This window comes from Salmo salar, chromosome ssa14 (assembly GCF_905237065.1).
Source record: "Salmo salar chromosome ssa14, Ssal_v3.1, whole genome shotgun sequence".
Lineage (NCBI taxonomy): Eukaryota > Metazoa > Chordata > Actinopteri > Salmoniformes > Salmonidae > Salmo > Salmo salar.
Window position 1 is genome coordinate 55,525,929 of NC_059455.1, and position 288,358 is coordinate 55,814,286.

Here is a 288,358-nt window from a genome sequence, read left to right on the forward strand (position 1 = left end):
AGCACACATTGAACAGATCTAACGCTTCTTATAGTTGCTTTCAATGAGAATGATAGATATATAACTCACATTTCTATGTGTATTTTGTCAGCTCGCCCAATAAGTTACACTGTAGCTTTAATTACATTTACATTTACATTTTAGTCATTTAACAGACGCTCCTCCTAGTGAATGCATACATTTCATTTCATGCATTTTTTAAATATTTTTGGGGGGATTCAACACAAGAATAAGGGCTTTATGGATGTAATTGGAGAATCAGTATTTTAAGGTTTGAATGCATTGCTCTTAGACAGTTGTCACCTCCAGTAATTTATTGTACTCACAAAACACTATACACAACTCACTTGCTCTTAATAGCTTTCTAATTCTTCTGAATTATTTAATGATATAGACAATAATACAATACAAAGGTGTGGAACTCTTTTATCTTTACATCAGCACAAGTGAAATTGAGCCACATAGTTTACATCTTATCTAATCCTTTTGTCAGTTACTGATGTTACTGTTAACAGTGTCAAATGAGGTGTTAGAAAAGGGGATACTATTCCATCCAATTGGTGACAGATTCTCATGTGAATATTCAAAAATCTGCATGAAGAATATATGTGCATTTTCCCACCAGTGGTGTTTCCACAAAGCTGACTTCTTGCAGATAAAAATCAGTGCATGATGACATATGTACACAAAATGTACCTTTTCGCTAAAGTTTTCATGTACCAAATAAAAATCTAAAGTTCAAACTATTTCCATTGTATTTTTGACTCTACCGATAGTTTTGTCACAAAAAACGTTGCATTAAATACTCCAGTCTTGGCACATGCGCTCTAGCCAACAGCTCGCAGATACAGTGAGAGTAGGCTGTATAGGCAGGCTAGTCTACATTGAGAGATTATTATGAATTAGAGCGAGAATATTTGTATTTGTCAAACGGCCGCCAAACATCGATCATCATGTCAACAGAATAAGACCCTCGATATTAATTGGAAGGCGCATCAAACTCATCACTGTGCACTTTCACCACCTTGTGAAGTTCATCATAAATTATTTAATCTGTAGCCTAATAAATTGCATGGTTTCCCGAGTTGTAGTGGGAGGACCACACACCATATCATCACAACTCCAAATTTACGTTGTTTATTTAACTTTTATTTAACTAGGCAAGTCAGTTAAGAACAAATTCACCCTATGGGACTCCCAATCATGTCTGGTTGTGATACAGCCTAGAATCAAACCAGGGTCTGTAGTGACACCTCTAGCACTGAGATGCAGTGCCTTAGACCGCTGCCCACTCGGGAGCCCAATATAATGGTTATTATATTCATATTTGATCATAAAGGAGTTTCCACCACCATTTCTAGCATAATTCATTTTACCCACACAAAAAGTTTGCACCATGTCAAATGAACAAATGATCTGTCGGCAGTTATAAAATTGTACCGAAACTTCCTGTTTCCGTCACAGCTGTCGTGATTTGTTTTTATACAGTATGACTTTATTTGCATAAAAACTGTGGATGAAAACGTGGTTAGTGTTAGAATTTAGTCTCCTACAAGTCCTACAAATTATTTTAGGAAGTGTATGCTTATGTGTGCTAGCACTGCATATCTTAATTTTTTTAAATTATGATTTAAAGACAGAGAAACAGAATCTCTAGCAGAGAAACACAAACACACTGGATGATAACACACGGACTGGATCATGAATACTGGCACAGTGGATACGTTTAGTTGCCCAATAACAATTGGACTGGTCCCATCCCTGTAGTATGCTAATCAAGTTGAAATCATGCTTTTTTTTCTTGCAGATGTTGTGTTAACACTGTTTTGTACAGGGCATCATGCACCAACCACATGGATTTACTGAATTTAGAAATTAATCTTAATCTAAACTATATTTTATATTTGCTTTTCTCAATTTCTTGTTTACAGAGAGCTATAGGTATCATCTCTGCCCATCGGGAAATACATATCACAGTTATTATTTTTTGACATTGAAATGTCAACTATTCATGTAGTTGTACATCGTACCTAAAATCATGACTCAACATTCCCCCCCCCCAAAAAAAAATCCCCAGGACACTCATCAACTGCTTGAGGTCTAGCAATGCAGCTCATATTGAGAAAAATATTCTATAGTGAAATGCCTTTTGGTCATTGTCCTATTGGTTTGGGTTAGGGTTAGGGGATGCCACAGGGTTCAATTCTGTAATTCCCGTTTTGTCACCAAAGCCCCATATACCAATGACTGGAACGAACTACAAAAATCTCTGAAACTGGAAACACTTATCTCCCTCACTAGCTTTAAGCACCAGCTGTCAGAGCAGATCCCAGATCACTCCACCTGTACATAGCCCATCTATAATTTAGCCCAAACAACTACCTCTTCCCCTACTGTATTTATTTATTTATTTATTTTGCTCCTTTGCACCCCATTATTTCTATTTCTTCGTTGCACTTTCTTCCACTACAAATCTACTATTCCAGTGTTTTACTTGCTATATTGTATTCACTTTGCCACCATGGCCTTTTTTGCCTTTACCTCCCTTATCTCACCTCATTTGCTCACATTGTATATAGACTTATTTTTCTACTGTATTATCGACTGTATGTTTGTTTTACTCCATGTGTAACTCTTTGTTGTTGTGTGTGTCGAACTGCTTTGCTTTATCTTGGCCAGGTCGCAATTGTAAATGAGAACTTGTTCTCAACTTCCCTACCTGGTTAAATAAAGGTAAAAATATGATGTTTGCAACATACAGTATTTACTCAAAGTCGAGAACATACTCAGTCGAACCACACTGGCGGAATCTGTTACCAGACACTGCCTGCAGATACGGTGTAACCCAGACTAACATCTCTGAATGGTTTGATAAGCACTTTAACTATTCTATCCATATGTTGCTGTCTGAGAGCAATGTCAACAGAGACCCTCAAGTGGTGGAAGGTCAGTGGCTGGTGCGTATTGAATATACATTTGAAACAAATTAATATCAATATACAGTAATATATCCTAATATAGCTATTGTGTACCTAAACTACACTTACAACTTGTACATTGAATGTACCTAAATGCTGGACATTATAGTCATAATGGTCTGAGAAATACAGTAGTCCTACAGTAAATATGTGGCACGATTCATATGAGAAAGATGTCAGGTGCATGGCCAACACACCATGTCTGTACCCAGAGAGTGCCATGAATCTAGGCAATGACATCAGCCTGGTGCTGATTCCCTTCAAAATGAAAGACTTAGAGTGGCTCTTAAGTGTTATGACGGAGAGGTCTTTCACATCAGAAGTGAACACTAGTTTCCACCGGTCCCTCCCACACACCCATGTGGGATGGAATTTTCTCTCCATTGTGCCAGGCAATCAATCACAACCTTCATCACTTGCAACTGCTATTAAAACATTCCACAAGTGATTATGATCAACTGTCCTCAGTTTAGCTTGTACTTGGAGTAAAAAGACACTGATGCTGAAATGTCTGAATTATTTTCTTATAAAATGAGAGAATACATAAGAGAAACCAATATTTCAGGGATGTCTAAATGGCTCAGAGTCAGAAACATGATATAACTTGTCACTGTCAGAGATAAGTAAAAAAATATATGCGTCAGGCACCCAATGATAGATTCGTATAATGAAAGGTGTTACTGACCTGGTAAAGACAGCAAGTTTGACTTGTCTCCCCACCCATCTCTCTGACATGCATGACTGCCCCCACACAATGCCTGGCTTGTATGTCATTGGGTGGTGGATGTTATGGTCTGTTTCAGCTAACTGTTGTCTAGAGCGCATGTGCCAAGAGTAGAGTAGGCACATTTGCTATTTAACGCAACAGTTTGTGACAGAACTATCAGTTCAAAATGTGATGAAAACACATTGAACTTTCGATTTTTATTCAGTACATGAAAACTTTAGTGAAAAGTACATTTTGTGTGCACTACATCATCACACACTGATTTTTATGCGCAAACAAGTCAATTTGGTGGAAACATACCACTGGTGTAAAATGCGCATTTTCCCTTTATACAGATTTTTTTATATTTGCATAAAAATCTGTAGACTATTGGATGGAACCCAGCTATAGAAGCATTACAGATTGTGCAATAGACATGTAAATTGTTATTTGTATGCAGCGAGGGATGGAAGGTTTTATTAAAATGTAAATTTATGGGATTTTTCAGTTGCTTCTGCAATTGCTCATTTTTATATTTTGACACAACAAAGTTCGGTATTTGTGGATCTACTGTATTGATATTTACAGAATTGTACTAGCCACTGGTTCACTGAGCTCTGTGTCACTGTAGCATTGTTATGTCACTGCCTGCTTTTGATTTTCATGTTAAGACACGGGATGTCATGTACGCTAACTGTAAAGGAGACCGCTCGATAAATTATATGGGGAGAGAAAGTCACGTCAGCAGCCATATGACACCTATGGATTCTTTATAGATCACTGCATTATTAGAAAGTAATATAGGTTCACCTCTGAACTTGGAACCTATTTGCTGTATGTCCAATGGTAGTGCCGTGAACATGTTACAATTATTCACATGTAATTATTTTGACACTGTTATACTGCATAACGTTGATTGTTACATGGTATTTATCAGTTTTATATGTTCAAATGTGGGTTTGTTTTTAGAGAGAAGACTTAGTTAACAAAGCTGCTTTGTGGAAAATAAATACCATCGGTTTACAATAAGTTAATTTTTTGTATTTTTATAAATTCAATTTAATAAAAACTGTTTTCAATGACTGAAACAGTTTGTTTATATCATACCAGTTAAGTGGTGTGGTTTTCTTTTCTAACAATCTTTTTTAAAATGTTGCCATTATCAAGAGTGGCACTGGGGCTAAAACAATATCCTACATAGTGTGGGAGGACTGCACCTAAAAAGGCTGGAGACTCATAACTAATCGAAATGCATGCATGTACGTATATGTCCTGACCAAAAGATGAGGAGTCTTTTCACTTGACGTTGCAGCACAGCAAGATTCTCAGACAAGGGGCATGGGATGTCAGGAACAATAACCCTATTGTCAGTGTTTCCAGATTCCAGATTATCCTCCTGATAAAGCAGGTCCTCCACCTGCTAAATCTGGAATGCTCAAAAGAAACAAATCTGTATTAGTGAAGATAAATTTAAAGGAAGATCTGTCAAGCCATTCACATAACACACTGCATAGTCTGGCTCAGACACAGATGTTTGGAGCATTCCGATATGCGACTGCTGGTGAGGTGTCAGGTTCGCCTCTGTACCTAAAGGGTGATTAAAGGGTGACATCTTAAAGGTTTTTTAATTAATGCATGTGAGACAGGTTCCATGTACAACAAGACAGGCAGAGAGGAGGAGGGAAAAAGAACACAGAACACTTTTAGCTTTTTAGTGACGGGGCAGTATTCGGAAATTCAGATGAATGACGTGCCCAAATTAAACTGCCTGCTACTCGGGCCCAGAAGGTAGGATATGCATATTATTAGTAGATTTGGATAGAAAACACTCTGACATTTCTAAAACAGTTTGAATGATGTCTGTGAGTATAACAGAACTCATATGGCAGGCAAAAACCTGAGAAAAATCCAACCAGGAAGTGTGGAAATCTGAGGTTTGAAGTTTTTCAAGTGATTCCCTATCCAGTATACAGTGACTTAGGGTTCATTTTGCACTTCCTAAGGCTTTCACTAGATGTCAACAGTCTTTAGAACGTTGTTTCATGCTTCTACTGTGAATAGGGTGAGAATAAGAGCTCCTGGAAGTAGATGAGTGAGAAAATGACATGAGCTCAGTGGCGCACACTCCCGTGAGAGTTAGCTGTGTTCCTTTTCTTTTTTGAAGACAAAGGAATCGTCCGGTTGGAATATTATGGAAGATTTATGATAAAAACATCCTAAAGATTGATTCTATCCATCGTTTGACATGTTTCTACGAACTGTAATATAACTTTTTTGACTTTTCGTCTGAACTTAACTACGCGAGCACAGTGCATTTGGGGTACTCCACCGAACGCACGAACAAAAAGGAGGTATTTGGAAATATATATGGACCTTATCGAAACAAATTAACATTTAATGGGGAACTGGGATTTCTGGGAGTGCATTCCGATGAAGATCATCAAAGGTAAGTGAATATTCATAATGTTATTTCTGAGTTTTGTTGACTCCACAAAATGGCGGGTTTGGTTTCGTCTCTGAGCGCTGTACTCAGATTATTGCAAAGTGTGCTTTCGCTGTAAAGTTTTTTTGAAATCTGACACAGCGGTTGCATTAAGGAGAAGTGTATCTATAATTCTTTGAATAACAGTTCGATATTTTATCAACGTTTATGATGAGTATTTCTGTAAATTGATGTGCTCATTCACCAGAAGTTTTGGGAGGCAAAACATTTCTGAACATTACACGCCAATGTAAAATGGGGTTGTTGGATATAAATTTGAACTTTATCGAGCAAAACATACATGTATTGTCTAACATGAAGTCCTATGAGTGCCATCTGATGAAGATCATCAAAGGTTAGTGATACATTTTTGCTGTATTTCTGGTTTTTGTGACACCTCTCCTTGCTTGGAAAATGGTTGTGTGGTTTTTCATGTCTCGGCGCTGTCCTAACATAATCTAATGCTATGCTTTCGCCGTAAAGCCTTTTTGAAATCGGACAATGTGGTTGGATTAACGAGAAGTTCATCTTTAAAATGGTGTAAAATAGTTGTATGTTTGACAAATATGAATTATGAGATTTTTGTTGTTTTGAATTTGGCGCCCTGCTATTTCACTGGCTGTTGAATAGTGTGTCCCGCGGGTGGGACGCTAGCGTCCCACATTTCCCAGAGAGGTTGGAGAGCTCTTTGGTCTTGGCCATGGTGGAGAGTTTGGAATCTGATTGATTGATTGCTTCTGTGGACAGGTGTCTTTTATACAGGTAACAAACTGAGATTAGGAGCACTCCCTTTAAGAGTGTGCTCCTAATCTCAGCTCGTTACCTGTTTAAAAGACACCTGGGAGCCAGAAATCTTTCAGATTGAGAGGGGGTCAAATACTTATTTCCCTCATTAAAATGCAAATCATTTTATAACATTTTTGACTTGCTTTTTTCTGGATTTTTTTGTTGTCAAATAAACCTACCATTAAAATTATAGACTGATCATTTCTTTGTCAGTGGGCAAACGTACAAAATCAGCAGGGGTTCAAATACTTTTTTCCCTCACTGTATACACCTGTTCTGAAAGGCCCCAGAGTCTGCAACACCACAAAGCAAGAGGCACCATGAAGACCAAGGAGCTCTTCAAACAGGTCAGGGACAAACTTGTGGAGAAGTACAGATCAGGGTTGGGTTATAAAAAAATATCTGAAACTTTTAACATCCCACGGAGCACCTTCAAATCCATTATTAAAAAATAGAAGGAATATGGCACCACAACAAACCTGCCAATAGAGGTCCGCCCACCAAAACTCACAGACAAGGCAAGGAGGGCATTTAAAGAGACCAAAGATAACCCTGAAGATAACCCTCATTTAAGAATGATGGAGGCCACTGTGTTCTAGGGGACCTTCAATACTGCAAAAATGTTGTGTGTAAAGAAACAGGCAGCACTGCAGATCCTGCACTGCAAGGCAACTTCCTTGAAATAAAGGAGAAGACCAAACATTCAGACACACATAACCCTATAATGATATTATAATAAGTGTAGGCTACAATGATTTTATTTGTTATTTTACCAGGTAAGTTGACTGAGAACACATTCTCATTTATAGCAATGACCTGGGGAATAGTTACAGGGGAGAGGGATGAATGAGCCAATTGTAAACTGGGGATTATTAGGTGACCATGATGGTTTGAGGGCCAGATTGGGAATTTAGCCAGGACACTGGGGTTAACACCCTTACTCTTACAATAAGCACCATGGGATCTTTAATGACTTCAGAGAGTCAGGACACCCATTTAACATCCCATACAAAAGACAGCACCCTACACAGGGCAGTGTTTAGATCAGAGGAAATTGTGCCTCCTACTGGCCCTCCAACACCACTTCCAGCAGCATCTGGTCTCCCATCCAGGGACTGTCCAGGACCAACCCTGCTTAGCATCAGAAGCAAGCCAGCAGTGGTATGCTGCTGGCTATGATAAAATCCCATTCTGTTTACCAAGGACAAAGTTTAATAGCAAAACCTTTTTACACACTTATTGACAAAAAAATATACTTTTTAATTTTGTATTATTGCAAAAAGATAAGCTTGCCTAAAACTAGAACCACAAAGTGTGTAATTTGGTGATAAACCGAAAGGTTCTGTAATGGAATTGTGTTTATTAGTTCACTGAATAAAAATAAAATAAGTTTTGCAATGAAAATTTGCATTTCTTATTGGACAAGTCCAGGAAGTCCTCCCCTGTTTCAGTCCACTTTCTTCTGTTTTGTGTCTAACGAACACAACCTAGGCCATTGTTTAACTGTCAAAACATTAAGAACAATGGTGGGGGGGGTTTAGTGTTGGTTTTACATGATGGAAGCCTTAATTTAGTTTACAAGGCCTAGTCACTTGCAGCAGAGCACTGACTGCTTTCAAAACTTCATCCTCATCGTCCTGATATCTAAATGTGCAGTTGTGTTTCAAGTAATAAACAAATTGTGCACAACATAGGAGTAAATTACATCGCACAAGATTTTCCTAAAACATAAACATGAATGGCATGGCAAGTAAAGGGTCACCGAAATGTTCTGTGCAAACATTTTAATTACACATACCATCCAGGAACAATCCTTTGTGACATTATTACGGGTACTGTAATAGTTATTAGTTATTAGTTATTATTAGTACTGTACACGGGACCAACCAAAACCCAGACATTCACAATCGTATGCTTCCTTCCGTGTGCTACTAGGATGATTTCAAAACAGGACAGTGAAGGAAATGACATAGCAATGCTTTAGATTTCCAATAGCCTTTTACCAAATTCCCTCACAGGAATTAACCCGCACCTTGAGTATCACAAATAGAAATTTTGTGTATTACAGAAACTACAAATAGGGCATTCGGATAGTGTTCAAACCCCTTTACTTTTTCCACATTTTGTTACGTTACAGCCTTATTCTAAAGTGTATTAAATTGATATTTTTTCCCTCATCAATTTACACACAATACCCTATTATGACAAAGCAAAAACAGGTTCTTAGAAATGTTTGCAAATGTATTAAAAAAACCCAGAAATATCACATTTAAATAAGTATTCAGACCCTTTACTCAGTACTTTGTTAAAGCACCTTTGGCTGCGATTACAGCCTCGAGTCTTCTTGGGTGATACGCTACAAGCTTGGCACATCTGTATTTGGAGAGGTTCTCTCATTCTTCTCTGCAGATCCACTCAAGCTCTGTCAGGTTGAATGGGGAGTGTTGCTGCACAGCTATTTTCAGGTCTCTCCAGAGATGTTTGACAAGGCTCTGGCTGGGCCACTCAAGAACATTCAGAGACTTGTCCCGAAGCTACTCCTGTGTTGTCTTGGCTGTGTACTTTGGGTCGTTGTCCTGTTGGAAGGTGAACCTTTGCCCCAGTCTGCGGTTCTGAGCACTCTGGAGCAGGATTTCATCAAGGATCTCTCTGTGCTTTGCTCCGTTCATCTTTGCCTTGATCCTGATCAGTCTCCCAGTCCTGACTCTGAAAAACATCAGTTGTGTACCTTTCCAAATTATATCCAATCAATTGAAATTTCCACAGGTGGACTCCAATCAAGTTGTAGAAACATCTCAAGGATGATCAATAGAAACAGGATGCACCTGAGCTCAATTTCGAGTCATATAGCCAAGGGTCTGAATACTTATGTAAATATGGTATTTCAGTTTTTTATTTTTAATACATTTGCTAAAATTTCAAAAAAATAATGTATCACTTTGTCATTATGGGGTATTGTGTGTCGAATGATGAAGACTTTCTTTTATTTATTCAATTTTAGAATAAGGCTGTATTGTAACAAAATATGTAAAAAGGGAAGGGGTCTGAATATTTTCCGAATGCACTGTAGTTATGGTAGAAGACCAAACTTAACAATTTTACACCTTAAATATTCTATGAAAATGTAATTGATGAGGGAAAAAAACTATTTAATCTATTTTAGAATATGGCTGTACCATAACAAAATGTGGTAAAAGTCAAGGGTCTGAATTCTTTCCAAATACACTGTATATACATTACCATCTTCCAAATTACCTGGTTTAAATATTTTATTTAATGTTTTGCGCAAACCCATTGCTGTTTTGCATAAGCACATTGCTAACTTGTAGTATCAAGCCCGACATCCTGTGACCATCATCACTCAGTAATTTAATATCATTACATTTAATGTGTCTTAGCAATGAGTAATCTTTCACCATCAGTTTTTTTTGCACACATGTAACAGACAGACAGATGTTTCTAAAAGGAGTGTCTCTCTTTAGTGATGCAATTGATTGTGACTGTGAAAGTCCATGTCACGAAACCACCTTATCTGGTATACTCAGTTATGCACATTTGGGTGTTTGCCACTCGCTCCCACACAAAGACAATGCTTTATGCTTAGGGGTGGAGGCATTTCCGGCCACTACCTGGATCAGCAAACGTAATAACCCTTTGCTTACAGTTTATTTACAGTATGTACACTGTCAATATGTATATGCTTTTCAAATTAATAACAGAAAGGGCTTAAAGGGGGACCTTTGCGTGTTTGAAAATAATCATCTGAGTTGGTTTAGCTAACTTGTAGAAGTATGTATGCATTTGTAAACTTTGTTCACATGCAACGCTCTTGAAAAGCAAATTACAGAAACTCATATATAAGGTCTGAATACATTTCACAATAAATTAGATGACATTGTGGTTCAATCAATCCAAAAAATCGCAACTGATTGTTAGGCAATGCACAATGGGAACCATTCTGAGGAAATGAAGAGGAATTCCTGACATCTGGGCTCAGCAACAGTAGGATTTTTTCCAGAGTAATGGGTGTGGCTTGTCATGTTGGACCTGTATATGAATAAGAGGAGTGTGGCTCCGATCCTGAGGAGTTAGCAGCACACAGTGATCCTCACGTCTGTCTCTACTCTTCTGCCTGACACACAGTGGAGCCTCGCATATCCAGGAGGCTTAGTAAGTACAACTCTCATGAATCTACTGTTTTTTGCAGGCTGTCATCTATGCTGTAGTATTCGTGGGTTAGTGTGGTTTCAGAGTCTAAATAAGCACATCTAACTGACTATGTAGTTGTAGTTGGGTAATATTTGATATGTATGCATATTATATATACACCTCACATGCGCTCCACAATAAGACTACACAATTAGCCTATTTAAATGTTTATCTCACTCCATAAATATAATACAAATATGCAAGCAAGCATTAGGCAATGAGTTGACTAGCAAGAATTTATCTGAGAATTGTCTATATCGCATTTAACGGCTTGTGAGGAGGATTCGACCAATAAGACAGAATTCCTGAGAGGACCATAAAAGCCTTTGCATAGAGTAATTCAGAGTTCACCCTGTACAGATACAAGTTACCACAGAGATCCATATAGATAGCATCAGAGTTATCCTCAGTGAACAAGTTTCAGATAGATACCAAACATGGATACTATAGCATTATGCTATCACACATTCAGTAGTCAGTCCTCTGGATACTGTAGAGAGAGTTACATTTTGGCCCCTCAGAGGGGGAAGGGCTGACTCGTCCTTGGGCGTTGTCCTTTGTGCTTTCCTTGTGTTCCTGGACCATTTGCCATGCATCTCCAGTTCACAGAAAGTACATAAATTAGGACTGAGCCTACATGGTTTTAATTCCTTTTTAATTATTAAGAGGAAATCGTTTTTCATTTGCTAGAGGCGATGTGTAAAGAAACAGTCAGCACTGCAAATCCTGCACTGCAAGGCAACTTCCTTGAAATAAAGTGGAAGAGCAAACATTCACAGACACACATCACCTTTGACCGCTCTATAGCAATATTCAAAGTGTGCTCAGCTATCTCAGGGCCTGAGGAGGCATTCAAGGTTTGGATCCGAACTTCTTGGTATGGAACACAGTAGATGGATTGGAGCCAGGGGGATTGTCACCTATAAAATTTTCTATTGGTTCAGAGACTCTGAGGTTATTACAGCATTGAGTTCTGTGAACGGATTGCTTTAAAAGAAGTGTAGGCTACAATCTGTACAATGTGTCAATGATTAAATCCCATTCTGTTTACCAAGGACAATAAAGTTTAATAGCAAGAGTGAAAACCTTTTTACCCACTTTATTGACAAAAAAACATACATTTTAGTTTTTAATGTTGTATTATTGCAAAAAGAGAAGCTTACCTAAAACTAGAACCACAAAGTGTGTAATTTGGTGATAAATGGAAATGGTAATCGAATTGTTTTGTTGGATTTATAGAGTGAAACTAGAATCGTGTTTATTAGCTCACTGAATAAAAAATAAAAAAATTTAAAATGAAAATGAGCATTTCTTATTGGACAAGTCCAGGAAGTCCTCCCCTGTTTCAATCCACTTTCTTCTGTTTTGTGCCTAATGAACACAACCTAGGCCATTGTTTAACTGTCAAAACATTAAGAACAATGGTGGGGCGGAATAGTGTTGGTTTTACATGATGGAAGCCTTAATTTAGTTTACAAGGCCTAGTCACTTTTGCAGCAGAGCACTGATTGCTTTCAAAACATCATCCTCACCTTCCTGATATCTAAATGTGCAGTTCTGTGCCAAGTAATAAACAAATTGTGCACAACATCAAGGGAAATTGCATCACACAGGATATTCCTAAAGCATAAACATGAATGACATGGCAAGTAAAGTGTTACTGAATCGTTCTGTGCAAACATTTTAATTACACCTACTCAGGGAACCATCCTTTGTGACATTATTACGAGTCTAGACTAGTACTGTACAAGTGACCAACCAAAACCCAGGACATTCACAATTGTATACTTCCTTCTGTGTGCTACTAGGATGATTTCAAAACAGGACAGTGAAGGAAATGACATAGCAATGCTTTAGATTTCCAATAGCCTTTTACCAAATTCCCTCACAGGAATTAACCCGCACCTTGAGTATCACAAATAGAAATGATGTGTATTACAGAAACTACAAATATGCTAAGCATTGTATTGATTACTTTAAACTAAACATTAACTTATGTTAAATATCCCTATTTCAAGGAGAATGGCTTGAAATAAAACATTACAGCTTTATTGTGTATTACTTATTTGGCTTACTGACTTGATAAGCTAATGCAATAAAATGGTTTTGAACGTCCAATAGTGTATGGTATATTCAATTGTTTGCATGAAGAGCGATAACCAATTTAAAGAATTGCTGCAATGAAGAGCCCATTCAATAAAATGTAACCTCACTTTGGTAGCTACTGGTTATATTTCACACATAAGAGTGTGTTGTGGTTTCTGTCAGACTAGTTCCAGCAGGCAAAGCTAGTCGAAATGATGTCATTACAAATAGTCGAAATCTGTTTGCAATGTTGTTATTGCAACCAGTTTTTGCAACCAGGTATTTCTCATTGTTACTTATCAAATAACAGATGTAGTGGCCTAGCTGATCTGGTGGTAATGACACAGCCTCTGGCACACATCTAGGGTGTCGGCATAGCTTCGAAACAAACCTACTGCCTTTGATTCAAGCTCTCTGTATCTTTCCTCACTGTCATCCTCTCTCTAGCTGTTCAATAAATCAGGAAATATCTTTAAAATATAAAAAAAATCATATTTTATTGGTCACATACACGTATTTAGCAGATGTTTTTGCAGGTGTAGCGAAATACTTGTGTTCCTAGCTCTAACAGTGCAGTAGTATCTAACAATTCACAACAGTACACACAAATCTAAAAGGAAAATAATGGAGTTAAAACCTGTTAGGGCTAGGGGGCAGTATTGACACGGCTGGATAAAAAACATACCCGATTTAATCTGGTTACCACTCCTACCCAGTAGCTAGAATATGCATATACTTATTACATATGGATAGAAAACACCCTAAATTTTCTAAAACTGTTTGAATGGTGTCTGTGAGTATAACAGAACTCAAATGGCAGGTCAAAACCTGAGAGATTCCTTTACAGGAAGTGGCCTGTCTGACCATTTCTTGAACATTCTTTTCCATCTCTATCATTTACTAAGGATCTCTGCTCTAACGTGACACTTCCCACGTCGTCCATAGGCGCTCAGAGCCCGGGAAAAAACAGAATGTCGTCATTCCAGCCCCAGGCTGAAACACATTATCGCCTTTCTCAAGTGGCCGATCAAGGGACACTGGGCTTATGCGCATGACCCGACCGCCCCCGCCTTTGGGATTTTTTCCTCTGTTTGCCGAAAAGGAGATTCCCTGTCGGAATATTATCGCTTTTCTACGAGAAAAATGTCGTAAAAATTGATTTTAAACAGCGGTTGACATGCTTCGAAGTACGGTAATGGAATATTTAGAATTTTATTGTCACGAATTGCGCCATGCGCACGACACTTCTTTACTATTTCGGATAGTGTCTGGAACGCACGAACAAAACGCCGCTATTCGGATATAACGATGGATTATTTTGGACCAAACCAACATTTGTTATTGAAGTAGCAGTCCTGGGTGTGCATTCTGACGAAGACAACAAAAGGTAATCAAACTTTTATAATAGTAAATATGATTATGGTGAGTGCTAAACTTGCCGGGTGTCTAAATAGCGAGCCCGTGATGCCTGGGCTATGTACTTAGAATATTGCAAAATGTGCTTTCACCAAAAGCTATTTTAAAATCGGACATATCGAGTGCATAGAGGAGGTCTGTATCTATAATTCTTAAAATAATTGTTATGCTTTTTGTGAACGTTTATCGTGAGTAATTTAGTAAAATGTTAGCGAATTCCCCGGAAGTTTGCGGGGGTATGCTAGTTCTGAACGTCACATGCTAATGTGAAAAGCTGGTTTTTGATATAAATATGAACTTGATTGAACAAAACATGCATGTATTGTATAACATAATGTCCTAGGGTTGTCATCTGATGAAGATCATCAAAGGTGAGTGCTGCATTTAGCTGTCTTCTGGGTTTTGGTGACATTATATGCTGGCTTGAAAAATGGGTGTCTGATTATTTCTGGCTTGGTACTCTGCTGACATAATCTAATGTTTTGCTTTCGTTGTAAAGCCTTTTTGAAATCGGACAGTGTGGTTAGATTAACGAGAGTCTTGTCTTTAAATAGCTGTAAAATAGTCATATGTTTGAGAAATTGAAGTAATAGGATTTTTAACGTTTTGAAAATCGCGCCACAGGCTGCCAGTGGCTGTTACGTAGGTGGGACGCAAGCGTCCCACCTAGCCCATAGAGGTTAAGAAAAATATAAATATTAGAACGAGCAATGTCTGAGTGGCATTGACTAAAATACAGTAGAGTACAGAGCATTCAGAAAGTGTTCAGACCCCTTTACCTTTTCCACATTTTTAACTTTACAGCCTTATTCTAAAATGTATTAAATATTTTTTTTCCCCTCATCAACTTTTACACAATACCCTATAATGACAAAGCAAAAATAGGTTCTTAGAAATGTTTTCAAGTGTATAAAACCCCCCAGAAATATCACATTTAAATAAGTATTCAGACCCTTTACTCAGTACTTTGTTAAAGCACCTTTGGCTTCTTGGGTGATACGCTAGAAGCTTGGCACATCTGTATTTGGAGAGGTTCTCTCATTCTTCTCTGCAGATCCACTCAAGCTCTGTCAGGTTGAATGGGGAGTGTTGCTGCACAGCTATTTTCAGGTCTCTCCAGAGATGTTCTACCGGGCTCTGACTGGGGCACTCAAGAACATTCAGAGTCTTGTCCTGAAGACACTCCTGTCTTGTCTTGTCTGTGTACCTAGTGTTGTTGTCCTGTTGGAAGGTGAATCTTCGCCCCAGTTTGAGGTCCTGAGCACTCTGGAACAGGTTTTCATCAAGGATCTCTCTGTAATTTGCTCCGTTCATCTTTGCCTCGATCCTGACCAGTCTCCCAGTCCCTGCCTCTGAAAATCATCCACACAGCATGATGCTGCCACCACCATGCTTCACCGTAGGGATGGTGCCAGGTTTCCTCCAAACTTGACGCTTGGCATTCAGGCCAAAGAGTTGAATCTTGGTTTCATCAGACAAGAAAATCTTTTTGCTCATGGTCTGAGGTTCTGTAGGTGCCTTTTGTCAAACCCCAAGTGGACTGTCATGTGCCTTTTACTGAGGAGTGGCTTCCGTCTTTTTATTTAACCTCTTGAGGATACCCTAGGATAGGGGGCGCCACAGCGCATTTTGAAAAAAAATCGTTCCCATTTTCAACGGCCTACTAATCAAACTCAGAAGATAGGGCATGCATATACTTATTATATATGGATAGAAAACACTCTAAAGTTTCTAAAACTGTTTGAATGGTGTCTGTGAGTATAACAGAACTCATTTGGCAGGCAAAACCCTGAGACATTTTCTGACAGGAAGTGGATACCTGATGTGTTGTATTGACTTTAAACCTATCCCATTGAAAAACACAGGAGTTTAGGAATATTTTGGCACTTCCTATTGCTTCCACTAGATGTCGCCAGTCCTTTCACAGTGGTTTGAGCCTTATAGAGTCAAAACTCAGTGAATGACAGGAGTTTGAAATTGGTCACAGGGGATGGGCCATCACCATTATGACGCCGGCGGCCATGTCTGCCCCCACCTTTGGAAACGGTTTTAAAGGCCATGACATCATCCCCCTCGAATCTTATTGGCTCTCTTGGTGTTAGAGGCCCTGAACATTTATTTTATACAACGTTTGACATGTTTGAACGAACCTACATGCGCGAGGACTGCTTTCATTATGAACTGCAGAGCTGCGTTTGGAGAGAGCCATAGGACGCGCTACCAACATCAGGCTAATGGAACGTGAAGTATGGACTTTTTGACCGAAAATACATCTGTTGTGGACCTGGGATGCTTTCTGATGAAGACAACTAAAGGTAGGCGATTATTGACAATATTATAGAAGATGAGATGGTTCATACTGTTGCGTCCAAGATGGCGCCGAGCACTGTATATTAGCTGATTTTCTGAGTATCGCATCTCCTTTTATCGCAAAGTGTGATTACCCAGTAAAGTTAATTTAAAATCTGGTATGACGGGTGTTCTCAAGAGATATTCATCTATAAATGTTAGATTGACAATATACATTTAAAAAATCGTTATAGTATAGCAATTTATTGAAACGTAGCATTGTTTACCGGGACGCTTTTGAGGGGAAATTAGGTAGTCAACGTCAGACAGAGATGTAAAATGCTGTTTTTATATATAAATATGACCTTTATTGAACAAAAGAATGCATGCATTGTATAACATGATGTCCTAGGGGTGCCATCTGATGAAGTTTGTAAAAGGTTAGTGCTACATTTAGCTGTTTATTGATAATATGTGATGGAAGTGGTTGGTCGGAAAATGGCTATGAAGCTGCTTTTTACGATGGACTCATCTAATATAATCTAATGATTTGCTTTTCCTGTAAAACCTTTTTGAAATCGGACGACGTGGGTCGATTCAGGAGAGGTGTATCTATAAAAATAAAAATAAATATTTTTTATTTTTGTAAAAAATTATGATAATTTTTTAATGCTAATTGGCGATATGATTTTTCGCTGGATTTTGATCCCGCTAACGGGATCAGATGCTCAAGAGCATTTATCCATTTATCCATTTATCCATTTATCCATTTCAGGATAAGTCTGTAACATGAAATTAGTAAAACAGTACGTAAACATTATTCAATTGACTAATGTTCCATGTAAAGTGACCAGTGATTCCATGCCTATGTACATAGGGCAGCAGCCTCTAAGTTGCAGGGTTGAGTAACCGGGTGGTAGCTGGCTAGTGATGGCTATTTAACAGTCTGATGGCCTTGAGATAGAAGCTGTATTTCAGTCTCAACGTTGATGCACCTGTACTGACCTCGCCTTCTGGATGATAGCGGCCGTGGCTCGGGTGGTTGATGTCCTTGATCATTTGTTGGCCCTCCTGTGACATCAGGTGCTGTAGGTGTCCTGGAGGGAAGGCAGTTTGCCCCCCCATGACGCATTGGGCAGACCGCACTACCCTATGGAGAGCCCTGCTGTTGCTGGAAAAGCAGTTGTTGGAGCAGTCGATGATACAGCCCGACAGGATGCTTTCAATTGTACATCTGTAAAAGTTTGTGAGGGTCTTACATACTGACCAGACAATTGACTTTGCCCCCCCACACCAGAAGCGATCAGGACTCGCAGGTTGAAATATAAAAACAAACCAATATTATATTCATTTGGGGACAGGTCGAAAAGCATTAAACATTTATTGCAATTTAGCTAGCTAGCTTGCTGTTGCTAGCTAATTTGTCCTGGGATATAAAAATTGGGATGTTATTTTACATGAAAATCACAAGGTCCTATGCTCCTATGCTTTCTAGTATTCACTCCTTCTTCAGGCTTCTTCTTCTTCTTCTTTGGACTTTATATGGCCGATGGCAACCAACTTTAAAAGGTGTATTCCCACAACCGACTGGAGTGTAGACCTCAGTTCATCTTTCAATCACCCACGTGGCTATTTACTCCTAAAACCCAATGAGGAGATGGTATGTGGGTATATGCTCCTAAAAAGCAATGAGGAGATGGGAGAGGCAGGACTTGTAATGCACTGAGTGTCACAAATAGAACCAAGTTCTATTTTGCGTCAGTTGACGCAAACACTCGCGAGCAGTGTGGATGCATTGATTGAATAACATGTATGTGTACATATATTTTGCAATGCACCCAACGCCTCCGGTCTGGTCAGCATGTTAGGCATGTTAGGCCCCTTCAGGGCCTGTTGCTCAGAACGCCGTTTGGGTCTTTAAGCACATGGTCAAAACGCAATCTTTTTAATGCTACATGTGTAAGCAGGTGCAGGTGCTAAATTAACGCCTACACGCGTCAAATAAGCGCGTGCAAATGTGCTTGCAGGCGGTCCAACATGTGCTAATGAAACGGCTGCAGGCGGTCCTGCACAAGTCAAAATAAACTTCTTAGGGCTAGGCCCCTTTTTTCTCAATTTCCGCCTGAATGACGTGCCCAAAGTAAACTGCCTGTTGCTCAGGCCCTGAAGCCAGGATATGCATATAATTGGTACCATTGGAAAGAAAACACTTTGAAGTTTGTATAAATGCTAAAATAATGTAGGAGAATATAACACAATAGATATGGTAGGAGAAAATCCAAAGAAAAACCAACCAGAATCTTTTTGAGAGAGAGACCATCCTCTTAGAAAGGCAAGTAAAAGGTCATATTGAAAATTAGCTCCCTGGATGCAATTCCTATGGCTTCCACAGGGTGTCAGCAGTCTATGTTCAAGGTTTCAGGCTTGTAATTTCAAAAAACAAATAAGAAATATCAGTTTTAGTACAGGGACACAGTCTTGGATATTTGTGTTTGTGCGAGCCATGAAGACAGGACGCACCTGCTAAAATCGGTTTCCTATTGAACAAACTTCTTTCCATAACAAATATTATAGTTTGATTACATTTTAGGGTATCTGAGGAGTAAATAGAAATGTATTTGACTTGTTGAAACTAAGTTTAGGGGTAGATTTTCCGATTCCTTTCTCTGCATGTTGAACGATTGGATTACTCAAACCGATGGCGCAACTAAACAAACCTTTTGGGATTTAACCTCTTACATCTAGACGTTCCGCTAGCGGAACACCTGCTCCAATATCCAATGATAGGCGTGGCGCGAAATACAAACTCCTCGAAAATCCGAAAACTTCCATTTTTCAAACATATGACTATTTTACACAATTTTAAAGACAAGACTCTCCTTTATCTAACCACACTGTCTGATTTCAAAAAGGCTTTACAGCGAAAGCAAAACATTAGATTATGTCAGCAGAGTACCCAGCCAGAAATAATCAGACACCCATTTTTCAAGCTAGCATATAATGTCACAAAAAACAAAACCACAGTTAAATGCAGCACTAACCTTTGATGATCTTCATCAGATGACAACCCTAGGACATTATGTTATACAATACATGCATGTTTTGTTTCAATCAAGTTCATATTTATATCAAAAAACAGCTTTTTACATTAGCATGAGACGTTCAGAACTAGCATTCCCACCGAACACTTCCGGTGAATTTACTAAATTACTCACGATAAACGTTCACAAAAAACATAACAATTATTTTAAGAATTATAGATACAGAACTCCTTTATGCAATCGCGGTGTCCGATTTTAAAATAGCTTTTCGGTGAAAGCACATTTTGCAATATTCTGAGTAGATAGCTCGCCATCACGGGCTAGCTATTTTGACACCCACCAAGTTTGGCCCTCACCAAACTCAGATTTACTATAAGAAAAATTTGATTACCTTTGCTGTTCTTCGTCAGAATGCACTCCCAGGACTTCTACTTCAATAACAAATGTTGGTTTGGTCCAAATAATCCATAGTTATATCCAAATAGCGGCATTTTGTTGTGCGTTCAAGACACTATCCGAAGGGTAACGAAGGGTGACGCGCCCGGCGCGTTTCGTGACAAAAAAATTCAAAATATTCTATTACCGTATTTCGAAGCATGTCAAACGCTGTTTAAAATCAATTTTTATGCGATTTTTCTCGTAAAAAAGCGATAATATTCCGACCGGGAGTCGTTGTTTTCGTTCAAAGACTGAAAATGAAAACATGGAGTCGTCTCGTGCACGCGCGCGCCAGTCTCATTGTTCTCAGATCGACCACTTACCAAATGCGCTACTGTTTTTCAGCCATGGCCTGCAAAGTCATCATTCAACGTTCTGGCGCCTTCTGAGAGCCTATGGGAGCATTAGAAAATGTCACGTTACAGCAGAGATCCCCTGTTTTGGATAGAGATGATCAAGAAGGCCAAGAAATGGTCAGAGAGGGCGCTTCCTGTTTGGAATCTTCTCAGGTTTTGGCCTGCCAAATGAGTTCTGTTATACTCACAGACACCATTCAAACAGTTTTAGATACTTTGGAGTGTTTTCTATCCAAAGCTAATAATTATATGCATATTCTAGTTTCTGGGCAGGAGTAATAATCAGATTAAATCGGGTACGTTTTTTATCCAGCCGTGAAAATACTACCCCTATCCATAACAAGATAAAGAAAGATTTTATCTAACAAAATTACACTACATGTTATAGCTGGGACCCTTTGGATGACAAATCAGAGGAAGATTCTCAAAAGTAAGTGAATATTTAATCGTTATTTGGGAATGTATGTGCCGGTGGAAAATTATTTTGATGTGGATCGCCGTCCTCAAACAATCCCATGGCATGTTTTTGCTGTCATAGCAACTGTAAATCGGACAGTGCAGTTAGATTAACAAGATGTTAAGCTTTCAGCCGATATAAGACACTTATATGTACCTAAATGTTTAATATCCATAATTCTGATTATTTATTGAATTGCGCGCCCTCCAGTTTCACCGGAAGTTGTCCCGCTAGCGGGACGCCTATCCTTAAGAAGCTTTAGGGGCCAAGACAAATTTATTCAGTTTTCTGAGTTTGAAGAGTCACTGTTGCGCCTTCTTCACCACACAGACTGTGTGGGTGGACCATTTCAGATTGTCAGTGAGGTGTGCTTTCCTAAACCTCTGCTAAAAACTGCTTCACATTCACAGAAAAAAAACTGTTGCTCCACATTCACTACCTTGACCTACCAATTGTTTTTTAGTATTGAAACCAAACCATATAGATATGAATGAAAAGTATTTGAATACACATGAAAAGGTGAATGTAAGAAGCAAACATAATTTCAAATAGACTACATGTTATTTTAAACAGCATATAAACACTCTAAATAGGTCAGGAGCCAGACAGAGAGCCTAAGAAGGAGCAAAAATGATTTCAAGGGATTTATGAGTGCGACACAACAGGCTAGACATAAAGCCCTCAGCGTTTTAACATCTACTTGTATTAAATCATTATATTCTATAAATTGTACATATAGGCAGTGACTTATTTAGAATTAAATACAAATTAAACAAACTCATTAGTGCCTTTGATTTCATTTTTAGAAATATGAGTTTGGCCAGTCTGTTTCTTCAGGCTCATGCGATGGATCCTGGAGAGCCGGCCAGCAGCGGAGAATATATCCTCTTCACACTTGCAAAACCACTGGGGATGCTAAACACCCTTTTGGCCACTCTTACCAGGCTAGGCAGAGATGCAGAGTTGTTTTTTTTTTATTTCATTATAGGTAGTTCTAAAGGTTTTTAGGCAAAATAACCCAATCAAAACGGAAAGGTCCTTGAATGCCAGGCCTATTGGGGAAAAATCAGTTATGGCCTATTGTACAGATAATAGAACGAAAATGAACAAAACGTTTAAGACATCTGATTTTTTTGTTTATAAATACTTAGCTATAATGATACACTTAGTTATCTACCCACCTCGTTCCTTTCTTTTAGCATGTGTACGTAGCATGCTTTTGGGATATGTGTCTTTTATGATTGTTTAGTTGTGGACACTAAATCACCACAATTCCTCTCTTCCTCTTTGTCCTTGATTTAGCACCTGTGTGTTCTATCAGTTTCTTTATGAAAATATTTAGCGAACTCCATTAAAGTAACTAAAGCAAGGGGCTATAGCAGCACACAAGTAGACTACAAATGCATGCTCGGGCGGGCATGCCCTGAGCTCGTGAAATGAGGGTTACTGGAGCGAAATTGCAACGCTCCAGTCAAATTGGGCAAGTTCTGCTCGTCGCTTGTCGCTCCGCTCCAGCTCCACCCCGCTCATATACTCCGATTCTGACACAGAACGGAAGTACAAGGAAAACAGGATTTTAGATATGGAGAAGAGTATGCATGTGATGATGATGTAAGCTGTGATGGAGTGCTAAACTTGACGAGTAAACTTACCCATTGTGTCCTCATGTTACAGAGCCTACTACACAACAGTTGCTTAATCATGCAAGACACAGCTTTGGTAAATATTTTGTCTTGATAGCTAATATTCGTAGATAATAATTTATAGTCTAATGCATTCCTGAAAATAGCATGGAGACCACGTTTTGAATATTTTAAATGTTTATCCACAACCTGCATGAAAAACAATATAATCACACCCTCTCTACTCCCACAGGCTGTAGTGATGTTATCCGGCACACAATCTAGCTACCCCTCTAGAGATAAATAGACCTCTGGCAGTATGTCAAGGGTGTGTCCGAAATGGATCCCTAATCCCTGTCCTTCAAACTCAACTCTGGACCTCGAAACCAGTTCCCCTGCATTTTTTCATTGTTCCCCTCTAATCAGGGACTGATTTAGACCTGTGACACCAGGTGTGTGCAATTCATTATTTACATTTAAGTCATTTAGCAGACGCTCTTATCCAGAGCGACTTACAAATTGGTGCATTCACCTTATGATATCCAGTGGAACAACCACTTTACAATAGTGCATCTAAATCTTTTAAGGGGGGGGGGGGGTTAGAAGGATTACTTTATCCTATCCTAGGTATTCCTTAAAGAGGTGGGGTTTCAGGTGTCTACGGATTATCAGGTAGAACAGGTAGAACAGAAAATCAGCAGGCTCCGGACCTTGTAGAGTAAGAGTTGAATACCCCTGCCCTATATAGTGCACAGAAAATGTGTGCACTACATAGGGAATAGGGTGCCATTTGGGATGAAGCCCAAATACCTTTGCTTTCTATCTTTTTTACTTACTTACGACTTAGAACATGTCTGACAAGTCTTTGCTTGATGTTGAGATCCTGTAACCACATTATGTCTTCCCAACAATGAGACAGTAATGTCAAGATTTTGATCAGATCGATGGTAAATACTGGTAACTAACACTGTTTTGTACACATTTTGCGTAACTGTGGCATACAAATGAGGCTGCAATGAAAACTAATAGGACTGCAGCGACTGTGTTGACATCAAAATCCGGAATGTAAACTACGTTTCTATTTATGCGTTGATTGACATGGTAATGCACCAATAGTATTTGAGAAAATATGAAAAAACTGACCCCTTTGACGCAGTACGTTGCATTGTGACGTGTCATGACGTAACTCATGGCACGCATTTTGCAACTCATTGTGTGTTGTACAGCCTCTTTCCACCAGGGGTAGCACTTGTCTCGCAGATAAAAAACAAGAAATGATCAATGGTGAGTGTAATAATGAATGTAAAGTTAATTACTCGTGGGTTCATCAACAGTTAATTCAATCAATAGTGCATTTTTTTGCATCATCACTGCGAGCCATCATGACTTTCAAAAAATGTGACCGCCGCAGTTTACGTGTGAAGATAACTTTAGCGCCGCCCTAAAAACCCTATTCAAATTCAACACAAACCTTCAAATTCTGTTGGTACGTAACGAGACATTATATAAAGTCTTTATAGTGTTTTATTTACATTTTATAGGTGATTTTTAAAAAGATCCGGCGGAGCTCCACTGCTTTCTTCAATCATGCAGAGAAGGACAGCATGAAGGTCTCGTCATTGATTTTGATGGAAAGGGGAGAAATTGTGCTTTACAATGGTATTAATATTAAATGTTTTTGGCGCTAAAATAAGGACAAGTGTACGAAACACTGCAATGTACGTGAGTTTGCTAGCTACCGTTAGTGTGCTCCCCCCAAAACGTTTGATCTTATGTTTTGATGAGCATGGGGCCTAGTGAATGCACCATATTTCTGCTCAACTTTTTAAGAATTATGTCACTGTAGATGAAGTGTATGTTTTTTAGTCAAGCTGTGTGCTTTTCTGGCTCATTTACCTATTGTTGTCTTATGTCTTAACATGCACCAGTGCATTTACTGATAACATTCAACAAAATAAAAACGAATCTAGTGTAATTAAGAATTATAAGTTCACGATCAATGTGTTAATTCTCTCAAAAATATGTTTTTGATCTTTGTATAAAAAAAACATATTGAGTCACAATAACGTGTCAGGTTACATTTAAGTGCTCTTAGGTTTTATAGTTCCCCATATTTCCATTTTAAGTCTACACCTTTCCAACAGTTGCTTTAGCATGCCTAAACAAATAAAGACATTTCACAATGTTACACTGACTGTAGTTGTGGTCCATTTCATTTCTAGTTATTGCAGGAAATGAACTAAAATCATATTACATCTTAAAATCCACAATCAACCAGACAATTGTTTTCACTTCATTAATGAAATTACATTAAATTGAACTGATTTAAAATTTGATTTATTTATACCTGCAAACAACTGCAACATCAGGCATGTGAGCCCAGGCAAGATCTTTTTGAAAGTTAATGCCATGAAACTGATATGAAATAATACAGCATAAGCAAACAAATAAATTGAAGCCATTCTTCAGAGTAAATCATTGATTAAACATAAAACAAAAAACTATTACGAAAGACATCTAAGTGAAAATGAACCTTTGCAACCTGATATTGCAAAAGAAAAGGAAAACCTGCTCTTGACAGTATCACTTTGTTTAAGATTATGTGTTTGCTGTTTGGCCTTATCATCAAATTATTCCCATTCACCTGCAACAAGCAAACTGAAATGTGCAAGTGCTTTTCCTATTTAAAGTTGTTTTTCTATATCTTTACACAGATTTGAAAGTCAAGATTGAGTCGATCACTAAAGATATGGAAGGGAATGAAAATGGCCAGGCACAAGGCACCGGTGCAGTAGCTGGAGTCTTCCTGGAGAAGACAAAGCAGAAGATAACAATATATCAGGCCATGAAGAAACGCCTACTGAAGCCTGGCACAGCATTGGCCCTGTTGGAGGCCCAGGCTGCCACTGAGGGAATCATAGACCTTATCAACAACCGGAAACTTCCAGTAGAAGAAGCTGTCAAGGAAGGAATAATTGGACCTGAGATGAGAGAAAAACTCCTTGTTGCTGAGAGAGCCATTGATGGTTACATAGATCCTTATACAAATGAAAAAATGTCTGTATTCCAAGCCATACAAAAGGATGTGATTCCAAAAAATTATGGATCCCGGTTGCTTGAGGCACAGATATCCACAAAAGGTCTATTTGACCCTGTTGAAAAACAACATGTTTCAGTGTACTTAGCGATTGAGAAGGGACACTATGAAAAAGGTTTACTCTCTGACCAGATGGAAGACCTCAAAGTTTTCTATGATCCAAACTCACAAGAAAATCTTAACTACTCACATTTGATAGAGAAATGCATAGTGGATCCTGACACTGGCTTACTGCTACTACCAGTTTGCATCACCTTCAAAGGCCTGCGAAGGGGGGTGTCCTCCACTGAGCTCCTAGCGGCAAACATCATTAACAAAGAGACCTATGACGACTTGCAGAAAGGCAAAACAACCACTCAGGATGTGATGCTCATGGAGACTGTGAAAGAGTACCTGGAAGGTAAAGGAGGTATCTCTGGTGTAGCTATGCTCTCGTCCAATCAGAGAATGAGTATCTATCAAGCCATGAAGCAGGGTATTCTTATGCCTGGAACAGCACTAGTTCTTCTTGAGGCACAGGCTGCCACTGGATTCATGATTGACCCTGTTCAGAACAAAAAATTCAGCGTGGACGAGGCTATTAAAAACAAAGTTGTGGGTCCTGACTACCATGCTAAACTGCTCTCGGCTGAGCGGGCAGTCACAGGATACAAAGACCCCTACACAAGTGAAACAATATCCCTGTTTCAGGCACTGTCAAAGGACCTAATCGTGAAGGAGCATGGGATTCGCTTACTGGAAGCTCAAATCGCCACAGGAGGAATAATTGATCCCATCAACAGTCACAGACTTCCTGTGGATGTGGCCTACAAGCGAGGTTTCTTTGATGAAGACATGAATGCAATACTTGCAGACTCAGGAGACGACACCAAAGGATTCTTTGATCCAAACACAAAGGAAAATCTGACATACCTTCAGCTGATGGAACGATGTGTCATCGACCCAGCCACTGGACTCTGCCTGCTTCCTCTTATGGAACAGTCAGGTGGTCAGAATCATAATTTCATCGACTATCAAACCAAACTTAACTTCAAAGAAGAGAGAGTGAGGGTGACTTGTGGGAAGTACATGGGAATGATTGTATCCCTTTGGGAATTGCTGATGTCAGAATACTTCAACGAACATCAGAGGCAAGACATCATTCGGCAATACACACAGGGACACCTTACAATGAAGATGATGATCAGAAAAATTATGGAGGTTATAGAGCAATCAGTGAAAACAACCAACGTCGTCTTTGAAGGAATTCGGGAGACTGTCACAGCAAAGCAGCTGGTAGAGGCAGATATCATTAGCGAGAATGTCCTGGAGGAACTCAACAAGGGGAAGAAGACAGTGAAGGAGGTCACAGAGGATGAAACTGTTCAAATGTACTTACAAGGGAAAGACAGCATTGCAGGTGTTTTGCTTCCTGATTCTCAGATCATGACAATCTACCAGGCCAGACAAAAGGGAAAGCTAATGCCAGGAACTGCACTGATTCTACTGGAAGCTCAAGCAGCAACAGGCTTCATCATTGACCCTATTGCCAATAGAAAGTTTTCAGTGGATGAGGCAGTGAAGGCAAACATAGTGGGACCTGACCTTCATGGAAAGCTGCGTTCAGCAGAGAAAGCAGTGACTGGTTACAAAGATCCATACACTGGCAAAACCATCTCTCTGTTCCAAGCCATGCAGAAAGACCTCATCTTACAAGACCACGGAATTCGTCTGCTGGAGGCACAGATTGCCACTGGAGGAATCATTGACCCTCTTAACAGCCATCGTATTCCTGTCCATGTAGCCTACAAGAGGGGATATTTCAATGAGGAAATGAATCAGATTCTTGATGATCCAAGTGATGACACTAAGGGCTTCTTTGACCCCAACACTCATGAAAACCTCACATACCTGAAGCTCATGGCTAGGTGTGTCACTGATCAAAGCACAGGCCTTTGTCTTCTGCCCCTCAAAGGCAAAAGCAACAGAGTCAACATACAAGATCACATAAAGGAGACATTCCAAGCTACAAATGTCACTGTTAAGTATGGCAGGTTCAGCTGCAAGCATGTAACACTCTGGGATCTCATCAACTCTGAATATCTGTGTGAGGACAAAAGGCAGGAGTTATTCAAACTGTACAAGTCAAGGATGATCACAATCAAGGAAATCATTGTAATTATCCTGGAAATCATTGAAAGCAAGGAGATAAAGTGGCAAGCTGGTCTTAACTTTGAGGGTCTGAGGGGGAATGTTTCTGTTGTGGACCTTTTGAGGTTGGAAATTGTGGACGAAAAGACATACAAAAGTCTGATTGAAGGGAAACTGACCAACAAGGATATAATGAAGATAGACACGGTTAGAACCTATCTGAGAGGAAACAGCTGTGTAGCCGGGGTGATACTCCAACCCTCCAGTCAAAAACTGAGCATCTATGAGGCCAAGAAAAAGGGCATCCTGACTCCTGGTACTGCGCTATCTCTTCTGGAAGCACAAGCTGCCACGGGCTTTATCATTGACCCTCTTCATAACCAGAAACTGACTGTGGATCATGCTCTGAAAGAGAAGATAATTGGCCCAGAACTGTACGAAAAGCTCTTATCAGCAGAGAAGGCAGTAACTGGCTACACAGACCCCTACACTGATAAAAAGATCTCACTCTTCCAAGCCATGAAGAAAGATCTGATCCTGCAGCAGCATGGCATTCGTTTACTTGAAGCCCAGATTGCAACAGGTGGCATCATTGACCCATTGAAGTGTCTTCATTTGCCCCTTGAAGTTGCTTACAGAAAGGGATACTTTGATGAAGAGCTTAATCAAATCCTGACAGATCCCAGTGATGACACCAAGGGATTTTTTGACCCAAGGACACAAGCAAACTTGACCTACATGGAAATGCTGGAGCAGTGCATAAAGGACCCAGAGACGGGTCTGTTTCTTCTGCCACTGATGGACAAAACTAAAACACAGGATGAAACTGAAAAAATGTACTCAGACACTGAGATTAAACAGGAGTTTGAAAAGACAACTGTTAGTATATCAGTAGGGCGTTATTCAGGAAAGACGGTCTCGCTTTGGTATTTGATTCACTCTGGATACTTTACTGATGATCAGAGACTCCAGTTCCTTGACAAATACAGAACAAAGAAGATAACCATACAAGTAATAATCACTTTGGTCATTTCCACCATTACAAAACTGGAAGAGAACGAAACTCTGAAAACAACAATAGGTTTGAGAAAGCCAGTCTCTGCAAAACAACTATTGAAATCAAGCATAATTGATGCCAATACCTTCAAGAGTTTGGAGGAAGGAAAAGTAACTATTGAACAAGTGACCAAACTGGAATCTGTGAAGCAATACCTAAGGGGTACAGGAAGTGTTGCTGGCGTCCAGATTCTTCCATCCAAAAAAGTAATGAGCATTTATGAGGCAAAGACGCAAGGTTTGCTAACGCCTGGTACTGCACTGAAACTGCTTGAGGCTCAGGCTGCAACAGGGTTTGTCATCGATCCAATCAAGAACAAATATCTATCTGTTGATGAGGCCGCAAGAGGACGACTAATTGGACTAGAAATACATGAAAAACTACTCTCAGCTGAACGAGCAGTCACTGGATATGTAGATCCATACACAGATGAAACAATATCTTTATTTGAAGCCATGAAAAAAGATCTGATCGAGAAAGGCCATGGGATACATCTGCTAGAAGCACAAATTGCAACAGGGGGAATAATTGACCCAGTCAACAGCTACAGGATACCGTCTCATGTCGCCAAGAAAAATGGCTACCTTGATGAAGAAACAAGTGATGTAATTTCTAATCCAAATGATGACACAAAAGGATTCTTTGACCCCAGCACCAAGGAAAACCTAACATACCTTCAGCTAAGAGAGAGGTGTGAAAAGGATTCTCAGACAGGGCTTTTACTCCTACCATTACATGTAGAAGCTGAAGTTGACTTTCACACAGATGAACAAACAGAGCAGGAATTCAAAGACAAAATTGTGGTCATCAATGCAGGTAAATTTGAAGACAAACAAGTGTCACTGTGGGATGTGTTAATCTCTGAATACATTTCAAAACTGAAGAGAGAGCAGCTCTTGAAACAGTACAAGACAAGATCATTGACAATGAAAGAGATAATAGAAATAGTTATCGCAATAATACAGGAAGTGACATCAAAACAAATAAAGTTCAAAGGACTGAGGAAGCAGGTATCAGCAAGTGAGCTTTATGAGTCACAAATCATCTCAAAGGAACTATTCACTCAGATTATCCATGGAGAAGTTACTGAAGAGACTGTAGGGGAAATGGAATCTATTCAAAAGTACCTTGGGGCAACAAATTGCATTGCAGGAGTGAGAATTGAATCCACTAAAAAGATAATGAGCATCTACGAGGCCAAATCCAAAGGTCTTCTAACTCCTGGAACCTCTCTGGTTCTGCTGGAGGCTCAAGCTGCCACTGGATTTGTCATTGACCCAGTGAAGAACAAGAAGCTCTCTGTAGAAGAGGCAGCCGCTCAAGGTGTGGTTGGGAACGAGTGGAAGAACAAACTGCTTTCAGCAGAGAGGGCAGTCACTGGATACAAAGATCCCTACACAGGAAACACTATTTCCTTGTTCCAGGCCTTGAAAAAGGATCTAATTGTCAAGGACCATGGAATTCGCCTTCTTGAGGCACAGATTGCAACTGGTGGAATCATCGATCCAGTGTACAGTCATAGAGTGCCAGTAGAGGTGGCGTACCAGAGAGGATACTTTGATGAGGAAATGAACCAGATCCTCGATGACCCTGACGATGACACCAAGGGCTTTTTTGACCCCAACACACAAGAGAACCTCACCTACCTGCAGCTTGTGGAGAGGTGTGTGACAGACCCAGATACTGGCCTTAGCTTACTTGTAATTGTCAAAAAGGAGAGTTTTACTTCTTCATTGATGAGCAAACCAAGAACATTCTGAAGGCTATGACAACAACTAAGGCCGGAGGCAAATTTCAAGGACAGAAAGTGTCTCTATGGGATCTCCTCTACTCAAAATACATCACAGAGGAGAGAAGGAGAGAGCTTGTGCAGCAGTATAAATCTGGAGCAATCACTATTGAACGCTTCATGGAGATTGTACTAGCAATTGTTCAACAAAAGACTACCACCACAATAACCACAACATCTTCAGTGACAACATGCACACCACCACCTGAGACAAAGTCAGAGAAAACAACCATTACCACAACAACCACAGAGACAAGCTTCCATGGTATCAGGAAGAATGTCACCGCTGGTGAGCTGCTTGCCTCAAAAATCATTGACAAGAAACTCTATGAAGACCTCAATACAGGAAAAGTCACAGTGACCCAAGTGAGTGAAATGGACTCAGTACACAAGTACTTGGAGGGAACTAATAGCATTGCAGGTGTATATGTTCAGTCCACCAAACAGACCATGAGCATCTACGAGGCCAAATCCAAAGGTCTTCTAACTCCTGGAACCTCTCTGGTTCTGCTGGAGGCTCAAGCTGCCACTGGATTTGTCATTGACCCAGTGAAGAACAAGAAGCTCTCTGTAGAAGAGGCAGCCGCTCAAGGTGTGGTTGGGAACGAGTGGAAGAACAAACTGCTTTCAGCAGAGAGGGCAGTCACTGGATACAAAGATCCCTACACAGGAAACACTATTTCCTTGTTCCAGGCCTTGAAAAAGGATCTAATTGTCAAGGACCATGGAATTCGCCTTCTTGAGGCACAGATTGCAACTGGTGGAATCATCGATCCAGTGTACAGTCATAGAGTGCCAGTAGAGGTGGCGTACCAGAGAGGATACTTTGATGAGGAAATGAACCAGATCCTCGATGACCCTGACGATGACACCAAGGGCTTTTTTGACCCCAACACACAAGAGAACCTCACCTACCTGCAGCTTGTGGAGCGGTGTGTGACAGACCCAGATACTGGCCTTAGCTTACTTGTAATTGTCAAAAAAGGAGAGTTTTACTTCTTCATTGATGAGCAAACCAAGAACATTCTGAAGGCCATGACAACAACTAAGGCCGGAGGCAAATTTCAAGGACAGAAAGTGTCTCTATGGGATCTCCTCTACTCAAAATACATCAAAGAGGAGAGAAGGAGAGAGCTTGTGCAGCAGTATAAATCTGGAGCAATCACTATTGAACGCTTCATGGAGATTATACTAGCAATTATTCAACAAAAGACTACCACCACAATAACCACAACATCTTCAGTGACAACATGCACACCACCACCTGAGACAAAGTCAGAGAAAACAACCATTACCACAACAACAACAGAGACAAGCTTCCATGGTATCAGGAAGAATGTCACCGCTGGCGAGCTGCTTGCCTCAAAAATCATTGACAAGAAACTCTATGAAGACCTCAGTACAGGAAAAGTCACAGTGAACCAAGTGAGTGAAATGGACTCAGTACACAAGTACTTGGAGGGAACTAATAGCATTGCAGGTGTATATGTTCAGTCCACCAAACAGACCATGAGCATCTACGAGGCCAAATCCAAAGGTCTTCTAACTCCTGGAACCTCTCTGGTTCTGCTGGAGGCTCAAGCTGCCACTGGATTTGTCATTGACCCAGTGAAGAACAAGAAGCTCTCTGTAGAAGAGGCAGCCGCTCAAGGTGTGGTTGGGAACGAGTGGAAGAACAAACTGCTTTCAGCAGAGAGGGCAGTCACTGGATACAAAGATCCCTACACAGGAAACACTATTTCCTTGTTCCAGGCCTTGAAAAAGGATCTAATTGTCAAGGACCATGGAATTCGCCTTCTTGAGGCACAGATTGCAACTGGTGGAATTATCGATCCAGTGTACAGTCATAGAGTGCCAGTAGAGGTGGCGTACCAGAGAGGATACTTTGATGAGGAAATGAACCAGATCCTCGATGACCCTGACGATGACACCAAGGGCTTTTTTGACCCCAACACACAAGAGAACCTCACCTACCTGCAGCTTGTGGAGAGGTGTGTGACAGACCCAGATACTGGCCTTAGCTTACTTGTAATTGTCAAAAAAGGAGAGTTTTACTTCTTCATTGATGAGCAAACCAAGAACATTCTGAAGGCTATGACAACAACTAAGGCCGGAGGCAAATTTCAAGGACAGAAAGTGTCTCTATGGGATCTCCTCTACTCAAAATACATCAAAGAGGAGAGAAGGAGAGAGCTTGTGCAGCAGTATAAATCTGGAGCAATCACTATTGAACGCTTCATGGAGATTGTACTAGCAATTGTTCAACAAAAGACTACCACCACAATAACCACAACATCTTCAGTGACAACATGCACACCACCACCTGAGACAAAGTCAGAGAAAACAACCATTACCACAACAACAACAGAGACAAGCTTCCATGGTATCAGGAAGAATGTCACCGCTGGCGAGCTGCTTGCCTCAAAAATTATTGACAAGAATCTCTATGAAGACCTCAGTACAGGAAAAGTCACAGTGACCCAAGTGAGTGAAATGGACTCAGTACACAAGTACTTGGAGGGAACTAATAGCATTGCAGGTGTATATGTTCAGTCCACCAAACAGACCATGAGCATCTACGAGGCCAAATCCAAAGGTCTTCTAACTCCTGGAACCTCTCTGGTTCTGCTGGAGGCTCAAGCTGCCACTGGATTTGTCATTGACCCAGTGAAGAACAAGAAGCTCTCTGTAGAAGAGGCAGCCGCTCAAGGTGTGGTTGGGAACGAGTGGAAGAACAAACTGCTTTCAGCAGAGAGGGCAGTCACTGGATACAAAGATCCCTACACAGGAAACACTATTTCCTTGTTCCAGGCCTTGAAAAAGGATCTAATTGTCAAGGACCATGGAATTCGCCTTCTTGAGGCACAGATTGCAACTGGTGGAATTATCGATCCAGTGTACAGTCATAGAGTGCCAGTAGAGGTGGCGTACCAGAGAGGATACTTTGATGAGGAAATGAACCAGATCCTCGATGACCCTGACGATGACACCAAGGGCTTTTTTGACCCCAACACACAAGAGAACCTCACCTACCTGCAGCTTGTGGAGAGGTGTGTGACAGACCCAGATACTGGCCTTAGCTTACTTGTAATTGTCAAAAAAGGAGAGTTTTACTTCTTCATTGATGAGCAAACCAAGAACATTCTGAAGGCTATGACAACAACTAAGGCCGGAGGCAAATTTCAAGGACAGAAAGTGTCTCTATGGGATCTCCTCTACTCAAAATACATCACAGAGGAGAGAAGGAGAGAGCTTGTGCAGCAGTATAAATCTGGAGCAATCACTATTGAACGCTTCATGGAGATTGTACTAGCAATTGTTCAACAAAAGACTACCACCACAATAACCACAACATCTTCAGTGACAACATGCACACCACCACCTGAGACAAAGTCAGAGAAAACAACCATTACCACAACAACAACAGAGACAAGCTTCCATGGTATCAGGAAGAATGTCACCGCTGGTGAGCTGCTTGCCTCAAAAATCATTGACAAGAAACTCTATGAAGACCTCAATACAGGAAAAGTCACAGTGACCCAAGTGAGGGAAATGGACTCAGTACACAAGTACTTGGAGGGAACTAATAGCATTGCAGGTGTATATGTTCAGTCCACCAAACAGACCATGAGCATCTACGAGGCCAAATCCAAAGGTCTTCTAACTCCTGGAACCTCTCTGGTTCTGCTGGAGGCTCAAGCTGCCACTGGATTTGTCATTGACCCAGTGAAGAACAAGAAGCTCTCTGTAGAAGAGGCAGCCGCTCAAGGTGTGGTTGGGAACGAGTGGAAGAACAAACTGCTTTCAGCAGAGAGGGCAGTCACTGGATACAAAGATCCCTACACAGGAAACACTATTTCCTTGTTCCAGGCCTTGAAAAAGGATCTAATTGTCAAGGACCATGGAATTCGCCTTCTTGAGGCACAGATTGCAACTGGTGGAATTATCGATCCAGTGTACAGTCATAGAGTGCCAGTAGAGGTGGCGTACCAGAGAGGATACTTTGATGAGGAAATGAACCAGATCCTCGATGACCCTGACGATGACACCAAGGGCTTTTTTGACCCCAACACACAAGAGAACCTCACCTACCTGCAGCTTGTGGAGAGGTGTGTGACAGACCCAGATACTGGCCTTAGCTTACTTGTAATTGTCAAAAAGGAGAGTTTTACTTCTTCATTGATGAGCAAACCAAGAACATTCTGAAGGCTATGACAACAACTAAGACCGGAGGCAAATTTCAAGGACAGAAAGTGTCTCTATGGGATCTCCTCTACTCAAAATACATCACAGAGGAGAGAAGGAGAGAGCTTGTGCAGCAGTATAAATCTGGAGCAATCACTATTGAACGCTTCATGGAGATTGTACTAGCAATTGTTCAACAAAAGACTACCACCACAATAACCACAACATCTTCAGTGACAACATGCACACCACCACCTGAGACAAAGTCAGAGAAAACAACCATTACCACAACAACAACAGAGACAAGCTTCCATGGTATCAGGAAGAATGTCACCGCTGGCGAGCTGCTTGCCTCAAAAATTATTGACAAGAATCTCTATGAAGACCTCAGTACAGGAAAAGTCACAGTGAACCAAGTGAGTGAAATGGACTCAGTACACAAGTACTTGGAGGGAACTAATAGCATTGCAGGTGTATATGTTCAGTCCACCAAACAGACCATGAGCATCTACGAGGCCAAATCCAAAGGTCTTCTAACTCCTGGAACCTCTCTGGTTCTGCTGGAGGCTCAAGCTGCCACTGGATTTGTCATTGACCCAGTGAAGAACAAGAAGCTCTCTGTAGAAGAGGCAGCCGCTCAAGGTGTGGTTGGGAACGAGTGGAAGAACAAACTGCTTTCAGCAGAGAGGGCAGTCACTGGATACAAAGATCCCTACACAGGAAACACTATTTCCTTGTTCCAGGCCTTGAAAAAGGATCTAATTGTCAAGGACCATGGAATTCGCCTTCTTGAGGCACAGATTGCAACTGGTGGAATTATCGATCCAGTGTACAGTCATAGAGTGCCAGTAGAGGTGGCGTACCAGAGAGGATACTTTGATGAGGAAATGAACCAGATCCTCGATGACCCTGACGATGACACCAAGGGCTTTTTTGACCCCAACACACAAGAGAACCTCACCTACCTGCAGCTTGTGGAGAGGTGTGTGACAGACCCAGATACTGGCCTTAGCTTACTTGTAATTGTCAAAAAGGAGAGTTTTACTTCTTCATTGATGAGCAAACCAAGAACATTCTGAAGGCTATGACAACAACTAAGGCCGGAGGCAAATTTCAAGGACAGAAAGTGTCTCTATGGGATCTCCTCTACTCAAAATACATCACAGAGGAGAGAAGGAGAGAGCTTGTGCAGCAGTATAAATCTGGAGCAATCACTATTGAACGCTTCATGGAGATTGTACTAGCAATTGTTCAACAAAAGACTACCACCACAATAACCACAACATCTTCAGTGACAACATGCACACCACCACCTGAGACAAAGTCAGAGAAAACAACCATTACCACAACAACAACAGAGACAAGCTTCCATGGTATCAGGAAGAATGTCACCGCTGGTGAGCTGCTTGCCTCAAAAATCATTGACAAGAAACTCTATGAAGACCTCAGTACAGGAAAAGTCACAGTGACCCAAGTGAGTGAAATGGACTCAGTACACAAGTACTTGGAGGGAACTAATAGCATTGCAGGTGTATATGTTCAGTCCACCAAACAGACCATGAGCATCTACGAGGCCAAATCCAAAGGTCTTCTAACTCCTGGAACCTCTCTGGTTCTGCTGGAGGCTCAAGCTGCCACTGGATTTGTCATTGACCCAGTGAAGAACAAGAAGCTCTCTGTAGAAGAGGCAGCCGCTCAAGGTGTGGTTGGGAACGAGTGGAAGAACAAACTGCTTTCAGCAGAGAGGGCAGTCACTGGATACAAAGATCCCTACACAGGAAACACTATTTCCTTGTTCCAGGCCTTGAAAAAGGATCTAATTGTCAAGGACCATGGAATTCGCCTTCTTGAGGCACAGATTGCAACTGGTGGAATCATCGATCCAGTGTACAGTCATAGAGTGCCAGTAGAGGTGGCATACCAGAGAGGATACTTTGATGAGGAAATGAACCAGATCCTCGATGACCCTGACGATGACACCAAGGGCTTTTTTGACCCCAACACACAAGAGAACCTCACCTACCTGCAGCTTGTGGAGAGGTGTGTGACAGACCCAGATACTGGCCTTAGCTTACTTGTAATTGTCAAAAAAGGAGAGTTTTACTTCTTCATTGATGAGCAAACCAAGAACATTCTGAAGGCTATGACAACAACTAAGGCCGGAGGCAAATTTCAAGGACAGAAAGTGTCTCTATGGGATCTCCTCTACTCAAAATACATCAAAGAGGAGAGAAGGAGAGAGCTTGTGCAGCAGTATAAATCTGGAGCAATCACTATTGAACGCTTCATGGAGATTGTACTAGCAATTGTTCAACAAAAGACTACCACCACAATAACCACAACATCTTCAGTGACAACATGCACACCACCACCTGAGACAAAGTCAGAGAAAACAACCATTACCACAACAACAACAGAGACAAGCTTCCATGGTATCAGGAAGAATGTCACCGCTGGCGAGCTGCTTGCCTCAAAAATTATTGACAAGAATCTCTATGAAGACCTCAGTACAGGAAAAGTCACAGTGAACCAAGTGAGTGAAATGGACTCAGTACACAAGTACTTGGAGGGAACTAATAGCATTGCAGGTGTATATGTTCAGTCCACCAAACAGACCATGAGCATCTACGAGGCCAAATCCAAAGGTCTTCTAACTCCTGGAACCTCTCTGGTTCTGCTGGAGGCTCAAGCTGCCACTGGATTTGTCATTGACCCAGTGAAGAACAAGAAGCTCTCTGTAGAAGAGGCAGCCGCTCAAGGTGTGGTTGGGAACGAGTGGAAGAACAAACTGCTTTCAGCAGAGAGGGCAGTCACTGGATACAAAGATCCCTACACAGGAAACACTATTTCCTTGTTCCAGGCCTTGAAAAAGGATCTAATTGTCAAGGACCATGGAATTCGCCTTCTTGAGGCACAGATTGCAACTGGTGGAATCATCGATCCAGTGTACAGTCATAGAGTGCCAGTAGAGGTGGCGTACCAGAGAGGATACTTTGATGAGGAAATGAACCAGATCCTCGATGACCCTGACGATGACACCAAGGGCTTTTTTGACCCCAACACACAAGAGAACCTCACCTACCTGCAGCTTGTGGAGAGGTGTGTGACAGACCCAGATACTGGCCTTAGCTTACTTGTAATTGTCAAAAAAGGAGAGTTTTACTTCTTCATTGATGAGCAAACCAAGAACATTCTGAAGGCTATGACAACAACTAAGGCCGGAGGCAAATTTCAAGGACAGAAAGTGTCTCTATGGGATCTCCTCTACTCAAAATACATCAAAGAGGAGAGAAGGAGAGAGCTTGTGCAGCAGTATAAATCTGGAGCAATCACTATTGAACGCTTCATGGAGATTGTACTAGCAATTGTTCAACAAAAGACTACCACCACAATAACCACAACATCTTCAGTGACAACATGCACACCACCACCTGAGACAAAGTCAGAGAAAACAACCATTACCACAACAACAACAGAGACAAGCTTCCATGGTATCAGGAAGAATGTCACCGCTGGTGAGCTGCTTGCCTCAAAAATCATTGACAAGAAACTCTATGAAGACCTCAGTACAGGAAAAGTCACAGTGACCCAAGTGAGTGAAATGGACTCAGTACACAAGTACTTGGAGGGAACTAATAGCATTGCAGGTGTATATGTTCAGTCCACCAAACAGACCATGAGCATCTACGAGGCCAAATCCAAAGGTCTTCTAACTCCTGGAACCTCTCTGGTTCTGCTGGAGGCTCAAGCTGCCACTGGATTTGTCATTGACCCAGTGAAGAACAAGAAGCTCTCTGTAGAAGAGGCAGCCGCTCAAGGTGTGGTTGGGAACGAGTGGAAGAACAAACTGCTTTCAGCAGAGAGGGCAGTCACTGGATACAAAGATCCCTACACAGGAAACACTATTTCCTTGTTCCAGGCCTTGAAAAAGGATCTAATTGTCAAGGACCATGGAATTCGCCTTCTTGAGGCACAGATTGCAACTGGTGGAATTATCGATCCAGTGTACAGTCATAGAGTGCCAGTAGAGGTGGCGTACCAGAGAGGATACTTTGATGAGGAAATGAACCAGATCCTCGATGACCCTGACGATGACACCAAGGGCTTTTTTGACCCCAACACACAAGAGAACCTCACCTACCTGCAGCTTGTGGAGCGGTGTGTGACAGACCCAGATACTGGCCTTAGCTTACTTGTAATTGTCAAAAAGGAGAGTTTTACTTCTTCATTGATGAGCAAACCAAGAACATTCTGAAGGCTATGACAACAACTAAGGCCGGAGGCAAATTTCAAGGACAGAAAGTGTCTCTATGGGATCTCCTCTACTCAAAATACATCACAGAGGAGAGAAGGAGAGAGCTTGTGCAGCAGTATAAATCTGGAGCAATCACTATTGAACGCTTCATGGAGATTGTACTAGCAATTGTTCAACAAAAGACTACCACCACAATAACCACAACATCTTCAGTGACAACATGCACACCACCACCTGAGACAAAGTCAGAGAAAACAACCATTACCACAACAACAACAGAGACAAGCTTCCATGGTATCAGGAAGAATGTCACCGCTGGTGAGCTGCTTGCCTCAAAAATCATTGACAAGAAACTCTATGAAGACCTCAATACAGGAAAAGTCACAGTGACCCAAGTGAGTGAAATGGACTCAGTACACAAGTACTTGGAGGGAACTAATAGCATTGCAGGTGTATATGTTCAGTCCACCAAACAGACCATGAGCATCTACGAGGCCAAATCCAAAGGTCTTCTAACTCCTGGAACCTCTCTGGTTCTGCTGGAGGCTCAAGCTGCCACTGGATTTGTCATTGACCCAGTGAAGAACAAGAAGCTCTCTGTAGAAGAGGCAGCCGCTCAAGGTGTGGTTGGGAACGAGTGGAAGAACAAACTGCTTTCAGCAGAGAGGGCAGTCACTGGATACAAAGATCCCTACACAGGAAACACTATTTCCTTGTTCCAGGCCTTGAAAAAGGATCTAATTGTCAAGGACCATGGAATTCGCCTTCTTGAGGCACAGATTGCAACTGGTGGAATCATCGATCCAGTGTACAGTCATAGAGTGCCAGTAGAGGTGGCGTACCAGAGAGGATACTTTGATGAGGAAATGAACCAGATCCTCGATGACCCTGACGATGACACCAAGGGCTTTTTTGACCCCAACACACAAGAGAACCTCACCTACCTGCAGCTTGTGGAGCGGTGTGTGACAGACCCAGATACTGGCTTTAGCTTACTTGTAATTGTCAAAAAGGAGAGTTTTACTTCTTCATTGATGAGCAAACCAAGAACATTCTGAAGGCTATGACAACAACTAAGGCCGGAGGCAAATTTCAAGGACAGAAAGTGTCTCTATGGGATCTCCTCTACTCAAAATACATCACAGAGGAGAGAAGGAGAGAGCTTGTGCAGCAGTATAAATCTGGAGCAATCACTATTGAACGCTTCATGGAGATTGTACTAGCAATTGTTCAACAAAAGACTACCACCACAATAACCACAACATCTTCAGTGACAACATGCACACCACCACCTGAGACAAAGTCAGAGAAAACAACCATTACCACAACAACAACAGAGACAAGCTTCCATGGTATCAGGAAGAATGTCACCGCTGGTGAGCTGCTTGCCTCAAAAATCATTGACAAGAAACTCTATGAAGACCTCAATACAGGAAAAGTCACAGTGACCCAAGTGAGTGAAATGGACTCAGTACACAAGTACTTGGAGGGAACTAATAGCATTGCAGGTGTATATGTTCAGTCCACCAAACAGACCATGAGCATCTACGAGGCCAAATCCAAAGGTCTTCTAACTCCTGGAACCTCTCTGGTTCTGCTGGAGGCTCAAGCTGCCACTGGATTTGTCATTGACCCAGTGAAGAACAAGAAGCTCTCTGTAGAAGAGGCAGCCGCTCAAGGTGTGGTTGGGAACGAGTGGAAGAACAAACTGCTTTCAGCAGAGAGGGCAGTCACTGGATACAAAGATCCCTACACAGGAAACACTATTTCCTTGTTCCAGGCCTTGAAAAAGGATCTAATTGTCAAGGACCATGGAATTCGCCTTCTTGAGGCACAGATTGCAACTGGTGGAATCATCGATCCAGTGTACAGTCATAGAGTGCCAGTAGAGGTGGCATACCAGAGAGGATACTTTGATGAGGAAATGAACCAGATCCTCGATGACCCTGACGATGACACCAAGGGCTTTTTTGACCCCAACACACAAGAGAACCTCACCTACCTGCAGCTTGTGGAGAGGTGTGTGACAGACCCAGATACTGGCCTTAGCTTACTTGTAATTGTCAAAAAAGGAGAGTTTTACTTCTTCATTGATGAGCAAACCAAGAACATTCTGAAGGCTATGACAACAACTAAGGCCGGAGGCAAATTTCAAGGACAGAAAGTGTCTCTATGGGATCTCCTCTACTCAAAATACATCACAGAGGAGAGAAGGAGAGAGCTTGTGCAGCAGTATAAATCTGGAGCAATCACTATTGAACGCTTCATGGAGATTGTACTAGCAATTGTTCAACAAAAGACTACCACCACAATAACCACAACATCTTCAGTGACAACATGCACACCACCACCTGAGACAAAGTCAGAGAAAACAACCATTACCACAACAAGAACAGAGACAAACTTCCATGGTATCAGGAAGAATGTCACCGCTGGCGAGCTGCTTGCCTCAAAAATCATTGACAAGAATCTCTATGAAGACCTCAGTACAGGAAAAGTCACAGTGACCCAAGTGAGTGAAATGGACTCAGTACACAAGTACTTGGAGGGAACTAATAGCATTGCAGGTGTATATGTTCAGTCCACCAAACAGACCATGAGCATCTACGAGGCCAAATCCAAAGGTCTTCTAACTCCTGGAACCTCTCTGGTTCTGCTGGAGGCTCAAGCTGCCACTGGATTTGTCATTGACCCAGTGAAGAACAAGAAGCTCTCTGTAGAAGAGGCAGCCGCTCAAGGTGTGGTTGGGAACGAGTGGAAGAACAAACTGCTTTCAGCAGAGAGGGCAGTCACTGGATACAAAGATCCCTACACAGGAAACACTATTTCCTTGTTCCAGGCCTTGAAAAAGGATCTAATTGTCAAGGACCATGGAATTCGCCTTCTTGAGGCACAGATTGCAACTGGTGGAATCATCGATCCAGTGTACAGTCATAGAGTGCCAGTAGAGGTGGCGTACCAGAGAGGATACTTTGATGAGGAAATGAACCAGATCCTCGATGACCCTGACGATGACACCAAGGGCTTTTTTGACCCCAACACACAAGAGAACCTCACCTACCTGCAGCTTGTGGAGCGGTGTGTGACAGACCCAGATACTGGCTTTAGCTTACTTGTAATTGTCAAAAAGGAGAGTTTTACTTCTTCATTGATGAGCAAACCAAGAACATTCTGAAGGCTATGACAACAACTAAGGCCGGAGGCAAATTTCAAGGACAGAAAGTGTCTCTATGGGATCTCCTCTACTCAAAATACATCACAGAGGAGAGAAGGAGAGAGCTTGTGCAGCAGTATAAATCTGGAGCAATCACTATTGAACGCTTCATGGAGATTGTACTAGCAATTGTTCAACAAAAGACTACCACCACAATAACCACAACATCTTCAGTGACAACATGCACACCACCACCTGAGACAAAGTCAGAGAAAACAACCATTACCACAACAACAACAGAGACAAGCTTCCATGGTATCAGGAAGAATGTCACCGCTGGTGAGCTGCTTGCCTCAAAAATCATTGACAAGAAACTCTATGAAGACCTCAATACAGGAAAAGTCACAGTGACCCAAGTGAGTGAAATGGACTCAGTACACAAGTACTTGGAGGGAACTAATAGCATTGCAGGTGTATATGTTCAGTCCACCAAACAGACCATGAGCATCTACGAGGCCAAATCCAAAGGTCTTCTAACTCCTGGAACCTCTCTGGTTCTGCTGGAGGCTCAAGCTGCCACTGGATTTGTCATTGACCCAGTGAAGAACAAGAAGCTCTCTGTAGAAGAGGCAGCCGCTCAAGGTGTGGTTGGGAACGAGTGGAAGAACAAACTGCTTTCAGCAGAGAGGGCAGTCACTGGATACAAAGATCCCTACACAGGAAACACTATTTCCTTGTTCCAGGCCTTGAAAAAGGATCTAATTGTCAAGGACCATGGAATTCGCCTTCTTGAGGCACAGATTGCAACTGGTGGAATCATCGATCCAGTGTACAGTCATAGAGTGCCAGTAGAGGTGGCGTACCAGAGAGGATACTTTGATGAGGAAATGAACCAGATCCTCGATGACCCTGACGATGACACCAAGGGCTTTTTTGACCCCAACACACAAGAGAACCTCACCTACCTGCAGCTTGTGGAGCGGTGTGTGACAGACCCAGATACTGGCTTTAGCTTACTTGTAATTGTCAAAAAGGAGAGTTTTACTTCTTCATTGATGAGCAAACCAAGAACATTCTGAAGGCTATGACAACAACTAAGGCCGGAGGCAAATTTCAAGGACAGAAAGTGTCTCTATGGGATCTCCTCTACTCAAAATACATCACAGAGGAGAGAAGGAGAGAGCTTGTGCAGCAGTATAAATCTGGAGCAATCACTATTGAACGCTTCATGGAGATTGTACTAGCAATTGTTCAACAAAAGACTACCACCACAATAACCACAACATCTTCAGTGACAACATGCACACCACCACCTGAGACAAAGTCAGAGAAAACAACCATTACCACAACAACCACAGAGACAAGCTTCCATGGTATCAGGAAGAATGTCACCGCTGGTGAGCTGCTTGCCTCAAAAATCATTGACAAGAAACTCTATGAAGACCTCAATACAGGAAAAGTCACAGTGACCCAAGTGAGTGAAATGGACTCAGTACACAAGTACTTGGAGGGAACTAATAGCATTGCAGGTGTATATGTTCAGTCCACCAAACAGACCATGAGCATCTACGAGGCCAAATCCAAAGGTCTTCTAACTCCTGGAACCTCTCTGGTTCTGCTGGAGGCTCAAGCTGCCACTGGATTTGTCATTGACCCAGTGAAGAACAAGAAGCTCTCTGTAGAAGAGGCAGCCGCTCAAGGTGTGGTTGGGAACGAGTGGAAGAACAAACTTCTTTCAGCAGAGAGGGCAGTCACTGGATACAAAGATCCCTACACAGGAAACACTATTTCCTTGTTCCAGGCCTTGAAAAAGGATCTAATTGTCAAGGACCATGGAATTCGCCTTCTTGAGGCACAGATTGCAACTGGTGGAATCATCGATCCAGTGTACAGTCATAGAGTGCCAGTAGAGGTGGCGTACCAGAGAGGATACTTTGATGAGGAAATGAACCAGATCCTCGATGACCCTGACGATGACACCAAGGGCTTTTTTGACCCCAACACACAAGAGAACCTCACCTACCTGCAGCTTGTGGAGCGGTGTGTGACAGACCCAGATACTGGCTTTAGCTTACTTGTAATTGTCAAAAAAGGAGAGTTTTACTTCTTCATTGATGAGCAAACCAAGAACATTCTGAAGGCTATGACAACAACTAAGGCCGGAGGCAAATTTCAAGGACAGAAAGTGTCTCTATGGGATCTCCTCTACTCAAAATACATCACAGAGGAGAGAAGGAGAGAGCTTGTGCAGCAGTATAAATCTGGAGCAATCACTATTGAACGCTTCATGGAGATTGTACTAGCAATTGTTCAACAAAAGACTACCACCACAATAACCACAACATCTTCAGTGACAACATGCACACCACCACCTGAGACAAAGTCAGAGAAAACAACCATTACCACAACAACCACAGAGACAAGCTTCCATGGTATCAGGAAGAATGTCACCGCTGGTGAGCTGCTTGCCTCAAAAATCATTGACAAGAAACTCTATGAAGACCTCAATACAGGAAAAGTCACAGTGACCCAAGTGAGTGAAATGGACTCAGTACACAAGTACTTGGAGGGAACTAATAGCATTGCAGGTGTATATGTTCAGTCCACCAAACAGACCATGAGCATCTACGAGGCCAAATCCAAAGGTCTTCTAACTCCTGGAACCTCTCTGGTTCTGCTGGAGGCTCAAGCTGCCACTGGATTTGTCATTGACCCAGTGAAGAACAAGAAGCTCTCTGTAGAAGAGGCAGCCGCTCAAGGTGTGGTTGGGAACGAGTGGAAGAACAAACTGCTTTCAGCAGAGAGGGCAGTCACTGGATACAAAGATCCCTACACAGGAAACACTATTTCCTTGTTCCAGGCCTTGAAAAAGGATCTAATTGTCAAGGACCATGGAATTCGCCTTCTTGAGGCACAGATTGCAACTGGTGGAATCATCGATCCAGTGTACAGTCATAGAGTGCCAGTAGAGGTGGCGTACCAGAGAGGATACTTTGATGAGGAAATGAACCAGATCCTCGATGACCCTGACGATGACACCAAGGGCTTTTTTGACCCCAACACACAAGAGAACCTCACCTACCTGCAGCTTGTGGAGCGGTGTGTGACAGACCCAGATACTGGCTTTAGCTTACTTGTAATTGTCAAAAAAGGAGAGTTTTACTTCTTCATTGATGAGCAAACCAAGAACATTCTGAAGGCTATGACAACAACTAAGGCCGGAGGCAAATTTCAAGGACAGAAAGTGTCTCTATGGGATCTCCTCTACTCAAAATACATCACAGAGGAGAGAAGGAGAGAGCTTGTGCAGCAGTATAAATCTGGAGCAATCACTATTGAACGCTTCATGGAGATTGTACTAGCAATTGTTCAACAAAAGACTACCACCACAATAACCACAACATCTTCAGTGACAACATGCACACCACCACCTGAGACAAAGTCAGAGAAAACAACCATTACCACAACAACAACAGAGACAAGCTTCCATGGTATCAGGAAGAATGTCACCGCTGGTGAGCTGCTTGCCTCAAAAATCATTGACAAGAAACTCTATGAAGACCTCAATACAGGAAAAGTCACAGTGACCCAAGTGAGTGAAATGGACTCAGTACACAAGTACTTGGAGGGAACTAATAGCATTGCAGGTGTATATGTTCAGTCCACCAAACAGACCATGAGCATCTACGAGGCCAAATCCAAAGGTCTTCTAACTCCTGGAACCTCTCTGGTTCTGCTGGAGGCTCAAGCTGCCACTGGATTTGTCATTGACCCAGTGAAGAACAAGAAGCTCTCTGTAGAAGAGGCAGCCGCTCAAGGTGTGGTTGGGAACGAGTGGAAGAACAAACTTCTTTCAGCAGAGAGGGCAGTCACTGGATACAAAGATCCCTACACAGGAAACACTATTTCCTTGTTCCAGGCCTTGAAAAAGGATCTAATTGTCAAGGACCATGGAATTCGCCTTCTTGAGGCACAGATTGCAACTGGTGGAATCATCGATCCAGTGTACAGTCATAGAGTGCCAGTAGAGGTGGCGTACCAGAGAGGATACTTTGATGAGGAAATGAACCAGATCCTCGATGACCCTGACGATGACACCAAGGGCTTTTTTGACCCCAACACACAAGAGAACCTCACCTACCTGCAGCTTGTGGAGAGGTGTGTGACAGACCCAGATACTGGCCTTTAGCTTACTTGTAATTGTCAAAAAGGAGAGTTTTACTTCTTCATTGATGAGCAAACCAAGAACATTCTGAAGGCTATGACAACAACTAAGGCCGGAGGCAAATTTCAAGGACAGAAAGTGTCTCTATGGGATCTCCTCTACTCAAAATACATCACAGAGGAGAGAAGGAGAGAGCTTGTGCAGCAGTATAAATCTGGAGCAATCACTATTGAACGCTTCATGGAGATTGTACTAGCAATTGTTCAACAAAAGACTACCACCACAATAACCACAACATCTTCAGTGACAACATGCACACCACCACCTGAGACAAAGTCAGAGAAAACAACCATTACCACAACAACCACAGAGACAAGCTTCCATGGTATCAGGAAGAATGTCACCGCTGGTGAGCTGCTTGCCTCAAAAATCATTGACAAGAAACTCTATGAAGACCTCAATACAGGAAAAGTCACAGTGACCCAAGTGAGTGAAATGGACTCAGTACACAAGTACTTGGAGGGAACTAATAGCATTGCAGGTGTATATGTTCAGTCCACCAAACAGACCATGAGCATCTACGAGGCCAAATCCAAAGGTCTTCTAACTCCTGGAACCTCTCTGGTTCTGCTGGAGGCTCAAGCTGCCACTGGATTTGTCATTGACCCAGTGAAGAACAAGAAGCTCTCTGTAGAAGAGGCAGCCGCTCAAGGTGTGGTTGGGAACGAGTGGAAGAACAAACTTCTTTCAGCAGAGAGGGCAGTCACTGGATACAAAGATCCCTACACAGGAAACACTATTTCCTTGTTCCAGGCCTTGAAAAAGGATCTAATTGTCAAGGACCATGGAATTCGCCTTCTTGAGGCACAGATTGCAACTGGTGGAATCATCGATCCAGTGTACAGTCATAGAGTGCCAGTAGAGGTGGCGTACCAGAGAGGATACTTTGATGAGGAAATGAACCAGATCCTCGATGACCCTGACGATGACACCAAGGGCTTTTTTGACCCCAACACACAAGAGAACCTCACCTATTTGCAGCTTCTGGAGAGATGTTTGCGGGACCCAGATACTGGTCTTACCTTTCTGTCTCTGAATAAATAAGCTTATAAGGATTTGTCGTAAAATTGTCGTCTAAGATGTGCAGATATAATTCTGAATTATTTTCAATTAATTTTACATGCTTTCCATTGTATTTTATTACATGTAATTGCTTTCGGTGTTGATTGGGCGAATTGTTCTGAATTGAATATAATAAACGCACTTTTTAAAGGGAATTTTGTTATTGTGAAGTAATCCACAATTTTATTGTACAGTGCCTTTGGAAAGTTTTCACACCTCTTGACATTTATTCTAAAATGCATTAAATATTTTTCAACTCATTTGCCCCTAATTTATATCGGAGAATAAAAAAAACGGAAAAATGACATTTACATAAGTATTCAGACCCTTTACTCAATACCTTTTTGAAGAACTTTTGGCAGTGATTGCAACCTTGAGTCTTTTTTTGCTATGACTCTACAAGCTTGGCACATATGTATTTGGGGAGTTTCTCCCATTCTTCTCTTTAAATCTTCTCTAGATCTGTTAGGTTGGATGGGGAGCGTTGCTGCACAGCTATTTTCAGGTCTCTCCAAAGATGTTCGATCGGTTTCAAGTCCGGGTTCTGGCTGGGCCACTCAAGGACATTCAGAGACTTGTCCTGAAGCCACTGCTGAGTTGTCTTTGATATGTGCTTAGGGTTGTTGTCCTGTTGGAAGGTGAATCGTCGCCCCAGTCTGAGGTCCTGAGCTTTCTGGAGCAGGTTTTCATCAAGGATCTCTCTATACTGTGCTCCATTCGTCGTTGCCTTGATCCTGACTAGTCTCCCAGTCCCTGCTACTGAAAAACATCCCCACAGCATGATGCTGCCACCACCGTGCTTCACCGTAGAGATGTGCCAGGTTTCCTCCAGCGATCCATCTAGGTTTCATCAGACCAGCGAATCTTGTTTCTCATGGTCTTAGAGTCTTTAGGTGCCTTTTGGCAAACTCCAAGCAGGCTGTCATGTGCCTTTTACTGAGGAGTGGCTTCCATCTGTTCACTCCACCATAAAGGCTTGATTGGTGGAGTGCTGCAGAGATGGTTGTCTTTCTGGAAGGTTCTCCCATCTCCACAGAGGAACTCTGGAGCTCTGTCAGAGTGACCCTCGGGTTCTTGATCATCCCCCAAGTCCCCCAATTGCTCAGTTTGGCCAGGCGGCAGCTCTATGAAGAGTCTTGGTGGTTCTAAACTTCTACATTTAAGAGTGATGGAGGCCCCTTTGTTCTCGTGGACTTTCAATGCTGCAGAAATGTTTTGGTACCCTTCCCCAGATCTGTGCCTCTACACAATCCTGTCTCGGAGCTCTACAGACAATTCCTTCGACCTCATGGCTTGGTTTTTGCTCTGACATGCACTGTCAACTGTATAACCTTATATAAACAGGTGTGTGCCTTTCCAAATCATTTCCAATCAATTGAATATACCACATGTGGACTCCAATTAAGTTGTAGAAACATCTCAAGGATGATTAATGGAAACAGGATGAATCTGAGCTCAATTTCGAGTGTCTAGCAAAGGGTCTGAATACTTATGTAAATAAGGTATTTTTTTATTTTTTTTGCTTTGTCATTATGGGGTATTGTGTGGAGATTGTTGCCAAAATTGTTTATTTAATCAATTTTAGAATAAGGCTGTAACGTAACAAAATGTTGAGAAAGTCAAGTGGTCTGACTACTTTCTGAACGCACTGTATACTGTATTCTTGTCAATGCCATCCTATTCAACTATTGCTGTATATATACTATTCTATCCTATGTATTCTACAGATATAATAAATATTCTATCCACATACTGTCCATAATGTATATACATCCCATCACAGATATATATATTTATACTCTGGACTCCGACATTGCTCGTCCTAATATTTATATATTTCTTAAATCTATTCTTTGACTTTTAGATTTGTGTGTATTGTTGTGAACTGTTATTGACTCCAAACATTTCGGCTTTTAATTTTGTATTAATTTGTATGCATTTCTAAAAAACAAATTTCACTTTGACATGATGGGGTATTGTGTGACACAAAATCATGTGAATACTTTCTGAAGGCACTGCCTTCAGAAAGTATTCACAGCCCTTGAATTTTTCCACATTTTGTTGTGTTACAGCCTGAATTTAATATAGATTAAATTGAGATTTTGCAACAATCTACACACAATAATCATCATCTGGCCAACTATGGTGCAGTATTTGGACCTTTGTGTGCTATAGTGTGAGTGAACCATCATTATGTCTATTGACATGCTCTTTGGCCTACCTAAGAGTAGTGGACGTTAATACTATCCAGTCACCGACAGCTGCCACTAAGGCTCTAAAAGGTCTTCTCCGTCACGCCTGTACAGTATGACAGCTTGAGTGTGCGGAGATGAGGGCAGGACTGGGGCACAATCTGTTAGGTTAACAGTGGGATGTTAATGATAATGAGAACCTGAAATCCAATCAGACTTCAACAGAAAATAATAACTTCTGCTAATTTCATATTGACTTTCACAGTGTGAATTTAATATCAAACAAATAACAGTGATAGAAAGGAAAACTATGTCAAACTATTCTTAGTCTACATTCAACATTAGTAAAGTGCATGGATCCAATAAAAATGTAGAACAGGTATGAGGCAACAAACAGGCTAATGGTGGCAGTAAATGGCAAAATAAACACTAATGTCACATTTGTATTCTGTAGATTAGATCTAATCTCTATAACATGGTCAACATTATTTTGTGTACCTGTGGATGTAATTCAAGGCCTACCTTCAAACCTACCTTCAAACTCTGTGCCTCTTTGCTTGACATCATGGGAAAATCAAAAGATATCAGCCAAGACCTCAGAAAAATATTGTTGACCTCCACATATCTGGTTCATTCTTGGGATCAATTTCCAAACAACTGAAGGTACCACGTTCATCTGTACAAACAATAGTACGCAAGTATAGACACCATGGGACCACACAGCCGTCATACCGCTCAGGAAGGAGACGCATTCTGTCTCCTAGAGATGAACATACTTTGGTGTGAAAAGTGCAAATCAATCCCAGAACAACAGCAAAGGACCCTGTGAAGATGCTGGAGGAAACAGGTACAAAAGTATCTATATCCATAGTAAAATGAGTCCTATATCGACATAACCTGAAAGGCCGCTCAGCAAGGAAGAAGCCACAGCTCCAAAACCTCTATAAAAAAATCCAGACTACGGTTTGCAACTGCACATGGGGACAAAGATCGTACTTTTTGGAGAAATGTCCTCTGGTCTGATGAAACAAAAATAGAACTGTTTGGCCATAATGACCATCGTTATGTTTGGAGGAAAAAGGAGGAGGCTTGCAAGCCGAAGAATACCATCCCAACCGTGAAGCACGGGGGTGGCAGCATCTTGTTGTGGGGGTGCTTTGCTGCAGAAGGGAGTGGTGAACTTCACAAAATAGATGGCATCATTAGGACGGAAAAATATGTGGACATATTGAAGCAACATCTCAAGACATCAGTCAGCAAGTTAATGCTTGGTCGCAAATGGGTCTTCCAAATGGACAATGACCCCAAGCATACTTCCAAAGGACAACAAAGTCAAGGTATTGGAGTGGCCATCACAAAGCCCTGACCTCAATCCCACAGACAATTTGTGGGCAGAACTGAAAAAGCATGTGCCGGCAAGGAGGCCTTCAAACCTGACTCAGTTATCCCAGCTCTGTCAGGAGGAATGGGCCAAAATTCACTCAACTTATTGTGGGAAGCTTATGGAAGGCTACCCGAAACGTTTGACCCAAGTTAAACAATTTAAAGGCAATGCTGCCAAATACTATTTGAGTGTATGTAAACTTCTGACCCACTGGGAATGTGATGAAAGAAATAAAAGCTGAAATAAATCATTCTCTCTACTATTATTCTGACATTTTACATTCTTAAAATAAAGTGGTGATCCCAACTGACCTAAAACAGGGAATTTTTACTAGGATTAAATGTCAGGAATTGTTCAAAACTGAGTTTAAATGTATTTGGCTAAGGTGTATGTAAACTTCCGACTTCAACTTTATATACACTACTGTTCAAAAGTTTGGGGTCACTTAGAAATGTCCTCGTTTTTGAAAGAAAAGCAACAAAAAAAAGTCCATTCAAATAACATCAAATTGATCAGAAATACAGTGTAGACATTGTTAATGTTGTAAATGACTATTGTTGCTGGAAACTGATGATTTTTTAAAGGAATATCTACATAGACGATCAGAGGCCCATTATCAGCAACCATCACTCCTGTGTTCCAATGGCACATTGTGTTAGCTAATCCAAGTTTATCATTTTTAAAGGCTAATTGATTATTAGAAAACCCTTTTGCAATTATGTTAGCACAGATGAAAACTGTTGTGTGATTAAAGAAGCAATAAAACTGTCCTTCTTGCATCAGCATTTGTGGGTTCAATTACAGGCTCAAAATGGCCAGAAACAAAGACTTTTCTTTTGAAAGTCGTCAGATTTCATTAGAAATCTTAACATATGACGTTAGTTATAAACTTTGGAAACCTATTCCTTTCGAATGACAAAATAAAGCTCTATGAAAACAGGTTTGATTCTGAATTATGGAACATAAGGGCCAAAAGTGCACAACCAATGCTGACACTGTCAGGCAGTGTAAGCCACTGTCATTTACAGTAAATGTAAAAAGAATTCAACATTGTATAACATTCCACTTTATGTAATTATGGAGCCCCTCACACTACAACTAAGTAGCACATATTACAGTTACCTTCAGACTGACGAGTAGCATGGCCCAGTGATGAGGAGGATGGAGCTGTTTGAGATGAGAATTTTCAAAATAGTGACCTAAGAATGCAGCTAATAAGAATACTTCTTATTTTTATTTAAATGTATCTTTACAGAATTTCTGCTGGTAGCAGCCAGACTTTGCTATTCTAATAGACTGTATACAGTAACAAGCGTACAGTGAAATACTTTAAATTACCATGGACTGCTGCCAAAAAATCTTCTGACGAAGAGGCATGGGAACAGGGTCTTGATGATTCTGTTGCAAATTGAGCACAATACACACATGTAGAATTTCAGTTAAAGTAAGTAGCGCCCACATCTCAACTGGGGAAAAGTATCCAGATACAGTGACTTGGCTAGACATTCCCAAAGGGAAACCACTTTTGCAAGGGCAAAGGGAATCCCCCTTTGCAACAACGTTTCACACAAACTGCACCTTGGTAGTAGCATTACTAGCTCCAATATAGCGATTCAGAAGTTAGCTACTGCTGGAGGAATGAAGCACAAGCAATCTTAATCAGTCAACTGATATGTTTCACAAGTGAACACATGGAGTGAACAAGGCAAGTTTGTTCATTGCTAGCTAGCGGTGAACTTTCCGATTGCAAGGATTAGCTTTCGACTACTTGCTTGCATTGGCAACGAACACTTTCCATTAATGTTACATTTTCTGTCACATTTCTCTGTTATTTTTATATCCTACTTGTAATTTAAAAAATGTTATCTAACAAATGGTTTGTGTTGATAATTGTTGCATGAAAGCAATAATTATAGTGAAACACACCTGTGGTAACCTGCTGACAGAAGATTATTATTATTTTTTTTTAAGATTAACATTGTAGAGCATTTCTTCCTTTACACCTCAGATAATATGGTGGGCAAGATCAGGTACCTTCAGAATGGCGAGCAGCTGGCCCCTGTGACGAAGAGGACTGAGGACCTGTTCAGATCAAAGTTAAGCATAGTTATTTGTCCTATACATCTGAGTTCACAGCCAAACTATTTCAGCATTCCTTCAAAAAACACATTATAACATTATTAGTTCTTAAGCATAAAGTTGTGTGATATATAGTATTTCATTACATTCAGTACATAAAAGGCACTTACCCCCAGCAGAGAGAGACAAAGAGGGTCTAGAAGATACTGTTGCAAATTGTGAAAATTAAATGCAGGTTGTGAAAATTAGACTTATACTTTGTATTGCCAAGAAATTAAATCTTGCATATACTTTTTTTGTGTGTGGAAACAACCTTTTTGGGGGTGAATTTGGGGGTCTTTGGTGCTGGGTGAGTGCTGGTTATGATCAGACTCCTCAGAGTCGGTTTGATCAAATTTCACCTGGGAATGACAGCAAGCATGAAGTTTTCAGATTAGTACTGTAGTGTTTAGATTCCTTTCACTTCAAACACTAAATCATACTTTCTCTTTCTTTGGTGAGACTCTGGCTCTTTTTCCAGGCTAGAGCCTTTTCCTGCTCGAACCAGGCACTCATGGATGGGCTTTCTCATATGAATCTGAAAACAACACGAAACAGGAGCTTATCAGTTAATCTGTAAATGTCTGCAAACAAGACATTTAGTATATTAATATTCAAGTAAAGTACTCACTCTGTCTTCAGTAATTTAATTGAATGCACCTCCCATGTATCAATGTCCGGCCGTTTGTGCAACATCACTGCCTTCCTTAACCTCTCTTGGCTCTTGTACGGAGGCCCATAACATTTGTCCTTGTTGCACCAGGTTTTTGAGATGACAGTTAAATGGTCATCTTCGTTCGGGAAATTAACCATAGCAAACATGGTACTGGGAACAAAAAAGCAAATAAGGGCATTCAATTTGATTAGTTTACTCAAACATTTCACAATAGTAACATCTAATTCTAGGAGTTTAAGAAAATCCCTTCTAGAAAATAATATATTTTCCGTAATGTCTTTTATTGACAATTTACACCTTGAAAAGAGAAATTATTTTGGTGTTTTGCATCCTACCAATGGGTAATGGCAAAGCTCTCTTTGCACGGGAGCAGAACAAACTTCCATAGCACATTTGTGGCTCGAGTGAAAAGAAGTTTGTTCTTCAATCCAGAGAGATGGAAAATGTCTTGTTCCTAAATGTTTTGTACACAATCAAAATGTCTCCATGTTCCTCCACCATCAGGTTTTGCACTAGGACAACCTCTTTGTTCCTCAACTGGACACAGTTATTCCCAGTGGACATCTGCACGGGGAAGTGAGTGAACTGCATTTTTTATACTGCTCTTTCACTGTTAGACCATTTGGGACTGGGCCATTGTCATGCTGCTTCTGTAGTGTTTTCTCTGCATTTGACTGTGTAGCTCTCATGGCCTCTTTTCTGACAGCCTCCGTATAACCTGCTCTAAAGGCTTGTTTGGTTTTGTTATCATTATTTTTAACTGGCCAAGACAATTCTCAAAGGGGAAGCAAGAGATATTGTCAAGACACCAAATGCTTGTGCTTCATGACTGAGACGGGTTAGGCAATGCATGTTATATGTTGTGTTTTCCTTCCCATACAGGCAGCTGCAGTTGTCCACAAACAAAACCAGGAGGTTTCCAGCATAGTCTGCACACAAGGATACACTTAGGAAGATGGTCATGGCAACTGCAAGCAACATGAAGTTTTCATACATCACCCTATTCCCTTTTAAACAGTGTACAAGAGACATTTACAGAACTCAGTTGCCTTCCAACAGTCAGAGTCATTCAGTGATCTGGGTTTTCTGATGGAGTGTGAGGTCTTAGGTCAGTCAGGTATGAAGATACATTTCTGACAACAGCTGGACCTAACATGTTTTCAGTGGCCCTTTCTGCCATAGAGTTATCAGTTTCCATGTAACTCCCAAACATACCAGGTTTTATTTAACTAGCCAAGTCAGTTAACAACAAATTCTTATTGGCAATGACAGCCTACCCTGGCCAAACCTGGATGAGTCCCTATGGGACTCCCAATCACAGCCAGATGTAATACAGCCTGGATTCGAACCAGGGACTGTAGTGACACCTCTTGCACTGAGATGCAGTGCCTTAGACCACTGCACCACTCGGGAGCCCTGTACATGTAGTCAAGAGGAAATTGTTATGAGAATTTCGTTCTCAATGTTCATAAACTGAACTTCAATTAAGATATTCAGTCTACAACCCTGAATTTGTAAGATTCTGTTTGAATAACACAGACAGGGTCCCAGCTTACAATAGTCAAAAAATGTTATTCACGAGAGCACTCTGAAGACAATTGTACAGAGACATCGATTATATACCACTCCTTATTTACGCACACACATACACACAAACATTAAGGCCCCAGATCTCTTAACACTGTAGATCATTACCCAGCCGACAGTTTCATTCCTCTGAGATTAGGGAAACCTTGAGGGGGACTCCCTCTCATATCATAAACCCTCAGAGTTCAAGCTAGGGCAGGTCAACCACAGTTTAACAGTTCTTGGTGTTTACTTAAACACACAGACACACATTCTTCTCTTATCCTAGTCCAACCTCGTTAGACTTAGGCTTAACCCTTTAGTTACTCATTCTACATGCTATATAGACCATATCACTAATAGTTAGGGTAGAATTATTTAATCATTACATTCAAACATATAAATCCCTTTACAGAAATGGTGTCAATAAACCAATTGACAATGATCCTAAAGGTGTTGTCCCACTGTAATGAGAGTATTCAGTCAAATCATCAAAAGTGTCGTGGTTGAACCTCAGAGGGGTTGTTGTTTCTGGGAAGGTCATACGATTCAGGTAGTAGACTCCCTTTTGACTGCATTTGTCACAGCCATAGTAGCCATTGTGACTTTTTGCATTTCTGACAAAGGCCCTTGCTGGTGCGTCACAAATAATGGAAGTAATTCGCAAACCACACATAAGGTAAAGGACGCCTTTTAATTAATGGTGATTCACAAACCACACAGAGGGTAAGAGAGCGTTTTAATTCTGATTCATAACCTTTTGAGAATTAGGGTGCAGGTCCACAATGGAAGACCAACCTCCGAAATATGTATCAGAACGACTATAAGGCTTTACATGAATTTCATGAAGTCGTACAATGTTTACACATCTATAGTTGTGGAATCAAACACATCCATTTACCACTATATGAGGATCTCCCTAGTGTTAGAGAATGAAAACACCAGACTTAGTGCAGCCCAACTGAAGCAGCTCATCGTCTCTGGCCTCAGGGACCTGTATGGAGAGGTAAAGTGAAGCTAGACCGACTGGATCCGAAACTGAAATGAAACAGAATAAATCCATATGGATTAGAGCTGGGCAATATTGCCAAAATTTCATATCACAATATTTTACATTTTTATTTTTTTTATTTTTTTTATTTGGGAATTCTAAATTCCAACAGAACAAAGTGTATAAATCAATATCAAATATTTCAATGCCCTTGGACATGGGAAAAATGGGTCACCTTTTTTTAACACAAATTATATACCAACTGTATACGACACCATAATTCTCAAAAGGTTATGAATCACCATTAAAAGGTGTCCTTTACCTTCTGTGTGGTTTGCAAATCACAATTAAAAGGTGCCCCTTGCCTGCTGTGTGGTACCACATATCCCCATATGAATGGCACAACTGGTACAACCTTTTGGACATTTATTAGGGTGTTTGATAGGGTGTAGGGTTAGTGTTAGCTTGAATTTGTGGATTCTTGACCATGTTCCTCAGGCTCAAGGCTCAGGTATGACATCAAGGATTAATTATTTTAGAGATAGATATCTTGCAGTGAGGGATATCTTGCAGCTTTTTAAATCTGATTCTACTGCTTGCATCAGTTACCTGATGTGGAATAGTGTTCCATGTAGTCATGGCTCTATGTAGTACTGTGTGCCTCCCATAGTCTTTTCTGGACTTGAGGACTGTGAACAGACCTCTGGTGGCATGTCTTGTGGGGTACGCGTGAGTGTCTGAGCTGTGTGCTAGCATTTTAAACAGACAGCTCTGTAACTTCAGCTTGTCAACACCTCTTACGAAAACAAGTAATGATGATGTCAATCTTTATATTTCATAGAATATCATGATGGGGAAAAAGGGGGAAATTCATACCTAAAATAATAATTGTTATGAAAGTCTACGGATCTTTAATTGCGGCATTTCTTCAACAGGACTTCTCTCTGCTGTCTGATTCCTGAAAGATGTAGATGACATCACTCACCCTCAAGCTCTGCTAGCACATGCGTCCCACAACATTAGACATGAAACACTTCTGTCCATCTTCAATAACTTAAGCAACACACACACAATGATATCCCCATAGACACATAGGGTAGTTTGCGCCCATATTCAGTTTAAATGCGTTCCCTGGTTGGCATGAATCTTCAGTTAGAACATTTTACTGACTCATCATCTCTGATCAAGTTATTCCACCAACGATTGAGAGAAATGTATCAACATTTTTTACTTGTTTTGAACATTATAAAATGTCTTAATGGAAACTGAAAACTAAAGAAAACTTTACAGAAAATATTGCCTGGGGGCCTCTTAAACTAGAGCCTGCACTGTTTGTAAGTCTGTAACATCTATGTAAATACATTACATTGCAGTTTTGTGCTAAAGGTTGTTAGACAAGACCATGTTAAAGGTAGAATTGTTAACCTATACCTAATACCATATCTTAATTTGTGTATTGTTGTAAAATAAAGATGCATTTCCTGTCATTTTTGTTCTATATTCACTAAAACTCTCCCTCACAATGCCCAAGATTAGTGAATCGGTTACTTAAAAGTGAAAGTATTCAAGCTATCTACTTGTAAGAACACACAAAAGTAGTGGAACTTGCTATTACATTGAAATTGCATTATGCAATTACAAAATGTGGAACTTCATACATAACAGGTCATTGTTAGATGGGTAGTGTCTGAAACTACATTATTCTGTTTGAAAATGTACCAAATACATTTGATCTTAAGTTCCGTTGTATGTAACTGGGTTTTATCAGGTTCCAACCAGCAGTAATCCACAGACACACTGCGCCACAGAGCTGGACTGGCTGCAGCAGCATTCCATAGGTGGCACACCCTAGACACGCTAAAGCAGTGAACAGAAAGTAAAAGACAATGTTTAAATAGTTTATAAAAAATTAATAAAGAAAGTTAGCTCTGATAGTTTCCATGTTCATTGCTTGTATTGATCAGGATTGTTTATTTCATCTAAGTTTAATGACTAGAATCTCCAATTTAAAAAAGACGAGACGATGGAACATGAGAAGGGCAGGCTACATGAAACATTGCATTACCTGCACAGGAATGGTACTGCACCATATTGGTGAACTACCATCTTGAAAATATGAACTAAAACTTCCACTGGTAGGCTTTCACCCAAGCTGTCAAAGCCCTGTTCTTGGTGGTTTTTGCATTAAGGCTCCAGTTCATCTTTCTTGATCTGTGACTTCTTTGTGGCTTTAGCATTTGAAGAACCTTATTCTTCTTCTTTGCCTGAGTGACTTTGGTTTTCCGTCAATAATTTTATTTTTCCCTTTCATGTTCGGTCAGCATATGTTATCATTGGTGCTTGACTTGGACTGAAATACAGTTGAAGTCGGAGGTTTGCATGCACCTTAGCCAAATACATTTAAACTCTGTTTTTCACAATTCCTGACATTTAATCCGAGTAAAAATTCCCTGTCTTAGGTCAGTTAGGATCACCACTTTATTTTAAGAATGTGAAATGTCAGAATAATAGTAGAGAGAATTATTTAATTCAGCTTTTATTTCTTTCATCACATTCCCAGTGGGTCAGAAGTTTACATACACTCAATGAGTATTTGGTAGCATTGCCTTTAAATTGTTTAACTTGGTCAAACGTTTCGGGTAGACTTCCACAAACTTCCCACAATAAGTTGGGTGAATTTTGGCCCATTCCTCATGACAGAACTGGTGTAACTGAGTCAGGTTTGTAGGCCTCCTTGCTTGCACACACGTTTTCAGTTCTGCCACACATTTTCTATGGGATTGAGGTCAGAGCTTTTTGATGGCCACTCCAATACCTTGACTTTGTTGTCCTTAAGCTGTTTTGCCACAACTTTGGAAGCAGGCTTGGGGTCATTGTCCATTTGGAAAACTCATTTGGAACCAAGCATTAACTTCATGACTGATGTCTTGAGATGTTGCTTCAATATATCCACATACTTTTCCTTATTCATGATGCCATCTATTTTGTGAAGTGCACCACTCCCTCCTGCAGCAAAGCACCCAGATAACACGATGCTGCCACCCCCGTGCTTCATGGTTGGGATGGTATTCTTCGGCTTGCAAGCCTCCCCCTTTTTCCTCCAAACATTATGATGGTCATTATGGCCAAACAGTTCTATATTTGTTTCATCAGACCAGAGGACATTTCTCCAAAAAGTACGATCTTTGTCCCCATGTGCAGTTACAAACCGTAGTCTGGCTTTTTTAAGGCGGTTTTGGAGCAGTGGCTTCTTCCTTGCTGAGCGGCCTTTCAGGTTATGTCTATATAGGACTCGTTTTACTGTGGATATAGATACTTTTGTACCTGTTTCCCCCAGCATCTTTACAAGGTCCTTTGCTGTTGTTCTGGGATTGATTTGCACTTTTCTCACCAAAGTAAGTTCATCTCTAGGAGACAGAACGCGTCTCCTTCCTGAGCGGTAAGACGGCTGTGTGGTCCCATGGTGTTTATACTTTCTACTATTGTTTTTACAGATGAACGTGGTACCTTCAGGCGTTTGGAAATTGCTCCCAGGGATGAAACAGACTTGTGGAGGTCCACAATTTTTTTCTGAGGCATTGGCTGATATCTTTTTATTTTCCCATGATGTCAAGCAAAGAGGCACTGAGTTTGAAGGTAGACCTTGAAATACATCCACAGGTACACCTCCAATTGACTTTCCAAGCTGTTTAAAGGAACAGTCAACTTAGTGTATGTAAACTTCTGACCCACTGGAATTGTGATACAGTGAAATAATCTGTCTGTAAACAATAGTTGTAAAAATTACTTGTGTCATGCACAAAGTAGATGTCCTAACCGACTTGCCAATACTATAGTTTGTTAACAAGTAATTTGTAATCTTCCGACTTCAACTGTAGGTGCCGGTACTCATTTTGGGTGCCGGGCAGGTTCCAGATTCTCCAGCGTATCGCTTCGGAGGAGGTAAGAGAGGTTCTCGGGACACCGGGGTAGGCTGGGAAGAAGCACCACATGGCCAGTTCGTACTATCAAGGCTCAGGCTAAGACCCAGATGCAGACACAGGAGGCGGAGTGTTCGAGTCTCAGACTTTATTATAGTACAAGGGGCAGGCAAAAGGTATGTCAAGGCAGGCAAAGAGTCGTAATCCAAATCAGAGTCAGGCAGGTACAGGACGGCAGGTAGGATCAGGGTCAGGACAGGCAGAAAGTTCCGAACTGGGAAGACTAGAAAAAGCAAAAACTAGAGCACTGGAAACACGGGAACATGCTGATAGGACTTGATGGGACAAGACGAACTGGCAAAAGACAAACATAAAAAACAAGTATTAATACACATGATGGGGTGGGGGTTGGAGACAATCACAAGATAGGAGAAACAGAGCAGGGTGTGACAACAACGTGGCTGCTATGAAAGTGAGTTGTGTTTACACCTGATCGGGGATGTATTCATTCCGCCGTTTCTGTTGAAAAAAGGTTCCTTAAATGGAAGCAAACGGAACGAAATGGGGAAAAACATACCTGAATTTCTCCAAAATAAACTCTCGTTTGCAACTTTTGGACTAATGATCACACCCTAGATCAGGCAAGAGTTGCAAGGCGGTATTCAATGTGTTACTGTCTGGTCATGTGTCACTGTAATTTCAAAAATAATTCTCGACCTATGAGCACTTACGTTGTAAACTTTCATTCATAGGCTAGGTTGTAGCAACTTCATGATGGGCATAGGGAAAATTACAGTATTATGTAGATTATCCAATATGCTGTAAAAGAAATGCTCATGAAAAGAAAATCGTCCTCCCTCATCATAATTACAACTGACTGTCACTAGTCAATACTTGTGTAGAGTATGATTACAAGCAGCAGTAGTTCCTCGTTTTGTGTTTTCTTCATTAATTTATGTTTTGGACGATTCAGGATTAGGGCGAAGGCGATGCTTAAACTGGGGCGCTGATTTAAAGCCCTCTGTACAGGAGTTATTGTACCCAAGGGAAACATGTTCTACATTTATATTTTTATTAAATGCCATGTTTCACATTAACATCCCCCAAACACTAATGTGTATTTCATATATGTATCAATATGTTATGTCACTTTAAAAAATGAAAAAAATGACATTTGAGAGAAAATCAATGCTGCTGTGCCGGTGTACAGCTTTGGAACACTGAGCCTTAGACTGCACCAGGTGGCTGTGTAATACCATTATCTCCACCAGGTGCACATGAGTGTTTTTTTGCATTTTCCATACTTGATGCACATGTGCTTCGAAAGGATGCAGAACGGTTTGCAGCATGAAGAATATAATTTTTGCCCTGTTCGATCAAAGCTAATAATTAGAACAGATTAAAGTTATTCTCTTATTGACCTACTGGATTCATATGCTGGCATAGAGACTGCCAGAGGACCGGAAACAGGCCCTCCGATTTGACACACTGAACTCTATCTGAGAAGTAGTTGGTGAAACAGGCGAGGCAGTCATTTGAGAAACCAAGGCCATTGAGTCTGCCGATAAGAATGCGGTGATTGACAGAGTTGAAAGCCTTGGCCAGGTCGATGAAGATGGCTGCATAGTACTGTCTTTTATCGATGGCGGTTATGATATCGTTTAGGACCTTGAGTGTGGCAGAGGTGCCCCAATGACCAGCTCGGAAACCAGATTGCATAGTGGAGAAGGTATGGTGGGATTCGAAATGGTCGTTGATCTGTTTATTAACTTGGCTTTTGAAGATTTTAGGAAGGCAGGGCAGATTGTCTCCCCCTTTGAACAGGGGGATGACCGCAGCAGCTTTCCAATTTTTGGGGATCTCATATGATACGAAAGAGAAGTTGAACAGGCTAGTAATAGGGGTTGAAACAATGTCTACTGATAATTTTAGAAAGAGGGGGTCCAGATTATCTAGCCCAGTTGATTTGTAGGGATCCAGATTTTGCAGCTCTTTCAGAACATCAGCTGTCTGGATTTGCGGGGGTGCAGAGCTGTTGGCCGGGGTAGGGGTAGCCAGGTGGACGGCATGGCCAGCCGTAGAAAAATGCTTATCGAAATTATCGATTATCGTAGATATATCGGTGATTACAGTGTTTCCTAGCCTCAGTGCAGTGGGCAGCTGGGAGGAGGTGGTCTTATTCTCCATGGACTGTACAGTGTCCCAAAACTTTTTGGAATTAGTGTTACAGGATGCAAATTTCTGTTTGAAAAAACTAGCCTTAGCGTTCCTAAATAATTGTGTATATTGGTTCGTGACCTCCCTGAAAAGTTGCATATCGTGGGGGCTATCTGATGCTAATGCAGAACGCCACAGGTTTTTTTTTGTGCTTGTCAAGGTCAGTCAAGTCTGGAGTGAACCAAGGGCTATATCTGTTCTTAGTTCTACATTTTTTGAAAGGGGCATGCTTATTTAAGATGGTGAGGAAGCACTTTTAAAGAGCAATCAGGTATCCTCTATGGATAGGATGAGGTCAATATCCTTCCAGGATTCCCGGGCCAGGTCGATTAGAAAGGCCTGCTCGCTGAAGTGTTTTAGGGTGCATTTGACAGTGATGAGGGGTGGTCGTTTGACAGCGGACCCATTACGGCCGAAGGCATTGAGGCAGTGATCGCTGAGATCCTGGTTGAAGACAACAGAGGTGTATTTAGAGGGCAAGTTGGTCAGGATGATATCTAAGAGGGTGCCCATGGTTACGGATTTAAGGTTGTACCTGGTAGGTTCCTTGATAATTTGTGTGAGATTGAGGGCATCTAGTTTAGATTTTAGGACAGCTGGGGTGTTAAGCATGTCCCAGTTTAGGTCACCTAACAATACGAGCTCTGACGAAAGATGGGGGCAATCAATTAATGTATGGTGTCCAGGGCACAGCTGGGTGTAGAAGGTGGTCTATATCAAGCAGCAATGGTGAGAGACTTGTTTCTGGAAAGGGGGATTTTTAAAAGTAGATGCTCAAATTGTCTGGGCACAGACCTGGATAGTATGAAGGAACTCTGCTGGCTATCTCTGCTGTAGATTGCATTTCCGCCCCCTTTAGCAGTTCTATCTTGTCGGAAAATGTTGTAGTTGGGGATGGCAATGTCAGGATTTTTGGTGGCCTTCCTAAGCTAGGATTCAGACATGGCTAGGACATCCGGGTTGGCAGAGTGTGCTAAAGCAGTAAATAAAACTAATTTAGGGAGGAGGCTTCTGATGTTAACATGCATGAAACCAAGGCTTTTATGGTTACATAAGTCAACCACCTGGGGAATGGGAGTGGAGCTAGGAGCTGCAGTGCCTGGGTTAACCTCTACGTCACCAGAGGAACAGAGGAGGAGTAGGATAAGGGTACGGCTAAAGGCTATAAGAACTGGTCTTCTAGTGCGTTCAGAACAGAGAGTAAAAGGAGCAGATTTCTGGCCATGGAAGAATAGATTCAATGCAAAATGTACAGATAAAGGTATGGTAGGATGTGGCTACAGGTAAACCTAGGCATTGAGTGACGATGAGAGAGGTTTTATCTCTACATGAACCAGTTAAGCCAGGTGAGGTCACCGCATGTGTGGGGGGTGGGACAAAAGGGCATGAAGGCATGTTGGGCAGGGCTGAAGGCTCTACAGTAAAATAAGACAATAATCACTAACCAAAACAACAATAGACAAGGCATATTGACATTAGGGAGAGGCATGTGTAACCGAGTGATCATAGGGTTCAATGAGTAGCAATAGGTGAGTCAGGGAGCTGATTCAGTAGTCGTTACTACGCTAGGCGAGCTGGAGACACGGCGATACAGACAGCTAGCGGGCCGGGGCTAGCAGATGGGCCTTCGGCCAAGTCGCAACGTAAGAGCCTGTTGAGACCACCTAAGATGATTACATCGGCAGACCAGTTGTGATGGATCAGCGGGGCTCTGCAGTAAAGGGTCCAGGCCAATTGGCAAAAGAGGTATTGAAGCCCAAGAAATTAGCTGGTGGACCTCTTCGGCTAGCTGGGAGATGGACCTAGCTCTAGGCTAGCTCAAGGCTAACTGGTGCTTTCTTCGGGACAGAGACATTAGCCAGGAGTAGCCACTCGGATTTCAGCTAGTTAGCTGCGATGCTCCGGTGTAAAGGTTCAGAGCTTGCGGTAGGAATCCGAAGATGTGGTAGAGAAAAAGCAGTCCGATATGCTCTGGGTTGATATCGCGCTATGTAGACTGGCAGGTATGGACCGAGCTGAGGCTGGCTGGTGTCCGATAGTAACGGTGAATGCCGCTAGCAGTGGCTAATTGACTACTAGCTAGTAGCTAGTTAGCTGGCGATCTTCTGATGGGGGTTCCGTTTCTAAAGTATAAAAATAGCAGATCCGTACCACATTTGGTGAGGTGGGTTGCAGGAGAGTATATTCAGTCCATAGATTCAGTGAGATTAAAATGTATGCAAAAGATGTATGAAAAAAATGTGGAAAATGATATTTACACGGGACAAGACAAAACACACCCACATTCAAGTATGTGGGTGAAGAAAAGCATATAGTAAATGCAAGTACTAGTCTTAAATTGTAGAGACAACATGAAATCATAGCCTAATGACAGTTGATATGACAAGAAATTACCACACCCATCTGATCTTGACATTCTTGATTATTAGTCACATTAAAAAAGGTAACAGTTCTTTTTTCTTCTATTAGCAACTTCAAGAGCCAGTGTGTTTGAAAATACCCTACAAGGTACATACTGTTTTAAATGTTTCAAGTCTGATAAACGAGCATACTTTCTCAAAGTTCTGTTCCCACCAACTGCCACCAACAGTACAGGATGGAGGAAAATCTGTAAAGCGTGTACTGTAAATGTGGTAACGGTTTGATATCTTTGATATTCTCTGAAGTTGCAGATCCAGAGGACTTGAGGACATGTGCCACCTCAAGACAGAGCGACAGTATGTAATTTCTTAGGGTAAACAATTGAATTGTATGAAGTATTATAGATTTACAAACCTTTCAAAGCAACTCAATAGAATACAATTATCAACACATTTTTGCATATTAGGTTATTTAAAGTCCTATTACTACTTGGTGCATAATGTAAGAACTTTCCAAATACTTGTGTGGGTGAAACTTGTACTGACAACAGTAGTGAAATCACCATGTTCTTCTGGGGTAAAACACAAGTGTGATGCATTGTTTGTAAATATCTGTATGCATTTGCCATTAAACTAAAAGCATTATTTAAAAAAATATTCTTAGGATTTATTTGTTGGGATTCATTAACCTTTCCACTGAGCTCCTGACTGATATCCCTTCACTTTTGGTGCTGTGCCAGTTTCAAAAGCATGCAAAGTATGTCTTAATTATGTTCAAATGCCAGCGAGGAAGAAGCTGGCCAAGACAGAGCATCAGAATCAGGATTCTTTGGCCATCAAGATATTGATCTTGAAATCATAAATGTAGAAAGCTTAAATAACAAACAGCATACATTTTTACTTATATTTTAGTGCAAGATCTGCCATCCCTGCTTGATGAGCCCGTGGCATCTGAGATGCCCACTGGAAACATTAAAGGTATATTATATTATTCTAGCCTATATGTTATAAACTGTTGCTTCTCTTGTATTATCAATAACAATTCCCCTATTGTATGGCTGTCAGCAGCTAAACTCAGCAAAAAAAGAAACCTGCCTTTTTCAGGGCCCTGTCTTTCAAAGATAATTCCTAAAAATCCAAATAACTTCAGAGATCTTCATTGTAAATGGTTTAAACACTGTTTCCCATGCATGTGCAATGAACCATAAACAATTAATGAACATGCACCCGTGGAACGGTCGTTAAGACACTAACAGCTTACAGATGGTAGGCAATTAAAGGTCACAGTTTCGAAAACATAGGACACTAAAGAGGCCTTTCTACTGACTCTGAAAAACACCAAAGGAAAGATGCCCAGGTTCCCTGCTCATCTGCGTGAACATGCCTTAGGCATGCTGCAAGGAGGCATGAGGACTGCAGATGAGGACAGGGCAATAAATTGCAATGTCTGTAATGTGGGAAGCCTAAGACAGCACTACAGGGAGACAGGACGGACACCTGATTGTCCTCGCAGTGGCAGACCACGTGTAACAACACCTGCTCAGGATCGGTACATCCGAACATCACACCTGCGGGACAGGTACAGGAACTTTGATTTGATTTGAAGCTAGCCAGCTAACTAGCTACTAGCTAGTAGTCAGCTAGCCACTGCTAGTGGTCATCAGCTAACCTTTAGCCCGGAAAGCTCCTGCCAGTCTGCGCAGCGCGATTCAACCCAGAGCATACTGGACACTTTTTCCCCACATCTCCAGATTCCTACCGCAACCTCTGAACCTTTTCACCTGGATCATCACAGCTAGCTAGCTGCTATCCGAGTGGCTAACTTCGCTGTCCTGAAGCAAGCACCAATTAGCCTGGAGCTAGCCTATGTTAGGCCTATCTCTCGGCTAGCTAAAGAGGTCCATCAGACACTCCTTGGGCTACAATACCTACTTTGCCAATTGGCTTGGACCCCTTTTACTGCCGATATGGATCCTTCACGACTGGTCTACCTACGTAATCCTCCAGAGGGGGTTTTCAACAGGCTCCTCCGTCGTGACGTCCCCTGAATGCCCATCTGCTATCCTGCTAGCCACGGCATGTTAGCTGTCTAGAGCATATCGGACTGTTAGCTGAAGAGGTCCATCAGCCAATTTTCTTGGGCTACAATACCTAGTTTGCCAATTGGCCTCGACCCTTTTACTACACAGAGCCCTGCTGATCCATCACGACTGGTCTGCTGACGTAACCGCCCAAGGGGGCTTCAATTTACTCTTCCATCGCGACGTCCCTGTAAGGCCCTTCTGCAAGCCTGCTATCTCCGGCCCGCTAGCTGTCTGAATCGCTGTGTCTCCAGCCCGCCTACCTACTCACTAGACCTCATGATCACTCGACTACGCATGCCTCTCCCTGATGTCAATATGCCTTGTCCATTGCTGTTTTGGTTAGTGATTATTGTCTTATTTCACTGTAGAGCCTCTAGCCCTGCTCATTATGCCTTAGCTAACCCTTTTGTTCCACCTCCCACAAATGCAGTGACATCACCTGGTTTAAACAGTGTCTCTAGAGACAATACCTCTCTCATCATCACTCAATGCCTAGGTTTACCTCCACTGTATTCACATCCTACCATACCTTTGTCTGTACATTATGCCCTGAATCTATTCTACCGTGCCCAGAAACCTGCTCCTTTTACTCTCTGTTCCAAACGCACTAAACAACAAGTTCTTATAGCCTTTAGCCGTACCTTTATCCTACGCCGCCTCTGTTCCTCTGGTGATGTAGAGGTTAATCCAGGCCCTGCAGCTCCTAGCTCCACTCCCATTCCCCAGGTGGTTGACTTATGTAACCGTAAAAGCCTTGGTTTCATGCATGTTAACATCAGAAGCCTCCTCCCTAAGTTAGTTTTATTAACTGTTTTAGCACAATCTGCCAACCCGGATGTCCTAGACGTGTCTGAATCCTGGCTTAGGAAGGCCACCAAAAACCCTGACATTTCCATCCCTAACTATAACATTTTCCGACAAGATAGAACTGCTAAAGGGGGCGGAAATGCAATCTACAGCAGAGATATCCTGCAGAGTTCCTTCATACTATCCAGGTCTGTGCCCAAACAATTTCAGCTTCTACTTTTAAAAATCCACCTTTCCAGAAACAAGTCTCTCACCGTTGCCGCTTGCTTTAGACCACCTTCTGCCCCCAGCTGTGCCCTGGATACCACATGTGAATTGATTGCCCCCCATCTATCATCAGAGCTCGTACTGTTAGGTGACCTAAACTGGGACATGCTTAACACTCTGGCCGTCCTACAATCTAAGCTAGATTCCCTCAATCTCACACAAATTATCAATGAACCTACCAGGTGCAACCCCAAATCCATAAACACTGGCACCCTCAAAGATATCATCCAAACCAACCTGCCCTCCAAATACACCTCTGCTGTCATCATCCAGGATCTCAGCGATCACTGCCTCATTGCCTGCGTCCGTAATGGGTCCACGGTCAAACGTCCACCCCTCATCACTGCCAAATGCTCCCTAAAACACTTCAGCAAGCAGGCCTTTCTAATCAACCTTGAAGAGGGGATGACCGCGGCAGCTTTCCAATCTTTGGGGGTCTCAAACGATACAAAAGAGAGGTTGAACAGGCTAGTAATAGGGGATGTAACCATTTCAGCTGATCATTTTAGAAAGAGAGGGTCCAGATTGTATCGCCCAGCTGATTTGTCGGGATCCAGATTTTGCAGCTCTTTCAGAACATCGGCTATCTGGATTTGGGTGAAGGAGAAATGGTGGGGGCTTTGGCGGGTTGCTGTGGAAAGTACAGAGCTGTTGACCGTGGTCGGGGTAGCCAGCTGAAAAGCAAGGCCAGAAATAGAAAAATGCTTATTGAAATTCTCGATAATCGTAGATTTATCGGTGGTGACAGTTTTTCCTAGCCTCAGTGCAGTGGGCAGCTGGGAGGAGGTGCTCTTATTCTCACTGGACTTTACAGTGTCCCAAAACATTTTGGAGTTTGTGCTACAGGATGCAAATTTCTGTTTGAAAACGCTAGCCTTTGGATTGATTTTCCAATTAACACAACGTATCTTAAGAAGAAACGATCTGCCCTCTGCCTGTTTACACACGTTTTAGCCCATGACTACATGATACACTACAAAAATGGTTTCTCATTACTATCAATCATATTTGTATGGCCAGCTGTTTTAGCTGAGGAACACACACAAATTAGTGGGAATTATTTATGTATTTTTTTTAAATCATATCCGATTCATGACCCTCTGCTGTGGCCAGGACCTGGGCTCAGGAATCAAATCAAATCAAAGTTTATTTGTCACGTCCACCGAATACAACAGTGAAATGTTTACTTACAGGCTCTAACCAATAGTGCAAAAAAGGTATTAGGTGAACAATATGTAAGTTAAGAAATAAAACAACAGTAAAAAGACAGGCTAAATACAGTAGCGAGGCTATAAAAGTAGCGAGGCTACAGACAGACACTGCTTAGTCAGGCTGATTGATTGAGGTAGTATGTACATGTAGATATGGTTAAAGTGACTATGCATATATGATAAATTGAGAGTAGCAGTAGTGTAAAAGAGGGGTTGGCGGGTGGTGGGTGGTGGGACACAATGCAGATAGCCCGGTTAGCCAATGTGTGGGAGCACTGGTTGGTCGGCCCAATTGAGGTAGAATGTACATGAATGTATAGTTAAAGTGACTATGCATATATAATGAACAGAGGGTAGCAGCAGCGTAAAAAGAGGGGTTGGGGGGGTTGGGGGGGCACACAATGCAAATAGTCCGGGTAGCCATTTGATTACCTGTTCAGGAGTATTATGGCTTGGGGTAAAAATTGTTGAGAAGCCGTTTTGTCCTAGACTTGGCGCTCCGGTACTGCTTGCCATGCGATAGTAGAGAGGGGTGGCTGGGGTGGCTGGGGTCTTTGACAATTTTTAGGGCCTTCCTCTGACACTGCCTGGTGTAGAGGTCCTGGATGGCAGGCAGCTTAGCCCCAGTGATGTACTGGGCCATACGCACTACCCTCTGTAGTGCATTGCGGTCAGAGGTCGAGCAATTGCCATACCAGGCAGTGATGCAACCAGTCAGGATGCTCTCGATGTTGCAGCTGTAGAACCTTTTGAGGATCTCAAGACCCATGCCAAATCCTTTTGTTTCCTGAGAAGGAATAGGCTTTGTTGTGCCCTCTTCATGACAGTCTTGGTGTGTTTGGACCATTCTAGTTTGTTGTTGATGTGGACACAAAGGAACTATAAGCTCTCAACCTGCTCCACTACAGTCCCATCGATGAGAATGGGGGTGTGCTCGGTCCTCCTTTTCCTGTAGTCAACAATCATCTCCTTAGTCTTGGTTACTTTGAGGGATAGGTTGTTATTCTGGCACCACCTGGCCAGGTCTCTGACCTCCTCCCCATGGGCTGTCTCGTCGTTGTCGGTGATCAGGCCTACCACTGTTGTGTCGTCTGCAAATTTAATGATGGTGTTGGAGTCATGCCTGGCCATGCAGTCGTGGGTGAACAGGGAGTACAGGAGGGGACTGAGCACGCACCCTGGGGAGCTACAGTGTTGAGGATCAGCGTGGCAGATGTGTTGCTACGAACCCTCACCACCTGGTGGCGGCCTGTCAGCAAGTCCAGGATCCAGTTGCAGAGGGAGGTGTTTAGTGCCAGGATCCTTAGCTTAGTGATGAGCTTTGAGGGTACTATGATGTTGAACGCTGAGCTGTAGTCAATTAATAGAATTCTCACATAAGTGTTTCTTTTGTCCAGGTGGGAAAGGGCAGTGTGGAGTGCAATAGAGATTGCATTATCTGTTGATCTGTTTGGGCGGTAGGCAAATCTACTGACGTGAGTGCTACGGGTCTGTAGTCATTTAGGCAGGTTGCCTTCGTGTTCTTGGGCACAAGGACTATGGTGGTCTGCTTGAAACATGTTGGTATTACAGACTCAATCAGGGACATGTTGAAAATGTCAGTGAAGACACCTGCCAGTTGGTCAGCACATGCCCAGAGCCCACGTCCTGGTAATCCATCTGGACCACGCATCCTTGTGTATGTTGACCTGTTTAAAGGTCTTACTCATGTCAGCTACGGAGAGTGTGAGCGTCCGGAACAGCTGATGCTCTCATGCATGCCTCAGTGTTGCTTGCCTCCAAGCGAGCATAGAAGTGATTTAGCTCGTCTGGTAGGCTTGTGTCACTGGGCAGCTCGCGGCTGTGCTTCCCTTTGTAGTCTGTAATAGTTTGCAAGCCCTGCCACATAAGACGAGCGTCGGAACCGGTGTAGTACGATTCAATCTTAGCCCTGTACTGACGCTTTGCTTGTTTGATGGTTCGTCGCAGGGCATAGCAGGATTTCTTGTAAGGATTTCCCGCACCTTGAAAGCGGCAGCTCTACCCTTTAGTTCAGTGCGAATGTTGCCTGTAATCCATGGCTTCTGGTTGGGTTATGTACATACAGTCACTGTGGGGACGACGTCCTCGATGCACTTATTGATAAAGCCAGTGACTGGTGTGGTGTACTCCTCAATGCCATCGGAAGAATCCCGGAACATGTTCCAGTCTGTGATAGCAAAAAAGTCCTGTAGTTTAGCATCTGCTTCATCTGATCACTTTTTCATATACCGAGTCACTGGTGCTTCCTTTTTTAATTTTTGCTTGTAAGCAGGAATCAGGAGGATAGAGTTGTGGTCAGATTTACCAAATGGAGGGTGAGGGAGAGCTTTGTACGCGTCTCTGTGTGTGGAGTACAGGTGATCTAGAATTTGTTTCCCTCTGGTTGCACATTTAACATGTTGATGGAAATTTGGTAGAACTTATTAAATTTCCCTGCATTAAAGTCTCCGGCCACTAGGAGCGCCGCCTCTGGGTGAGTGGTTTCCTGTTTGCTTATTTCCTTATACAGCTGACTGAATGCGATCTTTGTGCCAGCATCTGTCTGTGCTGGTAAATAAACAGCCACGAAAAGTATAGCTGAAAACTCTCTAGGCAAGTAGTGTTGCCTGCAATTTATCACAATATACTCTATTTCAGGCGAGCAAAATCTAGAGACTTCCTTAGATTTCGTGCACCAGCTGTTGTTTCTCGGAGTGTGCTGTTCTATCTTGCCATTGCAGCATATATCACACTAGCTGAATATCCATGTCGTCATTCAGCCACGATTCCGTGAAACATAGGATATTACAGTTTTTGATGTCCCGTTGGTAGGATATTTGTGATTGTACCTCGTCTTATTTATTGTCCAATGATTGCACGTTGGCGAGTAGTATTGATGGTAATGGCAGCTTTCCCACTCGCCTTCTCCGGGTCCTGACCAGGCATCCTGCTCTGTGTCCTCTTTACCTGCGTCGTTTCCTCTTGCAAATAACGGGGATGTTGGCCCTGTGGGGTGTTTGGAGAATGTCTTGTGCGTCCTCCTTGTTGTAGAATCCCGTAGTCCCGTGTGGCTCAGTTGGTAGAGCATGGTGTTTGCAACGCCAGGGTTGTGTGTTCGATTCCCACGGGAGACCAGTACGGAGAAAAAAAAGAAAAGAAATGTATGCATTCACTACTGTAAGTCGCTCTGGATAAGAGCGTCTGCTAAATGACTAAAATGTATAATTTGAGGTGAGTGATCGTATTTCTGATATCCAGAAGCTCTTTTTTGCCGTAAGATATGGTTGCAGAAACATTATGTACAAAATAAGTTACAAGTAACGTGAAAAAATATATATATAATTGGTTGGGTGCCCGTAAAACTGCTGCCATTTCTTCCTGCGCCATTTTAGGGGGAAAAAAATCTGACGAATGATGAGAAATTGGAACAGAGGAGCTGTGGACAGGCTATTCCTTGAAGGGCAGGAAGGGGAAGAGCGTCTTTAATGAGATATCAATCTATGATGCTGTCACAAGTAAGTAAATGCACAAGTTTAGATCGTTATTATTATTTAGTACATAGTATTATTGGTCAAGTGATGGTAAGTCAAATGTATATTTATTACAATTTCAAATGAATTAAATCAGTAACAAGGCAGTTACTAGCTAAATGTGAAATCCTACCACCTGTTAAGATCGGAGAGAGGACAAAGAAGAAAGGTCTCATGGCCAAAACTGCCTATGAGGGAAGAGCAGGACAATACCCAACCTCTGTCTCAGCCAGCATAGGTGGAAAAGTAGTGATATGACATGGAATATACCATGTCAAAAACTATTCACAACATAGGAGTGTTCCTGAAAGCACACCACAAGGCTACCTACTAAGAGTTAGATGACAAATAGCTGTAATGGTTTTCTTAGAGAAGTGGAGGAGTCAGGCGCAGGACACAGGGATAAAGGTAAACAAACGTGTTTACTAAAATGATCAATAAATCTTCTCATCGAAAAAATACATAGTTTGGAGAAAACACCTTCAACTACACAAAACAGACAAACAATCACCGACAAGACAAACAGGAAATGCAGATGTTAAATAATGAACATGATTAGCGAAATGAAAAACAGGTGTACACAATAAAGACAAAACCAAACGAACAGTGAAACATCGATCGGTGGCAACTAGTAAGCCGGTGACGTCGACCCCCGAACGCCGCCCGAACAAGGAGAGGGGCCGACTTCGGCGGGAGTCGTGACAGTACCCCCCCCCCCGACGCGCGGCTCCAGCAGCGCGCCGACACTGGCCTCGGGGACGACCCGGAGGACGGGGAGCAGGGGGATCCGGACGGAAGCTGTGAAAATCCTGGATTAACGACGGATCCAGGATGTCTTCCGCCGGTACCCAGCTTCGCTCCTCCGGGCCATACCCCTCCCACTCCACGAGGTACTGAAGGCCCCTCGCCCGACGTCTGGAGTCCATAATGGCTCGTACGGTATATGCCGGGGCCCCCTCGATGTCCAGAGGGGGCGGAGGAACCTCCCGTACCTCAGACTGCTGGAGCGGACCAGTCACCACCGGCCTGAGGAGAGACACATGGAACGAGGGGTTAATATGATAATCAGGGGGAAGTTGTAACCTATAACAAACCTCGTTCAATCTCCTCAGGACTTTAAATGGCCCCACAAACCGCGGACCCAGCTTCCGGCAGGGCAGGTGAAGGGGCAGGTTTCGGGTCGAGAGCCAGACCCGATCCCCCGGTGCATAAACCGGGGCCTCACTGCGGTGGCTGTCGGCACTCGCCTTTTGCCGCCTGATGGCTCGTTGAAGACGTACATGGGCAGCGTTCCATGTCTCCTCCGAGTGCCGAAACCATTCATCCACCGCAGGAGCCTCGATCTGGCTCTGATGCCATGGTGCCAGGACCGGCTGATACCCTAGCACACACTGAAAAGGGGTAAGGTTAGTGGAAGAGTGGTGTAGAGAATTTTGGGCCATCTCCGCCCAAGGGATAAATGATGCCCACTCTCCCGGCCGGTCCTGGCAATAGGACCGCAGAAACCTACCCACCTCTTGGTTGACTCTTTCCACCTGCCCGTTACTCTCGGGGTGGAACCCTGAGGTAAGGCTGACCGAGACCCCCAGGCGTTCCATAAACGCTCTCCAGACTCTAGACGTAAATTGGGGACCCCGATCAGAGACTGTATCCTCAGGCACCCCGTAGTGCCGGAATACATGGGTGAATAGGGCCTCCGCAGTCTGTAGGGCCGTAGGGAGACCGGGCAAAGGAAGGAGACGGCAGGACTTAGAAAACCGATCCATAACGACCAGGATCGTGGTGTTACCCCGTGACGGGGGAAGATCCGTCACGAAATCCACCGATAGGTGTGACCACGGGCGTTGCGGAACGGGAAGGGGTTGTAATTTCCCTCTGGGCAGATGTCTAGGTGCCTTGCACTGTGCACATACCGAACAGGAGGAGACATAAACCCTCAATCCTTGGCTAACGTGGGCCACCAGTACTTCCCCGTAAGGCAGCGCACTGTCCGACCTATACCAGGATGACCAGAGGAGGGTGATGTGTGGGCCCAACAGATCAAACGATCGCGAACATCAAACGGCACGTACACGCGCCCAACGGGACACTGGGAGGGAGTGGGTTCTGCACGTGACGCCCGTTCGATGTCCGCGTCCACCTCCCAAACCACCGGTGCCACTAGGCATGAGGCTGGAATTATGGGAGTGGGCTCTGTGGACCGCTCCTCTTTATCATACAGCCGGGACAGTGCGTCTGCCTTGACGTTCTGGGAACCTGGTTTATAAGAAAGAGTGAAAGAAAAGCGTGTGAAAAACATAGCCCACCTAGCCTGGCGAGGGTTCAGTCTCCTCGCTGCCCGAATATACTCCAGATTTCGGTGGTCAGTCCAAATGAGGAAAGGGTGTCTAGCCCCCTCAAGCCAATGTCTCCACGCTTTCAGAGCCCCGACAACAGCTAACAACTCCCTATCCCCCACGACATAGTTTCGCTCCGCCGGGCTGAGCTTCTTCGAAAAGAAAGCACAGGGGCGGAGTTTTGGTGGTTTACCCGAGCGCTGAGACAGCACAGCCCCTATTCCAGCCTCGGATGCATCCACCTCAACTATGAACGCTAAGGAGGGATCAGGATGCGCCAGCACTGGAGCCGTGGTAAACAGAGCCTTCAGGTTACCAAAAGCTCTGTTCGCCTCAGCCGACCACCGCAACCGCACCGGTCCCCCCTTCAGTAAGGAGGTAATGGGAGCCGCCACCTGGCCAAAACCCCGGATAAACCTCCGGTAGTAGCTGGCAAACCCTAAAAACCGCTGCACCTCCTTTACCGTGGTTGGAGTCGGTCAATTACACACGGCTGAAATGCGGTCAGTCACCATCTCCACCCTGACGCGGACAAACGGTACCCAAGGAAGGAGACGGACTGTTGAAAGAACAGACATTTCTCCGCTGTCGTGTCTTTGGCTATGCCGGATTAAGTGATATGACATGCTAACTTATAAAATGATTTCTCTGTAATTAATATTACCTGATTAAGCTAATCATGTAAATGTAATTAACTAGAAAGTTGGGGCACCACGGAAGAACGTTTATAGAGCCGTTATCTTCCGAATAAACTCTTAAAATACTTTGTAATATTTTACATCGATAGCAGTCAATATTAACCCTTGTTTTATTTTCAGTCTCATAATGAAAGTTGTAAATTCTTGGATATCTTCACGAACCCTGGCTAACAAGTTGAATCAGCAATACAAAATTGGGTTTAATTATTTATTTACTAAATACCTAACTAATCACACAGAATTACAAATACACAGAATACAATGATGTCATACAGAAAACGTCCCTGGTGGATGGAACCTGTATGAAAGCTGGTTACACAAAGGAAAGGGGGTTGGGCTTGAATGAAAGAGCGGGAAGATTTAGGAACACAGAAACAGCAGCTAGGCTATCGTAAATACATTATCTTATGCATTCTAAATTACCGCCCATTTGGAAAAGGAAAATGCAATAAATATTTACTCTGAGCTGCGCTTCGGTAGATTGGTCGTAGATGCTGGCCGGGTTGGCCAACAGACCTTCCTGTCCTCGCAAGAATGTCTCTGGTGGTAAATTGGATACGTGGTGGTATCTTCGTCCGTCTGTTAGACTGGATCCGTCGTCCGTCCTTTCCTAGCCCACGTTACAGCGGCCGCTGCTAACTCAACGGCTAGGAAGTAGCACTTCTGTAGTGAATAAGCTCAAAGTTCATACCAGTTCATACCAGAGCTCACTCCGAGGTTGGCTTAGTTCTGTACTTGACATGTGTGTCCTTCTAACGTAGAGGCTGCAGACCTCCCGTACTGGAACAACGTGGTTATCTTTTCGTCAAAGGATTATATAGTGGAGAGGGGGAGGGAGGTGTTTCATCGTTTACAACCCCTGTCTCTTCACAGGGTTGGGCCACTGATCGAGCAGGGCACTTTCCTTATGAAAACCCAAATCTCTCATTCGGAAGCTAAAATTACATTTAATCTCCTAACAAACATTTTCAATATCAAACATTTCAATTGCATAACAATTCCATGTGACTCTGATAACTAGAGGGCGTATACTTTCTCAGATACAGTTTATGTCGTCCTGTCATCAGTCATAATGTCTCAGATGACAACCGAACTGACATACATACTCATTACGTTCCCAAGCATATTTCCAACTGGTTTTATTAACAAAATATGTGGTACCTTTCCCCATTTGTTTGATGTTCCCAGACTCTCTATATTTAACACAGGCTATTCAAGTCCTTCAGTAGATTTTAGAGAGGGGAAGGGAGAAAGGTATTTATGGGGGGGGTCATAAACCTTACCCACAGGCCAACGTCATGACACCGCCTTGATGTAAAGGTCATGCTCCAACAGTCGACCAAGCACCGTACGCACAAGGGACACATGCTCAGCGCGGGTGGTGGAGTATATGAGAATATCATCTATATACACCACTACACCCCGCCCGTGCAGGTCCCTGAAGATCTCATCCACAAATGATTGGAAGACGGATGGAGCATTCATTAACCCATACGGCATGACGAGGTACTCATAGTGCCCAGAAGTAGTGCTAAATGCCATCTTCCACTCATCCCCTCCCCTGATACGCACCAGGTTGTACGCGCTCCTGAGGTCCAATTTTGTGAAGAAGCGCACCCCGAGCAATGACTCTGTCATACTGGCGATCAGAGGTAGCGGGTAACTGTATTTCACAGTAATCTGGTTCAAACCTCGATAGTCAATGCACGGGCGTAAACCTCCATCCTTCTTCTTCACAAAAAATAAGCTCGAGGAGACAGGTGAAATGGAGGGCCGAATGTATCCCTGTCCCAGAGATTCAGCAACATATGTTTCCATAGCCGCCGTCTCCACCTGTGACAGAGGATACACGTGACTCCTGGGAAGTGCAGCACCCTCCAGGAGATTTATCGCACAATCCCCCGGTCGATGGGGTGGTAATTGATTCGCCTTCCTTTTACAGAAGGCGATTGCCAAATCGGCATATTCGGGAGGAATGTGCATGGTGGAAACCTGGTTTGGACTTTCCACCGTAGTGGCACCTAAGGAAACACCTAAACACCTCCCTGAACACTGACAGGACCATCCCTTGAGAACCCTCTGTTGCCACGAAATAATAGGATCATGAGAAGCCAACCAGGGAAGCCCCAACACCACGGGAAACGCAGGAGCGTCAATCAGAAAGAGACTAATACTCTCTTCATGACTCTCCTGCGTCACCATAGTAATGGGAACTGTGACCTCCCTAATCAGCCCAGAACCTAAAGGACGACTATCTAGGGCATGTATAGGGAAGGGAACATCAACGGGAACAATAGGAATCCCTAATCTATTGGCCAAAGACCGATCAATAAAATTCCCAGCTGCGCCTGAATCTACTAGCGCCTTATGCTGGGAATGCGGGGAAAACCCCGGAAATCTTATAGATAACCACATGTGAGCAACAGGGAGGTCTGGGTGAGTCGTGTGCCTACTCACCTGAGATGAACCACCAGTGTTCCGCCTACCACCTCGACTACCTGGAAAACCTCCCCAGCACCGACCAGCAGTGTGTCCTCTCCGGTCACCTCTGGTGCATGGAACGGTTTCCCCTCCGGTCTCCCTAGTACCAGCCCCGCCCAACTCCATCGGTGTTGGGTCTAAGGGACTGGAGGATGGAACCAACGGACCCCGATCCGGACGTCCGCGGGAGGCCAGCAGGTTATCCAGCTGGATAGATAAGTCCACCAGCTGGTCCAGGTGGAGGGTGGTGTCCCTGCAGGCTAGCTGCCTACGAACGTCCTCTCGCAAACCACACCTGTAGTGATCGATCAGGGCCCGCTCATTCCATCCTGCAACAGCCGCCAGAGTTCTAAAATCCAGTGCAAACTCCCGAGCGCTCCTCATCTCCTGTCTTAAATGGAACAAGCGCTCTCCCGCCGCTCTTCCTTCTGGTGGATGATCAAATACTGCCCGAAAGCGGCGGGAGAAGTCCTCGTAGTTATCCCGAGTCGGGTCTTCCACCTTCCAGATGGCGTTGGCCCACTCCAGGGCTTTACCAGTCAAACAGGAGATGAGGGCGCTCACTCTCTCGCGTCCCGAGGGCGGCGGCTGGACAGCCGCCAGGTAGAGCTCCAGCTGGAGTAGGAACCCCTGACACCCGGCAGCTGCTCCGTCATACGCTCTCGGGAGTGAGAGCCGAATCCCACCGGATCTAGACGGCGGTTGGAGATGATCCAGAGGTGTGCCGGGCGGTGGTGTGGCTGGGTTGACGAGACATCCTTTCCTCTCCACTCTCTCCATGGTCAGCAGCACGTTATCAATGGCAGTCATAATATTCTGTATCATATTCGCCTGCTGCTGAACGCGCTCCTCTATATGAAAAGGAGGACTGGCTGCTCCTGCTGACTCCATTGCGTGGTCGGTGATTCTGTAATGGTTTTCTTAGAGAAGTGGAGGAGTCAGGCGCAGGACACAGGGATAAAGGTAAACAAACGTGTTTACTAAAATTATCAATAAATCTTCTCATCGAAAAAATACATAGTTTGGAGAAAACACCTCCAACTACACAAAACAGACAAACAATCACCGACAAGACAAACAGGAAATGCAGATGTTAAATAATGAACATGATTAGCGAAATGAAAAACAGGTGTACACAATAAAGACAAAACCAAACGAACAGTGAAACATCGATCGGTGGCAACTAGTAAGCCGGTGACGTCGACCGCCGAACGCCGCCCGAACAAGGAGAGGGGCCGACTTCGGCGGGAGTCGTGACAATAGCAGACACTCTCAAAAATGCACCAGCTCGGCTCAAGAGTAAAAGAAAAGTATGATTAAAAATAAGCCTTTATACATTTTTTTACTTCACTCTAATTTTGTCGGTCAGTATAGCTAAATTATTGTGCTAGTACAAAAGGAATACAGTAGGGAGTCGACTTTAAACCGCCATTTTGATCATTTGTTTACTGAAAATAATGAACAATTTGTGCTTTTGTGACTTCTAGGAGCGAGTCTTCCTCCCGGGGAAGGACTGCCCGTTCCATGATCTCGCCATCACGGTTGATAACTCCCTTGTGTCCTCCTCCCAGAGTGCTAAGAACCTTGGCGTGATCCTGGACAACACCCTGTCGTTCTCCACTAACATCAAGGCGGTGACCCGATCCTGTAGGTTCATGCTCTACAACATTCGCAGAGTACGACCCTGCCTCACACAGGAAGCAGCGCAGGTCCTAATCCAGGCACTTGTCATCTCCCGTCTGGATTACTGCAACTCGCTGTTGGCTGGGCTCCCTGCCTGTGCCATTAAACCCCTACAACTCATCCAGAACGCCGCAGCCCGTCTGGTGTTCAACCTTCCCAAGTTCTCTCACGTCACCCCGCTCCTCCGCTCTCTCCACTGGCTTCCAGTTGAAGCTCGCATCCGCTACAAGACCATGGTGATTGCCTACGGAGCTGTGAAGGGAACAGCACCTCCATACCTTCAGGCTCTGATCAGGCCCTACACCCAAACAAGGGCACTGCGTTCATCCACCTCTGGCCTGCTGGCCCCCCTACCTCTGAGGAAGCACAGTTCCCGCTCAGCCCAGTCAAAACTGTTCGCTGCTCTGGCACCCCAATGGTGGAACAAGCTCCCTCACGACGCCAGGACAGCGGAGTCAATCACCACCTTCCGGAGACACCTGAAACCCCACCTCTTTAAGGAATACCTAGGATAGGATAAAGTAATCCTTCTAACCCCCCCTTAAAAGATTTAGAAGCACTATTGTAAAGTGGTTGTTCCACTGGATATCATAAGGTGAATGCACCAATTTGTAAGTCGCTCTGGATAAGAGCGTCTGCTAAATGACTTAAATGTAAATGTAAAATGAGTCGAGGAAGCGACCGTGGATGAGGAAGGAGCTGCAGCAGCACCTGAATGAACATTACATAGTTATTAACTTTTAGCTTCAAGCAGTTTTACACTTCTTGATTGGAGTGCAGTGTTGATGTTTTTACTGACTTCTTGTTTTGTGAGCTTATTGCTGTGATTTTGTTTCCCTATCTATTGTGATAGTTTGTAAAAAAAATATATACGTATTTTCTGGAATTTTGTATACTTCGTCAGTGGACACCTACCGACATGATACGTTCAAGGTAGATTAAATGACACGTCTTATAATGTCATTAGATATTCAGGGGGCCCCCTCATTTCAACGTCCTTAAGTGACTTGGGAAGTAACTTGTGTCAACTGACACCACATGTACATCTACAGTAGGAGACGTTTCATGAAAACATTTTTAAGTCAACCTCATAATGTTGTCATACGTCAAAGTACATTAATAGCCCCAGAAAATGCAGTATCTGCTAGTACCAATAAGGCATGTAACAGTGTGCACGTTCATGGAAGATTCAAGGACATATAGTATAACGTTACTGAATAACTTTATTTAGCTGTTTAAAAGCCCCCACATGTCTACGTCCTGAAAAGACTTAGGATGTAAGTTTGTCAGCGGACACCACATCTAAGTAGGTGTGCAGCACATTAAAAAAACTGCCACCCTGTTGTTAGCTAGTTGCATCCTTACTCAGGGAACTTTCTGCATGTTACTAAAACTTTCAATTGGCCACATTTTGGGGATGACCAAATGCAGGAAAGTTTTGAATAAACAAGTAATTCACATGTTTCAATTGTTAGATTATAAAACTAAAACTTTTTCATAGTATGTTTGGCACGTTGGTCTTCACTTTTCTTTTTTTTACTTCTGTTGTGACTTCAACATCAAGACAGCACTTAGAGCTTATCATTGAAAAAGTCTAAAATCAGTCTCATGTCCAGGGTGAATCCATTTTTATTCATGTATATCAGACATCACACAGGCATGTCAACTAAAATGTATATCCTAGTCAAGATTGAAGAATGGGTCAAATGGACAAAGTTAATATAACTCTTGACGGTCGCCTAGGATAGGGGGCGCTACAGCGATTTTTGAAAAGAATTCGTGCTCATTTTAAACCGCCTCCTACTCAAACTCAGAAGCTAGGATATGCATATAATTAATACTTGTGGATAGAAAACACCCTAAAGTTTCTAAAACTGTTTGAATGGTGTCTGTGAGTATAACAGAACTCATATGGCAGTCAAAACCCCGAGACAGATCGTAACAGGATGTGGAATTCTGAATTGCGGACTCAACTTCATCACTTTGCCTATAAATCACACCGTGAGCTATGGTTCATTGAGCACTTCCTATTGCTTCCACTAGATGTCCCCAGTCTTTACAAAGTGGTTTGAGTCTCCTACTGTGAAAACTGACAGAATGAGAGTCTGTGGAATGTGGTCACATGGAGAGGGCCACCACCATTATGACGCCGGCGCCCCTGGCTACCCTCCCCTTTCGAAACGTTTAGAAAGACAATGCAACCGTCCCCTTTGAATCTTATTGGAGCTCTGGTTGAAAAGGCCCTAAAGATGTATGTTATACAACGTTTGACATGTTTGAACGAACTTAAATAAAAAAAAAATGCATTTTGTTGAGAGAGAAGTCCTGCGCACGACGGTACTTTTGGAGCAGCCTTCAGAACGCGCTAACAACAACAAGCTATTGGGACATAAAGGATTAACTTTTTCGAACGAAAATACATTTGTTGTGGACCTGGGATTCCTGGAAGTGCCTTCTGATGAAGATAATCAAAGGTAAGGGATTATTGACAATAGTATACAAGAGTAGATTTGATATGCGATTGTTCCAAGATGGCGCAGACCAGTAACGGTAGCCTATTTTTCTGAGTATCGCATCCCCTTTTTATCGCAAAGTGTGATTACCCAGTAAAGTTATTTTTAAATCTGGCATTACAGGTGCTTTCAAGGGATGTTAATCTATAAATCTTAGAATGACAATATTACATTTTAAAAATGTTTTCGAATAGTAATTTAGCAAATTGTAGCTCTGTTTCACCGGATGCATTTGAGGGAAAATAGTTAGTCAACGTCACGCGCCGATGTAAAATGCTGTTTTTATATATAAATATGAACTTTATCGAACAAATGAATGCATGTATTGTGTAACATGATGTCCTAGGAGTGTCATCTGATGAAGATTGTCAAAGGTTAGTGCTGCATTTAGCTTTTTTTTGGTTATTTGTGATGCATGTGGTTGGTCGGAAAATGGCTATGTGGCTACTTTTACGATATACTCCTCTAACATAATCTAATGTTTTGCTTTTGCTGTAAAGCCTTTTTGAAATCGGACAACGTGGTTTGATTCAGGAGAGGTGTATCTAGAAAACGATATACAACAGTCCTATATTTGAAAAAAAATAAAAATAAAATTGTAAAGAAAATGGCGGTAGGATTTTTCGCTGGATGTTGATCCCGCATACGGGACGAGCCCGTCCAGAGGATAAAGTCAGTGCTTTTGCCCATAGTATTTTGTATGAATTTGAGTGGTTACATACAATACATGTTGACAGAATGACTGCGAGAGAGACTGTTTCTGTGCTCCCAGCCCAATATTCAGTCAGACAGCTTGAAGATGATGTGTGTCAACATCCAGGCCCCTTGTCAAGGCATGCAGTGGCCTGATAGGGAGATGCCAATAAATGTATTATGTACATCACCAAAGTCGCGTTAGCACATGTTGCTGAAGAATTCAACCCATTTGTTAGTCATTGATATATGAATATTCACTTATATATATATATATATATATTAAAAAAGAATATACATATATTTTTTATTTCACCTTTATTTAACCAGGTAAGCTAGTTGAGAACAAGTTCTCATTTACAACTGCGAGCTGGCCAAGACAAAGCACAGCAGTTCGACACATACAACAACACAGAGATACACATGGAGTAAAACAAACATACAGTCAATAACACAGTAGAACAAAAGAAAAGAAAACAAACATACAATCAATAATACAGTAGAAAAAAAGATACATCTGCATGTCTCTTATCGATGGCGGTAATGATATCGTTTAGGACCTTGAGCGTGCCTGAGGTGCACCCATGACCAGCTCTGAAACCAGATTGCATAGCGGAGAAGGTACGGTGGGATTCGAAATGGTCGGTAATCTGTTTGTTAACTTGGCTTTCGAAGGCCTTAGAAAGGCAGGGTAGGATAGATACAGGTCTGTAGTAGTTAAGGTCTAGAGTGTCTCCCCCTTTGAAGAGGGGGATGACCGCGGCAGCTTTCCAATCTTTGGAGATCTCAGACGATATGAAAGAGAAGTTGAACAGGCCAGTAATAGGGGTTGCAAATATTTTGGCAGATCATTTGAAAAAGAGAGAGGGTCCAGATTGTATAGCCCTGCTGATTTGTAGGGGTCCAGATTTTGCAGCTCTTTCAGAACATCAGCTATCTGGATTTGGGTGAAGGAGAAATGGGGGAGGCTTGGGCGAGATGCTGTGTGGAGTGCAGGGCTGTTGACCGGGGTAGGGGTAGCCAGGTGGAATGCATGGCCAGCTGCAGAAAAATGCTTATTGAAATTCTCAAGTATAGTGGATTTATCGGTGGTGACAGTGTTTCCTAGCCTCAGTGCAGTCGGCAGCTGGGAGGAGGTGCTCTTATTCTCCATGGACTTTACAATGTCCTAGAACTTTTTGGAGTTTGTGCAACAGGATGCAAATTTCTGTTTGAAAAAGCTAGCCTTAGCTTTCCTAAGTGCCTGTGTATATTGGTTCCTAACTTCCCTGAAAAGTTGCATATCACGGGGGCTATTCGATGCTAATGCAGAACGCCACAGGATGTTTTTGGGCTGGTCAATGGCAGTCAGGTCTGGAGTGAACCAAGGGATATATCTGTTCCTGGTTCTACATTTTTTGAACGGGGCATGCTTATTTAAGATGGTGAGGAAGGCACTTTTAAAGAGTAACCAAGCATCCTCTATGGGATGAGGTCACTATTCTTCCAGGATACCCGGGCCAGGTCGATTAGAAAGGCCTGCTCACTGAAGTTTTTTAGGGAGCGTTTGACAGTGATGAGGGGTGGTCGTTTGACTGTAGACCCATTACAGATGCAGGCAATGAGGCAGTGATTGCTGAGATCTTGGTTGAGATCCTGGTTGAAAACAGCAGAGGCCCGTGTTTACGGGTTTGGGGTTGTACCTGGTGGGTTCACTGATAATTTGTGTGAGATTGAGGGCATCAAGTTTAAATTGTAGAATGGCCGGGGTGTTAAGCATGTCCCAGTTTAGGTCACCTGGCAGCACAAGCTTTGAAGATAGATGGGGGGGCAATCAGTTCACATATGGTGTCCAGGGCACACCTGGGGGCAGAGGGTGGTCTATAGCAAGCGGCAGGGGTGAGAGACTTGTTTCTGGAAAGGTGGATTTTTAAAAGTAGAAGCTCAAATTGTTTGGGTACAGACCTGGATAGTAAGACAGAACTCTGCAAGCTATCTCTGCAGTAGATTGCAACACCGCCCCCTTTGGCAGTTCTATCTTGTCGGAAAATGTTATAGTTAGGGATGGACATGTCAGGGTTTTTGGTGGTCTCCGTGAGCCAGGATTTAGACATGGCTAGGACATCCGGGTTGGCAGAGTGTGCAGGGCAATGAATAAAACAAACATAGGGAGGAGGCTTCTAATGTTAACATGCATGAAACCAAAGCTTTTACGGTTACAGAAGTCAACAGATGAGACCACCTGGGGAATGGGAGTGGAGGTAGGCACTGCAGGGCCTGGATTAACCTCCACATTACCAGAGGAACAGAGGAGGAGTAGTATAAGGGTACGGCTAAAGGCAAAAATTACTGGTCGTCTAGTACGTTCAGAACAGAGAGTAAAAGGAGCAGGTTTCTGGGCACTGTAGAATAGATTCAAGGCATAATGTACAGACAAAGGTATGGTAGGATGTGATTACAGTGATGGTAAACCTGTGCAAAGAGTGACGATGAAAGAGATATTGTCTCTAGAAATATAATTAAAAACCAGGTGATGTCACCGCATGTGTGGTAGTTGGAACTAAAGTGTTAAGTAAGGCGTGTTGAGCAGGGCTAGAGGCTCTTCAGTGAAATAAGGCAATAATTACTAACCAAAACAGCAATGGACAAGGCATATTGATGTTAGCGAGAGGCATGCGTAGCCGAGTGATCATTGTAGTCAGTGAGTGGCTTCAGGCAGCTAGGGGGCCGGGGCTAGCAAGCTAGCAGAAGGCCTTGGAGGGACTACGCGACGGAAGAAAGTCTGTTGTGGCCCCCTCGTGCTATTACGACAGCAGACGGATCAGCAGTGCTATGTGTGGTAAACCAGGCCAATTGTCAAAATAGGTATAGTGGCCAAAGAACTTGTCCGATGGGCCTCTTAAGCTAATAGTCCGATGTGCTCTGGCCAGCTAGCGGGCCGTGGCTAGCAGGCTAGTGGATGGGCATTCAGATTTGAAATCCCTTTGGGCGAATCACGTTGGTGGTCCAGTCGTGAGGGGTCGGCTGGGGTCTAGGCCAGTTGGCAAAATAGGTTTTGTACCCCAAGGAGTGGTTGATGGATCTCTTTGGCTAGCCGGGAGATGGGCCTAGCAAGGCTAGCTCCAGGTTAATAGGTTCTTGCTTCGGGACAGAGACGTTAGCCAGCTAGCTAGCTGCGATGATCCTGGAGAAAAAAACCTACCAGCTAGCTAGCTGCGATGATCCAGGAGAAAAAAAACGTTCAGAGCTTGCGTTAGGAATCAGGTAGGAATCTGAAGTCTGATTTGCTCTGGTTTGAGTCGCACTATGCAGACTGGCGAGAGTTGTCCGTGCTTGAGGAATCTGATGACCGCTAGCAGTGGATAGCTGACTACCAGCTAGTAGCTAGTTAGCTGGCTAGCATCTGTTGGGGTTCCGGTTCAGAGGACGGATCAGCCAAAGAATTTGTCTAATGGGCCTTTTAAGCTAACAGTCCGTTGTGCTCTAGACAGCTAGCGGCCGCGGCTAGCTAGTAGCCAGTTAGCTGCTAGCCAATTAGCTGGCTAACTTTTGATGGGGGTTCTGGTTATAAAAATAGCAGATCCGTACCACATTGTGTGAGGCGGGTTGCAGGAGAGTATATTCAGGCCGTAGATGGAAAGTGATATTAAACTATATATGGGAAGAAAAAAAAAGGAAAAACCATGTTTACACGGGACAAGAAGGGACAAGACAAAAACGCACGCACAGCATTAACTTTTACCTTTAAGGTCCTGTGGTGAAACAAATGCTGTGCAAGGTATTGGGCAACAGCTTTATTCCAGGGCTCGAAGACAAAGCGTCTTCGGAGTAGGAATAGTGATCGAGGACCAGCTCTCCCTTGTCAATGTAATAATCTTCATTGTGATCTAAAAGGTAAAACTGATCCTCAACCAGTACTACTGGTACTCTGAGACGCTTTGTGAATATGGGCCTTGGTTTGTTAGCTGCTTTCTGTGATCCAACTACCTCTCCACCAGAAAAGCAACAACAACATGAATAAGAATTAGCCTAGTACAGTGAGTAACTTCGCTAACTAATGAAACACTCAGGTATGTGTGCACAAGCCTAATCATCCAATTATCAAAACAACAGCCTATTTGCAGTGAAATCAGGAGGGGCATTTTGCTATATTGCTTACAAACATAACAAACATGCAGGGGAACGAAGTGGTTAGAGAAAAAGTGTTAAGTCGTCAGTAAGTAGTCTAAAATATAACTAGTTATTTTCTGGAAACCAACTACAGTCCACTTAAATGGCTAGGGTGAACTCAGCTCAGACTGAATTAACGTTACATAGCTTTCCCCAGAAGTTTCAATCTAGCGAACTAGTTAATGACATTTTCTGAACTTCATCAATCAGATAGATAGCCAGCAAATATTTGTTTTCCTTCGCATCTAAAGCAGCCTGATACAGCTGGCCAGTTGATAATAAAGTAGGATAAATGATACAGCTAGCTAGCGGCATTGCCAATGGCTAGCCAGGAGTTCGCCTGAAATGTAGTGGAAGTGAAAACGTCTAGGAGCAACAATGCCTCAGCCGTGAAATGGTAGGCCACAAATGCTCACAGAACGGGACCCCCAATTGCTGAAGCGTGTAAACATTTTCTGTCATCGGTTGCAACACTTACTACTGAGTTCCAAACTGCACATGGAAGAACAATAACTGTTCGTCAGGAGCTTCATGAAATGGGTTTCCATGGCCAAACAGCCAAACACAAGCCTAAGATCACCATGCGCAATGCCAAGCATCAGCTGGAGTAGTGTAAAGCTCGCCGCCAATGGTCTCTGGAGCAGTGGAAACGCGTTCTCTGGAGTGATGAATCACGCTTTACCATTTTGCAATCCGAGAGATGAATCTGGGTTTGGCGTATGCCACGAGAACGTTACCTGCCCGAATGCATAGTGCGAACTGTAAAGTTTGGTGGAGGAGGAATAATGGTCTGGGGCTGTTTTTCATGGTTCAGGCTAGGTCCCGTAGTTCCAGTCAAGGGAATTCTTAATGCTACAGCATGCAATGACATTCTAGACAATTCTGTGCATCCTACTTTGTGGCAACAGTTCTCTGAGGCTACTTGGAACATGTCCCAGTCCGCGTGATCAAAACAGTCTTGAAGCGTGGATTCTGATTGGTCAGATCAGCATTGAATAGTCCTTAGCACGGGTACATCCTGTTTGAGTTTCTGCCTATAGGAAGGGAGGAGCAAAATGGAGTCGTGGTCAGATTTGCCGAAATCAATACATCTGCACAATCTTTGTTGGCCAGGGCCCCAGTGCCCTGTTCACCTGTGTTGTGGCTTTGGGGACGAAAACTTCACTGCCCAGGACTTTTGGTTCCTGTTTGTAATGCTGACAATCTCCGCCCACTGCTTCGTGGCTTTGACACATAGAGAAATAACAGTTGGCAAAAACAAAGGATAATGGGGAGGAGAACCACCCACTCCAGAACACCGGTGTCTGAGGATTAGGTGGAGATTGAGAAAGCAGCCCCGGTCCGAAACTTCTGGACGCCACGCAATAATTACCTGCTGGTGCTACTAGGTGTGTCCAACGCCCTGACTAACGGAGTCCTTCCATCTGCCCAGAGCTTCTCCTGTCTGCCCTACAGCACCATGATCGATCACCTCTCTGTGGTCCTCTGCAACATTGCAAACCCACTGGCCTGCTTTGTCCTCTGCAGGTGAGTGAATGTGACTGAGTTACACTGCATAATTAGGGTATTGCACCCTTCATGTATAGTAATTGATATTGATAGAAATATTCATTGATATATAAATATTATATAATGTAAATATGGACAGACTGTAGGCCTAGATATGGTTTGGAATAATCGTACATGGTTTATTTATCCTGTTGGGGATAGGGGGCAGTATTGACACAGCTGGATAAAAAACGTACCCGATTTAATCTGGTTACTACTCCTGCCCAGTAACTAGAATATGCATATAATTATTGGCTTTGGATAGAAAACACCCTAAAGTTTCTAAAACTGTTTGAATGGTGTCTGTGAGTATAACAGAACTCATATGGCAGGCAAAAACCTGAGAAGATTTCAGGCAGGAAGTGGCCTGTCTGACAAGGTGTCGTTCTTCTTGTCTCTGTTTATTGAAGAGTGAGGATCTTAGCTGTCCCGTGACACTTCCTACGGCTGCCATAGGGTCTCAGAAGGTGGCAAAAAGCTGAATCGTGGCTTTGCAGTCTCTGGCTGAAACAAAGTAGCGCGTTTGGGTAGTGGCTGGTTACAGTACTGTGAGACTCAGGCTCGTGCCCGCGTCGCCCGAAAGCTTTGTTTTCTTTCCTCTGTTTAGCTAAATGGACATTCCCGGTTGGAATATTATCGCTTTTTTACAAGAAAAATGGCATAAAAATGGATTTTAAACAGCGGTTGACATGCTTCGAAGTACGGTAATGGAATATTTAGATTTTTTTTGTCACGAATTGCGCCATGCGCACGACCCTTATTTACCCTTTCAGATAGTGTCTTGAACGCACGAACAAAACGCCGCTATTCGGATATAACGATGGATTATTTTGGACCAAACCAACATTTGTTATTGAAGTAGAAGTCCTGGGAGTGCATTCTGACGAAGACAACAAAAGGTAATCAAACTTTTATAATAGTAAATCTGATATTGGTGAGTGCTAAACTTGCCGGGTGTCTAAATAGCTAGCCCGTGATGGCTGGGCTATGTACTTAGAATATTGCAAAATGTGCTTTCACCAAAAAGCTATTTTAAAATCGGACATATCGAGTGCATAGAGGAGTTCTGTATCTATAATTCTTAAAATAATTGTTATGTTTTTTGTGAACGTTTATCGTGAGTAATTTAGTAAATTGTTAGCGAATTCCCCGGAAGTTATGCTAGTTCTGAACGTCACATGCTAATGTAAAAAGCTGGTTTTTGATATAAATATGAACTTGATTGAACAAAACATGCATGTATTGTATAACATAATGTCCTAGGGTTGTCATCTGATGAAGATCATCAAAGGTTAGTGCTGCATTTAGCTGTCTTCTGGGTTTTTGTGACATTATATGCTAGCTTGAAAAATGGGTGTCTGATTATTTCTGGCTGGGTACTCTGCTGACATAATCTAATGTTTTGCTTTCGTTGTAAAGCCTTTTTGAAATCGGACAGTGTGGTTAGATTAACGAGAGTCTTGTCTTTAAATAGCTGTAAAATAGTAATATGTTTGAGAAATTGAAGTAATAGGATTTTTAAGGTATTTGAAAATCGCGCCACTGGATTAGACTGGCTGTTGCGTAGGTGGGACGAATTCGTCCCGCCTAGCCCAGAGAGGTTAAGTTGAATCAGGTGATCTTTCTGGTTATGTTTTTCCTATCTATTGCAGGTCGTCTGTGGGTCTTGTTTTCATGTCTGTAGCAGATGGGGTCTTTGTAGTCTACCTCATGGCTCTTGCAGCTCTCAGCCCCTGCCCTCCTCTCTTGGGGAGCCCAGCTGGTGTATCCTTGGTGGTAAGTAATTTCAAGCTTAATCAATTGACTACTAGGTGTATCAGTGCTATCATTGTGGACCTTGTTTACCACAACCTATTGCTTGAGGCTACTATTGATAATGAAAGAGCTTTTGTTTGTCTTGAAGTGCACTCACGTTCTGGGTTGCCATGATGTTGTTTGATGTGTGCACTTGTAATGAGGAGATTTAAGATCACTATAGATTAGGTGTGATCCAGATCTGAGTTGAAATACATTTGCATTTAAGTATTTGTAATTTAAATACTTATATTCTGTGTATGTTAGTATTTTCAAATAATGTGATGCCGAAGCAGCTACATCTATTTGAAGTATTTGAAATTATTTAGAAACATTTTCCTATAAATAGCCTACTATTTTGAAATACTTGTTTCCAAATATATATTTCCAATAACCCTAGGACAAAACAGATCTGGCATCAAATGCATGGGAGTATTTTAATCTTTGTATTTGAAAATACACTTGCCTGAGTATTTTCAAATACATGCCAATACATTCCAAGTGTATTTCCAAATACATTCCAATATTCAACTACACATTTTTTCAATAAAAAAATATCCAAATACTTTCTTTGAAATGTATGTAAAAGTAATTTTATATAATTAAAATAGTATTTGAACCCAGGTCTGGTTTGATCAACACAATGTGTAGCATATTTAGAATATCTGTAACCCGGACGATTTACATACTGACAGTTGTCTGTTTCTGCACAGGTGGTGTCCGGGATCATCTTCATGGGCCTGTTCTCCTACCTGAAAGTAGTGATTGGGACTCTGCTCCACGAGGCTGGCCCCTGGTCAGCATCTACCACATGTTTGCCAGGTATCAGGAATGCGTGGACAACTGCAGATAGGCACCAGGAACCACAGCAAGCTGGGTGAACACGTCAGGGATGGAAGATGTAACACCCTTTCCAGGCCCAGTAGAGGCTGCTGTTGGGTTGATGGGTGTTCTGTGAGGGATAATGAGAGTAATGGGAACATTCTGCAGAGAATGCTTTTTAGTCCTGGACTAGGCTTAATCTTTGACTGGGAAACCGGCCCAATGAAACTCAATAACCACGTTTCCATCCACAGTTTTTATGCAAGGAAAGTCATACCATATAAGAAAAAACATGACAATTGATCATTTTCTAAATGCCGACGGATAAATTGTTTGTTCGACATGGTGGGATCTTTTTGTGCTTAGGAGTTATGATAATATGGCAAGTGTCTTCACTGACAATTTCAACCTCTCCCTGACCGAGTCTGTAATACCCACGTTTCAAGTGGACCACCATAGTCACTGTGCCCAAGAATGCGAAGGTAACCTGCCAAAATGACTACCGCCCCGTAGCACTCACATCTGTAGCCATGAAGTGCTTTGAAAGGCTGGTCATGGCTCACATCAGCACCATCATCCCGGAAACCCTAGACTCACTCCAATTCACAAACAGCCCCAACAGATCCACAGATGACACAATCTCAATCGCACTCCATACTGCCCTTTCCCACCTGGACAAAAGGAACACCTATGTGAGAACGCTATTAATTGACTACAGCTCAGAATTCAACACCATAGTGCCCACAAAGCTCATCACTAAGCTAAAGACCCTGGGACTAAACACCTCCCTCTGAAACTGGATCCTGGACTTCCTGACGGGCCACCCCCAGGTGGTAAGGGTAGGCAACAACACATCTTCCACGTTGATCTTCAACACCAGGGCCCCTCAAGGGTGCTTGCTTAGTCCCCTCTTGTAATCCCTGTTCACCCACGACAATGTGGCCAAGCACGACTCCAACACCATCGTTAAGTTTGCTGTGTACACAACAGTGGTAGGCCTGATCACCGGCAACGATGAGACAGCCTATACGGAGGAGGTCAGAGACCTGGCAGTGTGGTGCAAGGACAACACCCTCACCCTCAAAGGAGATGATCATGGACTACAGGAAGAGGAGAGCCTTACAGGCAACATTAACATCGACGGAGCTGTAGTGGAGCCGGTCGAGAGTTTCAAGTCCCTTGGAGTCCACATCACCAACAAACTATCATGGTCCAAATACACCAAGACAGTCGTGAAGAGAGCACAACAACACCTGCTCCCACTCAGGAGACTCGAAAGATTTGGCATGGGTCCCCAGAGCCTCAAAAAGTTATACAGCTGCACCGTCGAGAGTATCCTGACCGGTTGCATCACCGCTTGGTATGGAAACTGCTCGGCATAAGACCGCAAGGCACTACGGAGTGTAATGCGTACGGCCCAATACATCACTGGGGCCAAGCTTCCTTGCATCCGGGACCTATATACTAAGCGGTGTCAGAGGAAGGCCCAAACAATTGTCAAAGACTCCAGTCACCCAGGTCATAGGCTGTTCTCTCTGCTACCGCATGGCAAGCGGTACCGGAGCGCCAAGTCTAGGTCCAAAAGGCTCCCCTCAACGTGATGCTGCCACCCCCGGCTTCACGGTTGGGATGGTGTACTTCGGCTTGCAAGCCTCCCCCTTTTTCCTCCAAACATAACAATGGTTATTATGGCCAAACAGTTCTATTTTTGTTTCATCGGACCAGAGGACATTTCTCCAAAAAGTACGATCTTTGTCCCCGTGTGCAGATGCAAACCGTAGTCTGGCTTTTTTATGGTGGATTTGGAGCAGTGGCTTCTTCCTTGCTGAGCGGCCTTTCTGGTTATGTCAATATAGGACTCGTTTTACTCTGGATATAGATACTTTTGTACCTGTTTCCTCCAGCATCTTCACAAGGTCCTTTGCTGCTGTTCTGGGATTGATTTGCACTTTTTGTACCAAATTACATTCATCTCTAGGAGACAGAACACGTCTCGTTTCTGAGCGGTATGACAGCTGCGTGGTCCCATAGTTTTTATACTTGCTTACTATTGTTTTTAGAGATGAACATGGTACCTTCAGTCATTTGGAAATTGCTCCCAGGGATGAAACAGACTTATGGAGGTCCACAATTTATTTTCTGAGGTATTGGCTGAATTCTTTTGATTTTCCCATGATGTCAAGCAAAGAGGCACTGAGTTTGAAGGTAGGCCTTGAAATACATCCACAGGTACACCTCCAATTGACTCAAATGATGTCAATTAGCCTATCAGAAGCTTCTAAAGCCATGACATTATTTTCTGGAATTTTCCAAGTTGTTTAAAGGCACAGTCAGCTTAGTGTGTGTAAACTTCTGACCCGCTGGAATTGTGATACAGTGAAATAATCTGACTGTAAACAATTGTTGGATTAATTACTTGTGTCATGCACAAAGTAGATGTCCTAACCGACTTGCCAAAACTACAGTTTGTAACAAGAAATTTGTGGAGTGGTTGAAACACGAGGTTTAATGACTCCAACCTAAGTGTATGGTCACTTCCGACTTCAATTGTATATCTATATATGTCACGCCCTGATCTGTTTCACCTGTTCCTTTGATTGTCTCCACCCCTCCAGGTGTCACTTATTTTCCCCAGTGTATTTATCCCTGTGTTTCCTGTCTCTCGGTGCCAGTTCATCATGTATGTTAGTCAAGTCAACCAGTGTGTTTTTCCCGTACTCCTTTTGCCATGCTCTTTTTGATAGATTTCCCGGTTTTACCCCTACCTGACTCTGAACTAATTTCCTGCACACTTTCCTGCACACTTGTGCACTCGATATGGCGCGTTCACCTCCTATGGAATCTGTATGTTTCCGAAGGCAGCTCTTCGAGAGGAGTCGAAGCCACCCGAGCTCTCTTGTGAATCTACGACGGGTGAGTTGGATACTCCTGAGCCTATGCAGTTGGGAAGAACTAAGCTATCAGTTTGGGAGCGCTCACGGAGGATGAATAATAACTGTTGTATGTACTGTGGAGGGGCAGGACATTTTATAGCTACCTGCCCTATTAGGAAACCCTTGTCCCTAGTGGGTACCAGTACTATGGTGAGTCAGACTGGAAGTTGCCTAATTCCCATCACCCGCACACCCTTGCTTGTGCTGTGGGGAGACCAATCTAAGTCTCTCCGAGTGCTCATTGACTCTGGGGCTGATGAGTTTTATGGATGCCACTATTGCTTCGGAGCTTGGTATTCCCTCTCAGCCTTTCTCTGTCCCCATGGATGGTAGGGCACTGGACAGCCGCTCTATAGGGGAAGTCACCCATAGTACTGTGCCCTTTCAATTACGGGTTTCTGGTAACCACAGTGAGACCATACAGTTCCTCATTGCATCTCCCCATGTTCTGGTTATTTTGGGATTTTCCTGGCTCCAAAAGCACAATCCTGTGACTGACTGGACCACAAGCTCCATCCTGGGTTGGAGCCCATTCTGCCATTCCCACTCCCTTAAAGCAGCACAGCCTTCCTCTAGTCGTCTTCCTCAGGAGGTTAGCAAGACTGTGGATGTCTCAACTATTCCCACTGACTACCATGACCTCCTGGAAGTGTTTAGCAAGGCACGTGCTACTTCCCTTCCCCCGCACCGTCCTTGTGATTGTGCCATTGAACTTCTCCCAGGCACTACATCACCTCGGGGTCGGTTGTACTCTGTCTGGACCAGAAACCATTGCTATGGAGGAGTATATAGAGGAGCTTCTGGCCACTGTGGCCATCTGTCCATCTGCATCTCCTGCCGGAGCAGGGTTTTTCTTTGTGGAGAAGGACAAGACCCTGCACCCGTGCATTGACGACCGGGAACTTAACGATATCACTGTCAAAAATCGTTACCCCCCCCCTACACCTCCTCGCCGTTTGAACCTCTTCAGGGGGCTACCATGTTTTCCAAGTTTGACCTTTGGAATGCCTACCACCTGGTTCGGATATGCGAGGGGGATGAGTGGAAGACAGCCTTCAACACAGCTAGTGGACATTATGTGTACCAGGTCATGCCATTTGGACTCACCAACTGTCTTCCAGGCTGTGGTCAATGATGTGCTTCGGGACATGCTAAACCGGTTTGTGTCCGTCTACCTGGACGACATCCTGTTTTTTCCCCCCGACCTTCCCAAGAACATGTATTCCATTTCAGACAGGTCCTTCAGCGCCTCCTGGAGAAACACTTCTTGGCTTTCACGAACAATTTGGAGTTCCACCACTCTATCACCTTTCTGGGATATGTCATTACTGAGGGCAATGTTCAGATGAATCCTGGAAAGGTGAAAGCAGTGGTGGATTGGCCTCAACCAACGTCCAGGGTGCAGTTGCAATGGTTTCTTGGTTTTGCAAACTTCGACCGCCGCTTCATTCGGCGGCCCCCCTCTCGTCACTCACCTCTCCCAAGGTACTGTTCAAATGGTCTCCAGCTGTCGACAAAGCCTTTGTGGACCTGAAGCATTGGTACACAACAGCATCCATCCGGACCCCTCACGTCAATTTGTGGTGGAAGTGGCTGCTTCGGATGTTGGAGTGGGGGCCATCCTGTCCCAGCGATCTGCCCAGGACCAGAAGCTTCAACCCTGTGCCTTCCTGTCCCATCGTCTCAATCCTGCTGAGAGGAACTACGATGTTGGCAACTTAACTCCTGGCAGTGAAGACGCCGTTGGAGGAGTGGAGGCACTGGCTGGAAGGAGCAGAACAGCCATTCCTGGTCTGGACCTACCATAGAAACTTCTGACCCAGTTCATTGATCCTTTTTTCCATCTCCAGAGTCCTGAGCTCCACTGCTGTCCGTCTTGTTTTACCCCGTACCCTCCGTATTCACCCTACCTTCCATGTGTCTAGGATTAAGCCTGTCTCACTGTCCGTCTTCCGTCCCCTGGCTCATTTCCCCCCCCCGGGTTACCGGTGGCCAGCCAGCGTATACGGTGAGATGTCTCCAGAAGGTTCGACCACAGGGCAGGGGTTTCCATTACCGGTTGACTGGGAGGGTTATGGCCCAGAGGAGATGTGCTAGGTCCCCGCTAAAGATATCTTGGACCTGGACATTTCCACCGCTGACACCTAGGACGCCAGGTGTGGTTCTTGGGGGGTACTGTCACGCCCTGATCTGTTCCTTTGACTGTCTCCAGGTGTCGCTTATTTTCCCCAGTGTATTTATCCCTGTGTTTCCTGTCTCTCTGTGCCAGTTCGTCTTGTGTGTTTTTCCCGTACTCCTTTTGCTATTCTCTTTTTGATAGAATTCCTGGTTTTGACCCCTGCCTGACTCTGAACTACTTTCCTGCCTGATCATCATGCCTACTCTGACCTTGATTCTGCCTGCCCTTCGGTACCTTTTGGACCTGAACTGGTTTTGACCCTTTTGTCTGTCTACGACCATTCTCTTGCCTTACCCTATTGGATTAATAAATATTGTAAGACTCCAACCATCTGCATCTGGGTCTCGCCTTGTGTCATGATAATATAGCCTAAATATTACATGCAGTACCAGTCAACTTTGGACAAGGGTTTTTATATATTTTTACTATTTTCTACATTGTAAAATAATAGTGAATACATCAAAACTATGAAATGACACATGGAATCACGTAGTAACCCAAAAAGTTTTAAACTGCCTTGACAGCTTTGCGCACTCTTGAAATCCTCTCAAACAGATTCATGAGGTAGTCACCTGGAATGCATTTCAAGGTGTCCTATATTAATTTGTGGAATTTCTTTCCTCCTTAAAGCTTTTGAGCCAATATGTTGTGTTGTGACAAGCTAGGGGTGGTGTATTAAAAAATAGCCCTATTTGGTAAAAGACAAAGTCCATATTCTGTCAAGAACAGCTCAAATGAGCAAAGAGACGACACACGACAGTCCATTACTTTAAGACATGAAGGTCAGTCAGTACGGAATAGTAAAAGTAGAAATATAAACACTTTCTCATTCCTTATATGCAATCCAGACGTAACGATTTTTTAAAAATGTACAGATAGCCAGGGACACATTGCAACACTGACATAATTTACAAACAAAGCATTTGTGTTTAGTGAATCCGCCAGATCAGAGCCAGTAGGGATGAACAGGGGTGCTCTCTTGATAAGTGTGTGTGAATTGGACTATTTTCCTGTCCTAATAAGCATTCGAAATGTAATGAGTACTTTTGGGTGTCAGTGAAAATGTATGGAGTAAAAAGTACATTTCTGAAGAAATGTAACGGAGTAAAATAAAAAATATAAGTAGAGCTGTGACAAACTACTTAAGTAAAAATAATTTATACTACTTAAGTACTTTACACCACTGGGTGGTACACAGAAGATTGTCTTTTACCAAATAGGATTAAGTCCATTTATGGCATGAACAGCTCAAATAAGCAAAGAGAAGTGACAGTCCATTACTTTAAGACACGAAGGTCAGTCAATACGGAACAAGTGCTTTTAAAGTTCCTTCAAGTGCAGTGGCAAAAAAACATCAAGTGCTATGATGAAACTGACTCTTATGAGGACCACCACAGGAAAGAAAGACCCAGAGTTACCTCTGCTGCAGAGGATAAGTTCATAAGAGTTACCTGCCTCAGAAATTGCAGTCCAAATAAATGCTTCAGAGTTCAAGTAACAGACACATCTCAACATCAACTGTTCCAAGGAGACTACGTGAATCAGGCCTTCATGGTCGAATTGCTGCAAAGAAACCACCAAAGGGCACCAATAATAAGAAGAGACTTGCTTGGGCCAAGACACATGAGTAATGGACATTAGACCGGTAGAAATCTGTCCTTTGGAGCCTGACTGAGATTTTTGGTTCCAACGGTCATGTCTTTGAGATGCAGAGTAGGTGAACGGATGATCTCCGCATGTGTGCATGAAGCGTGGGGGTGCTTTGTTGGTGATACTGTAAGTGATTTATTTCAAATTCAAGGCACACTTAAACAGCATGGCTACCCCATTCTGCAGCAATACGCCATTCCATCTGGTTTGCACTTAGTTGGACTATCATTTGTTTTTCAACAGGACAATGAACCAAAACACACCTCCAGGCTGTGTAAGGGCTATTTGACCAAGGAGAGTGGAGTGCTGGATGAGATGACCTGGCCTCCACAATCACCTGACCTCAACCCAATTGAGATGGTTTGGGATGACTTGGACCGCAGAGTGAAGGAAAATCAGCCAACAAGTGCTCAGCATATGTGGGAACTCCTTCAAGACTATTGGAAAAGCATTCCTCATGAAGCTGGTTGAGAGAATTCCAAAAGTGTGCAAAGCTGTCATCAATGCAACAGATGTCCAAACTTTTGACTGGTACTGTGTATATATACACTAACGTTCAAAAGTTTGGGGTCACTTAGAAATGTCCTTATTTTTTTTAAAGAAAAGCACTTTTTTTTGTTCATTAAAATAACAGCAAATTGATCAGAAAAACAGTGTAGACATTGTTACTGTTGTAAATGACTATTGTAGCTGGAAACATCAGATTTTTATGTACAAAGGCGTACAGATGCCCATTATCAGCAACCATTACTCCCGTGTTCCAATGGCATGTTGTGTTAGCTAATCAGTTTATCATTTTAAAAGGCTAACTAATCATTAGAAAACCTTTTTGCAATTATGTTAAAACAGCTGAAAACTGTTCTGATTAAAGAAGCAATAAAACTGGCCTTCTTTAGACTAGTTGAGTATCTGGAGCATCAGCATTTGTGGGTTCAATTACAGGCTCAAAATGGCCAGAAACAAAGAACTTTCTTCTGAAAATCATCAGTCTTTTCTTGTTCTGAGAAATGAAGGCTATTCCATGCAAGAAACTGAAGATCTCATGCAACACTGTGTACTACTCCCTTCATAGAACAGCGCAAACTGTCTCTAACCAGTATAGAAAGAGTGGGAGGCCCCGGTGCACAATTGAGCAAGAGGACAAGTACATTAGTGTTTAGTTTGAGAAACAGACGCCCAGCAACTGTCCTCAAAAGTACTCAACTGGCAGCTTCATTAAATAGTACCCGCAAAACACCAGTCTCAATGTCAACAGTGAAGAGGCAACTCCGGGATGCTGGCCTTCTAGGCAGAGTTGCAAAGAAAAAGCCATATCTCAGAATGGCCAATAAAAATAAAAGATTAAGATGGGTAAAAGAACACAGACACTGGACAGAGGAACTCTGCCAAGAAGGCCAGCATCCCGGAGTCGCCTCTTCACTGTTGACGTTGAGACCGGTGTTTTGCAGGTACAATTTATTGAAGCTGACAATATTTAACACTTTTTTTTTTTTTTGGTTACTACATGATTCCATATGGTATTGCATAGTTTGTTTTCACTATTATTCTACAATGTAGAAAAAAGTACAAATAAAGAACAACCCTTGAATGAGTAGGTGTCCAAACTTTTCACTGGTACTGTATACTAAATATGACAGTGTATAATTAACTAAATATAACTTTGTAAAATCTAAACTACACGAATGCACATTATTCGATGCAAATAATTGAGACTATAGTCGTATAATTCGAAAAATACTATTTATTGACAGTACATGAAGCAGAATTGAAGCCCACAAAAAAAGCTTTGAACAATTCATCTACGTATCTGAACAATATAATTGTCATTTTTCAGTAAACATGGCTCTATGGCTTTTAAGTTTGTGGATTAAGACTTAATATAAATACACAAACATATGCAGTTCTAATAAGGGAACTTGTGTTAGCTAAAGATACAATCATAGCTGGAAGTATAAAGCAAAAAATTTTGTAAATCAAGCATTAGCCAGTAAGCAACAGTGTTATGATCACAAACTGACTTAACTAATCAAGCATATGAAATGCAAACATTCCATTGTTCTAACAGGACAGAGGCAGCACTGGTATTTGAGATGAAATTTTGGCTTTCCAAAAGGCACTAGCCTCGTTGAATATCTTCAAAATCCTCTTAGCAACGCATTGCCATAGTTTTATTTCCTTAAAATAAATATACACATGAACAGATTGAGGTCTGTCTTTTTCAAGGCATGTGCTTTTGCTATACTCAAGGACTCAATGTAGATGCCATTTCTCAGTCCTTAAGCCACTTGAAGAGATGACTCAAGTCACAAACATACAAAGCTGTACAAAACAACAGATCAAAAGAAAAATTAACATGCAAGTAAAGCTATCAGTGGTGAGTGTGAACAAGTGCTTAATTCTCACCATAAATGAAAAAACATTGACCTCAAATTTGGTTAGTTTCCCTATACTCTTATTTCCAGTCAAAGGCACTTCTTTTGGTTGAAATGATCTCATTGTAAAGCCAAGAATGCAATCTGAAGCTCTGTACACAAAACAAACACTTACGCATTCAATAATTTACTATATCTACAGACAGACACTCCTTGGTCAACTGAAAAGCATACTTCTTGGGATTGAGCCTGGAAGGGGGCGGTGCTACATACATTTTTTTCTAAGAGGTCAGCCATTTAATTTAATTTTCAATTTCTGTACATTGGAATATCCTCTGAAACGGCACCTTCTGAAAGGCACTCATTGGATTCTGATCTTCAGGATGCTGAATCTCTTGTTTGTTCCACATAGTTGTTTTTTGGGCAGACTGTAGTCCAAGCATGCAGATGCTGTAAAAATTATTGGTATGGTATTTTCCTCTTTCTTCCCCCACAGTCCTTCTGTGTCCATAATGAAAGTGGTGCTACGCATGACTGGACGGAGATGCTTGAGAGGTCGTTCCTGATGATCTCATTAACTGTGAAGAAAGGAGAAGGAAGATGTCAATATCTCACAATCTTACATCAAAGCATCTCTGGTAGAGTTCATAGTATTTGAGAGCTATAGGTGTTTTAGCAGGTAATACGTCATAATACGTTCAGTGTGAAAAATAGTCACTTTTTTAATTTACACAGATGCCTGATTGAGGAGCTCTAAAATGCCTGATATATTCTTTATTTATTTTTTGGGGCACTGGTCAAAAGTATTGCACTATATTGGGAATAGGGTGTTATTTGGTACTGAGCCTTTAACTGCCTCGGCAGCAGGTCCTCCTGGACTCAGATCTAGCAACAGGCCCAGGATGTCTCACTGCTCCACCAGAGAGCAGCCATATAGGAAATGAGTGAGGGGAAGACCCCTGGCAGCGGAAGCCAAGCGCACGAGCTTACAGAGGAATTCCCTCTGACTGAACACTGGCTCTGCGGCATTAGCTCACTCCCACCACAGCCAGGAGCTGGAGCCTGGAAAAGCAATCTGGAAATGTGAGATTCCCTCCAAACAATGAAGTGGTGCTTGTTCATTTGAGGTTGTGCGGTGCAGCCCTTCCCTGTGTGACCCAGCACTGACACAGCCACTTCCTCTCAGCGTTTTTCCTTCACTTCCCTCCACAAGAAGAGTGACTGGGTGTGCCTTGCAGTGTTTGGCTGGTCTGAGGACAAACCCCGGAGGTGTTAACATGGAAGTCTTTGTGGTCCAAATCATGTGCAGGTCCAACTAATTTGACATGGTCGCCACAGCTGAATGTGAAACATTAAAACCTCGGCCCACATAAGCAACCAATAAACTAAACTAAATAACTAAAGAGGTATTCCATAACATATACAGGGATCTCGAAGACAAATCACTAGAATTTTGAAAATAGTGAAGCCATTTTATTTTGGCTACAGAGTACAGTACAAAACTTCCCTCTGAATCTGAGCCATTAAGTTGTCGAGACAAAGTTAATGTGTTTGGCAAGCTGATTGACTGCTATTAATAAAGAAATAGGATCTGAGTGTTGGCTAAATGAAGGTGTAGAGTTTTCACACGTGTGTGTCATAGAAACAGACACGCTGAACCTATAATGTGTCTTTGAAGACAGAAGCGTATTTCAATGTGATACGACTTCATGAGTAACTTGGCAAGAGCAGATACTTGTCAGTAGAGTTATAACATTTATATTCAGGTGCATTAAATCGCCTTTTCTTGATCTGTCATAATAGGGTATTTTGGAAACTGAATAGCCATCCATTTTTTCTAAGGTTCACCTCAGTGCTACAGTTTAATCTGTGTAATACATCACCAACAGACAGTTTCCAAGCCCATCTTTCAGATATGAATAAGGTATGTGCTATGAGAGCTGGGGCTTTTGTGAAGAGCAGACTTGCCATCTGTTGAAAGAGACCTTGGAGTATTCCCATTCAATTAGATTGAAGATCTGTGCTTCAGTGTGGATAATGTACCATATTAGGACTCAGCATCAATTTGACTAACATCTTTAACTCTAATGAGGTATAGGTACAATTTACATCATGACATTTTTCAATACATACAAGGTGCATAGTTGACTTTCAGCATAATCTTAAATTGAGAGCACCACATTAAGTTCTTTGTCAGAAAGAAAGGTGTCCCCAGCACAAGGTGCACCTGTGTGATGATCATGCTGTTTAATGATATGCCACACATATCAGGTGGATGGATTATCTTGGCAAAGGAGAAATGCCCACTTACACGGATGTAAACTAATTTGTTCACAACATTTGGGAGAAATAAGCTTTTTGGGCGTATGGAACATTTCTGGGATTTTGTATTTCAGCTCATGAAAAATGGGACCAAAACATTACGTGTTGCGTTTTATATTTTTGTTCAGTGTAGAAAGAAAGTTGATTAAATCTGTAGAAACACATTGACAGAAGTTTACATGAATCAAAATCTGTGATTGATTATTTAAGAGTAAGTGTTGAGTTTAACACCAACTATGTTGGTGGTAGACTCTACAGCAGTGTAGCAAGTACAATGTCCCCTTCTCTGAATCAGTGCTGTTCATTCTGACTCTGCAAAAGCAGGCTGACCTACTGACTACAAGCAGAAAACATGGTTTACCCCCACTGAGCCCATATTGTTGTCTGTTTACTTACGTTGCCATGGACTACATTTCATTCTGTTGTCACATTTCATGTGAGGGATCTAATTTAAAAAAGCTAGCCGTTGATCTGTGTATGTTTACGGATGACCCAGGCTCCCCGCCCTCAGCATAACGCAAAAAATTGCCTCCCATACCAAACATCAGTAGCATGTGGATCTGGTTACTTTGATGTTCAATACAGAATCTGGCGATAGAGACATTTAGAAAAACGATGTGTTGTCCAAACACCCCAGATGGGAACACATTGTGTGAATGGCAAGGACCGCTATTGAAGGAATGTTGCAAAATGATGACTCTGCATGGCTAGAGAAACTAAGTCAGTCACACTATTCACAATTTGTCACATCTGCTCCCTCACCCTCTCTGGAGCTCGAGGGCGCACCAGGCTGCCTTTCATTACGCACAGCTGTCACCATCATTACGCCCATAAGCGATCATTGGACTCACCTGGACTCCTTCACATTTTGATTATTTTGGTTATTAAATGTTCACTCCCTGTACCTGCTTCTCGTCTCTAGCGTCGATCCTTACAGAATGCTGACACCACTATAAGAAGCATCAGGGAGATTTTTGTTTTGTTGGTGACGTCGGGTCCGGGTGCTGCCGCCACAAATGGTGCCTTAGCTGGCTCGTCGGGCTTTCATGCCTTAGTTGGCTCGAGAGGTTTCCTTTCCCCGGTTGGGTCGACAGGCTCCCATCCCACGTCACGCCTTAGCCGGCTCGTCAGGCTACTACGCCTCAGCGGGCTCCCATCCCACATCATGCCTCAGCCGGCCCATCAGGCTCCCACGCCTCAGCCGGCCTGTCGAGCTCCCACGCCTCAGCGGAATCGTCAGGCTCCCATGCCTCAGTCAGCTCGCCAGGCTCCCACGCCCCAGCCAGCTTGTCGGGCTTCTACGCCCCAGTCAGCTTGTCCAGCGCCCATGCCTTGGCCGGCCCATCAGGCTCACCCAGGCGCCCTTTGGGGATTGGGGGGGGGGGGGGGGTGGGGGTACTGTCACGCCTGCTCCCGCTCTCCCTTTTTCGTAATGCAGTTTCCCTAAATTCCGTTTTTTTTATATGTTTTGTTTTTCCCCCAATTTTTTTCAGGATTTTCCACAGAAAAATAACAGAATTATATTTTCCGTGTACACAACAATGCTTAAACCACATCAGGGGAGGACTTCTAAGAAACTTGGATTTTTTTGTGTAGTTGCCCTTTAATTCAGGGGCATGCCCTGCACTGTTGTTTGGTTAGCTGTGTTTCTGTAATGCAGTAAGCAAACAGGATGAGTTCGCAAATCCAATGCCCACTTGAGGTGCCACTGGATAGTGAAAAACAAGTTAAACTTTATTTATTGTAATTTATATTAATTTGTAATAGTTAAGTGTTGAGTTAGATTACATAGCTACCTCAATCGTTATTTGAAATAATTTGTGACTTCACAGCAATAAAGAAATTTAGCTAGCTAGCAGGCTCAGCTAAATAGAAATCCCCCTAGATACAGTCACATCTCATAGTCACGTCATGATATTTGTAAATGAAAGAGGAATATAAAAATACAAATCGAAAGGAGTTTCCCAATTCCCCATTTAGAGTATTTCTGACGCAGCACAGGAATGCCCTTATCCAGATTCTATGACAAAGGTATTTCCTAACAGATCTGCTAACTTTCTATGTTGATCTATCATTGATCCGCCAGCTCAGGGACAAGCTACTCTACAATGTAATTGCATTACTGTACTTTTTTCATCTGAATTTGTATTGTTTTAAAAAATGTTAAAATAAAAGGAAATGTATGGTTTAAACATGTCTTTAATGTTTTTGTTTTAGCTGTTAGTGATCATTCCTTAAGTGTTAATACGTTTGTGTTTACATCATTAAGCCTTTATGTATGTGTTTTGAATGACAAAAGGTGTCTGACTTTATAGTAAGTACAGCATCATATGATAAAAGGTGTTTATGTATGGGTTATGCATGAACAAAGATGTCTGACTTTATACTAAGTACAGCCGACAACGATGAGACAGACTATAGGGAGGAGGTCAGAGACCTGGCCTTGTGGTGCCAGGATTACAAACTCTTCCTCAACGTGATCAAGACAAAGGATATGATTGTGGACTACAGGAAAAAGAGGACCGAGCACGCCCCATTCTCATCGACGGAGCTGTAGTGGAGCAGATAGAGCTTCAAGATCCTTGGTGTCCACATCATCAACAAACTATCATGGTCCAAACAATCCAAGAGAGTCGTGAAGAGGCCACGAGACTGAAAAAAGTTGGCATGGGTCCTCAGATCCTCAAAAGGTTCTCCAGCTGCACCATCGAGAGCATCCTGACTGGTTGCATCACTGCCTGGTATGGCAAGTGCTCGGCCTCTGACCACAAGGCACTACAGAGGGTAGTGCGTACGGCCCAATACATCACTGGGGCAAAGCTTCCTGCCATCCAGGACCTCTATAACAGGCGGTGTCAGAAGAAGGCCCTAAAGATTTTCAAAAGATCCAGCCACCTTAGTCATAGACTGTTCTCTCTGCTACCGCATGGCAAGCGGTACCGGAGCAAAAGGATTCTTAACAGCTTCTACCCCCAAGCCATAAGACTCCTGAACAACTAATCAAATGGCTACCCAGACAATTTGCATTGTCCCCCCCCCCGATCCCCTCTTTTACGCTGCTGCCACTCTGGTTATTATCTATGCATAGTCACTTTAACTCTACCTACATGTACAGTCGTGGCCAAAAGTTTTGAGAATGACACCAATATTAATTTTCACAAAGTCTGCTGCCTCAGTTTGTATGATGGCAATTTGCATATACTCCAGAATGTTATGAAGAGTGATCAGAAGAATTGCAATTAATTGCAAAGTCCCTCTTTGCCATGCAAATGAACTGAATCCCCAAAAAACATTTCCACTGCATTACAGCCCTGCCACAAAAGGACCAGCTGACATCATGTCAGTGATTCTCTCGTTAACACAGGTGTGAGTGTTGACGAGAACAAGGCTGGAGATCACTCTGTTATGCTGATTTAATTCGAATAACAGACTGGAAGCTTCAAAAGGAGGGTGGTGCTTGGAATCATTGGTATTCCTCTGTCAACCATGGTTACCTGCAAGGAAACACGTGCCGTCATCATTGCTTTGCACAAAAAGGGCTTCACAGGCAAGGATATTTGCTGCCAGTAAGATTGCACCTAAATCAACCATTTATCGGATCATCAAGAACTTCAAGGAGAGCGGTTCAATTGTTGTGAACAAGGCTTCAGGGCACCCAAGAAAGTCCAGCAAGTGCCAGGACCGTCTCCTAAATCTGATTCAGCTGTGGGATCTGGGCACCACCAGTACAGAGCTTGCTCAGGAATGGCAGCAGGCAGGTGTGAGTGCATCTGCACGCACAGTGAGGCGAAGACTTTTGGAGGTTGGCCTGGTGTCAAGAAGGGCAGCAAAGAAGCCACTTCTCTCCAGGAAAAACATCAGGGACAGACTGATATTCTGCAAAAGGTACAGGGATTGTACTGCTGAGGACTGGGGAAAAGTCATTTTCTCTGATGAATCCCCTTTCCGATTGTTTGGGGCATCCGGAAAAAAGCTTGTCCAGAGAAGACAAGGTGAGCGCTACCATCAGTCCTGTGTCATGCCAACAGTTAAGCATCCTGAGACCATTCATGTGTGTGGTTGCTTCTCAGCCAAGGGAGTGGGCTCACTCACAATTTTGCCTAAGAACACAGCCATGACTAAAGAATGGTACAAAAACATCCTACGAGAGCAACTTCTCCCAACCACCCAGGAACAGTTTGGTGACGAACAATGCCTTTTCCAGCATGATGGAGCACCTTGCCATAAGGCAAAAGTGATAACTAAGTGGCTCGGGGAACAAAACATCGATATTTTGGGTCCATGGCCAGGAAACTCCCCAGACCTTAATCCCATTGAGAACTTGTGGTCAATCCTCAAGAGGCGGGTGGACAAACAAAAACCCACAAATTCTGACAAACTCCAAGCATTGATTATGCAAGAATGGGCTGCCATCAGTCAGGATGTGGCCCAGAAGTTAATTGACAGCGTGTCAGGGCGGATTGCAGAGGTCTTGAAAAAGAAGGGTCAACACTGCAAATATTGTCTCTTTGCATCAACTTCAGGTAATTGTCAATAAAAGCCTTTGACACTTTTGAAATGCTTGTAATTATACTTCAGTATTCCATAGTAACATCTGACAAAAATATCTAAAGACACTGAAGCAGCAAACTTTGTGGAAATTCATATTTGTGTCATTCTCAAAACTTTTGGCCACAACTGTACGTACATGTTACCTCAATTACCTTGACTAACCTGTTTGACTCTGTGCCCGTACACTCTGTATATAGCCTGGCTACTGTTATTTTATTGCTGCTCTTTAATTATTTGCTATTTTTAACTTATCTATTTTTTTACTTAATACTTATTTTTCTTAACTGCATTGTTGGTTAAGGGCATGTAAGTAAGCATTTCGCTGTATGGTCTACATCTGGCGCATGTGACAAATACAATTTGATATGATACAAGGCATTTATGCATGTGTTATAAGTGACCAAAGGGGTCTGACTTTAAAGTAAGTACAGCATCATGCAATATAGTCTTTATGGATGTGTTATGAATGACGAAGTTGTCTCACTTCAAACTAAGTATTACAGGACACTACAGTGTTAATAAATAGATTAACATTCTGCTGATTTTATGAAGGTTCTGATCCACAGGTTACTGTAGGGTGTGAGAGATATTTAAATGGGTTGGTAGACCTGCAAAACTTGTTTACGTGTGTGTCAGAACCAAGATGATTTGGAGTAGTCCAAACTGACCATCTCACCAGGTATTCCTCTTCTGTTACCATACTGGAGATCAGAGCTTGATTACAACTTGCTACAATGGTGCAAACATGTTGTGGCTGATCTGTCAGCGGGGAAGTGGGTGAATGTGTCAAAGACCTGACTGGGCCCAGCACTGCACGGTATAGCTTGTTATATTGTTGTGTTTGTGTACTGAGGAACATGTAACTTCCAAAAGAAAGCCACTTTCAATTTCCTTATGTTGGGGGCTTTTATCAAGGTAAGTGTTTCTTGGTGTAATGTCATCCACCGGCTATTACGCACAGATTATGCTTTTGGGTCCTACCTAAATAGAAACTGATAATTGTGCACGACTTCAGTATTACTTATTAAAACTGTTGTTACACTAAGGTTTTTATTTTGCTCTTACTGTAGAACTGTAGCCCACTCCCGACCAGTCACATTGTATAGCGCCTGAGTGGTGCAATGGTCTAAGACACTGCATAGATGCTGGTTCAATACCTGTGCTGGCCTTGACTTTTTCCTTGCTAATTTTACATTATTTGAAAACAAAATCAACTCCAAAATGTTATTTTTTTAAACAACGCGATGATTATTAGTATTATTGTTATTGTTAATTTAGTATTATATAAAAAGCCCGTTGGATATTTTCACAGATATATTATTAACCCTGTTATTAGCAGGACAATATATATTGGGCATGGCTCCCGAGTGGCGCACAATGGGATTGCCTTGCAGTTCTCCAGCTGTATCCACTGAAAGCGCGCAAGGTTCAAGGCACAAGGACAGGGGGCATGGGATGGGCCGCAGAGCCGCATACAAAAGATAGACCTAGCCCATGGGGAAGGGAGGAGGAGGAAGGGGGGTGGACCCCCACCCCGCCACACTGGGTAGCACAGAGCAACACTAAGTGGCATTGCACTAATAATGGCGCTGACCAGGGTAACGTTCCCGCTGTTCTGTTCTTAATGCCAGTCTGCATGTTCAAACTAAAACAATGTAACTAATAATGGCATTTTTATGCTTTCGTTAATAAAATAAAGATAAAAATACTCTTTCAAAATGCTGATGTTTATTTAGTTAGTAATTCGTTATGGATTCATATCACTGAATTACAGAAATATCCTCCAATCCTCTATATGCAATTATTGCCAGAGAGTCACGTCATATTTTTCGATATACTGTAGGCAACATGAGTCTCACTAGTGTTGAGTAATGTGCTGTTAAAAGCGGTGTAGGTCTTATTTATTTAACCTCTCTGGGCTTGCGTCCCACCTACTCAACAGCCAGTGTAATCCCGTGGCGCGATATTCAAATACCTCAAAAATGCAAAAACTTCAATTTTTCAAACATATGACTATTTTACACCATTTTAAAGACAAGACTCTCGTTAATCTAACCACACTGTCCGATTTCAAAAAAGGCTTTACAACGAAAGCAAAACATTAGATTATGTCAGCAGAGTACCCAGCCAGAAATAATCAGACACCCATTTTTCAAGCTAGCATATAATGTCACATAAACCCAAACCACAGCTAAATGCAGCACTAACCTTTGATCTTCATCAGATGACAACCCTAGGACATTGTTATACAATACATGCATGTTTTGTTCAATCAAGTTCATATTTATATCAAAAACCAGCTTTTTACATTAGCATGTGACGTTCAGAACTAGCATTCCCACCGAACACTTCCGGTGAATTTACTAAATTACTCACGATAAACGTTCACAAAAAGCATAACAATTATTTTAAGAATTATAGATACAGAACTCCTCTATGCACTCTGTCCGATTTTAAAATAGCTTTTCGGTGAAAGCACATTTTGCAATATTCTAAGTAGATAGCCCGGCATCACAGGGCTAGCTATTTAGACATCCAGCAAGTTTAGCACTCACCAAAGTCAGATTTACTATAAGAAAAATGTTATTACCTTTGCTGTTCTTCGTCAGAATGCACTCCCAGGACTTCTACTTCAATAACAAATGTTGGTTTGGTCCCAAATAATCCATTGTTATATCCAAATAGCGGTGTTTTGTTCGTGCGTTCAAGACACTATCCGAAAGGGTAAATAAGGGTGACGAGCATGGCGCATTTCGTGACAAAAATGTCTAAATATTCCATTACCGTACTTCGAAGCATGTCAACCGCTGTTTAAAATCAATTTTTATGCCATTTTTCTCGTAAAAAAGCGATAATATTCCGACCGGGAAAGCGTGTATACGTACAAGGAGAGAGAAAATAAAAACATCTCGTGCCCTCGTGCACAAGCCTGCGTCTCAGAGTACTCTGACCGGCCACTGTCCAAACGCGATAATGTGTTTCAGCCTGGGGCTACCTCTATCATTCAGCTTTTTCCCGGGCTCTGAGAGCCTATGGGAGCCGTAGGAAGTGTCACGTTACAGCAAAGATCCTCAGTCTTCAATAAACAGAGACAAGAAGAACAAGATCTTGTCAGAGAGGGCACTTCCTGTAAGGAATCTTCTCAGGTTTTTGCCTGCCATATGAGTTCTGTTATACTCACAGACACCATTCAAACAGTTTTAGAAACTTTAGGGTGTTTTCTATCCAAAGCCAATAATTATATGCATATTCTAGTTACTGGGCAGGAGTAGTAACCAGATTAAATCGGGTACGTTTTTTATCCGGCCGTGTCAATACTGCCCCCTAGCCCTAACAGGTTAAAGAGCATTCTGAAGTTAGAAGCAATAGGATTTGAAGCAATAGCCTACAACTATTTTAGCACCATTTTGCACTGCTCTGAGACAAGTATTGGGACCGGTCTTGATAAATCAATTAGATTTTTAATTTGACTGAATCTCTGTTTGGGTATTGGTTAGACTACAATTATACAATTAGGGTGTAGAAATGTTATGCTCTTAGTGAAACCTCTATTTAACTAGGCAAGTCAGCCAAGAACAAATTCTTATTTATAAGGACAGCCTACTCCTTCCTCCCCATTGGGGAATTGAACCCCGGTCTCCCGCGTACCCGCACGACACGGGAATACTTTAGCTAAATAGCCAAGTACTGTACTCCCGACCGTCACGTTGTACAGCGCCATATTTTCCGTTCCATCCTAACGGAAACCCAGAGGGTTTTTAGTTTTTCTTGGAATAGAAACACCATAAAATTAATCAAATTAATTAAGCAACATTTCTTAAAATCAGTACCATATACTACGTTCTTCCAAAAAAGGTTTTAAATTCTTTAGTACAGCCACTATTAAAGGCTATCAAATGCTTCTCAAAGATGCCCTCTGGTGATCAAACTAGCACTAACTAGCATTAATGGTACCAGTGGTTCACACTTAAATAATGTGCCATAGAATTCTGCGGCACCATGCAAGCTGTGCCACAGTACGCTGCAACTTTTAAAAGATGAACCACTGTACATTATCACAGAATATTGGCTATATGCCTGGCCTGACAATATTGTCCTTTTCAGACCATATTGTATTTCAAAACTCGAGTTTTGATAACAAAAATATAAACGCAACATGTAAAGTGCTGGTCCCATATTCATGTGCTGAAATAAAAGATCCCAGAAATGTTCCATATGCACAAAAAGCTTATTTCTCTCAAAATGTTGAGCACAAATTTGTTTACATCCCTGTTTGAGCATTTCTCATTTGCCAAGATAATACATCTAGTTGACAGGTGTGGCATATCAAGAAGCTGATTAAACAGCATGATCATTACACGGGTGCACCTAGTGCTGGGGACAATGAAAGGCCACTCTAAAATGTGTAGTTTTGTCACACAACACAATGCCACAGATGTCTTAAGTATTGAGGGAGCGTGCAATTGGCATACTGACTGCAGGAATGTCCAACAGAGCTGAATGTTAATTTCTCTACCATAAGCCGCTTCAAACGTTGTTTTAGAGAATTTGGCAGTACATCCAACCGGCCTCACAACCGCAAACTACTTGTAATCACGCTAGCCCAGGACCTCCACATCTGGCGTCTGGAGGGAATAAAGCCCTATTTAAGGGAATAAACTATTTCCGATTGGCTGGGCCTGGCTCCCCAGTGGGTCGGCCAATTGAATGATTTCCTTCTATGAACTGTAACTCTTTAAAATTGTTGCATGTTGCGTTTCTTTTTGTTCAGCATAGATCAGTTGGTGTAGCACTTGCGAGGCACTGCTGAGCATAAATTGAAATAAAAATTGTATTTAATATTTTACTGGATTTATGGTACCGGTGTTTCCAAGACAAGTGGGAACTTGGAAAAAACGAGGTCAAATAATGACGCCAGTGCACTTTAGGTACGGCAGTCTAAACTTTAGAAAGATGCCTGAGTTTCTGAGTTGGATTGCCTTTGAAAACGATTTTCCCCAGACTGATATAGTTCCCAATTATCTTGAACGCACTGAAGTTGGACATTTACGAGTTCCCAGTTGTTTTGGACATGGCATTAGTCTTAGTGGAGGGAGGGAGGTGGAAGACTGTCCCTGCTGAGGGCACAGTCTAAAACCTAATGGCGAAACTCAAGTCGCACCGCATCTGGGTGCCAAGCTTCCTGCCATCCAGGACCTATATAATAGGCGGTGTCAAAGGAAAGCCCATAAAATTGTCAGAGAGTCCAGTCACCCAAGTCATAGACTTCTGTCTAGGACCAAAAGGCTCCTTAACAGCTTCTACCCCTAAGCCATAAGACTGCTGAACAATGAATCAAATGGCCACCGGACTATTTACATTGACACCCCCCCCCCCATTTGTTTTGTTCGCTGCTTCTACTTGCTGTGTATTATCTATGCATAGTCAATTCACCCCTACCTACATGTACAAATTACCTGAACTAACCTGTACCCCGCCCGCACACTGACTGTTGGTTAAGGGCTTGTAAGTAAGCTTTTCACGGTAAGGTCTACACTTGTTGTATTCTGCGCGTGACAAAGTTTAATTTGATCTGCCTCTGGAACAAATTCATGTTGTTCCTATGACCAGAGAAAGTTAAATACTTCTCTATCAAAATAGACAAGATGAGCTGCTAATAATAATAAAAATGCAAGCTATTGATACAGTTGTCTACTCATTCATTGCCGCTGCAGCGAGAGTGGAAGTAGAGAGAAGCGGGTTTTATGTTTTGTATTAGTGATGAATAAAAACAGTGTTGACAGGGCTGAAAGTAGACATGAACTCCATCATAAAAACATCAGGTGTTTGCTGTATTCTCTGATAGTGTATCTCTGGTCATGGTTTTAAAAGTTATGAAATCTCACGTAGGCTAGTATCAAACTATGCTCTGACCGGGGTCATGGAAGCTGTAGGTAGGCACAGTGATTTTAGCTATCAGATTGGCCAGCTCAGTAGGAGCACTCGATTTAGCCACATATCTCCCGGTCCTCCCGGTATGCGGAGTTTGTCTTTCAAACAAATGAAATGGTTCAAAATGAAAACACTTTGCCTACCCGCTGCGCAGGGCTTCTGAATCAAGTGCACCTCCTGCCAACAGGGCAACACGAAAAAAAAGGAGCACAAGCCTTTATGCTTATGCCATCCTTCAGCACAATAAGTCACCCTTTATGAAGCACATGTTAATATCATATTCGAAATAGTGGATTGTGTCACATTTTACATTTGTGGTTATGACACATTTATGAACCCTTTATAAAGCATGACATACTGTTATAAATGCGTGAGAAACAAGATTCTCTTTTCTGATGAAACCAAGATTGAACTCTTTGGCCTGAATGCCAAGCGTCGCGTCTAGAGGAAACCTGGCACCATCCCTATCAAATAAAATAAAATAAAAAATGTATTGGTCACATACACATGGTTAGCAGATGTTATTGCGAGTGTAGCGAAATGCTTATGCTTCTAGATCCGACAGTGCATCAGTATCTAACAATTCTACAACAAAACCTAAAACACACAATATAGTATAGGAAAACCTAATATCTAACAAATTCCACCACAAAACCTAATACACACAATCTAGTAAAGGAATGGGATGAGAATATTTAAGTATAAAATATATGGATGAGCAGTGACAGACGCTAAGATGCAATAGATAATAAAGAATAGATAGTGAAGTATACAGTATATACACATATGAGATGAGTAATGTGAGATATGTAAACATTCTTAAAGTGGCATTATTAAAGTGACTAGTGTTCCATTTATTAAAGTGGCCAATGATATCAAGTCTGTAGGTAGGCAGCCGCCTCCCTGTGCTAGTGGTGGCTGTTTAACAATCTGATGGCCTTGAGATAGAAGCCGTTTTTCTCTCTGTCCCAGCTCTGATGCACCGGTACTGACCTCACCTTCTGGATGGAAGCGGGGTGAACATGTAGTGGCTCAGGTGGTTATTGTCTTTGATGATCTTTTTTGCCTTCCTGTGACATCAGGTGTTGTAGGTGTCCTGGAGGGCAGGTAGTTTGCCCCCGGTGATGCATTGTGCAGACCACACCACCCTCTGGAGAGCCCTGAGGTTGTGGGCGGTGCAGTTGCCATACCAGGCGGTGATACAGCCCGACAGGATGCTCTCAATTGTGCACCTGTAAAAGTTAGTAAGGGTTTTTGGTGACAAGCCACATTTTTTCACCACACTGTCTGTGTGAGTGGACCATTTCAATTTGACGGTGATACATACATGGAGGAACTTAAAACGTGAAGCATGGTGGTGGCAGAGCGGCAGGGACTGGGAGACTACTCAGGATCGAGGCAAAGATGAACGGAACAAAGTACAGTGAGATCCTTGATGAAAACCTGCTCCAGAGATCTCAGGACCTCAGACTGGGGTGAAGGTTCACCTTCTAACAGGACAACGACCCTAAGCACATAGCCAAGACAATGCAGGAGTGGCTTCGGGACAAGTCTCTGTCCTCGAGTGGCCCAGCCAGAGCTTAAACCTGATCGAACATCTCTGGAGAGACCTGAAAATAGCTGTGCAGCAACGCTCCATCCAACCTGACAGAGCTTGAGAGGATCTGCAGAGAAGAATGGGAGAAACTCCCCAAATACAGGTGTGCCAAGCTTATAGCGTCATACCTGTAATGAATACTCAGGGAGAAAAAGGTGGAGGTTCAAGCGCAGAGCGCGGCAGATGTTTATTAAGCCTTCACAGAAGGCAGGAATCGTGGTAACAGGCAGGCAATGGTCAAACACAGGTAGGCATTCAAAAACAAACAATACCTCACAACCATACAAACAGAAGGAACTGAACTAAATAGGGAGCTGATGAGACCAGGTGAGAAACGAACACAGGTGAAATCAATGAACAAAAATGAAAGACAGGGCTACGTTCCAGAACACAAAGAAACAGGGCTACGTTCAAGAACACAAAGAAAAAGAACACAAAGTTGACTAAGAAAAGAAAAGCAGAACCTTACAATACCCAAGACGACTATAATGTAATCACTGCCAAAGGTGCTTCAACAAAGTACTGAGTAAAGGGTCTGAATACTTATGTAAAGGTAATATTTCAGTTTCATATTTTTATACATTTGCCAAAATTTAAATTCATCTGTTTTTGCTTTGTCATTATGGGATATTGTTTGTAGATTGAGGGGAAAAAACTATTTAATCAATTTTAGAATAAGGCTGTAACCTAATGAAAAAAAGTCAAGGGGTCTGAATACTTTCGTGTGTGACAAATCTGTTATGAAATTCTTGTCAGCGTATGGGCTGATGTATTTCCTGCACTTAAATAGCTATTGAGCATTGCTCAAGACAAACAAAGTCAATAACTGCCAATGGAAAAATTAAATACACTGCTCAAAAAAATAAAGGGAACACTTAAACAACACAATGTAACTCCAAGTCAATCACACTTCTGTGAAATCAAACTGTCCACTTAGGAAGCAACACTGATTGACAATAAATTTCACATGCTGTTGTGCAAATGGAATAGAAAACAGGTGGAAATTATAGGCAATTAGCAAGACACCCCCAATAAAGGAGTGGTTCTGCAAGTGGTGACCACAGACCACTTCTCAGTTCCTATGCTTCCTGGCTGATGTTTTGGTCACTTTTGAATGCTGGCGGTACTTTCACTCTAGTGGTAGCAAGAGACGGAGTCTACAACCCACACAAGTGGCTCAGGTAGTGCAGCTCATCCAGGATGGCACATCAATGCGAGCTGTGGCAAGAAGGTTTGCTGTGTCTGTCAGCGAAGTGTCCAGAGCATGGAGGCGCTACCAGGAGACAGGCCAGTACATCAGGAGACGTGGAGGAGGCCGTAGGAGGGCAACAACCCAGCAGCAGGACCGCTACTTCCGCCTTTGTGCAAGGAGGAGCAGGAGGAGCACTGCCAGAGCCCTGCAAAATGACCTCCAGCAGGCCACAAATGTGCATGTGTCTGCTCAAACGGTCAGAAACAGACTCCATGAGGGTAGTATGAGGGCCCGACGTCCACAGGTGGGGGTTGTGCTTACAGCCCAACACCGTGCAGGACGTTTGGCATTTGCCAGAGAACACCAAGATTGGCAAAATTCGCCACTGGCGCACTGTGCTCTTCACAGATGAAAGCAGGTTCACACTGAGCACGTGACAGACGTGACAGAGTCTGGAGACGCCGTGGAGAACGTTCTGCTGCCTGCAACATCCTCCAGCATGACCGGTTTGGCGGTGGGTCACTCATGGTGTGGGGTGGCATTTCTTTGGGGGGCCGCACAGCCCTCCATGTGCTCGCCAGAGGTAGCCTGACTGCCATTAGGTACCGAGATGAGATCCTCAGACCCCTTGTGAGACCATATGCTGGTGCGGTTGGCCCTGGGTTCCTCCTAATGCAAGACAATGCTAGACCTCATGTGGCTGGAGTGTGTCAGCAGTTCCTGCAAGAGGAAGGCATTGATGGTATGGACTGGCCCGCCCGTTCCCCAGACCTGAATCCAATTGAGCACATCTGGGACATCATGTCTCGCTCCATCCACCAACGCCACGTTGCACCACAGACTGTCCAGGAGTTGGCAGATGCTTTAGTCCAGGTCTGGGAGGAGATCCCTCAGGAGACCATCCGCCACCTCATCAGCAGCATGCCCAGGCGTGGTAGGGAGGTCATACAGGCACGTGGAGGCCACACACACTACTGAGCCTCATTTTGACTTGTTTTAAGGACATTACATCAAAGTTGGATCAGCCTGTAGTATGGTTGTCCACTGTAATTTTGAGTGTGACTCCAAATCCAGACCTCCATGGGTTGATAAATTGGATTTCTATTGATTATTTTTGTGTGATTTTGTTGTCAGCACATTCAACTATGTAAAGAAAAAAGTATTTAATAAGATTATTTCATTCATTCAGATCTAGGATGTGTTATTTTAGTGTTCCCTTCGTTTTTTTGAGCAGTGTATATCTTGATTTCAACTTCCAGATGCTCTAAAACGTATAGGCATTCAATATTGGGAATGGTAATCCAAAAGCACTTTGTGACCACATCACACCTCCTAACCAAAACTGTGAATTAGGTTGTGTCTCCTTCATTAAGTTAAGAATATCTAGAAAAGGTTGAGGGAAGCACAATCTCAAGGTAAAAACCTAATTTCCCTCCCTGCCTTCCTTTCCATCACAGGTCTCGATCACCTACTACACCTGCCTCTCATGCGTGACTTTACAGTAACAGTACACTGTTCGCACTGGTCCCCTCAGGGCCACAGTGCCAGCAGGCAGCAGGCTCATGCAGCATCCAGACCACTCTATCTCCAGTCAGCAGCTTTTATAGCCAGTGGGCTCCCTCCATCACACACAGTCTCTGGAAGAGTAGACCTATAGCCCAGGCACTGGGCCAGACTAGTCTAGTCAGAGTTTCCATGATAAATAGTAAACAGACAGGGGACTGCATGTTAGAAGGAAGCATGGTGAGGGAGATACTGGGATGATGGAAGACAGGGATACCTCTTGGTGGTGTGGTATGACAGATATTAAGCAAGTATGGAGGTCAAAATATCAGAGCTCTATTGTATACATCTTTCCTTCAGACTAAAGTTGAATGTATGGGCATTCCATTAATATATTCACAAACATACTCTAACCCAGTGGGGGCACAAGGGGTCGGCACAGACCCCCCACACACAATTATTTCACATATACACTACCATTCAAAAGTTTGGGGTCACTTAGAAATGTCCTTGTTCTTTAAAGAAAAGCAAATTTTTTGTCCATTTAAAATAACAGCAAATTGATCAGAAATAAAGGACTATTGTAGCTGGAAATGGCAGATTTTTTATGAAATATCTTCATAGGCTTACAGAGGCCCATTATCAGCAACCATCACTCCTATGTTCCAATGGCACGTTGTGTTAGCTAATCCAAGTTTATCATTTTAAAAGGCTAATTGATCATTAGAAACCCCTTTTGCAATTATGTTAGCACAGCTGAAAACGGGCCTTCCTTAGACTAGTTGAGTATCTGGAGCATCAGCATTTGTGGGTTCGATATTTTAAAATATTTTTATGGAAAATCTACATAGGCCTACAGAGGCCCATGATTTTGAGCCTGTAATCAAACCCACAAATGCTGATGCCCCAGATACTCAACTAATATATATACACATACACACTACCGTTCAAATGTTTGGGTCACGAGTTTTAATGACTCCAACCTAAGTGTATGTAAACTTCCAACTTCAACTGTGTGTGTTTCATGTTAAATTTCATGTTAACTATAGTTTTGGCAAGTCGGTTAGGACATCTACTTTGTGCATGACACAAGTCATTTTCCCAACAATTGTTTACAGACAGATTATTTCACTTATATTTCACTGTATCACAAATCCAGTCGGTCAGAAGTTTACATATACTAAGTTGACTGTGCCTTTAAACAGCTTGGAAAATTCCAGAAAATGATGTCATGGCATTAGAAGCTTCTGATAGACTAATTGACAACATTTGAGTCAATTGGAGGTGTACCTGTGGATGTATTTCAAGACCTACCTTCACACTCAGTGTCTCTTTGATTGACATGGGAAAATCAAAAAAAATCAGCCAAGACCTACAAAAAACCACCACCACAAGTCTGGTTCATCCTTCGGAGCAATTTCCAAACACCTGAAGATACCACGTTCATCTGTACAAACAATTGTACGCAAGTATAAACACCATGGGACCACGCAGCTGTCATACCGCTCAGGAAGGAGACGCGTTCTGTCTCCTAGAGATGAATGTACTTTGGTGTGAAAAGTGCAAATCAATCCCAGAACAGCAGCAAAGGACCTTGTGAAGATGCTGGAGGAAACAGGTACAAAAGTATCAATATCCACAGTAAAATGAGTCCTGCATCGACATAACCTGAAAGGCCACTCAGCAAGGAAGAAGCCACTGCTCCAAAACAGCCACTGCTCCAAAACAGCCACTGCTCCAAAACAGACTACGGTTTGCAACTGAAAATGGGGACAAATATCTTTTTGGAGTAATGTCCTCTGGTCTGATGAAACAAAAATGTAACTGTTTGGCCATAATGACCATCGTTATGTTTGGAGGAAGAAGGGGGAGGCTTGCAAGCCGAAGAACACCATCCCAACCGTGAAGCACGGGGGTGGCAGCATCATATATTTGAGATTCTTCATATAGCCACCCTTTGCCTTGATGACAGCTTTGCACACTCTTGGCATTCTCTCAACCAGCTTCACCTGGAACGCATATCGAACAGTCTTGAAGGAGTTTCCACATATGCTGAGCAGTTGTTGGCTGCTTTTCCTTCACTCTGCGGTGTGACTCATCCCCATCCATCTCAATTTGGTTGAGGTCGGGGGATTGTGGAGACCAGGTCTTCTGATGCAGCACTCCATCACTCTCCTTCTGGGTCAAATAGACCTTACACAGCCTGGAGGTGTTTTGGATCACTGTCCTGTTGAAAAACAAAGAATAGTCCCACTAAGCCCAAACCAGATTGGATGGCGTATCGCTGCACAATGCTGTGGTAGCCATGCTGGTTAGGTGTGCCTTGAATTCTAAATAAATCACAGACAGTGTCACCAGCAAAACACCCCCACACTATAACACCTCTTCCACCATGCTTTACAGTGGGAAATACACAAGCAGAGATCTGTTCAACCACAACGAGTCTCACAAAGACATGGGGGTTGGAACCAAAAATCTCCAATTTGCTCATGTTTCATGGCCCAAGCAAGTCTCTTCTTCTTATTGGTGTCCTTTAGTAGTGGTTTCTTTGCAGCAATTCGAACATGAAGACCTGATTCACACAGTCTCCTCTGAACAGTTGATGTTGAGATGTGTCCGTTACTTCAACTCTGTGAAGCATTTATTTAGGCTGCAATTTCTGAGGCAGGGAACTCTAATGAACTTATCCTCTGCAGCAGAGGTATGTCTGGGTCTTCCTTTCCTGTGGTGGTCCTCATGAGAGCCGGTTTCATCATGGTTTTTTCAAATTTATAGAAATATTCTTCATTGACTGACCTTCATGTCTCAAAGTAATGATGGACTGTCGTTTCTCTTTGCTTATTTGAGCTGTTCTTGCATTAAAACCTCACTAGGGTAGGGGGCACTATTTTCACCTCCGGATGAAAAGCGGGCCCAAGGTAAATTGCCTGCTACTCAGGCCCAGAAGCTAGGATATGCATATAATATATGGTAGCTTTGGATAGAAAACATTCTAAAGTTTCCAAAACTGTTAAAATAATGTCTGTGAGAATAACAGAACTGATATGGCAGGCAAAAACCTGAGAAAAATCCATCCAGGAAGTGGGATTTTTTTTATGTTTGTAGTTTTCCATTGACTGCCTATACAGATTCCATTGACTTAGGACTCAAATTGCACATCCTATGGCTTCCACTAGATGTCAACAGTCTTTAGAAATTGTTTCAGGCTTGTATTCTGAAAAATGAGGGAGTAAGACCACTCTGAATGAGTGGACACTGCAGTGACCCAGAGGTTTTTCATGTGCACGACCGAGAGCGCACCTTTCTTGTTTTCCTTTTATATTGACGACGCTTTCGTCTGGTTGAAATATTATTGATTATTATGACTAAAAACAACCTGAGGATTGATTATAAACATCGTTTGATATGTTTCTACGAACTTTACTGATACTTTTTGGATTTTACATCTGCCTGTTGTGACTGCCTTTGAGTCTGTGGATTACTGAACAAAATGGATGTTTTTGGATATAAAGAGGGACTTTATCGAACAAAACAAACATTTATTGAGTAAATAGGAGTCTTGTGACTGTAACCATATGAAGATCAAAGGTAAGTGATTTTGTGATTTTATCGCTATTTCTGACTTGTGTAACTCCTCTACTTGGCTGGTAACTGTTTGCAATGATTTGTCTGCTGGACGCTGTTCTCAGATAATTGGATGGTATGCTTTCGCCGTAAAGCCTTTTTGAAATCTGACACCATGGTTGGATTAACAAGAAGTTAATCTTTAAACCGATGTATAACACTTGTATGTTTTATGAATTTTTATAATGAGTATTTCTGTTTTTGAATTTGGCGCTCTGCATTTTCACTGGATGTTGGCCAGGTGGGACGCTACCGTCCCAGACCCCCTAGAGAGGTTAATAATAATACTTGATATTTTACCAAATAGGGCTATCTTCTGTATACCACCCCTACCTTGTCACAACACAACTGATTGGCTCAAAATGCATTAAGAATTAAAGAAATTCCACAATTAACTTTTAAGAAGGCACACCTGTTAATTGAAATGCATTCCACGTGACTACCTCATGAAGCTGGTTGAGAGAATGCCAAGAGTGTTACTGGTTACTACATGATTCCGTATGTCTTCACTATTTTTCTACAATGTAGAAAATAGTAAAAATAAAGAAAAACCCTTGAATGAGTAGGTGTTCTAAAACTTTTGTCTGGTAATATATATATATATTCTTTCTGAAGGAACGCAGTCCGGTATTAAACTTACTCTTGAAAGTTGTAATAGTTAGAACGCACAAGGTTCAATTTCAAAATTGGGTAGTGCATCATCAATTCCTCTTGTCATGTTAGTCATTGCATACCTTAGAGCTATTTATAACCTGTCAGAAATGTCCAGATCAGCAAGCCTATGTCAGCTAACGTTTATTTGATTTTTTTAGCCCATAGATTTAGCTGTAATTAGACATTAGACATAGCAAAAATGTATAGAATGGCAGAAAATGTTTTGTAAAACTGCAAGATTTTCTTTGCACCCCATGACAAAATGTGTATAATTACAGGAAATAAACTTTAAACCTGCAAAATTCTCTCCACCAACAAAAGGGGTGTGAACAGTTTGTGTCATGAACAATGCTTGTGCCCATAGAAATAGACGTGCAGTGTGTGCGTGAGATGTTCCCCAATGCTGGAAGGGGGGCCCAAGTTAAACATTTGAGAACCCATGCTTTAATCTACTGTATCTCAACATTTTAAACTAATACAAATCCAGGATGCATGACTACAGCAGCCAACTTTAATGAGAATTTTCACAAATCAAATTTCCTGTTAGTGCTGAATCAAATAAGTTACTAGCCCATGGACAATAAGATTCTCTGCACAAAATAAAACACTTTCTATTTGTTTATTTGGGCTTTAACGTGTATGGTCAACAATGAATGAACATAACACCACACCTAAGTTAGTCTATAAAATACAAATCCACATGTAACCGTGCCAAAAACATTTACTGAAGTGAGAAGCCACATTTGATTGGAACGCTTAGTGTTTCTGAAAATCCTATTTGCCAAAATACACTGTGTAATTGGGAGGCCGTTCTCCTCAGAAACTCACATCCTGTCCAAGTATACCACTCCTGGTCCAAATCAACCATTGCTCACTAAGTATACAAGAGAAACAAGTCCTGATAAATGTGGTTAGTGATGACATGATTATTCGATGAACAATGTAAATAACCTACCACAGCATGAGCTCTGCTGCTTGATTTTCGCCAGACAGACAGAGCAGGCTAACAGAGCTTCAGTCAGTGTGTTATTTACCCAGACTGTTAGCAGGAAGGGGACCATGAGAATGGTTGGACCGTAGCTCCAGCATAATAACCAATCCACCAGGGCCAGGAAGCCCCAGCCCAACATTTGAGCTTAGTTCGGGGGGGGGGGCTGGTCAAAGAGCTGTAATTTCACTGCTGCTGATAGCTGCTGGTTAGCGACTCCACATCTCCAGCTCTGAAGGATGGTTTTCTCCAAGTGATTGATATTGGGACATGCAGCACTGTTGTCTAGCTAACCCCAGGGAAGATAATGTATACCATTTATTTCAAATCAGCAGCACATAGCCCAGAACCCTTAGAGGTGGTGAATGCTGGAATCCTAGACCAGTGAGATCATAATACTGGGTTGCTAAAAATCCCCAGCTTGCAGTCTACTTGGGAGGAAGAAAAGAGGTAGAGGAGGAGAGATGTTTATTTTATCAGGGCTTTTAAAAGGCCTGGCCATTATTCATGGGCTTCAAAGTACAATATTTCCACCACAGACCTACCAGGGTTCTATGATCTAACCGCAAATCCCTGTTCTAGTCAGCTGATAGCAGTGGGAGGACAAGGCCCAGAGGGTGTTAAATGGACTGATGGCTATTGGCTAAACAAGGTGGTTAGGTAACAGGTACAAAAAAAAAAAAAAAAATGCATGAAATGAAATGAAATGTATGCATTCACTACTGTAAGTCGCTCTGGATAAGAGCGTCTGCTAAATGACTAAAATGTAAATGTAATCATAAAAGCCTTTCTCACCAAGTTCATGAGAAGGCAATTACTGTAAATAGTGACAGAGAGTAGAATAACATAGTATTGTATATCAAGTGTGCATTTACGTAACTTCTAAGCACCTGGCTATACAATAAATAATTTACCATATGACAAGAATATGACTTACTGTATTTTTCAGTGGTGGCTTTGATTCACACAGTGATCCACAATGCATTAGGATCATCTGGAGAGGTGTATGATTAATAACTCACCATCATCTAGGTACATCTGGTCCAGTTCCTGTGGCTCCTGTTTGATGTTGATAGCCAGCGTGGGGCTAGATGAGCGGCCGCCTCTCTCTGGCACTTTGGGTAACTGTTCGGTCACTGGGCTAGAGCTGCCACTAATGGGCTGGGGCGGCGTCAGGCAGTGGGTGGGGGAGAATGGGGCTTCTGGGCCGCTGGTGCCAGTGGTGGAGGGCTGCGAGCCTGGGGAGGTTGAGGCACTACTGGGTGGGTAGAGGACAGGTTGTGGCTGGTAGCGTCCAGGAGTCTCCTGGATAATGGAGACATGTGGGATCGGAGACTGGGATGGGCCTGCTGACAGGCACTTGGAGAAGGGAGTGGTGGGTGACAGGTCATGCAGTTTGGGACTGGTGCTGGGGGAGGATGAGGAGGACAGTGAGGAAGGCTTCCCTCCCAGTCTCTGTTGGCAAGCGGGGTAGGCACCCCCCATGCACGGCCGGAGTTCTGTGGGTATCATAGAGGTCATCACCTGTGGAGTGTTGTAGGGCTTGGGGTGTAGCGCCAGGCCAGGGCAATGCTGGGGACACACCTGAGGGGGGTCGCAGTCATCATGGGGCTCCATTTTTATCATTGGAACTGAACAAATGAGAAAAAGGAGAGGAAAAGGAGAAATGTATAAACATGTGGTTCGATCTCCTGTCGAGTGTGAGCGGGTGAGAGAGTGAGCAAGTGTGTTTGTGGCTAGGATACCCACAGACAAACAAACACTCTCATCAATGAGACTGTGTCTGGGCCTAAGCTCTCCCACCCTGCTGAAAATATTTTAAAAAAGAAAAAAGGGATGAATCATCACCACAAGAGACTTCCAGCTGGTTCTATAATAAAAAGGCCTATTTTCCTTGGATCTGACCCAAGCACTAGTATCCTGTAAATGTGACCGATCGGCTCGATATTATGTAGCAAAATTTGAAATTGTGTTTTTTTTTTTTACAATGGATAAAAATACAGAAAGAGATAGAACATTGTATATCATACACTACAGTTGAGGAACAATGGGAAAGTAATTCTGCATTGAAAGTTAATAAACTTGTAACCTCACTTGTGAAAAAAATGGCCTTTGAAAGTTTGGTAAACCTACTGGAGAGCTCCTCTGTCTACACCTATTCAGCATCATTCACACCCTCTTAAGCTTTAGCCCCGGCCATCTCTTTAAGGATTCAGATGTGATGACATATACTAAACAACCAAAGATTTCAAGACTAAAGGCTGGTTTACACTACGGCAGTGGCGACCCGTCATTCCGGGCAGGTGGGGCAGAGCCCCAACAGTTTTGAGCCCCACATTTTTTGCAAAAAATGGGCTTGCCTGTTTTGCATGTTATTTGGCATTAATATGTGTCACATATCAGTTTGCAAACAATGTACATATATATATCATTGAGTTAATAAAACCGCATACAAACATGGTCTCTTGTTTTTTTTGAGTAAGGCAGTTCCAAAATACAGTTGTTTCAGCCTACCTCAGTACTTTCTGTGGTGGTGGGGCAAGCCAGCAGAAAATACGTAGCATTGGCTCAGTGTGATTGGCTCAGTGTTCTGTCACTCATGGGGACACTACATCACTGCCAAGTCTAAGGGTAGAGCTTGAAAATTCAAGCCCCTTGGGTGCTGCCATAGAGTTACAAAAGAAGTGCCCATCCAAGAAGGCTCAAGGTCATTGGTCACAGATAAATTACGTCAAATCACGGTAGCTACCGTTATATATTCGGTAGCTCATACTTTCTAAATCTTAGCTAGCAGTCATGAATCAAGTTGACAATCTACTGGCAAATCCTTGGCCATGCGTTCAATGAGCATGATTTGTGCCGCGTTCAAAACAACTGTTAACTCAGAACTGCAAAATCTGACTTTAGTAAGTTCAAGACAACTGGGAACTCGGGCCTCTTTCTAGAGCTACGACCTGAAGATCACTGACATAATCATGATTCAACCTTTTTTCAGTTGTCTTGAAAGCACCATAAATCCAGAGAATGCTAGACTTTGATGACATAGTTTGCCCACGAAGGACGCCGCGCCACCTTCAAGTGAGCACAGCACAACAACGTGAGTTCAAAAATGTCTTGTATTCTGCTGCATAAATGATGTAATATGCCAGGGAGATAAGAAAGTAATACTAAGTGTATGTTGTGTAGTAAGCTGTTAGTAGCCGACCCTAATAATTTGGTCTATTTTTACCTCTTAATTTCGCCTACTGTTCTGACTTGGTGGTGCACATGTTTTTGATAAATGTAATCATTGAATATTGTAAGACCTTTCATCGTCTGCTTATATGCCCCCTTTATTTATCCTGCGGTTCTGACTTGGTGTACGGGCAGAACACTGTAAGAACGGCCCATGTTCTGAATTCTGTCTCTGTACATTTCAAAAGTGCTGAATAAATAGTTAATGACTACGTCCGTCCTAGCTCGCTCATTAATATCTTAATCGAAATTATAGATTGCCACTTATCTGCTTGTCGTCCTCTTATGCCAAAATTTGTACATCTCAATTGTCAGTAGAAATCACATCTGTTTAAGCAAGTCAGCCATATCAGCTATGTTTTTTGAAAAGGCAGTAAACAAGACTGAATTAACAGTTTCGCTGCCAGACAAGGCTCTGCTGATAGCCAGGTGTAGCAGTGGTATAGTGCAATCAATGTATTGTTTAGTGTTGTGTAGTGACTTTTCTGGTATGCATCCCACATTTAAAAATATTTGCCCAGCGAGATTTACATGCTAAAATCACCACAGACTACGGGTGTGTTCGTAAATTTAATCTGGAGTGTCAGAGTGTGCTCTGGACATTCGTATCACAGCGTTGTCAGATTGTCCGTTTGTAAATTCAGAGAATTTCGCTGTCGGAGCGCACATTGGATGCTCTGGTTGAGGAGTAGGGTTGATCTGAGCATTCTGTCCTAACAACAGCAGTCAAGCACCCAGCTAACTGGCTAATGTTGGCTTGCTTGCTACTACTTCCAGACACAAATGAGAGAACAGCTCACTCTGACCATTTTACTCGAACTAGCAGAGCTGGTTATGCTGTTTATACATTATCCAGAGCATTGGTGACTGCAACTGTGCTGCTGGCAACAATTTAATTATGCTTTTAGACCAACGTTTATTCACACCGGCCATATTCAACGGATGTTGAGCATTCGTAAATTTGTCAGTTATTCTGTGCTCTGGCACATTCAGACAAGAGTGCTTTGAAATCACAGTAGATAGACGTGGCTGGTAAATTTGCTCTGGCTATCAACAGTTGTCCCAGTGACATCATGAACATTCTATTGAAATGGTTACTTGCATAGTGGAGTCTTTTGTTAAGACAAGTAGCTAGCTAGCTAGCTAAACAACGAATGGGTGGACGCTACTCCCTCTCTGTTACGGATGCCATGGTTGCCATTAGTTTGAAGATGTTTTTTCTTTTCTTTTATTTCACGTTTATTTAACCTGGTAGGCCAGCTGAGAACAAGTTCTCATTTACAACTGCGACCTGTCCAAGATAAAGCAAAGCAGTGCGACAAAAACAACACCATAAAGTTGCACATGGGATAAACAAAAGTACAGTCAATAACACAATAGAAAAATCTATACACAGTGTGTGCAAATGGAGAAAGGAGGTAAGGCAATAAATAGGCCAATAGTAGCGAAGTAATTTCAATTTAGCAAATTAACACTGGAGTGATAGATGTGCAGATGAGGATGTGCAAGTAGAAATACTGGTGTGCAAAAAAAGTAAATAAAAACAATATGGGGATGAGGTAGGTAGTTGGATGGGCTATTTACAGATGGGCTGTGTACAGCTGCAGCGATTGGTAAGCTGCTCAGACAGCTGATGCTTAAAGTTAGTGAGAGAGATATAAGGTCTCCAAATTCAGCGATTTTTGCAATTCGTTCCAGTCATTGGCAGCAGAGAACTGGAAGGAAAGGCGGCCAAAGAGATGTTGCCTTTGGGGATGACCAGTGAGATATGCCTGCTGAAGCGCGTGCTACAGGTGGGTGTTGTTATGGTGACCAGTGAGCTGAGATAAGGCAGAGCTTTACCTAGCAAAGACTTATAGATGACCTGGAGCCAGTGGGACTGGCGACAAATATGTAGCGAGGGCCAGCCGACGAGAGCATACAGGTCGCAGTGGTGGGTGGAATATGGGGTTTTGGTGACAAAACATGGCACTGTGATAGACTGCATCCAGTTTGCTGAGTAGAGTGTTGGAGGCTATTTTGTAAATGACATCGCCGAAGTCAGTTTTAGTCAGTTTTACGAGGGTATGTTTGGCAGCGTGAGTGAAGGAGGCTTTCTTGCGAAATAGGAAGCCGATTCTAGATTTAATTTTGGATTGGAGATGCTTAATATAAGTCTGGAAGGAGAGTTTACAGTCTAGCCAGACACCTAGGTATTTGTAGTTGTCCACATATTCTAAGTCAGAACCGTCCAGAGTAGTGATGCTAGTCGGGTAGGTGCGGGCTGCGAACGGTTGAAGAGCGTGCATTTAGTTTTACTAGTGTTTAAGAGCAGCTTTGAGGCCACGGAAGGAGTGTTGTATGGCATTGAAGCTCGTTTGGAGGTTTGTTAACACAGTGTCCAAAGAAGGGCCAGATGTATACAGAATGGTGTCGTCTGCGTAGAGGTGGATCAAGGAATCACCCGCAGCAAGAGCGACATCATTGATATATACAGAGAAAAGAGTCTGGATGTAATCTGGAGACTCTCCATCTCCTTTGCTATCATATTCTAATTTCACTGATTTCAAAACTCGGTCCTCCAGAAAGTGGAGAGCAACACTTATGCAGTTCTACTACGTGATATCTTTCAAAAAAAGCTACACATACTGACCAGCTCAAATAGAAAGAAGCCTGCTACATGGCAGACCAATCTGAACTCATGTCTCGGAATGTGCAGCCCACTCATTATCTCAGCCAATCAGGTTGCTGTCTTTTTCTGTGGCTAAACCAACTAGGCTTGTAATTCAACAATTTCATTCACATTTAGATGGAATACAAGTTTGTTATTAAGGCACATGAAAGTTCACATGTTCCAAATGACATTTCTGCCAAAAACGCATTTAGATTATTTTTTTAAAGACATACACCTAGTATCCTGAAACGAGTCACAAATGTGCATTATGAAATATGTTGCTGCTGCAGAAGCTTCATACTGTACCTCACTGAGATCTACAACTTGAAATAAATTACTGCGCTCTCAAAAACACACAAAAAACTGTTTTACTCAATATACTACATAGTGCTTTGCTCCTTCAAACATGACTTCACAGACCACACTGCTTGTTTCATGAAGAGACTCTAGAGTCTAACCCTTTAAGAGATACTGACCAGGCCCAATGTCACCTCTCTCTCCCCTCTCTGACTCTCACGAGAGGCTGAGGACAATGCTGCACTTTCAGATGGGACAGAGACTAAGCCACATCAGTGCCCACATACAGGGCTGGGACCACAGTTAAATCAGAGCTTTGAATAGAGAGACACAGAGAGAGAGACGGAGACAGAGACAATGAAAGAGAGTTTACCATTGGCAGGCACATAGGCGAATCCCTGGTACTGGCTCCTTTTCCTCTTGCCATTGCACACATAGAAGTTCACCTGAACAGGATTGGATATCCTCTGGTTCCGATAAGGAGGGATTTCAATGAGAAGAGATGTCTGAAATGCAAAGTCAAAGGAAATGCCATCCATAGTGAGACACAACCGAGACCCATATACATGCACAGAGATGCAACACATACATTCAGACACACAAAAATGATCAAATATTTTAAAATATGTATTTTGCGAACCAAGGACACATCTGAGATGTGTCACAGGATAGCCATCAGGTATCTGTCTTTAAATTATGCTTTTATTTGTGTTGGCACAACAGCCACTTTATTCTGCACTGTCATGTTATATCCCATTCATGGAGTGCATGTGATACTCCAGTCCAGATGGGGGATACAGTGGCAGCCCGTACGTGAGGTAAGCTTATACAGTAAACCACGGTTGTTTTTATGGTGAGTAACTATAAATTCATCCAGGGAGTATCCAGATGTTTCATTTCCCCCAGCACTGCTCCCTGCTGTCTACGAAGTGAATGCAGGCCAGAACTGAACGTGTGTGATTGGGTTCAGCTCAGTCTGTAACCAGACAACAGTGCTACGCTGCATGGAGTTTTACAGACCTGGGTTCAAATACTATTTGGAATCATTAAAATACTTTTAGTGTTTGCTTTAACCTGCCTGGAGTGCCTAATGGGTGGGACTGGTGCTGGTGCAGTTTTGAGACTATTTTATTGGATCCATTGCACCAGGAAAGCTCAGTCAAGCCCAGTTCAAGTATTTGAAATTAATTTGAATACAATTTGAACCCATGTCTGGAGTTTAACTCAATCTATTGCAGACTGATGGAGGTGCTGAGCAGTAGCCAGACAAAGTTATTTATCTTGGCATTAGGCTTTAGAGGAAGGCTGGCCCTGACAGGTTCAGGTGAGGCCTGACACACTTTAAATCAGTACAGCCGTAAACTAAAGTGAAACCAGATGAAGCACTTCTGTTGCATAGCATGCTCCGGCTTCACTCCGTTCTAGCCTGGTCCACCCTGATAATACATCAGAGGATTAGTTAATGAAAAAGGGTCAAAATAGAGTTTACTGTTTAAACTTTCAGTCATGAACTGTGTCTGGGATGCTAGGGACCGTGGACAACATTTATTTTATAGTGAGGGGGGAAAACAATAAGAAAGTTAGCAGGGAGGTAGGTATTGAGAGAAACAAAAACATACACATTAATTCCTAATTTTATCATTCTCATTCCTACCAGATTGCTATTGCGCTACAACGACTACTTTTCTGTTTGTCAAAAAACTTTTGAGTTAATCGGCAATGACATGTCCAATTGCACACCTTATACCTAATTTGAGTAACTCCCGTCACAAAAGAAAATTGTCTATATGACTAACCCTAGACTAAACAGTGACATAGCCGAGATGGAGAAGTTAAAATAGGCCTGATCATACAATTATTAACAAGTAACACATCTAAATTATGGTTTATTCTCCTCTTTGAGTCTTCCCTTAGGGGAAGGCAGGACATTGACTGATGCGGTGACGTGTTTAAAATTCCTCAGTGCTGAATGTGCCATTTTGATGCTTTGTAGCACAATACGCAGAGGTTAAACCTGGCCAAGGGTCTGTCGGTGTTTAGAATGGGACTGATCCAGCAGTCTGGGCTGTAAAGAAAGACCCTTGTTTATTTGAGATTCTCACAGATGTGTCCCAACAGCAATAGTGAGTGTGTGCCCTACTGAAGAAACTGCATAAACCAGCATAGGCTGGTGACAAGATTTCACTGTGTTTTTGCTGGTGACCAGCCTTCACCTGCAAAACCAGCATGAAGTCACATAACTATAATTTGTTCCTTTATTTAACACAGTCAACATTTTCAGAAGGGAGCCCTGCCCATACAATTCACAAGATAACATAAAATCTAAATCAGATATAGTGCAAAAACAAACTAACATACAGCACAACACTGACTTGCAGAGTGATGGCTAATTCCTATTTGAATCAAGCCTGAGTGGAAATATTCAACAATTGGAACATTTATTCACCGACAATCTACAATGAGAATGATTCTTCTTCTTCTGTGGGTATTATGGCGGACTACAACCCATAAAGGTGTATTGCCGCCACAAACTGGAGAGGTTGAAAAAACAAAACAAGGTAAAAAGAAAATCCATACGTGATAGGGAAACTAACTTAATCCACCCAAATAAAAATAGTACATTGAAAAAACCAAACCAAAAAACTCACATTTCTTCCTTCTTTCAAATCTCCATGATACGGCTTGTGACAATATTCAATGTAACTCCTCCGCTGAGAAATCTTTCAGTCCCAGGAACCGCTCCGCTGCATCCACAATGATATCCATCTTCTTGGACCTTCTCTCCACCTTGGCAGTGCCATTAATCACTATAGCCATAAAGGCCACAAAGTCCACCTTCTTAACCTTTAAAATGTATCGGCTTCTCCCTTCTGCAAAGACTTGAAACATGATCAAAAGCTTTACAATGATCACACTGCATTGGTCTTAGGATAAATGCTCTGAATCTGTCATTTATATACCCCAACTGCACTTGAGTAGGGAGAGACTCCATATCAAAAAACAAAAGAACAGATAGACTTCACTTCTTCTTCATTCACCACACGATTCATCAATCAATCACTCCAGGAATATTTTTCATTTCTTCAACATCCCACGAGACACCAGAAATAACTCCCTTGACGGGTGCTCTGTTTCAAAGAGACACACACAACACTTCAAACGTATCAAATCAGGTGAGACGCAACACACGTTCCTTCTGATCCGCAGAAGGACCAAATATCTAAACAAGCCCGCCTCTCGTGATCCTCACAGCCTTCACTTTACCCAGCACTCTCTCCACCAGTTTGGATATCTCAAATGGATTCTTCCGGATTGGTAATCCGATCAGCTGCTCCTCATTAAAAAAAATACTCCTACAAGATACGAAGGGACATTGTATGCTACTTTTCTCCGTTTTCCATACTTTTGGACAATATTCTAATTCTCCTTGATTCTACCACCATTAGATTCAGAATCTACTTTATCATCCTCTTCCACCATCTTTCTCCCCATGAGAACAACTGCGCTCAAATTCCTCTAGCGCGTTCAAAGAAACCACTGGCAAGTCGCAATCAGAATGATTGCCAGAGTTAGACAGATAAATGAATGAGACCATCTAAACTGGAACAACCATTTCAGTAACGGATGCAACTAACAGATTTGATTAGTTTAGAAAAATGTATGTTATCTATCTTTTTGTAGCATAAGATAAATTAATTGATTAATGATTCAATCAATGTACATGCCAAAACATAGATATTGACACAAACAATTCTAAAAATCAAACTTCAATAGAGCATGCTGAGAAATACAATAATAATGGCCGTGGTTTTGCAGACCAGCTTGACCAGACCATTTTGAATAAGCATACACTCAGCATACAAAGTTTTTTACAAAAATAAAAGGTTCTTAAGGGGTTCTGGTCAGGGGTGAGGGTGATATGTGTAACAATTTTTTATTTGCATTTCAGTAAAAGGTTCTATACTGCTTTGATGGTTGTGAAGAACCATCCTGTGCTTTCCCGCTCCTCTATGTTTTCCTTCTATACAATAAAATGCTACACTGTTAAAACATTCCTGTATTTTTAGGGTATACTACAGACTATTGGTTGCAGTGAAAGTATGGAAAACAACACATTACTGAATTTGTACAGCTGAATTCAGGTGTTATTTCTGCAAAAGGCAGTATGCTGCTGAATGCTGGTTACTTGAAACTATACCTCACTTAGGATTTGAATTCACATCCGCTTGGTTGCTAATGTCCTGAATGTCCTCCTACGCCACAGATTTAAATGGTAAAAATACATTTCTACACTTTGCTAAAGGTTGGCCAGAATCAAGTCAATAATTGTCAGATTATCTGACAACACCAACATAAAAAATTGCAGTGCTCAGGGACACTTTATGTAAAGCGTTCTTAATGTGGGCCTTGGTCATAATAACCAGCTGGGACTAGTAGGAGTGTATCGCTCTCCTTCTGCTCCCTCATGTGCGCGTAACAATTTATCTGAATTGCTATCTAAGTCTGGTAAATCTGAACTATTTATTATGGGCGATTTTAATATTGATTGGAGGAAGCCTGTGAACATGGCCGAAAATCTTTTTTTAGGCCCTATCCGGCATGCCGCTAGTGATACACTGAAAGATATTTGCTCTAAACTAAACCGGTCTCAGCCGAGCCAAAACAGCTGAATCCTAAATATCCATCAAAATCTACCCTGACTGATCTTATGTTGACAAATACGTTGCTAGTGGGGTTTTTCCCACTGAATTTTAGTGACCACTGCACAGTTGTCTGTGTCAGAGATGTGAAAATGCATAAATCTAAGCCTCATGTCTTCACTAAGAGGAACTTTAGTGAACAAGCTTTTTTACATGATCTTTATATTGATTATATCTCAGCTATCCCTGAATGTGATTTAGCTTTAAGATTTTTTGTAATGTCTTCAATACTGTTGTAGATAATCATGCCCCCTTCAAAACACATCGTTCCATCTCCAGGCTTCCATGTCTAGCCAAGATTCTCAAATCTTTGGTAAATAAGCAACTTTGCTTTTTTATTATCTTCATTTTTTAAATAAATCAATCTGGGTTTAGGCCAGGGCACAGCATTATCACAGCAACCATATTGGTTGTTAATGATATTGTCAATGCTTTAGATGATAAAATGAATTGTGCTGCCTTGTTTGTGGACCTGTCAAAAGCGTTTGATACTGTTGATCATGCAATTTTATTGAACTAGTTGTCCTCGATTGGCCTGGGCTCTTACATCTGCTCTTGTTTTCATGATTATCTTAGTAGATTAAAAAACATGAGCTGGAGCACACCCAGAAAATTTGTTTGTGTGGAGGTGCTGACTAACGGCAAATAAACTATCAAAATAAAGTTGCATACTCCATATATAAACTCCCAGCAATTTAATGGGTATTTACCAACGTTTCGGCATCACTGAGGAAGGCACAGTGATGCCGAAACGTTGGTAAATGCCCATTAAATTACTGGGAGTTTATATATGTGTGCGACTTTCTTTATTTTGATAATCATGAACTATCTTAGTGACAGAACTCAGGCCATCGTGATTGATGGGGTTAAGTCCGAATTTGTTTAACCCCTGTGCGGCCACGGACATCCAGCGAAAAATCATATCGCCATTAGCATAACAAAATGTAATAAAAAAAAAATTAAAAAAATGTTTTTCAAATTATATCGTTTTATAGATACACCTCTCCTGAATCGAACAACGTTGTCCGATTTCAAAAAGGCTTTACAGCAAAAGCAAAACATTAGATTATGTTAGAGGAGTATATCGTAAAAGTAGCCACATAGCCATTTTCCGACCAACCACATGCATCACAAATAACCAAAAAACAGCTAAATGCAGCACTAACCTTTGACAATCTTCATCAGATGACACACCTAGGACATCATGTTACACAATACATGCATTCTTTTGTTCGATAAAGTTCATATTTATATATAAAAACAGCATTTTACATCGGTGCGTAACGTTGACTAACTATTTTCCCTCAAATGCATCCGATGAAACAGAGCTACAATTTACAAAATTACTATTCGAAAACATTTTCAAAATGTAATATTGTCATTCTAAGATTTATAGATGAATATCTCTTGAAAGCACCTGTAATGCCAGATTTAAAATTAACTTTACTGGGTAATCACATTTTGCGATAAAAGGGGATGCGATACTCTGAAAAATAGGCTAACGTTACAGGTCAGCGCCATCTTGGAACAATTGCATATCACATTTAGTCTTGTATACTATTGTCAATAATCCCTTACCTTTGGTTGTCTTCATCAGAAAGCACTTCCAGGAATCCCAGGTCCACAACAAATGTATTTTCGTTAGAAAAAATTACTCCTTTATGTTCCAAGAGCTTGTTCTTGTTAGCGCGTCTGAAGGTTGATCCAAATGCACCGTCGGCCGCGGGACAGCAATTTCAAGAAAATGCATTTTTTTCCCATTTACGTTCGTTCAAACATGTCAAACGTTGTATAACATAAATCTTCAGGGCGTTTTTCAACAAGAGAGCCAATAAGATTCGAGGGGGACGATTGCATTGTGTTTCAAAACGTTTCGAAAGGGGAGGGTAACCAGGGGCGCCGGCGTCATAATGGTGATGGCCCTCTCCGTGTGACCACGTTCCACAGCGTCTCATTCATTCAGTTTTAACAGTAGAAGACTCAAACCACTTTGTAAAGACTGGGGACATCTAGTGGAAGCAATAGGAAGTGCTCAATGAACCATAGTTCACAGTGTGATTAATAGGCAACGTGATGAAGTTGAGTTCGCAATTCAGAATTCCACTTCCTGTTTCGATCTGTCTCGGGGTTTTGACTGCCATATGAGTTCTGTTATACTCACAGACACCATTCAAACAGTTTTAGAAACTTTAGGGTGTTTTCTATCCACAAGTATTAATTATATGCATATCCTAGCTTCTGAGTTTGAGTAGTAGGCCGTTTAAAATGGGCACGAATTTTTTTCAAAATGCGCTGTGGCGACCGTCAAGAGGTTAAGTACATAAAGATGTTCCGCATGTGTCGATACTAAGACCTATTGGTCAATCTGTTAAAAAAAAAGATTTCAAATATATGTGGATGATACTATTATGTAAACAAGTGCTGACCTGGCTGGTTACAGTCCGATTTTGCAGTTGTGTAGGAAACCTTTACTGATTTAAAACTTGTGCTTAATATGGGCAAAACTAAATGCATGTTGTTTTCAAGTTCTTGTAAGATTGTCTCAGATGGATTACGTCTTCGCTCATTGGATGGTTCTGTAATCAAAACAAGTCCCTGCGTACAAATACCTTGGTATTTGGATTGATAGTGATTTATAGTTTAAAAAACATACAAATGAGCTTGTTAAGAAAATAAGATTTAAAAGTGGCCTTTTTTTACAGAAACAGATCTTGTCTCTCTCTAGTCAGCAGGAAGCAGATTTTGCAGTCAACCTTTCTACCTGTTTTTGATCATCGTGATACTATTTATCGAAGTACAGCTGCATCTACTCTTAAATCCCTGGAAGACGTTTTTCATAGCGCACTTCGTTTTATCACAGGAGACAGTTTTATGGCTGGACCACTTTGAAGTCACATTGATCACATCATTTATTTTTTTAATTCACAAATCCCTGCTCCACAAGCTTCCGACTTACCTAACTTCACTGTTAAGATTAAAAATGACAAGTTATCAAACCACATCACAGGGTTGGTTAACTCTGGAGACTTCTTTGGTGTCTACAGAGTTAGGAAATTCAGCTTTTAGTTTTCATTCTCCACATGTTTGGGATGACCTCCACAATACATTTAGAATAGATGGGTGTGTCCCTAGGGCAGTTCAGTCAACGAACAGAGGATTTTTTTATAATGAAGAATGTGTTTGTTTTAGTTGACTGTGTTTTGTGTATATTTATGTTTGTCTGTGCAATATGTGTTGTGCTGTATTTGATACATTTTATATTATATTTTTTAAGTATTTTATGAAATTGTATATGCAGGGCTCCCTTGTAAAAGAGACACTGGTCTCAATGGTGACTCCTTGATTAAATAAAGGTAAATAAATGCTTTGGGGATTTGAACTTGCAAGCTTTTGGGCGGATGTGCATGAATGTTTCAGCAGTGTGACCAGGTAATCTTTATCATAAGGTGAATGCACCAATTTGTAAGTCGCTCTGGATAAGAGCTTCAGCTAAATTACGTAAATGTAAAAATTACAAAGAACATACAGTATATCCACACAATCTCAAAATTAGGGTACAGTGTTGTTCCCTAGGGTACAAAAGGTCAAAGGTACACACAAGGTACCTTCACATGGTACTGGTCAGCTCCTTTTAGGGTAAATGTGCAGATAATTTAGTATAAATGGTACATTTTTCTACACAATATTTTGAATATACTGTACAATTATCACTGTGTACAATTATCACTAACGTTCAAAAGTTTGGGGTCACATAGAAATGTCCTTGTTTTTGAAAGAAAAGCATATTTTTTTTTGTCCATTAAAATATCATCAAATTGATCAGAAATATACATACATTTAGGTTGGAGTCATTAAAACTCGTTTTTCAACCACTCCACAAATTTCTTGTTAACAAACTATAGTTTTGGCAAGTCGGTTAGGACATCTACTTTGTGCATGACACAAGTCATTTTTCCAACAATTGTTTACAGACAGATTATTTCACTTATAATTCACTGTATCACAATTCCAGTGGGTTGACTGACTTTAAACAGCTTGGAAAATTCCCAAAAATGATGTCATGGCTCTAGAAGCTTCTGATATGCTAATTGACATCATTTGAGTCAATTGGAGGTGTACCTCTGGATGTATTTCAAGGCCTACCCTTCAAACTCAGTGCCTCTTTGCTTGACATCATGGGAAAATCTATTTTAAAAAATCAGACAAGACCTCAGAAAAAAAATTGTAGACCTCCACAAGTCTGGTTCAACCTTGGGAGCAATTTCCAAATGCCTGAATGTGCCACGTTCATCTGTACAAACAATAGTACGCAAGTATAAACACCATGGGACCACGCAGCCATCATACCGGTCAAGAAGAAGACGCGTTCTGTCTCCTAGAGATTCATGTACTTTGGTGCGAAAACTGCACATGGGCACAAAGATCGTACTTTTTGGCGGACAAAGATCGTACTTTTTGGAGAACTGTCCTCTGGTCTGATGAAAAAAAAATAGAACTGTTTGGACATAATGACCATCGTTATGTTTGGAGGAAAAAGGGGAGGCTTGCAAGCCAAAGAACACCATCCCAACCGTGAAGCACGAGGGGTGGCAGCATCATGTTGTGGAGTTGCTTTGCTGCAGGAGGGACTGGAGCACACCAGAAAATAGATGGCATCATGAGGGAGGAAAATTGTGTGGATATATTGAAGCAACATCTCAAGACATGCGTCAGGAAGTGACAGCTTAGTCGCAAATAGGTCTTCCAAATGGACAATGACCCCAAGCATACTTCTAAAGTTGTGGCAAAATGGCTTAAGGAAAACAAAGTCAAGGTATTGGAGTGGCCATCACAAAGCCCTGACCTCAATCCTATAGAAATTTTGTGGGCAGAACTGAAAAAGCGTGTGCGACCAAGGAGGCCTACAAACCTGACTCAGTTATAGCAGCTCTGTCAGGAGGAATGGGCCAAAAATTCACCCAACTTATTGTGGGAAGCTTGTGGAAGGCTACCTGAAACATTTGACCCAAGTTTAAATGGTTTAATGTACTTGGCTAAGGTGTATGTAAACTTCCGACTTCAACTGTAAGTGTCTTATATCGGCTGAAAGTTTAAATTCTTGTTAGTCTAACTGCACTGTCCGATTTACAGTAGCTATTACAGCGAAAACATGCCATGCGATTATTTGAGGGCGGCGCCCAACATCAAAACATTTTTCCACCGGCACAGGTTTCATACATTCACATATAAAGATTAATATCCCTTCCATTAAAAATCTGCCGTTTCCAGCTACAATAGTCATATACAACATTAACAATGTCTACACTGTATTTCTGATCAATTTGATGTTATATTAATGGACCAAAAATGTGCTTTTATTTAAAAAATAAGGACATTTCTAAGTGACCCCAAAGGTTTGAACGGTAGTATATGTGTGTATGCATCTTTGTGCGTACGAGTGTGTGTGTCAGAAAGAAAGAGTGAGAGTGTGTGTGCACATTTCTGTATGTGTGCACATTTGTGTGTGTGTAGGAATGTGTGTGTGTGAGCACACGTGTGCTTGCATCGGTGTGTGTGCGCATCTGTGTGTGTGCGCATCTGTGTGTGTGCGCATCTGTGTGTGTGCGCATCTGTGTGTGGATGTGCAGGGGAGGACACGGGGAGCAGGTGCACTACCTTACATATAAATACTCTCTAATCCCCCAGTCTCAGACCCAGTCTCCCAGAAGAACAGAGTGCTCTGGGTGACTCACCCGGTCCAGAGAGAGAGGGAGAGAGACGCAACAGAGTGTCTTCCAACTAATACAAACATTGCTGTGAAATACCTATAAAAAATGCAGAATGTCATGCTTATAAGACTTACAGATTTGGAGGAGTCCTTGTCAACCTTGGCCTCTGTCTCCCATAGGTGATGACCATCTATAGAAGGGAGAGTAGAGAAGAGTGAGGGTGATCATGTGGAAAAATTATATATGTGAGAAAAGTACCAGTATTCAGACTTGCACAAATGAGTAACCACCAAAAATAGCTAGACTAATGAGATCCCCATTCATGTCAATGTTGACATCATTAGCCATGATGCTGTTAACAGTGTTATTATTAGCTCTGTCTGACATCAGTGATCTATAAAACAGCTCCAACAGAACCAAGGTTATCACCAACATCAGTTGAGTCTGACGATGAGTTCATATCTTCAGTCTCAGTCTAGGCTAACCCACTCGGGCCGAGGGGGCCGATCTGATGCAACTCTGAGACCAACTCTCATCCTTGGTCGATGAGAAAAACCCTGACTTCATTCCTTTGTGGAATCCCAAACGAAATGACCAATTGTGACTCGCGGGCTTGTTAATTAAGTTATAAATCCGGGGTTCCTATAACCAGTGGGCTGTAAATAACTGAAAGTGAAGCCTTGGCAAAGTCTCCCTCCCCAAGCCACCATCAGTCTTTTCAAATAGCTCATATTTAAATATCGGTCCTTTTGTCATGCTCATTAAAGTATTATTAAATGTTTTATATTCTGTTAATACACTTATTTAACTTTCAACTTGTCGTAACAAACTGGCTACCCATCAGGCAATAAAATAGGGCATCACAGCTGTTGAAAACATGGTTCCTAAAAAAGGTTCTATTTTATGAGACATCAACAAAAAGTAATTTTCACAGTTTATAAGAAAAAGGGTAAGCACTGCACTATTTTCTCTTACACCAATGACTCGTTAACAAAGCCTGAAATAGAAATTAAATCACATAAAAAATGTCCTTGGTGAGAATTAAACTTTCTAAGAAGTGCCTTTCTAACAATTCTGACCATTCTTAAAGCTGAGATCTGTGAAACAGCGCCGCAGGCCGCCACCCCATCACCATTGTTATTGTTTTTATTGCCGAGTTGAGGAGTGTCGCACAGCATGGTAAAATAAATTGCAGTACAGTGGTTCGTCATTTAAAAGCTGCAGCGTACTGCGACACAGCTTGCATGGTGCCGCAGAATTCTATGGCAAGTTATTTAAGTGCCAACCACTGGTACCATTAATGCTAGTTAGTGCTAGTTTGACCACCAGAAGGCATCTTTGAGAAGCATTTAATAGCCTTCAATAGTGGATGTACTACAGAATTTAAAACCTTTTTTTGTAAGAACATAGTATATGGGATTGATTTTAAGAAATGTTGCTTAATTCATTTGACTAATATTATAGTGTTTCTATTCCAAGAAAACCAAAAAACCCTCTGGGTTTCCGTTAGGATGGAACGGAAAATATGGCGCTGTACAACATGACGGTCTGGAGTAGGCAACAGTACTGGGCTATTTAGCTAATGTATCCCCATATCGTACGGGCACGAAGGAGACCGGGGTTCAATTCCCCGACGGGGAGGAAGGAGTAGGCTGTCCTTGTAAATAAGAATTTGTTCTAAACTGACTTGCCTAGTTAAATAAAGGTTACACTAAGAGCATAACATTTATACACCCTAATTGTATAATTGTAGTCTAAGCAATACCCAAATGGAGATTCAGTGAAAATAATAATCTCATTGATTTATCAAGACCAGTCCCCATGCTTGTCTCAGAGCAGCGCGAAACAGTGCTAAAATAGTTTTAGGCTTTTACTTCAAATCCTATTGCTTCTAACGTCAATATGCTCTTTAAATAAATAAGACTTACACCACTTTTAACAGCACATTACTCAACACTAGTGAGATTCATGTCGCCTACGGTAGGCCTACAGTATATCGAAAAATATGATGTGACTCTCCACCAATAATTACATATAGAGGATTGGAGGATATTTCTGTAATTCAGTGACATTTATTCCCATAGTAATTAGTTATGGATCCATAACTAAATAAATGTCGGCATTTTGAAAGATTATTTTTATCATTATTTTATTAACGAAGCGTAAAGATGCCATTATTAGTTACATTGTTTTAGTTTGAACGTGCAGACTGGCACTAAGAACAGTGGGAACATTTCCCTAGTCAGTGCCATTGTTAGTGCAATGCCCCTTAATGTGTTGCTCTGTGCTACCCAGTGTGGCGGGGTGGGGGTCCACCCCCCTTTCTCCTCCTTCCTTCCCCATGGGCTAGGTCTGTCTTCTGTACGCGGCTCTGCGGCCCATCCCGTGCCCCCTGCCCTTGTGCCTTGAACCTTGTGTGCTTTCAGTGGATACAGCTGGAGAACTGCATTGTGCGCCACTCAGGAGCCATGACCAATATGACCAATATATATTGTCCTGCTAATATGAGAATATCCAACAGGCTTTTATATATATTTCTAAATTAGTTTTAAAAAGCTTTCTTTAAAAAATAACAATAATTTGGAGATTATTTCATTTTCAAATAATGTAAAATGAGTGAGAAAAAGGTCATTCTTGAACATGGGGTGAGACATTGTTACTAATTTGTAAATATTGCCAGTTTGTTATTTAGAATCATTTATTTCTGTTTTTAGTAGGGAGAGAAACCAAAAACCTACAGTCATCTCATGAGTCTCCCAGTCGAGGCCGGCACGGGTATTGAACCAGCATCTGTAGCAACACGGTTTGCACTGCTATGCAGTGTCTTAGACCGTTGCACCACTCAGGTGCCGTACAACATGACCGGTCAGGAGTGGGCTACAGTTCTACAGTAAGAGCAAAATAATCCTAACAAAATAAAATAATAGAAACCTTAGTGTAACAACAGTTTTAGTAAGTAATACTGAAGTCGTGCACAATTATCAGGTTCTATTTAGGTTTATAATCACAAAACTTTTAGTGGAGCAACCACTGTACATATTGTGCTCTTCTATTGCACGTGCAATGGTGTCCGAGGGGAAAAAACTGTGTTCGTTGCTTGCAGTAACTTTTGTTGTTGTTGTAATATTGCAAGCGGACGTGGCAGTTTCACCATTAAGGATTGCAGCTTTCTTTAACATTTACATATAGAAGCACTCTTGATGAGGTCTATATTATGACAGGTTATGTTGAAGGCTGTCTGGTCTTATGAATTGAGACTGAGAGGTAGACACAAACACGGGCTGGGAAGAAGACAGCCCATGGCAGACAAGGCACCCTTGGTCTGGGTCTGCTGGGGCTGTGATGTGGCAGAGGAAGAGACTGAAGCTGACACTGATGCCCAATGCCTCCCATTATATCTGGAGACTAGAGGCAGGAGGGAACCTCTCCGGCTCCATCTCCACTCTCTCGCTCTCTGGGAACCACTCCAAAAGGGAAACCTTAGAAGGCTACGTCAACCTGCCACCAGAGATAAAAAAAAAACAATTTCAGATCTTCCCGTCTCCCCTTTTCTACTTTCTTTTTTTCACTTGCTCTCTCTCTCTCAATTTGTTTTCACTGGCCACACATTCATGCAGAGACAAAACATTAAATTGAGCAATTTGTTGTTGCCCATCTGCCAGGAAATGTTTCTACAGAGCATCACATGTACATTTACTTTGATGGAGAGAGGTGTTGTGCAGATTGTACTGAGGAACTGAACCACAGAATGTTCCATTGGGCCCTAACAACATCTGCACAATTCCTCTCCCCATCAAAACCCTTGGCAACAGTGCCAACCAGACTAGACCACTCCCTCACCTCAACAAACACAGAACCTCTCACAACTCGCCCAACTCTTTTTCTTGGCTTGAATCCAACACTGCCAAAGTTAGACGACGAGTCGACAACCCTCTCTCTAGTTGTGGTCAGAGAGAATACAGTAGACGGCACGCTTCAAATGTTTATGACCTTATGTCCGGATGACGTGTGCATGCCCAAATATGGGCATCCGGTCAGGACATCCTGGTGGGAAGTTATCACGTGGTTATGCCCATAAGGGCTTCCTGTTGTCATGTGTTAGAGTGTGTGTTAATTTATGTCTATATTGCGTCGATTCCTTTGAAGCTGTCACGCTTTAGTAGGTGTTTATTTAACAAGATAGTGCATCTGTATATGTTAAAGCATGTGTAGGCCTTTGATCTATCCTGGGGTGTGTGTGTGTATGTCTCTGCAGGGGTGTTTGAAACAATGTTTTTTTTTTTTTTATTGATTTGGATCAGCCATCATTAGATGAGAAAACCATGGTTCAAACCGAGACAGCGCCCGGTCCTTTACGTAGCCCATCGCCATCACACTATTTTCAACGTAAGTCCAAAAACAAAATCCCTAATAATATTTATACATTAAAACCAAACAAAAAAAGTGTACACATTTTTTTTAAACTAATCTTGTGTTCACAGCAGACCCACACCAAACGGGTACAGCCCTCCTTATGGACAACTTCGGAGGAGCAGATGAAATTCTACGGTTCTGTACGAACGGCCAGAACCATCTCTCTCTCTCTCTCTCTCTCTCTCTCTCTCTCTCTCTCTCTCTCTCTCTCTCTCTCTCTCTCTCTCTCTCTCTCTCTCTCTCTCTCTCTCTCTCTCTCTCTCTCTCTCTCTCTCTCTCTCTCTCTCTCTCTCTCTCTCTCTCTCTCTCTCTCTCTCTCTCTCTCTCTCTCTCTCTCTCTCTCTCTCTCTCTCTCTCTCTCTCTCTCTCTCTCTCTCTCTCTCTCTCTCTCTCTCTCTCTCTCTCTCTCTCTCTCTCTCTCTCTCTATATATATATATATATATATATATATATATATATATATATATATATGTGTGTGTGTGTGTTGAACTTATGCCCACTCTACAGCCGCCCGGGTTATTATATGACCCTGAGGGTCATCTTGGAACATCTTGAAAAACAATAAGGGGCACATGTACTCTTCAATGTCCACTCAGATCATGGTACATCTATAATTCTGCTCCTAGGTTTATGACTTCTAGGGATTGTTTCCAAGATGCTGTGCTGAGGCATATGCATTGATAGGTCTTAGATTTTATAGACTGGGTATCTGTAAAAACACTGACAACTACAGATGCAAAAAGGGGTTTTCAGATTTGTATTATTATAAAAATAATATAACATAATAATAATAAAGATTATGATAATAATGTTACATGCGAGACATACCCAGAAATGTCAACGTAGACAACTTACAAGAATGTGTTTACCAGGCAGTGATGAAAACATTGTAAAGGAGCCCTAATTCAAACATGCAAAGATATATATTGGATACAATTACCCCGTTAAAACTGTTGTTACAATATCACTTCTCATTGACGTACATTTCAAGGTTTCACAAAACATAAACCAACTATCTAAATAATGTTTCTCGGACTAACACACTGTTGAGTTTCCTATTTACTAAAGAACAATCACTAAGACAAAACACAAAAAGTTGTAATATAATCTGTATACATGTCATTCTATACTGAAAACAGGTACATTCTGAAAGATTGAGGTTGCTGTGATAACACATTTTTTTATTCATCTCTCAATTTAGGATAATACTGTTTATTTATACTTTCCTTAAATTGTCTTGTCTCATACCATGCTAATACACTATCAAGCAATGCATTAACCCATAACAGGTGTGTGTCTTTTTGGGATCAAGAATTGATCAAGATTACCAATAGGCATGATCAGATCCTCTTCCCTATTACGGTAACATATAATGCACAGTCATATGCAAATCCATAAAACACCTACAAGAAAAGATTGAAAACTTTAGCAGGACTACTTGCAATGTCATTATTTTAGTTACCATACATCAAATGGTTGAATTGTGTACTTTTTCTTTGTACATGCACCAAGCCTCCAAGTGGCTGGAGCCAAACAACAGGCTAAATTTAAAAAAAAAAAAAAAATGCATGTGAAAAGATGGGGTGAAATGTATTTTTGTTTTTGTTACAACCAACAGGTCTTCCTAACATTTGACATAACTAGTAAGCCTTACATCCTGAATGTATAGGGGCTCCCAAATAAGGACCTGGAGAACACACGGGAGGGGTGGGACCACAACCCCCTTCTAAGTAATTGAGCCGAGAACATAATTGCTATATTGTAATTAAAATCAGACCCATAAGAGAACACGGGACCAAAGCAAAGCAGGACCCATATAGAATTAAAACAACAGTATTCTTAATGAGAAATATAATCTAATAAACAACTGTTTGCATAATGAAAGACATGAAAACTGTCTCCAACAATGTATTTAGCTATGTATAAAACTTTGATATTGTCAGTAAGGTCACTGAGTCTAACAATAGACACTAGTTATTGTGGGAGATTTAGGGTTAAAATATATGGGAAGGATCATGAATGTTAGAGATTTGTTCACACTGGGGATTTTGAAAGAGGGAGATTGGAACCCCAAAGTAATAGTGGTAAGAAAGATCATAAAGGTAATTTCATATTCCTGTTTAGGGGGTTAATAACTTTATGAAAACCACTATTCACACTATGTGGATTATAAACATGTACAAACAGAGAGCCATCACATCAAGATGTAACAGAGATGAATGGCATTTCAATGTACAACAGTAGTCTTCTGTAACATGCAATACGTGTTAAATATGTTTTACATACATCCATGAATGAACGGTTTCACAAACTCCTTTTAAAGGTTTTGTAAGCAAGTTGTAACATGCCTCATTCAGCAGTCTAGAGATTAACCTAGAGACACCAAAAACAGCAATGTTTAGAGCAGCTTGGAGAAAATTCCCCAGGTAAGGGGCAAAGAGCTGATTTACCTAACTCTGTACAGACCAAAGGAATTTCCAGAGTTAGCAAACCCTAACACTGGGTATGATAACTCTGACTCGTACGTCTAATGATTATTGTAGATGTTAACAACCGAGGGAGTTTACAGTAGGTCAAAGAGATGTATAAAGTCAGAGAGAGCAACAAATTGACCTACCGTAAATTCCGGACTATAAGCCGCAACTTTTTTTCCCAGCTTTGAACCTCGCGGTTTAAACAATGACGCGGCTAATATATGGATTTTTCCCGCTTTCAATTTATTTTTCTCCAAAAAAACACATTCTGTGAGGTGCTCAGTTTTTTGGCAGCATGAAGCTTTCATTAGACCAATGAAATTGCCGAATGGGTTAAGGTCAAACAACTTTTTTGTTTACTGTTTAGATTAAATCGAGCGCTCTCAAACTTCCCATCATTCTGATTACGGTAGTCATTTTGTCACCCTCATCATGGCAAAGACACGGAGAAATGCATATGATGCAGCTTTCAAGTTGAAGGCGATTGATCTGTCTGTTGGGAAAGGAAATAGAGCTTCTGCACGGGAGCTTGGTCTTAATGAGTCGATGATAAGACGTTGGAAACAGCAGCGTGAGGAATTGTCTCAGTGCAAAAAGACAACTAAAGCTTACTGCTAATTTTTTATAACAAGCCATGTTTCGTTAAAGCCTATTTATTTTTGTTACAAGCCGTGTTTCGTTAAAGCCTGTGTAAAGTTCATTTGTTTCAATGTACCGGTAGGCACCTGCGGCTTAGACATGTGCGGCTTATTTATGTTCAAAATAATATATATTTTTTAAATTCAGTGGGTGCGGCTTACACTATTACACGGTTATGTACTACTAATGTACTAGTATCTAGGATGTTAAGGAATATCTATAGAGGGGAACATGTACATGATATAACACATTTCCCACAGCATCGAAGGATGCATACACTGACACTGATATTGACACTGATATTGTATTTTGTTATGTGAAAGTAGCATAAGTATGTGTATAGAGTTTACAATTTTGTTTAAAAGTTCAGAATATGTCTCTTGTGAAAATTGAGATGGGGTACATATATTATGTATTTCAATTTCTTACACATTTTAATAATAATTGTGAGTTGTAGACACGTATAAACCAAAGGTTTAATTTGGGTTATAATAATGATTTACAAATGAAAAAGTCAGTAGTTCATTGCATATAATGTAATTGTGGATTCAATACTTTTTCATTATTTTGCCTTGACACAGGGTCATAAATCAAACGTTTGACGTGTGCCGTCTACTGTATTCTCTCTGTGGTCTACAGGAGTAATTACCTTTCATAAGGCAGACATAACACAGGGTAGCCAATAGACACAGCACTGGTGGTGTACTACACTGTTACGGCAGCCAGAGTTGGATCAGAATAAAGTAGTATACAATACAGATATTTGTTATGCAGAGTTTATAAAGGGAATCAAACAGCTCCTTGTGCTCTTTAATTGGGGTGAGGTGGAGTAAAACTCTAGTGTCCAAAGCCAAACAGCGGGGTGGCGTATACCCAAAGCCCTCATAACGTACAGTAAATATAAAAACATGTGCTATCCAGGCCTATGTGGAATGGTGAAAGAGAGCCCTTGTCCTTGGTCTGATGACTGTAAGTTCTTCCTCCCAGCGCTACCCCCAGAACACGTGGATTGCATGCAAGCGTACTGTCTCAGGGAAGGGCAGTAATTAAGGCAAGCCAGCTATTCAAACTGCATCAATCAATGGCTGCTGGGGAAACACTGTATTTGCTAAAGTGAAGTTCACTACTCAATACAAAACAGTTTTGAATTCTACATCTGCATCTCAGCACAGCACAGCATCTGTCTTCTAAACTCAGCAAAAAAAAGAAATGTCCTCACTGTCAACTGCATTTATTTTCAGCAAACTTAACATGTGTAGATATTTGTATGAACATAACAAGATTCAACAACTGAGACATAAACTGAACAAGTTCCACAGACATGTGACTAACAGAAATGGAATAATGTGTCCATGAACAAAGGTGGGGTTCAAAATCAAAAGTAACAGTCAGTATCTGGTGTGGCCACCAGCTGCATTAAGTACTGCAGTGCATCTCCTCCTTATGGACTGCACCAGATTTGCCAGTTCTTGCTGTGAGATGTTACCCCACTCTTCCACCAAGGAACCTGCAAGTTCCTGGACATTTCTGGGGGGAATGGCCCTAGCCCTCACCCTCCGATCCAACAGGTCCCAGACGTGCTCAATGGGATTGAGATCCAGGCTCTTCGCTGGCCTTGGCAGAACACTGACATTCCTGTCTTGCAGGAAATCACACACAGAACGAGCAGTATGTCTGGTGGCATTGTCATGCTGGAGGGTCATGTCAGGATGAGCCTGCAGGAAGGGTACAACATGAGGGAGAAGGATGTGTTCCCTGTAACACACAGCGTTGATATTGCCTGCAATGGCAACAAGCTCAGTCCGATGATGCTGTGACACACCGCGCCAGACCATGACGGACCCTCCACCTCCAAATTGTGTAACATTTATTCCTTTGGCGATAAACGCGAATTCCACCATCACCCCTGGTGAGACACAACCGCGACTCGTCAGTGAAGAGCACTTTTTGCCAGTTCTGTCTGGTCCAGCGATGGTGGGTCTGTGCCCATAGGCGACATTGTTGCCGGTGATGTGTGGTGAGGACCTGCCTTACAACAGACCTACAAGCCCTCAGTACAGCCTCTCTCAGCCTATTGCGGACAGTCTGAGCACTGATGGAGGGATTGTGCGTTCCTGGTGTAACTCGGGCAGTTGTTGTTTCCATCCTGTACCTGTCTCGCAGGTGTGATGTTCGGATGTACCAATCCTGTTCAGGTGTTGTTACACGTGGTCTGCCACTGCGAGGATGATCAGTTGTCCGTCTTGTCTCCCTGTAGTGCTGTCTTAGGCATCTCATAGTACGGACATTGCAATTTATTGCCCTGGCCACATATCTGCAGTCCTTATGCCTCCTTGCAGCATGCCTAGGGCACATTCATGCAGATGAGCAGGGACCCTGGGCTTGTTCAGAAAGTAGAAAGGCCTCTTTAGTGTCCTAAGTTTTCATAACTGTTACCTTAATTGCCTACCGTCTGTAAGCCTTTAGTGTCTTAACGACCGTTCCACATGTGCATGTTCATTAATTGTTTATGGTTCATTGAACAAGAATGGGAAACAGTGTTTAAACCCTTTACAATGAAGATCTGTGAAGTTATTTGGATTTGTACGAATTATCTTTGAAAGAGAGGGTCCTGAAAAAGTAACGTTTCTTTTTTTTGCTGAGTTTACATTACAATATATCACTTTACACTCTGTGCCATCATCAGTTCTCTGGTATTCCTTAAATATGTTTTTATGAACAGTACGCTGTAATTTATAAAACATAAACTCCCTGTTTATGTGCATGTAATTGATTTGTTTACGATAACAACCACAGTTCTCTGAAGTGTCGAGGCCGGCCAAACTGCTGAACGGTTTCAAAGTGGAAGTCATTATTTTGTAAATGCAATGAATTGGATCCAGAAGCACTGACCAGTCATGTAACACAGAGTAGAGCACCCCTCCCACGGCTAACCGTTACTCGGAGAAAGACCCCTAAACTGCTAACCAAAAAAAATATACAATTAATCTCTGTCAAAAGAAACACGATTCACTCCACTTTCATCCTCCTCAGGCACTTTCAGATTTCCCCTCCATAGACGGATGGTTATCTATAATTTTCTTGGGTAATTCCAGACACTACCTGGCAAGGTTCTTGAAGTTTGATAACTGGAGGTCCTCAATCATACTGTAGACATAATAGACACCTCTGGCCAAGAACAACCAGGCCTGTCTAGGTCTGTTGCCGTTCCAGGGCAGGTCTGTACAGTACCTGGTTGGACTGACTCTCCTCATTGGCTCTGACTCATAGAGAGACGGTGAGCTTTGGGTCATGGGTCACAAAGTATTCGGTCGGTTCAGGCAGGGGAAACTGGTGAAACTGGAGGCCTGTGGGTCTCTGACTCTGACACAGTGACAAATTATCCATGGTTACTTCTAGCCTGCCGACAGTAGACCAGGCAGCCAGACAGTCCCAGATGTGAAAGCACTCTTTTTATAAGAGAATTTCTCTCCACGTCTCTTTTCTGCTAGCAGGATTCCCTCAAAGCTCCTTTGCTCTCACTCTCTCTCAGCCTTAACTCATGGTGGCTGTGAAATGATGTGCAGACACAGACACACACCATGCAGATACTCTTACTGTAATGTGAACACAAGCACACAACTTGACACACAACTCCACATGCTTAAAAATAGGTTTTACCATTTTGAAAAGGATAATATTCTGCATGATTTATAGTCCTCATTAAAATGTCAGAAGTGCAAATGAATCTGGTGACTAACCTTAATCTATCAATCTTGGTCTGGAGATCCTAATCCAAACAAAAGCAATCTACATTTTTCACACCTTTACATAATGTTGTGGTTTGAGTCAACAAACTTCAGCCGCCAACATCAATTTGAAAACACATTCAGGGGCAAAACCTTGAGAAAGTGACAGCTAAGCGATTCATAATTTCTGTAAGTGGTACTGAGGTTTATCAAAGAGCCCATCTCTGGGCAGGCTGAGGCTGGAGAGAATGGAAAGCAAGGTCAGATTGAGGCAGTTTCAGATTACAGCCTGATGTCTGGGAGATCTAAGGGCTGTAGTGTAATCTCCTATAAGGATCTCCATGCTCTACACCAGCGGTATTCAAACTTTTTCAGCAGGGACCCCAAGAATTTATTGTGACCCCACCCCAAATCTAATGGCACAACCTTAAAATCAGTCAAACAAATAACGTTAAATTCATTTAATTGGTATCTCTTGTAAATTAATACATTTACTCAATAAAATGTTATTTGTCAAATTATCTTTCTCAAAACCTTTGTATATTATCCCATAACATAATCGGTGCTCTTCATTTTTTGTTTCCTCTCCCCCCCAAAATAAAAATATATAATTTCATTGGCGACCCCACAGCAGTTCCCCCACGAATGCCAACATTGAATACCACTGCTCTACACTGTAACCACGGGTGACAACTGCATTGATGTCATCTCTGCTCCCTCTAACTGTTTTGCAATAGACTGGACAGGAGCTCTGAGGCAGGACTGTGTCGTCATAATGACCTGCTGCTTATGGGGCTGGACTGGTTTTGCGAAGCACGTGAATGTCAGTGTACTTCACTACAGGGACAGAGGGATTCCTCCTGTATGAGTTTTTTTAATTTTTTGGGTGATGCTATGGTGACCAGTGAGCTGAGATAAGGCGGGGCTTTAACTAGCAAAGACTTATAGATGACCTGGAGCCAGTGGGTTTGGCGACGAATATGTAGTGAGGGCCAGCCAACGAGAGCATACAGGTCGCAGTGGTGGGTAATATATGGGGCTTTGGTGACAAAACGGATGGCACTGTGATAGACTACATCCAGTTTGCTGAGTAGAGTGTTGGAGGCTATGAGTCACTGAGTACAACACTCTCTTACCCCTGTGTACACACACACACACACGAATGTGTGCACACACATGCGTACTGACATACAAAGTTATACACACACACTTGCACACATGACCTACACGGTATAGGCTAGTTATTCTCTAGAGTAGGAGCCTCAAAAATCTGGGAGTTGTTTTTTGGAATATTCATAGGAAAATTATCCATTGGTAAAATGGGTAAACCCTCTGTGGCAACAGAATCCCCTATTCAGGATTTATGAGAAGGATTGTTAAACAGTTTTTAGACCTCGGCCTTGGCATGGACAAAACAATAATAAAAAACCTTACAATTAAAGTTGTACTAGGCAGAAATTGCTCCGTCATTTCTTAAGACTGGCTTAAGGGTGTTTTCATGGGAGCATCAACGCCACCCCAGATGCTGTGCTAGGACCTAAAGACAGTCTTCTTAGCTTCAACAGATCTGAGGGGGCTACTGATCTTCTTCAAACTGACAAAAATGTAAAAATATATATTTTTACATTTAACCTTTATTTAACTAGGCAAGTCAGCTAAGAACAAATTCTTATTTATAATGACGGCCTACCACGGCCAAACCCGGACGACGATGGGCCAAGTTGTGGGCCGCCCTATGGGACTCCCAAACATGGACAGATGTGATGCAGCCTGGATTCGAACCAGGGACTGCAGTGACACCTCTTGGACTGAGATGCAGTGTCTTAGACCGCTGCGCCACACAAAACTATAAACCAAAAAGAGAGTTATCTAGAATTGTAGGCAAGGTAAATATTGAAAATATTTAGAATTTCACATACATAAATGAATAGCAATAGAGATTAGGAGAACTCAAGAGATGTAGAAAGAGATATAGCAAAGCTCTCACACAATCTCACACTACTATTGTAATATAGGGTGGCTCAAGCCCCCACCCAACCCACCTAAAATTCCTCTCATCACACAATGGCAACAGGTTCCCCTCTGCTCTGAGTGACTCATGAGGCATACGATCAGATGTGTTTACATTGCACAACCTTGGCCCAAACCATACCTCACGCTGCTTTTCTAAAGCTTATCAAGGAAATTGCTGTTAGTAAACCCTAAGCATCAACATCTGGGAGCAGTCCCTCCCTACTTCCCTCCTTCCTAATTGAGAGGGCTTAGAGAGAAGAGAGGAAACACATACTGAATTGTGAGGGACAGCACAGCAGCCTACATGGCACATAGTGCATTTGTGATCCATTCATATTCTGAACAGGCAATGGAAACTTCTGCAAATGGAAATCTGCTGGGTTAAAAATACAGCGCATTAATGTGCACCACATGTGGCACTCTGGCAGCATGGGGGATATTTTGATGGTGGGGGAAGAGGAGGGAGGGAGGGAGTAGCCCTGGGGTTTCTCAAACCCAGAGGGGGAAAGAGGGAGAGAAAGTTAGAGCACAAACACACACACTTGAGCAGACACACACACACAAGAGTGCTAGCACACACACACGTTCGTTTTCCTATCCTTGTGGGGATCAAAACAATTGATTCAAAATCCTATTTTCCCTAACCCCTAACCCAAATCCTAATTCTAGCTCTAACCGTAATTGTAACCCTAAATCTAACCCCTAAGCCTAAAATAGCATTTTTCCTTGTTTTACTATCCTTGTGAGGACTTCTGGGCCCCACAAGGATAGTAAAACCAAACACACACACACACACACACACACACACACACGTAGACACATACCTACATAAATATGCACACTAAGCCACACACATCTGCATCCAGCTCCAGCTCTGGCTTCAGCTCCTACCTTGGGCTTTCTCCATGAACACCACTTTGGAGTCGTGCTGGAAGTTGTGTCCGCTGAGGAGCATCTTCTCTCCCCCAGCAGCAGGGCACGTCTGCAGGGTCTGCTTATCCACTAGGGGCAACTCCTGGGCTGATCTCTGGGCTGCAGGGGGGGGGACAGCACTGTCTTCACTACAGAATCATTGCAAACCCACTCCCCCTTCAGCCCCGAGCATCCAGACGAAGTCATTTTCACAAGCTTGACAACTCTTAAGGAATCCTCACCACTAACAATGCCAAGAGCCATTAGCTCTAGAGACATATTATTCCTCTGACCTAACAGTGAGAGAATGGATCCATTTAGTATTTGTTATTGTATAATTTTCTCAAATTATTGTTTTTACAAATATCATACTTGGCCATCACCTCCTGGTTAACTTTAACTGCCGTAAAGTGTGTGATATTCTTTAATAAAACTCAGATGTTTACAAATGAAAAATAGATCTGGCAAAGAATGTTTCCGACAATTACCCTTGACAATGAAAAAAAGAGGCTTGGTCAATAACAGTTTTGTGGCAGTGTATCTGCGACCAACAATGGTCTTTTCTTAAGAGCTGAGATCATGGTTTAACCACATTTCTCATTTACCTCATAGCACTTGATCTTTGTGGTGTGATTCCAGCCAGAAACCCATTAGATTAGCAGATCTGCTCAGATTTCTATCTAGCGCTTTGGTGCTTAATGGTGCAATGTGTGCTTATCTACCAAAGTCAAAATGATCTGCCATGTTAAACCACCCCCCACCCCCAGGCCTGATAGTGAAGGTGTACTCACAGCACTCCATGGGGTTGGATGCAGCCTGCAGGGACAATGTTCTTCCTGTGGGCTGGTTGATGTGAACCCGGAACACCATCCTCACACGTGTGTTTTTACGCCCGATGTCTGTCTCGCCCTTCCGCAGCTCAATGTCCGAGTTGCGAAGTTTCAGGATGCCAGAGCAGTCAATTCTACATTAAACAGATAGAAAAGAAACTTAGTTAGACCTTAGAGAGGCTCAGATATCAACACATTCGATAGACACCATCATTATTGAGATGTCAAATCATTATCCCTCTGACAGTTACCACATACATATTGACACTCAGCTTATTAAGTTCTCTCTAGCACCACAAAGTGATTTCAGTATAGAATGAGTCAATAGTCAGACAACAGTATTTCAGCAGAAGAATTTCACACGTATCCCCAATGAAAGGTTTCCTGTGTACTCAGCAACTACTGCTTTCAGGTCTAATCCCAACCATCCAGCAACTCAAATGCTGTGAATGTTAATAGTTTCATAAATAGCTTTTTAATGGACCAAAAGAGAACACCTATGGGATACTGGTCTAACCTTGATCCCTCTACAGCTCTACCAGCCAACCTATTGGCTGTAACTATGCTTTTTACAGAGTCTTCATCAGACACTTTATAAATGTCTAATTTCTCACCCCCACCCTCCTGTTTATGCTGTGCACTCACTTCGAACATTTCAGACTTTTATGGCATTAGCCTTTCCAACCAAAGTTTTTCCATGGCTGTGCTCCTCGACACTGCATTCCTTACAATGTAGTTAATGTCAACTTTTACACTAACTGAACACTCCCGAACTCTCTTTGTCAGACACTGGGGGATGCTCCGCTGGTGAGGCAATCAGGTGTTGAGGCTAAGGATTCCCAGCTGGTCAGCCCTCCCTCCAGGTTCTGGTAAAAAAGAAGTGCACTATATAGGGACTAGGGTGCCATTTGGGACACAGAAGTAGTCTCAGTCAGCTGTGCCAAGGGATCAACACAATGCAAATCTCAGGAGAAAAAAAAAGAGTGTTTGGCTTTTGAGTGTATTCGCTCATTGGTAACAAAAACATTGGAAGAGGGCTGTCACGTGTTGAATGGATTTCTAAATCGAGTCAAATTAAGTTGTCAGCATTGGTGCCTTACACGCACACACACACACACACACACACACACACACACACACACACACACACACACACACACACACACACACACACACTGTCCAGCTGGTACTGATCAGCCGTCATGGACAAAACTCTACAGATGTTCACTCATCATTTAAGTTGCTTGAGGAGCATAAATGTCTAACTGACTGATAGGCACAACAACAAAAAACAGACAAAGGCTAAAGAAATATACACACACACACACACACACACACACACAGTACTCACATGGCACGCATGTTGTTCTCGGGCAGCAGTGGAATCTCCAGCACCTTGGTGTTAGACTGCAGGGTCTCATGGCTGGGGGTGGAGACAGTCTTGCCAGTGATGCGGTGGACCTGGTAGAAGGCATGGGGCCGCAGGAGACGGTCGTCTGCCGTGCCAATGAATAGCTGCAAGATCAGGGGCTTGGTCTCCATGTAGCCGTGGAGCTGGAAGGAAGAAGACATATAATTAAATTTAAAAAATGTATTGCCAATCAACAATGGTTGATAGGAATTTGTTTATCCAGTACTTATGTCTAGACAAAAACAAAGTATCCCCACACACTACTCTTGACAACCCGTTAAAACCCCAGAAATACCTTTCAAACACAGTTGACATTTTTCTGAGGAATCTTTATCCAAGGCCAACAACCCATACACATATTTCCTCCATTAATATCAGTTCCTGTCAATATTGATGGGCTGAGGCACAGCATGATCTTACAGTATCTCCATCACCAGGGTCCCGCTGGCTGCCCAAGAGCCAGATAACCAGCTGAGACAAACGACCCTGTGATTTCACTGACAGGACTAAGCCTGGGTTACAGTGTACTAGTGGTTACGCTTATGTCCCAAATGGAATCCTATTCCCTACATAGTGCACTTATTTTGACCAGAGCCCTTTTAGGCTCCCGAGTGGCACAGCAGTCTAAGGCACTGCATCTCAGTGCTAGAGGTGTCACTACAGACCCTGGTTTGATCCCGAGCTGTATCACAACCGGCCGTGATCGGGAGTCCCATAGGGCGGTGCACAATTGGCCCAGCGTTGTCTGGGTTTGGCCAGGGTAGCCGTCATTGTAAATAAGAATTAGTTCTTAACCTGTTAGGGCTAGGGGGCAGTATTGACACGGCTGGATAAAAAACGTACCCGATTTAATCTGGTTACTACTCCTGCCCAGTAACTAGAATATGCATATAATTATTGGCTTTGGATAGAAAACACCCTAACGTTTCTAAAACTGTTTGAATGGTGTCTGTGAGTGTAACAGAACTCCTATGGCAGGCCAAAACCTGAGAAGATTTCAAGCAGGAAGTGGCCTGTCTGAGAAGTAGTGTTTCATCTTGGCTCTTTTTATTGAAGACTCAGGATCTGTGCAATAACGTGACACTTCCTACGTCTTCCATAGGGTCTCAGAGCCCGGGAAAACGTTGAACGATATCGAGGCAGGCTCTGGCTGAAACACTTTATCGCTTTTGGCAAGTGGCCACTCAGAGTACTATGGGCTTAGGCGCGTGCCCGCTTCGACCGAATGCTTTCTTTTCCTTTGTCTGTTTATCTAAACGCAGATTCCCAGGCGGAATATTATCGCTTTTTTATGAGAAAGATGGCATAAAAATTGATTTTAAACAGCGGTTGACATGCTTCGAAGTACGGTAATGGAATATTTAGAATTCTTTTGTCACGAATTGCGCCATGCTCGTCACCCTTATTTACCCTTTAGGATAGTGTCTAGAACGCACAAACAAAACGCCGCTGTTTGGATATAACGATGGATTATTTTGGACCAAACCAACATTTGTTATTGAAGTAGAAGTCCTGGGAGTGCATTCTGACGAAGACAACAAAGGTAATAACATTTTTCTTATAGTAAATCTGACTTTGATGAGTGCTAAACCTGCTGGGTGTCTAAATAGCTAGCCCTGTGATGCCGGGCTATCTACTGAGAATATTGCAAAATGTGCTTTCACCGAAAAGCTATTTTAAAATCGGACATATCGAGTGCATAGAGGAGTTCTGTATCTATAATTCTTAAAATAATTGTTATGCTTTTTGTGAACGTTTATCGTGAGTAATTTAGTAAATTCACCGGCAGTGTTCGGTGGGAATGCTAGTCACATGCTAATGTAAAAAGCTGGTTTTTGATATAAATATGAACTTGATTGAACAAAACATGCATGTATTGTATAACATAATGTCCTAGGGTTGTCATCTTATGAAGATCAAAGGTTAGTGCTACATTTAGCTGTGGTTTGGGTTCATGTGACATTATATGCTAGCTTGAAAAATGGGTGTCTGATTATTTCTGGCTCGGTACTCTGCTGACATAATCTAATGTTTTGCTTTTGTTGTAAAGCCTTTTTGAAATCGGACAGTGTGGTTAGATTAACGAGAGTCTTATCTTTAAAATGGTGTAAAATAGTCATATTTTTTTTAAATTGAAGTAATATCATATCTAAGGTATTTGAATAACGTGCCACAGGATTCAACTGGCTGTTGAATCCTAGCCCATAGAGGTTAAGGGTGAGAAATGTGTGGTTGAGAAAATAGAGGGCAATTGAACTACACATGACCTGGTTGGAACTCTGGAAAAACTTATGACAGGATAGAGGCCCTGTCAAGGCTCCTCTAATCTAGGGAGTAAAGAAGCTGCCAAGTGATAAAGGAGGAATGTGAACTGTGGAAAAAGATACAGCCCACCTACTGTTTGTGTGTGCGTATATGGGGGTCATAAAGACTGTTAACATTTTGGTTGACTTTAAGCGAGCGTCCCACCTAGCCCATAGAGGTTAACTGACTCGCCTAGGTAAATAAAGGTTATTTAAAATAAAAAAGTAGTGCACTACTGTATATAGGGAATAGAGGGCTACTTTTATTTAATTAATTATTCATTAATTTAATTATTTACTTTATTTAAATGTATTTAAAACAGGGAATCCCATGGAGACCAGGGCCTCTTTTTCAAAGGAGCCCTCCACAGAATCATACAAATTCACAGTATTACAATTACTGGTTAGTTGAGGTGATATGTACATGTGGGTAGAGTAAAACTGACTATGCATGGATAATAAACAGAGTAGCAGCAGCGACCCTAAACCCAGGGTCGTCACACTACTCCCTACTCCCTCCTTTCAAAGAGCGCGTCCTCACGCTAGCTTGCGACTCTACGTCTTACAGGAACGCGCTCACCGGCCAAGCACACGCACTCTCGTGGATGCAAGGTCCGATCACTTCCAACACCAATGTAATGAAACAGCAGGGAGCAGGTCTCGAACCCTCAACCTTCAAGCCCGAAGTCCGGCGTGCTATCCACTGTGCCGCAAAAACATGCTCAAATGGCAGAGTCGATTTCCACGTTTATAAACCCAGGGTCGTCACAATATGCATATCCTACCTTCTGGGCACGAGAAGCAGGCAGTTTAATTTGGGCACGTATTCATCTGAATTTCTAAATACTGCCCTATGTCACCAAGAAGTTAAAGGTCTTACTCACATCGGCTGCAGAGAGCGTGATCACACAGTTGTCCGGAACAGCTGATGCTCTCATGCATGTTTCAGTGTTAGTTGCCTTAAAGTGAGCATAGAAGTAATTTAGCTCGTCTGGTAGGCTTCTGTCAAATGGGCAGCTTGCGGCTGTGCTTCCCTTTGTAGTCTGTAATTGTTTGCAAGCCCTGCCACATCCGACGACGGTCGGAGCTGGTGTAGTACATTTTCGATCTTAGTCCTGTATTGACTTTTTGTCTGTTTGATTGTTCATCAGAGAGTATAGCAGGATTTCTTATAAGCTTCTGGGTTAGAGTCCCGCCTATTGTAAGTGGCAGCTCTACCCTTTAGCTCAGTGCGGATGTTGCCTGTAACTCATGGCTTCTGGTTGGGGTGTGTGCGTTTCGTCACTGTGGAGACGACATCATCGATGCACTTATTGATGAGTCACTTATGTGACTTATGTGGTGTACTCCTCAATGCCATCGAAAGAATCCCGGAACATATTCCAGTCTGTGCTAGCAAAACAGTCCTGTAGCTTAGCATCTGCTTCATCTGACCACTTTTTTTATTGACCGAGTAACTGGTGCTTCCTGCTTTAATTTTAGCTTGTAAGCAGAAATCAGGAGGATAGAATTATGGTCAGATTTGCCAAATGGAGAGCGAGGGAGAGCTTTGTACGCATCTCTGTGTGTGGAGTAAAGGCGGTCTAGAGTTTTTTTCCCCCTCTGGTTGCACATTTACCATGCTGGTAGAAATTAGGTTTGAGTTTTCCTGCATTAAAGTCCCCGGCCACCAGGAGCACCGCCTCTGGACGAGTGTTTTCCTATTTGCTTATGGCAGTATACAGCTCATTGAGTGCAGCCTTAGTGCCAGCATTGGTCTGTGGTGGTATGTAGACAGTTACGAAAAATACAGATGAAAACTCTCTAGGTAGACACAGTATCACACAAGCTGTAGACCACACTACCTCAAATGAGCAAAACCTCAAGACTTCCTTAGATATCGTGCACCAGCTGTTGTTTACAAATATTCATAGACCACTGCTGTTCTGCCGATACAGTGTGTAACCCGCCAGCTGTATGTTATTAAATGTCATCATTCAGCCAAGACTAGGTGAAACAATATCCCGTTGGTAGGATATGTGCTTTTAGTTCGTCCAATTTATTATCCATCGATTGTACATTGCCCAGTAGTACGGATGGCAAAGGCAGATTAGCCACTCATCGCCTGATCCTCACAATGCACCCAGATCTCCTTCTGCGAAATCGCTGTCTCTTTCTCCTGCGAAAGATGGGGATGAGGGCCTGTTGGGGTGTCTGGAGTAAATCCCTCTCATTAAAGAAAATTATTTGTACAATTCAACGTGAGAAACCGATGTTCTGAAGTCCAGAAGCACTTTTCAGTCATAATGTTGCTGCTACCATCTCTTATGTACAAAATAAGTTAAACAATGCGAGAAAAAAAAACCGAACAAAATAGCACAGTTGGTTAAGAGCCAATAAAAAACGGCAGCCATCCTCTCCGACGCCATTACACAGCCATATATGCGTCCTTCCTAACACAATTGCCGGAGAGGAAGGAAACCGCTCAAAGATTTCACCATGAGGCCAATGGTGACTTAAACAGCTACAGAGTTTAATGGCTGTGATAGGAGAAAACTGAGGATGGATCAACAACATTGTAGTTACTCCACAATACTAACCTAAATTACAGAGTGAAAAGAAGGAAGCCTGTACAGAATAAAAATATTCCAAAACATATATCCTGTTTGCAATAAGGCACTAAAGTAATACTGCAACAAATGGGGCAAAGAAATTAACTTTATGTCCTGAATACAAAGTGTTATGTTTGGAACAAATCCTACACAACACATTACTGAGTAGCACTTTTTGTATTTTCAAGGATGGTGTTGGCTGCATCATGTTATGGGTATGCTTGCCATTGGCAAGGACTCCAGAGTTTTTTTAGGATAAAAAAACAAACAGAATAGAGCTAAGAACACGCAAAATCCTAGAGGAAAAACTGGTTCAGCCTGCTTTCCAACAGACATTGGGAGAAAAATTCACCTTTCAGCAGGACAACCTAAAACACAAGGTAAAATAAATATATATAGGAGTTGCTTACCAAGTTGACATTGAATGTTCCTGAGTGGCCTAGTTACAGTTCTGACTTAAATCGTCTTGAAAATCTATGGCAAGCCTTGAAAATGGATGTCTAGCAATGATCAATAACCGACTTCACAGAGCTTCAAGAATTGTTAAAAGAATAATGTGCAAATCTTATGCAAAGCTCTTAGAGACTTAACCAGAAATACTCAAAGCTCTAATTGCTACCAAAGGTGATTCTAGGGTGGTGAATACTTACATAAATGAGATATTTATGTACTTCATTTACAATAAATATGCAAGAAGTTCTAAAAACATGTCTTTACTTTGTGATTATGAGATGGTGTCTATATCAAGTATTAGGGAAGACCCAAATGCAGACAGTGTCAAAGTAACAAAAGTTTATTACTAGAACAGGGGGCAGACAAAATGACAGGTCAAGGGCAGGTAGAGGTCAGTAATCCAGATCAGAGTCCAAAAGGTACAGAACGGCAGGTAGTCTCGGGGTCAGGGCAGGCAGAGGTCAATAATCCAGGGTGGTGTGACTAGTACAGAAACAGCAGGCATTCTCAGGGTAGGCAGAATTGTCAAAACCTTGAAAACAGGAACTACAACAAAGACAAGAGCAAGGGGAAAAACACTGGTAGCCTTGATGAACAAAATTAACTGGCATTAGACAGAACACAGGAATAAATACACCAGGGATAATGAGGAAGATGGGCAACACCTGGAGGTGGCTGGAGACAAGCACAAAGATAGGTGAAAGAGATACATTTTGAATTCAGGCTGTAATACAGACACAGATTCCTGTCTTGCAGGAAATCACGCACAGAACGAGCAGTATGGCTTGTGGCATTGTCAGGCTAGAGGGATCTTGAGGTGGAGGGATGAGCCAGCAGGAAGGGTACCACACGAGGGAGGAGGATGTGTTCCCTGTAACACACAGCGTTGATATTGCCAGCAATGACGACAAGCTCAGTCCGATGATGCTTTGACACACGACCCCAGACCATGACGGACCCTCCTACTCCAAAAATCGATCCCGCTCCGGAGTACAGGCCTCGGTGTAATGCTCATTCCTTTGACAACAAAAACTCATCTGACATTCACCCCTGGTGAGACAAAACCGAGACACGTCAGAGAAGAGCACTTTTTGCCAGTCCTGTCTGGCCCAGCGGCGGTGGGTTTGTGCCCAAAGGCGACTTTGTGGCCGGTGATGGCTGGTGAGGACCAGCCTTACAACAGGCCTACAAGCCTTCAGTCCAGACTCTCAGCCTATTGCGGACAGTCTGAGCACTGATGGAGGGATGTCAGTGTTCTGCCATGACCAGCAAAGAGCCCGGATCTCAATCCCATTGAGCACGTCTGGGACCTGCTTGATCGGAGGGTGACGGCTAGGGACATTCTCATTCCCAGAAATGTCTGGGAACATGCATGTGCCTTGGTGGAAGAGCAAGAACTGGCAAATCTGGTGCAGTCCAGGAGGAGGAGATACACTGCAGCACTTAATGCAGCTGGTTATTCCAACACATTATTCCATTTCTGTTAGTCACATGTCTGTGGAACCTGTTCAGTTTATGTCTCAGTTGTTGAATCTTATGTTCATACAAATATTTACACGTTAAGTTTGCTGAAAATAAACGCAATTGAGAGTGAGAGGACATTTCTTTTTTTGCTGAGTTCATATCACATATATAGCCACCCATTTTCAGTCTGTCACACCTGAATATGTTGTAATCAGCAATATCAATATCCTTATCCGGGATCGAGCTATTTAGCCAAGCACATGCACCCAGATATCAAGAAGGTTGATCTTTGACATTAAACTTTGTACATTTATACGTGACAGCCCAAGCCCTCTACCTGATTTGAAAACAGCGGGGTACCCACATTTCTTTATTTTTTTATTTCACCTTTATTTAACAAGGTAGGCTAGTTGAGAACAGGTTCTCATTAACAACTACGACCTGGCCAAGATAAAGAAAAAGCACTGCGACACAAACAACACAGAGTTACACATGGAATAAACAAACATACAGTCAATAACACAATAGGGAAAAAAGTATATATACAGTGTGTGGAAATGAGGTAAGATAAGGGAGGTAAGGCAATAAATAGGCCAATAGTTGCAAAATAATAAAAATTTCGCAATTAAACACTTGAGTGATAGATGTGCAGAAGATGAATGTGCAAGTAGAGATACTGGGTGCAAAGGAGCAAAAAAAAGAAATAACAGTATGGGGATGTGGTAGTTGGATGGGCTATTTACAGATGGGCTATGTACAGGTGCAGTGATCTGTGAGCTGCTCTGACAGCTGATGCTTAAAGTTAGTGAGGGAGCTTCAGTGATTTTTGCAATTCGTTCCAGTCATTGGCAGCAGAGAACTGGAAGGAAAGGCGGCCAAAGGAGGAAATGGCTTTGGGGGTGACCAGTGAACTATACCTGCTGGAGTGCATGCTACGGGTGGGTGCTGCTATGGTGACCAGTGAGCTGAGATATGGCGGGGCTTTACCTAGCAAAGACTTGTAGATGACCTGGAGCCAGCGGGTTTGGTGACAAATATGAAGTGAGGGCCAGCCAACGAGAGGATACAGGTCACAGTGATAGGTAGTATATGGGGCTTTGGTGACAAAACGGATGGCATGGTGATAGACTGCATCCAATTTGCTGAGTAGAGTGTTGGAGGCTATTTTGTAAATGACATCACCGAAGTCAAGTATCGGTAGCATAGTCAATTTAAAAGTGTATGTTTGGCAGCGTGAGTGAAGGATGCTTTATTGCAAAATATGAAGCCGATTCTAGACTTAACTTTGGATTGGAGATGTTTAATGTGAGTCTGGAAGGAGAATTTACAGTCTAAGCAGACACTTAGAATATGTGGACATTTATAAATACCTAAGTCAGAACCGTCCAGAGTAGTGATGCTGGATGGGCGGGCAGTGCTGGTAGCGATCGGTTGAACAGCATGCATTTAGTTTTACTTGCATTTAACAGCAGTTGGAGACCAAAAATGGAGAGTTGTATGGCATTGAAGCTCGCCTGGAGAGTAGTTAACACAGTGTCCAAAGAAGGGCCAGAAGTAAACAGAATGGTGTCGTCTGCGTAGAGATGGATCAGAGAATCACCAGCAGCAAGTGTGACATCATAGAGAAAAGAGTCGGCCCGAGAATTGAAGCCTGTGGCACCCCCATAGAGACTGCCAGAGGTCAAGACAACAGGCCCTTCGATTTGACACACTGAACTCTTTCTCTGAAGTAACTCTTGAACCATGCGGTGCAGTTATTTGAGAAACCAAGGCTGTTAAGTCTGCTGATAAGAATGTGGTGATTGACAGAGTCGAAAGCCTTGGCCAGGTCTATGAATACAGCTGCACAGTGTTGTCTCTTATCGATGGAGGTAATGATATCGTTTAGGACCTTGAGAGTGGCTGAGGTGCACCTATGACCAGCTCGGAAACCAGATTGCATAGCGGAAAAGGTACGGTGGGATTCAAAATGGTCGGTGATCTGTTTGTTAACTTGGCTTTCGAAGACCTTAGAAAGACAGGGTAGGATAGATATAGGTCTGTAACAGTTTGGGTCTAGAGTGTCTCCCCTTTTGAAGAGGGGGATGACCGCGGCAGCTTTTCAATCTTTGGGGATCTCAGACGATACGAAAGAGGTTGAACAGGCTAGTAATAGGGGTTGCAACAATTTTGGCTGATCATTTTAGAAAGAGAGGGTCCAGATTGTCTAGCCCTGCTGATTTGTAAGGGTCCAGATTTTGCAGCTCTTTCAGAACATCAGCTATTTGGATTGGGGTGAAGGAGAAATGGGGAGGCTTGGACCAGTTGCTGTGGGGGGTGCAGGGCAGTTGACCAGGGCAGGGGTGGCCAGGTGGAAAGCATGGCCAGCCATAGTAAAATTCTAATTAAAATTCTCAATAATTGTGGATTTATCGGTGGTGACTTTGTTTCCTAGCCTCAGTGCAGTGAGCAGCTAGGAGGAGGTGCTTTTATTCTCCATGGACTGTACAGTGTCCCATAACTTTTTGGAGTTCGTGCTGAAGATGCAAATTTATGTTTGAAAAAGCAAGCCTTTGCTTTCCTAACTGCCTGTGTATATTGGTTCCTAACGTTCCTGAAAAGTTGCATATCGCTGGGGCTATTCGATGCTAATGCAGTACGCCAAAGGATGTTTTGTGCTGGTCAAGGGCAGTCAGGTCTGGAGTGGTTCAATATTTTTTGTATGGGGCATGCTTATTTAAGATTGTGAGGAAAGCACTTTTAAAGAATAACCAGGCATCTTCTACTGACGGAATAAGGTCAATATCATTCCAGGATACCCGGGCCAGGTCGATTAGAAAGGCCTGCTTGCTGTAGTGTTTTAAGGGAGCATTTGACAGTGATGAGGGGTGGTCGTTTGACCGCAGACCCATTACGGACGCAAGCAATGAGGCAGTGATTGCTGAGATCCTGGTTGAAGACAGCAGAAGTGTATTTGGAGGGCAGGTTGGTTAGGATGATATCTATGAGGGTGCCTGTGTTTACAGATTTGGGGTTGTACCTGGTAGGTTCATTGATCATTTGTGTGAGATTGAGGGCATCAAGTTTAGATTGTAGGATGGCCGGGGTGTTAAGCATGTCCCAGTTTAGGTCACCTAACAGCATGAGCTCTGAAGAAAGATGGAGGGCAATCAATTCACATATGGTGTCCAGAGCACAGCTGGGGGCAGAAGGTGGTATATAGCAAGCAGCAACGGTGAGAGACTTGTTTCTGGAAATGTGGCTTTTTAAAAGTAGAAGCTCAAATTGTTTGGGCACAGACCTGGATAGTAAGACAGAACTCTGCAGTAGATTGCAACTTCGCCCCCTTTGGCTGTTCTATCTTGTCGGAAAATATAAGTGTTGCATTACCTATTGTTGGTAGAGGCCCAGAAATGTGAACCGGCTTGTCTGTGTGAGCATTCAGGTGCTTCTCCATCACAGCAGGGCTCCAGGGGTCCTTGGTTCCGCAACCACCACATGTTATAGGGAGCTATGGAGCTTCCTAAAACATCCATCACTGGAGGATGTGGAGAGGGTCGCTAACTAGGCTTAGGTTGGGAAAGCAATAAGCAAAACATGTAATTTAGAGGTAGATCCCTTTGAGGGTTAAGTGCCTGCAAACGTTCTGTATATTTGTGTAAGGAAATGGGTTGCTGCCTAGCAATGCTGTTTATTTAGGCTGTAGGGAGTGTGTGATGGAGTTAGAGGTAGCTCGTTTTGGCACAGTCAGTGCAGTCTCCCCTCCCTAGATCGTATTATCACCCACTAGAGGAATGTCAAGACTCTGGCCGCTCATGGCACCAGAGAGGGAGGAAAATAAGGAGAGAGGGAAGAGGGCAACCCTCTCTCGATTTCTCTCTCCACCCCTCCAGCTCCAAGGGATGGTTACACAATACACATCCTCATTTACAGTATTATCTTTGGCCAGTTTTAGATATTTTCACTCACTATATTTTACATCACTTCATGATTTTCGCCATAAAAGAGCATTACTCAGTCTGCCATCTGCGAAATGGCGCATGTGGCTTGCAGCAGCAGAAAGCTGTGCTCGACAAGGAGGGAACCAAAGCAGCTTCCAGAACAAACTCTGTACAGTTTGGTCAAGGTTTGACTTATAGAAAGAGCCAGCGAGAAGGACCAGTCAGCCAGTGTCCACAGCCCACAGAGTGTACCATGTAATCAGGAAGATACACTTTTAGAAAAAAAGGCACTATTTAGAACATAAAAGGGTTCTTCGGCTGTCCCCATAGGAGAACCCTTTTCGGTCCCAAGTAAAAACCCTTTCCACAGTGGGTTCTACATGGAACACAAAACGGTTCTACCTGGAACCAAAAAGGGTTCTACCTGGAACCAAAAAGGGTTATCCTATGGGGACAGCCGAAGAACCCTTTTGGAACCATTTTTTCTAAGAGTGTAGGGAGATTGAGCAGCCTTGTCTGAGGTTTCCTCTAACATCTCCGTCAGACTGTCAGAAACGTGTGGTTTGAGCACGGCCTGGCCAGGCTGTCTCCATAGGACGCCACTGTGGATGATGTCAGCATTACAGATGGGAACTTTCCTAAACAAAGGGAAGTCTGTGTGTTTGGTCAGAAGCTGGGGAAGGGAGGGAAGAGCAGGGAGGTGGAGGTTTTCAAAAGAGCTCACTCTCCATTTCATGATAAGAGTAACCCAGATCCAATGTCATTAAATCATTAGCACCTAATCACTGGTGTTTAGACACATGGGATTGTTCAATATGCTTAGCTAGATACGTTCCCAGGTTCCCATTCAGCCCCACTGTAGCCTACTGGTTGGAATCTCAGGGTGGTCGCAAACTTTGGGGTGTCACCACACAAGAATATGTGAGATGTTCAACTGTCTAGATACCACTCAACACATTCTAACTTTGCCTGCAGAGAACTTTGATGACTTACTTTCCCTTCTCACAGTAGACTCTGTGGTTTATTCAGAGGTTGAAGTCAAGTCAGTGATGTGGTCCAATGATTGGGAAGACCGGCCTTGTAGTCCAAGAATTACTATTACTCAATACTTCTTCTGAACCAAAGTTACTGTGGTTTAATCTCAATGACTAAGCTTTACTGGACACATTACCTCGCTTTGCAACTGTCTGTCTGCACTTGAGACATAATGGAAAAGTTTGAGTCACCCTCGTCCGGACAGGAACTGACTGAGCGGACTGGTCTGTCTAATAGCATACCTATGGTATTTCATTCAGGACTATGACGTCTTTCGAATAACATTAGACTTGTAATTATTTTAAAAAATGTAAAAAAAACACATACCCACTAACCTATTTCAGCGCTGGAGATATAAATAAGTTGGAGAGAAAGTGATCGAACAAATAGGTTGGAGAAAGTGGTAAGCCGAGAAGTAATACGGCTAATGGTATTACATGCAGACTACTCTATTTTACAGTACGCTATGTTAGTATAAGGAGGATAGCAGACCTGTACCACAGGGTGTTCTCCTGCCAGAGCCTTGACTGCCCCTCTGCTCCCTTCGGTCTCGTAGTGGGCACGGTGGTGAGATTTGGGCTGCACCTCGATCTGCAAGCTGTACGGCCCGGAGCTGGATGGCAGCTGCCAGTCAAGGGCTGGCAGAGTTGGGCTAAGATGGAGAGCGTATATTTAAAGTTTGCCATGTAACAAGACACAACTGCAGATTGTCAGTGCTTTGCTGGGATGTTTCCTTATAATGGATATTTCTGAGTTGACTTTAATTTGACCTCAATAAAGTGCAGTTGTCTGGAGCTGTCAACCTTATAATGAATATTATTTCAGTCAGTCAAAGTCTTGCTTCAGCTTACCTGACATATTGCTTTGGCTTAGACCATGAGTATGGGTGCGGTGGCACATCCAGTAACCCCCCACAGTAGTTCTCCTTCTTTAAGGATAGGCGGGAGGAGTACTCATCCTGACAAAGCGCCCCAGGGCTGAGCTCCTCTCCTCCAGGCTCTACCTTCAGGCAGACTGCCCCAGGCTCCAGGCTGGTCTTCCGGGCCTTCAAAGGGATGCCCTCCCCCAGGTCTGCCACACCGTCTGTGGTCAGAGCGTTGATGGCTGCAACTATGGCTGAGTTGGTGTACTGGTTGGTGTTGTTAGGCATCCAGGACTCGTCTGTGACACTGAGGCGTGGGGAGGTGTGAGGGGACGGCACCGGGGAGTGGTTGGGGGAGTAGGGGTACTTGTAGTTTGCGGTTCCATTGAAGCTGTATTTTCTCTTCCCACCACAAGGGGAGTTGGGCCTGGAGCCCCGCTGGCCCATCCAGCTGTCATCCATGACACTGGTGAGGGGGGAGGTAGAGGGAGAGTTATGTGGGGAGCCCACATGGGTGCAAGCTTCACCCGGCAGGGCGAGAGAGGAGGAGCCCTTGGGTGAGACGCAGGGCGACTGCCAGGGCGAGTTCTGGGGTGATTTTTCGTAGTTGTCGGAGAAGCCCGACTCGTAGGATGAGGCCTCAGAGTGACAGCTGCGTGACGACACACTGCTGGCCGGGCTGAGGCAGCTGGGGTCACGGTAGCCATCTGCATGGGGCAACGTCAGGGTCACAATGGAGTTGACCTGTTTAGGCACAGGAAGGTTGTTGCGCTCTTCCACCTCCTCCTCAGGAAACTGTCCATAGGCTGTGATCTCAATACGAGGGCTCTCGAGGACCGGGGCGCCGTTTGGATGGATGCGAGGGGATGAGTAGTAACCCACTGTCCTCATGTCGTTCTGGGCGCTGTAGCTGGGAGGCTGGCTGATGGACACTGAGATGGTGGGGCCAGACTGGAGACTGTGGTACTGGGAGGGCAGGCAGGATTTGCCCAGGGAGAGACTGATGTTGGGGGTGTGGCTGCATGCATCTGAAAAGCAAATACATAGAATGAGTTAGAATTATGGTCCATACATACTCTCATTGGCTCACACACTGAAAGACATACTGCAGTTGCCAGTTAATTACAAAGAAAGCTGCTGTGATGGTGTTGCTCATGATGGGGTGCCACATGGCTAGTTTGTTTGCATGACTTAAGGTGCAATCTGTTCCCAACAGGGGAGGTTCAAGATGCCAGCTCCCTCACTGGGTATGAGGGCATAAGAGACAGACTGACTACCCATGTGGCACAGACAGAGGAGAATGGGGGAAGGGGTGGTTAAGGGTACACAGACCTGAGTAATCTTACTAGTCAGCTCTTAAGACCAGTCCAGTCTCAGACAGCATGCAGTCGCCAGAGCTCCTGTCTGCTGTGAATTAAGAGACTACTGAGGCAACCATAAAGACATGACATCAGTGCACCACCACATGACTCCCACAAAATAATCACAATGTAATAACCTTAACATCACAGTGGTGTCACAGCTTTGCAATGTCTCCATGTCAATTCTTAATAGATTGCATAGAAGATGCCATTTTACCAACGAGAACCACTGGGTTGTGTGCGCTCTCTGACTAAATTGTATTAAATCTAGACTTACACACTGAAACACTGTACATTTTGGGTCAATTTCTCTTCAAGTGGGGTCTGTTTACTTATGCAAGATAAGGCAGAGAGGCATGGATTACCAATTTGAGTAAACCATCCTGAATGAGAGCTTTTGTGCCACCGCTGCCACTCCCTACTCATAGGAGGGGCGCCTCATAATATAATGGAGCTCTCATAATAAAGACCCATGTGTTTCAAAGTTCATCATTCCTTAAGGGAATATAAACATATCCTCAATATGTACAGTATAAACCATTTTTCCCCTCAATACATACAATTTTAATGGGTACTATATATAAACCTTTTGATGAAACCAAATCATTATTTCATAACGTAAGTAACTACCATGGATATATACACTGAACAAAAATATACACACAACATGTGAAGTGTTGGTCCCATGTTTCATGAGCTTAAATAAAAGATCCCTGAATTTTTTCACACACAAAAATATTACTTATCTCAAATTGTGCACACACTTATTTACATCCCTGTTAGTGAGCATTTCTCCTTTACCAAGATAATCCATCCATCTGACAGGTGATGAATGTCAAGAAGCTGATTAAACAGCATGATCATTACACAAGTGCACCTTGTGTTGGGGACAACAAAACACCACTCTAAAATGTGCAGTTTTTTTCTCACAACACAATGCCACAGATGTCTCAAGTTGAGGGAGTGTGCAATTTGCATGCTGACTGGAGGAATGTCCACCAGAGCTGTTGCCAGATAAAGTTATGTTAATTTCTCTACCATAAGCCGCCTCCAACATCATTTTAGAAAATGTAGCAGTTTGTCCAACCAGCCTCACAACCGCAGACCACGTGTAACCATGCCAGCCAAGGACCTCCACATCCAGCTTCTTCACCTGCGGGATCATCTTAGACCAGCCACCCAGGCAGCTGATGAAACTGTGGGTTAGCACAATCAAAGAATTTCCACACAAACTGTCAGAAACCGTCTCAGGGAAGCTCATCTGCATGCCCGTTGTCCTCACCAGGGTCTTGGCCTGACTGCAGTTCGGTGTCTTAACCCACTTCAGTGGGCAAATGATTAACTTCAATGGCCACTGGCATGCTGGAGAAGTGTGCTCTTCACGGATGAATCCCGGTTTCAACTGTACCGGGCAGATGGCAGACGGTATGGGGTCGTGTGGGCCAGCAGCTTGCTGATGCCAACGTTGTCAAGAGAGTGCCCAATGGTGGCGGTGGGGTTTTGGTATGGGCAGGCATGCGCTACGGACAACAATCACAATTGCATTTTATTGATGGCAATTTGAATGCACTGAGATACCGTGATGAGATCCTGAGGCCCATTGTTGTGCCATTTATCCACAGCTATCACCTCATGTTTCAACATGATAATGCACGGCCTCATGCCGCAAGGATCTGTACACAATTCCTGGAAGCTGAAAATGTCCCAGTTCTTCCATGGCCTGCATACTCACCAGACATGTCACCCATTGAACATGTTTGGGATGGTCTGGTTCGACGGGTACTACAGTGTGTTCCAGTTCCTGAAAATGTCCAGCAACTTTGCACAGCCATTGAAGAGAAGTGGGAGAACATTCCACAATCAACAGCCTGATCAACTCGATGTGAAGGAGATGTGTCACGCTGCATGAGGCAAATGGGGTTCACACCAGATACTGACTGGTTTTCTGATCCATGCGCATACCTATTTTTTTTTATTCAATTTCAATTCACATGACTGTATTGTCAGTCATGTGAAATCCACAGATTAGGGCGTAATGAATTTATTTAAATTGACTGATTTACTTATATTAACTATAACTCAGTAAAATCTTTGAAATTGTTGCATGTTGCGTTTATATTTTTGTTCAGGTAAGTTAGGCTACGTCATCATTGTTAGCCTGTCCTATAATTATCTCAGTATTCAGTACGCTTCTACATTGTCATACCTGTATAATAGTAGGCCATCGAAACAGAGGAGAAACCCATTCACAGACACCTGAGGGGAAAGTGCACCACTAGACAGGACAGTCAGCTATCCAACACGCAAAATCATCCGTTCAGGTGTCGATAGAATTATCGTTTATGAATGCAATATTACTCAGTAAACAGTCTGACATTCAAAAGTAACAGGAAGAGCCTACTCACCTTCTTCAGCAGATTTCATTTTTTCCTACAGACAAGGTAACCGCACGTCCGAAATCGAACTTTGAAGAAAGCCGCAGGTCTGCGTTATCCAATAGCCATAAAGCTTCGCTTTAGGACTCTAATGTTGATGAAGATGCGCTCTCGCTATATTCTAACAAAACTTCGAAACTATGGCAAATCTGCTTAATGAGAAAGAATAAATGAATGTAGATTATTTTAAAAGCGACTCGAAGAAAAATACAAATCGTATCTGCAGAGTGAAACACTTTTGGATACAATTGGATAGAGCAAAGAAATCAAAACGCAGGGACGGGATTCAATGTATGATTCCCATGGAGAGTAAATATTATTTGAGCGACTGATTTGTAATAACTGATTGATTTTGTGGAAGGGGATCCTAGCTGGTCTGGGCATGTGTGACGCACTGCTTGGTTGGAGAGAGCTCCTTGGCGATTACAAACCCGGGGATCACCTTCAGCGCAAGCGCACCGCCCCTTGAACAGTGATGCATCTCCATGTTTGACCACCAGATACGTTTAATTGAGATTCACTCCACTCACTGGGGTTTTCAGCTATTTCCACACGTGGTTGATTAGCTGGGCTGGCAGCGACCGTTGCTGTTCAGAGAGCGCTGCAGGCTAGTGGAAAATGAAATGCAAAATTGACATGTAAATAGCATGAGAAGGAAGATCAGATAATGGATATGCCATTTGTATTTGCATTTTTTGGGGATCCCCATTAACTGCTGCCAAGCAGCAGCCACTCTTCCTGGGGTCCAAACACATTAAGGCGCATCAAAAAATAATATTTACAAAAAATAATAATCTAAAAATAAAAGCTTCCTGGAGTATCCTTAGGGGTTCTTCAAATTGAAGCTGTGGGGGAACCCCTATATGTTCTTCAAATAACCCCTTTTAATAGCTCATCAAAGAACCTTTTGAAGAACCTTTTGGGGAAAATGTTTACTACCCCCCTCCCCTATTATTATTAATAATAATATGCATAACAATAACACACTATTTTAGTTTTCAGTGTTTATTATGATTTTAGTGGCAAAGCAAAATTAAAAACAAAATATGAGGTAAACTCCCAGCAGAGCCCCAAGTCCAATGGGTATATCCTCGGACATGTTGATGTTAATCTGTTTATGTTCTCTGTATCCATAGCCAGAATGATTTTTCGGGTGCATGGTGATCAAACAGCTTTCCTGTTATATTCATAAGAGGTGTAGATAGGGTGAAGTCTGTGAACCAAAAAATAGTAGTTACACAGATGATCAACAAAACCTGCACACAACAGTATTCATACCTTGGTTTTTGTGGTAAATGTGAATAATGTAGAGGCCTATGGGATGAGCAGCAGTTTAAGGCACTGCATCTCAGTGTTAGAAGTGTCACTACAGACCCTGGTTCGATTCCAGGCTGTATCACAACCGGCCATGACTGGGAGTCTCATAGGGCGGTGCACAATTGGCCCAGCGTCGTCCGGGTTAGGGTTTGGCCGGGGTAGGCCATCATTGTAAATAAGAATTTGTTCTTATCTGACTTGCCTAGTTAAATAAAGGTTTAATAAAAAATTTAATAAATACACTAACGGTCAAAAGTTTTAGAACACCTACTCATTCAAGGGTTTTTCTTTACTTTTACTATTTTCTACATTGTAGAATAATGTAGTAACCAAAAAAGTGTTAAAATTTTTTAAATATGTTTAAAATTTGAGATTCTCAAATAGCCACCCTTTGCCTAGATGATAGCGTTGCACACTCTTGTCATTCTCTCAACCAGCTTCATGAGGTAGTCACCTGGAATGCATTTCAATTAACAGGTGAGCCTTCTTAAAAGTTAATTTGTGGAATTTATTTTCTTTGTAATGCGTTTGAGCCAATCAGTTGTGTTGTGACAAGGTAGGAGGGGTATACAGAAGACAGCCCTCTTTGGCAAAAGACCAAGTCCATATTATGTCAAGAACAGCTCAAATAAGCACAGAGAAACGACAGTTCATCATTAGTTTAAGACATGAAGTTCAGTCAATACGGAACATTTCAAGAACTCTGGAAGTTTTTTCAAGTGCAGTCACAAAAACCATCAAGCGCTATGATGAAACTGGCGCTAATGAGGACCACCACAGGAATGGAAGACCCAGAGTTACCTCTGCTGCAGAGGGTAAGTTCATTATAGTTACCAGCCTCAGAAAATGCAGCACAAATAAATGCTTCACAGAGTTCAAGTAACAGACACATCTCAACATCAACTGTTCTGAGGAGACTGTGTGAATCAGACCTTCATGGTCGAATTTCTGCAAAGAAACCACTACTAAAGGACACCAATAAAAAGAAGAGACTTGCTTGGGCCATGAAACATGTGCAATGGACATTAGACCGGTGGAAATTTGTCCTTTGGTCTGGAGTCCAAATTGGAGATTTTTGATTCCAACCGCCGTGTCTTTGTGAGACGTGGTGTGTGTGAACAGATGATCTCTGCTTGTATATATCCTACCATAAAGCATGGAGGAGGAGGTGTTATGGTGTGGGGGTGCTTTGCTGGTGATACTGTCTGACTTATTTAGAATTCAAGGCACACTTAACCAGCATGGCTACCACAGCATTCTGCAGCGATACGCCATCCCATCTGATTTGGGCTTAGTGGGACTATCATTTGTTTTTCAACAGGAAAATGACTCAACACACATCCAGGATGTGTAAGGTCTATTTGACCAAGAAGGAGAGTGATGGAGTGCTGCATCAGATGACCTGGCCCCCACAATCCCCCAACCTCAAGCAAATTGAGATGGTTTGGAATGAGTCGGGCCGCATAGTGAAGGAAAAGCAACCAACATGTGCTCAGCATATGTGGGAACTCCTTCAAGACTGTTCGAAAAGCATTCCAGGTGAAGCTGGTTGAGAGAATGCCAAGATTGTGCAAAGCTATCATCAAGGCAAAGGGTGGCTATTTGAAGAACCTCAAATATAAAATATATTTTGATTTGTTTAACCCTTTTTTGGTTACTACATGATTCATTATGTGTTATTTCATAGTTTTGATGTCTTCATTATTATTCTACAATGTATAAAATCGTAAAAATAAAGAAAAACCCTTGAATGAGTAGGTGTTCTAAAACTTTTGACCGGTAAGGTAAATTCATTGAAGAGGTAAGGGAGGAGGATGATAAATCTGATCTGCATTACATACCACTACCAATTTGTATGCCTTGTTGTCTTTATCCTCTTGACGGTCGCCTAGGATAGGGGGCGCTACAGCGATTTTAGAAAAAAATTTGTGCCCATTTTAAACGGCCTCCTACTCAAACTCAGAAGCTAGGATATGCATATAATTAATACTTGTGGATAGAAAACACCCTAAAGTTTCAAAAACTGTTTGAATGGTGTCTGTGAGTATAACAGAACTCATATGGCAGTCAAAACCCCGAGACAGATCGTAACAGGATGTGGAATTCTGAATTGCGGACTCAACTTCATCACTTTGCCTATAAATCACACCGTGAGCTATGATTCATTGAGCACTTCCTATTGCTTCCACTAGATGTCCCCAGTCTTTACAAAGTGGTTTGAGCCTTCTACTGTGAAAACTGACAGAATGAGAGTCTGTGGAACGTGGTCACATGAGGAGGGCCATCACCATTATGACGCCGGCGCCCCTGGCTACCCTCCCCTTTCGAAACGTTTTGAAAGACAATGCAATCGTCCCCCTTGAATGTTATTGGAGCTCTGGTTGAAAAAGGCCCTAAAGATTTATGTTATACAACGTTTGACATGTTTGAACGAACCTAAATAAAAAAAGAAAAATGCATTTTGTTGAGAGAGAAGTCCCGCGGCCGACGGTACTTTTGGAGCAGCCTTCAGAACGCGCTAACAACAACAAGCTATTGGGACATAAAGGATTAACTTTTTCGAACGAAAATACATTTGTTGTGGACCTGGGATTCCTGGAAGTGCCTTCTGATGAAGATAATCAAAGGTAAGGGATTATTGACAATAGTATACAAGACTATATTTGATATGCGATTGTTCCAAGATGGCGCTGACCTGTATTGCTAGCCTATTTTTCTGAGTATCGCATCCCCTTTTATCGCAAAGTGTGATTACCCAGTAAAGTTATTTTTAAATCTGGCATTGCAGGTGCTTTCAAGAGATGCTAATCTATACATCTTAGAATGACAATATTACATTTTAAAAATGTTTTCGAATAGTAATTTAGTAAATTGTAGCGCTGTTTCACCGGACGCATTTGAGGGAAAATAGTTAGTCAACGTCACGCGCCGATGTAAAATGCTGTTTTTATATATAAATATGAACTTTATCGAACAAAAGAATGCATGTATTGTGTAACATGATGTCCTAGGTGTGTCATCTGATGAAGATTGTCAAAGGTTAGTGCTGCATTTAGCTGTTTTTTGGTTATTTGTGATGCATGTGGTTGGTCGGAAAATGGCTATGTGTGGCTACTTTTACGATATACTCCTCTAACATAATCTAATGTTTTGCTTTTGCTGTAAAGCCTTTTTGAAATCGGACAACGTTGTTCGATTCAGGAGAGGTGTATCTATAAAATGATATAAAATAGTCCTATATTTGAAAAAAATATATATTAAATTTTGTTATGCAAATGGCGATAGGATTTTTCGCTGGATGTCCGTCCCGTATGCGGGACGGAGCCCGTCCAGAGGTTAAACCTGCTGACACATACACAAAAGTGAGCAGTTCAGTCATCTGCACCAATATAGCTAGCCTTCAACATATTCGTATGGCCTACAGTAGATATTCTTACCTGTTTGTTGAATGATATCCATTGAATTGTGTCCATTTTCTGTTTTAGAAAGATTTGCACAAATATGAAAAGATAGATGGTGTCATCAGAAAACAATATAAATGTAGATCATACAAGGGACAAACCTTACCTTAAATTGAGATCTTTGCATTGTTCAGTTAAGTGCCTGCCCCTGCTGTCCTTTCAAATTGAAATCCAGTTGTTTCAGTTGGGAAATTAAGTTCCTGCAAGTACCCACACCAACTAACAAGGTTCCTCGATGAACTCCACCTCCTATGGGTTCTTGGAAGAATATTTTGTTGGCAATTTTCAGTGCCAAGAACCCTAAATGTTCTTTGAAGAATGGCAAGGTGCTCCATCATGCTGGAAAAGGCATTGTTCATCACCAAACTGTTCCTGGATGGTTGGGAGAAGTTGCTCTCGGAGGATGTGTTGGTACCATTCTTTATTCATGGCTGTGTTCTTAGGCAAAATTGTAAGTGAGCCCACTCCCTTGGCTGAGAAGCAACCCCACACATGAATGGTCTCAGGATGCTTTACTGTTGGCATGACATAGGACTGATGGTAGCACTCACCTTGTCTTCTCCAGACAAGCTTTTACCCGAATGCCCCAAGCAATTGCAAAGGGGATTCATCAGAGAAAATGACTTTACCCCAGTCCTCAGCAGTCCAATCCCTGTACCTTTTGCAGAATATCAGTCTGTCCCTGAGGCGGTCCTGGCACTTGCTGGACTTTCTTGGGTGCCCTGAAGCCTTCTTTGCAGCAATTGCCTGTGGCTCAGTTGGTAGAGCATGGTGTTTGCAACGCCAGCATGGTGTGTGCAACGCCAGGGTTGTGGGTTCAATTCCCACGGGGGGACAGTACAAAAAAAAAAATGCATGAAATGAAATGCATGTGTTCACTACTAAGTCGCTCTGGATAAGAGCGTCTGCTAAATGACTAAAATGTAATTGAACCGCTCTCCTTGAAGTTCTTGATGATCTGTTAAATGGTTGATTTAGGTTCAATCTTGCTGGCAGCAATATCCTTGCCTGTGAAGCCTTTTTTGTGCAAAGCAATGATGATGGCACATGTTTCCTTGCAGGTAACCATGGTTTACAGAGGAAGAACAATGAATCCAAGCACCACCCTCCTTTTTAAGCTCCCAGTCTGTTATTCGAATTCAATCAGCATGACAGAGTGATCTCCAGCCTTGTCCTCGTCAACACTCACACCTGTGTTAACGAGAGAATCACTGACATGATGTCAGCTGGTCCTTTTGTGACAGGGCTGAAATGCAGCGGAAATGTTTTTTTGGGGGGATTCAGTTCATTTGCATGGCAAAGAGGGACTTTGCAATTAATTGCAATTCATCTGATCACTCTTCATCACATTCTGGAGTATATTCAAATTGCCATCATACAAACTGAGGCAGCAGACTTTGTGAAAATTAATATTTGTGTCATTCTCAAAACTTTTGGCCATGACTGTAGTACTGTGTTTCCCAAAATGTGTTCTGGACTTGGGGACTGTGAAGAGACCCCTGGTGGCATGTCTTGTGGGGTATGCATGGGTGTCTGAGCTGTGTGCTAGTCATTTAAACAGACAGATTGTTGCTTTCAACATGTCAATGCCTATCACAAAGACAAGTAGTCATACAGTCAATCTCTCCTCTGCTTTTACCCAGGAGAGAATGATATGCATGTAATTTATGTTAACTCTGTGTACATTTAAGGGCCAGCTGTGCTGCTCTGCTTTGGATCAGAAGGCTGGAGGGGTTGGAAGGGTGCACCACCCACCCTCCATCCTCCCTACCACTCAGCCTTCCTGTCTCCCATCATCAATGTGCTCCTTTTTCTCTGGCGTTGTGACAGAGTCCCCCAGTCTGTTTCCTGTTGTGTGTGGCAGTTGCCAGGTAACGATGGCAGGCCTCCAGTGGAGATGGAGTTTTCTAAAGCAGCGATTCCCTCAAGGCTGAGAGAGCACTCATAGTGAGTGGGGCTCAGCTTATAGGGCTAATTTACCCCAAAGCCAGCATGAAGCCCAGACACAACACTGACAAACAGTTCCCTAACGTGGCACCAAACACAATCTCCACTAAACACAGAGCACGCGGGAGCATTTTATTATGTGTTTGCAGATCTTCCTTGAGCACAGAGTATAGTGGAAATACTGTGGAGACATCTTTAAACCAGAAGCCCGGCCATTATAGCTGGCCATTTTATTTGCATTGGTCACTCCTACTTAAACCGTGTGCACTGGAATTCCAGAACAAACGTAATTAGGCTAGAGAAGCCGTTTGGCCATTTAGTAACAAGATACAGTAGCATAATAGCATAATGGTAGGTCTTTCCAGCACATATAAAAAGCTGAAAATGTCGTAGAAAATACAAATGACAAAATGTTCCTCACAACATTACTGCGATATAAATGTTTTAGTGTTCCACCCAGGGGATGGCTAACATAATTTTATCAAGAAATGTCAAATAGATGCACCATCCTGCAGCATTTAAAATGATCTCATTCACAACCATCAAACAGAAAATAGACCTGACATATTGATTACGTGAATGTACAGAGAAACTATCGAGGTTAGCTAGCCAGCTACATTTTCAAACAAAGTCAACAACGCAGCCACGGCTAGCTAGCCAACTTTACCAGCTAGCAGTACTGTATCATTTTAGTCAATAAGATTTTTGCAATGTAAACTTAACTTTCTGAACATTCGAGATGTGTAGTCCACTTGTGTAGCTAGCAGGACTGACTTTGTGTTAGCCAGCCAACGTTTAATTACTTATGCGTTATGAAAGGAACTAGACACGGACACGAATGATCCATTGGTAGTTTGTTGTAACCAAGTATTGGTGCTAACCGTGTGTTATTGGATGCCTGCATGCTAGTTAGCTACGGCGTCATAGGATACGGTGCATTGGGTGGGTTTCAGGGAAGAATACTGTACCAAGTTATCTAGCTGAATAAACTAAGTATGAGCCTATTCCTGGAAACACAGAACCACTGTAGTTTACATCAATTATAATTTCTAAAGTGGAAGTTGGAAGAGTTATATTTCAGTGTTTCAGTGAAAGGTTAGTGAGGGAGGCCCTGCTCTCTCGCTTCCCCAGTTGTTTAGTTAATTTTCATTCCAATCTCCTTTACATTAGCGTAGACTCTTCTGTAGCCTGTCAACTATGTGTCTGTCTATCCCTGTTCTCTCCTCTCTGCACAGGCCATACAAACGCTTCACACCGCGTGGCTGCTGCCACTCTAACCTGGTGGTCCCAGCGCGCACGACCCACGTGGAGTTCCAGGTCTCCGGCAGCCTCTGGAACTGCCGGTCTGCGGCCAACAAGGCAGAGTTCATCTCAGCCTATGCTACCCTCCAGTCCCTCGACTTCTTGACGCTGACGGAAACATGGATTACCACAGAAAACAATGCTACTCCTACTGCTCTCTCCTCGTCTGACCACGTGTTCTCGCATACCCCGAGAGCATCTGGTCAGCGGGGTGGTGGCACTGTAATCCTCATCTCTCCCAAGTGGACATTCTCTCTTTCTCCCCTGACCCATCGGTCTATCTCCTCCTTTGAATTCCATGCTGTCACAGTCACTAGCCCATTCAAGCTTAACATCCTTATCATTTATTGCCCTCCAGGTTCCATTGGAGAGTTCATCAATGAGCTTGACGCCTTGATAAGTTCCTTTCCTGAGGATGGCTCACCCCTCACAGTTCTGGGTGACTTTAACCTCCCTACGTCTACCTTTGACTAATTTCTCTCTGCCTCCTTCTTTCCACTCCTCACCTCTTTTGACCTCACCCTCTCACCGTCCCCCCCTACTCACAAGGCAGGCAATATGCTTGACGTCATCTTTACTAGATACTGTTCTTCTACTAATCTCACTGCAACTCCCCTCCAATGTCTCCGACCACTACCTTGTATCCTTGTCCCTCGCTCTCCTCCAACACTACTCACTCTGCCCCTACTCAGATGGTATTGCGCCGTCGCAACCTTCGCTCTCTCTCCCGCTACTCTCTCCTCTTCCATCCTATCATCTCTTCCCTCTGCTCAATCCTCTCCTCCCTTTCTGCATCCTTTGACTCTCTATGTCCCCTATCCTCCCGGCCGGCTCGGTCCTCCCCTCCTGCTCCGTGGCATGACGACTCATTGCGAGCTCACAGAACAGGGCTCTGGGCAACTGAGCGGAAGTGGAGGAAAACTAGCCTCCCTGCAGACCTGGCATCTTTTCACTCCCTCCTCTCTACATATTCTTCCTCTGTTTCTGCTGCTAAAGCCACTTTCAACCACTATAAATTCCAAGCATCTGCCTCTAACCCTAGCCCTTTCACACGTACCATCACACAGGGTGTGATCGTTCTACAGTGGTCCCTGAAGCGTACGATCACACCCCGTGTGATTAGAACACTAATTTAGAATGCTCATTTAGAACGGCCAGTTTCGAATGACGCAACAATCAACATTTGAGCTGGCCACACTTTTTTCAGAAACTATTTACACAAACAGTCCTTACGTAAACTATACCATGAATTAGCTAATAGCAATTACTATGTACAATTATTGAAAGTAATCCGACAATTAGTTTCAGCGCGCAGCTGGCCACACTTTTTTCAGAAACTATTTACACAAACACAGTCCTTACAAAGTTATGTCCAGAATGTGAGCAGTTTATTTTTGGATGCAATGTTCAGATATTCACAGAAGTATCTATAGCATAACACAATCATCCTAACCGGAAAAATGTAGGCTACATTTGTCCTAGCGCTGAGGAAAGATTGACGCAACACAAGCGGTCATATTTTCTAACTCTCGGCTGACATAAACTACACTATGAATTAGCTAATAGCAATTACTATGTACAATTAATCACATCACGGGTTTGCTCACCGTTGATCAAAATAATTGAGTAAAACACTTTCTAGAAATCGAAAGTAATCCGACGATTAGTTTCAGCGCGCAGCCATGCATTTTTTTCCTCACAGAAACCGAAGATAATAACAGACAAGATGAGTTCGGTCTGTTTATAGTATGCACGTTGAAGGGGTGTGTCTACCGTCGTTCACATCCCACCATTCATTTCCAGAAGTCCTCAAAAAATGAGTGAACTCTTACTCACCTCATTTTGTTATAACATCTTTGGTCAGACGATTACGTGAAACCCAGAATGCATTGTATGTCAACAAACATGGCTCCATACACATAGCTGGAATTAGCTTAGCTCATCATAATCAGTATAACCTTCAAATAAGTATTTTACACACATAATATGTGCCCATTACAATCTATGCAAGAATCGGAATGCATGATTTGTCACCTAGAATTGAAAACATGTGAATAAAATAGTAAATACACAAATAATTACCACACAAAACATTTTCTGATGGTGATTTATTGATACAAGTGACGCATGCCGGCAGTCAATCACGTACCCTCTCACTCTGAGCCATTCAGTGTTGTTGTTTATGTATGTAGCTAGTGAGCTAAGCTGTAGCATTAGCAATGTCTTTCAAAAGGAGACAACTCACAAATGTGGAAATTCTGGAGATTTTTAAAAATTCTGACAATGAGTCTGAGTATGAAAGTCAGGAATCAGATTCTGACAGTGACAGTGAGGAGCTGCCCCCCAACCTTGTAGCCATTGAGAACCCTGAATCTGAGGACCCCTGTCCACTGACCAATTACCAGGTCCCTTTGAAGATGCTGGTGGTGATGGAGGCAGACCGACAGTGGATGAAGTACAGGAGTTCTGTGGTAGCTGGAAGGCCGCCAGCCATTTCACCCCTACTGGCCCTGCTGTTTGCTTTGATGAGTCCCAGTCTGGAGTGCAACGCCCCTTGCCATTTCCAACTGAGGCAGAGTGCTTCAAGTTGTTTCTGACAGAGGAGCTCGTGGGAAACATAGTACAGGAGACCAATCGCTATGCCTTGGAGCTACAGGAGAAGAGAGAGCCAGGAGTGAGGGGGAAACTCGCTAAATGGGTGACAACCACAATTAGTGAAATGTATACCTTCCTGGTGACAGTCCTCCTCATGGGGATAGTAAAGAAGAACTCCCTAAGAGACTATTGGAGCACAGATCCTATGTTTGCAACTCCCTTCTTTGCCACCCTCTTTTCCCAAGACCGCTTCCTAATTCTGCTGCGATGCCTGCATTTCGTCAACAATGCTACTGCCATCCTAAGTGACCCGTTATACAAAATAAGAATTGTTCTTATCAGCCTGACATCAGCATTTGGTCGGGTCTTTGTGCCATACAAGGACCTATGCATTGATGAGTCCCTGATGTTATGGAAAGGTAGGCTGGCGTTCCGTCAATATATTCCCTCCAAAAGGCACAGGTTTGGGGTCAAGTTCTTTGTCATGTGCGACGTGAAGACAGGATATGTCCTGGATATTATAGTGTACACAGGGTCTACCACTGACATCAAACATTATGAGGGGCTTGGGGTGTCTGGGTCCGTGGTGATGACCATGCTGGCTCCTCATCTCGGCAAGGGACACACTTTGTACGTGGACAATTGGTACAGCAGTCCCACACTCTTCCAGCATCTGCTCTCCAACAGCACAGGGGCCTGTGGCACAGTCAGGTCGAACAGGAAGGGGATGCCGGCATTCGGATGCAGGAAGATGCAGAGAGGGGAGGTGGAGTTCCAGGAGAACGGTCAACAGCTGGCAGTAAAGTGGCATGACAAACGAGACGTCCATGTCCTCTCCACTGTCCATACAGCAACCATGTCGGCCACAGGGAAGGTGGACCACCTGACGGGAGAGAGAAAGATAAAACCAGATTGTGTGCTAGACTATAACCTCAAAATGGGGGCCGTGGATAAGGCGGACATGATAAACAGCTTTGTGGAATGCACTCGGAAAACGACCAAGTGGTATAAGAAGATATTTTTCCAGCTGATCGACACTGCTGTCCTCAACGGCAGCATAGTTCACCGCCAACTAACAGGTGAGATGATTACTGAACAAGGTATTTTTGTAATTGGATGTACAGTTCACATACAAATCCATTATGCAATTACAGTGACAATATCTCACCAACCTACCCACTGCCTCATCATCCTCTAACTTTCCTCATCCTCCCCACTCCCTCATAGGTAAAGTAATTACCTACCAAAAATACAGAGAGAACCTCATGAGAGAGCTGTTGGAGGAGCACCACACCCCTCGGCGCCCCTCCACTGGGGGTCGCCCTGCTGTAGACAATCCCCTACGCCTCACTGCACGGCATTTTCCCTGCAAAGTCCCTCAAACTGCTGCTCAAGGTAGTCGCACACGGAGGCACTGCAAAGTCTGCCTGTCTGGCGCCAGGAGAAGTAAGCAGAGGAAGATGACAAAATACATGTGTTTAGCTTGTGATACACCTCTATGTATTTCACCATGCTTTGAGGAGTATCACATGCTCAAGCATTATTGAGCACATCTGCAGCAATAAGTGACTGACTGACCTGACAGGTGACTTGACAGGTGACCTGCCATGATACTATGCCTTTAGAGGTGGGGGTGGAAATGCAGTTGTTGTTCAGTCACTGCATGAATATTAAATATGGGTTATGCATATTACATTTTTTGTCCTCTAGTAAAACAAGTTGTTGTTGAACCAACTACCAATACTTCAATAAAATAGACGACTATTACATATTGGCCTATGTGTTTTCTTGCTGTGTTTCCATCCAGTAAAACTGTTAAGGAGAGAACGTTAGCATACAAAAGCTGTCCTCAATCTTCAGCTCGAAAGATGTCCAGTTATGATATTGGCAAATACTGTTTGTGGTTTCTGAAAGTACAGAATAAAGAGGAATTATTAATTAGAATACAATATAAGGATATAGCAATAAAACAATATTACAAATAACATAATAAACACAGCTATAAAAATAGTTTATTGCATTGACAAAATCACAGATTTGAGTTATAACAGTAAGAAACTAACTTTTGAGCTCCACAAGGGGGCAAGGCAGGGCAGAACAGAGCTATGCTGAATAGACCAAATAAACAAACCATGGTCATATGTTTTATTTTATTTAACTAGGCAAGTCATTTAACAGCAAATTATTATTTACCTATGATGGCCTACACCGGCCAAACTCGGACAATGCTGGGCCAATTGTGCGCTGCCCTATGGGACTCCCAATCACAGCCAGTTGTGATACAGCCTGGATTTGAACCAGGGTGTCTGTAGTGATGCCTCTAGCACTGAGATGCAGTGCCTTTGAGCGCTGCGCCACTAGGGAGTCATAAGGCCATGTAGCTTCAAAATACAACACAAGCTAATACTTCTCCGACGCAACTAGCATTGTTTTACAGAGCTAATAGAAGAATGTAGCTAGCTACCTAAGCACGATTGAATATAACACCATGAAGGTGGGCCTCCCTGTGGCTCAATTGGTAGAGCATGGTGTTTGCAATGGTGTTTGCAACGCCAGGGTTGTGGGTTCGATTCCCACAGGGGGCCAGTACGGAAGAAAAAAAAACGTATGAAATGTATTCATTCACTACTGTAAGTCGCTCTGGATAAGAGCGTCTGCTAAATGACTAAAATGTAAAGTTATAAAATGAGTAACGTCCCCTCGCTTATAAGAAGTATACATTATTCTCGCTACGGCATACGGAAACTATTATAACGTAATAAGGCACTTACTTAGAAACGCAGCATGGATTTGAACCAGGGAGTCTGTAGTGACGTCTCTAGCACCGTGCTGTGCCTTTGACCGCTGCATTGTTTTACAGAGCTAATAGAAAAATGTAGCTAGCTACCTAAGCACGATTGAATATAACATAAAGGTTATAAAATGAGTAATGTTACCTCACGTGTCCGCGGTTATAAAGAATATACACAAATCTATTATGCTCCATACATACAGTACGCTACAATAGAAACGACATACATAAACTATTACAACGTAATAATGCACTTACTTTGATAGAAACGCACACATTTCCAAAGTTATTATTAGTAACGAAAACAATGAGGGCAACAGATGGAAAATGTGAACACGTGTGCAGATCCTGTTCTGACGGGAGATTAGCAAATGTCTGCAGACTTGAACTGCACAAACAATTGGAAAGTGCTTGGGGAATTTTGTCCGCGTCAGAAATGTCCCAAAAATTAAATTGTCCGCAAAAGTAAAAATGACTATTTTTATGTGAATGAATGAGGAGGCGGAACACACCTAAATTCAAACTGTTCTTAGAAAATAAAAACTTGTTAGAAAATCATTTGAAATTGAAGTTGAAACAGCCTATAAATAAAAACAGTCTGCGTGCTTTGGTTTGAGGGCAGCGCGGATTAAATGCACTGTTACGTAACAATCACATTCTGGAATGGAGAGAACATTCTAACATCACGTGTATAAAAAGACTCACGCTGTGGCAACCGTTAGAGATATTTGGAACTCACGCGTGAAAGGGCTAGGAAGCTCTTTGCCACCTTCTCCTCCCTCCTGAATCCTCCTCCCCCCCTCCTCCCTCTCTGCGGATGACTTCGTCAACCATTTTGAAAAGAAGGTTGACGACATCCGATCCTCGTTTGTTAAGTCAAATGACACCGCTGGTCCTGCTCACATTGCCCTACCCTGTGCTTTGACCTCTTTCTCCCCTCTCTCTCCAGATGAAATCTTGCGACTTGTGACGGCCGGCCGCCCAACAACCTGCCCGCTTGACCCTATCCTCTCTTCTACAGACCATTTCCGGAGACCTTCTCCCTTACCTCACCTCGCTCATCAACTCATCCTTGACCGCTGGCTACGTCCCTTCCGTCTTCAAGAGAGCTTCTCAAACAACCTACACTCGACCCCTCCGATGTCAACAACTACAGACATGTATCCCTTCTTTCTTTTCTCTCCAAAACTCCTGAGCGTGCCATCCTTGGCCAGCTCTCTTGCTATCTCTCTCAGAATGACCTTCTTGATCCAAATCAGTCTGGTTTCAAGACTGGTCATTCAACTGAGACTGCTTTTCTCTGTGTCACGGAGGCTCTCCGCACTGCTAAAGCTAACTCTCTCTCCTCTGCTCTCATACTTCTAGACCTATCTGCTGCCTTTGATACTGTGAACCATCAGATCCTCCTCTCCACCCTCTCCGAGTTGGGCATCTCCGGCGCGGCTCACTCTTGGATTGCATCCTACCTGACAGGTCGCTCCTTCCAGGTGGCGTGGCGAGAATCTGTCTCCGCACCATGTGCTCTCACCACTGGTGTCCCCCAGGGCTCAGTTCTAGGGCCTCTCCTATTCTCCCCCCCCCCCCAAAAAAATATAGATGTACTATTGTAAAGTGGTTGTTCCACTGGATATCATAAGGTGAATGCACCAATTTGTAAGTCGCTCTGGATAAGAGCGTCTGCTAAATGACGGAAATGTAAATGTAAATTTACTGTCAAATCAAATTTTGACACTTATTACAGCTCTTTGATAAATTGCTCCAATGCTCCCTTAGTCTGTGCTGACCAATTACTGATGCTCTGTGGGATGTTCTATTTCATTTTAATGAAGGTAACTCTATTATTGAGTGTAATGGGCTTACAGTAGCTTTGACATAGGGCACTCACCTGTGTAGATTTTCCACAACACAAATCATTTTATTTGTCACATGCGCCAAATACAACAGGTGTAGACCTTACTGTGAAATGCTTATTTAAAAGCCCTTAACCAACAATGCAGTTCAATGTGCAGGGGTACAGGTTAGTTGAGGTAATTTGTACATGTAGGTAGGGGTAAACTGACTATGCATAGATAATAAACACTGAGTAGTAGCAGTGTAAATAGTTCGCTTGGCCATTTGATTAATTGTTCAGCAGTCTTATGGCTTGGGGGTAGAAGCTGTTAATACGGAGCCTTTTGGACCTAGACTTGGCACTCCGGTACCGCTTGCTGTGCGATAGCAGAGAGAACAGTCTATGACTTGGATGACTGGAGTCTTCAACAATTTTTGGAGACTTCCTCTGACACCGCCTAGTATGTAGATCCTGGATGGCAGGAAGCTGGGCCCCAGTGATGAACTGGGCTGTACGCAATACCTTCTGTAGTGCCTTACGGTCGCATGACGAGCAGTTGCCATACCAGGCGGTGATGCAACCAGTCAGTATTTTTTGAGAACTTTTTGAGGATTTGGGGACACATGCCAAATGTTGTCAGTCTCCTGAGTGGGAAAAGCTGTTGTCGTGCCTTCTTCACGACTGTCTTAGTGTGACTAGACCATGATAGTTTGTTGGTGATGTGGACACCAAGGAACTTGAAACTCTCAACCCACTCGACTACAGCCCCGTCGATGTGAATGGGGGCATGTTCGGCCCCCCTTTTTCTGTAGTCCACGATCATCTCCTTTGTCTTGCTCATGTTGAGGGAGAGGTTGTTGTCCTGGCACCACACTGCCAGGTCTCTGACCTCCTCCCTATAGACTGTCTCATCGTTGTCGTTGTGTTGTCAGCAAAGTTAATGACACTGTTGGAGTCGTGCTTGGCCACGCAGTCGTGGGTGAACAGGGAGTACTGGAGTGGACTAAGCACACCCCTGAGGGGCCCCCGTGTTGAGGATCAGAGTGGCAGATGTGTTGTTGCCTACCCTTACCACCTGGGGCGGCCGTCAGGAAGTCCAAGATCCAGTTGCAGAGGGAGGCGTTTAGTCCCAGGGTCCTAGCTTAGTTTTTGAACCAGGAACAGATATAGCCCTTGGTTCACTCCATACCTGACTGCCCTTGACCAGCACAAAAACATCCTGTGGCGTACTGCATTAGCGTCGAATAGCCCCCGCGATATGCAACTTTTCAGGAAAGATAGGAACCAATATACACAGGCAGTTAGGAAAGCAAAGGCTAGCTTTTTCAAACAAAAATTTGCATCCTGTAAGCACAAACTCCAAAAAGTTCTGGGACACTGTAAAGTCCATGGAGAATAAGAGCACCTCTTCCCAGCTGCCCACTGCAATGAGGCTAGGAAACACTGTCACCACTGATAAATCCACGATAATTGAGAATTTCAATAAGCATTTTTCTACGGCTGGCCATGCTTTCCGTCTGGCTACCCCTGCCCCGGTCAACAGCCCTGCACCCCCCACAGTAACTTGCCCAAAACTCCCCCATTTCTCCTTCACCCAAATCCAGATAGCTGATGTTCTGAAAGAGTTGCAAAATCTGGACCCCTACAAATCAGCTGGGCTAGACAATCTGGACACTCTTTCTAAAATTATCCGTCGTAATTGTTGCAACCCCTGTAACTAGCCTGTTCAAACTCTCTTTCATGTCGTCTGAGATCCCCAAAGATTGGAAAGCTGCCGCGGTCATCCCCCTCTTTAAAGGGGGAGACACTCTAGACCCAAACTGTTACAGACCTATATCTATCCTACCATGCCTTTCTAATGCCTTCGAAACCCAAGTTAACCTGTCTGGGATAGGGGGCAGTATTTTCACGGCCGGATAAAAAACGTACCCGATTTAAACTGGTTGCTACTCTTGCCCAGAAATGAGAATATGTATATTATTAGTAGATTTGTATAGACAACACTCTAAAGTTTCTAAAACTGTTTGAATGGTGTCTGTGAGTATAACAGAACTCATATGGCAGGCAAAAACCTAAGATTCCAAGCAGGACGTGGGCTGTCTGACAATTTGTAGTCCTTCTGTTGCATCTCTATCAAAATTACAGTATCTGTGCTGTTACGTGACACTTTCTAAGGCTTCCATTGGCTCTCAGAAGCCTTCAGAAACCGGATTGACGTGTCTCCTGTCTCTGGGCAGATAACAGCAGCACAGTTTCTCAGTGATCTGGCTGGTGACAGAGAGACTGGAGATGCGCGTTCACGAGACCTCGCAATTTTTTTCTTTCCCTCTTTGAATGAATATAATAATGAATGAATATATATTGTCCGGTTGGAATATTATCGCTATTTTACGAGAAAAATAGCATAAAAATTGATTTTAAACAGCGTTTGACATGCTTCTAAGTACGGTAATGGAACATTTTGAATTTTTTTGTCACTAAATGCGCTCACGCGTTACCCTTTGGATAGTGATCTGAACGCACGAACAAAACAGAGGTATTTGGATATAACTATGGATTATTTGGAACCAAAACAACATTTGTTGTTGAAGTAGAAGTCCTGGGAGTGCATTCTGATGAAGAACAGCAAAGGTAATCCAATTTTTCTAATAGTAATTCTGAGTTTAGTGAGCCCCGAAGTTGGCGGGTGTCTGAATAGCTAGCCTGTGATGGCTGAGCTATGTACTCAGAATATTGCAAAATGTGCTTTCGCCGAAAAGCTATTTTAAAATCTGACATAGCGATTGCATAAAGGAGTTCTGTATCTATAATTCTTAAAATAATTGTTATGTATTTTGTCAACATTTATGATGAGTAATTTAGTAAATTCACCAGAAGTTTTCTTTGGGTATGCTAGTTCTGAACATCACATGCTAATGTAAAAAGCTGTTTTTTGATATAAATATGAACTTGATTGAACAAAACATGCATGTATTGTATAACATAATGTCCTAGGAGTGTCATCTGATGAAGATCATCAGCCGTATTCATCGACATGGCCAAGGCTTTCGACTCTGTCAATCACCACATTCTTATCAGCAGACTCAACAGCCTTGTTTTCTCAAATGACTGCCTCGTTTGGTTCACCAACTTTTCTCAGACAGAGTTCAGTGTGTCAAATCGAAGGGCCTGTTGTCTGGAACTCTGGCAGTCTCTAAGAGAGTGCCACAGTGTTCAATTCCCGGGCCGACTCTTTTCTCTGTATACATCAATGATGTTGCTCTTGCTGCTGGTGATTCTCTGATCCACCTCAAACCAGATGACACCATTCTGTATACTTCTGGCCCTTCTTTGGACACTGTGTTAACTAACCTCCAGACGAGCTTCAATGCCTACAACTCTCCTTCCATGGCCTCTAACTGCTTTTAAATGCAAGTAAAACTAAATGCATGCTCTTCAACCAATCACTGCCCGCACCCTCCCGCCCGTCCAGCATCACTACTCTGGGCGGTTCTGACTTAGAATATGTGGACAATTACAAATACCTAGGTGTTTGGTTAGACTGTAAACTCTCCTTCCAGACTTACATTAAGCATATCCAATCCAAAATTAAATCTAGAATCGGCTTCCTATTTCACAACAAAGCATCCTTCACTCATGCTGCCAAACATACCCTCGTAAAACTGACTATCCTACCGATCCTCGACTTCTGCGATGTAATTTATTAAATAGCCTCCAACACTCTACTCAGCAAATTGTATGCTGTCTATCACAGTGCCATCCGTTTTGTCACCAAAGCCCCATATACTACCCACCACTGCGACCTGTATCATCTCGTTGGCTGGCCCTCGCTTCATATTCGTCGCCAAACCCACTGGCTCCAGGTCACCTATAAGTCTTTGCTAGGTAAAGCCCCGCCTTATCTCAGCTCACTGGTTACCATAGCAGCACCCACACGTAGCATGCGCTCCAGCAGGTATATTTCACTGGTCACCCCCAAAGCCAATTCCTCGTTTGGCTGCCTTTCCTTCCAGTTCTCTGCTGCCAATGACTGGAACGAATTGCAAAAATCACTGAAGCTGGAGACTCATATCTCCCTCACTAACTTTAAGCATCAGCTGTCAGAGCAGCTCACAGATCACTGCACCTGTACATAGCCCATCTGTAAATTGCCCATCCAACTATTTCCTCCCCATACTGTTATTTATTTTAGTTTTTGCTCCTTTGCACCCCAGTATCTCTACTTGCACATTCATCTTCTGCACATCTATCTCTCCTGTTTTTAATTGCTATATTGTAATTACTTCGCCCACTACGGTCTATTTATTGCCTTACCTCCCTAATCTTACCTCATTTGCACACACTGTACACACATTTTTTCCTATTGTGTTTTTGACTGTACTTTTGTTTATTCCATGTGTAACTCTGTGTTATTGTTTGTGTCGCAGTGCTTTTCTTTATCTTGGCCAGGTCACAGTTGTAATTGAGAACTTGTACTCAACTGGCCTACCTGGTAAAATAAAGGTGAAATAATATTTTTTTTTTAAATAGTGATGAGCTTCGTTGGCACTATGGTGTTGAACACTGAGCTGTAATCAATGAACAGCATTCTCACATAGGTGTTCCTTTTGTCCAGGTGGGAAAGGGCAGTGTGGAGTGCAATTGAGTTTGCGTCATCTGTGGATCTGTTGGGGCGGTATGCGAATTGGAGTGCGTCTAGGGTTTCCGGGATGATGAGCGATGACCAGCCTTTCAAAGCACTTCACAGCTACTGACGTGAGTGCTACAGGGCGGTAGTCATTTTGGCAGGCTACTTTCACTTTCTTGAGCACAGGGACTATGTTGGTATGTTTGAAACATGTAGGTATTACAGACTTTGTCAGGGAGAGGTTGACCAGTACACATCCTGGTAATCCATCTGGCCCGGCGGCCTTGTGAATGTTGACCTGTTTTAAGGTCTTGCTCACATCGGCTGGCTACGGAGAGCGTGATCACACAGTCATCCGGAACAGCTGGTGCTGTCATGCATGCTTCAGTGTTGCTTGCCTCGAAGCGAGCATAAAAGGAATTTAGCTCGTTTGGTAGGCTCGTGTCACTGGGCAGCTCGTAGCTGGGTTTCCCTTTGTGGTCTGTAATAGTTTCCAAGCCCTGCCACATCCGACGAGCGTCAGGACCGGTGTAGTAGGACTCAATCTTAGTCCTGTATTGACCCTTTGCCTGTTTGATGGATCATGAGGGCAGAGCAGGATTTCTTATAAGCGTCCAGGTTAATCAAATCAAAGTTTATTTGTCATGTGCACTAAATACAACAGGTGTAGACCTTACAGGGAAATGCTTACTGACAGGCTCTATCCAATAGTGTGAAAAAAAGGTGTGTGTGTATGTAGGTAAGTAAAGAAATAAAACAACAGTAAAATAACATTTGAAAATAACAGTAGCAAGGCTATATACAGACACCAGTTAGTCAGGCTTATTGAGGTAGTATGTACATGTAGGTATGGTTAAAGTGACTATGCATGTCCCGCTACTTGAAAACGGCAGCTCTAGCCTTTAGCTCGGTACGAATGTTGCCTGTAATCCATGGCTGCTGGTTGGGATATGTCCATACGGTCACTGTATGGACGACATCATCAATGCACTTATTGATGAAGCCGGTGACTGAGGTGGTATACTCTTCAATGCCATTGGATGAATCCCGGAACATATTCCAGTCTGTGCTAGCAAAACAGTCCTGTAGCATAGCATCCGCGTCATCTGACAACTTCTATATTGAGCGAGTCACTGGTACTTCCTGCTTTAGTTTTTGATTGTAAGCAGGAATCAGGAGTAAATACACTGCTCAAAAAAATAAAGGGAACACTTAAACAACACAATGTAACTCCAAGTCAATCACACTTCTGTGAAATCAAACTTTCCACTTAGGAAGCAACACTGATTGACAATAAATTTCACATGCTGTTGTGCAAATGGAATAGACAACAGGTGGAAATTATAGGCAATTAGCAAGACACCCCCAATAAAGGAGTGGTCTGCAGGTGGGGACCACAGACCACTTCTCAGTTCCTATGCTTCCTGGCTGATGTTTTGGTCACTTTTGAATGCTGGCGGTGCTTTCACTCTAGTGGTAGCATGAGACGGAGTCTACAACCCACACAAGTGGCTCAGGTAGTGCAGCTCATCCAGGATGGCACATCAATGCGAGCTGTGGCAAGAAGGTTTGCTGTGTCTGTCAGCGTAGTGTCCAGAGCATGGAGGCGCTACCAGGAGACAGGCCAGTACATCAGGAGACGTGGAGGATGCCATAGGAGGGCAACAACCCAGCAGCAGGACCGCTACTTCCGCCTTTGTGCAAGGAGGAGCAGGAGAAGCACTGCCAGAGCCCTGCAAAATGACCTCCAGCAGGCCACAAATGTGAATGTGTCTGCTCAAACGGTCAGAAACAGACTCCATGAGGGTGGTATGAGGGCCCGACGTCCACAGGTGGGGGTTGTGCTTACAGCCCAACACCGTGCAGGACGTTTGGCATTTGCCAGAGAACACCAAGATTGGCAAATTCGCCACTGGCGCCCTGTGCTCTTCACAGATGAAACAGGTTCACACTGAGCACATGTGACAGACGTGACAGAGTCTGGAGACGCCGTGGAGAACGTTCTGCTGCCTGCAACATCCTCCAGCATGACCGGTTTGGCGGTGTGTCAGTCATGGTGTGGGGTGGCATTTCTTTGGGGGGCTGCACAGCCCTCCATGTGCTCGCCAGAGGTAGCCTGACTGCCATTAGTTACCGAGATGAGATCCTCAGACCCCTTGTGAGACCATATGCTGGTGCGGTTGGCCCTGGGTTCCTCCTAATGCAAGACAATGCTAGACCTCATGTGGCTGGAGTGTGTCAGCAGTTCCTGCAAGAGGAAGGCATTGATGCTATGGACTGGCCCGCCCGTTCCCCAGACCTGAATCCAATTGAGCACATCTGGGACATCATGTCTCGCTCCATCCACCAACGCCACGTTGCACCACAGACTGTCCAGGAGTTGGCGGATGCTTTAGTCCAGGTCTGGGAGGAGAACCCTCAGGAGACCATCCGCCACCTCATCAGGAGCATGCCCAGGCATTGTAGGGAGGTCATTCAGGCATGTGGATGCCACACACACTACTGAGCCTCATTTTGACTTGTTTTAAGGACATTACATCAAAGTTGGATCAGCCTGTAGTGTGGTTATCCACTTTAATTTTGAGTGTGACTCCAAATCCAGACCTCCATGGGTTGATAAATTGGATTTCCATTGATTATTTTTGTGTGATATTGTTGTCAGCACATTCAACTATGTAAAGAAAAAAGTACTTATGAGATTATTTATTTCATTCAGATCTAGGATGTGTTGTTTAAGTGTTCCCTTTATTTTTTTGAGCAGTATAATTATGGTCAGATTTACCAAATGGTGGACGTGGGAACGCTTTGTATGTGTCTCTGTGTGTGGAGTAAAGGTGTGCTAGAGTTTTTTTTCCCTCTGGTTGCACATGTGACCATCTGGTAGAAATTAGGTAAAATGGATTTAAATTTGCCTGCATTAAAGTCCCCGGCCACTAGGAGCGCCGCTTCTGGATGAGCATTTTCTTGTTTGCTTATGGCCTTATACAGCTCGTTGAGTGCGGTCTTAGTGCCAGGATAGGTTTGTGGTGGTAAATAGACAGTTCCGAAAAATATAGATAGTGTGGTCTACAGTTTATCATGACGTACTCTACCTCAGGCGAGCAATACCTCGAGACCTTAATATTAGACATCGCACACCAGCTGTGCAAATTGACAAATAGACACACACCCCCACCCCTCGTTTTACCAGACATAGCTGTTCTGTCCTGCAGATGCACGGAAAACCCAGCCAACTGAATATTGTTCTGCTTTTGACTGATTTGACTGTCAAACCTGTAGACTGACAGAGAAAATATGAAAACCAGGGAGTCAGAGAACACATCTCCTAGTTGTGTAATTAAGCAAAAAAGGCACAGAAAAAAACAAGTGGAATCAGTGTCTGAAACCCTTTATCTCAGCATCCTCTCTTTAGTACACCAGCAGTATTGTAATTTTCCAAATAACCACATAGAAAAGGCTATTCTTTGTACTTATAGTACCATTTTCCTATTTATGAATGTGTGAAGCTGTGAGTGAAAACAAGGGGGAGATGAAAGTGGAGTTTTCCTCACATGTTTGAGCCATCGGACTATCACATTCATCACTGGGTCACCCACCATCAAGTGTTTCCTAGTACACCCGGGGGGGTGGGGTGGGGAATAACACATTGTCTTCTGCTTAGTGAGCAGCTCAGGTTACCCCAAACACCGCTTTTACAGTATATAGTAACCTTTAGTAACTCTGAGGGTAAAATAGCAGAAGTCAGTGTTATTACTGCTTCAGCATAGTGATGAGTTTTGTATTGATCAAGTCATCCCTTTGTATTTACTTAACATTCTGAATACATTTCTGCCTTGGGAAAAGTTGACTAAATGGTTAGGTTAGTCAGATTATTTGGAGGTGCCTAAGGAGGAATAGATGAGCCCACAGACTGACATGAGGCAACCTGATAGGCCCATGAGGGATGGATATCAGAAAGATAGTTGCATAATTTGTACTCCACCACCAATTTTCATTTTCAATTGCTTCATCCCACAAGCCATTGTTTATAATGGCTCGTTGCGGGACAAAGCAAACACTTCAAATGTGTAATCAAACGAATATACTCTACAAGACTTGATTCAACCTTGACTTGATACAACCTTCTTAGATTCAGCATACCACCCTGCATCCCACTGCTGGCTGAAGTTAAGCAGGGAGGATCCTGCTCGGTCCCTGGATGGGGGGGCAGATGCTGCTGGATGTGGTTTGGAGGTCCAGTAGGAGGCACTCTTTCCTCTGGTCTAAAAATATTTATCCCAATGCCACAGGGCAGCGATTGAGGCCATTACCCTGTGTAGGGTGCAGTCTTCAGCTGTGACTTTAAATGGGTGTCCTAACTCTCTGTGGTCACTAAAGATCCTATGGTACTCATCATAAGAGTAGGGGTGTTAACCCCGCTGTCCTAGTGAAGTTTCCAATCTGATCATAATGTCCACCTCATCATCCCCAGCTTCCAATTGGCTCATTCCTCCCCCTTGTAACTATTACCTGGATTAATAAAATATTCAGTGTCAGGTCTTTGCCACCATCTTGTGGTCAAAAATTATTCTCCCTCTGCATGAATACAAACAATACTGAGGGTTACCAGTATTATAACCAAAGACAACCAAGCTACTGTACTTTCTAAACTCTGATATAACATTTACCACTCAAATCAGAAACAATTTAACCAGAAGAGATTACTGAGCTATAAAACACCTACTTAGTTCCTTGAGCATGCCTTTGGGGAATCCTTTTCAAGCAATCACACCATATGATACTATTATTTGTTAAAATGTTAATTTTTGCATTAATCAATGATAATAACATAAATTGTCATACTTTTAGAAATTGCAGTCTATGACATGGAAAGCAATTCCTCAACAGATTAAACATGCATAACACCATAGAAACAGTATCAACAGAAAACACATTGTCAGACGATTGGGATCAAGTTACCAACTTCTATTAAAGTGACACAGCCATGTCCATTCGTCCTTCATAAATAAACATAACAGCCATGTCTACCTCATGCAGCATTGTCATGTACAGTACGTACGGTTGCCACATTTCTATTCAGATTATTCAGGAATGATTTACCTGAGTTCAACTTACTGTACAGACAAAAACAATCAGGAAAAGAGATGTGTGAGCATGATGATACATTTATTCAATTCTGTTTGGACTAGGAACCTATATCTAAATGCACACACTCACATGGCAAGAATGATACAACGTATTCCTACAAACCGCTGTCAGGTTTCGTCTTTGCATTTCGTCTTTGCATCCATAGGTAGTTTCATCTTAAGCTCAGAAGACATGATCAGAGCTTAATAAAGACAGTGTCATATTAGTAATTGTCAGAGGATGCCTACAAACTACAGCCTTAATATTCTGTGGTTGTTTGTGATTGAGAGAGAACAGTATTGTCATTGTAAAACATTGTCAGAAGTGAGTGGTTACAGCAAGGTAGATCCCCTGTGGTCATACTGCTGGCCCAGGACATCTTCCAAATAAGAGACAACACACTAGCTAGTCTAGCTAATCCTCTGATTGACATCCGGATTTATGAGAGACGATATCCAAACGCAACAATCAAAACAATGAGGCACAAAAGCCCTATGGCATAATTCACCGCTCAAGAACAGGATGCACAGAACACAATTGCCTAAATCAAAGTAACTATGGAGTGCTGGTTTCATACTATGAGGTAGTGTATATGATATTCAACTTCTGGAAATGTAAAGGACTTGATGTACAAAGAGAGAACATTGTGAAATGTAGCTAATTTTGGTTCATGTACATATTCCCTAGGTAATTACAATTAAGTGTCAGGGTACAGTAGTAAAATGCTGTACATGTTAAGTTGGTATTTACAGTGCTTAGGAATCACAACACAAAAGTAGAACGTCCAAATTAAACCATCATACTAGTATCTCAACTCAGTAACGTAGAAAGCATAGTCATCGAGTTATAAAAAATGACACTTGAAGCCGATGGTTGGAAGTCCATTAAAACAGACGGCAAATTGACCCAAATGTTCCAGTCCAGTGCATCAAAGGGCAATTTGTTCAGTTTTTACCACTTCCCTCAGTCCCATTTTGGTTTTGTGCTCAGTCTTTTCAAGTATTACCACATTCCAGTGACGAATTCAGAACATTTTCTCTTCATGTTTTTGCTTCTAGTGGTTTCTTGACTTCTTTAGGTTCCCTTTACTGTGGATCAGAAAAAAGCGCTGAAAAGAAGGATTGTAGAGAGACAAAGAAAAATAATTTGAGTAAGTGTGTAAGTAGGAGAGAGCTTAAAATGGCTGAAGACAGCTTAGAGTAGCTGGGTGGTGAGAACTTGCGCTTCAGGTATTTGATGATATAGAGAGGAAGACAGCTGACGACGGTGATCACTGACAACTTCCACAGGAAGGCTGGTGTTGTGATGAAGGCCAGGTCTGGGAGAAAAAACAACACAGGTTAGAAATCTGTCCAGATATCAGCACATTCAATATGTGACAGACACTAACATGTTGATATACATTATTTTGTTATCACTTACACTACCGTTCAAAAGTTTGGGATCACTTAGAAATGTTCTTGTTATTGAAAGAAATTCCCAAAAATGTGTCCATTGAAATAACCTCAAATTGACAGGAAATGCAGTGTAGACATTGTTAATGTTGTAAATGACTGTTGTAGCTGGAAGCGTCTGATTTCTTTATGGAATATCTACATAGGCGTGGCATCTGTACATTATCAGCAACCATCACTCCTGTGTTCCAATGGCATGTTGTGTTAGCTAATCCAAGTTTATCAATTAAGAAGGCTAATTGATCATTAGAAAACCGTTTTGCAATTATGTTAGCACAGCTGAAAACTGTTGTTCAGTATCTGGAGCATCAGCATTTGTGGGTTCGAAAATGGCCAGAAACAATGAACTTTCTTCTGAAACTCATGTCTATTCTTGTTCTGAGAAATGAAGCTATCCATGCGAGAAATTGCCAAGAAACTGAAGATCTCGTACAACGCTGTGACCTACTCCCTTCACAGAACAGAGCAAACTGTCTCTAACCAGAATAGAAAGAGGAGTGGGACGCCCCGGTGCACAACTGTGCAAGAGGACAAGTACATTAGAGTGTCTAGTTTGAGAAACAGACGCCTCACAAGTCCTCAACTGTCAGCTTCATTAAATAGTACCCGCAAAACACCACTCTCAATGTCAACAGTGAAGAGGCGACTCCGGGATGCTGGCCTTCTAGGCAGAGTTGCAAAGAAAAGCCATATCTCAGAATGGCCAATAAAAAGAAAAGATTAAGATGGGTAAAAGAACACAGACACTGGACAGAGGAACTCTGCCTAGAAGGCCAGCATCCCAGAGTCTCCTCTTCACTGTTGATGTTGAGACTGGTGTGCCCTTCAAATTAGCGGACTCAGCTATTTCAGCCGTACCCGTTGCTGACAGGTGTATAAAAGCGAGCACACAGCCATGCAATCTCCATAGACAAACATTGGCAGTAGAACGCAGTGGAAAAGGTACCCAATTGTCATACTTGAGTAAAAGTAAAAATACCTTAATAGAAAATTACTCAAATAAAAGTCACACAGTAAAATACTACTTGAGTAAAAGTCTAAAAGTATTTGGTGTTAAATATACTTAAGTGTCAAAAGTAAGTCATTTCAAATTGCTTATATTAAGCAAACCAGACGGCACAATTTTCTTGTTGTAAATTGTTTACGGCTAGCCAGGGGCACTCCAGTCTCAACACGCAGACATAATTTACAAACTAAGCATTTGTGTTTAGTGAGTCCGCCAGATCAGAGGCAGTAGGGATGACCAGGGATGTTCTCTTGATAAGTGAGTGAATTCGACTATTTTTTACCTTAAAAATGTAACGAGTACTTTGTGTGCCAGGGAAAATGTATGAAGTAAAAAGTACATTATTTTCTTTAGGATGTAGTAAAGTGAAAGTTGTAAAAAATATAAATAGTAAAGTAAAGATACTACTTAATTAGTGGTTTAAAGTATTTTTTACTTAAGTACTTTACACCACTGGTAGAATGGCCTTACTGAAGAGCTCAGCGACGTTCAATGTGGCACCATCATAGGATGCCACATTCCCAACAAGTAGGTTCATAAAATTTCTGCCCCGGTCAACTGTAAGTGCTGTTATTGTGAAGTGGAAACGTCTTGGAGAAACAACAGCCCAGCCGTGAAGTGGTAGGCCACACAAGCTCACAGAACGGGACCACAAAGTGCTGAAGCGCATAAAAATAGTCTCTCCTCGATTGCAACACTCACCACCGAGTTCCAAACTACCTCTGGAAGCAATGTCAGCACAAGAACTGTTCATTGGGAGCTTCGTGAAATGGGTTTCCATGACTGAGCAGCCACACACAAGCCTAAGATCACCATGCGCAATGCCAAGCGTTGGCTGGAGTGGTGTAAAGCTCGCCGCCATTGGACTCTGGAGCAGTGGAAATGTGTTATCTGGAGTGATGAATAACACTTCTCCATCTGGCAGTTCGAAGGACGAATCTGGGTTTGGCGGATGCCAGGAGAACACTACCTGCCAGAATGCATATTGCCAACTGTAAAGTTTGGTGAAGGAGGAATAATAGTCTGGGGCTGTTTTTCCATGGTTCGGGCTAGGCCCATTAGTTCCAGTCAAGGGAAATCTTAACACTACAGCATACAATAACAATCTAGACGATTTTGTGCTTCCAACTTTGTGGCAACAGTTTGGGGAAGGCCCTTTCCTGTTTCAGCATGACAATGCCCCCGTGCACAAAGCGAGGTCAATACAGAAATGGTTTGTTGAAGATCGGTGTGGAAGAACTCGCCTGGCCTGCTCAGAGCCCTGACCTCAACTCCATTAAACACCTTTGGGATCAATTGGAACGCCGACTGCAAGCCAGGCCTAAACGATCAACATCAGTGACGACCTCACTAATGCTCATGTGGCTGAATGGAAGTCTCCACAGCAATGTTCCAACATCTAGTAGAAAGCCTTCCCAGAAGAGTGGAGGCTGTTATAGCAGCAAATGGGGGACCACCTCCATATTAATGCCCATGATTTTGGAATGAGATGTTAGACAAGCAGGTGTCCACATACTTTTGGTCATGTAGTGCATGTGTCACATCAAATAGGGCTGCAAAAAGACATGGTCAGAGTATGGTCACAGAAGGAACATGAACAGGGCTGAGCAGTCACAGCACAGTCAAAAACAGTGATGAGAGGAAAGATTGAAAAGGAGGTGGAACAGGAGATAGGTAGCGTTTCCACAGTGCTGTACAGCTACCCAGAAAAGCTCCAAACAACACCCTGCCTATGCCTGTACCAAGGCCACATACAATGGAAAAAGAGAGGACAAGTAGCAGAGAGAAAGCGAGAGAGAAAGAGACAAGGTGAGTGCCAGCATGAGAGAGAGAGAAAATAACAGGGGGAGAGAGATACAAAAGAGAGCGAGGGAGAGAGACAGAAGACGGCAGACACAAGCAAAGCAAAGCACAGACCTCCAAGGTTTAATTGGGTTAACTCATAAACATAAGTGCAAATTGCATCAAACTAAAACACAAAAGCTGCAGTGTAGTGTAGTGCAAAGGGTGATATTGTTACTACAAGAGTGAAGTGTTTGGAAAACCTGCCTTCAACATAACAAAAAGCAACATAACAAAATGATTATTTCCCCTCAATACTTTTGAGCACAATAGCAAACAGCATAATAAAAAAATAAGGGCTGATAAATAAAGTTGAATTGAGTTGTTTTCCTCTTCAGGTAAAGAATATTTGCTTACCAAAGTACTCGTTGAGGAAGGCGAGCGAGGCTATGTAGCAGCCCAGACTGAGGAACTCTGCTAGCACCATGAGCCAGGTACAGATGTTGAGCGCCACCATGAGCAGCTCGGTGAGGATCAGCGCAGTGAAGGAGATGGCCACCACGTGCACAAACTACGACTCAAACAACAGCAGTGCACCGTACATCAGGATGCCACCTGGGGACGCCTCAAAGAAGTGTTAGTGATGTAGTAGCGGTTGAGTAACTGTTTAATCAGCATAAGAAAGAAACTAGAGAATGGATCAACTAGAATGTATTCTAGTAATCAACTAGAATCAATTTGTTTGTAGTTAATAATGATAAGACCTAAAAATACAATGAATTGGTTTATTCTTTTAGGGGACGAAAAAGGTATATTAGGCCTTCGTTTTGGTTTATGTATTTTAGGTTACTTTGATCCCCAATGGGGAAAGAAGGATACCTAGTCAGTTGTACAACTGAATGCATTCAACTGAAATGTGCCATCTGCATTTAACCCAACCCCTCTGAATCAGAGAGGTGCGGGAGGCTGCCTTAATCGACATCCACGTCATCAGCGCCCAGGGAACAGTAGGTTAACTACCTTGCTCTGGGGCAGAACAACATATGTTTACATTGTCAGCACAGGGATTCGATCCAGCAACCTTTTGGTTACTGGCCTAACGTCCCTACCCGCCCCTTCAATGCTCACTGAAAGTCTGTTATTCAATGCATGTTCATTGACACACCAGACAGAGTCCACCTATTAGGATTACAGTAAGTCTGGAGACACAGGGTTTGACTCAATTATATTATTTATGAGGGTGAACAGGCACAATGCCTCCTAGTGTATCCCGAACCCACCCAGGTAAACCCCTCTGAGTACTGTAGCTTGACACTCATTCACCTATTCTATGGTTGTGCCTATCATTTTGTCATAACGCTCCGCAAATTGAGCTTAATTGCCTATAACTGATCACATAATTGCCTTTTCCATACAGTCTACATACAGTGCATTCCTGAGAGTTAAACTCAATAATAAATTAAAACCGATGATCGTGGCCTGTTTTTCATTGGTATTAGGCCTTTAATTAAAAAACGAAAGCTGTCAGGAAGGTACACTCCAGTAGGAACATAAGCTATTTTTCAACACGCTGCATGGCTTAGTGATTACAGAAATATCAGTTTACAGAAAAGACAAAAAGACTGCATGTAACTGCGGATGACTCTTGGAAACCTAAGCTACTGAGAAACTGGACTGTCTGAGAGTCAGTGGGCAGTGGACTGAAGTTTTGCACATAGTAAACATGATGAAATAGAAGTGTGTTGCCTGGACGAACAGTGAGTAATAAAAAGGTGGTTTAGCCACTATGCTGCGCGTCATTCAGATTGCTTTCAGGAAAGCTGCCATACTGTGCGGATGGATCCTTTGGATATAAGAGTTTGTGCACCTGGCCAACACCTGTTAGATTCCTAATATCCATTATGTTTCCCAGCACCCTTACCTGTGTGTTAGTATTCATCATTAGAACTGTGTTAAAGAAATCTAACTCAGAAAGCTAAAGGAATATCCTGTCAATCCTTTTACCTTGGTAAATACTGATTAACACCCAAATGCCTCTGTGCTTGACAAACTGGCCCAGGGCTGCTGAGCGCTAGTAGCTGTTCCTGCCGTGGACCAAGAGCAACCGACCAATGTGCTTAAACTGAGTGATGGAGAAATCTGCAGCCAGTGATGCCTGCATCTCCTCCTGCATGGGAAGAACATAAGAACATATTCTAGGGAAGGACACACCCCATATCAGACTAAATATGCACCCATAACAGGTTTTGCATTTTTTGTAAAAAAATCATGTTTTTACTATTTCATGTAATAATAAGTGGACAGGGTAAGAGGCGTAATATGGATTATTAACCTTTCCTTCAATACCAATACCACAGTCTGCTGCCTGGGTCATATTGACATCATATTACCTCCATCACATGGGAGAGACAAGAGAGCCACATGTCAGCCACAGGTTCAATAATAACATGTAAAAGAGCAGGATGATGACAAAACATTGTTAATATAGATGCTTATGCTCTTTGATTACCTTCTCATACTGGGTCTAGTTTCTTCATTTTCAAAACAAAGTAGTCAATAGTGAGATACAGGTATATTACTGGTAGGCATTTTCTACAATCTATTTTATAATTTGGCATTCATTGTACACAGATCATTGTAGCAGTTCTGTGTCTCATACAAAGGATAAGAGTGGTTAGTTGTTACAGAACCTGTGCCATAGGTGAGCCCCTTTCCACCTATGGCACAGGGGCTCCCCTATGGAACAGGTTCTGTTGGCTGTGTGCTGCTTGAGCAGGTGGATGATCTGGGCTTTCTGAGTGGGGGAGCAGTGACAGCAGACTACCACTGGACACTGACACGCCAGTTCCACAAACTCATGCTCATAGTCCCGCAGACACACCTGTGGGAAGATAAACATATGGATTTGGAAAATGCAAACACATCCGGACCCACAAGCACATTCACATATTACTTACTGTACCATCTCTTCAGATAAAATGTAGTTTGTTTTGCTTATAAAACCATAACTGATGTGCTTTGTTGCTCTTTTTGTGGTTTTGGACTCAAAAGGTTTTAGTTTTGGAACCAGAAATATTTTGGCTGCATCTACAGTACCATCTTGAGAGGCTTGTGAGAAGTGTGTTCTGTTGTAGTGCCGCCAAGGAGTCTCCAGAGATGACCAGAGCACAGTCGTGTTTCCTTCGGAAGGCATTGAGCTCCAGATGGGCCTCTCCATCGTTGGAGACCTGCTCGAGAGCCCGGCAACACAATTAGTGGAAGGACCGATACAAGACCATTTCCTCATCCCTTTAACCTGTTATGCAAGGGGGCAGTATTTTTACTTCCGGATGAAAAGCGTGCCCAAAGGAAACTGCCTGTTGCTAAGGCCCAGAAGCTAGAATTCACATATAGTAGATTTGGATAGAACACACTCTGAAGTTTCTAAAACTGTTAAAATAATGTCTGTGAGTATAACAGAACTCATATGGCAGGCAAAAACCTGAGAAAAATCCAACCAGGAAGTGGGAAGTCTGATATTTGGAGTTTTTCAAGTGATTGCCTATCCAATATCCAGTGTAAATTGGGTCAAATTGCACTTCCTACGGCTTCCAGGAGATGTCAACAGTCTTTAGAAAGTTGTTTCAGGCTTCTATTGTGAAAGGGGAGAGAATAAGACCACTCACAGTAAGTGCCTCAGCTGAAAGCTATGAGTTGTTTATCGCACGCGGCCGTGCTCACGAGCTCCATTCCCTTTCCTTTCTAATGACAAAGGAATTGTCCGGTTGGAATATTATTAAAGATTTATGATAAAAACATTCTAAAGATTGATTATATACATCGTTTGACATGTCTCTATGAACTTTAATGAACCTTTTTTGACTTTTCGTCTGGATTTAGTGCCCGTGCTTTCTGCATTTGGATTAGTGAACTAAACGCGGAAACAAAAAGGAGGTATTTGGACATAAATGATAGACTTTATCGAACAAAACAAACATTTATTGTGGAACTGGGATTCCTGGGAGTGCATTCCGATGAAGATCATCAAAGGTAAGTGAATATTTATAACGCTATTTCTGACTTTTGTTGACTCCACAACTTGGCGGGTATCTGTATGGTGGCTGAGCACTGTACCCAGATTATCGCATGGTGTCGCATGGTGTGCTTTCGCCGTAAAGCTTTTTTGAAATCTGACACAGCGGTTGCATTAAGGAGAAGTTTATCTCTAATCCTATGTATAACACCTGTGTCACGTCCTGACCATAGGAAGTTGGTATTTTCTATGGTAGTGTGGTCAGGGCGTGACAGGGGGTGTTTATCTGTTTTTTGTATGTCTATGTTCAGTTTCTAGTTTTGTATTTCTATGTTGGTTTTGTTTGGCATGACCTCCAATTAGAGGCAGCCAGTTGTCGTTGTCTCTAATTGGAAGTCATATTTAAATTGATGTTTGTCCCACCTGTCCTTGTGGGTGATTATATTTTGTGAGTGTGTTTGTTCCTCCTGCGTCACGGTTTGTTGTTTTGCACTTAAGTTTTCTTTCTTATTGCATTCAGTTTCACTATCTAATAAAAATGTGGAACGAAACCAACGCTGCATTTTGGTCCGCTCCTTCTAACAGCCGTGACAGAATCACCCACCAACCAAGGACCAAGCAGCGTGGTATGGAGCAGCGGGAGTCGTGGACGTGGGAGGAAATCCTGGATGGCAAAGGACCCCGGAGGCAGGCTGGGGAGTATCGCCGTCCGAAGGAGGAGATTGAGGCAGCAAGAGCGGAGCGGCGACACTTTGAGGCGCGATATCCACCAAGAGGCAAGGACGAGAGGCAGCACCCAAAACATTTTTGGGGGGGCACACGGGCAGATTGGCTAAGGCGATTTTAAGACCTGAGCCAACTCCCCGTGCTTACCGTGGGGAGCGAGTGACCGAGCAAGCACCTTGTTATGCGGTGGTGCGCACTGTGTCGCAAGTGCGCACTCACAGCCCGGTGCGCTCGGTGCAAGCTCCTCACCGTTGCCGTGCTAGAGTTGGCAGTCAGCCAGGTCGAAGTGCGCCGGTTCAGCGTATCTGGTCTCCAGTACGTATCTGGTCTCCAGTGCGTCTCTTCGGTCCAGGTTATCCTGCGCCTGCTCTACGCACGGTATCCCCCTTTCCAGACCTCCGGTGCGCCTCCGGAGCCCAGTACGTCCTGTGCCTCCTCCTCGCACTTGCCCTGAGGTGCGTGTTACTAGTCTGGCACCTCCAATGCCAGCTCCATGCATCAGGCCTTCAGTGCGCCTGCCCAGTCCGGGGTGTCCTGTTCCTGCTCCCCGCACTAGCCCTGAGGTGCGTGTTACTAGTCTGGAGCCTCCTATGCCAGTCCCACGCATCAGGCCTTCAGTGCGCCTGCCCAGTCTGGGGTGTCCTGTTCCTGCTCCCCGCACTCGCCCTGCGGGTTACTATTCCAGCGATGCCCCTCAGCCCGGAGCCTCCAGCGGCGCCCCTCAGCCCGGAGCCTCCAGCGGCGCCCCTCAGCCCGGAGCCTCCAGCGACGCTCATCAGCCCGGAGCCTCCAGCGACGCTCCTCAGCCCAGAGCCTCCAGCGACGCTCATCAGCCCGGAGCCTCCAGCGATGCTCCTCAGCCCGGAGCCTCCAGCGACGCTCATCAACCCGGAGCCTCCAGCGACGCTCCTCAGCCAAGGAGCCTCCAGCGACGCTCATCAGCCCGGAGCCTCCAGCAACACTCATCAGCCCGGAGCCTCCAGCGACGCTCATCAGCCCGGAGCCTCCAGCGACGCTCATCAGCCCGGAGTCTTCAGCGGCGATCAGCAGCCCAGAGCCTTCAGCGGCGGTCCGCAACCCAGAGCCTTCAGCGGTGGTCCGCAACCCAGAGCCTTCAGCGGTGGTCCGCAAACCAGATTCTTTAGCGGTGGTCTGCAGACCAGAGCCTTCAGCGGCGGTCTGCAGCCAAGAGCCTTCAGTGGCGGTCTGCAGCCAAGAGTCTTCAGTGGTGGCTTTTAGCCCAGAGTCTTCAGCGGCGGTTGGCGGTCCGAAGCCTCCGGCGATGATCGATGGTCTGGTTCCTCCGGACATACAGAAGTGGGGGGATCAGCGGGCGGAGGGGGTACTACGCCCGGAACCAGAGCCGCCGCCATAGACATTACTCACCCACCCTACCCTCCCTTTGTGTTTTTATTTTTTTTTAAATTGGGGGGGGTTGTTGTTGTTGTTGTTTTTTTAGATGCGGTCGGAGTCCGCACCTTTGAGGGGGGGGGGTACTGTCACGTTCTGACCATAGGAAGTTGGTATTTTCTATGGTAGTGTGGTCAGGGCGTGACAGGGGGTGTTTATCTGGTTTGCACGTAACGATGGTGACAGGTGTGCGCCATAACGACAAATAACGTGACAAATATAAAATATATTTTGATTTGTTTAACACTTTTTTGGCTACTACATGATTCCATGTGTTATTTCATAGTTTTGATGTGTTCATCATTATTCTGCTATGTAGAAAATAGTAAAAATAAAGAAAAACCCTAGAATGTGTAGGTGTGTCCAAACTTTTGTCTGATACTGTACATAAATACATTATTTGACAAAGCATTGAATTTGGCTTTACTGCTATTAGCCCATAGAAATGCATTGAATAACAGATTCATACATGGATAAACAGAAGACAAAACAATTCATTTTTTACACATATTTAACCATTTCTTTTAGGCACTAAACTACTTACATATATTTCTATTCATATTTTTTTTAAATGGGTACCAGGCACCTTCAGGCGAGTCTTATGATGCTTGTGGGCGTCCTAGAGCAAAACAACCGACATGTTCGTGAGAGACTCACCTTACATAAAGGAGTCATACCACCCTGCATCCCACTGTTGGCTTGTCTCTGAAGCTAAGCAGGGTCAGTCCCTGGATGGGGGACCAGATGCTGCTGGAAGTGGTTTTGGAGGGCCAGTATTTATTAAAATTTTATTGAACCTTTATTTAACTAGGCAAGTCAGTTAAGAACAAATTCTTATTTACATTTTTTTATTTTTTATTTTATTTATTTCACCTTTATTTAACCAGGTAGGCAAGTTGAGAACAAGTTCTCATTTACAATTGCGACCTGGCCAAGATAAAGCAAAGCAGTTCGACTACATACAAAAACACAGAGTTACACATGGAGTAAAACAACATACAATCAATGATGCAGTAGAAAAAAATAAGACTATATACAATGTGAGCAAATGATGTGAGATAAGGGAGGTAAAGGCAAAAAAGGCCATGGTGGCAAAGTAAATAAAGTATAGCAAGTAAAACACTGGAATGGTAGATTTGTAGTTTGAAGAAAGTTCAAAGTTAAAATATAAATAATATGGTGCAAAGGAGCAAAATAAATAAAATAAATAAATACAGTAGGGGAAGAGGTAGTAGTTTGGGCTAAATTATAGATGGGCTATGTACAGGTGCAGTGATCTGGGAGCTGCTCTGATAGCTGGTGCTTAAAGCTAGTGAGGGAGATAAGTGTTTCCAGTTTCAGAGATTTTTGTAGTTCGTTCCAGTCATTGGCAGCAGAGAACTGGAAGGAGAGACGACCAAAGGAGGAGTTGGCTTTAGGGGTGACCAGAGAGATATACCTGCTGGAGCGCGTGCTACAGGTGGGTGCTGCTATGGTGACCAGTGAGCAGAGATAAGGGGGGACTTTACCTAGCAGGGTCTTGTAGATGACCTGGAGCCAATGTGTTTGGCGACGATTATGAAGCGAAGGCCAGCCAACGAGAGCGTACAGGTCGCAATGGTGGGTAGTATATGGGGCTTTGGTGACAAAACGGATGGCACTGTGATAGACTGCATCCAGCTTGTTGAGTAGGGTATTGGAGGCTATTTTGTAAATGACATCGCCAAAGTCGAGGATTGGTAGGATGGTCAGTTTTACGAGGGTATGTTTGGCAGCATGAGTGAAGGATGCTTTGTTGCGAAATAGGAAGCCAATTCTAGATTTAACTTTGGATTGGAGATGATTGATGTGAGTCTGGAAGGAGAGTTTACAGTCTAACCAGACACCTAGGTATTTGTAGTTGTCCACAAATTCTAAGTTAGAACCGTCCAGAGAAGTGATGCTGGACAGGCGGGCTGGTGCAGGCAGCGATCGGTTGAAGAGCATGCATTTAGTTTTACTTGTGTTTAGGAGCAGTTGGAGACCACGGAAGGAGAGTTGAATGGCATTGAAGCTCGTCTGGAGGGTTGTTAACACAGTGTCCAAAGAAGGGCCAGAAGTATACAGAATGGTGTCGTCTGCGTAGAGGTGGATCAGAGATTCACCAGCAGCAAGAGCGACATCATTGATGTATACAGAGAAAAGAGTTGGCCCAAGAATTGAACCCTGTGGTACCCCCATAGAGACTGCCAGAGGTCCGGACAGTACAATGACGGCCTACCCCGGCCAAACCCTAACGACGCTGGGCCAATTGTGCGCCGCCCTATGGAAGGCACTCTTTCCTCTGGTCTAAAACAATATCCCAATGCCCCAGGGCAGTGTTTGGGAACATCTCCCTGTGTTGAGTGCCGTCTTTCGGATGGGACATTAAACGGGTGTCCCGACTCTCTGTAGTCACTAAAGGTCCCATGGCACTTATTGCAAGAGTAAGGGTGTTATTCCTGTGTCCTCGCTAAATTCCCAATCTGGTTCTCATTCCATCATGGCCACCTAATCATCTCCCCTGTAACTATTCTCCAGTTGTTGCTGTAAATGAGAATGTTCAGTCAACTTACCAGGTAAAATAAAAAATATATATATTAGTGTGTAGCCCAAACTGTTCGGATGCAACAGACAGAAGTTGGCAGATCGGCGGTACGACTTCATACGAGTCCCGTGGCGCTTGTGGGTGTCGAAGAGCAAAACCACTGACATGAGTCTCGCCTTTCCATAGTGGGGTCATAATAGTTTATAGGCCAAACCGTTTGGAGGCTACAGACATTTTCGTGAGAAGACCGATTTTCAGGATGTCTCAATGTCTGACAAACACAGCTGTAGCTTTGCCACCTTTCACCTCAGATGCGGTGGATTGGGATGCAGCCCATGCAGATAGCTCTAGCTTAAACAGACAGATGTTTTATTATTATGCTAATTAGATGTACGTGGAACCGCAGAAATCAACTCAAGAGGGTTAATAAGGGACATTATGTTTTGTACTTCAAAGTCTATTTACTGGTCCTCGGATCGGCATTTATTAGCCACCACCAGGGTCCTAAGCCCTTCCCTGGCCATGTTCCCACACTGAGAAAAAAAAAGGGGATTGTTAGGAGAGAGGGACGTAATATGATGAAAATATTAATTACTGAACAATTGTAGGGACACCAACTCAATCTCTATATTCCAGTCAGATATTTTTTATTCAACAAACAATATGTTTTAACAAATGTCATATGACATACAGTAGGTTAAACACACTGTATAGTATAGAATACAGGCATAGATCATTTCATCTAACAGAGTCAGCTGCATCAGAACAGTCAACCAACAACGACAGAAATCATTGGGGAATAAAGCCACCTCGGGGCTAAGTTCAGAGGACACAAAATCCACAGACGGCGGTTTATTTTTAATATGAAACGCCAATGAGCTGAAACTGACACGCTGATTGCTTATTGACATGGTACCCATATAGCACCACTGCTTGGACAGTCTACAGGATATTACAGTCAATGGAACATCATTAACACTATTGTTAGAAATATGACATACTGGATGTGTCCCAAATGGCACCTTATTCCCTATATAGTGAACTAACTTATATTAAACCACAGCCTTGGTAAAAAATAGTACACTAAATAAGGAACAGGGCACAATTTGGGAGGCAGACACTGTAGAGCCTCCTAGAAAAGGAATGTAATTCATGTAGGTCACAAATTACATCGAAAACAGCCTCTGGTCATAAATGACTCAATACTGCCAGTACAATTATGAACATACAGTACTGCACACCCAGTCATGGGTGGGCCTGTTGATCTTGTGATGAATGAATGTCCTGGTTAACAATTGAGGTAATTAGCTTACATGTGTTAGATTCATTTTGTATATATATAATACAGCCTGGATGGAAGCCTTACCTCCTCCTCCAGCCACTCATTGACCTGCACAATACTCGCCATGGCAACATCAGTGCCCTTAATAAAAATGTGATGTCACCTGTGGTCTCCTCCTAGAGCAAAGTATGAAAATAATTATAGATGTATAACCATATAAAAAACATGTCAGTGCCATATCATACTAACAACAGACCTGAATTCAAATACTACTTTAAATCCTTCAAATTAGTTGAATGTTTGTGTTAACCTGCCTAGATGGGGTTTGCACTTTTCTGACTTTTCTATTGGTTCCATTGCAACAAGATGGCTCAATCAAGCACAGCTTAAGTATTTTAAATTATTTCAAATAGTATTTAAACCCAGGTCTGACTAACACACACACATAGTTACCACACATGTAATGGTCACCAGAACTAAGTCCATACCCTGACGATGATGACCATCCTCTTGCTCTCAGAGGTGAAGGTCTGCAGGATGTAGTAGGTTAGGATCTGTCCTGCTGGGGTCTTGAGCAGCAGGGAGTTCAGGTCCCTAGTCACCAGTCAGGCCTACTGTAGTAGTGCGGGTGTGTTCCTGACACAGTAAGGTCAGGAACACACCCGCACTACTACACAGACCCAAGCCCTCTGCTCCTCTCATTAGGGGCTGGCTATGGGTCCACATAGAGGATTCACAGGTCAAGATTAGGAGCTCTGTGTACGCTCACAGGGTCAACTTCCTGATCGCCCTGAATCAAATCAAACACATGAAAGTAACTGGTTCATTGTTAAGTATCATTCACAGCTGAGAGGGAATACAATGAGACACAGAAGGAGCTTGTTAGCCTCATAGTAACAGAAGGACTAACTATAACTCAGTGGCCAATTATTACACAATAGAAGGAGCATAATGGTGAATAATCCTGAAGTCATAGGCTGCTTTAGATTATGACATATGGTAAAGGGACCAACGCCAATATAATATACCTACTGTAATATACCTAAAATAATATACCTACCAATAACATAAATAGACAGTTTCCAAGGGGGAAACTCATGTCAGGAAGTACACTAATGCAATTTGTCAAATGTGTTATGCAGGATCATTACGATGCTAGATAAGCAGAAACATATGCACATTTGATCATTTGTTTGTCCAATAATCTATATAAAATGACTCTAAGTATCACTTGTGGTCAAAAAGCATGGTCAATAATTGAAACAGAAAGGCATGCGCTAAAACTGGCTTCTACTTAAAACTGCAATATGTAATGTTTTGAGTGACCCGTTATGAATCAGTCATTCTCAATGAAAGCAAGTTTAAGAAGTGGTAGATCTGTTCTATGTGCGCTATTTCTATGCTTCCCGATCTTGTTTTTTTTACTTTCGGTTTTGTACACAAGCTTTAAACAGCTGAAAATACAATATTTTTGGTTATTGAAACAATATTTCACAGCAGTTTAGATGGTACATTGATTCTCTGCACTATACATTGCTTGTTTTGAGTCACATAAACTGAAATTAGGCAAACTATTATAATTTTTGCAACCAGGAAATCGAGGAGCGATTTCTGCATATAACTGAACTAACAAGTTCATCATAATGAATGGGGATCTTTGTGGTTGTGTATGTGCTAGCTTGCGTGTCCCTTCCCCCCAATAATAATAGGGCATACACTCAACCGCAGCTTCAAAATGGTGTTGAGTACACTATTGTCATGCAGTACATCACTTTACTGGATATAAGCCAAAATCCTGAATCATCATCCACAAATACTATGTATACAATAGTCTAAGTGCCTTATCTCTGGAGTCTGGACACAGTTCATTCCCAAACAGAGGAGTGTTTTTCTATTTGTCTTTTCCCTCCCACCAAGTGCGCGTTCAACTACACGACTCAATTCTCCACGTCCTCATTTTTTATTTGCTCACTCAAAGGTTGTTATTACTGTATACTCCTGACCTACAAATAAGAACTGATTGCTAATACCCCATCATTTTTTTCTGGTTCCCCTTTGAGGTCCGTGCTAGGCTGGCTATATTTACTTCATACACATCTGTGGACGTGTGGCAAGAACGTGTGTACGTGCGCACACACACAGTCAGGATCTAATCTAGTTTATCAGCTCCATGGGAACTATTTAAAACCATTTCAACTTTGATACAAACGGTATGTGAATCATATGTCACATAAGGAACTTTAGAGACTACCCTTGACTACTGTACGATGTTAGGTTCTTATTTTTCAGAGTAAATAACTCACAGACAAAATAGAAGCTTTAACCAAGTTTAATCATTCCCCAAAGGTTCTGTACAGCTGAAAACAGACAGCTAAACATTTCAGACATCACAGTTCATATGCATCCTACTTAAGACACTCCTCTTCCTTACAGTTTATGGCTCCACAGGAAAGAAGGTAACCAGATAACAACCCTGATTACTCCCTTAAGGGGAACTGACCTCACCCCTCACCTCCTGACCCACAGATATCCATCTGTCTTCCCTATATCAACACATCGCTCTCCTCTCCTCCATCAAACACATTCCAAAGCCTTCTGTTGTTTTACAAACTCTTTCTATTCAAGGCTTAGTCTCTATCATTTATTTAATATCTCAATGTTCAAAGTTTAGTCGATCCCAACAACGACAATGGCAGACTGGTTTAAACTACCCAATCAATCATTTGAATACCATTCCCAACATTCTAGTGATCATGTATATCAAAATGAAATGAACAGCAGCTAAGCATTTCATGATGAAAATGTATCTGTAATAGCTCAATTCTTCCCACTATGTCATTACCAATCAAAACTAGGATTTTAAAAGCACTTGCTAAACATCATTTTCTTAATTGATTTAGGGTGGTCAACAATGAAGAGAACTTGTAGCACTAAATTGTAGGTGTTGAGTACCCCATTATTTACTGCCCGTTCTGATGGGAATATGGCCGCTGTTATTAGAGAATTCCAAGAAAGTCCTAGATGAATATCGAATACACACAGGGAACAAGGAGAGGTTGCTGGATGAGGAGGAGTCTTCGTCATATAACTTTGTCATAAATATTCAATACATATCAAAGGATCGCTAATCCCACTCATATAGTACAGTGTTCAGGGCCATTGGAGTGTTTTTCACCCATGGAACAATGATTTTGTGAAGCCTTGTGGAACTTACCTTGGCTTGCACTAGGCTAGAGCCCAGCCCAGACTAGAAGTCAAAATGGTCCTACTTTAGGATTACACAGACAGGCAGAGGAAGGTAACGCCACGGGACTGCCATTGGGGTCGTTATCAGTGCAGATTCTTCCCACAATTAGAGCTATAAACTCTAAAGGACACACATGCCACTGATTAAAATAACTTAACCTCAGACAACTTTATGACCTCTGAGTTAATGGCCATTCCATGAGGCCCAGGTTATGACAAACTACAAAGGTAATTTAGTGTTGAAGGCGGAAACATCAGAGAAGCCTGGGTCGTATTCAGTAGTCACTAAACTGAATAAAACGGACTGAAACAGGGAGGGACTACCTGAACTTGCAAAATGTTTCGCTACGTTGTCCCCTATGAATACATCTCTGTGGAGTTTAGAGCTGACCTTGTCAGGACTGGAGGCCTGGTAGGTGCGGTTGTTGTCACTGAAGTCCTGGTTGGTCTCGGCGGCAGTGGACTCAATCTCTGGCACAGGACTCATAGACGGGTGTGACGTTGTGGCACAGCGCGACGGCCTTCACTGCCTCGTGGATATGGCTGCTGCCGCTTTTGCGGACCTTGAGGGCTGCAGCTCACTGGGGCTTCCTGGACGGGGTGGAGCTGGTGCTACTTTTGCTGCCGTTGGACTGCTGGGTCTGGGTGCTCGGTGTGGAGAAAAGTAAACCACCTCTATTATTCTGCATACAGGGAGTGGACTATGATGAAATGAAAAACAGATATTCCCTGTAGGGAATGCCACATAGCACTGGACCACATTTAGTTCCCAAACATTCTCGAACATTGTAGATAGAAATGCCATGACTAGAGTTGTCATGATTCCTTGTTCTACGTCGGATGACCAAAATATATTATGTTTAACCAACATGCCCATCCGAACGTTCCAAAATGTTGTGTCCTGCTGACTATGTTTGAAGTAAGACCATTGATACAGTAGACAGGTAATGCAGCGACTTTCATAGGCTGCAATCACCCTGCCAACTCTCACTAGCCTGAGAAAATCCTGACAATGCCATAACTGAGATGCTACAGTATAACACCAGCACTCCGTCTCACTCCCCCACTAAGCAGTGAAGTAGCTACCAGATGATTAAACCCTCACTCTGCTCAGGGCACAATTCACTTGGCACGGTTTTAAACTAAATGACACAGCGGCAGGGAAACGCTGTCTCATCATCTTTGTTGTGTCATATCTGGTTTGGGGGCTTTTACATATTCTCCGCCCTGACAACGCCCATCAATTCAACTCAGTGGAATCTCACGGACAGTCCACTGTGCCAGCTAGGTTTGACAGGGTTGATGTGCTCCACTGGAGTGGGTGATATCGCCTTATTAACCATTGTTGATGCTAGAGAGAGAGAGAGAGAGAGAGAGACTCCTACAAAAATTCAAAGTGACAACCCTTCAGCAAGCCTACAACAGAGCGCTCACTTCACTATGAAAAATGGGAAAGGTAGCCAGTCAAGTTATGAGAGCTCCTTCTATTGCCAGCTGCCCTTAACTTCATGCTTTATCTCACCCTCCTTTCAGACTACCCTTCACTGCTACATTATCTCAATTTCTCTGTTTTAATCCCTTACACCGAGATGGGTAAATGCTTGGTCTCCTTTGAGGGTTAAACCTCTATATTTATATTCATATATGTCTACCTTGAATTCTGCATTTAATAGATTACTTCCCCTGAGTTGGCAGATCTGTACACAACTGCGCTCTATACTGTACATTCAACGTAACAATGGCATCACCATAGCTCTGCACGTGATATTAAAATTGATTTATTCCTATGAACTACATCATGTTTACAGATGCCTACAATTTCACACGTTGATATCTATCTATATGCCCTTTGTTCCTCACAAACCATGTCATGCAGGGACCTATAATGAGGTTATGATAGATTTTAACGTAGCATTTACAATCAATCTCTGTCACGCTCTGTCATCTCTGTAATAAAAGGAACATGAAACACACCAGCACTACAAATCATTTGGGCTGAAGCGTTAGCTGCTCTTGAGTAGTGTGCTAAAAAGACTCATCTTTCATTAGCCGAGCTTAAACAGAGTGCAGGCAGATGGTTCTATCCTCAGCACAGCACAGCTGCCTGAGTGTGAAGAATATAATTATTTCATGACTTTAGCTACAGATCAACCTCAACCACCTAGAGGAAATGCTGGTTTTGAAAGTATGACGTGTAACGCTTATTAAGGTGTCACGACTTCCGCCGAATTCGGGTCCTCTCCTTGTTCGGGCGGCGCTCGGCGGTCGGCGTCGCCGGTCTTCTAGCCATCCTCGATCCACTTTTAATTTTCCATTTCTTTTGTCTTGTTTTCCTCACACCTGGTTTCAATCCCCTCAGTTACTTGTTAGGTATTTAACCCTCTGTTCCCCCCATGTCTTTGTGTGGGATTGTTTATTGTAAGTGCTTGTGCACTTGTTTACTGGTGTGCGTAGGGTTTTTGTACCCATATTCTGTTGTATTTTTATGCCGTTGTTTTTTGGATTAAAGTGCTCCGGCTACTACCTAGTTCTGCTCTCCTGTGTCTGACTTCCCTGCCACCAGTTACGCACCCCATTACAGAATCCCACATCGCCATATGGAGTCAGCAGGAGCAGGTGCCCTTGGTATAGGGTCAAGGAGCGCGTCCAGGAGCAAGCTGTGATGATCCACTATCTCGGCGCCGTCATGGACCGCGTGGTCCAAACCATGGACCGCTGGGAGAGACAGGGAGTTCCTCCAGTGCCTCTCCCAGCACAACCAGGGCCTCCACTACTCACCTCCCCTTCACCCGGTCCAAGTGGGATTCGACTCGCCCTTCCCCGGGAGTACGATGGGACGGCTGCACGCTGCCAGGGGTTCCTATTGCAGCTAGAGCTCTACCTGGCAACCGTCCACCCGGCTCCTTCGGGCCGTGAGAGGTTGTCCGCCCTCGTCTCGTGCCTCTCAGGGAAAGCACTGGAGTAGGCCAATGCAATGTTGAGGGAAGGAGATGCGGCGCTGGACCATTTTGAGGATTTCACCCGCCATTTCCGTGCAGTCTTCGACCACCCGCCCGAGGGTAGAGCGGCGGGTGAACGTCTCTTCCACCTGAGCCAGGGGACGAGGAGCGTCCAGGAGTTCACCATGGACTTTCGGAGCCTGGCCGCCGGTGCGGGATGGAGCGACAGAGCCCTGATCGACCACTATCGCTGCAGTTTGCGCAAGGACGTCCGTCGGGAGTTGGCCTACAGGGACACCACCCTCACCTTCGACCAGCTGGTGGACCTGTCTATCCGGTTGGATAACCTGCTGGCTGCTTGCGGACGTCCAGATCGGGATCTGTCGGTTCCATCCCCCAGCACCACCACTCCGATGCCCATGGAGCTGGGAGGTGCTGTGCGCTGGGAGGAGGAGGTTCCGTCTCGTGCACCATCTGTGGCCGCAGAGGTCACACTGCTGGTCGGTGCCGGGTTGGTTCCTCTGGGGATCGAGGCAGTAGGCAGGGCACTCTGGTGTCACCCCAGGTGAGCCGGCACCACTCTCACCCAGAGCCCTCTGTTGCACATATGTTTTTGTATGTCACTTTTTCAGAATTTTCCACGCATTCCCTGCTTAAGGCACTCGTCGATTCAGGCGTGGCTGGGAATTTTATAGACAAATCGTTAGCCCATAGTTTAGGGATCCCCATGGTTCCCGTGGCTGTGCCCTTCCCCGTTCATGCCTTAGATAGTTGACCATTAGGGTCAGGGTTGATTAGGGAGGCCACCGCTCCCCTGGGCATGGTGACGCAGGGGGATCACAAGGAGAGAATCAGTCTCTTTCTTATTGACTCTCCTGCATTTCCCGTGGTGCTAGATCTACCCTGGTTAGCTTGTCACGACCCCACTGTCTCGTGGCAACAGAGGGCTCTCACGGGGTGGTCGCGAGAGTGCTCGGGTAGATGTTTAGGGATTTCCGTTGGTGCTACTATGGTGGAGAGTCCAGACCAGGTTTCCACCATGCGCATTCCTCCTGAATATGCCGAATTGGCTCTCGCCTTCTCAAAAAAAAATTGTAAAATAAGGCGACTCAATTTCCAGCCCATCGACGGGGGGATTGTGCGATAAATCTCCTGGTAGACGCTGCACTTCCCAGGAGTCACGTGTATCCCTGTCACAGGCGGAGATGGAAGCTATGGAAACATATGTCTCCAAATGTCATTGTCGTGTGTGTAGGTGGCAGGGAAGTCAGGCGCAAGAGAAACCAACTTGGTGTAACTGGAGTCGTTTAATTATTATAAAACAAACTCCAAAAAACCAAAGTACATAGAAATAAACATGGGAAAACATACCCTTCGCACACCTATACAAAATTCACGAACACATAACCACAAACAATCTCCGACAAGGACATGAGGGGAAACAGAGGGTTAAAAACAAAGCATGTAATTAATGGGATTGGAACCAGGTGTGTAGGAAGACAAGACAAAACCAATGGAAAATGAAAAATGGATCAATGATGGCTAGAAGACCGGTGACGTCAACCGCCGAGCACCACCCGAACAAGGAGGGGCATCGACTTCGGCAGAAGTCGTGACAGTACCCCCCCGACGCGAGGCTCCAGCAGCGCATCGACACTGGCCTCGTGGATGACCCAGAGGACGAGGTGCAGGGCGATCCGGATGGAGATGATAGAACTCTCGCAGCAGGGAAGGATCTAACACATCCTCCACCGGAACCCAGCGTCTCTCCTCCGGACCGTACCCCTCCCAGTCCACGAGGTACTGAAGGCCACTCGCCCGACGTCTAGAATCCAGGATGGATCGAACGGAGTATGCCGGGGCCCCCTCAATGTCCAGAGGGGGCAGAGGAACCTCCCGCACCTCTATTATTCTGCATACAGGGAGTGGACTATGATGAAATGAAAAACAGATATTCCCTGTAGGGAATGCCACATAGCACTGGACCACATTTAGTTCCCAAACATTCTCGAACATTGTAGATAGAAATGCCATGACTAGAGTTGTCATGATTCCTTGTTCTACGTCGGATGACCAAAATATATTATGTTTAACCAACATGCCCATCCGAACGTTCCAAAATGTTGTGTCCTGCTGACTATGTTTGAAGTAAGACCATTGATACAGTAGACAGGTAATGCAGCGACTTTCATAGGCTGCAATCACCCTGCCAACTCTCACTAGCCTGAGAAAATCCTGACAATGCCATAACTGAGATGCTACAGTATAACACCAGCACTCCGTCTCACTCCCCCACTAAGCAGTGAAGTAGCTACCAGATGATTAAACCCTCACTCTGCTCAGGGCACAATTCACTTGGCACGGTTTTAAACTAAATGACACAGCGGCAGGGAAACGCTGTCTCATCATCTTTATTGTGTCATATCTGGTTTGGGGGCTTTTACATATTCTCCGCCCTGACAACGCCCATCAATTCAACTCAGTGGAATCTCACGGACAGTCCACTGTGCCAGCTAGGTTTGACAGGGTTGATGTGCTCCACTGGAGTGGGTGATATCGCCTTATTAACCATTGTTGATGCTAGAGAGAGAGAGAGAGAGAGAGAGACTCCTACAAAAATTCAAAGTGACAACCCTTCAGCAAGCCTACAACAGAGCGCTCACTTCACTATGAAAAATGGGAAAGGTAGCCAGTCAAGTTATGAGAGCTCCTTCTATTGCCAGCTGCCCTTAACTTCATGCTTTATCTCACCCTCCTTTCAGACTACCCTTCACTGCTACATTATCTCAATTTCTCTGTTTTAATCCCTTACACCGAGATGGGTAAATGCTTGGTCTCCTTTGAGGGTTAAACCTCTATATTTATATTCATATATGTCTACCTTGAATTCTGCATTTAATAGATTACTTCCCCTGAGTTGGCAGATCTGTACACAACTGCGCTCTATACTGTACATTCAACGTAACAATGGCATCACCATAGCTCTGCACGTGATATTAAAATTGATTTATTCCTATGAACTACATCATGTTTACAGATGCCTACAATTTCACACGTTGATATCTATCTATATGCCCTTTGTTCCTCACAAACCATGTCATGCAGGGACCTATAATGAGGTTATGATAGATTTTAACGTAGCATTTACAATCAATCTCTGTCACGCTCTGTCATCTCTGTAATAAAAGGAACATGAAACACACCAGCACTACAAATCATTTGGGCTGAAGCGTTAGCTGCTCTTGAGTAGTGTGCTAAAAAGACTCATCTTTCATTAGCCGAGCTTAAACAGAGTGCAGGCAGATGGTTCTATCCTCAGCACAGCACAGCTGCCTGAGTGTGAAGAATATAATTATTTCATGACTTTAGCTACAGATCAACCTCAACCACCTAGAGGAAATGCTGGTTTTGAAAGTATGACGTGTAACGCTTATTAAGGTGTCACGACTTCCGCCGAATTCGGGTCCTCTCCTTGTTCGGGCGGCGCTCGGCGGTCGGCGTCGCCGGTCTTCTAGCCATCCTCGATCCACTTTTAATTTTCCATTTCTTTTGTCTTGTTTTCCTCACACCTGGTTTCAATCCCCTCAGTTACTTGTTAGGTATTTAACCCTCTGTTCCCCCCATGTCTTTGTGTGGGATTGTTTATTGTAAGTGCTTGTGCACTTGTTTACTGGTGTGCGTAGGGTTTTTGTACCCATATTCTGTTGTATTTTTATGCCGTTGTTTTTTGGATTAAAGTGCTCCGGCTACTACCTAGTTCTGCTCTCCTGTGTCTGACTTCCCTGCCACCAGTTACGCACCCCATTACAGAATCCCACATCGCCATATGGAGTCAGCAGGAGCAGGTGCCCTTGGTATAGGGTCAAGGAGCGCGTCCAGGAGCAAGCTGTGATGATCCACTATCTCGGCGCCGTCATGGACCGCGTGGTCCAAACCATGGACCGCTGGGAGAGACAGGGAGTTCCTCCAGTGCCTCTCCCAGCACAACCAGGGCCTCCACTACTCACCTCCCCTTCACCCGGTCCAAGTGGGATTCGACTCGCCCTTCCCCGGGAGTACGATGGGACGGCTGCACGCTGCCAGGGGTTCCTATTGCAGCTAGAGCTCTACCTGGCAACCGTCCACCCGGCTCCTTCGGGCCGTGAGAGGTTGTCCGCCCTCGTCTCGTGCCTCTCAGGGAAAGCACTGGAGTAGGCCAATGCAATGTTGAGGGAAGGAGATGCGGCGCTGGACCATTTTGAGGATTTCACCCGCCATTTCCGTGCAGTCTTCGACCACCCGCCCGAGGGTAGAGCGGCGGGTGAACGTCTCTTCCACCTGAGCCAGGGGACGAGGAGCGTCCAGGAGTTCACCATGGACTTTCGGAGCCTGGCCGCCGGTGCGGGATGGAGCGACAGAGCCCTGATCGACCACTATCGCTGCAGTTTGCGCAAGGACGTCCGTCGGGAGTTGGCCTACAGGGACACCACCCTCACCTTCGACCAGCTGGTGGACCTGTCTATCCGGTTGGATAACCTGCTGGCTGCTTGCGGACGTCCAGATCGGGATCTGTCGGTTCCATCCCCCAGCACCACCACTCCGATGCCCATGGAGCTGGGAGGTGCTGTGCGCTGGGAGGAGGAGGTTCCGTCTCGTGCACCATCTGTGGCCGCAGAGGTCACACTGCTGGTCGGTGCCGGGTTGGTTCCTCTGGGGATCGAGGCAGTAGGCAGGGCACTCTGGTGTCACCCCAGGTGAGCCGGCACCACTCTCACCCAGAGCCCTCTGTTGCACATATGTTTTTGTATGTCACTTTTTCAGAATTTTCCACGCATTCCCTGCTTAAGGCACTCGTCGATTCAGGCGTGGCTGGGAATTTTATAGACAAATCGTTAGCCCATAGTTTAGGGATCCCCATGGTTCCCGTGGCTGTGCCCTTCCCCGTTCATGCCTTAGATAGTTGACCATTAGGGTCAGGGTTGATTAGGGAGGCCACCGCTCCCCTGGGCATGGTGACGCAGGGGGGATCACAAGGAGAGAATCAGTCTCTTTCTTATTGACTCTCCTGCATTTCCCGTGGTGCTAGATCTACCCTGGTTAGCTTGTCACGACCCCACTGTCTCGTGGCAACAGAGGGCTCTCACGGGGTGGTCGCGAGAGTGCTCGGGTAGATGTTTAGGGATTTCCGTTGGTGCTACTATGGTGGAGAGTCCAGACCAGGTTTCCACCATGCGCATTCCTCCTGAATATGCCGAATTGGCTCTCGCCTTCTCAAAAAAAAATTGTAAAATAAGGCGACTCAATTTCCAGCCCATCGACGGGGGATTGTGCGATAAATCTCCTGGTAGACGCTGCACTTCCCAGGAGTCACGTGTATCCCTGTCACAGGCGGAGATGGAAGCTATGGAAACATATGTCTCCAAATGTCATTGTCGTGTGTGTAGGTGGCAGGGAAGTCAGGCGCAAGAGAAACCAACTTGGTGTAACTGGAGTCGTTTAATTATTATAAAACAAACTCCAAAAAACCAAAGTACATAGAAATAAACATGGGAAAACATACCCTTCGCACACCTATACAAAATTCACGAACACATAACCACAAACAATCTCCGACAAGGACATGAGGGGAAACAGAGGGTTAAAAACAAAGCATGTAATTAATGGGATTGGAACCAGGTGTGTAGGAAGACAAGACAAAACCAATGGAAAATGAAAAATGGATCAATGATGGCTAGAAGACCGGTGACGTCAACCGCCGAGCACCACCCGAACAAGGAGGGGCATCGACTTCGGCAGAAGTCGTGACAGTACCCCCCGACGCGAGGCTCCAGCAGCGCATCGACACTGGCCTCGTGGATGACCCAGAGGACGAGGTGCAGGGCGATCCGGATGGAGATGATAGAACTCTCGCAGCAGGGAAGGATCTAACACATCCTCCACCGGAACCCAGCGTCTCTCCTCCGGACCGTACCCCTCCCAGTCCACGAGGTACTGAAGGCCACTCGCCCGACGTCTAGAATCCAGGATGGATCGAACGGAGTATGCCGGGGCCCCCTCAATGTCCAGAGGGGGCAGAGGAACCTCCCGCACCTCTGCCTCCTGGAGTGGGCCAGCCACCACCGGCCTGAGGAGAGACACATGGAACGAGGGGTTAATGCGGTAATGGGGGGGGAAGCTTTAAACTATAACATACCTCGTTCACTCTCTTCAGGAATTTAACATCCATGGGCAAGGTGGAATCGCGTGGCGCGAAATACAAATACCTCATAAATGCTATAACTTCAATTTCTCAAACATATGACTATTTTACACCATTTTAAAGACAAGACTCTCGTTAATCGAACCACATTGTCCGATTTCAAAAAGGCTTTACAGCGAAAGCAAAACATTAGATTATATCAGGAGAGTACCCTGCCAAAAATAATCACACAGCCATTTTCAAAGCAAGCATATAATGTCACAAAAACCAAAACCACAGCTAAATGCAACACTACCCTTTGATGATCTTCATCAGATGACACTCCTAGGACATTATGGTATACAATACATGCATGTTTTGTTCAATCAAGTTCATATTTATATCAAAAACCAGTCTTTACATTAGCATGTGATGTTCAGAACTAGCATACCCACCGCAAACTTCCGGTGAATTTACAAAATTACTCACGATTAACGTGAAATACACAAAATACATAACAATTATTTTAAGAATTATGGATACAGAACTCCTTTAAGTAATCGCGGTGTCAGATTTTAAAATGGCATTTCGGCGAAAGCACATTTTGCAATATTCTGAGTACATAGCCCGGCCATCACGGCTAGCTAATTTGACACCCACCAAGTTTGGCCCTCACCAAACTCAGATTTACTATAAGAAAAATTGGATTACCTTTGCTGTTCTTCGTCAGAATGCACTCCCAGGACTTATACTTCAACAACAAGGGAAGACGCGTGAGCGCATTTCGTGACAAAAAATGTCAAAATATTCCATTACCGTACTTCGAAGCATGTCAAACGCTGTTTAAAATCTATTTTTATGCGATTTTTCTCGTAAAATAGCGATAATATTCCAACCGGGCAATGTTGTGTTCATTCAAAGGCTGAAAGAAAAACATGGAGAATTCTCATGAACGCGCATCTCCAGTGTCACTGTCCTCAGCCTGACCAGTAACAAACAGAGCTGCTGTACTTAGCCCAGAGACTGCAGACACCCCATTACACTTTCTGGCGCCTTCTGAGAGCCAATGGAAGCCTTAGAAAATGTCACGTTACAGCAGAGATGCTGTATTTTTGATTGAGATGCAACAGAATGAGAACAAATTGTCAGACAGGGCACTTCCTGTATAGATTCTTCTCAGATTTTGGCCTGCCATATAAGTTATGTTATACTCACAGACACCATTCAAACAGTTTTTGAAACTTTAGAGTGTTTTCTCTCCAAATCTAATAATTATATGCATATTCTCGTTTCTGGGCAAGAGTAGTAACCAGTTTAAATTGGTATGTTTTTTATCCGGCCGTGCAAATACTGCCCCCTAGCCCCAACAGGTTAACCTTTTTTGTATTGTAACCTGTTGGGGCTAGGGGGCAGTATTGACACGGCTGGATAAAAAAACATACCCGATTTAATCTGGTTACCACTCCTACCCAGTAACTAGAATATGCATATACTTATTACATATGGATAGAAAACACCCTAAATTTTCTATAACAGTTTGAATGGTGTCTGTGAGTATAACAGAACTCATTTGGCAGGCAAAACCCTGAGACATTTTCTGACAGGAACTGGATACCTGATGTGTTGTATTACCTTTAAACCTATCCCATTGAAAAACACAGGGGCTGAGGAATATTTTGGCACTTCCTATTGCTTCCACTAGATGTCACCAGCCTTTACAAAGTGTTTTGAGTCTTCTGGAGGGAGATCTGACCGAACAAGAGCCATGGAACGATGATGGCCCATTAGACACCTGGCGCGCGAGTTCATGTTGGGTACCCTCGTTCCAATACGTTATAAAAGAGTATGCATTCGTCCACCTTGAATATTATTCATGTTCTGGTTAAAAAAGGCCCTAATGATTTATGCTATACAACGTTTGACATATTTGAACGAACGTAAATATATTTTTTCGCCTCGTTCATGACGAGAAGTCATGATCTAGCTTAGATCATGTGCTAACAAGACGGAGATTTTTGGACATAAATGATGAGCTTTTTTGAACAAAACTACATTCGTTATGGACCTGTGATACCTGGAAGTGACATCTGATGAAGAGAATCAAAGGTAATGGATTATTTACATAGTATTTTCGATTTTAGATCTCCCCAACATGACGTCTAGTCTGTATCGCAACGCGTATTTTTCTGGGCGCAGTGCTCAGATTATTGCAAAGTGCGATTTCCCAGTAAGGTTATTTTTAAATCTGGCAAGTTGATTGCGTTCAAGAGATGTAAATCTATAATTCTTTAAATGACAATATAATATTTTACCAATGTTTTCTAATTTTAATTATTTAATTAGTGGTGCTGACTTGACTGCCGGTTATTGGAGGGAAACGATTTCCTCAACATCAATGCCATAGTAAAACGCTGTTTTTGGATATAAATATGAACTTGATAGAACTAAAAATGCATGCATTGTCTAACATAATGTCCTAGGAGTGTCATCTGATGGAGATTGTAAAAGGTTAGTGCATCATTTTAGCTGGTTTTATGGTTTTGGTGACCTTGTCTTTGAATTGACAAAACATTACACACAGCAATTGTCAATGTACTCTCCTAACATAATCTAACTTTGTGCTTTCGCCGTAAAACCTTTTTGAAATCGGACAACGTGGTTAGATTAAGGAGATGTTTATCTTTCAAAGGGTGTAAGATAGTTGTATGTTTGAAAAATTTGAATTTTGACATTTATTTGGTTTCAAATTTGCCGCTCTTGAAATGCACCTGCTGTTGATGGAGTGCACCACGGGGGGGACGCTAGCGTCCCACCTAGCCCATAGAGGTTAATTGTTTTCAAATTTGGCGCTCTTGATATTTCACCTGTTGTTGATTGGGCGTACCAGGGGTGGGACGCTTGCGTCCCACATAGCCCATAGAGGTTAAAGAGGTGGGGTTTCAGGTGTCTCCGGAAGGTGGTGATTGACTCCGCTGTCCTGGCATCGTGAGGGAGCTTGTTCCACCATTGGGGTGCCAGAGCAGCGAACAGTTTTGACTGGGCTGAGCGGGAACTGTGCTTCCGCAGAGGTATGGGGGCCAGCAGGCCAGAGGTGGATGAACGCAGTGCCCTTGTTTGGGTGTAGGGCCTGATCAGAGCCTGAAGGTACGGAGGTGCCGTTCCCCTCACAGCTCCGTAGGCAAGCACCATGGTCTTGTAGCAGATGCGAGCTTCAACTGGAAGCCAGTGGAGTGTGCGGAGGAGAGGGGTGACGTGAGAGAACTTGGGAAGGTTAAACATCAGACGGGCTGCGGCATTCTGGATGAGTTGTAGGGGTTTGATGGCACAGGCAGGGAGCCCCACCAACAGCGAGTTGCAGTAATCCAGATGGGAGATGACAAGTGCCTGGATTAGGACCTGCGCCGCTTCCTGTGTAAGGCAGGGTTGTACTCTGCGAATGTTGTAGAGCATGAACCTACAGGATCGGGTCACCGGCCTGATGTTAGCGGAGAATGACAGGGTGTTGTCCAGGGTCACGTCAAGGCTCTTAGCACTCTGGGAGGAGGACACAATGGAGTTGTCAACCGTGATGGCGAGATCATGGAACGGGCAGTCCTTCCCCAGGAGGAAGAGCAGCTCTGTCTTGCCGAGTTTCAGCTTGAGGTGGTGATCCGTCATCCACACTGATATGTCTGCCAGACATGCAGAGATGCGATTCGCCACCTGGTTATCAGAGGGGGGAAAGGAGAAGATTAATTGTGTGTCGTCTGCATAGCAATGATAGGAGAGACCACGTGAGGATATGACAGAGCCAAGTGACTTGGTGTATAGCGAGAATAGGAGAGGGCCTAGAACTGAGCCCTGGGGGACACCAGTGGTGAGAGCACGTGGTGCGGAGACGGATTCTTGCCACGCCACCTGGTAGGAGCGACCTGTCAGGTAGGACGCAATCCAAGAGTGAGCCACGCCGGAGATGCCCAACTCGGAGAGGGTGGAGAGGAGGATCTGATGGTTCACAGTATCAAAGGCAGCAGATAGATCTAGAAGGATGAGAGCAGAGAGAGAGTTAGCTTTAGCAGTGTGGAGAGCCTCCGTGACACAGAGAAGAGCAGTCTCAGTTGAATGACCAGACTTGAAACCTGACTGATTTGGATCAAGAAGGTCATTCTGAGAGAGATAGCAAGAGAGCTGGCCAAGGACGGCACTCTCAAGAGTTTTGGAGAGAAAAGAAAGAAGGGATACTGGTCTGTAGTTGTTGACATCGGAGGGATCGAGTGTAGGTTTTTTGAGAAGGGGTGCAACTCTCGCTCTCTTGAAGACGGAAGGGACGGAGCCAGCGGTCAAGGATGAGTTGATGCACGAGGTGAGGTAAGGGAGAAGGTCTCCGGAAATGGTCTGGAGAAGAGAGGAGGGGATAGTGTCAAGCGGGTAGGTTGTTGGGCGGCCGGCCGTCACAAGTCGCAAGATTTCATGTGGAGAGAGAGGGGAGAAAGAGGTCAAAGCATAGGGTAGGGCAATGTGAGCAGGACCAGCGGTGTCGTTTGACTTAACCTCTCTAGGGTCGGCGGGATGAAATCGTCCCACCTACGTAACAGCCAGTGGAATCCTGTGGCGCGTTATTCAAATACCTTAGAAATGCTATTACTTCAATTTCTTAAACATATGACTATTTTACACCATTTTAAAGACAAGACTCTCGTTAATCTAACCACACTGTCCGATTTCAAAAAGGCTTTACAATGAAAGCAAAACATTAGATTATGTCAGCAGAGTACCCAGCCAGAAATAATCAGACACCCATTTTTCAAGCTAGCATATAATGTCACATAAACCCAGAAGACAGCTAAATGCAGCACTAACCTTTGATGATCTTCATCAGATGACAACCCTAGGACATTATGTTATACAATACATGCATGTTTTGTTCAATCAAGTTCATATTTATATCAAAAACCAGCTTTTTACATTAGCATGTGACGTTCAGAACTAGCATACCCCCCGCAAACTTCCGGTGAATTTACAAAAAATGTACTAAATTACTCACGATAAACGTTCACAAAAAGCATAACAATTATTTTAAGAATTATAGATACAGAACTCCTCTATGCACTCGATATGTCCGATTTTAAAATAGCTTTTCGGTGAAGCACATTTTGCAATATTCTCAGTAGATAGCCCGTCATCACAGGGCTAGCTATTTAGACACCCAGCAAGTTTAACACTCACCAAAGTCCGATTTACTATTAGAAAAATTTTATTACCTTTGGTGTTCTTCGTCAGAATGCACTCCCAGAACTTCTACTTCAATAACAAATGTTGGTTTGGTTCAAAATAATCCATAGTTATATCCAAATAGCTGCGTTTTGTTCGTGCGTTCAAGACACTATCCGAATGGTAAAGAAGGGTCACGAGCACGACGCATTTCGTGACAAAAAAAATTCTAAATATTCCATTACCGTACTTCGAAGCATGTCAACCGCTGTTTAAAATCAATTTTTATGCCATTTTCCTCGTAAAAAAGCGATAATATTCCGACCGGGAATCTGCGTTTAGGTAAAAAGACGAAAGAAAATAAAGCATGGGGTCGACTCGTGCACGCGCCTAAGCCCATTGTCCTCTGATCGGCCACTTGCCAAAAGCGCAAATGTGTTTCAGCCTGGGGCTGCCTCGATATCATTCAGCTTTTTCCCGGGCTCTGAGAGCCTATGGGAGCCGTAGGAAGTGTCACGTTACAGCAAAGATCCTCAGTCTTCAATAAACAGAGACAAGAAGCTCAAGGAATGGTCAGAGAGGGCACTTCCTGAAAGGAATCTTCTCAGGTTTTTGCCTGCCATATGAGTTCTGTTATACTCACAGACACCATTCAAACAGTTTTAGAAACTTTAGGGTGTTTTCTATCCAAAGCCAATAATTATATGCATATTCTAGTTTCTGGGCAGTAGTAATAACCAGATTAAATCGGGTACGTTTTTTATCCGGCCGTGTAAATACTGCCCCCTACCCCCCAACAGGTTAACAAACGAGGATCGCATGTCGTCAACCTTCTTTTCAAAATAGTTGACGAAGTCATCCGCAGAGAGGGAGGAGGGGGGGAGGAGGATTCAGGAGGGAGGAGAAGGTGGCTTCCTAGGGTTAGAGGCTGATGCTTGGAATTTAGAGTGGTAGAAAGTGGCTTTAGCAGCAGAAACAGAGGAAGAATATGTAGAGAGGAGGGAGTGAAAAGATGCCAGGTCCGCAGGGAGGCTAGTTTTCCTCCATTTCCGCTCGGCTGCCCGGAGCCCTGTTCTGTGAGCTCACAATGAGTCGTCAAGCCCCGGAGCAGGAGCGGAGGACCGAGACGGCCGGGAGGATAGGGGACATAGAGAGTCAAAGGATGCAGAAAGGGAGGAGAGGAGGATTGAGGAGGCAGAATCAGGAGATTGGTTGGAGAAGGATTGAGCAGAGGGAAGAGATGATAGGATGGAAGAGGAGAGAGTAGCAGGAGAGAGAGAGCGAAGGTTGCGACGGCGCAATACCATCTGAGTAGGGGCAGAGTGAGTAGTGTTGGAGGAGAGCGAGAGGGAAAAGGATACAAGGCAGTGGTCGGAGACTTGGAGGGGAGTTGCAGTGAGATTAGTAGAAGAACAGTATCTAGTAAAGATGAGGTCAAGCGTATTGCCTGCCTTGTGTGTAGGGGGGGGGGCGGTGAGAGGGTGAGGTCAAAAGAGGAGAGGAGTGGAAAGAAGGAGGCAGAGAGAAATGAGTCAAAGGTAGATGTAGGGAGGTTAAAGTCACCCAGAACTGTGGGAGGTGAGCCATCCTCAGGAAAGGAACTTATCAAGGCGTCAACCTCATTGATGAACTCTCCAAGGGGAACCGGGAGGGCGATAAATGATAAGGATGTTAAGTTTGAATGGGCTAGTGACTGTGACAGCATGGAATTCAAAGGAGGAGATAGACAGATGGGTCAGGGGAGAAAGAGAGAATGTCTACTTGGGAGAGATGAGGATTCCAGTGCCACCACCCCGCTAACCAGATGCTCTCGGGGTATGCGAGAACACGTGGTCAGACGAGGAGAGAGCAGTAGGAGTAGCAGTGTTTTCTGTGGTAATCCATGTTTCCGTCAGCGACAAGAAGTCGAGGAACTGGAGGGTAGTATAGGCTGAGATGAACTCTGCCTTGTTGGCCGCAGACCGGCAGTTCCAGAGGCTGCCGGAGACCTGGAACTCCACGTGGGTCGTGCGCGCTGGGACCACCAGGTTAGAGTGGCAGCGGAGGAGGGAAAAGGCCTGCCTAAGTATGGTTTCCAATCAGAGACAATGACAGGCAGCTGCCTCTTATTTGGAAACCATACCTGGCCAAAACATAGAAATAAAAAACATAGACTGCCCACCCCACACCCTGACCTAACAACATAGAGAAATAAACCGTCTCTCTCAGGTCAGGGCGTGACACTATGAGGCTGTGGAAGGATCCAAATTATGGATTTAACTTCTTACATTTAGACGTTCCGCTAGCGGAACACCGCTCCAATATCCAATGATAAGGGCGTGGCGCGAAATACAAACTCCTCGAAAATCCGAAAACTTCCATTTTTCAAACATATGACTATTTTACACCATTTTAAAGACAAGACTCTCTTTTATCTAACCACACTGTCCGATTTCAAAAAGGCTTTACAACGAAAGCAAAACATTAGATTATGTCAGGAGAGTACCCAGCCAGAAATAATCAGACACCCATTTTTAAAAATAGCATATAATGTCACAAAATCCAAAACCACAGCTAAATGCAGCACTAACCTTTGATGATCTTCATCAGATGACACTCCTAGGACATTATGTTATACAATACATGCATGTTTTGTTCAATCAAGTTCATATTTATATCAAAAACCAGCTTTTTACATTAGCATGTGACGTTCAGAACTAGCATTCCCACCGAACACTTCCGGTGAATTTACTAAATTACTCACGATAAAAGTTCACAAAAAACATAACAATTATTTTAAGAATTATAGATACAGAACTCCTTTATGCAATCGCGGTGTCCGATTTTAAAATAGCTTTTCGGTGAAAGCACATTTTGCAATATTCTGAGTAGATAGCCCGGCCATCACAGGCTAGCTATTTTGACACCCACCAAGTTTGGTACTCACCAAACTCAGATTTACTATAAGAAAAATTGGATTACCTTTGCTGTTCTTCATCAGAATACACTCCCAGGACTTCTACTTCAACAACAAATGTTGGTTTGGTTCCAAATAATCCAGAGTTATATCCAAATAGCGGCGTTTTGTTCGTGCGTTCAAGACACTATCCGAAGGGTAACGAAGGGTGACACGCCCGCCGTATCGTGACAAAAAAATTCGAAATATTCCATTACCGTACATCGAAGCATGTCAAACGCTGTTTAAAATTGTCACGTTCCTCGTATTCTCCCTCATCGGAAGATATGTCGAAATCACTCGATGACCAATACGCAGCAGGTTGACTGTTCCACATCATATTTATTATAGATGGAAACGACAAAACAAAATAAACACGCAAAGGAGAAAGGTAACAGTTTCACAGGTGAAACGAAACAGTGCAAAATACAATTACCCACAAACACACAGACAAACACACCCTACTAATATAGGACTCCCAATCAAAGGCAACTCAACACACCTGCCTTCAATTGAGAGTCCAGCACCCAACCTACACATAGAAAACCTAACCTAGAACCTAACCCAAAACCCAGGAACACATAAATCAAACACCCCTCACAACACACACAAAAACCACCACCATACAAAACAAACATCCCTCTGCCACGTCCTAACCAAAATACTAAACCACTACTCCCTCTGCTGGTCAGGACGTGACAAAAATCACTTTTTATGCGATTTTTCTCATAAAATAGCGATAATATTCCGACCGGGAGTCGTTGTTTTCGTTCAAAGACTGAAAATGTAAAATGGACTCTTCACTTGCACTCGCGCACCCCTCTCATTGTTCTCAGATCGACCACTATCCAAATGCGCTACTGTTTTTCAGCCATGGACTGCAACGTCATCATTTAACGTTCTGGCGCCTTCTGAGAGCCTATGGGAGCCTTAGAAAGTGTCACATTACAGCAGAGATCCTCTGTTTTCAATAAAGAGGCTAAAGAAGGCCAAGAAATGGTCAGAGAGGCCACTTCCTGTTTGGAATCTTCTCAGGTTTTGGCCTGCCATATGAGTTCTGTTATACTCACAGACACCATTCAAACAGTTTTAGAAACTTTAGGGTGTTTTCTATCCAAAGCCAATAATTATATGCATATTCTAGTTACTGGGCAGGAGTAGTAACCAGATTAAATCGGGTACTTTTTTTATCCGGCCGTGTCAATACTGCCCCCTAGCCCTAACAGGTTAATACTTTCTAAGATGTAGCAATTATTTACTATTTTACACCTAGGTTTACTATACATAACTTTAACACATTTTATAAGAGATTCTCCAAAATTTAAATAGTCCAGGCATTTATATATAAATTCCAGTCGTACTTTATCAAAAACCTTTTCAAAGTCAGCTGTGAATACTAGGACTGGTTTTCCAGGTTTTTCATAGTATTGTAGTGTTTCCAGTACGTGTCTGATAACAATGAATAATACCTTTGCAATTCTATGTGACATGCACTGTGCTAGAATTTTTGTATCACAACACTGTGAGGGGCCTCAAATTTTTTAAATGGTCTGTATCTTTATATTTACCACTTTGATCCTGTTTCAGTAACAATGAAATCAGACCTTGTTGAGTATCTGATAATCTATCATTTTTATTGGAGTGGTTAAAACATGCTAATAATGATCTTCTAAGTACACAAAAAAAAGGTTTAGTATACCTCAACTGGTATGCCATCCAGCCTTGGAGTTTTCCCGGACTTAAAGGCTTTAATTGCATCAAGAAGTTCCACCTCTGTAACTTGGCCTCTACATGAGTGTTTATGTAAAGCTGTTAATTGTACATTATTAATAGGGAAAACATCTTTACAATTACTTTGGTTAGTAGAGATGGGGGAGACTGAAATGAAAACATATGCTTAAAGTACTTTACTTCCTCTTTCAAAATATTGTGTGGTGAATCATGGGTGACCGTCATTTGTAACAAGTTTCGGTAAATTATTTTTGGTAGCAATTCTATGCTGAAGATAAAAAAATAATTTGGTGCATTTTCCCACATATTCCATTGTGATGAACTGGGTTTGGAGACGTAGCGGAGTCAGGCGCAGGACACAGAGTCTCCAGCAGCGCGCCAGACACCGGCCTCGGGGATGACCCGGGGGACGGGGCGCAGGGCGATCCGGGCGGAGGCGGTGAAACTCCTGTAGTAATGACGGGTCTAGGATGTCCTCCGCCGGTACCCAGCATCGCTCCTCCGGGCCATACCCGTCCCACTCCACGAGGTACTGAAGGCCCCTCACCCGACGCCTAGAGTCCATAATGGCTCGTACGGTGTACGCCGGGGCCCCCTTGATGTCCAGAGGGGGCGGAGGAACCTCCCGCACCTCAGACTGCTGGAGCGGGCCAGCCACAACCGGCCTGAGGAGAGACACATGGAACGAGGGGTTAATATGGTAATCAGGGGGGAGTTGTAACCTATAACAAACCTCGTTCAGTCTCCTCAGGACTTTAAATGGCCCCACAAACCGCGGACCCAGCTTCCGGCAGGGCAGGTGAAGGGTCAGGTTTCGGGTCGAGAGCCAGACCCGAAACAGGCCTCACTGCGGTGGCTGTCGACACTCGCCTTTTGCCGCCTGATGGCCCGTTGTAGTCGCACATGGGCAGCGTTCCATGTCTCCTCCGAGTGCCAAAACCATTCATCCACCGCAGGAGCCTCGATCTGGCTCTGATGCCATGGTGCCAGGACCGGCTGATAACCCAGCACACACTGAAAAGGGGATAGATTAGTAGAAGAGTGGCAGAGGGAGTTTTGGGCCATCTCCGCCCAGGGGAAAAACACCGCCCACTCCCCCGGCTGGTCCTGGCAATAGGACCTCAGAAACCTACCCACCTCCTGGTTGACTCTCTCCACCTGCCCATTGCTCTCGGGGTGGAAGCCTGCGGTAAGGCTGACTGAGACCCCCAGGCATTCCATAAACGCCCTCCAGACTCTAGACGTAAATTGGGGACCCTGATCAGACACTATGTCCTCAGGCACCCCGTAGTGCCGGAATACATGGGTGAACAGGGCCTCCGCAGTTTGTAGAGCCGTTGTAGAGGGAGACCGGGCAAAGGAAGGAGACCACAGGACTTAGAAAACCGATCCACAACGACCAGGATCGTGGTGCTACCCTGCGACGGGGAAAGATCCGTCACGAAATCCACCGATAGGTGTGACCACGGTCGTTGTGGAACGGGAAGGGGTTGTAATTTCCCTCTGGGCAGATGTCTAGGTGCCTTGCACTGTGCGCATACCGAACAGGAAACATAAACCCTCACGTCCTTAGCTAACGTGGGCCACCAGTACTTCCCAGCAAGGCAGCGCACCGTCCGACCGATACCAGGATGACCAGAGGAGGGTGACGTATGAGCCCAACAGATCAAACGATCACGGACATCAAACCTAACGTACAAGCGCCCAACTGGACACTGGGGGGGAGTGCGCTCTGCACGTGACGCCCGTTCAATGTCTGCGTCCACCTCCCATATACCACCGGTGCCACCAGGCAAGAAGCTGGAATTATGGGAGTGGGCTCTGTGGACCGCTCCTCTGTATCATACAGCCGGGACAGTGCGTCTGCCTTCACGTTCTGGGAACCTGGTTTGTAGGAGAGGGTGAAAACAAAGCGGGTGAAAAACATGGCCCACCTAGCCTGGCGAGGGTTCAGTTTCCTTGCTGCCCGAATGTACTCCAGATTTCGGTGGTCAGTCCAAATGAGGAAAGGGTGTCTAGCCCCCTCATTGCCAATGTCTCCACGCCTTCAGGACCCCGACCACAGCCAACAACTACCTATCCCCCATTTCATAGTTTTGCTCCGCCGGGCTGAGCTTCTTGGAAAAGAAAGCACAGGGGCAGAGTTTTGGTGGCGTACCCGAGCGCTGAGATAGCACAGCCCCTATTCCAGCCTCGGACGCGTCCACCGCAACTATGAACGCTGAGGACGGATCAGGATGCGCTAGCACGGGAGCCATGGTAAACAGAGCCTTCAGGTGACCAAAAGCCCTGTCCGCCCCAGCCGACCACTGCAGTCGCACCGGTCCCCCCTTCAGCAAGGAGGTAATGGGAGCCGCCACCTGCCCAAAACCCCGGATAAACCTCCGGTAGTAGTTGGAAAACCCTAAAAACCGTTGCACCTCCTTTACCGTGGTTGGAGTCGGCCAATTACGCACGGCTGAAATGCGGTCATTCTCCATCTCCACCCCTGACGTGGAAAAACGGTACCCTAGGAAGGAGACGGACTGTTGGAAGAACAGACATTTCTCAGCCTTGACGTAAAGGTCATGCTCCAACAGTCGACCAAGCACCCTGCGTACAAGGGACACATGCTCGGCGCGGGTAGTGGAGTATATTAGAATGTCATCTATATACACCACTACACCCAGCCCGTGCAGGTCCCTGAAAATCTCATCCACAAAGGATTGGAAGACGGATGGAGCATTCATTAACCTCTATGGGCTAGGTGGGACGCTTGCGTGTAATCCCGTGGCGCGTTATTCAAATACCTCAAAAATGCAAAAACTTCAATTTTTCAAACATATGACTATTTTACACCATTTTAAAGACAAGACTCTCGTTAATCTAACCACACTGTCCAATTTCAAAAAGGCTTTACAACGAAAGCAAAACATTAGATTATGTCAGCAGAGTACCCAGCCAGAAATAATCAAACACCCATTTTTCAAGCTAGCATATAATGTCACATAAACCCAAACCACAGCTAAATGCAGCACTAACCTTTGATGATCTTCATCAGATGACAACCCTAGGACATTATGTTATACAATACATGCATGTTTTGTTCAATCAAGTTCATATTTATATCAAAAACCAGCTTTTTACATTAGCATGTGACTAGCATGTGACTAGCATGTGACTAGCATTCCCACCGAACACTGCCGGTGAATTTACTAAATTACTCACGATAAACGTTCACAAAAAACATAACAATTATTTTAAGAATTATAGATACAGAACTCCTCTATGCACTCAATATGTCCGATTTTAAAATAGCTTTTCGGTGAAAGCACATTTTGCAATATTCTCAGTAGATAGCCCGGCATCACAGGGCTAGCTATTTAGACACCCAGCAAGTTTAGCACTCACCAAAGTCAGATTTACTATAAGAAAAATGTTATTACCTTTGCTGTTCTTCGTCAGAATGCACTCCCAGGACTTCTACTTCAACAACAAATGTTGGTTTGGTCCCAAATAATCCATTGTTATATCCAAATAGCGGTGTTTTGTTCGTGCGTTCAAGACACTATCCGAAAGGGTAAATAAGGGTGACGAGCATGGCGCATTACGTGTCCAAAAATTTCTAAATATTCCATTACCGTACTTCGAAGCATGTCAACCGCTGTTTAAAATCAATTTTTATGCCATTTTTCTCGTAAAAAAGCGATAATATTCCGACCGGGAATCTGCGTTTAGGTAAACAGACGAAAGAAAATAAACCATGGGGTCGACTCGGGCACGCGCCTAAGCCCATAGTACTCTGATCGGCCACTTGCCAAACGCGATAATGTGTTTCAGCCAGAGGCTGCCTCGATATCGTTCAGCTTTTTCCCGGGCTCTGAGAGCCTATGGGAGCCGTAGGAAGTGTCACGTTATCGCAAAGATCCCCAGTCTTCAATAAAAAGAGCCAAGATGAACAACAACTTGTCAGACAGGCCACTTCCTGCATGGAATCTTCTCAGGTTTTGGCCTGCCATATGAGTTCTGTTATACTCACAGACACCATTCAAACAGTTTTAGAAACTTTAGGGTGTTTTCTATCCAAAGCCAATAATTATATGCATATTCTAGTTACTGGGCAGGAGTAGTAACCAGATGAAATCGGGTACGTTTTTTATCTGGCCGTGTCAATACTGCCCCCTAGCCCTAACAGGTTAACCCATACGGCATGACGAGGTACTCATAGTGCCCAGAAGTGGTGCTAAATGCCGTCTTCCACTCATCCCCTCCCCGGATACGCACCAGGTTGTAAGCGCTCCTGAGGTCCAATTTTGTGAAGAAGCGCGCCCTGTGCAATGACTCTGTCATACTGGCGATGAGAGGCAGTGGGTAACTGTATTTTACCGTAATCTGGTTCAAACCTCGATAGTCAATGCACGGGCATAAACCTCCATCCTTCTTCTTCACAAAAAAGAAACTCGAGGAGACAGGTGAAGTGGAAGGCCGAATGTATCCCTGTCCCAGAGATTCGGTGACATATGTCTCCATAGCCGCCGTCTCCTCCTGTGACAGAGGATACACGTGACTCCTGGGAAGTGCAGCGCCTACCAGGAGATATATCGCACAATCCCCCGGTCGATGGGGTGGTAATTGAGTCAAATTGCCAAATTGGCATATTCGGGGGGAATGTGCATGGTGGAAACCTGGTTTGGACTTTCCACCGTAGTGGCACCTAAGGAAACACCTACACATCTCCCTGAACACTGACAGGACCATCCCTTGAGAGCCCTCTGTTGCCACAAAATAGTAGGATCATGAGAGGCCAACCAGGGAAGACCCAGCACAACGGGAAACGCAGGAGAGTCGATCAGAAAGAGACTAATTCTCTCCTCATGACCCCCCTGCGTTATCATAGTAATGGGAGCTGTGACCTCCCTATTTAGCCCCGATTCCAAAGGACGACTATCTAGGGCATGTAAAGGGAAGGGAACAACAACAGGAACAATAGGAATCCCTAATCTATGTGCCAAGGAATGGTCAATAAAGTTCCCAGCTGCGCCTGAATCTACTAGCGCCTTATGCTGGGAATGCGGGGAAAACCCCGGAAATTCTATAGGTAACCACATGTGAGCAACAGGGGGCTCTCGGTGAGTCGTGTGCCTACTCACCTGGGATGAACCACCAGTGTTCCGCCTGCTACCTCAACTTCCTGGAGAACCTCCCCAGCACCGACCAGCAGTGTGCCCTCTGCGGCCACAGCTAGTGCAGGGAATGGTCCCCCCTCCGGCCCCCCTCATTGCAGCCCCTCCCAACTCCATGGGTGTTGGTCTAAGGAGCTGGGGGATGGAACTAACGGACCCCGATCCGGACGTCCGCGGGAGGCCAACAGGTTATCCAGCCGGATAGATAAGTCCACCAGCTGGTCCAGGTTGAGGGTTGTGTCCCTGCAGGCTAGCTCCCTACGAACGTCCTCTCGCAAACTACACCTGTAGTGGTCGATCAGGGCCCGCTCATTCCATCCCACGCCCGCCGCCAGAGTTCTAAAATCCAGCGCAAACTCCTGAGCGCTCGTCATCCCCTGTCTCAAATTGAACAAGCACTCCCCCGCCGCTCTCCCTTCAGGTGGATGATCAAAGACTGCCTGAAAGCGGCGGGAGAAGTCCTCATAGTCATCCAGAGTTGGGCCTTCCCTTCCCCAGATGGCGTTGGCCCACTCCAGGGCTTTTCCAGTCAGGCAGGAGATGAGGGCGCTCACTCTCTCGCGTCCCAAAGGGGCCGGCTGAACAGCTGCCAGGTAGAGCTCCAGCTGGAGTAGGAACCCCTGGCACCCGGCAGCTGTTCCGTCATACGCTCCCGGGAGCGAGAGCCGAATCCCACTGGATCCTGACGACGGATGGGTGGGCATGGGTGTAGGTAGAGGTGCGGGTGGAGGTGGTGTGGCTGGGTTGACGGGAAATCCTCCTCTCTCCCATCTGTCCATGGTCTGCAGCACGCGATCCATGGCTGTCCCGAGACTTTGTAACATGGTCGCGTGCTGCTGGACGCGCTCCTCTACTGGGAGAGGAGGGCTGGCTGCACCTGCTGACTCCATTTGAATCGATCCGTGATTCTGTGATGAACTGGGTTTGGAGAAGTAGCGGAGTCAGGCACAGGACACAGGATTGAGCGAAACAGTCTAGTTTACTCATAAACACAAGCAAAATCTCCAACAGGAAACAGCAGTGTGAGGAGAACACCTCCAACAACCACTGATAACGAACAATCACGGACAAAACAGAAAGGTAAGCCAGAGGGTTAAATAAGGAACATAATAAGGGAATTGAAACCAGGTGTGTGTAATCAAGACAAAACAAAACGAAAAGGGAAACATGGATCGGTGGTGACTAGAAAGCCGGTGACGTGGACCGCAGAACGCCGCCCGAACAAGGAGAGGGGCTGACTTCGGCGGAAGTCGTGACATCCATCCAGTTCTCTTTATTTTTTATAATATATTACACTTGATCTTTCTTGAATAAGTTTCTCCATTTCTTTTAGTTTTTCCTCTAATATATTCTGTGTATCTATGTTTGTAATGTCTCTCTATGAGAGATGGGTGTAGGACAGGCACCGGACAAAAAATACACAATCCAACAATAATCAAAAGAACGAAATCCCAATGACATAACCTGAATGAAAAAATTACGAACAAAAACAACGTTTCCCAAACATAAAACAGGGAAACGAAAATAATCCGCATGACACAAAGCGGGTAGAAAGAAAATAAATACCCACACTAATCAACCAAAACAAGAAACAGGTGCACAACAAAACAGACACGACTAAACGAAAAGGAAAAAAGGATCAGTGGCAGCTAGTAGACCAGCGACGACGACCGCCGAGCACCACCCGAACCAGGGAGAGGAGCCACCTTCGGTGGAAGTCGTGACAATGTTACTGTTTTTATTGCTATCTATCTGTACTGTTAGCCGCTCTATTTCCTTCTTGGACTTTTGCTGGCAGCGAGAATGACATAAGAAAGTAGTCAAGACAACTTGCTTGATTGAGCATCAGCCATAGACATCTCACTAGGTCAGGATATTTAAGCCTCTATATATCCAGATGCGGAGGGTTTAGTTGGCGCACCACATTTTGATTTCTAGTCTAATTTCCATGATTTTGTTTTGTTCCACATCTTTTGGCTTGCTTCTTGTCTTTGGTATTGCTTTTTCTTTTGTTTGCCTCTTAGTATGCACATTTTAGTGGGACCTCATGGTGGGTGTCTTTTAAGTTCCAGTTGTTGTTGCTATGCAACTTTCAGTGGACACCCCCACGAGTGTATTTTAGAACCCCTCCTAAAACCCCACCTGTTTTGTTTTGGTTGTTGTCGGTGACTCTTTGTTAGTTCCCCCTTCTGTTTGAGTGACTTTTTTTGTTGCTGGGGAACATAACAATTCTAAAATGTATTGACTCAGGGGGTTGAATACTTATCTAATCAAGATATATGTGTTTTTATTTTTTATTTTTTGCAAATGTTAGAATGTTTCCACTTTGACAGAGTATTTTTATAGATTGTTGACAAAAAATGACAAAATATTTGTTTTATCCCACTTTGTAACATAACAAAATATGAAAAAAGTCAAAGGGTGTGAATACTTTCTGAAGGCACTGTATACAAAACACAGGTAAATCACGTTTTTGACTGCACTGGGCCTTTAAATGTGGTCGCCGTGAGTCAAGATAATATTTCATTTTGACAAATGCATGTCAGAGGCCAATAGCTCTCAGATAGCATCTGGGTGAGTTCCTATCGAAACTAACAGAAAAAAGCAAGGACAATGCCTGCAGCACTCTGTGTCCTTTAATTACCATTTACATACTAGGCTAATCATTAATTTTCTTACATCCCCGATTATCCACTATCCCCACTTTCCATGTTAAATCAATGTCACAGATCTGGTGTGGATTAAATGTATCTCAACAAGCTGCTTTTGCAAAGGTTTTTCATTTATCTACAGTATATCTATCCAGTATTGAAGAAAAATTATAATTGGCATACTTTATTCAGTATAATTCCTTGGCAAAACTCATCTTGTCAAATTCCAATGTTTCTTATTAAGTGTTTCTCCGACACTGAGATCTAGGTATGAGTAGGTGTAAAGGAGGAACCTGTGTACATTGCCTTCAGAAAGTACTCACAACCCTTGACTTTTTCCACATTTTGTTGTGTTACAGCCTGAATCTATTGGTAGATGAGCAAAAATAAAAGTAGACATTGAATATCCCTTTGAGAATGGTGAAGTTATTAATTAAACTTTGGATGGTGTATCAATGCACTCAATCACCACAAGATACAGGCAACTCAGGAAGATAGGTAGGAAACTCAAGGATTTCACCATGAGGCCAATTGTGAATTTAAATCCGTAACAGAGTTTAATGGCTGTGATAGGAGAAAACTGAGGCACTAAAATAAAACTGCAAAAAATATGGAAAAGAAATTAACTTTTTGTTCTGAATACAAAGCGTTATGTTTGGTGCAAATTAAACACATAAAATCACTGAGTACCACTATTCATATTTTCAAGCATGGTGGTGGCTGCATCATGTTATTGGAAGTTTAAAAAAAAAATGCAATAGAACTAAGCACAGGCAAAATCCTACAGGAAAACCTGGTTCAGTCTGCTCTCCAACAGACACTGGGAGACGAAATCACCTTTCAGCAGGACAATAACCTAAAATGCATGGCCAAATATACATTGGAGTTGCTTACCAAGACGACATTGAATGTTCCTGAGTGGCAACTTACAGTTTTAACTTAAATCAGCTTGTAAATATATGGCAAGACTGGAAAATGTCTCTCTAGCAATGATCAACAACCAACTTGACTGAGCTATAAAAAAATAAAAAATCAAGAATAATGTGCAAATATTGTACAATCCAGGTGTGAAAAGCTCTTGGAGACTTACCCAAAAAGACTCACAGCTGAAATCGCTTGTAAAGGTGATTCTAAAATGTATTTACTCAAGGGTGTGAATACTTATGTAAATTGGTATTTCTGAATTTCACTTTCAATAAATTTGCTAAAATTTGAATCAAAGTGAAAACATGTTTTTACTTTGTCATTATGGGGTATTATGTGTAGATGGATGAGGACAAAAATGTATCTAATCAATTTTGAATTCAGGCAGTAACACAACAAAATGTGGAAGAAGTCAAGGGGTATGGATACAGTGCTTTCAAAAAGTATCTGTCATCTGGATCCAATAAGAATCTTACTTGTGTGGAGAAGTCAAGCTAATGACTTTCACGGTCAGTCAGGTCCTCACTCTAAAGACTGAGAGCCGTAGAATATGGCTATGGCTATTTGTATGTCAGATTAACTGTTAGGTTAGGGGCTCAAAGAACAGATTGACCTGGTTGTTTCTGCCCTTGTAGCACTACCACAGCGTAATAATGACAAAGCAGGGATGTTTACTAATGATTAGCAGAAATGCTTTCGGTTAATTAGCAAGAGCTACGTTTATTGGTCCATTTGTACATTTTGGGTGTTGGGGGGACTAATCATTATTAATTAGGGTCATTGTTGTGACGGGGATGAAGTGTGTGTGTGTGTGTGTGTGTGTGTGTGTGTGTGTGTGTGTGTGTGTGTGTGTGTGTGTGTGTGTGTGTGTGTGTGTAGCCCTACAGCCATATTCATCAGGCTGCGACAAAGCTCCATTACCTTGTCTGATGGCATTGGCCTGTGATCTCTTAGCATAGTCTAAAAGCTTAATTAGGATGAAGAGGGGACCCTCATAAACACTGCACTTTGATTAGGCCTTCAAGTTTGGTCATTGGTTTTACATGTAACCTCTATCTGGCTTATGGGGATTAATGTTAATGCATTTTTAAGTGCCCACAAGACACCACTCAAATGACAGTAAGTTAATTGTAGAGTAAGTAGATCAGTAGAGGTCTCTCATTCTTATATAGCCATACAGGTAAATCATAACGTAAAGTAAATCATAGCTAGGTGTTTACTTATTCAACATGCATTTCAAATGAACATCAATTGGACGATCTGGGCACATTTCTAGTAATTTTTATAAAATGAATGTATCTGCTATTATGAAGCTAATTCATTTAATGTATTTGATGTCAAGTTGTATTGTCACGACTTCCGCCGAAGTCGGCTCCTCTCCTTGTTCGGGTGGCGTTCGGCGGTCGACGTCCCCGGCTTTCTAGCCATCGCAGCTCCATTTTTCATTTATCCATTTGTTTTGTCTTGTACCCTGCACACCTGGTTTTCATTCCCCAATCACACTACATGTATTTATTCCTCTGTTTCCCCTCATGTCTTTGTGTGAGATTGTTACGTGTCATGTTTGACTCGCTATTTCTGGTGTGCGTTTATTCCGTGTTTTATTTCACGAGGTATGTTTATCTGCTTGTACATATTATTATGACTGTTTGCGCGTTTTGCACTTTGGCATATTAGTTGGAGGTTTTCGATGCAGTGGCGTTCGTCTGTTGGTTTCTCCAGCCTAAATAAAGTGTGCGCCTGTTCACAACTCTCTGCTCTCCTGCACCTGACTCCGCTCCCAGTACGCACATCATTGACATGTATCCTGAGATTGTTATGGTTATATCCAAGTTATATATGGCTCTTGATTATATCATTGCTTTTCCTGTCCTCATCATGGAAGACATTAATATTATGGTGTTATGACAACTTAATAAAATCACAGGTAAGGTGCCAGGTCAGGAGGGGGTAGTGAGATACATCTTTGTCCTCATACAATAATTCATGAATTTAGTTACCAGCCCATCCTGTAAATTATATGTTTCTGAGTGGAACCTAGCCTGGACGAATATTAATCACATTAGATATTCTCCCTGAGACTGTAATAAATCAAATGCTTCAAAGCTTGTATTGCTAATAACAAGATGTTAGGATCTGAAGGGAAGGGAGTAAATCTATTATATTCATTAGCTTTGGACCCATATATGTAAATGAGACTACCTACTGCGTGAGTCTTGATGTGAAATGTTATTAAGAGAGCAACCGTCAACACAAGGAAATCAATGGAATGAATAAAAAAAAATGAAATATACAGTTGTCGGAAGTTTACATAAACTTTAGCCAAATACATTTAAAGTCCGTTTATCACAATTCCTGGCATTTAATCCTAGTAAAAATTCCCTGCCTTAGGTCAGTTAGGATCACCACTTTATTTTAAGAATGTGAAATGTCAGAATAATAGTAGAGAGAATGATTTATTTCAGCTTTTATTTCTTTCATCACATTCCCAGTGGGTCAGAAGTTTACATACACTCAATTAGTATTTGGTAGCATTGCCTTTAAATTGTTTAACTTGGGTCAAATGTTTCGGGTAGCCTTCCACAATAAATGCATTTTGGCCCATTCCTCCTGTCAAAGATTGTGTAACTGAGTCAGGTTTGTAGGCCTCCTTGCTCGCACACACTTATTCAGTTCTGCCCACACATTTTCAATAGGATTGAGGTCAGGGCTTTGTGATAGCCACTCCAATACCTTTGTCCTTAAGCCATTTTGCCACAACTTTGGAAGTATGCTTGGAGTCATTGTCCATTTGGAAGACCCATTTGCGACCAAGCTTTACCTTCCTGAATGATGTCTTGAGATGTTGCTTCAGTATATCCACATAATTATCCTCCCTCATGATGCCATCTATTTTGTGAAGTGCACCAGTCCCTCCTGCAGCGAAGCACCCCCACAACATGATGCTGCCACCCCCGTGCTTCACGTGTGGGATGGTGTTCTTTGGCTTGCAACTGTCCCCCTTTTTCCTACAAATATAACGATGGTCATTACGGCAAAACAGTTTGATTTTTGTTTCATCAGACCAGAGGACATTTCTCCAAAAAGTACGATCTTTGTCACCATGTGCAGTTGCAAACCGTAGTCTGGCTTTTTCAGGAGGGTTTTAGAATAGTGGCTTCATCCTTGCTGAGCGGCCTTTCAGGTTATGGAGATATAGGACTCATTTTACTGTGGATATAGATACTTTTGTACCTGTTTCCTCCAGCATCTTCACATGGTTCTTTGCTATTGTTCTGGGATTGATTTGCACTTTTCGCACCAAAGTACGTTCATCTCTAGGAGACAGAACGCATCTCCTTCCTTCGCGGTATGACGGCTGCGTGGACCCATTGTCACCTCCTGACCATAGTAAGATGTTATTTTCTATGGTAGAGTAGGTCAGGGCGTGACAGGGGGTGTTTTGTGTTTTTTTCTATGTTTTCTATATCTATGTTTAGTTCTAGTTTTCTATTTCTATGTTGGTTTTTTTGGGGTTGATCTCCAATTGGAGGCAGCTGGTCCTCGTTGTCTCTAATTGGAGATCATTTTTAAGTAGGGTTTTTTCTTCCTGGGTTTTTATGAGCCAACTTCCCGTGCTTACCGTGGGGAGCGGGTAATGAGGCAGGCACCGTGTTATGCGGTGATGCGCACTGTGTCGCCAGTGCACATCACCATGCCTCCACAGCCCAGTACGTCCTGTGCCTGCTCCTCGCACTCGCCCTGAGGTGCGTGTCATCAGCCCGGTGCCACCTGTACCGGTCCCACGCATCAGGCCTCCAGTGCGCCTCCACAGCCCAGTACGTCCTGTGCCTCCTCCCGGCACTCGCCCTGAGGTGCGTGTTACCAGTCTGGCGCCACCTATGCCAGTCTCACGCATCAGACCTCTAGTGCGCATCTCCAGTCCGGAACCTCCAGCGATGCTTCCCAGTCCGGAGCCTCCAGCTACGCTCCCCAGTCCGGAGCCTCCAGTGACGCTCCCCAGTCCGGAGCCTCCAGCGACGCTCCCCAGTCCAGAGCCTCCTGAGACGGCCTGCAGCCCGGAACCTCCTGAGACGGCCTGCAGCCCGGAACCTCCTGAGACGGCCTGCAGCCCGGAACCTCCTGAGACGGCCTGCAGCCCAGAACCTCCTGAGACGGCCTGCAGCCCAGAACCTCCAGTGGCGGCCTGCAGCCCAGAACCTCCAGCGGCGGCCTGCAGCCCAGAACCTCCAGCAATGATCTACAGTCCGGTTCCTCCGACGACGATCCACGGTCCGGTGGCACTAAAGCAGAGGGATCAGCGGGTGGAGCGGGGGTTACGCCCCGAACCGGAGCCGCCTCCTCTGCTGGAGGATAAGGTTATGTGGACTGCACTAGAGCCGCCATAGATAGGGTTTACCCACCCAACCCTCCCAACCCTCCCTTTAGTGGCATTCGGAGTCTGCACCTTTGGGGTGGCGTACTGTCACGTCCTGACCATAGTAAGATGTTATTTTCTATGGTAGAGTAGGTATGGGCGTGACGGGGGTGTTTTGTGTTTTTTTCTATGTCTATGTTTAGTTATAGTTTTCTATTTCTATGTTGGTTTTTTGGGGGTTGATCTCCAATTGGAGGCAGCCGGTCCTCGTTGTCTCTAATTGGAGATCATATTTAAGTAGGGTTTTTCATCCTGGGCTTTGTGGGTTGATTAGTAGTAGTTTAACATCATTAGTGTGGCTATGGGGGCAAGAAGAAGGGGATAAATGTTTAACAATTTACAGCAATGTTCATACGTAAGCCAAAGAGTTTTATTGTAATTTAGCAAGCAGATATTTTATACATCATAACCTAATCTTTCATTTTAAAAGAAAAAGCCCATTGTTAGTAATTCAACTCATGAACTCAAACAGCGAGAGGACACACAAATCTTAGCACCATCTCGTAGTAGAGCGAGCCAATTTGCACCTGATTTGCATCATAGAGGAGTACTGCCATCTAGCGAGAATGTCTAATCTGTGTGAATTTAAACAGGTACCTATGGTGCGGCATGGTGTCATGTTCTGACCATAGAAAGCTTTTATTTTCTATGGTAGAGTAGGTCAGGGCATGACAGGGGGTTTTGTCTAGTTTATTTATATGTTGGTTCTAGTTTCTTTTTTCTATGTTGGGGGTTTTGTCTAGTTTCTGTATTTCTATTTGGGGTTCTAGTTTCTGTATTTCTATGTTTTTTGGGAGGGTTGATCTCCAATGAGAGGCAGCAGGTCATCGTTGTCTCTAATTGGGGATCATATTTAAGTTGTTGGTTTTCTCACTAGGTTTTGTGGGAAATTATTTTGAGAAAGTGTATGTTGCACCTCTTCGTCATAGTTTGTTGTTTTGTTCATTAGTTTATTTGTATGTCTTGCATAGTTTCACAGTTATAATAAAATGTGGAACGATACACACGCTGAGCTTTGGTCCCATTCTTCAGACAGCCGTGACAGAATCTCCCACCACCAACGGACCAAGCAGTGTGGTCAGGAGGACTGGACCTGGGAGAAAATCCTGGATGGGGCAGGACCCTGGACAAGGCCAGGGAAGTATCGCCGTCCAAGAGAGGAGATTGAAGCAGCGAGAGTAGAACGGCGATATTACGAGGCGTTATACCATCAAGGCAAGCAGGCAGAGACAGCGAGAGAGGAACGGCGACAATACGAGGAACTAGCACGGCAACGACGGAAGCCCAAGAGGCAGCTCCCAAATTTTGTTTGGGGGAGGGCACACGGGGAGTTTGGTGGAGTCAGGTTTGGGACCTGAGCCAACTCCTCGTGCTTACCGTGGAGAGCTAAGGGGTGAACCAGAGCCAGTCAGGGAGACGAGTGAGGAACTCATCGCAAGATTCCGGAGAGAGGTGTTAGCATTGAGAGCGCTGCACAGCGGGCGTGCTGAGGAGTGTGACACCAGTCCGGTGTCATATGCACTAGTTTCACACATCTGGCCTTCAGTGCATCTCCCCAGTACGTCTGTGTCTCCTCCATGCACTCACTTGAGGGAGCGTGTGACCTGTCAGGCACCATGTTTTGCGGTGATACGCACGGTGTCTCCAGTGCGCATTCACAGCCCAGTGCGTCCTGTGCCAGCGCCCCGCACTTGCCGGGCTAAAGTGAGCATCCAGCCAGGATGGATTGTGCTAGCCCTACGCTCCAGACCTCCAGTGTGCCCCCACAGCCCAGAATGCCCTGTGCCTGCTCCTCGTACTCGCACTGAAGTGCGTGTCACCAGTCTGGTGCCACCTGTCCCAGCCCCACGCATCAGGCCTCCAGTGCGCCTGCCCAGTCCCAGGTGTCCTGTTCCTGTTCCCCGCACTCGCCCTGAGGTGCGTGTTACCAGTCTGGCGCCACCTGTGCCAGCCCCACGCATCAGGCCTCCAGTGCGCATTCACAGTCCAGAGCTTCCGGCGACATTTCCCAGTCCAGAGCTTCCGGCGACATTTCCCAGTCCAGAGCTTCCGGCGACATTTCCCAGTCCAGAGCTTCCGGCGACAGTTCCCAGTCCAGAGCTTCCGGCGACGTTTTGCAGTCGGGAACCTCTTGAGACGGCCCGCAGTCCGGAACCTCCTGAGACGGCCCGCAGTCCGGAACCTCCGGCGACGTGCCGCAGTCCGGAACCTCCGGCGGCGGTCCGCAGTCCGGAACCTCCGGTGATGATCCACGGTTCGGGTCCTTCGGCGACGATCCAGGGTCCAGTGACACAAAAGCGGAGGGATCAGCGGGCGGAGCGGGGTTTACGCCCCGAACCGGAGCCGCCTCCTCTGCTGGAGGATCCGCGGGATGAGAAGGTTAAGCGTACTGCACCAGAGCCGCCATAGACATTAGTCACCCTCCCTAACCCTCCCCCCCCGTTGTTGTTTAGGTGCGTTCGGAGCTGTTATTTTCTATGGTAGAGTAGGTCAGGGCGTGACAGGGGGGGGGGGTTCTAGTTTCGATTTTCTTTGTTGTTATGTTCTAGTGTTGTATTTCTATGTTGGGTTTTTGTTTGGGATGATCTCCAATTAGAGGCAGCTGGTCATCGGTGTCTCTACTTGGAGATCATACTTAAGTAGGTGTTTTTCCCACCTGGGTTTGTGGGAGATTGTTTTTGGGTTAGTGTATGTTTCACCTCTGCGTCAGGGTTTGTTGTTTTTTGTTCATTTGTATATATTGCATAGTTTCACAGTTTAGTAAAGAAAATGTGGAACGATAACCATGCTGCGCTTTGGTCCGCTCCTTCATCCTACGACAACCGTGACAGAGAGAGGGGGAGAGGGCAAACTCCACTGAATTAGTTTCAATTAATACAATCACTTGGGAGTTTATATATTTTGGGTTAACTTCTCCATTAAATTGAAATCACGCTGTTAAACTGAACATCCACTATGCGGATTGAATAGAGCCCTTAATCTCACATTCAGCCTGAGGGATAAACAGAAAATAAAGCTTTCTCTAGAAGGTCAGAACCAAATCAACCATGCCTTCTAAAATGTATCATTACAGAACACACAGAACATTTCCTGTTGATGGCTCAAGCAAGGAACAATGACATTGAACAATTGGTTGATTTCACTAATGAAATAGAAATGCTACTGAAATGTTATCATGACATAACATTTGTTGAATGGTAATTGTATCAGGGCATTGGTGCCACACGTTTTACTTTATTTACATATTTATGCATTGACATTTACATTTTTAGCAAGGCCTAACTACAATAAGAAATAAAATATTAATCTAGGCGTAGAAGTAACAATGTACTAGATATACAATGGGCTACAACAGACATTCTAAGTGCAAAAATAGGTAAAACATTTTTTTGGGGAAAGATAACAATCTGGTTTAAATAGTCATACTAAGCTTGCCTCTAGCACGCTTCTATTTCAACTGGTTATAATTCATTCCAAAATCTAAGTTTGTCAGATGTAAAAACATTGATATGAGTCCATGTCTCATGCTATTGGTTGGGTAGATTTAGCTTTGCCTCACCAACAAATGCATGGAAAAGATTGGTTCTGAATAAATGTATTCCCATGGATCTGCACAGCTGATGGTGGGGGACATGGACTTATCTTTACATTAGCACAGTTTTGACGTCGGAAAACATGATCTGACATTTGATTTTGAATGAAATATCACTTTAAGTTCTCACTTGGAAAGATGCAACATACAATTCAATAAAATCACTTTGTTTCTTCATAGTTCAAAAAGTCTGAGGTGGTTAAAATGATTTAAATGTTAGTGGACGGTGACATTGCCTCAACTCTGCTCCGAGTGTCCCTGGCGTCATTCAGAGGACACTCACTTGTGGTGGTGAACTGGCACCAGAACACCAGAGCACAGCCACCTGGAGCACAAAGGAGGCCTGGTTCAGGGTGAAGGAGCTGAACTCTACCCAGAGGTGGACAATGTGGTGATGCCACCACCACCGCCATCTGAGATCAAAAAGGTGAGGGAAATATTGATACGGTCAATGGTCATCTTAAGAGTATTAGTGAAAACAGATCATGCTAAGGGAAAATGTATGACAGAGAGAAAATCATTGCATCACACTCACCACTTTTTGTATCTTAGACTTTTTGGAGATGTTTCTCTTTTTTGTGCAAGTGATTCAAAACCTGCAAACGTGCAAAGAGATTGGGAAAATGAATGTATAGGCTACATGGTGAGCTATCCTGAAGAAAACAAGGTGCGGATTTATGTATTATTCCTGGATGAGTGTTTGGAGAATTTTTTTGGTTAGTGTTTGGTTAAAATAGAACTATTCTGGCATATATTTGTAACAGAGACACAGAGAGTCAGGAAGCAGGTGCAGTTGGTGAGTTTAATAATAACGAATGGAGAGATACAAACGAGAAGCGTCTGGACAAGAAAACAGAAAAAAGACTGCCCGATAAGTGAGGCTACAGAGTCTTAGATTAAGGAGAAGTAATCAAGGTAGTGAAGTCCAGGTGTGCATAATGATGCGGCGCAGGTGTGCGTAATGATGGTTGCCAGGTATGCGTAATTATGTGTTGCCAGGGCCTATGGTTAGTAAACTGGCGACGTCGACCACTGGTACTGGAGAAGATGTGACAGTACCCACCCTCCTCCCCTGACACGTGGCTCCAGCCACAGGATGACGCCGGACAGGGTAACAGCCCCGAGGGAGAGGAGTGGGCCGGTCCAGACGGCGAAGGTGGAAATCTTGGATGTCATTGGGGATGGCATCATCCAGGGAACCAGGAACCACTGGCCTGAGGAGGGAAAGATGAAGAGGGTGAGATCCAGTAGTTATTGGGGAGTTGTAATCTATATGTCACCTCGTTGACCCTCCGGAGGACCTTGAATGGCCCCACAGACTGGATTTGATCCAGGCTGTATCACATCTGGCCGTGATTGGGAGTCCCATAGGGCGGTGCACTATTGGCCCCCCAGCGTCGTCCGGGTCTGGCCAGGGTAGGCAGTCATTGTAAATAAGAATTTGTTCTTAACTGACTTGCCTTGTTAAATATATATATAATACACTCTTACAGGGCAGGCAGAGTGGGAGGTTCTTGGTGGAGAACCAGACGGGATCACCAGGATGGAACACGGGAGCCTCACTGCGGTGGCGATCCGCCTGCTCCTTCTGGCGGCAGACGGCACGCTGGAGCCTCACGTAGGCTCCAGCGTACCTTTGATGATCTTCATCAGATGACACTACTAGGACATTATGTCATACAACACATATATGTTTTGTTCAATCAAGTTCATATTTATATCAAAAAACAGCTTTTTACATTAGCATGTGATGTTCAGAACTAGCATACCACCGAAAACTTCCGGTGAATTTACTAAATTACTCATGATAAACGTTCACAAAATACATAACAATTATTTTAAGAATTATAGATACAGAACTCCTTTATGCAATCACAGTGTCAGATTTTAAAATAGCTTTTGGGTGAAAGCACATTTTGCAATATTCTGAGTACATAGCTCGGCCATCACGGCTAGCTATTTTCACACCCACGAAGTTTGGGGCTCACTAAACTCAGAATTGCTATTAGAAAAATTTGATTACCTTTGCTGTTCTTCGTCAGAATGCACTCCCAGGACTTCTACTTCAACAACAAATGTTGTTTTGGTTAAAAATAACCCATAGTTATATTCAAATAGCTCCGTTTTGTTTGCGCGTTCGGGTCACTATCCGAAAGGTGACGCGGAGCTCATTTCGTGACACATTTTTTTCAAAATATTCCAATACCGTACTTAGAAGCATGTCAAACGCTGTTTAACCTGTTAGGGCTAGGGGGCAGTATTTACACCACCGGATAAAAAACGTACCCGATTTAACCTCTATGGGCTAGGTGGGACGCTAGCGTGCCACCCGTGGTGCACTCCATCAACAGCAGGTGCATTTCAAGAGCGGCAAATTTGAATCCAAATAAATGTCAAAATTCAAATTTTTCAAACATACAACTATTTTACACCCTTTGAAAGATAAACATCTCCTTAATCTAACCACGTTTTACGATTTCAAAAAGGTTTTACGGCGAAAGCATAAATTTAGAGTATGTTAGGACAGTACATTTACAAGAGTTGTGTGTAATGTTTTGTCAATTCAAAGACAGGGTCACCAAAACCATAAAACCAGCTAAAATGATGCACTAACCTTTTACAATCTCCATCAGATGACACTCCTAGGACATTATGTTAGACAATGCATGCATTTTTAGTTCTATCAAGTTCATATTTATATCCAAAAACAGCGTTTTACTATGGCATTGATGTTGAGGAAATCGTTTCCCTCCAATAACCGGCAGTCAAGTCAGCACCACTAATTAAATAATTAAAATTAGAAAACATTGGTAAAATATTATATTGTCATTTAAAGAATTATAGATTTACATCTCTTGAACGCAATCAACTTGCCAGATTTAAAAATAACCTTACTGGGAAATCACACTTTGCAATAATCTGAGCACTGCGCCCAGAAAAATACACGTTGCGATACAGACTAGACGTCATGTTGGGGAGATCTAAAATCGAAAATACTATGTAAATAATCCATTACCTTTGATTCTCTTCATCAGATGTCACTTCCAGGTATCACAGGTCCATAACGAATGTAGTTTTGTTCAAAAAAGCTCATCATTTATGTCCAAAAATCTCCGTCTTGTTAGCACATGATCTAAGCCAGCCGGACTTCTCGTCATGAACGAGGGGCAAAAATATATTTACGTTCGTTCAAACATGTCAAACGTTGTATAGCATAAATCATTAGGGCCTTTTTTAACCAGAACATGAATAATATTCAAGGTGGACGAATGCATACTCTTTTATAACGTATTGGAACGAGGGTACCCAACATGAACTCGCGCGCCAGGTGTCTAATGGGCCATCATCGTTCCATGGCTCTTGTTCGGTCAGATCTCCCTCCAGAAGACTCAAAACACTTTGTAAAGGCTGGTGACATCTAGTGGAAGCAATAGGAAGTGCCAAAATATTCCTCAGCCCCTGTGTTTTTCAATGGGTTAGGTTTAAAGGTAATACAACACATCAGGTATCCACTTCCTGTCAGAAAATGTCTCAGGGTTTTGCCTGCCAAATGAGTTCTGTTATACTCACAGACACCATTCAAACAGTTTTAGAAAATTTAGGGTGTTTTCTATCCATATGTAATAAGTATATGCATATTCTAGTTACTGGGTAGGAGTGGTAACCAGATTAAATCGGGTATGTTTTTTTATCCAGCCGTGTCAATACTGCCCCCTAGCCCTAACAGGTTAATCTGGTTACCACTCCTACCCAGTAACTAGAATATGCATATACTTATTACATATCGATAGAAAACACCCTAAAGTTTCTAAAACTGTTTGAATGGTGTCTGTGAGTATAACAGAACTCATTTGGCAGGCAAAAACCTGAGAAGGTTTCATGCAGGAAGTGGCCTGTCTGACAAGGTGTTGTTGTTCTTGCTTCTGTTTATTGAAGAGTCAGGATCTTAGCTGTAACGTGACATTTCCTAGGGCTCCAATAGGCTCTCAGAGCCCGGGAAAAACCTGAACGATGACGAGGCAGCCTCAGGCTGAAACACATAATCGCCTTTGCCAAGTGGCCCATCAGAGGACAATGGAATTAGGCGCGTGCCCGATTCGACCCAGGGATATATTTTCCTTCGGCTGTTTATCTAATTGCAGATTCCCGGTCGCAATATTATCGCTTTTTTACGAGAAAAATGGCATAAAAATTGATTTTAAACAGCGGATGACATGCTTCGAAGTACGGTAATGAAATATTTAGAAATCTTTTGTCACGAAATGCGCCGCGCGCGCGACCGTTATTTACCATTGGGATAGTGTCTGGGACGCACGAACAAAACGTCGCTGTTGGAACATAACTATGGATTATTTTGGACCAAACCTACATTTGTTATTGAAGTAGAAGTCCTGGGAGTGCATTCTGACGAAGAACAGGAAAGGTAAGACCATTTTTCTTATAGTAAATCTGATATTGGTGAGTGCTAAACCTGCTGGGTGTCTAAATAGCTAGCCCTGTGATGCCGGGCTATGTACTTAGAATATTGCAAAATGTGCTCGGACATATCGGACATATCGAGTGCATAGAGGAGTAATGTATCTATAATTCTTAAAATAATTGTTATGCTTTTTGTGAACGTTTATCGTGAGTAATTTAGTAAATTGTTAGTAAATTCGGCGGAAGTTTGCGGGGGGTATGCTAGTTCTGAACGTCACATGCTAATGTAAAAAGCTGTTTTTTTAATATAAATATGAACTTGATTGAACAAAACATGCATGTATTGTATAACATAATGTCCTAGGTGTGTCATCTGATGAAGATCATCAAAGGTTAGTGCTGCATTTAGCTGTCTTCTGGGTTTTTGTGACATTATATGCTAGCTTGAAAAATGGGTGTCTGATTATTTCTGGCTTGGTACTCTGCTGACATAATCTAATGTTTTGCTTTCGTTGTAAAGCCTTTTTGAAATCGGACAGTGTGGTTAGATTAACGAGAGTCTTGTCTTTAAATAGCTGTAAAATAGTCATATGTTTGAGAAATTGAAGTAATAGGATTTTTAAGGTATTTGAAAATCGCGCCACAGGATTCAACTGGCTGTTACGTAGGTGGGACGAATTCGTCCCGCCTAGCCCATAGAGGTTCAAATCAATTTTTATGCTATTCTTCTCGTAAAATAGCGATAATATTCCAACCGGGCAACGTTGTGTTCATTCAAAGGCTGAAAGAAAAAAATGGAGTAGTCTCGTGAAAGCGCATCTCAGTCTCACTGTCCCCAGGCTGACCACTCACAAACTCTGCTGCTGTTCTTTGCCCAGAGACAGCAGACACCCCATTCTACTTTCTGGTGGCTTCTGAGAGCCAATGGAAGCCTTGGAAAATGTCACGTTACAGCAGAGATGCTGTATTTTCGATAGAGATGCAACAGAAGGACAACAAATTGTCAGACAGGGCACTTCCTGTATGGAATCTTCTCAGGGTTTGTCCTGCCATATGAGTTCTGTTATACTCACAGACACCATTCAAACAGTTTTACAAACTTTAGAGTGTTTTCTATCCAAATCTGGGCAAGAGTAGTAACCAGTTTAAATCGGGTACGTTTTTTATCCGGCCGTGCAAATACTGCCCCCTAGCCCCAACAGGTTTTAACTTTCATACATTCACAAGTGCAATACACCAAATTAAAGCTTAACTTCTTGTTAATCTAGCCATCATGTCCGATTTCAAAAAGGCTTTACAGCGAAAGCACACCATATGATTATGTAAGGTCAGCACCTAGTCACAGAAAAACATACAGCCATTTTCCAGCCAAAGAGAGGAGTCACAAAAAGCAGAAATAGAGATCAAATGAATCACTAACCTTTGATGATCTTCATCAGATGGCACTCATAGGACTTCATGTTACACAATACATGTATGTTTTTTTCGATTGAATTCATATTTATATCCAAAAATCTCAGTTTACATTGTCGTGTTATGTTCAGTAATGTTGTGCCTCGAAAACATCCCGCGAATTTGCAGAGAGCAACATCAATTTACAGAAATACTTATCATAAACTTTGATAAAAGGTACAAGTGTTAGGCATAGAATTAAAGATATACTTCTCCTTAATGCAACCGATGTGTCAGATTTTAAAAAATATTTTCGGAAAAAGCACACCATGCAATAATCTGAGTACAGCGCTAAGCCACAAAAACAAGCCATACAGATACCCACCATGTTGTGGAGTCAGTAAAAGTCAGAAATAGCGTTATAAATATTCACTTACCTTTGATGATCTTCATCAGAATGCACTCCCAGGAATCCCAGTTCCACAATAAATGTTTGTTTTGTTCGATAAAGTTAATCTTTATGTCCAAATACCTCATTTTTGTTAGCGCGTTTAGTTCACCAATCGAAATTCACAAGGCGCAGGCAAGTCCAGACAAAAGTCCAGATGAAAAGTCAAACAAGTTCTATTACAGTTAGTAGAAACATGTCAAATGATTTTTAGAATCAATCTTTAGGATGTTTTATCATAAATCTTCAATAATATTCCAACCGGACAATTCCTTCGTCTTTAGAAATGAAAAGGAACGCAGCTCGCTCTCACGGCTGCGCACGTGACTTAGCTCATGGCATTCTGCCAGACACCTGGTTCAAACAGCTCTTATTCTCTCCCCCTTCACAGTAGAAGCCTGAAACAACGTTCTAAAGACTGTTGACATCTAGTGGAAGCCTTAGGAAGTCCAATCTGACCCCGCAGACACTGTATATTGGATAGGCAATCACTTGAAAAACTTCAAAACCTCAGATTTCCCACTTCCTGGTTGTATTCTTCTCAGGTTTTTGCCTGCAATATGAGTTCTGTTATTTACATTTTACATTTTAGTCATTTAGCAGACGCTCTTATCCAGAGCGACTTACATTTCATTCTTTTTTTTCCCCCGTACTGGTCCCCCGTAGGAATGGAACCCACAACCCTGGCGTTGCAAACACCAGTTTTAGAAACTTCAGAGTGTTTTCTATCGAAATCTACTAATTATATGCATATTCTAGCTTCTGGGCCTGAGTAACAGGCAGTTTACTCTGGGCACGCTTTTCCAAACGAAAATACTGCCCCCTATCAAATCAAATCAAATCAAATTTATTTATATAGCCCTTCGTACATCAGCTGATATCTCAAAGTGCTGTACAGAAACCCAGCCTAAAACCCCAAACAGCAAGCAAAGCATGTGAAAGAAGCACAGTGGCTAGGAAAAACTCCCTAGGAAAAACTCACCTAGAAAGGTCAAAAACCTAGGAAGAAACCTAGAGAGGAACCAGGCTATGAGGGGTGGCCAGTCCTCTTCTGACTGTGCAGGGTGGATATTATAACAGAACATGGTCAAGATGTTAAAATGTTAAAATGTTCATAAATGACCAGCATGGTCAAATAATAATAATCATAGTAATTGTCGAGGGTGCAACAAGCACTTCCGGTGAACAGGTCAGGGTTCCATAGCCGCAGGCAGAACAGTTGAAACTGGAGCAGAAGCACGGCCAGGTGGACTAGGGACAGCAAGGAGTCATCATACCAGGTAGTCCTGAGGCATGGTCCTAGGGCTCAGGTCCTCCGAGAGAAAGACAGAAAGAGAGAAAGAGAGAATTAGAGAGAGCATATTTAAATTCACACAGGACACCGGATAAGACAAGAGAAATACTCCAGATGTAACAGACTGACCCTAGCCCCCCGACACATAAACTACTGCAGCATAAATACTGGAGGCTGAGACAGGAGGGATCAGAAGACACTGTGGCCCCATCCAATGATACCCCCGGACAGGGCCACAGGCAGGATATAACCCCACCCACTTTGCCAAAGCACAGCCCCCACACCACTAGAGGGATGTCTCCAACCACCAACTTACCGTCCTAAGACAAGGCCGAGTATAGCCCACAACGATCTCCGCCATGGCACAACCCAAGGGGGGGCGCCAACCCAGACAGGAAGACCACGTCAGTGACTCAACCCACTCAAGTGACGCACCCCTCCCATGGACGGCATGGAAGAACACCAGTAAGCCAGTGACTCAGCCCCTGTAAAAGGGTTAGAGGCAGAGAATCCCAGTGGAAAGAGGGGAACCGGCAAGGCAGAGACAGCAAGGGCGGTTCGTTGCTCCAGCCTTTCCGTTCACCTTCACACTCCTGGGCCAGACTATACTTAATCATAGGACCTACTGAAGAGATAAGTCTTCAGTAAAGACTTAAAGGTTGAGACTGAGTCTGCGTCTCTCACATTGGTAGGCAGACCATTCCATAAAAATGGAGCTCTATAGGAGAAAGCCCTACCTCCAGCCGTTTGCTTAGAAATTCTAGGGACAATTAGGAGGCCTGCGTCTTGTGACCGTAGCGTACGTGTAGGTATGTACGGCAGGACCAAATCGGAAAGATAGGTAGGAGCAAGCCCATGTAATGCTTTGTAGGTTAGCAATAAAACCTTGAAATCAGCCCTTGCCTTAACAGGAAGCCAGTGTAGGGAGGCTAGCACTGGAGTAATATGATCACATTTTTTGATTCTAGTCAGGATTCTAGCAGCCGTATTTAGCACTAACTGAAGTTTATTTAGTGCTTTATCCGGGTAGCCGGAAAGTAGAGCATTGCAGTAGTCCAGCCTAGAAGTAACAAAAGCATGGATTAATTTTTCTGCATCATTTTTGGACAGAAAGTTTCTGATTTTTGCAATGTTACGTAGATGGAAAAAAGCTGTCCTTGAAACAGTCTTGATATGTTCTTCAAAAGAGAGATCAGGGTCCAGAGTAACGCCGAGGTCCTTCACAGTTTTATTTGAGACGACTGTACAACCATCCAGATTAATTGTCAGATTCAACAGAAGATCTCTTTGTTTCTTGGGACCTAGAACAAGCATCTCTGTTTTGTCCGAGTTTAAAAGTAGAAAGTTTGCAGCCATCCACTTCTTTATGTCTGAAACACAGGCTTCTAGCGAGGGCAATTTTGGGGCTTCACCATGTTTCATTGAAATGTACAGCTGTGTGTCGTCCGCATAGCAGTGAAATTTAACATTATGTTTTCGAATGACATCGCCAAGAGGTAAAATATATAGTGAAAACAATAGTGGTCCTAAAACGGAACATTGAGGAACACCGAAATGTACAATTGATTTGTCAGAGGACAAACCATTCACAGAGACAAGCTGATATCTTTCCGACAGATAAGATCTAAACCAGGCCAGAACTTGTCCATGTAGACCAATTTGGGTTTCCAATCTCTCCAAAAGAATGTGGTGATCGATGGTATCAAAAGCGGCACTAAGATCTAGGAGCACGAGGACAGATGCAGAGCCTCGGTCTGACGTCATTAAAAGGTAATTTACCACCTTCACAAGTGCAGTCTCAGTGCTATGATGGGGTCTAAAACCAGACTGAAGCGTTTCGTATACATTGTTTGTTTTCAGGAAGGCAGTGAGTTGCTGTGCAACAGCTTTTTCAAAAAATTTTGAGAGGAATGGAAGATTCCATATAGGCCGATAGTTTTTTATAATTTCTGGATCAAGATTCGGCTTTTTCAAGAGAGGCTTTATTACTGCCACTTTTAGTGAGCTTGGTACACATCCGGTGGATAGAGAGCCGTTTATTATGTTCAACATAGGAGGGCCAAGCACAGGAAGTAGCTCTTTCAGTAGTTTAGTTGGAATAGGGTCCAGTATGCAGCTTGAGGGTTTGGAGGCCATGATTATTTTCATCATTGTGTCAAGAGATATAGTACTAAAACACTTTAGTATCTCCCTTGATCCTAGGTCCTGGCAGAGTTGTGTAGACTCAGGACAATGGAGCTTTGGAGGAATACCCAGATTTAAAGAGGAGTCTGTAATTTGCTTTCTAATGATCATGATCTTTTCCTCAAAGAAGTTCATAAATGTATTACTGCTGAAGTGAAAGCCATCCTCCATTTGCGAAGGCTGCTTTTTAGTTAGCTTTGCGACAGTATCAAAAATACATTTCGGATTGTTCTTATTTTCCTCAATTAAGTTGGAAAAATAGGATGATCGAGCGGCAGTGAGGGCTCTTCGATACTGCACGGTACTGTCTTTCCAAGCTAGTCGGAAGACTTCCAGTTTGATGTGGCGCCATTTCCGTTCCAATTTTCTGGAAGCTTGCTTCAGAGCTCGTGTATTTTCTGTATACCAGGGAGCTAGTTTCTTATGACAGATGTTTTTAGTTTTTAGGGGTGCAACTGCATCTAGGGTATTGCGCAAGGTTAAATTGAGTTCCTCGGTTAGGTGGTTAACTGATTTTTGTCCTCTGACGTCCTTGGGTAGGCAGAGGCAGTCTGGAAGGGCATCAAGGAATCTTTGGGTTGTCTGAGAATTTATACCACGACTTTTAATGCTCCTTGGTTGGGGTCTGAGCAGATTATTATTTGCGATTGCTAACGTAATAAAATGGTGGTCCGATAGTCCAGGATTATGAGGAAAAACATTAAGATCCACAACATTTATTCCATGGGACAAAACTAGGTCCAGAGTGTGACTGTGGCAGTGAGTAGGTCCAGAGACATGTTGGACAAAACCCACTGAGTCGATGATGGCTCCGAAAGCCTTTTGGAGTGGGTCTGTGGACTTTTCCATGTGAATGTTAAAGTCACCAAAAATTAGAATATTATCTGCTATGACTACAAGATCCGATAGGAATTCAGGGAACTCAGTGAGGAACACTGCATATGGCCTAGGAGGCCTGTAAACAGTAGCTATAAAAAGTGAGTGAGTAGGCTGCATAGATTTCATGACTAGAAGCTCAAAAGACGAAAACGTCATTGTTGTTTTTTTTGTAAATTTAAATTTGCTATCGTAAATGTTAGCAACACCTCCGCCTTTGCCGGATGCACGGGGGGTATGGTCACTAGTGTAACCAGGGGGTGAGGCCTCATTTAACACAGTAATTTCATCAGGCTTAAGCCATGTTTCAGTCAGGCCAATCACATCAAGATTATGATCAGTGATTAGTTAATTGACTATAACTGCCTTGGAAGTGAGGGATCTAACATTAAGTAACCCAATTTTGAGATGTGAGGTATCACAATCTCTTTCAATAATGGCAGGTATGGAGGAGGTCTTTATACTAGTGAGATTGCTAAAGCGAACACCGCCATTTTTAATTTTGCCCAACCTAGATCGAGGCACAGACACGGTCTCAATGGGGAAAGCTGAGCTGACTACGCTGACTGTGCTAGTGGCAGACTCCACTAAGCTGGCAGGCTGGCTAACAGCCTGCTGCCTGGCGTGCACCCTATTTCATTGTGGAGCTAGAGGATTTAGAGCCCTGTCTATGTTCGTAGATAAGATGAGAGCACCCCTCCAGCTAGGATGGAGTCCGTCACTCCTCAACAGGCCAGGCTTGGTCCTGTTTGTGGGTGAGTCCCAGAAAGATGGCCAATTATCTACAAATTCTATCTTTTGGGAGGGGCAGAAAACAGTTTTCAACCAGCAATTGAGTTGTGAGACTCTGCTGCAGAGCTCATCACTCCCCCTAACTGGGAGGGGGCCAGAGACAATTAATCGATGCCGACACATCTTTCTAGCTGATTTACACGCTGAAGCTATGTTGCGCTTGGTGACCTCTGACTGTTTCATCCTAACATCGTTGGTGCCGACGTGGATAACAATATCTCTATATTCTCTACATTCGCCAGTTTTAGCTTTAGCCAGCACCGTCTTTAGATTAGCCTTAACGTCGGTAGCCCTGCCCCCTGGTAAACCGTGTATGATCGCTGGATGATTAGTTTTAAGTCTAATACTGCGGGTAATGGAGTCGCCAATGACTAGGGTTTTCAATTTGTCAGCTAATGGTGGGAGCCGTCGGCGTCTCAGACCCCACAACGGGAGGAGTAGAGACCAGAGAAGTCTCGGCCTCCGACTCCGACTCGCTTAATGGGGAGAACCGGTTGAAAGTTTTTGTCGGCTGAATAAGCGACACCGGTTGAGCATTCCTACAGCGTTTCCCTCCAGAAGCCATGAGAAAGTTGTCCGGCTGCGGGGACCGTGCGAGGGGGTTTATACTAACATTACTATCTGTACTTACTGGTGGCACAGACGCTGTTTCATCCTTTCCTACACTGAAATTACCCTTGCCTAACGATTGCGTCTGAAGCTGGGCTTGCAGCACAGCTATCCTTGCCGTAAGGCGATCGTTCTCCTGTATATTATAAGTACAACGACTGCAATTAGAAGGCATCATGTTAATGTTACTTAGCTTCGGCTGTTTGAAGTCCTGACGAACCATGTCCAGATAAAACCTCCGGGGTGAAAAAGTTGAATGAATAAAGTTGAGTGAGGGAAAAAGTAAAAATATACGGTAATGAAAAAGTAAAAAAACGTCAGGTAGCAAAGTAAGATCGGCAACAAAACGCACAGCAGCGTAAACAAGTCTGCAAGTTGTGACCGGAAACAGGAAACCGGAAAGAGGACCCAAACAGGATAAAGGCCTGATTGGTGGAGTGCTGCAGAGATGGTTGTCCTTCGGGAAGGTTCTCCGTCTCCACAGAGGAACTCTAGAGCTTTGTCAGAGTGACCCTTGGGTTCTTGGTCACCTCCCTGGTGGTTGGTGGTTGGGAGTTTGGGCTGGTGGCTGAGATGTGTAGACTGTGGACTGAAATGGAATGCAGAAGAGAAGGTAAAATAGGTCAGCAACGCTGAGATTGAGATTGAAAATGTTTGTGCTGCTTCTTGGTTGTCTTGGTTTACTGCGCGCCAATACTGCAATGACCAACGAGTTCCCAATCCCACCGAGGATAAAAGTTAGCCAGAATATTAGAAAGGTAATAAAGTTGTTTGTACCAACACCGAAATAAAGATTGTGCCTCCCTCTTACTTTGGTTAACTAACCCTTCACGTTGGTTATTTATTGCTGACCTGTGCATCTCCCCCAGTTAGTCAACACACAATAACTGAAAAGTTCATTTTTACTCTATCCATCATTATGTATGCTAAAATTGGCAATTGTCTTCTTCAGTAGATCCAATCGTTTTATATTTGAGGTAGGTTGTGTTGAACAAAAGCATTTGTACTGCCTTTCCACGCCAATGTAACGTCAGCAAGAGCAAATTTTGGTCTTTCCCACCATTACAGAAAATACAGTATGCTATTCCCTCCCTGTTTGCTCTATAACCTGTTACTTCATATGCCTTGACAACGTGATATATAGGCCTAAAGCTGAGACAATAACTCGACACAATGGCAGAATGAATTCAACCATACCTTTTTGTTTCGTCACAAAATCAGCGAGCAACATCTGTCCAGTGAAGTCCACAAAACATATTGCATGTAACAAATGACCCACCCCACCCAGCAAACACTCATTAAAAATACATTGAAAAGATGACTATGCCCGATGGCTAATATACGTTCGGTTTTGGTTTAAAGTAAAAGTTGAAAAGACATATTTTTCAGGTCGTTGTTTTAACGACTTGCAAATAACATAATTTCAATGTACTTGTAGCCTATACACATGGACGCAGTAACCAAAATGGTCTGTAATTTCTTATAATTAACAATCACACTTCTCATTACATTACTCCAGTATTTGCACAAAACATTCAGTCAAAGAATACTATCTAGTACAGTGATAACAGACAAAATACAGTTAAGTTCGAATGAATATAATTAATTATATTCATTGAATAATTATCTATCAAAATTATAGATATATTTTGCTGCGTTAGCAACGGCCCTGTGTGGTGGTGACGTGGAAACCACCACCCACGGCTCTACCTGTCACGTCCTGACCATAGTAAGTTGTTATTTTCTATGGTAGAGTAGGTCAGGACGTGACAGTGGGTGTTTGTTCTATGTTTTCCATTTCTATGTTTAAGTTCTAGTTTCTCTATTTCTATGTTGGGATTGTTTGGGTTGATCTCAAATTGGAGGCAGCTGATCCTCGTTGCCTCTGATTAGAGATCATATTTAAGTAGGGGTTTTTCTCTTTCTGTTTTGTGGGTGATTATCTTTTCAGTAGTGTGTTTTCCTCTCTGCATCACGGTTTGTTGTTTTTTGTATTTTCAAGTACTTGGTGTTTTGCAAACGTTTCACAATAAATAAAAGATGTGGAACTACAAACCCGCTGCATTTTGGTCCGATCCTTCAGACAGCCATGACACTACCAGGAGCATGCTTGAGGTCTGCCACAGCTCTCCGAACATCATGGTCAGTGGCCTTGCTGTTCCATTTCTTGACTGCAGTTGTAACACCAAAATAAACACATTAAGTTATAGAAAAGACTAATGGAAATGGAGCATCTTACAGGTTCCCCACGGCACTTAAATCAGCATTCAGGGCTCAAACCACCGGTTTATCACTAACCAATGGTGGCTATTTTGTGTTGTGCAGTAATAATGATAGTGTATTACATTTATTCAGAATAATTTAGAACTGGATAAATGTGTTTGCTTTTCTCTGTCCATCAAAGACAAAAAGCAATTTACAAGATAAGTTTGGTTAAAGTTGTCCTCTTCAGGGGCTGACAATTGATTAGTGTTGGGCTCAAACTTGCTTGCGTGTAGAAAAGACGAGGGCCTGTTTGAATGGCACAAGTTGTCTCTTTCACTCCTCCCTAATAGACTTATTATAATCACATGCATTGCTGAACTCTGAACACTGTAGCCTAATATATTTGTCAGTATGCGGAGATCGCAAGTAAACAATTCAACTTGAAATGGAGAATGTTTAGCTGACTGGTTGCTCAGGAGACAAAGGCAATGTCAGATGTATGGAAGACATTTGACTTGAGCTCATAGAAAGAGGAAGGAGCCAGCGCTGCGTGCATGTGCCAAACAAATCAAATCAAATTGTATTTGTCACGTACGCCGAATACAACAGGTATAGACCTTGCAGTGAAAGCTTACATACAAGCCCTTAACCAACAATGCCGTTTTAAGAAAATACCTACAAAAAAGATATAGAATAACAAATAAGAACAACAAATAATTTAAGAGCAGCAGTAAATAACAATAGTGGGACTATATACAGGGGGTACCGGTACAGAGTCACTGTGCGGAGGCACCGGTGTCGAGGTAACTGAGGTAATGTACATGTTATTAAAGTGACTATGCATAGATAATAACAGAGTGTAGCAGCAGCGTTCCGGGGGGGTTGGTCAATGCAATGCTGTAGGCTACTATATTTTTCTTGTCTGATTGCTTGGTACAGTGTAAACAACACAAAATAAGGTATAGGTGTACAAGAGAGTTGATCTGTACTAATGAAAAAAATTATAAAGCCTTTATTATTATTATTATCTAGGCCATTATAGGCTAATTATTCAAGAGAATGCTTGACTGCATTTAAATGCATGACTAGTAGGCTGTGTGATAAAGATAAGTAATAATAAGGCCTAATTGATAACAGGCCAGAAAGCTAAACAAAACCAGCATAATGACATACTAGAGTCTGCTCTAACGAAGAAAAAAATGGTAAGGCATTTATTAGGGTTACAGCATAGGAAAATTAAAGAAAACAGAATTCGAGAAAATGTCACGCTGGGTGGACTGTTATACATTTTTAGAACTTGGGCGTCCATAGGTTAAAAGGCCATTAAGGTCACATGATCACCTCATTCAAAATTGCCAAGCTCCTAAAACCATTCTTCTCAAAGATGGACCACACAAATTACCACCATGCAAATGAATAATTTGTTTAGAAGAATCTAGTCTATTAAAACAGACAGAGCAGGTCATTTTGATTGTGTGACCATTTAAGCAATGGGAGGGTGTAGTAAAGGCTTTTCTTATGCACAACACAACTCAGCGTGCCTGGATACAGACTGTAACCATGTATTATGTGATTACGGTACCATAAAACCCAGAAAACGTTGCTTTTATGGCTATGACACTCACAGCCATGATAAAAATGTGATCATAACACATGGGTTCTCATGTATTATTGCTTAAATATACCATGGCTGTCAGCCAATCAGCTTTCAGGGCTCAAACCACCCAGTTAATAACACAAAATATACTACAGAATAATGACACGTTTGTAGGTACCGTTGACAACAGAGTACACAGATGTGTTTCCTTATCCCCACTTTGTATGATGGCCATTGAAGTTGAAGAAGGACATCAGGCCATTGGTAAAGAGCCTGAAAGTCAAGCACACATAGGATGTACTTTGTGAATTGAACACTTTCAAACTGCTGAGGAGATAAGGCTGGATTGTTGCTTTGTTGTCTTTGTTGCTGACAGTTTGTATCACCAATGATACCTTTAAAATGACTTTGTTATTGGATCCATTCTAAAGATATGACAAATCTATCTATGACCTTGTTGGCACAGTCACTAGCGGTTCTGGGGGGGGGGGGGCAGTGCCCATGTGACAACAATTTTGGACCCCCTTGTGGCCCCCCTAAATGTGGAGTATGAAATCATTTTTACATAACAAATGTTTGCTATCATTCCTTTTTTACATCCGTTATTAGACAGTGGCAACGATGATGATTATGAACATGGTCTTTTGCCTGCTAATGCCTGCAATGCAACAATAACGTCTAATGTAACTGGCCCCTCTAACAGTACACCTGGCCCCAGCTTGGCCCCCCCCAGTTGAAATGGTCTAGAACCTCCACTGGGCACAGTCCTTTGTGTCCTCACCACCAATTTTGCTTAACCTTGCAATCTGTGTCAAGAGACTTTGTTTGAAACATCGGAAGTTACGCAGTAACAACTGTTTCTGTAAGACTACCTTTTTTTTATTATACAGGCATTGCTTGTAAGAGTGGAATTAACTAATTGTATCACTTTAGGTAGTGTGAAAAATGCTGACTAAATCTACAGTGTAAATGAAATGTCAAAATAAATTTCAGTTTCACCATCAGATTCTGTGCATCTACACTTTGGAGCTGCTGCTCTCGTTGCTCAAAGACTTGCTCCGTCTTCATCCTCTTGACATGGAACTCAAGAGTCTTGGGACTCTGCTCTCCAAACACGTTTCACCTCCTCCAATATCTCCACCAATTTAGTTAGGACACACTTCTGAAATTCTGAAAGGAGAACATTTTGTTGACACTGGAAATATGGCGTTGTCACAAGCAAGAGGATCCTGACAGACGAGATTGTGATTGCAAATATAAGTTACATTTTACTTTCAATAATACATATAATTCAACGTTTCAATAATATTCTATATTCTAATGGATTCAGTGTTTAACTTTAACACAAGTTTCAATTTTGCTTTGAACCTCGCGGCTTAAACAATGACGCGGCTAATATATGGATTTTTCCCGCTTTCAATTTATTTTTCTCCCAAAAAACACATTCTGTGACGTGCTAAGTTTTTTGGCGGCATGAAGCTTTCATTAGACCAATGAAATTGCCAAACGGGTTAAGGTCAAACAAGTTTTTTGTTTACTGTTTAGATTAAATCGAGCGCTCTCAAACTTCCCATCATTCTGATTACGGTAGTCATTTTGCCACCCTCATCATGGCAAAGACACGGAGAAATGCATATGATGCAGCTTTCAAGTTGAAGGCGATTGATCTGGCTGTTGGAAAAGGAAATAGAGCTGCTGCACGGGAGCTTGGTCTTAATGAGTCGATGATAAGACGTTGGAAACAGCAGCGTGAGGAATTGACTCAGTGCAAAAAGACAACTAAAGCTTACTGCAAATTTTTTCTTTTTTGTTACAAGCCGTGTTTTGTTAAAGCCTATTTATTTTTGTTACAAGCTGTGTTTCGTTAAAGCCTGTGTAAAGTTCATTTGTTTGAATGTACCGGTAGGCACCTGCGGCTAATAGACATGTGCGGCTTATTTATGTTCAAAATAATACTTTTTTAAATATCAGTGGGTGCGGCTTATATTCAGGTGCGCTTAATAGTCCGGAAATTACGGTACATTTTGAGTCGTTCCACAAAATAGGTGCCTTTTGAATTAGTGCATCATTTATACATAAAATATCAGAGACAATTAAATGGCACACATTTCGTGGAACAATCCACTTACTGGCATTATTCATGGGAAACAGTTCTGGTCTAGCGGAGGGAATGGGAGGGTGAGAGCTGCGATGCTCTTGGCTCCGTTGGGATTGGCAAGTAGAAGCCGTGGATGAATCTGCAAAATTCAAAGCCAACTCAGTGTCAACCCAGAGGTAAACAGCAAAAATAAATAGCATTTGATTTTTCTAAACCTACAATACATATTTTAAGGATAGTTTTAATCTTCAGTTATCAAGACTGAACATGTGTATAATTTCTGCTCATTGTAAGGAAACTAGCACTGATGAGCGAACGTGTCCCCGTCATGTGCATGTTGTCTGTGTGTGCTCTTTAGTTACTACATAACTGCTCTCACCTTGTCTGATAGAGTAACAGGATGGATATGGAGAACATCTGTGCTCTCTGCTCTGGACGTGCGACTGGCTAGTAGAAGCCCTGGATGATTCTGCAACATTCAACCAATGAACAAACCTTCATTGGTTGTTCATTGGTTGAATGAACAACCAAGAATTCTGGACTTGTCTGGCAAGCTTTACTCTTGACCCACTGTGTGTGAAGTGGGATGTGGAAGGAGAGCATCTGGAACGGCCAGCTGAATCCCTAAATTGCCCTGAAACACAAATAAAAACCCAAACTGTGTTTAGGCCAGATAGCAAACAGGTACACCAAATGGCAGAAGGAGAGTTCGAGCTGCTGTGCCCACTGGATCGACTCCTGGCCAAACTGTTGGATGGTCCTGAAACACAAACATTATCTAAACCTTTTTCTGTCTGTAGGTGGACTACACATTTGATTACTTAACTATTGTCTCTTACCAACTACATCCTGAACATGGGTGGATGGAGAATGAGAGGGGCTGGAGCTGCTGTGCCTGCGTGATCAACTCCTGGCCAAACTGTTGGATGGTCCTGAAACACACACATTATCTAAACCTTTTTCTGTCTGTAGGTGGACTACACTTTTGATTACTTAATGATTGTCTCTTACCAACTACATTCCGAACATGGGTAGAGGAGGAAGAACGAGAGCGGTTTCGCTGTCTTTTTTGGGACTGCCTAGGTGAAGTTGTTGATAGTCCTGCAACAAACATTTAAACCCAATGAATAAACCTTCCTTAGTAGTTGACAGGTTAGCTGATTAAGATTTCTGGACTTGTCTGGCAAGCTGTACTCTTGACCCACCGTGTGTGAAGTGAGATGGGGAAGGAGAGCATCTACAACAGCCAGCTGAATCCCTGGATTGCCCTGAACCACAAAAAAATCTCCAATTTGGTTGTGATCAGGACAATTTAAAATCAAGGATTTGGATAGGAAAATGTATATGTACTCTATATCATGTGTGAATAATGATCCTGATAGGCAGAGATGCCTGATACAATAAGGAAAATCCCATCTTGTAACAGGTGTCGTAATGATCAGACCAAAATGCAGCGGGAATGTGTATACTCATCTTCTTTAATTGGTTAAAAGAAGGAAAAACAAACAAAACACGTATACAAACACAACGAACGACACTAACAGTCCTGTCAGGTGCTCAGACACTAAACAAGGAAACAACTAACCACAATTCCCATTACAAACACACCCCTATACATAGGACCTTCAATCAGAGGCAGAGGAACAGCTGCCTCCAATTGAAGGCCAATCCTAATTAACTAAACATAGAACTAAACAACCTAGATCTAACATAGAAATACACTAACCTAGAACATAACCCAAACACCCCTCTACATAACACATAGCCCAACAAACCCCGAAACACTCTAAACAAACACCCCCCTCTAACATAATAACATAACCCAACAAACCCCGAACCACATAAAACAAACACCCCCTGCCACGTCCTGACCAAACTACAATAACAGATAACCCCTTTACTGGTCAGAAAGTGACACATCTATGCTACCCTGTGGAAGGTTTGACATTTCCCACTGCCTCTTCAGTTTATCTTACCCTGTCTAGGCGTGTCCCCATTAAATTCATCCTGGGCTGGGTGGGAGGGAGAACAAGACCGGCTTTTCTGCCTGTTTTGGGACTGCCCAGGTGAACTTCTGGATAGTCCTGCAACAAACATCTCAACAGCCAGTGTAATCCCGTGGCGCGATATTAAAATACCTCAAAAATGCAAAAACTTCAATTTTTCAAACATATGACTATTTTACACCATTTTAAAGACAAGACTCTCGTTAATCTAACCACACTGTCCGATTTCAAAAAGGCTTTACAACGAAAGCAAAACATTAGATTATGTCAGCAGAGTACCCAGCCAGAAATAATCAGACACCCATTTTTCAAGCTAGCATATAATGTCACATAAACCCAAACCACAGCTAAATGCAGCACTAACCTTTGATGATCTTCATCAGATGACAACCCTAGGACATTATGTTATACAATACATGCATGTTTTGTTCAATCAAGTTCATATTTATATCAAAAACCAGCTTTTTACATTAGCATGTGACTAGCATGTGACTAGCATTCCCACCGAACACTGCCGGTGAATTTACTAAATTACTCACGATAAACGTTCACAAAAAGCATAACAATTATTTTAAGAATTATAGATAGAGAACTCCTCTATGCACTCGATATGTCCGATTTTAAAATAGCTTTTCGGTGAAAGCACATTTTGCAATATTCTCAGTAGATAGCCCGTCATCACAGGGCTAGCTATTTAGACACGCAGCAAGTTTAGCACTCACCAAAGTCAGATTTACTGTAAGAAAAATGTTATTACCTTTGCTGTTCTTCGTCAGAATGCACTCCCAGGACTTCTACTTCAATAACAAATGTTGGTTTGGTCCCAAATAATCCATTGTTATATCCAAATAGCGGCGTTTTGTTCGTGCGTTCAAGACACTATCCGAAAGGGTAAATAAGGGTGACGAGCATGGCGCATTTCGTGACAAAAAATGTCTAAATATTCCATTACTGTACTTCGAAGCATGTCAACCGCTGTTTAAAATCAATTTTTATGCCATTTTCCTCGTAAAAAAGCGATAATATTCCGACCAGGAAAGCGTGTATACGTACAAAGAGAGAGAAAATAAAAACATCTCGTGCCCTCGTGCACGCGCCTGAGTCTCAGAGTACTCTGACCAGCCACTATCCAAACGCGATAATGTGTTTCAGCCTGGGGCTGCTTCGATATCATTCAGCTTTTTCCCGGGCTCTGAGAGCCTATGGGAGCCGTAGGAAGTGTCACGTTACAGCAAAGATCCTGAGTCTTCAATAAAAAGAGCCAAGATGAACAACAACTTGTCAGACAGGCCACTTCCTGTTCAGAATCTTCTCAGGTTTTTGCCTGCCATATGAGTTCTGTTATACTCACAGACACCATTCAAACAGTTTTAGAAACGTTAGGGTGTTTTCTATCCAAAGCCAATCATTATATGCATATTCTAGTTACTGGGCAGGAGTAGTAACCAGGTTATATCGGGTACGTTTTTTATCCGGCCGTGTCAATACTGCCCCCTAGCCCTAACAGGTTAAGCACATGACACATACAGTAAATCATGCATGCAATGTTATTTGATGCACATCAAAACCCGTCATTTATACATAAAATATCAGAGGGAATCAAAAGGCACACATTTGGTGGAACAATCCACATACTGGCATTATTCATGGGAAACAGCTCTGGTCTTGATCAGTTGTGGATGTACAGTTGAAGTCGGAAGTTTACATACACTTAGGTTGGAGTCATTAAAAATCATTTTTCAACCACTCCACAAATTTTTTGTTAACAAACTATAGTTTTGGCAAGTCGGTTAGGACATCTACTTCGTCATATGAGTCGACGCTGCAGAGACAAAGCAGGTACGGGGAGTCAAACATTTAATAAGGAATGGACATGGAATGAGACAGGAACAGCGTCAGCATACAAGAAAACAATGACAAAAAACAATCAATGCCGAAGCAGGGAACAAAGCTGGGGAACTGACAAATATAGCCAAGGTAATAACAGGTGATGAGTGAATCCAGGTGAGTCCAATATCGCTGATGCGCGTGACGAGGGAAGGCAGGTGTGCGTAATGGATGATAGGAGTGCGTGATGCATGGCAGCCTGGTGCCTTCAAGCACCAGAGGGGGAAAGAGCGGGAGCAGACGTGACATACTTTGTGCATGACACAAGTAATTTTTCTAACAATTGTTTACAGACAGATTATTTAACTTATAATTCACTGTATCGCAATTCCAGTGCATCAGAAGTTTCCATACACTAAGTTGACTGTGCCTTTATGTCACGTCCTGACCAGTAAAGGGGTTATTTGTTATTGTAGTTTGGTCAGGACGTGGCAGGGGGGTGTTTGTTTTATGTGGTTCGGGGTTTGTTGGGATATGTGTTTATGTAGAGGGGTGTTTGTTTAGAGTATTCCGGGGTTTTTGGTTATTTTCTATGTTTTGTATTTCTATGATCTGTCTATGTTGTGTATTTCTTTGTGTTGGCCTAGTATGGTTCTCAATCAGGAACAGCTGTACATCGTTGTTGCTGATTGGGAGTCATACTTACGTAGCCCTGTTTTCACTTGTCATTTGTGGGAAGTTGTTCAATAAAAGTTAAAATGAGTACTCAACCCGCTGCGCCTTGGTCCACTATATACGACGACGGTTACACTTTAAGCAGCTTTGAAAATTTCAGAATGTGATGTCATGACTTTAGAAGCTTCTGATAGGCTAATTGACATCATTTGAGTCAATTGGAGGTGCAACTGTGGATGTATTTCAAGGCCTACCTTCAAACTCAGTGGCATCATGGGAAAATCAAAGAAATCAGCCAAATTTCTAGACCTCCACAAGTCTGGCTCAGCTAGGAAGAAGCCACTGCTCCAAAACCGCCATAAAAAAGCCAGACTACGGTTTGTAACAGCACATGGGGACAAAGAGCGTACTGTTTGGAGAAATGTCCTATGATCTCATGAAACAAAAATAGAACAGTTTGGCCATAATGACCATCATTATGTTTGGAGGAGAAAGGGGGAGGATTGCAAGCCGAAGAACACCATCCCAACCGTGAAGCACATGGGTGGCAGCATCATGTTGTGGGGGTGCTTTGCTGCAGGAGGGACTGGTGCACTTCACAAAATAGTTGGCATCATGAGGGAGGGAAATGATGTGGATATATTGAAGCAACATCTGAAGACATCAGTCAGGAAGGTAAAGCTTGGTCGCAAATGGGTCTTCCAAATGGACAATGACCCCAAGCATACTTCCAAAGTTGTGGAAAAACGGCTTAAGGACAACAAAGTCAAGGTATTGGAGTGGCCATCACAAAGCCCTGACTTCACTCCTATAGAACATTTGGCTCTGTCATATCCTCACATGGTCTCTCCTATCATTGCTATGCAGACGACACACAATTCATCTTCTCCTTTGCCCCTTCTGATAACCAGGTGGCGAATCGCATCTCTGCATGTCTGGCAGACATATCAGTGTGGATGACGGATCACCACCTCAAGCTGAACCTCGGCAAGACGGAGCTGCTCTTCCTCCCGGGGAAGGACTGCACTTTCCATGATCTCGCCATCACGGTGGACAACTCCATTGTGTCCTCCTCCCAGAGTGCTAAGGGCCTCTGCGTGACCCTGGACAACACCTTGTCGTTCTCCGCTAACATCAAGGTGGTGACCCGATCCTGTAGGTTCATGCTATACAACATTCGCAGAGTACGACCCTGCCTTACACAGGAAGCGGCGCAGGTCCTAATCCAGGCACTTGTCATCTCCCGTCTGGATTACTGCAACTCCCTGTTGGCGGGGCTCCCTGCCTGTGCCATTAAACCCCTACAACTCATCCAGAACGCCGCAGCCCGTCTGGTGTTCAACCTTCCGAAGTTCTCTCACGTCACCCCGCTCCTCCGCACACTCCACTGGCTTCCAGTTGAAGCTCGCATCTGCTACAAGACCATGGTGCTTGCCTACGGAGCTGTGAGGGGAACGGCACCTCCGTACCTTCAGGCTCTGATCAGGCCCTACACCCAAACAAGGGCACTGCGTTCATCCACCTCTGGCCTGCTGGCCCCCCTACCTTTGCGGAAGCACAGTTCCCACTCAGCCCAGTCAAAACTGTTCGCTGCTCTGGCACCCCAATGGTGGAACAAGCTCCCTCACGACGCCAGGACAGCGGAGTCAATCACCACCTTCCGTAGACACCTGAAACCCCACCTCTTTAAGGAATACCTGGGATAGGATATAGTAATCCTTCTAACCCCACCCCCCCAAATAAAAAAAGATATAGATGTACTATTGTAAAGTGGTTGTTCCACTGGATATCTTAAGGTGAATGCACCAATTTGTAAGTCGCTCTGGATAATAGCGTCTGCTAAATGACGTAAATGTAAATGTAAAATGTGGGCAGAACTGAATAAGTGTGTGCGAGCAAGGAGGCCTACAAACCTGATTCAGTTACACAATCTCTGTCAGGAGGAATGGGCCAAAATGCATTTATTGTGGGAAGCTTGTGGAAGGCTACCCGAAACATTTGACTGAAATTAAACAATTTAAAGGCAATGCTACCAAATACTAGTTGAGTGTATGTAAACTTCTGACCCACTGGGAATGTGATGAACGAAATAAAAGCTGAAATAGTTCATTCTCTCTACTATTATTCTGACATTTCACATTCTTAAAATAAAGTGGTGATCCTAACTGACCTAAGACAGGGAATTTTACTAGGATTAAATGTCAGGAATTGTGAAAAACTGAGTTTAAATGTATTTGGCTAAGGTGTATGTAAACTTCCGACTTCAACTGTATAAGACACTTATATGTACCGACATTTGTTGTTTCTCTAAAATCTGCGATCTTGACACAAGGCGCTACATGATTTACAACTGTCCTGTTGACGGGACGCCGATCCCTAAGAAGTCCTCTTAAACAATTTTGAAAAAGTTTAACAGTGTAGTTTGGAAGGGCATTTGTTTTAATTGTTGTTGTTTTATTAGGCTTGGACAACATCACGGTACACAACATTGATTATTTAAGTGCCTAAGTAAACCAAGACTTTTGTAATATGACTAAACTAATCAAATGTAATTGTTGTTATATTACATAATGTTAGTTTATAATTTGTGCAGGTCGTTTTCCCATTACATTTTCAAATGCAAAAGCACTGCATTCATTAAATACTTTTCACAAGACAATTTTTACTATTGCATGCATAACAAGACCCACAAACACTTTATCAGACTAGATTTCACATAAATGGCAACATACAAAACAAAACACAGTTGTGTATGAGCTCCTAAAAGCAGCAAAGGGGAATATAAAGCATATTTTTATGCATAGAAGAACAGATCATCCATGTACAAAATACAGACAAATAGAAAACACATAACATGAACAACAACCCATTGATAGCAGACACTAGCGTCATTAGAACAGTTAGGATGAGGTGAATAGCCCATTGAGCCAAATGTTACACTAGAATAATTTTGAAGCATTTCCAAAAAATCTGAAAGCTATGAAAAATACATCTAAATGAGACCTTTCCCTTAGAGCTAAGATTATAAGGCTATTGATGAACTCAAAGACTGCATATTGTGATCCCAGCAGGCTAAATATTAGGTGCCAAGATTGTGTCACTATGTACAAACAAAGGAGACTGGCTGGTGTTAGTGTGTTAAAGTTGTCGAGGGTTGTTGTGAGTCTTTCAAATGGAGATCGTATTTCTCTTCTTCATCCTTTTCCCTCTCTGTTGGATCAATGATTTTCTCATCTAAGGACAGCTCAGAAGATGGTGCTCCAGCGTTTGGGAGGAGGGCGGGACTTGGTCTCCTGTAAAGAGAGGGAAGTAGAAGTAATACATTAGATGATTGACATCTGAATAATAAATTCTATACAACCAAAGGAGGAAATACAGAGTTTAAAAGTGCTTGTCATGGTTTGACGAGTGTCTCTGTATTCGATGGAAAGAAGTATTTCTATTTTCTATGAGATAAGATTGGGGTTTAAATTGTTATTTCTATTTATATGATTGTCAAATGTCACATTTTCAGGGATTCTTAATTAGTACATACTCTCGGGAAATAAGGTTGAGGTAGGTATAAAGACATCAATAAATAATACCATCAATAAAAAGGACTGATGCAATAGAGAATAAACTGAAAAAGTATTGATTACAAAATACACAGTTTGTAATTCATTTCCCTAATACCTATATATTTACATGAAAATTGCATAGCCAAATACAGTGTAATTACAGTGCACTTACATACCTGTTTGCTTACTGTTATACCTGTTTATAACAATGTACCTACACTGTAATTACACTGCAACTACTATGTAAATGTATAAGAATGTATATCAAGTGGAACGCAACCTTAAAAATATATGCTTTTTTCATTTAATTAATTGCTGATGCATATGTTGTTAGCTTAGTATGATGGCAAATACATCTCAATGTAATTAGCTTTTTTGTGATTTTATGTATAGATGAATGATGATTCAGGATGGATATGGCTAGGTTACATCTCTAATTTACTCACTGATTCATGATATCACCACTGTTGTTTTGAGAGGTAAACACAAACAAGAAAACAATGTTTATCAGCTGCAATCTTTAGACAGTGTAACTGTGTAGTGACAAGATAAACCTGCGACACAAACGTCAGGATGTCTCACCAGGTTGAAGATTTTGGACAGTGTTCCTTGGTCTCTGCGGCGTCTGTGAGGTGACTTTGTGGCATCAGCACGCGGTGGCGTGGCCTAGAACAAAGTGCTTTGTAAACACATGGAACATGGCTGGACCTGAAACCTTATCAGTGCTCAGTTCTTATTGGATGAAGTAGGGAGAGAGGACACCAAAATGGTGTTGAACTAGTAGTTATATTGAGTTTGAATATATTTTGATAAATACAATGGGTGTAAATGTTACATTACTACAATTCTCTTTTGCATTAAACCCAGAAATGTCATGTTGCTATCAAAATAAATTGGCTTCATTCAGTGATCTGTTAGTGTACAAGAATGGTGTGAATTAGACAGGAAGAGAGATAAATAAAGAACGACCAGCATTACAGCGACCTTTAGGGGGAAAGATGGAAGTCAAAGGCATGCATTACTTCAGGACACGCATAACACAGAGAACTGGTGAAGAGCACATGTCAACTCTTACACACTAGACAGCTCACTCTATGGACACAGAGGAGTTGAATGAAGAAACACACAAATGCAGGAAGATTAGTGAGTCACTATGAACAGAGGAGGGGGCAGAGATGAAAGAGTCTCAGACTGGTAAGGAAAGGAAAGGTGGAACTTTTGTATATAGGGGTCCCTGAGTCCTTAACGGTTGTGGTTCAGAAATAGTTGATGAGTGTCAAAGTCATCCAGAAGCAGTGACTGAATTGAATCGTCAGAAACACAAATCATGAAATATAATGGCACCACAGTATAAGCTACTTTTCCAGGAGAACTGCGTTCGACGTTGACATCGGACATTTTCCATCAGAGTAAGAATAGTAACATTTCACGTAAACAATGTTTGTACTTAGCAAAATTCAAGTCAAGCTATGTAAGGAAATATATATATTTTTGATGTTAACTGTCTTGAAGAATCACACAAGGGAAAGGATGCAGAGCTGGGAGAGTAAGAGTTAAGTAAGAGGGAAGAACAACATATCAAGACGCTCACAGAACGACATTAGAGAACGTCTTCAGACAGAGGGAGACATTGAGATGTCATTATTATGCACAGGGCTGTAAAGTCAGCAGTGTTTTGGGGGTTTAGGGCTGAGTTTGAATGACCTACCAAGCCCAACACCTTCCTCCACTAGACATGAAAGAGAAAGAGAGGATCAGGAAGATTCATGAAGGCCTACTGGAGCAGCGCCTGTTACTATAACTGCTGAAAATCTAGCTACCCAACTTGCACAGGCCCATGAAGAGATGTAAGTCATGCAATGTAAAAAGCAAGGAAAGTTTAAAAGCTAATTAACATTATTTTCTTGAAAGAGGCCTAAAGAAACTGTAACCAGAGTGAAAACAAAAATAATACAAAATTAGGTAATGGAACTCACCCTGGACTTGGGATGGGGAGAGGATGTCGCCTGAGGCTACAGAACACAACAAATGATAAGGTCCTATTCTATGAGTTCAAAGATGGTTACATGAAGACATTGGCTAATTGGTAAAACCCGTCGCAACACCAGAATTTTATTTTAAAAAACAGTTTTTTTCAAGTTTGTAGCAGCGGTGCAGGCCTAGAGACACAACTTGTCTTGTATTAGATAACTACTTTTTCAACTTTCAATTACAATTGTTTATATAAACTAATAAAATACATGTTATAACAGATACAAATGCAGTGAGGTATTCAATCCTAAGATACTCACGCTCAAGCTCCTGAAGAAATGCATTACTGCATTCTCATTAGCCCGACGTCGAGGGGCTGGCTTAGGGGAGGTGGCATGACCCCGGAAGGACCCCTAAAGTTATAAACATGAGTCAAAAACTCACTGATGTCTTACTGCTAACGTTGGACATTCAGGCTCAATGAAATGTCTACATGGTAATAGAGCACATGTTAATCTACTCCATAAACATCTTTATATGTATTTTAAATACCGTTTTCAACTTGAGGTGACTTTCAGAACAGATACTATGCTCTGTATTTCTTCATAAAAATGATTTGTTACTTTTATTTGTAATTCATTACCAATCTATGTTTTACTTAACACCTATTTTTCTTAAAACTGCATTGTTGGTTAAGGCCTTGGAAGGGGGAGGTGGCATGATTCAGCGCATGTGACAAATACAATTTGATTTGATTTAATGCTATGCATCTTAGTTCACCTAGTTAGTTTTCTTACATTGTCTGCTCAATGGAATTAGAAATTAAATTAAATGCATACAGATGAGTACAAAAAGGGTTGCATAACCAAATCCTCCCTCACATGAAGGTGATTAGGAGTTGTTTTTTTAAAGCTGTCTGACTGGAGGATTGCACTTCAATGGAAGATGCTCAAAACCTGTATAAAGAAATTATTCTATAAACTATAATTGGTAGAAAGAAATTCAGATTTCCAAGAAATTGGCAAACAATGAACCTATCTAGAAGTACAACTTTACTACAGCAAGAAAATTCAGCCGGAATTCAAGAATCCTCCCTTCTTTGTAGGTGTATGCAGATCACAACTACAGAGGTAGGATCTTAATTTGAGCACTCTTTTGTTGCTGCAAATTTTCCTACACTGCAGGAAATGCAGATGAGCTTCGTGATTTAGATACATTTCTGAAAACCCGTGCTAACTCACGGTTATATTAACAGTATTGCACTTTGTAGCCTACTTTTGTCCAGCCTAACCGCCGATCAAGAAACATTATTGTCTAAATGTTCAAATCTTGTTGGTGCAGAATTATTTTGCTACGACAATACTGGTCAAATTAAGATCCTACATCTGTAACACAAACTACAGCATTATGTTAATTTACATTCTCAAGCACAGAGTAGATAAGACAGGATATTTTTCAGTATGTCTGCAATGGGAAAATGCATGTATATTGATAAAACATTACAAACAAATGCATAGCACCAGGGATAAGCTGTTGTTGACCTGTCATCACTCTGCAATATGCCCCCCTTCCTTAGTTTTGGCTGCGATAAACTCTAGAGAAAATAAGCTAAAGATGGAGCTCAGAATCATTTGGGGGTGTTTGATCGACATGCTCAGCATTAGGAAAAAAACATTAAACCTTATAACCCGCAGAGGACCACCTGGTGCCTAATGCAGACAGATCACATTTGATATTCTGTTTGCTATCAAATCTGTACAGCTAAACCAATGGTGGTCAAAGTTTTATGAATTAAAATAAACTATGCAGTAGTTGTATTTCAAATACAAAACAACAACCATCCAAGATCCGCCCACAGTTCCCCTGAGAGCTGCCCTTAAACCTGACTGTTGATTCTAACTATTTCAATAATTTGAGGATGTCTAATTGCAAATATATTTTATGAGGTAAGGCACTGATTTTTCTACATTGGTAAAAACATTAAAGACATGCTTCGGAACTTTGGCAACTAGTAAGTATTTTTTAAACTCTTTTAAACGCTTTAGGCTGGATGTGTCAATAAGTAGTTCATACAAGCATAATCTACGATCAGAATTACTGTCTTACCTCAATTAGCCACAAAATCCCTAGTTTGAAAGCGACTGTTTACTGGAAGCTGTGCGGCACCACTTTCCCCCATGTGGGCCAGCCCCCTAGCAATTCAAGTTCCAGCCAATGAGCTTTAGCTCCTCGCCATTTGAGTGACAGCTAGCAAGATGCACATACAGCAGAGCGAGATAGAGAGAGAGCAATGGCGTGGTGCACATACTGTAACTGCACATAAACTGAGTATACCAAACATTAGGAACACCTTCCTAATATTGAGTTGCACTCCCCCTTTTGCCCTCAGAACAGCCTTAATTCATTGGGGCACAGACTCTACAAGGTGTCGAAAGCGTTCCACAGGGATGCTGGCCCATGTTGACTCCAAAGCTTCCCACAGCTGTGTCAAGTTGGCTGAATGTCTCTTGATACACACGGAAAACTGTTGAGCAAGAAAAACCTAGCAACATTGCAGTTCTTGACACAAACCGGTGCGCCTGGCACCTACTACCATACCCCGTTCAAAGGCACTTAAATCTTTTGTCTTGCCCATTCACCTTCTGAATGGCACACAATCAATTGTCTCAAGACTAAAAAATCATTTTTCAACCTGTCTGCTCCCGTTCAAATACGCTGATTGAAGTGAATTTAACAAGTGACATTAATAAGGGATCCTAGCTTTCATCGGCATTCACCTGATCAGTCTATGTCATGGAAAGACAGTGTTCTTAATGTTTTGTATACTCAGTGTATGTGACGTAGTACGCCATTTTCGGGGACCACCTTTGACTCGTGAATGCTACTTTCCAAACTACTCTCTAAAAGAGAAAAAAATTAAGTGTATTCCTGTTTATCAAAGCGAATTCCTGTTATCTTTAGCGGTTCTATAGCTAGCCTAAAACTATTCCTCAACATAGCTGCCATAGCATTAGCTACTCTTCCCGGAGTACAACAAAATTAAGTCAGTTATATACAATTTTACTAAAATTATATTACATTTCACAATAGATTTCACAACACATTAGATCTAGAATAGAAATTAAATTTAACCAATTATCTGAGATTATTACATTACATCAGGTATTCTAGCTCTACAAGTATTTTAGCTCTGCACAATAAGTAAATCACCAATTTTCAAAGAATCTCTTTCTTGAACGCAGACTTCAACACAAAAACTGGACAGATCCATCCGTACCATCGTCATCTTAGACCTCTATAGACTGGAAGAGTCTTGGTGAGGCAATTGGTCATGACAGTTGGTAACTCCAGATGCTCACCTTGCTCCCTTTCTTTTTGTCGCCTCCAAAGAAAGTGCTAATCTGATCCATCAGACCAGGGGCCTTCTTCCTCCTGCTCAGTCCAAATGAACTTTGCCCTGAGCTACTCGCTGTGGTCATGCTGGACAGTGGTTAGGTTGGGTGGTGTTGAACGCTCTGTATCTGGGAGTAAAACTTCTTGCAAACAATCCAAACCAACTCTGTAAACGATCTGCTGTTGCTCCTCTATCTATGTTACTTTTCTATCCGACTGACGTTGGATGGGCAGTGTTGAAGGTTTCTTCCCCGTGCCCCAATGCACCATGGGAGATGATGCGGGTAAGGTGGGGGTAAGCGGCCACAGTGGCATCCATGGTGCTGGCCTGACTCCAGGCATTCTTTGGTCCCTCAGTGCCTGTGGAGTCAGTCACTACCGCCCTCTGCATGGGCCAGCCATTGTTCTCTCCCCTCCCCCATCTGCCTCACCCAGTCTGAGGAACAACAAGGGTTATGTATGAGGCTGAACTAGGGCCCTGATGAGTAACAGTCTCCAGCACTGTGAACCCATTGTTGAAATGGACCCCATTTATCTTTTTGATAGATTATATTGAAATAGGATTTAAATTAGCCCTGTTTTCCATACAGAATTGACTAGAAAAGGAAACACCCAAAAGTTAACAAATGTTCAAACATATGGAAACATATTAAAACAAACTATTTTAAAGAGAAATAATAACTACACAAATGTTATGGTCAGCCATGGAAAGAGCTTTGACCTCCATTACTGTAAATATGATATTGTAGGGCAGCCTCCGAAGGAACACTTCTTATAAACTGTATGCAAGGATTCATCTGTGTTGTTTTAGGAATACCTCATTATCTTTCCAACCCCCAATGTCACGCTTCTAGGTAGCAGAGGTTCTGTTGTCTTTACAGGTCAGTAGGTCTGATATCTGATTGGAGGTTAACTTTACAGTAATGCTATTGGTAAACAACTCAGATGTTATAAAAGGGTCTTATATGTATTTTGTTCCTGAACATATCTCTCTCTCTCTCTCTCTCAGAATAATGCCTTGTAAAGCTGGTTAATGCTTTGTAGCTTAAGCTTTATGCCTTGTATGTGAATCCATTCATTTTATTGTATTTAGAACTATTGTATTTAGAATTCCATTCTCAGACATTTCTTGATTGCCTATTACTGTAACTCAACTATAGTCTTGCATGTTTTATTTATCTTTATGGAGTCAGATAAACATTTTAATAGGCTAATTAAATAGTCTTATCACAGGTCACATGTAAGGTACATACAATATACACATATCAAATATTACCCCACTACAGTAAATGGTGACCCCAACGTGCTCTATCATTAGGAACTTGTGGATTATATTGATAACTTTGGAAGTACAGTAAATGGTGACTTCCGACTTGATGTTACGGATACTTTGGATTAAATTAGAGTTTATTCTATTAGATTCCTCGATATACACTGCTCAAAAAAATTAAGGGAACACTTAAACAACACAATGTAACTCCAAGTCAATCACACTTCTGTGAAATCAAACTGTCCACTTAGGAAGCAACACTGATTGACAATAAATGTCACATGCTGTTGTGTAAATGGAATAGACAACAGGTGGAAATTATAGGCAATTAGCAAGACACCCCCAATAAAGGAGTGGTTCTGTAGGTGGGGACCACAGACCACTTCTCAGTTCCTATGCTTCCTGGCTGATGTTTTGGTCACTTTTGAATGCTGGCGGTACTTTCACTCTAGTGGTAGCATGAGACGGAGTCTACAACCCACACAAGTGGCTCAGGTAGTGCAGCTCATCCAGGATGGCACATCAATGCGAGCTGTGGCAAGAAGGTTTGCTGTGTCTGTCAGCGTAGTGTCCAGAGCATGGAGGCGCTACCAGGAGACAGGCCAGTACATCAGGAGACGTGGAGGAGGCCGTAGGAGGGCAACAACCCAGCAGCAGGACCGCTACCTCCGCCTTTGTGCAAGGAGGAGCAGGAGGAGCACTGCAAGAGCCCTGCAAAATGACCTCCAGCAGGCCACAAATGTGCATGTGTCTGCTCAAACGGTCAGAAACAGACTCCATGAGGGTGGTATGAGGGCCCGACGTCCACAGGTGGGGGTTGTGCTTACAGCCCAACACCGTGCAGGACGTTTGGCATTTGCCAGAGAACACCAAGATTGGCAAATTCGCCACTGGCGCCCTGTGCTCTTCACAGATGAAAGCAGGTTCACACTGAGCACATGTGACAGACGTGACAGAGTCTGGAGACGCCGTGGAGAACGTTCTGCTGCCTGCAACATCCTCCAGCATGACCGGTTTGGCGGTGGGTCACTCATGGTGTGGGGTGGCATTTCTTTGGGGGGCCGCACAGCCCTCCATGTGCTCGCCAGAGGTAGCCTGACTGCCATTATGTACCGAGATGAGATCCTCAGACCCCTTGTGAGACCATATGCTGGTGCGGTTGGCCCTGGGTTCCTCCTAATGCAAGACAATGCTAGACCTCATGTGGCTGGAGTGTGTCAGCAGTTCCTGCAAAAGGAAGGCATTGATGCTATGGACTGGCCCGCCCGTTCCCCAGACCTGAATCAAATTGAGCACATCTGGGACATCATGTCTCGCTCCATCCACCAACGCCACGTTGCACCACAGACTGTCCAGGAGTTGGCGGATGCTTTAGTCCAGGTCTGGGAGGAGATCCCTCAGGAGACCATCCGCCACCTCATCAGGAACATGCCCAGGCGTTGTAGGGACGTCATACAGGCACGTGGAGGCCACACACCTACTGAGCCTCATTTTGACTTGTTTTAAGGACATTACATCAAAGTTGGATCAGCCTGTAGTGTGGTTTTCCACTTTAATTTTGAGTGTGACTCCAAATCCAGACCTCCATGGGTTGATAAATTGGATTTCCATTGATTCTTTTTGTGTGATTTTGTTGTCAGCACATTCAACTATGTGAAGAAAAAAGTATTTAATAAGATTATTTATTTCATTCAGATCTAGGATGTGTTGTTTAAGTGTTCCCTTAATTTCTTTGAGCAGTGTATAAAGAATACGTATTTTACGTGATGTTGAATATGCAAGCAACAGATATTTCTGAGTTATGGCAATCGACTTGTATTAATGATTTGATCAAATGGAACCAAATGGAACCTAGTCTTTACTAGACAGAGAGACTAATACAGAAAGAGAGAGGAAGGAAGTGAGAAAGAAAGTGACAGAAGGAGAGAGAGAGACGTGGGAAGAGAGTGAAAGACAGAGAGAGATAGAGAGAGGGAGAGAAACAGAAAGAGAAAGACAGCAGTGCAAATTTACTTAGCATTTTCATGTGTCTTGTTTGTCTCATGTCGTCAATGTGAGTGAATTTCTGTCCATTGTGTCCATCGTCCGTCATCTATTTTGTCTGTTTTCCCCACCCTTGTTTTCACTGCTTGGCTGGCTCCCCACCTCAAGAAGGTAGGTATTTTACTGCATTGCATCTTGTTGTGAATTGTATGTTATTATAAATAACCTTAATAACCTGTTGTAATGTTGTTTTTAATTTATATAAAGATGTGTTTTCTTGCAGACATTGACTGTGAAGTTTAAGTTGGTTGGTAGGTATATAGTACATAACTGTCTTGTATTGTGTCACGCCCTGACCTTAGAGAGCCTTTTTATTCTCTATTTTGGTTAGGTCAGGGTGTGACTAGGGTGGGTACTCTAGTTTTTCGTATTTCTATGTTGGCCTGGTATGGTTCCCAATCAGAGGCAGCTGTCTATCGTTGTCTCTGATTGGGGATCAAATTTAGGCAGCCTTTTCCCACCTGTTGTTTGTGGGATCTTGTCTAGGCAGCCTTTTCCCACCTGTTGTTTGTGGGATCTTGTCTATGTATAGTTGCCTGCGAGCACTACATTGGCTTCACGTTTCGTTTTGCTCTTTATTGTTTTTCTGTGCGTTTCACGTCTCCGTACTCGTCCTGAGGAGCGTGCTAGCCGTCTGGTGAAGACTGTGCCGGCCCCACGCACCAGGTCTCCAATACGCCTCCCCAGCCCTGCACGTCCTGTGCCAGCTCTCCGCACTCGCTTTGAGGAGCATGTTATCGTTCCGGTACAATGTGTGCCGGTTCCATGCTCCAGGCCTCCTGTGCATCTCCCCAGCCCGGTACGTCCTGTGCCTGCTCCCCGCACTTGCCGTGCGAAGGTTGTCATCTGTCCAGGACACGTTGTGCCAGCTCTACGCTCCAGACCTCAAGTGCGCCTCCACAGCCCGGTACGTCCTGTGCCAGCTCCACGCACCAGGCCTTCTGTGCGTCTCCCCAGCCCGGTACGTCCTGTGCCCGCTCCACGCACCAGACCTCCAGTGCGCCTCCACAGCCCGGTACGTCCTGTGCCGGCTCCACGCACCAGGCCTCCTGTGCGTCTCCCCAGCCCGGTACGTCCTGTGCCCGCTCCACGCACCAGACCTCCAGTGCGCCTCCACAGCCCGGTACGTCCTGTGCCGGCTCCACGCTTCAGGCCTCCTGTCCGTCTCCCCAGCCCGGTCGTCTCCCTCTTCAAGTCCCCCTTCTGAGACTAGCTGCCAGTTGAGAACAACTGACAGGCAGAACCTCCCAACCACACAGCACCCACCTCTCTATTCCACACACCAGAAATAAGTATTAAAGTCTGATTGCCATGTGAGTGTACAAAAAATAATCAGTGAAAATAAATGAATGACAAGCCTGTGTCACAAAAATATAAAAGTTTATTTATTAAAATCAGGTTGGTTTTCACAGCTGTTTCACAAGGTATTCATTATTGTAAATTGTAAGGTATACTTTGATGGTATTTATTTGTTCCACATTATTCATTATTGTATCCTAGGATAGTTTGGACACATCTACTATTTATTTTTACTATTTTCTGCATTGTAGAATAATAGTGAAGACATCAAAACTATGAAAAAACACATATGGAATCATGTAGTTACCAAAAAAGTAAATATATTTTAGATTCTTCAAAGCAGCCACCCTTTATCCTTGATGACAGCTTTGCATACTCTTGGCATTCTCTCAACCAGCTTCATGAAGTAGTCACCTGGAATTCATTTCAGTTAACAGGTGTGCCTTATTAAAAGTTAATTTGTGGAATTTCTTTCCTCAAAGAGTTTGAGCCTATCAGTTGTGTTGTGACAAGGTAGGGGTAGTATACAGAAGATAGCCCCATTTGGTAAAATATCAAGTCAATACCATCATTACTTTAAGACAAGAAGGTCGGTCAATTCGGAAAATGTCAAGAACTTTGAAAGTTTCTTCAAGTGCAGTCGCAAAAACCATCAAGCGCTATGATGAAACTGGCTCTCATGAGGACCGCCACAGGAAAGGAAGAGTTACCTTTGCTGCAGAGAGCATAAGTTAGAGTTCACTGCACCTCAGATTGCAGCACAAATAAATGCTTCACACAGATCAAGTAACAGACACATCTCAACATCAACTGTTCAGATGCGACTGCGTGAATCAGGCCTTCATGGTCGAACTGATGCAAACAAACCACTACTAAAGGACACAAATAAGAAGAAGAGATTTGCTTGGGCCAAGAAACTCGAGCAATGGACATTAAAACAGTGGATATCTGTCTTTTGGTCTGATGAGTCCAAATTTGAGATTTTTGGTTCCAACCGCCGTGCCTTTGTGAGACGCAGAGTAGGTGAATGGATGATCTCTGCATGTGTGGTTCCCACCGTGAAGCATGGAGCAGGGGGTGTGATGGTGTGGGGGGGGGGGGCTTTTCTGGTGACATTGTCAATGATTTATTTAGAATTGAAGGCACACTTAACCAGAATGGCTACCACAGCATTCTGCAGCGATACGCCATCCCACGTGGTTTGCGCTTAGTGGGACTATAATTTGTTTTTCAACAGGACAATGACCCAACACACCGACAGGCTGTGTAAGGGCTACTACCAAAAAGAGAGTGATGGAATGCTGCATCAGTTGAACTGGCTTCCACAATCACCCGACCTCGACCCAATTGAGATGGTTTGGGATGAGTTGGACCGCAGAGTGAAATAAAAGCAGCCAACAAGTTCTCAGCATATGTGGGATCTCCTTCAAGACTGATGGGAAAGCATTCTTC

The 288,358-nt window shown here is 43.0% G+C and overlaps 4 protein-coding genes and 2 pseudogenes across 16 annotated transcripts; 3 read left to right on the forward strand and 3 right to left on the reverse strand.

Moving 5' to 3' along the window:
- The first annotated feature begins 11,032 nt into the window (after positions 1–11,032).
- eppk1 (epiplakin 1) lies at positions 11,033–47,974 on the forward strand. Its single transcript, XM_014141401.2, is given in 9 exon segments — positions 11,033–11,122; positions 25,580–30,856; positions 30,859–35,105; positions 35,108–36,149; positions 36,152–39,325; positions 39,328–40,383; positions 40,386–42,500; positions 42,503–43,558; positions 43,561–47,974. Coding segments are annotated over 8 exon segments (22,173 nt in total). The 5' UTR covers positions 11,033–11,122; positions 25,580–25,614; the 3' UTR covers positions 47,802–47,974.
- Positions 47,975–56,662: 8,688 nt separating this feature from the next.
- On the forward strand, positions 56,663–91,977 carry LOC123726583 (solute carrier family 52, riboflavin transporter, member 2-like; annotated as a pseudogene).
- Positions 91,978–100,347: 8,370 nt separating this feature from the next.
- LOC106569777 (nuclear factor of activated T-cells, cytoplasmic 1) lies at positions 100,348–173,184 on the reverse strand. Of its 7 annotated transcripts, none has more exons than XM_045694595.1 (12): positions 172,763–173,184; positions 172,564–172,632; positions 170,329–170,403; positions 168,986–170,024; positions 168,627–168,786; positions 156,309–156,511; positions 154,919–155,091; positions 154,107–154,247; positions 140,082–140,137; positions 129,913–130,045; positions 124,378–124,986; positions 100,348–101,571 (listed from the first exon to the last, which is right to left on the reverse strand). In XM_045694595.1, the coding sequence occupies exons 4-12, from the start codon at positions 169,885–169,887 to the stop codon at positions 101,453–101,455; spliced, it is 2,496 nt and encodes an 831-aa protein (XP_045550551.1). In that variant the 5' UTR covers positions 169,888–170,024; positions 170,329–170,403; positions 172,564–172,632; positions 172,763–173,184; the 3' UTR covers positions 100,348–101,452. The 7 variants fall into 7 exon arrangements, with proteins under 7 accessions (XP_045550551.1, XP_045550550.1, XP_045550552.1 ...); XM_045694594.1 differs by having other exon boundaries at positions 172,564–172,649; XM_045694596.1 differs by lacking the exon at positions 172,564–172,632.
- A 10,532-nt stretch (positions 173,185–183,716) lies between these two features.
- On the forward strand, positions 183,717–185,059 carry LOC123726735 (piggyBac transposable element-derived protein 4-like). Its single transcript, XM_045694597.1, has 2 exons — positions 183,717–184,493; positions 184,642–185,059. The coding sequence occupies exons 1-2, from the start codon at positions 183,821–183,823 to the stop codon at positions 184,959–184,961; spliced, it is 993 nt and encodes a 330-aa protein (XP_045550553.1). The 5' UTR covers positions 183,717–183,820; the 3' UTR covers positions 184,962–185,059.
- Positions 185,060–198,864: 13,805 nt separating this feature from the next.
- LOC106569783 (probable phospholipid-transporting ATPase IIB) lies at positions 198,865–216,596 on the reverse strand (annotated as a pseudogene).
- A 59,195-nt stretch (positions 216,597–275,791) lies between these two features.
- On the reverse strand, positions 275,792–282,571 carry LOC106569776 (uncharacterized). 7 transcript variants are annotated; one of them, XM_014141380.1, is made up of 7 exons: positions 282,261–282,571; positions 279,222–279,314; positions 278,907–278,942; positions 278,639–278,659; positions 277,513–277,596; positions 277,377–277,394; positions 275,792–276,666 (listed from the first exon to the last, which is right to left on the reverse strand). In XM_014141380.1, exons 1-6 carry the CDS (start codon positions 282,378–282,380, stop codon positions 277,389–277,391), a joined length of 360 nt encoding a protein of 119 aa, XP_013996855.1. In that variant the 5' UTR covers positions 282,381–282,571; the 3' UTR covers positions 275,792–276,666; positions 277,377–277,388. The 7 variants fall into 7 exon arrangements, with proteins under 7 accessions (XP_013996855.1, XP_045550556.1, XP_045550554.1 ...); XM_045694600.1 differs by lacking the exon at positions 278,639–278,659 and having other exon boundaries at positions 278,907–278,936; XM_045694598.1 differs by lacking the exon at positions 277,377–277,394 and having other exon boundaries at positions 278,907–278,936.
- Between the last annotated feature and the right edge of the window lie 5,787 nt (positions 282,572–288,358).

Coding starts and splice junctions, on each gene's coding strand:
- LOC106569777 (XM_045694591.1), bottom strand. CDS start 172,603: ATGGGTTTCTCCTCTGTTTCGATGGCCTACTATTATACAG. Junction 156,512..168,626: donor GAGAACACCCTGTGGTACAG/GTCTGCTATCCT, acceptor TCTTCCTTCCAG/CTCCACGGCTACATGGAGAC. Junction 155,092..156,308: donor GAGAACAACATGCGTGCCAT/GTGAGTACTGTG, acceptor TGTTTAATGTAG/AATTGACTGCTCTGGCATCC.
- LOC123726735 (XM_045694597.1), top strand. CDS start 183,821: ATGTTATGGAAAGGTAGGCTGGCGTTCCGTCAATATATTCCCTCCAAA. Junction 184,494..184,641: donor AGTTCACCGCCAACTAACAG/GTGAGATGATTA, acceptor ACTCCCTCATAG/GTAAAGTAATTACCTACCAA.
- LOC106569776 (XM_014141378.1), bottom strand. CDS start 282,380: ATGACCACAGCGAGTAGCTCAGGGCAAAGTTCATTTGGACTGAGCAGG. Junction 278,943..279,221: donor ATTTCTTCAGGAGCTTGAGC/GTGAGTATCTTA, acceptor TGTGTTCTGTAG/CCTCAGGCGACATCCTCTCC. Junction 278,660..278,906: donor CTCCCCATCCCAAGTCCAGG/GTGAGTTCCATT, acceptor TTTCATGTCTAG/TGGAGGAAGGTGTTGGGCTT.